Source organism: Simochromis diagramma, unplaced genomic scaffold (assembly GCF_900408965.1).
Source record: "Simochromis diagramma unplaced genomic scaffold, fSimDia1.1 OVJJ01000334.1, whole genome shotgun sequence".
NCBI classification, from domain to species: Eukaryota; Metazoa; Chordata; class Actinopteri; order Cichliformes; family Cichlidae; genus Simochromis; species Simochromis diagramma.
In genome coordinates, this window is record NW_024386764.1 from 5,806,804 (window position 1) to 6,032,998 (window position 226,195).

Here is a 226,195-nt window from a genome sequence, read left to right on the forward strand (position 1 = left end):
TGACATGTGTTGCTCTCTTGTTATGTTACTCCCACTGTTATTTGTTTTGATTGGATCTTGTTATATTTGGGTCAGTTTTGCATTTATTTCTATGAAAAAACAGTACAGGTTTTTATGCTTTTTCGTCATTTGGACGAAATCCTCCTCTCTTCCTCCATGGTTATTTCTTCATTGGAATGTAATTGACATTACCTTTTACTCAAAAACGTCTGTGCATAATCCTTAACATCTGTGAGTTCCTGAACCAAATTTCATGGTGATTTCAAATATTTAATTTTGTGTCACTTTGGCCCAAGGTGTGTAACCAGCACCAGGCTGGCATGCCAACCAACATCACCATTCAAAAAAAAAAATTATGTTTTATTTTACTGTTTGCTGAAGAAAATAGGAAAAATATTTTAAAATCTGCTAGATGTATATTTTAGAACATCCTCAAGCCGTCAGGTCTCAGAAAAAAAAAACATCAGGTCTCAAGTCTTAGAAAAAAGCTGTCGGGTATAAAAAAAACATCCCTTAAGTAAGCATTTGTAATAAATACTCTAGTTTACCCGCGTTACTGAAGCTCTTCCTTCAAAAATGATGCAACTCTGTGTTTAGCCACAGAAAACAGCGTTTAACTGAATCCAGCAGCTCTTCGGCTAATGCAGTCGTATGCTAACTGACAGACTTGCTGTGAGTCACAGCTAATATTTTCTCATTAACATGTTACACAAAAGCCTGGCACTCTCAACTCTAAACCTAATAAATATGAAAAAGGTGCAGACTCATGGATATTATAGAGGATATTTGCACTTGAAAATGCATGATTTAATGCCTCTTTATGTACACTGCAGTTAACAATGGGCACATTTCAGTCATTAATCCATTCCCACCAGTGTAAATATTGATGGCAGCTTTGTGCTGAAATACTCACCTTGTTGATGGCTGCTGTGCACACAGAGAAGCATATATTCATATATTCCTGTAAACATCCTTTTTTCAGACATTTTACTCATTTACTCTTTCAAAATGCTTCTTTTATAAGTACAGGCTGTTGTGTCAGCGTCTCACTGACACTCCATTCAGTTTGCAATTAATTAATCTGAATGTAAAACACATTAAGCACATTGTCACAGGGAAAATCAAAGCTCACAATACCCAGCACATCGGTGCATTCTTTAAAATGCATTTAGATAGCATCTTATACAACAGCGGATGTCAGTTTTGGCCCTCAGGACTAGTTTTATTATATCTTACCAGGAAGCTACAAGCATTCAGAGCAGTTTTTACACTTCGGCTGTGTGTGCCACCACAGCAGATCTGACATGAGCAAAATGTCAAATGACAGTTGAAGTAGCAGTGTTCTAAACGAATGCTTTTACTGTTAATTTCAACATTAATTTTACGCTTTTAATATATATTGAGTTGTTGTAGACAGATTTGGGTTTTTTCTTTTGTCTTCCCTAAGTAAAATTGAGCTGGTTGATTTAATTGAGCTCAAGTTATTACGCTGGCTATTATAAAATATTTTAAATATGTGCTGTGAAACATGTCCCGGTTGCTTTAACAGTGTATCTTCCTTGTTCTGTAGCAGTCAGTGTTGTTACAGTTGACTAAATCTTAGCAGGAAATATACAGCTGGGTGTTTAACAGTGTTGGGGCTGTTGCTCAAACAAGTATCACACATTACTTTTCTTGAAATTAGCAGCAGTATGTTTCTTAGTTACTCACTGGACCCAGCACTGGTCTTTACATATTTTTTGTAATTTTGCCTCTGTGTGTCACCACAGTAGATTTTCAATCAGATAATCAAGATGTGACTGTCTGATTTAATTCAAGGAGTTTAACTAATATATTACATAAACTGTTTAGCAATTACAGACCTTTTTATTGAAAGTGGTCCTTTTACACATGCTAAAGCTTGATTAGATGAACTAACATAGTTTGAAGTATAAGGATTGGTTTTAATACTTAGATGAAGTCAGTTAACGACTGCCTGAAGTCTAGAATACGTGGACATCAACAAATGTTGTTTCCTCCCTTGAGACAGCCAGGCAGGCCTTTACTGCAAGAATCACGACTTCAGTAACTGAGAAGTATTCTCTGTTGGGTTTAAAATTTACAAAACAGCTACTTGTTGTATTTCTGCATTTCATAAGCATTTGCATCTTACATTTGTGTAACTAAGATTTCTGTACCTCTGTGGATTTCAGACAGCCTAGGCTTATAACTCTTGTGAATGGATGTTTATTATTTTTGTTTGTTTTTGTTTATTTTGCTTTGTTTTTCTGTTTTTATTTTCATTTGATTACAAAATGTAGTGAAAAAATGTGATTCATAGTAGAGATCAGAGTTTGCAAACATATATTTGTCTTTTTCTTCTGAAACGTTAACAAAATTTGCGCTGCTTAAAATAACACTTTCTTTTTAAAGTATCATGTTTCAAGAAACCTCACTGTGCATTATTGCTGCAACATCACCTTTTCAACGCGTAGTTTTTTAAAGACACACACACACATACTCATAATCACAAACACTACATTCAAAAAATACCTTTATTTGTGCACATGAATAAATATAAAGAGAGTCCAGTAAATACTTTAAACTTTTTTTGAATAGTCCTAGTTATCTCTGAGATATTTCTGAGTTTTTCTCACTCTAATTCATATAATTACATTTAGTGGAAAACTCCTTTCACCCATCCATTGTCTTCAGTGTTTATCTAGTTGAATATCTCCACTGGGCTGGAGCCTATCCCAGCTATATGGCTAATAATACACTAAATAACAAAATAAATAGTTTAATAGTTTTTTTAGCAAAGCAGATTTAGATATGAAAGTCTGCAGTAGCTGCTCAGACCAGTACTTTGGGCTGTACTTAGTCACCTAAACATGAACTGGATCCGATTTTTGGAGCTCGGGTAGTGATGTCAAATCACAAAGTGGTCTTTGTTGTGTTTATTTTTGTGCTTATGTGTTCATTTGTGTAGGAAATCGGCTGCAAGTTTGAAGGCAATTTTAAAAAGTGTTGAAGGTGCTTTACACAGTACTAAACAGTGAACGTAAACATTATATAACTGTTTACTGGAATACTCCACTGGGTATATTTGAGGCGGAACAGCTTTCTCATAGCTGGCCTTGTGGTTGCTTTATTCATCTGCAAATGTTTTGACATTTTGAGCTAAAGGGAGAGACCACCAGCTAGCATGTTACCCGGCAACATGGAAAAGAATCCTGTGTAGAAGTCACTGAATTTGTTTGTGGCATTTTAAGGGGTTGTGATACTGCAGCAATAAATGTCACTACAATGGAGATCTCCTACACAGCGTTTAGTGTTTATTGTGTTTTAGTAAAGGCATTAAGGAAAAAGAAGGGGAGAAAAATTCACAGATGCATGACACATTTTAAAAGCTGGAATGGTGCCTCGGCCCATTAACGATAAAGGGGAAAGTGGGGGTTGATAGGCACGCTAATGCATATTAAGCACAACGGTATTACTGGCAACTACCATCACTAGTCTTTATGTGAAAGAGGCTTTAATGGATAATTGATTAAGCCATAAATTAGCACCCCACAAACAAGCAAATCAAAAGAGTGAAGACAGGCAATTTCTCAGTGAACAGGGAGGGGGCAACGAGAGGGGTGTGATATTTTGTGTGTGTGTGCGAGAGTGTGCACATACAGTATGAGTGTATGAACAAAAATGTCATCATTTTGTGTATTCACTGGTTCATCTCCAGCTGTCCTTCCATTTGTCCATCCTTTCCTGAACTAATGATCATTTTATTCAGGCTCATCCTGACGACACATTCTCAGTTTTAAGGTTTTTACATGAATTTAAAATAATCCTGCTATGCATCAGTTAGTCACTTCTACAATGTGAAATATGAATCAGTTTCTCATTAGTTATAATTGCCTCTCACACACACACACACACACACACACATTCCTGTTCATTTCCAACAATTCTTTCATCCACTGATTCCTCCATCAGTCTACCATTCCCAGCTATTCATTCTTCAATTGTCCATTTTTTCTAACACTGGCCCACACAACATAGTTTGCATCCATGCACGTATCTGCGCATTCATATGTGTTGCTCTTTAGAGGTTTTAGTCTGTGAGTCATTCGTCTTTCATCAGTTATTTTCCCCTTCACTACCAATCTTTTCATTATTTATCCTACATAACAGTTAGCTGTGTAGTTAATGTCTTTATTCAGTCTTTTATTTACTTATTCATCTATTTTTTGAATAATTTGTTCCATGTTTGTACTGGTTCTGTTTAAAGTAACCACCAAGCCTGACCTTGGACCACTGCAGCCACCCTGCCCAGGACCCTCTTCCCTGGAGAGAGCATTTCAGCTGGAGAAATACAGCGGACAGAGCCAGCGGGCATTTGACATTTCTCTGACATTTCCGTTCCCCCTGCTCCATTCTTTGTACATACACCTACTTGTAAACAGTATGATGGCTTTGCACAAAAGCTTGGATTTTTGTAACAATGGCTTACTGGGTAGCACATAACCTTTTACAAGGCACAGGGAGCAAAATACAAGACCTCCGAATCTCAAATTCTTTAGATCTCACTCCCTGTGTCTACCCACCTTTTACAGTGAATTATTGCTTCCAGGACTGTGTGTACTGAAGAAAATAACGTGACGTAAGTGTCGCCACATATTAAAGATCAAATGTAGAAGATCTAGTCTCTTGTGGTTCTGAACGGTATATGATGTGTGTGTATATTACACAGAACTGCCAGATTTCCAGCATCTGAACTCAGCTGCCCTCTATGTCATGCAGTTCAGTTAAAACTATTCTTCTCAACCTAGCCAATTTCCCATTACTTTACACAGCCAAGGTTATGTCCTTGTGTGACATCCCATATCAATGGGAAATAAATTAAATTAAGGAGGTAAGATGCCATTTCGTTGGGAAATGATTCACCGTTTAGCTTCTAAGCTGCTACAAGTTCTCATTATCTGAGCTTTGTGTAGCGTGGGTGAAGAACAGAGTTAGACAACAGTACATTAAACTGCAGACCGCTACCAAGAAAAATTCTTCTTATTATTATTATTATTCCTCAATGATAAGAATAATCGTTCAGTAAAAATTAGTTGTCCTGCAGAAGCGTATATAAATATCTTTCCATACGCAACTTTATTTATCTATCCAGGTCTGCTTTTGAGGCATTGTCAGTGTGTTTGGGATTATTGTCATGCTGACAAGTGAGACCATATGGTGATGGTACATTTCTGTGTTCATATTTCCATTGATTTTGACAAGATCCCAAACACCACAGGCTGAAATGCAGCCTGAACCATGACAGAGCCCCCACCGTGTCTTACAGATGGCTGTGGGCACTCAGTGTTGTCTTTTTTCTTACTTCCTCCATGCATATTGATGACATATTCAAATGAAGACCTTTTGCTACCACTTCTTATTTTCAGCCCACTTCTTGTGTAATTTGCCTTTTTCCTTGTTTCCATTCCTTACGAAGCTTTTTGACTGCCACCCTCCTACCCTTCCATTTCTGGTAAGGCTTCAGCAAACAATAGATGGATCAACTGAAGGGTGCAATCTGCAAATCTCAGGTCAAATGTCAGATCATGAATTTCAGATAATGTTCATCTGTTGTAGATACTTTTGGGGGGCTGCCACATCTGTTCTTGTGCTTATTTTGTCTAGTTTTCTCAGTTTTGTTAAAGGATATTATGCACACTATGTCAAGTTTTCAGCTGGGAATAACCTTGTTGGTGCAAAAAACTACAGGGTGGGCCATTTATATGGATACATCATAATAACATGGGAATGGTTGGTGATATTAAAGTCCTGTTTGTGGCACATTAGTATATGTGAGGGGGCAAACTCCTCAAGATGGGTGGTGACCATGGTGGCCATTTAGAAGTTGGCCATCTTGGATACAACTTTTGTTTTTTCAATAGGAAGAGGGCCATGTGACACATCAGACTTATTGGTAATGTCACAAGAAAAACAATGGTGTGCTTGGTTTCAACATAACTTTATTCTTTCATGAGTTGTTTACAAGTTTCTGACCACTTATAAAATGTGTTCAATGTGCTGCCCATTGTGTTGGATTGTCAATGCAACCCTCTTCTTCCACTCTTCACACACTGACAGCAACACTGCAGGAGAAATGCCAGCACAGGCATCCAGTATCCGTAGTTTCAGGTGCTGCACATCTCGTATCTTCACACCATAGACAATTGCCTTCAGATGACCCCAAAGATAAAAGTCTAAGGGGGTCAGATCGGGAGACCTTGGGGGCCATTCAACTGGCGCACGACGACCAATCCATTCAATGTGGGTTAGTGTCAGACCAATAGCGGTGGTTTTGTTTGTTAACTTCACCATTCACATAAAAGTTTGTATCATCACTGAACAAAATCTTCTGCGTGAACTGAGGGTTCCAATTTTTGTTTTGCCCATTCTGCAAATTCTGTGCGCCTATCTGGGTCATCCTTGTTGAGATGCTGCAGTAGCTGGAGTTTGCAAGGGTGCCATTTGTGAGTAGCTAATATCCGCCGAAGGGATGTTCAACTAATGCCACTCTCCAGTGACATGCGGCGAGTGCTACGCTGTGGGCTCTTGCTGAATGAAGCTAGGACAGCCACTGATGTTTCTTCATTAGTGACAGTTTTCTTGCATCCACATTTTGGCAAATCCAACACTGAACCAGTTTCATGAAACTTAACAAGCACTTTGCTAACTGTAGCATGGGAGATGGGTGGTCTTGTAGGGTGTCTTGCATTGAAATCTGCTGCAATAACCCGGTTACTGCGTTCACCAGATATCAACACAATTTCGATCCGCTCCTCACGTGTTAACCTCTTCAACATGTCAATGGCTGTGAACAAAGAGAAACTTGTAAATAACTCATGAAAGAATAAAATTATGTTGAAACCAAGCACACCATTGTTTTTCTTGTGACATTACCAATAAGTTTGATGTGTCACATGGCCCTCTTCCTATTGAACAAACAAAAGTTGTATCCAAGATGGCCGACTTCTAAATGGCCACCATGGTCACCACCCATCTTGAGGAGTTTGCCCCCTCACATATACTAATGTGCCACAAACAGGACTTTAATATCACCAACCATTCCCATGTTATTACGATGTATCCATATAGTGTCAGACTGTGTAATCTTTGGCATTTTTCTGAAATGGGAATTTTACTCATATTCAACTAAAGACATTTTTGTGACAGCAGCCTGTCACAAAAATGCAATTTATGTACAGGGAGTGAAGTAACAAAGTTGGTTCTTTGGTCAGTTGTTATGTTATGTGTAGACACAGCACTGATTCTTTTTTTAGTTAAGTGCCTTGTTTATGTTTGAATGATTCATAGTTCAATAAGGCGATATCATGATAAGGAGCTGAACATGATTTATTTGATTTTTTTTTTATTTTACAGAATTCAGTTTGAGGTATTTGGTGCTTAGACTCTGATCACAGCAGACCAGGTAGTGACAGGGGCAGGACCCCCTGAGTGTGGATGATGGTGGTGGATATGAAGATGGAGCCTTGAATGGAGCCTGAGTGAGGAAGTAGAGGAGAAGATGGGGAGGAGATGGGTTGCCTGAAGGCGTCTGCACAGGAGAATGACAGCTGCATAGTGAGATTTAAAGTATCATCAGAAATATGATTGGACTAGACCAGTGATGTCACACTGTCACTTGGATTAGCTGCCAACACTTGGGAAGCAGACAAATGTGTGACTGCAGGTCGTCCTTATTGAACTTACGCATAAGCTTCATTTCAGTGTAAAATGGATTAAGAAACAAAAATTCACTTTTCCGACAATAGTCACAAGTACTGAAGTGAAAATGCACAAGAAAGCAGTTAATGTCCAAAAACAAAAACTTTGAAAGACCTTTGAAAGCCTGGAGAACCATTCCTCAAGACCCCCTTAAAAAAAAACGACATTAAAGTCCAGCTGCTTGGAAACAAAACATGAAGAAATGAGGAGTGGCTCAAGATTTGAACTGTGCTGTTCTTGGTAATGACTGATGGGTCTCCAGCTACAACAGCGCAGTCGGTCCACAGCCCACAGTTTTTACTTTTTTAACTTTCATCTGGTTGGGTCGCCTAAGCTAAAATTATCCACACAAAGTTCAGCTGTAACACCCAGAGCCATGTGTTAGAGAACTTGCTGGGAAAAAGATTTGAACTGCAATGAATGTAATTTCATCCTAGCTCATCGAGGAGGTATTTTGGCCACCAAATAATCTTTACACAACATCTTGGCCACTCACCAGATTTTCCTCCCTGCAAAGTATTCCTCCTCCTATTAAAGATCTAAAAACTAGCAGCGACTCTAGAGGTGCAAAAGAGGCTGACCTTGAAGGTGAGATTTGCCTAATTTAGCCCCTACAGCATGCAGCTTTGTAGCACTATCACGTTCATATACCTAAGAATATATCCTAACTGACACATAAAATTCAAATGTAGACATTACATTCACTAAAACACATCATAATTTCCCAGCATACTAATCAAACATGTGGGATTTCTACCACATGCAGACACAGTGATCGTATTTATACACATTTATATACACATACTGTACACACTCCATTAAGTAATCATTGCCCACAATTTGCAGTGCAGTGTCATAATTATGCCATCATTCAACATTCACAGTCTGAATGGAAATGAAGCAAGAGCTGTAGCAAGGTCTCTACATTCAGTTGCTGTTTTACCCAATCCATAAAGCAATATGATCAGGGAAGAAAAATACTTGCATGTTTATCCTCATCCTTAAAAAAATCTGCCTTGTATTCCAGACATTTTATCAGCTTCTAGATTAACAAACAGGATCATTGTACATTCATTATGCTGATATTCTAATACACTAGGACTGGAGATGGTTGGCCACTAAACATTAAATAAATCAGTATAATGGTTCAAACCAAACTAGTGCATCAATACATGAATTAGTGTGTCAGTCTTTCACCTTTTCTATAATGTTTCAGTATTTTGTGTGCATTCAGGGTGCTGAATTTTTATAATGCTCCAACTCATGCAGCCGAAGACTTCTAATTATCTCCCCTGAGGTGTACCGGTGCATGTCTGCATGTAAACTGTCTTTTTCAATATTAAATTCATCATCAGCAGTATAAATGAATCACATAAGGTTGGTTTCTTTTGGCACATGACTTAATAACATGCTACATGTTTGCGTCTTTAACATATGCTGCGATTTTCCGTCCTTATACTCTCGTAAATTGCCGACTATTAATATTTTCAGTATTTTATAATTGTCCGTGTGTCCAATAAGACAGCGTCCCTATATCATCTTTGTTTTGGTATAATGCTGTCTGCGCTTCCTGTGAATACTCTAACCCAGTTTTAAGGATTTTCATTTACATATCTTCAACTTTATGTGCGCGAGTGTTGAAAATGTCAAAAGTGCTGTGTTCATGACATCCGTTTTCTCTTTTCATATCTAATGCTCTTCTTTGCTGTTCTTTCTTGTTACTACTCGCTGCCGCAACAGCGGTTTCCCCACAGGGATCATTAAAGCTACATAACTTCACACACTGGCAGCCCCGAATGAAAGGGAAACATGTTTGAATTTTTTTTTTGCTTTTTTATGAAATATCTTGTAAGCACACAGTGTGTTCGTGGGCAGCGGTCTTTGCCAGAAATTTATTTTTTTGGAAACTTGCATGCACACGACTCAGCTTCCACTATACAGGTTGTACGGTAGTGTTATGCAGTTTCTGTGCTGTGCAGTCTACGGCAGGCCCCAAGAGAAAAACACATGTCAACACCCACGCTGCTAAAATTAAGTTTTAGTTTGTCACACATACTCAGAGTGTAGACTGGGTAATGCTGAATTAAGGTTGTTATGCTTTTACCACCACGGCTGGCAGAGTGCCGTTTGCGTGGTGTTTTATGGGTGTGCAGCGCCAGAGCGAGTTGGAGCGATCCATTTGACGTCAGACTGCAGTGCATTTCGGCAGCTAATTTTCTAATAACCGAGGCATCTTCTCTGTTTTTGCATCATTTATATACCTGAGAGCGGTGTTCACAGACAGGGTTCCTCTTAAAATGCTATTGCATTGCTGAGGCTAGGCCACTACATTTATCCTTACTGGATTGAGCATCATGACTGGGCTTCCCAAATCCACACTGCTCATCAAACCATTGCAAATTGTCCTGACTGGCCAGCATTGAGAGGAAGTCGAGGCACTAGTGTTCCTGCCTGATGCGATTTATTGCCCTGCACACAACAGACTAATGGCCCATTGGCTGCAAACAGGGAGCAAAAAGAGGCTGCTGCTGCTGTTAATGAGGACTGTCTGTGAGAAGAGAGTGGAGAGAGGAAGAGTTAAAAAGAGGTGAAGACCGAGAGAGAGAAGAGAGAGGGAGGGAAAGAGAGGGGGACGGCAGATGGAGTGAAGGGGTGAGAGTGAAAACGAGAGACAGATCGTGACGATGAGCTGAGAAAGGGACTGAGACAGGAGTGGAGAGTGGGAGGAGAATGAGAGAGAACAAATGTAGAAGATAGACAATAGAGAGGCAGAAGCTGTGTGAGAAAGACAATTGGGGAAATTGAGAAACAATAGTACTGAGTGGTAAAAAATAGCATGTTAGAGTAATGTGATTACTTTTCCGGTAATTACAAGCAGAAGCTGTAACAATTCACTTACTGCATCACTGTCAGTAATCACACTAATACCCCCTAAAGTTTGGGGATTTTGGTGGTCAGCTTGTTTTCCCTTTTACTAGGAATTATATGGGAGGGCCGACATTCATTTAATCACTGTGTTCAGGGAGAGACTGCTGTGGGGCCTGTTAGGTTGGAGTAGTGGGTAAAAGAAGCAGAAAGCAGCTAGCCTTGAGCAAAGTCTTTATTTAATGCCATAGCTGCCTTGTTTCATGTTGGATCTTTTTAACTATTTAGGCACTGGTAGGCTTGCAGAGCTCACTGTGTTTTTCACTCCTCTGCGAATTGCTACCTTATCATGGTGGAGGGTTTTGTGTGTCCCAGGGATCCCAGGGGCTATGTTGTCTGGGGGCTTTTGCCCCCTGGTAGGGTTTCCCATGGCAAATTAGTCCTGGGTGAAGGACCAGAAAAGAGCCATCGAGGGAACAGTTCACTCTGCCCGGGATAGGGTTACCGGGGCCCTGCCCTGGAGCCAGGTCACATCTCTGGTGGGGAAAGAGCCTGAGCTAGTGCGCAAGGATGACAGGTACCGGCTAGATATAGTCGGGCTCCAGAACCAGTCTCCTGGAAAGGGGCTGGACTCTGTCTCAGTCTGGAGTTGCCCCTGGTGAGAGGTGTCGGGCTGGGGTGAGTATCTTAGTATCCCCTCAGCTTGCTGCTGGTATGTTGGGGTTTCTCCCAGTGAACGAGAGGGTTTGTTCCCTTCGCCTTCGGGTCAGGGAACGGGTCCTGACTGTCGTCTGTAATTATGCGCCAAGCGGCAGTTCAGAGTACCCAGCCTTCTTGGAGTCCCTGAGTGGGGCACTGGAGGGTGCTCCTCCTGGGGACTCTGTTGTCCTACTGGGAGACTTCATTGCTCACGTGGGCAACAACAGTGAGACCGGGAAGGGCGTGATTGGGAGGAACGGCCTCCCGGATCTGAACCTGAGCGGTGTTTTGTTATTGGACCTCTGTGCAAACCACAGATTGGCCATAATAAACACCATGTTTGAACATAAGAGTGTCCATAAGTGCACGTGGCACCAGGACACTCTAGGCCACAGGTCGATGATCGATTTTGTAATCGTATCACCAGACCTGAGGCCATATGTTTTGAACACTCGGGTAAAGAGAGGGGCTGAGCTGTCAACTGATCACCACCTGGTGGTGAGTTGGATCAGGTGGTGAGGGAGGACGCTGGACAGACCTGGCGCACCCAAACGTACAGTGAGGGTGTGCTGGGAACGTCTAGCAGAGGCCCCGGTTCACGAGATCTTCAACGCACACCTCCGGCAGAGCTTCAACAGCATTCCGAGGGAGACTGGGGACATTGAGTCCGAATGGACCATGTTCAGCACCTCCATTGCCAAAGCCACTGCACGGAGCTGCGGCCGTAAGGTAGTTGGTGCCTGTCGTGGCGGTAATCCCGAACCATCTCTTCGACTGAGATAATTGTCAGGCGGTGGAAGGAATAGTTCGAGGACCTCCTCAATCCCACTGGCACGTCTTCCGTGGCAGAAGCAGAGTCTGGGGACGAAAGAGATGACCCCCCCCAATCTCTGGGGGCGTGGTCACTGAGGCAGTTAAATAACTCCTTGGTGGCAGAGGCCCTGGTATGGACGAGGTCGGCCCCAAGTTCCTGAAGGCTCTGGATGTTGTAGGGCTGTCTTGGTTGACACATCTCTGCAATGTTGGGTGGGGATCAGGGGCAGTACCCCTGGACTGGCAGACAGGGGTGGTGGTCTCCATCTTTAAGAAAGGGGACTGGAGGGTGTGTTCCAACTACAGGGGAATCGCACTCCTTAGCCCCCCTGGGAAAGTCTGTGCCAGAGTGCTGGAGAGGAGAGTTCGTCCGTTAGTCGAACCTCGGATACAGGAGGAACAATGCGATTTTCGTCCTGGTCGTGGAACACTGGAGCAGCTCTTTATCCTCTCGAGGATACTCGAGGGCGCGTGGGAGTTTGCCCAACCAGTCTACTAGTCTGTTTTGTGGACTTGGAGAAGGCATTCGACCGTGTTCCTCGGGGGGTCCCTTGGGGGGTGTTCCGGGAGTATGGGGTGTCTGGCCCATTGCTACTGGCCATTCAGTCCTTATCTCTGGTGTTGGCCAGAGGGGCCGATGGCGCGATATGGCAGCCTCGCTTCTGTCAGTCTGCCCCAGGGCAGCTGTGGCTACAACTGTAGCTGCCTCCCACCCAGTGTATGAATGTGTGAGAGTGAATGAATAGTGGTATTGTAAATCGCTTTGGGTGCCTTGAAAAGCGCTATATAAATCCAATCCATTATTATTATTATTATTATCTCGTTCCTGGTGGGTGATGGGCTCCACCAGGACTGCCCTTTGTCAGCGGTTCTGTTCATAATTTTTATGGCCAAGTGGCGGAAGGCTTTCACTTTGGTGGTCTCAGGATATCATCTCTGCTTTTCGCAGATGATGTGGTCCTGTGGGCTTCATCAGGTGATGGCCTCCAGCTCGCCTTGGAACGGTTTGCAGCCGAGTGTGAAGCGGTGGGAATGAGAATCAGCACCTCCAAATCTGAGGCCATGATCCTCAGCCGGAAAAGGGTGGAGTGTCCACTCCGGGTCAGGGACGAGACCCTGCCCCAAGTGGAGGTGTCAGGGCTCTGTGTGCGGGCAGGCGGAGATGAGGATCCAAATGCAGGACTTGGAAACAGAATGCAACTCAAAAACCTCAGCTTTATTGCTGGCACGAAAACAAAACATGAAGTGAACAATGAATTCTGAGAACCAAAACACACAGGCACAATCTGAGGGTACGACGCGACAGAGAGCAAAGGCAAACACAGGGCTTATATACACAGGGGAGTAATCAGGGAATGGAAAACAGGAGGGAAGCACAGCTGGGAGAGATAGGGCAAACAAGACAGGGGGAGTGAAGTTAGACACACTGACATAAGATGTAACCCTTCAAAATAAAACAGGAAACTATTCACAAAGACTAAGAAGCGCGGACTTAAACAGAGGGAACACACGGGCAGAAAAGACTAAGCACAGAAGTAAACCTAAACTAAACATGAGGGCATAAGAACAAAACCTAAGAACTAAACCCTAAACCAGAATAAGCTGGAACATAGAATAATAATAATAATCAACACAGGATAACTCAAAAATCAGATCATGAATAATAATACAGAAGAATACCAAAAACATAAGAAACTGAAAATGCTGGATCAGAATGACCCAGAACCGTGACAGGAGGAGTTTAAGTATCTCAGGGTCTTGTTCCATCACAAGCTGCGGGTAGTGTCCGAAAGAACGAGATTGCGAATACAAGCAGCGGATATGGGTTTTCTCCGAAGGGTGGCTGGCCTCTCCCTTAGAGATAGGGTGAGAAGTTTGGCCATTCGGGAGGGGCACCTCCACATCGAAAGGAGCCAGTTGAGGTGGTTCGGGCATCTGACAAGGATGCCCCATGGGTGCCTCCTGGGTGAGGTTTTCCGGGCATGTCCCACCGGGAAGAGGCCCCGGGGCAGACTCAGGACACGCTGGAGAAATTATATCTCTCGGCTGGCCTGGGAACGCCTTGGTGTTCCCCCGGATAAGCTGGAGGAGGTGGCTGGGGAGAGGGAGGTCTGGGCTTCTCTGCTTAGGCTGCTGCCCCCGCGACCCGGCCTCGGATAAGCGGAAGAAAATGGATGGATGGGACTGTGTTTTTCAGATTTGGAGATCTCAGCAGACGAGAGTCCTGGAGCTCAGTCATCAGGCCACCAGATTTTGATGACCTCCAGATTTTAAACAGGCTGAACCTCTGTGAACCCAAATTTATAGTCTATAAATCTCTTTACAACACCCATGAGCATGTGGTAGGGACTAATAAATATGTGCATACTTATTCCTACTCCATTTCGGACCTGATGGTTGAGCGGTTATTTAATGGGATGTTATTTACTTCACTTGACCATATGTATGTCTGCATGTATATGCAGGTATCTGTTTCTATGTGTATTTGTATATTGTCCAGCATCACATCTAATTGATATCTGCTGGTACTGTAGTGTCACTGTTGCACAAGCTGAGAAAAATCTGTGCAAAACTATTTTGTCAGTGTGTAGCTAGTCCTAATAAGACAGCATGTTGGGACAACTTTCATATCACTGAAGGAAACTGAGTAGCAAAGAGTAGTTAAAAATAACTAGCTACTTTAACTATCCAACAAGTAAGTGAGTATTTGATGATACTTTTTGACCCGTGCTAAAAAGACGGAGAAGAAAGTGACTGGAGAGACAAACACAGAACGGCATACAGTATTAGGGTGAGGAAACAACAAGAGGTGATAGATAAAATGAAGGAGCGAAGAAGAAACGTGTAAAAGGAAATTAGAGAAGTGAGAGGAGTGAGTGTACTTAATACTGCACGATCCTTGTGACAGCTCCTGCTTTTATAACACAGAGCACATGGTGGTCTGTTCAGTCTGACACACAGGCAGAGGGACTTGTCCATCCGTGTTCAAACAGCACGTATGGGTATACACTGACGCACACACACACTCAGGTTGAGTTGTAGTTTGTGGAGCATACAATGTCGTGTTTTCCATGCAGATCAGTGCCACAATTTAATTTAAACAACACCAGTGAAAACGGATGGTCAGTGTCCAACATGATTTTTTAAATTCAATTAGAAATAAAAGATGTGCCCTGAAATATTGGGACATGCAGTTATGAGAGCTGTCACTTCCCATCTTCTATTTTCATTTTCATAGACTTGCATTAAGATAACTCAAATATGATTACATGGAAGCGTTGTCCAGTATAGGTTTTAGTTTGGAATTTTAGATATAAGAGCGGGACCTGGACCATCAAATCCAATTGATTCAATATGTATAAATATGTATAATAAAGCACCAACAACCGGTATGACGAACGCGGCCGTGACTCTGGCAGACGAGCTGAACACTTTCTATGCTCGCTTCAAGGCTGCAGCTAAGGACTCCAACAATGCTAGTGCTAGCGGCGCTAACGGCTGCAGACAGGAAGATACTGCCAGCACCGGAAACGTGCTCGTCATCTCCGAGCATGAAGTAAGGAGAGCCTTCAAAAGAGTGAACACCAGGAAAGCAGCAGGACCAGACGGCATCCCAGGTCGCATCCTAAGAGACTGCGCATACCAGCTAGCTCCTGTGTTCACGGAGATATTCAACATCTCTTTATCTCAGTCGGTGATCCCCACATGCTTCAAAGAGTCCATCATTGTTCCTGTCCCGAAGAAACCCCACCCTGCTTCTCTCAATGACTATCGCCCTGTAGCCCTCACCTCAGTAGTGATGAAGTGCTTTGAACGCCTGGTCAGAGACTTCATCATTTCTTCACTACCAGACACACTGGACCCACTACAGTTCGCTTACCGTCCAAATCGTTCCACAGACGATGCCATCTCTCATCTCCTCCACACATCACTCACTCACTTGGACACTAGAAGGGGGAATTATGTTAAAATGCTCTTCATAGACTACAGCTCTGCATTTAACACCATAATTCCCTCCACACTCACCACCAAGCTGGAGCATCTGGGACTCAGCTCATCTATGTGTCAGTGGATCTCCAACTTCCTAACTGGCAGACCACAGGCAGTAAGGATGGGCGGACATGTCTCAGCCTCCACCACTCTCAGCACTGGAGCCCCCCAGGGGTGTGTTCTGAGCCCCCTGCTGTACTCTTGTACACATATGACTGTGTGGCCACTACCAGCTCCACCACCATCATCAAGTTTGCTGACGACACCGTCGTGGTGGGCCTGATCTCTGATAACAACGAGACGGCCTACCTGAAGGAGATTAGGAATCTGGAGAACTGGTGCCAGAGGAACAACCTCCTTCTAAACGTCAGTAAGACAAAGGAGCTGATAGTGGACTTCAGCACTAAGCAGGAGAGGAACTACCAGACCCCTGTCATCAACGAGTGCCCAGTGGAGAGAGTGGACAGCTTCAAATACCTCGGAGTTCACATCACGCAGGACCTGTCATGGTCCTGTCACATCAACACCGTGGTGAAAAAGGCCCGTCAGCGTCTCTACCACCTCAGACGCTTGAGAGACTTCCAACTGCCCTCCAAGGTGCTCAGGAACTTTTACTCGTGCACCATAGAGAGCATCCTGGCGGGAAACATCTTAACCTGGTTCGGGAACAGCACCATGCAGGACAGACGAGCTCTACAGAGGGTTGTGCGGTCAGCTGAGCGCACCATCCGCTCCGAGCTCCCTGACCTGCACTCAATCTACAGCAGGCGGTGCTGGACCAAGGCCAGGAAGATCGTGAAGGACCTCAGCCATCCCAACAACGGACTGTTCTCTCTGTTGAGGTCAGAAAAGCGATTCCCCTCCCGGAAGACCAACACAGAGAGACTGAGGAGGAGCTTCTTCCCGCAGGCGATACGGTCTCTCAATCACACCACCACACAGTACTGACCCACACATATAGTTCTTACACACACACTGGACATTCTGGACTTTGTTTTCACTTCATCACTTAAATCACTTTAAGCATATTTGCACTGCACAAGACATAATGTGGATTGCACAACACTGGTCACTACATTCTTCATTTCCGGTTAATACTTGTACAGCTGCTGTTATTGTGTATATATTTATTTATATTTATATTTCTTCATACATTCTTATATAGTTCTATATTGTGTATTTTGTTGTACAGTTATTTTATTTTCAACTTTAATTTATATATTTTATCTATTCTTTCCCAGTTAAATTTACCCTTCATTCTAATTTGTGTTGTACAGTTATTTCATTTTTAACCTTAATTTATATTTTATTCCTTCCTAGTTAAATTTACCCTTTTTAATTTTTCATATTTATTTCCTATCTTATTCATAGCCTTTTCCTTTTTTGTTTTCTTTAGGTCACGAGCAGTTGTCCAAGCATTTCACTACATATCGTACTGTGTATGACTGTGTACGTGACAAATAAAATTTGAATTTGAATTTGATTTATAGAGAATTCCTTTTTTATCAGAGGAACCTATGGCTCAGGTCGTACAGCATGTTTTCCACTAACATTTTGAAAATGGTGTGCAATGCTGGAATTTTTCGTATCAATCCAACACCGAGTAAATGCAGGGCCAGTATTAAGATACCAATAACAATACCATTGCTGTTCCCTTATTACTGTTCACTTATGTGTGGGAAAGAAGTGTGTCGTGATCTATGATTAATCATTGGTTTTAAATGAAGACATTTTAATGACAACTAAATCACTGTGATTTGTATTGTACACAAAAATTAGTGACCACATATCGTGGTCCTGAGTGTGACGACTCAGTGTTTTGTATTTCTTTATAATATTTTATGTTGTTGTTTATTCTGATTATATATTCCGTTAAGATTTGCCATTTGTTAGGTTTCTGTTTTGTGCCTGCCCTGGTCCCACTTCTCTGTGTTCCCTCTGTCTGTCCATGATGTTATTATGTCTGCTCATGAGTCTGTATCTGTTAAGTTCTGTGTCTCGTCTGGATCTCTGTGTCTGTCGTGTACTTCCTGTTTTACTTTGTAGGTCTGTGCCTTAGTGATGGGATTTCCGGCTCTTTTTAGAGAACCCGGCTCTTTTGGCTCGGCTCACTAAAAAGAGCCGGCTCTTTCGGCTCCCAACCGGCTCTTCAGGTTGTTTTGTTGCTTTAATTAATTTATTATTAACAACAATATAAAATTATGCACAAAAGGAATTACTAATGTTAAAAAAACGTGGTTTTATTTATATGTGTTTATATATAAATATATACGGTGGCCCCTAGAGACAAAGCACGTACAAACTCCAAAAAGCACGTACAAATTCCAAAGCACATTTCTAGCGTTAACTGAACTTCCAAAACAGAGCTACCTAGATCACTTGAAGGAGGACTAGAGAGGCACGGCTTCACTTGCGACACGTGGAAGGTGTTATGGATTTTCATATTCCGGGGCAGTTTAAGATGGACAGAGACAGGGTTAATCACAGAGTCGACTTCAAAGGGACCAATGAAAGTGGGAGACAGTTTCTTGGATTCAGACCTGAGTGGGACAAATCTGGTAGACAGCCAAACCTTTTGTCCAGGTGTGTAGATGGGAGCAGGGGTCCGGTGGCGATCCGCCAGGCGCTTATTGCGTTCCACTGTGCGGAGAAGGGAGGCCCGAGTCGCTCTCCAGGCGCGCCGACACCTCCGAAGATGCTGTTGGACAGAGGGAACAAAGTGCTCACCTTGGACGGCTTGGAAGAGTGGCGGTTGATAGCCCAAGGACGCCTCGAAAGGGGACACACCGGTGGCAGAGGAGGTAAGGCTGCTATGAGCATACTCAATCCATGACAGTTGCTCGCTCCAAGTTGACTGGTTAGTGGATACCAGGCACCGGAGAGCCGCTTCGAGCTCCTGGTTGGCACGCTCCATTTGGCCATTGGTCTGTGGGTGGAAACCAGAGGAGAGACTAACCTGAGCTCCGAGGGCACTGCAGAACTCCTTCCAGACACGTGACGTGAACTGCGGTCCTCTGTCTGACACAATGTCCGTGGGGATTCCATGGAGGCGAAAAACGTGGTTAGTAGCCGGGCGGTCTCTAGAGCAGTGGGGAGCTTAGGGAGGGCGACAAAATGAGCAGCTTTGGAGAAACGGTCCACAATGGTGAGAATGACAGAGTTACCTGACGAGACGGGATGACCAGTGATGAAGTCAACAGCAATGTGCGACCAAGGGCGACTCGGAGTCGGCAGAGATTGGAGGAGGCCAGAGGGTGGTTGATGGACGCTCTTGTTTTGAGCGCAGGTCGAGCATGCGGAAATATACTCGCGGACGTCTTTGGCAAGGGAAGGCCACCAGGCAAAACGTTGAAGGAAGGTAATAGTGCGGTGGACCCCTGGGTGGCAGGTGAATCTGGCAGTATGAGGCCAATGTAACACTCGTGACCTTACTGAGGAGGGGACGAAGCGCAACCCTGGAGGTCCCGTTCCGGGGTCTGGTTCTGTCCGCTGAGCCTCTCGAATAGCCGACTCGATCTCCCAGGTCAGGGCCCCGATTACACAGGTGGGCGGTAGAATGGGAGAGTCCCGAGTTGCGTCTTCGGAGGCGGCGAATTGGCGTGAGAGGGCGTCTGGCTTGACATTACGGGAACCGGGTCTGTAAGTGATCGTGAACTGGAATCTAGTAAAAAAACAGGGCCCACATGGCTTGCCTGCCGATCGAATGTACTCCAGGTTCTTGTGATCGGTCCAGACCACAAATGGCTGGGCAGCGCCCTCTAGCCAATGGCGCCACTCCTTCAGGGCTAGCTTGATGGCTAGTAGCTCTTGATCTCCCACATCATAGTTGCTCTCTGCGGAGGTGAGACGGCGTGAAAAGTAGGCACAGGGATGCAGCTTACCTCCTTGCTGCTGGGAAAACACCGCCCCCACTCCAGCGTCCGAGGCATCCACCTCCACAATGAACTGCAGGTTGAGATCGGGTTGGACGAGAATGGGCGCCGAGGCAAAGCGGTCCTTCAGATGGGCAAATGCTCATTGAGCCAGCTCATCCCAGAAGAAGGGAACCTTGGGAGAAGTAAGACGGGTCAGAGGTAGGGCAAGTTTACTGTAGTCGCGAACAAAGCGACGATAAAAGTTTGCGAACCCCAGAAAGCTTTGAAGCTGTCTACGGTTCGAAGGGGTCGGCCAGTCGACAACGGCTTGAACTTTTGCGGGATCAGTTTTGAGGTTACCCTGATCGATGACGTGGCCCAGGAAGGAAACAGTTGAGACATGAAACTCACACTTTTCCCCTTTAACAAAGAGACGATTTTCGAGGAGACGCTGAAGGACTTGCCTGACATGGCGTTGGTGGTCGGCGACGGAGCGGGAGAAGATGAGGATGTCATCCAAGTAGACGAAAATGAAATGGTCGATGAAATCTCGGAGCACGTCGTTCACGAGAGCCTGCAACACAGCTGGAGCATTGGTGAGACCGAAAGGCATTACAAGATATTCGAAATGGCCCAGGTGAGTAAAACCTAATTTGAGCGCCAGCGAGGCATCAATAAAATTCTGTTCTGCCCCGGAATCGATCAGAGCATCGAGAGAATGAGTCTTGAGACGAACTGTTAGCTTAGCTGCAATCATGAGACGAGGAGGAGACTGAGAACAGGTGACCTCGCCCACCCGTACACTCCTCACTACTGGTGGGCGCTGTCTTTTGGCTGCGCCTGGCAATCCATGGCAATATGGCCCTTGCGGCCACAATAAAAGCACTCACCGGCTCTCCAGCGACGATACCGCTCCTCGGGTGACAGTCTGGAGCGGCCCAGTTGCATGGGCTGTTCACTTTCCTCAATGCTGTCCGATAAGGGACTGCCGCTAGGCGCGCCTCCACCTGACGTCTCCATGTGCCCCGGGGGCCTCTGGGAAATGTAGTTTCCGGTTCCCCAACGCGCCCGTAGGTGCTCATCTGTCTTCACACATAGTGTAATCACATCAGACAGGGTCTTAGGAACATCTCTCATCATCAGTTCTCTCTTTAACTCATCACAAATATTATTCAAGAGAGTACTTATCAATGCCAACTGCCCCCAGCCAGTTTCTTCGGCCACGGTCCAGAATTCGACCGAAAAATCCGCCATACTCCGCCTTCCCTGCTTCAAATTTAACAGTCTGTGGGCGGCCGCCTCCGCTCCGGTGCCTGTTTCAAAAACACTTTTAAATTTGGTGAGGAAGTCCTCGTAAGAAATGTCAGGGGCTGTTCTTAAAACGGCTTGCGCCCAGTTTAATGCCTGCCCACGTAACAGTTGAACCATAAAGGCGATTTTGGCCCCGTCTGTCTCATACGTTCTTCGTAACTGACGGAATTGTAGTGTGATCTGAGTCAAAAATCCACCACATTTATCGAACTCACCCGAGAAAGGCTCCAGCGCTGGTAACGATTGCTCTGGAGGTTCAGTGGAAGCCGGCGTGGGGGAAACAGGTGGAGCGGCTGCAGATGGATTCGGGGCCGATAGCTGAGGAGAAACAGACGGAGGGGGTGAGGGTGGGCTTACCGACGGTAGATGTTGAGCGAGGGCTTGAGTGAGTGTAGCCAGTTGTTGATTTATGTGCCGAAGCATGTGTTCGTGGCGTTCCAGAATTGCCTCCGGGGTGAGGACGGGTTGCTGGGTGGGATTTGAGTCCGCTGAGTCCATGATGGCTGGATCGTTATTGTTACGGTTTGGAGGAGGACTCAAACGCAGGACTCCGGTTCTGATGCTCACAAGAAGGGTTTATTTACAATTCACCAGGTGTATATACAAGAATGTGCGGGGGGGGGGGGTGCTATATACAGCTGAGTGGGGGGAGAAGGGGTCTCCAGGGAAGTCCTGGGGAAAGCACGCGTTCTTCAGATTATCCACTCACATGATCACAGGCTCACACTCCGACACTGCCACACGGGAATCACACGGGGGAAAATCCAGGAAGCTGCGTGGTAGACAACTCCTGGCTTAAATGCTGCTCCCCTTAATGAGACCCAGGTGTCTCATCTCCCAAGGGCGTGAACCCACAGTGAATTCCGCCCCGGCGAGAGAGAAGAGGAAGAGAGAGAGAAACAGAGAGAGTGCTGATCAGCGTGCAGCTGATCCGCCTGGCCGTGACAAAAAAAACCCCACAGCTCCCAATGAGGAGCCGGCTTGCGTCGTTCAGTTCAAAGAGTCGGCTCTAAGAGCCGTTTTGTTCGCGTCCGACACATCACTACTGTGCCTTATGTCAGTGCGTTCAGCTTTGTGCTCTCCCTGTCTCGTCTGTGTAATCAGTGTCAGCCGTGTCTCCCAGCTGTTTCCTCTCAGTCCTGAGAGGAAACAGCGTTAGTGTCTGCCCCTGCTCGTTGTTGCGTCGTCGCTCATACTTCACTGTGTGTTCTGTTTGCCAACTTGACTGCCTGTTAGTTTTTCTTTCCCAGTTAAGCTAGTTTTCTGTTCTGTCTGCTACCCCAGCGGTCCCCAACCTTTTTTGCGCCACGGACCGGTTTATGCCCGACAATATTTTCACGGACTGGCCTTTAAGGTGTCGCGGATAAATACAACAAAATAAAACTAGTACCAGTACCGAAAAAAAGAAGATTTATTCATAACACACGTGAAAAGACCCAGGAAAACCGAGTTAACGTTAAAAACGATAACAAAATAACGCTGAAAACCGATAAAAACCTGAAAACCATACATTTCACACCTGAGCCTCAACTCTCACCATTCCTGCCTACCTTCACACAGCCATGACATCACAATAAAAACATCTTTCAGCTTTCCATGTATTTTGAAACAGGGTGTTTTCGAATGTGATGTAAATGTGTCTGTCTTTAAAGCACTTTCAGTCAACTTCTGTTGTTTAAACATCTCACATAGACACCAAGTTGAGGGTGCATTCCAGATTAAAAGTCCAACTGGGAACCTGGAAATTTCGACTTCTTACTGGAATGCAGCATAAACACAGCAGAACAGGGAGAATAGGGTGGAGCGAGGTGTGATTGCATGACAGAGTGGTGTTTGTACTTGGGTTTGTACAGACTTGTCTGCTAAATAATGGATCCTATCAGACTGCTATTGAAATTGACACACCAATACCAGCATTCGTATCGATGCTATTGATCAACCTTCATTCTTGCATTGTAGCTGTGCTCCCATTCATGTGAATATGCTTGTTGTCAACAAACATTTTAAAGAGCTTTGGCGTATGAGCTGTCACCTCAAGACTGCGTTGCCCTACATTCAATCAAAAATTGCACTGAAGAAGTTAATGAGTGAATGTACCAAAGGTTCCTTCAACTGAAATCACGGTTGTTTTGGCCCTGAAGAAAAAAAGAATACAAATTTCTACCTATCTGAAAAGCATAATGCAAAGGCTGTTGGTAAATCACTTTGAACCGTGGCCTTTGCTGCAGAAGTCCTTTTTTTAACCTACCCATCCATCCACCCACAGCTCTATCCTGCACAGCCACTAGAGGGCTAGTGCCCTCTAGTGGCTGCATGTTGAAAGCTCACTGTGGCGTGTGTTTAAATTGCACGCCCATGGTATTCTTTAGTACTTCCAGATGTGTATGATATTGGCATGCTTAACAATGTTGTATATTTGTGTTTCTCATGCTTGAGGCAATTAACCACGTCGGATAAAAGACTGGTAAAAGGTAGACTAGCAAAGAGCCACATTGTTCCCACCCATGCTCTTTTTACACTTGCACACAGCAAGGCATTGTTCTCGAATATCAAAGTATCGTCACTGCCCCTCTTACATCCTTCTTTGTTCTTCTCTTTGTTCCGTTCACTCCTGATTTTTCATTGACCTTCATTCATCCTGATCTATCCACAAAACTTTTCTTCCATCCTTTTCCTATGCAGCCGGCCCTGCCCCTCCCTTTACACCTGTTATTAATTTCTACATAAATATATCACTCACACTCTAATCTGGTCTGTAAACTACCTACTTTCCCAAAAATTGTATTTAGATTTGTTTGTTTGTTGGAGTAGTTTCTGTTTCCTGTGATGAAGCCTGCCATTGGTCGTTCTAGTGGTGCGGGCCAACGGTCCTGTGCCTGTAATCATACAATCAGCGATGTCGTCATCATGTGAGTACACCTATATCTCTTTATCGAGATTATGAATTGTAGGAGGTCAGCATAAACAAGATGTTTAGGGGGTGTTGTTGCCAGATACACTTGTGTGTTCCCTCTTTGCTCTTTCTCACTGCACAGTATTGCACACAGTGAGGAAGCACACTCATTGTGTGTGTGTGTGCCTGCCTGCCTGCCTGTAAGAGAGAGGAGACCTTACCTCTTAACATATCTTTACATCTTCTGCCTTCAGCAGCTTGACTGGTTAAATACCCCTGACTTATCTGAGCACCTACTCAGACATGGTCATAAAGAATTACTCAGACACTCACACACAAACGCGCGTACACACACACACACACACACACACAAAGTTTTTTTGTGGCTGAGCTTCAAGGCAGCCAAGCACATGACTCTTAAGCCTGAAGTGCTCACACTAATGTCATCAGCACTGTTAGAAAACAACCTTTATGAACCTTAATGAGTGTGTGCACTTCTGCTTTCAGTATCTCAGTTCCAGTTCCTTGACAAGTAAATTACATCTCAAGTGGTTTCCCTTTTGTTTTTTACTAAAACAAGTTGGGCTACACACTTTCCACTACAGTCGTTCTTTTCGAAGCTGGCCTGTTTAGCAGTCTCACAACAGGCCAACACTGCTTCGGATTGCATAATATTAGCAGACTTCTGTTAGCACAATGTCTCCAAGTCTGAGACCCTCAGCTATTTTTTCCAGGTTTTTTACAACAAATAGTCCTTTTCCACAAGCACCTACAACCTAGCAACAAGGGAAATGACAGTGCAAAAACCAACACCATACTCCCAGAGTCTGACAAAAATGCATAAACCAAGCAGCAGGTATACCATCACCTTGATGTCCTCCATTGTTGTGTTGCATTTGTGTCGAATACAAATGACGTCATGGACTTTCGGACACGTTGCTATGACAACTCCACGCACACTGAGATGGTACTCAGTCGAAATGGAAAAACGGCTGGAGTCAAACCGAGCCAAGCCTAGTAGGTACTAGTGGAAAAGTGGCTAAATGCTTTCTCCTGCCAAAGGCTTACGCTGAACGAAAAAATTCCATTCATCAGTCCATTTGTAACATGTGTCTGCACGAACCACTGAAAACACAGTATATCCACTGTATGTACAGCATCTTCCTGTTGCTCTTTGATTTAACTGACTGTGCCCTGCAGTGGAAGGTCCCTAGGGTGTTAAGGTGAAGGCAGGGAGTTATTCCCACAGCAGTGCTGCGGTGCAAACTGTCACTGGCTCAGCAAACAGGAGGCACAGAGGCTAAATGCCTGTTCCTGCCAAGGGAGCAAGAAGCGGAGAGGAGGAACAATGGATGAGAGCAAACAGCTTCTATTGAAGTTCAAGCAGGGAAAAAGGAGCTTTGTAGCACTCTGCTTTAAGAAACATGTGTACTGCCTCAATAGTGTACACACCACATCGCCATCATCGGCGCAGTATAAATGCTTTAGCTGATTTATTTAAATATTTTTATGCTTAGGACTAAATTTCCGTCAGTGTCAGCTGCTCTGTTGGTTCACTGCTCTCCCTTCCATATTCAGAGAAAACTAATTATTCCTGTGATTTGTTTCCTCACCTTGTGCAAAGTGTGAAAGTACTATTTCAGCTTTATTAAAAACAGGGACTCCCTGCATGTGTAACATTTGTAGAACAATGTTCCTGATGTGCAGGTAGCTGTCAGCAGACTGCCCGTGCTTTACAGGAAAGAAGTCCATAATGGAGATGCTGTAGGTACAGCTACACGAAATCCCCATACATCTAAGAGGGGGTCTCAGTGCTCTCAAACTCAGACTGACGAGCAACACCCAGTGGAGAGCTATAGAACTCTCTGCCCCCGAAGGTTTGCATATGTCAAGGTAGAGCGATTGTTCAGAGATGCATTAATAAGTGAGATTATTTTCAAAGTCTGATCATTCCGGCAGCAGCTCTGGAAACTGTCTGTGCCCTCGTGTTTTTTATGATTTAGTCATGCTAGAATCCCTCTTTGCTCATTCCGCTGTTTGCCATCTATTTTCATCACTACCCCTCTGATGCAACAGCACAGCATCCGTCTCATCAGATATTACCATCACAAGTAACACACGAATCAAAATCGATGCAGTCGAATTTCTTGCTTTGATCTATTATTTCTAACCTTAAGTCGAGCTCACATTACTTAAGATCATTTATATATGTTGCATGTGGGGGGAATCTTAACTTAAGTGGTTGAAAGTGCACGCTATATTTAAAAAGATGAGGGAGCCAGACTTTTTGTATCAGTAAATGTATATCAAATTGGAATAAAATCTAAACAGCTGTTAAAGCAGTGGAGAACTTTGAGCTTTATTTATAGCGGGTTTACCAGCTGCCAGAAAGATGACAGAATGGCAGCAATCTGGTTTTCAAGTAACGGAAGACACAGATAAGGAGAAAAAAAAGAAAGCGACAATAGCAAGATGAGTGCGACTGTGCTAAGAGGAGCTTAATCACAGCAAATACCATTAGCACTGTGGCTAATGATGGTGTACAGCACCTGATGGTGGCGTGGCTACTGCCACAGTATGTATCCACATTTAAAGACGTTTTGTCAACAATATGAGAACTGATTTAACAGAAACCTGTTTCATGTTTCCGCTGGGCTGCTAACTGTTCAGCAATAAACCCAAAATCAATTGAAGGATCCAGTCTGTCGGGGGAAATATCTGGGAGTGACTGATATCAAGAAATCATTTACAAAAGGTAAGACCGTGAGCAAACAACTGCACTGTTTTTCTCTTTCTCGTTTGTGAACACATCTGTTTTGTGTCGCCCTGCTTTGTGACACTCTGATTAAGTGGTAAAACAATGCTTGAATTGTTTTTATTTGGCATTTTGAAAGTAATCTGTCTGTCATTCTATAGAAGCATACAATAATTCATTTAATGTGGGAGGCGGCTGTGACTCGGGGCTGCATGGATGGTGGGGGGAGGTTGGGCTGAAACAAAAGAATAGCTTAGAGCAGCACGTTTATAAAAAATGTCTAAGGAAATGCTCGTCCATTTTAATTTGCGTAGTGAGCTTGAGGTTGGACAGCATTGGCTGTAATACTCTACTCATCTTTGTCTAAACTTACACTGTATTGAGCATTTTACTTACACACTTACATTTCTAATTGCTTATTTCTCTATGTCAGGGATGTGAAACACATTATAAATTGGGGGCCACATAAAGCACTTATGGCCTGGCCAGACCAGTAAACATCCCCCTAAATAAGTTTAGCTGCAAGTTTAATCTCTGTGATTTCAACAGCATGTCTTAGTTTTACTTCATGATAAAGAAATGCTGCTCTATTTAATGAAATAAATCTGTCAGCATGACTCTTTGGGCTTAAATTGTAAAAAAATAAATAAATAATAATAATTAAAAAACAAATAGATGTGTAAATAGATGTGTAGAATTTCCCAAACTGTCCTGTAATTAAAGGTTTTGAGGGACAAAAGAAGATTGAAATTAGCAGTACCAGGAATTTTTATGTCATCTATCACTTTTATTGTACGTATTATAAAAGACTATAAATGAAAATACAGTTTTTCCAAAATGTATACCCTCCTTCATATTTTCCAAAGATATCCATTGGGCCAGATTGGAGTCCTTGGCTGGCTGATTCTGTCCCCAGAGCCTCATATTTGACACCCTTGCTCAATATGCATCAACTGTTGTTACTTCAGGAGCATTTTGTGAATTAGGTGAAGGCAAATAACAATGTGACACCTGGAGCACAGCTTTACACTAACACTGCCCGTGCAGTGTTAGTGTTTGGAGCAGTTACAGGTACTACAGTGTCTTCAATTCGATTTTAAAGAGAGATTTATGTCAACTTTTTGCCTTCACATATCCCCTCTTTATTTATATGATTGCTGGCTTACTCTGTTAGGCTACCCCACATTGTTTTTTTCCATTTAAATTGATTTTTGCCACGGTAACACAAGCCTTTCGCCCTACAACACCTTTGTGTTTCATTGTGTTTTCCCTCACCTCCTTGATTCCTTACATGTTTGTGCATCTCTTGACCCACAGCTGTGCCTTTTTTATGGTTATTATTTGTCATAATTATTTAGTACTTAGGTGCTGCTGTCCACAGTTGTTTCATTGGATAATATAAAATATCCAAAAAAAAAATTTCACCCTTACCTTTTACATTTTTCACAGTTGTTGCAAGCTGGTGAATGCGTGGAAATTTTTCATAATCCTTTAGAGGAATACAAATGTTCCACTCGTCATCTTTGATTTGCACTAAATAAAGTAAAACAAATATTATGATTTCTTTTTCTTCTTCTCCATTTTATGTCTGCTCGCATCTGACGCTTGTGTTTCTCCCTCTCTCACTGACCTTCCAACCATGGAGAAACCTAGAAGCCATACCTCCTCTCAGGCTCAGTGGAAGCCATCTGACACGCTCCATTACTTTATGCTTGTTCCAATTAAACCTGACACCATTTGCTGTCAGGAGCATAGTGATACCCTGCAGAAAGGTAACCCAACCCTACTGCACCCACTTCCCCGGGGGGTTTCACTGTTTCTCGATGTATATTATGTTATTACAAGAAGATCTGTATTGTCAGACGGCTGTCCAAAAGTTGAATGTCCAAAGTTCACTCTGAAAGATAACGCATGCACGGCAAGTTTTAGTCAAAAAGTGAGCAACCATTAAAAGGCCACATGCTGCAAAAAATATGAGTGGAAAAGTGTGGGTGATACCATTTTCTGCTAAACCATTTCATGAAAATGAATTATAAGAATTTCAGCCCACAGTCAATTAAAGATAAAAGAAAATGAACTTGCTTTTCAGCGAAAGCCAGAAATACCAGCATCCATCAAGGGATTTTTCTCTAAATCTGGAATGGCCCTTACCATTTGCATCGAACCCTCACTAGCTTTCCTCCCACATGATGCCCTGAACATGAATATAGTGTTCTACAATTTGAAGCTTTTTTTTCTTTCTTAGTTAGCTGTTAGACAAAAGGTCAGCTTTTGTTACTTTGCACCACAACGTTGTCATTTTAAGATACTAATTTAAAGAAAACTGATATCACCCTTCGTAATGCTGGTTGTGCTTTCTATTATCGAAAGGTAAAAAGGTGGTAATATTGGGGTTATAATGAGAAAAAACGATGATAATACTTTAGAAATTGAAAGTGATTACCACTTTAATATCAAATAACCAAGAAATATGTTGTGAAAAACTGCAAAATGTAAAACTACAGATTTCTATTAAATTTCACATCAGTATGTCCGACAATGTGGGACCAGAAAAACATGTATATAGTGTAAATCGTCAGTCATGACTCAAGCATCAGAGTTATGGTGATTTTTTTATGTGGCTATGCATGCAAAATGGTTGTCTAACTCACTGACTACCTGGCGGGCTGTGATGGTACTGCAGGTGGGCCGCAGTAATAACAGAAGTTCAATTTGACATTACAAGTATGTATGTTTTTATATATATATATATATATATATATATATATATATATATATATATATCACTAGGTGCGGTGACTCCCAAGCTAGGCGAGTGGCTCCAGCAGATCCCGGGAATAACATCGGAGATCTCTGTCCAGAAGAGCGCAGTCCTGGGAACAGCTAAGATACTGCGCAGGACCCTCAAGCTCCCAGGCCTCTGGTAGAGGACCCGAGCTTGAAGGATAAACCGCCCGCAGGGGCGTGCTGGGTGTTTTTTATATATATATATATATATATATATATATATATATATATATATATATATATATATATATATATATACACACATATATATACATATATGTATGTATGTATATATGTATAGACACCCCATGGGATGTTCTGTTTTTTACGTGGTGTTGGAATTGTTATTGTGTTGGAATTCTTCAAATTGTAGTTCATAAGAGAAATACTGGTTCTGGAAACACACTGTGATCACCCCATATGACCCATGAAGGGAAACAAAAAACATTACCGTACTGTCACATTTTGGCCATAAGTCACTTCAGCTGGGTTTTCTTTTACTAACAAAACAATTTATCTAAAAATGACTTATGTAGATTTCAACACTGCTTTAATAAAGTTAGTAATGGTGATCTTTGGTTAAGCATTACTGGGAAATCTGTTTAACTTAACAGGAACTAATAAAACATACATTAAGGGTTTCATACAGTTTTAACTCGCTGAACTGAAGCATGTTTTAATTTAATGATGTTCTTATGCCTTCAAAACACACTTAATCAATATTCCTTTCTTCTAACTTACAAGATTGAGTTAACCACATTATTGATACAAGATGTTACTTTTTTAATACTTTGTAATAACATGCCGTTTCTGCGTTTACATTCTTGTTTCATTTTTACTACCCAACTATTACAACATTATTAAAGAACTATAAAAGAAAGTGATTTTTTTTAACATAATGAACCCATCAATTCTCTTTATGATATGCAAATCTTTCGACACAATAAGGTTTCTATATAAATTAATTATTTATATAATGGCTGCCTGTGCAACCACTTCATAATGCCACAAAGCTGAAACATTAGCATGTTTCTTGGCATAACCAATTTGTATTATTGTTATTTGTATTATTAATAAATATACTCGAGTTCTCTCGAGTCCTCTTACAGCAAACGTTACTGTGTTGCGTGTACATTTCCTGCAGGATGCATTTGCCGTTGCAGGGTACGGGCCCAATATTTATGATTCAGCAGCAACTCACACAAACAGAGCTCCGACAGGTCTCCTGACCTTGAAATTAACTTTGCACATCTGTGCGCTTCCTGGCTTGTATTATTTATTTCCGTCATCACTGTACGAGTTTACAAAAATCCATGCCATCTGCCTCTGGCTGCAGATTTGAGGAGCATGAACAAGACAGTAATACAGTGTTGTTATCATAACTGTGATTGGCGCACCTGTTTCAGATGGAAAGGTGTTGTTTTTCCAGCTAAGAGGCAATTTAACACTCACTAACCCTTTTGTACTTTTCTCTGCTCCAAAAACATAAAGTATAGCAACAGATCCTGCACTGAACCGATGTACTTGCATGTGTAAAAGGACTTTTCGTTGCGTAGAAATATAATTTGCATTAGACAAGGTTGGCCCTCAGAAAGTTTGATATATAAGAAACAAAAATAAAACCACTCTAAAACCTATTGCGCACAAGTAGGATGTCACATTACATTGATCAACTTTTAGACTTTAACTGTATTTTGTGAGGCTTTTCAGTAAAGCCACTTTTAGAAAAAACATCCATGATGACTGCTCACGTAATTTGCTTTGGCTGGAACTTCAGTGAACGTCTCATCAAGCAGAGTAATGTTAATGTACAGAATCAGGGGACAGTAGGGCCCGCGTGAAAACTATCTGTTGGGCACTCAAAGCAATGAGGCTGAGAGAAAGTTAATCAGAAGGCCTCTCCTTTGATGAAATGACCCCAAGTAAAGTTGTGGAGAAGCTCAATATGTTTCCTCTGCAGCAGGCTGCAGTCCACCAACCACCTAGAACCAATCTGAGGCTTATGACGGTAGCAGGGGAGAAGATACATTAGGCCTCCCTCCAGTGGGTAATGAATGGAACTAATAGGAATAGGCAATCCCAGTCCACACCACTAATATATGTAGAAAAATACTAGATGCAGGCTCTGTTATTTGCTCCTACAGCATACTGTGATGGCAGTTTTCAACACAAACGCTTCCCAAATATTTACAGAAAGCTAAAGTTAAGTAATTGTTTAATGAACAGTAATGATTCTAGTCATGTAAACAGTGAAGGCTGGGAATGAGTGTTGGTGTGGTGGTGCTGTACTCAACACTTATTCCAAGTCAGTCTTTCTTACTTTAATTAATACTGGCAGTACTTTTGGTTCTTATCAGCCTAATGTCATAAGTCAGGTCTTCCGTATTCACAGCACAGGAGTCACTGTAAGGTCTATTCTTACTTTGATTAATAGTCAGTCATGGAGAAATCCTCTATACCTCCATAGTTTCCTTAACAGGCCTGGCAGCGGGCGATTGTGGCTCAAGAGTTGGGAGTTCGCCTTGTAATCGGAAGGTTGCCGGTTCGAGCCCCCGGCTTGGACAGTCTCGGTCGTTGTGTCCTTGGGCAAGAAACTTCGCTGGTGGTGGTCAGAGGGCCCGGTGGCGCCAGTGTCCGGCAGCACTGACAGAGCCTCGCCTCTGTCAGTGCGACCCAGGGTGGCTGTGGCTACAATGTAGCTTGCCATCACCAGTGTGTGAATGGGTGGATGATTGGTTGTGTAAAGCGCTTTGGGGTCCTTAGGGACTAGAAAAGCGCTATACAAATACATGCCATTTACCATTTTACAAGCGCCCTTAAAATGACAGTAATTATGTTCCGTTTTGTGCTAGAGACAAAATTCAGATGGTTTCAGAAAAAAGAGACAACAAGGTTTACGGGAATGTTTGGTAGCATGAATCTAAAGGGTTCCTCGAAGATCAGAATTATTTTGTAATTTTACAACAAAAAATTACTAAACAAGTCCAGGTGGCCTGTATGAAAAGCAAAGGGTGAATGGAAAATATTTTTATAAAAGACTCTTAAAACATGGTGGTGCAGTGGTTAGCACTGGGTTTGAATCCAGTGACTGACTAGTTCCTTTCTGCGTGGAGTTTGCATGTCCTCCATGTACTCCAGCTTTCTCCTACAGTCCAAAGACATGTATGTTACACTAGGTGATGATTCTAAATGACTGTGGATGTAATGTGAATAGTTAGTTGTCCAGGGTTTACTTTGTCTCTACCCCCCGTGACACCAGGATACCTCCACCTGCTTTGTCTCCCTGAATTGGATAAGGCACTTCAGCACCGGGTTCTGATGATTAATATTTCAATTAATTTCAATTCAATTTATTTATACAGCACCAAATCACAACAACAGTCACTTCAAGGTGCTTTATATTTAAGGTAGACCCTATAATAATGCATACAGAGAAAAACCCAAGAATCATATGATCCCCTATGAGCAAGCACTTTGTGGAGACAGTGGGAAGGAAAAACTCCCTTTTAGCAGGAAGAAACCTCCAGCAGAACCAGGCTTAGGGAGGGGCGGCCATCTGCTGCGACTGGTTGGGGAGCGAGAAGGAAGAGAGGATAAAAGACATGCTGTGGAAGAGAGCCAGAGATTAACAATAAGTATGATTCAGTGCAGAGAGGTCTATTACCACATAGTGAGTGAGAAAGGTGACTGAAGAAGAAATACTCAGTGCATCATGGGAATCCCGCAGCAGCCTACACCTGTTGCAGCATAACTAAGGGAGGATTTAGGGTCACCTGACCTAACCCTAACTATATTCTTTAGCAGAAAGGAAAGTTTGAAGCCTAATATTAAAAGTAGAGATAGAGATAGTTTCAAAGTTTATGTAAGTTAAAGACACAATGAATAAAAAAGGTGATTTTTATAAAAATGTACTTTATTACAGTATATCATGACTTAGCATGTTAGCTGTTCCGATAGACGCTTAAGTAAAAACAGAAAATGCAGATGAGTCCAGCATCAGCTCCGTAGAGGGAAGTTGTTATTTCTGAATTTGATCAATTCAGTTGAGGCAAGAAAATGGATTTCACAACATCAAGTATTAATTATGCATGGTGGATCCATGTTTAAAAAATGTTCAGTCTCATCATTATTGCATTTAGGCCACATCATGTTGTGTGGTATCTTTCTCCAGTGTCAAGCTGCACTGCACTGCTGAAGCTGCCATTTGCTAGACAGTTTAATTCCAAATGTCCCATGGTAGCATGAGTGCACACTTTTTAAAAATGTATCCATTCAGCTGCACAGGATATGATATAAATTTGGCTCAAACATATCTGTGAGTGTTGCTGCTAAGATAAATTATTTTGTGTAAAATCATTGCAATCAACACCGGATAACCTTCAAGTATGTAATTAATCCCGGTCTGCTGAGGAATGCGGTTGTGGAGCTGAACCCAGCCTCCGTTTTCCCTGGAGAGTGTGGGGTTTGTGGGTGTATAAAATTATTTCCCCGCAGTGATCAATAAACTATCACATTACTATAGCTTAAATGAGCCCGTGGGACTGGACTTGACCAGAACAAGCGAGCTAAATCATTCTTTATTAGATTTAGCCTGAATGTGATGTTTCATATTTGTAAAACTTTTCATAAGCAATATTATTTAAATTACATTAAAGTGTTCTACCGTATTTTAAAACATGATTTGATTTACCCCGACACGTTATTAGGTCCCGCTGGAAAACCTTTTCTACCTTGTGCAACGATTCAAAATAAGACTTGCACAGATGAATATTCGCTTAGTGTGGAACTCAGTGGCATAAAATACGAGCTTACTTATGAGGCATGTTTTCCTGGGGCCTTGGCTGCATGTCAGAGTGATGTAACAGATCTGTGTGTCATGCAACACAATATCAACTATTTATGAAGGCTCATAAAAGGGAATGTAGAAGTGTCATTGATAGTTACTCTAACTGAGGCTTTGTAAAAAATGTATTCAAGAAGCTCTTCTTATAATCAGTGTGTTAGCATGTGAGAACAGAGCACATCATCACATATAAATAGAAAAAACAGGGTTTTTAGCCTTTGACCAATATTACCTGCTGAAAAGATTTTGCATCATGTTTTATTCAAAATACATGGAATTCATACGTATATCACTTTGCAGCAGATTCCAATACTTGTGACATGATTACGTTTTTAATCACAATAAATGTGAGTCAAAATCTAGTACTTTGGTACTTTCCACAAGTACCATATACTCATATAAATTATACAGTCTTAAGTATAAAGGAAGTACAGCTAATTGCTGTAGCTCTAAAGCAGCATTCAGTATTCCACGAGTTAAAAGGTAACAGTACTTGGTGTTCAGTAATTTGGCAGGTACAGTTTGCTCCATGATTCATTAGATGAAACCACAATTTTTTTTGAATGTAGCTTTTGTGCGCCACCTGCTGCCTCCATCAGCAGTCATATAATTTCTAAACACTATCTCTGCAGCATGTTTGACATATAGTTTGGTATGTTTCTGATTCACTGTTACTTTTGTCTTCCTATCATCCTGGTTACAAGTTCATCAGTCCAAAAAGACTTGACAGACATGATTGTCAGAACTGTGCAGGCTCGTTTAGATCTTTTCTAGCAATGTCTATTCTCCCCTTCCTGTTGTTGCGTGTAACCAGAGGTTTGCACCAGTCCTCTGTATTTCTGTTCTAGAAGGCTTCTCTTGATTGTAGACCATGACAATGACTTACCTTTTTCTTTAACAGTTCTTTATTTATCTAGATGTTGTGAACTTATTTTTCTTAACCATAGAAATAATTCTGTGATCATCCACTTTAATGGTTGTTGTAGGTTTTGGCCTTTTAGTGTTACTGAGCCGATAAGCACGTTCTTTTTCTACATGGTGGCACGGTGGTTAGCACTGTTGCCTCACAGCAAGAAGGTCCTGAGTTCAATTCCACCATCAGGCCAGGGTCTTTCTATGTGGAGTTTGCATGTTCTCCCTGTGTTGCATGGGTTCTCTCCAGTTACTCCGGCTTCCTCCCACAGTCCAAAGATATGCATTTAGTGGGGTTAGGTTAATTGGAAACAATACGATGCGAACAGTTGACTCTGTCTATGTGTTAGCCCTGTGACAGACTGGCGACCTCTCCAGGGTGTACCCTGCCTCTTGCCCTAAGACAGCTGGGATAGACTCCAGCACCCCCCACAACCCTGAAAAGGATCAGCGGAAGCGAATGGATGGATAATACCCCCCTTCACATCTCTTTGGGCCTTATATGTAAAATTTATAGTGAAAAGCTCTAAAATACCAAACCAACACTTTGAATCAACTTTGTGTTGTCTGCTTAATTTGTCATGAAATAGCAAGGTGACGATTAATGTCAAGCCACAGAAAAATGAGAATATTTATAAAAATGACTGTAATTAGCACATTTTAAAAACCCTTGAATTAAAATTAAAAGTCTTTACTTTAATCATATTGATTGTTGGATTAAAAATGCACTGTGGTAGTGTAGAGAGGACAAAAACTACAAATTGTGTTTTTATCCAGCAAATTACAGACCAAACTGTAAATCTTTATTCTGCAAGTGTTCCCTCGCTGGTAGAAACCACCACTGGTACAGTTTTACAGTTTCCAATGTTTGATCTGGTAACACTCTGGTTGGAGCCCAGGTGTCATTCAAGCAAAATATTTACTTTTTTAAAATACCGTCTGGGAGATACTGCCTGTCAAAAACTTGGGTGTTTTTTTAAGTTACATAATGTATGTCAAGAAAAAACTGCTTTAGCACTATATAGTCACACACTGGCTGTATATTTCTTTGTAATAAGATTGCAGCATTTCTACTTTTGAGTACAGTGACAGATCAAATGATTACCACTGATCATTTTTCAGCCTGTCATGATATTTCTAATGTTTATTGTGCAGCACTTTATGAGAAAATATAAATCAGAATCATCTGATTGCTTTATAGGTCCACCTACAAAAACATCCCTTTGTTTTTGTCTCTATAAACCCTCCACTTATGGACTGCTGCTGGCTGGAATACCCACATAAAAGTTGTGGCTTTTGGGATGACAGCACGGACCTCCACATATTACAGAGCACCGGGCAGAATCAGGTCTGCACACTTAGCCCCTTTAATACATTTCAAATCAATTGTAGATAATATTTTTGACATTAGATCCAAAGGTAAGTGAAGTGTCACATTGAAGTAATTTTTCTAACATTTGCTGAGGTGTCAGAGCAGCCGACATACTGAACCGCAAAAATGGAGGTGGGGGGGGGATTCAATTTCAGCAAGTAGGCTCACAAACAAAACCTCATCAATCGAGAAAATGGCTTTTTACAGCCACTGCAAATAAAAGCTTTTTTATAAATTTTGCAAACAAGACAAGGATAATGTTGATAGTAAACATTTAGCTCCGTGTAAAAGGTACTGGATTAGGTGGTGCAGTCAGAGTGTTAGTCTGATAAGTGCGGGTGTGTGTTATTCTTTTGAGGTTTTCCTGGAACGTTTTGATAAAAGTCTTATCGTATTTCATGCGCAACATTGCGATAAAGAATTTAAATAAAGACCACATATTTGTAGTCATTTTTTTATAACATTGTAACATTGACATGTAATATTTAACATGTATTATACATTATTGAATAACCTTGAGAAATCAGTAGCAATTTTGCATTTGGCTTACTGTTATAAAAGTCAATTTCGTGTTGAATTTTTAATGTCATTCTTCTTCCTCTTGCTTTCACATTGGTTGGAAAACATTCTTCACAGCATAAACCATGATTATATACATACATTACTGCGCAGTGTTTCTCCAAAGGTTCCAGCAGAACAAAAGTGCTAAAAAGAAATGCTTTTGCTTTTATTTTGTATTTATTTTTGCCAGTGGAATCTGCTTAGCAGAGGTCAGCTATGGATGTTTCTTCTTCCAAGAAACTCCTTCAAACCAATTAAAGCTGAGCAAAGCCTAAAAAAAGGAGCTTGTCAGTAAAACTTGGACAGCATCCTTAAGGCCAGCAGCTGAGCCCTGAATAATGCAAGGCCGTGGCCTCCATCAAAAGCTGTTTTAATTGTGTGGTTTTTTTCCCTCCAATTTTCTTCTGGTTCACAGAAAAACAGCTACTCACAAATTCCTTTTGAAATACCTAGGGGGTAAAAATCAATTGCCTTCCACTTACAAGGCATTGTAAGGAGCGTATTCATGTGTTGTGGCCACACTGTGCTACTGTTATTAACATAAGCACATGTGCTCACTACTGTTTCTGCTTTAAGTGCAGACATACTGCTTGTACCTCACCGTCTCAAGATATAGGGCCCGTTCGCTCCCTGTCTACCATCTATTTGTCACCACAATCAAAGAACAGGAAGCCATGCCTGACAAGATGCCTCCTTTTCTTTGTTCACATCACCTTGCAGTGCCACAAAGCACTCACTTTCTGCTGACTGGTTACTTCTCTGAGCAGTGGTGGAAAGAGTAAAAGAGAAAAAAGGAGAGAAATAGACCTCTGGGAAGTTCATGTCTTCCCTCTGCTCCTTTAACTCTGAGGCTGCTGCCCTCCATTTCCTTGCACACACGGGGCGACTGAGCTCTATTGCTTGGGTAATTTGTGTCTGCCACAGCCATAGCCTTGGTTGTTCCCTTGATTGTGGTGCCAACCTCCTATGACTCATGCGTCTGCTGAAACAAGAAACCGAGGCAACATAGAGAGAATTGTTAAAGATAGAAAAATGGTTTTTGGCAATAGAAAGCAACGTCAGTCACCAAGCATTTCAGTGTTTCTTTGTTTTGTTTTGTTTTGTTTCTACAGATACTTATGGTCCCTCATAGGATGTTTGTATTGTTTATAGTGAAATGTCTCCATTAGGATGATGTGCAATAAAGTCTATTCAAAATATGAATGAATTTTCCTGATTTTGATCTAGTGCCACCAGGACATCACAGTTGTCACTTACTTTTTATTTTATTTGTTTCATGTTCACACATAAAAAAAAATGGTTCAAAATTAATGGCATCTCCTGGGTCTAGGTATGGTTTGCCCCTCTGGGGGCGAGGGTACCTGAACCCTCACCACACTCCCTGCCGGTGGCTGATGCCCTCAGACATCGGTGCGTTGGTGGTTCTTGGTGTCTGGGGCTGGGAGCTCATGTATGCAGCTCACTCCTGGTTGCAGCTTGGCGGGGCCTGGCACCTGTGGCCCGACGGGGCTGTGGCTCCCCACACTCCCTAGCAGATCGTTGCATGGAGAAACCTTTTGAATACAAGCATACTGATCCACACTGTTGTGCACACAGGTGTACACACATGTGTTCACAGACACAAACTACATCTCCCTTGGCTGCTACCTCAAAGCACATTGTGCGCTGTCAATCTTGCGTGCTGCACAATAACATTTAATATCTAGTATCTACTGTTATCTACTGTTAGCTAGTTTATCGTGATGATGTTGTATTTATTACGTTGCTCTTTTTTGTTTGTTTTCTCTTCTGTTTTTTTCTTCTCTTGACAGGTGATCCAGGTGTTTTTTTGTTTGTTTGTTTGTTTGCTTTGTTTTGCCACATTTGCTTTCTTTTTTTCTCTCCCCCTTCTATTTTGTCTTTTTTCCCTCTCTTTCTTTCATTCTTTCTTTCTCCCTGTCCTATCCCCCAGTAATGTCTGTCCCGTCTGTAACAACTGAAAATAAAATAAAATAAATACATAATTATGATAAATGTCAATCAAATGGGCCATGATGATCTACTTGGTAAAGTAAATCCGCTAGGCATCTTTTTTGGCCTTCAGACAACAATTCTGATGGCTAAAGATCCAAACGGGACAGGCTAAAAAAAAAAAAAAAAAAAACCACATGAAAGAGCCAAGCTTTCCCAACAAAATATTGCTTTTTTTATTCTTTTTAATTCTAGCAACATGTTTAGAAAAATGGTTTTTCCCAGGGAGGGAGCAAAAAAAGGCCAAAAAGGTTGTGCAGCTGTTTTTGGTGGAATATCTCACAACTTATTATGTTAACTAGCAAAAAATTGGTTGTTCAGCTTGTGAATGAATTCCACGGCAATTTAGGAAAAATGTTTCTTTACAAGAAGTTGGAAAAAATTGGGGGATTTTATCATCTACAATAAATAAAACAATTAAATGACTGAGTGAATGCTAGTTAAAAGGGCAAACTCCACCACTGAATGTGGAAATTACACAGCGCAAATCACTGCATGGCCTCAGGAACACTGCTGAAAACTACTGTCAGTGAACACAGTTTGTTGCTGTTCCAAAAAAGTGAAAACTCTGCCAGAATAGAAGAAATAAAATAAAAGACAGAAAGATCCAGAAATGCAACAACACTCTCTTCCATTACACAGCACCCCAACTTTTTTTGGAAAGGGGTGTGAAATTAACTAATGATATCAGTGGCAATTAGTGGTAACATTAGCTAAACTAAGAGACCAACTATTATAATAATTATGCTTGCAAAACATCAATTATTGTGAGCCCGTTAGCGTTTTGCTGAAAGTTTTGTTTTTCATAAGCTTTCAGAGACATACAAGCACATTATTAAATGGGAAGAGGGAGCATTGCCCATTCAAATCAGCTGAATTGCATGAGTGTCGGGTAGGGCAGTAGATTAAAAAACAAAACATCCATGTATTCTTGACAGAAAGAAGAATCAGAATCAGAATCAGAATCAGAATGGGGTTTATTGCCAAATGTTGAGCAGGTTTACAACATTAGGAAATTGCTGCGGTGCTTCAGTGCAAACATAGTGTCATAAATAGCACTTAAATAGACATGGAAAAAAAAATAAAAGTAGGGATAAGAATTAAAAGTGCTACGTGGGAAGATATGTGCATGAGATATACATGAGATATATACATGAGAATAAGAATTAAGAGTGCTACGTAGAGAGATATATACATGATATATACATGAGTGCAGGTGGTGATCAGTGCCAAACATGGAATGATGCAGTGAACACAGCGTAGGGTCATGTGTTAGTGGTGGGAACAGTCATATGGTTATTGTTCATGTGTCCAACAGCAGAGGGGAAGAAACTGTTCTTATGGCGAGAGGTTCTGGTGCGAATGGACCGGAGCCTCCTGCCTGAGGGGAGCAGGTCAAACAGACTGTGTCCAGGGTGAGAAGGGTCAGCTGAGATCCGAGCTGCACGCCGCAATGTCCTGGAGGTGTACAGGTCCTGCAAAGATGGGAGTCTGCAGCCAATCACCTTCTCAGCAGAGCGCACAACACGCTGCAGTCTCTGTTTGTCCCTGATAGTGGCTCCAGCGTACCACACGGTGATGGAGGAGGTGAGGATGGACTCGATGATTGCAGTGTAGAACTGCATCATCGTCCGTGTTGGCAGGTTGAATTTCTTCAGCTGCCTCAGGAAGTACATCCTCTGCTGGGCTTTCTTGATGACGGAGGTGATGGTGGGCTCCCACTTCAGGTCCTGGGTGATGGTGGTACCCAGGAAGCGGAATGAGTCCACAGAGGTGATGGGGGTGTCAGTCAGGATGATGGGGGGGAGTGGGGCTGTGTGCTTCCTGAAGTCCACAATAATCTCCACTGTCTTCTGGGCATTCAGCACCAGGTTGTTGTGGCTGCACCAATACACCAGACGTTCAACCTCCCTCCTGTAGGCAGACTCATCCCCGTCCGAGATGAGCCCAATAACGGTGGTGTCATCTGCAAACTTGATTAGCTTGACAGACTGGTGGGTGGAGGTGCAGCAGTTGGTGTACAGGGAGAAGAGCAGAGGAGAAAGAACACAGCCCTGAGGGGAGCCGGTGCTGATGGTCCGGGAGTCTGAGACATTCTTTCCCAGCCTCACATGCTGCTTCCTGTCCGTCAGGAAGTCAGTGATCCACCGGCAGATGGGATCAGGCACATTCATCTGGGAAAGCTTGTCTCGGAGATGGTCTGGAAGGATGGTGTTGAAAGGCATGCACATAGAGATATGAACCCGGTATAAAGAATATCTGCATTCCAGAAATGCACCAGTATGCACTTTTCTGAGCAAACCGTTACTTGACATGTGAAAATGGGAACCGTGAAAATACAAATCAGTATAATGCAAACACTTATGAAGAAAATAATGATCCAAACAGTAAAGAGAGATCCCCACTGAGACGAGAATTACAACTCAGTATCACAAGTAGGCACTGATATAGCTCTCGCTTTCCACTATTACAGCTCTCACCTCACAATAGGAGAAACACTTGAAATATAAATTGACTCCAGCAGTGTTCCCTTTATTTAGCCAACAGCAATAATGTCTGAGTTACAAGGGATTTAATAGTTTATTGAGCTTTGCAATCTTCTCATTAAATGTGACAATGGGAGCAAAGCTGAGGGGAAACTCGGCAAACACAAAAATATGAGTAAAAGTAATACATTTTAGAGTTACACAGCACTTTTTCTCAACAGTCACGAAGATAAGACTGTGACAAATAGCAGCCGTGATGGCATATTATAAAACTAATAAGAACGAAAGCAGTTTTTTTTAAAAAGGGCTGTGTTTTATTTGTTCGTTTGAGTTGCTCGTCAACACCCACCTTGTCAAAGGCATAAAATTGAATGTATTTCCCAAAGTAACAGCAGACAAATATTTAAAAAGATGCCTTTTTTTTAAAGCAAAATCTTTATTCAGCAACATAGTTTCTGACGCCACTCGAAAACAAGAAGAAAAGAATGATAGAAATGTGAAATGCTTTTTCACAGGTGATGCACGTGGATCTGTACGTGTCAGTACATTCACATGAGCAACGTGTCAGTCAAGGTTAAGAAATGTGACTCAGCCTGCTGTTAAATCAAATGTAAAATCCTTTCCATTAAGCACATCACAAGTACTGAATGTGGCAAAAGAAACCCACCTTACAGATACACATTATGGTCTGACCCTAACATCCGTCTTCCTGCTACAGTAGTTTTTTGGGTTTTTTTACTGTGGTACTTATTACACACAGTTTATACATTTTTTTATTCTTTAATTGCTAAAATATTCCATGCAGGCTCCTTTTTCCCCTTTGATTTGTAGTCAAAGCTTTTTACTACATGATTACAAGTGAATCAGAGTCCATTTTGCTGTTTCTCTGGTAGGATTTTAAGCCTGAACTCCACCAGTCGCTGTGGCCAGCAGATAAAACATTACCGTTTCTTGTTTTGCTTACAACCATCCCAGAGGGCATGTGTGCCCCGCTGGTGGAAAATGTGGTGGTGATGTACTGCTAAGGCTGATTATTCACAGTCACACTTCACTGGCTCCCCTCACTAAGTGGGAGTGATCACACATCAATACCGCATCCTCCAGGTTGTCAATACGCTCCTCTTCTCCAGCAGCTTGCGCCTCGAGTGAAAGAAGTTTAAACTATTTCAACATGAAGGGATAGATTAATTCATTAATCAGCTGATTGAGAGACTCTGCTTTGGTATAAATCACAAATCAGCGTTTCACCAGAGTACCACAGCTTTCTAAATGAGATATTGGATCATATTTCCTCTGGATGGTTGAGACTTAGAACAATATGTCTAATTTTCTTGAGGTCATATCGCAGGCAGATTAATTTTTCATATTAAAATGATCAAAAAATAATCAAAATCATAATAATATCATGAGCAATTCAAGTGGGTCAAAACTGTGCTTAGAGTGGTCTTTTCTCAGCCGAAGAATTAGTGATCATTTCTCAACTTTGTGCTTATCTAGTTAGTTCATCAATCTCAGCATATATAGAGCATTAAAGTCTAGTATTTTTCTTCTTCTTTTGTTACTCAGCATTAATTTGCAACTAACAGTCGTTTGTGTGTAACCTGCACCTATATACTCTGAATAACCATCACGTTGATTATAAGCATCCTTTATAAACGGTTTATATTAGCCTATTCAGGTTTTTTACTTGTCCATATTTTGGATGTATGACAATCATGGTGACAATGAGAGAAAAAAGATTATACCCCAACTCCAGTCACACGGGTATAGAGACGAGTCAGAGACCCCATGGCAACCATTTGTTGCTATGGAAAAATGTCTATTCCCCAAAAGGAATGGTTGGGAAAAAACTCCTTATTATTATTTTGGTTGTAGTTTCAATGGAGATAATGACTAGCCACTAAACACTGCCCAGCTAACTCTGAGCTGCAGAGAAGCTGAAAATTGTGACACAAAAGTGAAACATAATGCTCTTATTTTGAAAGCGAACTTTCTCCATTTCTGGTTTGCTTTGCAGTTTTTCAGGTTGGCTAGTAGTTAGCAAATATTTGCTTACAAGCATGAAAACCTGCATGCAACCATGGCAATCTACTTGCAGCCATATCAATCACTTGAAGGTACTAATAGAGTACTAATAGAGGAAAATACTTTGTGTATATTCAGAGGGTACTGTAGGGACAAGTAAAACATTTTCTCACGCTGGAAGACTTGTTTTTTAAAAGAACTTGCCATTGTTGTGAAGAAGCTTAAATGTACAAACTCATATCTCTTTGCAAGTTTACAAGACATCCAGGATTAAGGTAAGAGCTGCAGGCACGACACCAGGTGCTATTTCAGGACTGACGGTGAGAAAAAACAAGAAGCTGTCTGTAGGTATTTCAAAAATACATCAAGTGTGATTAAGTCATTTTACATATGTGAGCGCAGTTCACTAGCTGGGCCCATGACCTCATTTTAGGTTTGACTGCGTTTCAGTGGGTAACAGTGAATGCTTCAACATGAACTGAGCTGCGGTTTGGGGAAGGCCTCGAAAGGGACTGGCGACAGCTCCCGGGCCTGGCAGATGCCCGTGTACTAAATAGGAGTGAAGAAGTTAAAGAATTGAGAACAAGGAGGGAGGGAGGGTGGGGCACATAAACGAGAATCAACAGCTTGCAGAACGGGGGGAACCTATATAGATGACAACAGGAAGGAGCGTGTTTGGAGGCTTGGTCCTGCTCTTGAAATTCCGATACATAATCTCCAATAAAAGATTTAACAGCGAAACTGTCCAGAGTGTCGAGTATTTGATGATGAATAATTACATTTACCGTAATAAAGTAAATGTAACTCACAAGACTCGTGGTCTTGGTCCCTGTTGGATCATTGACAGGTAATGTGGCTTGCTGTGCAGTTAAATGTGGATGGACTGGTCATGCCTCCTACTGGAGCTGTATTAAATATGTAACAGTTGGGGAAAAAATATTACCAACATAATATGGGGGAAAAAGGTAGGTTGTGCAACATTTTGACGTCCACATCTACAACTATGAACATCAAGGTACAGAAAAGCAAGGCCAGACTTTCAGAGTTGATATTGAAATCCAAACTAGATGGACATAAGTAGAAAAGAAAATGTATGGTGGTGCATATGCAAACACATTTTAGTGTTTTGACATTTTGGTATACACAGTTACAATAAAAATAAAGAAATGACCATCACCGTTGTGGAGATAATACCCCAAATCTATATAAAACAGTTGGTCCCTCATCTCGCCATCTCACACTGCTAAGCCTAATGACAGACTTTGTTTCCCTAAATAATTCAAGCTTTCATTATCAAGTAATAACTCATTATGTGTTAAAAGGAATAATTTTCCCAGTGTAGGTCCAGATTTGGCCCAACGTGACACCAAAGCGCCTACATTAGATCACCCTCAGGTATTAGTGTAATGATGTTGTTTGTGGAGAGATGGAAAAGGAGCTGGTCTCTGCTGTTGAGTAACCCGCAGAAGACGCAGATGAGAACAAACTTGTGGTGACACAAACACATTCAGTACAAGGTAAACTGAGGATAATGTTCACATCATGCCAAAGCAGCGTGGACAGCCATTAATGGTGTTTGCTTGTTGTATGAGTTTTTCAACCAGTGTATTCAATGTCCTCAACTGCTGCAAAAAATATTGTGTGTGTTCGTGCCCTTTGACTGTCCTCACATGGAAAGATGGGGAACATTTTATTCTCTTATATTTCTTCCAAAAGAGAAATTCAGAGTTTTTGCACATTTCTTTCATTTCCCACATCTACCCACATTTTTACCTTCTGCAATTTCAAACTAACAGCTTTATCCTCTTTTTTGCATCATTTTAAGACCTTTTATGCAAGACTTCGGGGGTTACATTTGAAAGTATGAGTCAGGTAATGCTGGCATAAAAGGGACCTCTTCAGCTGCACAGGACAGATTCAGCCCTGCTTCGTGAATCTAAAATTGAACAGTTACGTTTCTATCAAAAGAAAAAAAGTAACCAGAGAAGGTTGTTTGATTTGGCAGTAGTCGGACCTGAAAATAATATTTTTACGTTTTGCACATACTTATCTTGGAGCATTAGCCACGCTGGGGCTCATTTAAGTTCACAAAAACTGGTGGAAATGCTGGCTGAATTTTCCCCCGATTCTACGGGCACAACCGGCTCAAGAACCAGAATTTGTCTGGTGGGAAAGCAGTTAAAACTGTGAAGATTTGTGCTGTGTGTGTTTGCAGTATCATGCAATCAGGGTGTAAGTAGTGGTGTATTTTGGGAGCAGAAGCAAAGAATTAATTTTCTTATCAGAAAGTGCAAGGTTCACAGTGGGTCGAAGCAGGTTGAGCTGAAAATTTGAAACCTCTTCTTACATGAAACAAAATACCAGAAATCCGGTGTGAACTTTTGGTTGCCTGGTGACCTGTGAAGCTGACAGGTAGCGGACGACACCTGTATAGTTGGGTCACTCTGGTTTGGCATTGTCAGAGTGCATTACCTGGTGTGACTTTTGGGCCTTTAAAATATTGCTGAATACATTATTTAGGCATGAAAATATTTAAACAATAAAAGCTCTGCAGAGGAGGAAAAGGGGACTGAAATATAAAGATTAACTTGCATGGTGCATTTTGGTGTTTCACGAGTTGTTTCTAACCTTCGCTTTGATTTGATTGAATTGTTAATAATAGTTAATAATTAAAGTTGGGGGGGGGGCTCTGCATCATTATTTCAGGCAGAGGGGCTCACCACTGCTCAGAGCACCAAAATGGTAAGAGAAAGCCTTTTTCTCCGGCTGTAACTTCAGCCCCCTAAAAACTTTGCTGCAGATGATCTCATTAGTGTCTTGGCAACTCGTGGGACAAATTGTCCAGATAAGTCGATCCCCAATGCCGAGGAGAGGTACCATGAAGCATTGCCAGACATTTTAAAAGGCTCCCGTCTCATTCGGGTGAGTGCCTCGACAAATAGGGAGGAGAGGAACGACAGGGGAAAGAGATGGAGGTGAAGACAGAGGTGGCTAAGGAGGGGGAATCAGTCGGGCGGAATGGAAACCCTGTCGAAGGTTAATGAGCAGAAAGATAATGTTTTAGCTCCAAATACGACCCTGTCACCATCTGGAACTCTGGCAAGAAGAACTGTGAAAAGAGTGGGGTGTCAAGATAGTGATTTGTATGAAATGAATGCATGCGTGGTTGGCAGTAAACATGCACCTGTGGTTTTATTTTTATGCCTGTTCCCTTTACATTTAAGGCATCTCACTGACGGTCCTGTCCTTACTTAAAATGCAAAAACACATCTGTGTGTGCAGCTGCTTCGAAAATGTGGGTGCAAACTGCATTATTATTATTATTAGTATTATGTTTTGTTTAAGTTTTAGTATTAAGTTTTTATAGAAGCTTGCCTATAAATAGGCTACATTTCAGGTATCCAGAAAAGTGACAAAAAGCACTTTTCAGTTTTTCACAATCAGAAGCCAAAATACTTTATTAATCCCAGAGGAAATTAAAGTAGCAATAAAAATAACACTAATATATAATTATCCCTCATTTTATGCTATATACATATTTTACTCATTGTATTTTTTCTGATACTGGTGTATTTTCACCAGAATGCACAACTAGGCTTGTACAGCAGACAACAAGAATGCAACATGCCTGCCATATTTTGTTTTCATTGCACGTGCTGTAGCAAACACAGTTGGACACGATGTTCGCAAACATTTATTCTGCTGTTGTCCTTTGTCTTATGCTGCTGATTTGTACTTTCAGGACTTTCATTAGCTTTGTTCAGTCAGAAACAGAGGCTGTGCAGCTGCGACACAAATCTCAACTATGTCTGGTTCATCATGCAGATGGACCGGAGAATAAATTGTGTGAAAAATAAAACTATAAAATGCAGACAGCAGAGAAAAAAAATGTTTGTTGTGATGCTGCAAATCAACTCAAAATTTAAGAGATAACAATTGTTGGGTAGTAAAAGGATAAGTGCTCCAACTGAGAAAAAGCTCCTCAGTGATACAGTAAGTAAGGATGTGTAGTAGCAGGTGGCTGTGAGGTATGTCTATAATGTTTGGTAGGATTAAAGTCTAAATGTTTTGTATACATTGTACCACTATATACCTACAGTACTATATGCTACAGTACTGTTTGCCTTCTGTTTGTGCTGCTGACAAACTCATAGACTTAATCATATTGAGAAAAGCAAAAAAATTGAGGGCTTTCATAAGGTGTTATTTGTGCTATAAACAGATCATGTAGCCTATTGCTAGTTTGTTGCCAGGCAACCTGAAGTATCATTGTATATCATAGTTTTATAGATATATATTACATGTGATTTTGAAAAATTATGTTTTTAAACAGCACTATAGGTGCATAAATGCTAAAAGCACATCATTTTAGCCCATTGTTAGATGACTGCTATGCAACACGACAACATAAAAAAATCTGATATAGATGAAAACCTTCAGGGGCCAAAGATTGGGCTAAGTTTGTATGCTCTATTCCCGATTGTACAGCAGGAGGTGGTGGTCACAGAAGCACACACACACACACACACACACACACACACACACAGTCAGAATTTGTGTACAGTAAGATTCTTCAAACTAACTATTCAACTCAAAATATAACTTTAAATTGTAAATGAACTCCAGACATCCAGACAGAGTAAAATCTGATAGGTACTGTAAAAGCTTCTAGTAAGATCAAAGTCCTAAAAGAAAGCATTTTAGTTAATTGGAGGTGGTCAGAACTTTTTTCATCTTTCATCCACATTACATCTGTCTTTTTTTTTTTTTTATCAAACTTTCACCATTTCTTGGCACCTACACAAAAAGCTCATGAACTCCAACAATAGTAAGCTTCCACTCCATTCCTCCATCATGTCTCCAGGCCTTCTTAAAGTCTTCACTCTCTGCGATCAACGTTTTAATTACAGCTGCCTTGTTGTCTGGTACACCTCGTTTTGCTCAGCAGCTCCATGTGAATTATATTTAATGTTCCTACGCTGCATCTCATTTGCTATTAGTGTTTTTATTCTTGCCGTTCTCTTGTTAAGAGTTTAACCTTTTACCTAAGTGTTTTGTTGTCCTCTCTCTATAAAGCTCAATTAAGGGTTTATTGAACTCCACTTAATGCTTTCATACGCTCACTTAATTCGGTGTGTTGTTATTGTTTATTGCTGTTGATTAATGCATTTTCTAAAAGCTGAATAGACATCTAATCTAAAATCTGCTGCCTGATTTGTTTGCATTTTTGTTGAGCGAAACATTTATTATTTTTGACTCCTTTTTATCAGATTACTGTTAAGCCAAAGAATTATGTATTAGTGAAAACATCTTAAGGTTTCTGCTCCATCTGTAGCTGCATGCCATCAGTTCAGACCTTTACAGTGATATATATATATAGTTACTTAAAGACAGTATATATGAAATGAAAAAAAGTGTGAGCTTATGTGGGGAGTTGCTGGGTTTCCTCAGGGGCACTTTCTGAGAGAAAAGAGTGAAAAGTGCCAGGTTAATCAATAGCGTTTGTTCTTTAACACATTTTGATCACCTTGGAGAATGACCAGTAGGTATAAGAAACTATGCATAAGAAGACAAAACAATTGATGTGTGTGTGAGCAGCAATTTTAGCAAACCAATTTTCTATCCACAGAGCAACAAGCTTCCAACTTCATAAAACACTGATCCTCCAGAGACAGAGCAGAGGAGAGGTGGAGGCCGACAGCAGAAGGAATAACAGAAGGAATTGATCGCGTGTCCGGGAGGAGGTTGGGTGTATGGAAACATGACAGAAAATGAGAAGATGGAAAATTGGGCAATCAAACACACACGCACAACCAGAAAGCAGACAATTTCAGAGGGTTGTACAGACGTCTAATCGATTTGATTCACCTCACATACACACACACACACCATGGGAATGACAGCAGGGTACATTATGAATACTGTAATCGAAGGAAACATCTCAGATGGCTCCAGCATGTTAATATTGAATAATCACTCCCTCATTTCTCTCTTTGCTGCTCTCTCCCGACTCTCCCTCTCTCCAACTCCCAGATTTATCGACGGAATGAAAATCAAGGCTGCTAAAAGAACAAATTAGAGGGTTGGGGAAGGAACACATCCCCTGCGGGCGAGGGGACTTCAATTACAATGGAGAGTTGTGTTTGGCAAAAAGCAAAATAAATAAATAATCATAATTCAAAAAAATATACAATAAAAGTTGTCTGGTGGATTTGCCGCTCGCCTCTCCCCAAGAATCAATTTGTCATATTCAGGGACGTACGTATATGAGAAGCAATCTATTTCACACTCTGAAAGAATTACTCATTTCCAATTTTCCTTGTTGACATTTGAGCCGCAGGGGTGGGGGCACTGTTTGTTTGCTTGGATGTGTGTGTGTTTGTGTGTGTGTGTGTGTCAGCAGGGAGGTTGGTGTGTGACTATTGCCCCACAGTGTTTCTTCCCCCTACTTACTCCCTCTGAGATATCCCATCATTTCTTCTACAACACATTTCGTCTTTCCCTTTCTTTGTCCACTGTAATCCACTACACAGCAGCATCAGTGTCGTTTGGCTCCAGTGCAGACGATGCAAAACAATCAAAAGCCATGACAGAATCTCAGCTTTGCACCAACTTCAAACTAGGGCTTCAACTTTAAGATTTAACTTGGTCTAGTTTTGTTGGGTTTTTTGCAAGTGGCTTTTTTTTCTTAAGGGCTGATATTTAAAATTTTAAAAGAAAAGAACAGGAATGTATGCATGTGTGCATTACCAAAATATTCTTCTTTTCCAGTCAGAGTGAGAAATGTGTTTTCATTCTCACTTCAGACCCAACAAATCACATGAAAATAAGAAGGTAAATTCATACATTGGCCAGACTCAGCTGGTATTTTTCATTTGTTTTTCACTTGCCGTTACAGTCTTTTTGCTAACTTTATAACGAGACTGAACTGTATCTTCAGTTTTGAGTCATTTTAACTGTCTTTCAATTCAATTCTGTTCTATTTTATTTAAACAATACCAAATCAAAACAGCAATCACCTCAAGGCACTTTATATTTAAGGTAGACCCTGCAATAATAGATACAGAGAAAAACCCAACAATCATATGACCCCCTATCAGCAAGCACTTTGGCGACAGTGGGAAGGAAAAACTCCCTTTTAACAGGAAGAAACCTCCAGCAGAACCAGGCTCAGGGAGGGACGGGGCCATCTGCTGCAACCGGTTGGGGAGTGAGAAGGAAGATGGGATAAAAGAAATGCTGTGGAAGAGAGAACGAGATTAATAACAAGTAGGATTCAGTGCAGAGAGGTCTAATTACACATAGTGAGTGAGAATGGTGACTGAAGAAAAAATACTCAATGCATCATGGGAATCTCCCAGCAGCCTACACCAATTGCAGCATAACTAAGGCAGGATTCAGGGTCACCTGGTCCTAACTAACTATATGCTTTAGCAAAAAGGAAAGTTTTAAGCCTAATCTTAAAAGTAGAGATAGTGTCTGTCTCCCGAATCCAAACTGGAAGTTGGTGCTATAGAAGAGGGGCCTGAAAACTGAAGGCTCTGCCTCCCATTCTACTTTTAAATACTCTAGGAACAACAAGTAAGCCTGCAGAAGAGAGGCTGTCACTCTGTACCGTACTGTCTTCTCTGCTGACATCATTTTTATTCAGCCTTTGCTAAGAACAGTTACTATTTGCCTGTGCGGTTCAGAGGGGTGATCGAGAAGGATTATTTGTGCGACAGTCTGTATGGCTGCACTGATCCATGTTGCCATTACTGTTGCTGTGGCACGGGGGGAGTTGGTGGGGTGACATCCCTATTTTTAATTCCAAGTGGCTTGGTTGCAGAACAGCAATTATCGAGCGCAACACCAAATGTATTTTTGAATGCAGAAAAATGTGACAAGTGGGAGGTTAGTCAGAGAAAACGCTGTAAAGCAGCAAACGCTGATTTACATCGAAAATGTGACTTGATATAATTACACTGATGCGATCAAGAAAACAACTCGAGTCCCTGGCATGCTCAGAAAAATCAATTAAGTGACACGGATTTCTCGGATATCCCTCTATATTGCCGCGTGTACTCTTCTTCTAAACTGACTGTCTGCCTCTCCCTCGCCCTCATACGCGCTCTCCCTTCCTCCATCTGCTTGGCTGCACTGCCAACTGGGGTCAATTAATCATCAAATACTATTTGCATATTTACAGTGGGGCTAAGCTAAGCTGATTACTGCTAGTCCAATAGCCGCTGATTCAACAGGGCTTATGCTGCGACATAATGTGATGAGGATTTCGGGGGGGAAACGGCTTTAGAGCGATCTGATTGGATCTCGTCCACGAAAGCCTAAATAACAGAGGAGCGCAACATCGGTGACCTTCACAAAGCACCTCTCTGTCATCTAAAACACCCACAGACATTGACATTCTTTTGCCTGGCCTTTGTGACGATGGCTTTTTACATGAAGGAACATACAATAATAGAACAGTTACTCCCTGGAAAAAGCCAATTTTGTTACTCTACTATGTGCATTACTCCACAATATCACCTGAACCGACATCAGGCTCCAACTGTACCGTCAAACGTCCAGCACGAACTCGCAATCGCATCACGGACTGAGGTGGGGTGTAATCGTCATAGAAGTCGGGGTGGGGGGGGACTACTTACTGACGCAAAACAGTGTTGCTACTGCTTGCACTGCAGCTGCTCATTACAGTAATTGGTGGTGCATCAAGCTGTTGCTATGTTGGTATTCTCTCTCTCTCTAATTGGATCTGTTCAGGTCACACATATTTTGGATCACGATTAACGATCCTCAGGTCTGTTTCAGACAAACTCGCGTCCCTTGGTTTGGAGAAAGGGCCTCAGTGCAAGAGGCTTTTGCAAAAAAACAAAAAACCGCTGCACAGCCATTGGATAAAAATGTTGAATGTGACATCAATCCTGCTGCAGTGCGCTCAGACACACACAAGCATATTACAGCAGTCCTATTAGTGCATTACCTTTTAGGGTAAAGTTGAATTTGTGATCATCAAGACAAGAGATTATCTCTACCACCAGATGACCTTAATTGACCCAAGGTCCTTTGTGATCGTCTGCCCCACCCTCATTGTTCTCACCTTATTGTCTTCACCTGTGTCTCACTATGTAATCAATCCACTGTGTATTTTTTGTCCTATCTTTTCCTTTGTTAAGGCATCTGTTTATGCTCCCACTTTCCCTTGTTCCAGCTTCCTTTGCTTCATTGTTGTCCCCAGTTTCTCCCTTCTGCCCCAAACTCACTCTGTGTTTTCTGGTTTTGCTTTCTGGTCAATAAAGATGTTTTGTTATCCACCTCTCCTGCTTGTCTGTCCTGCCTGCCTCGGTTGTTTGAAATGGACATGTTAAATTTTACAGGATTTATAAATGACCTCTCCTATTGTTATCCTCTTGACACATAAATACACTTTATTTAGTTACAATTCAAACATTATTAGAGATACCTAATATTTTCCAGCTGCACACTTGACCATTTTTGAAAATCCCATCTCTGGTAGTACTGCACTCCATGAACCTCGTGTAGCTTTTCTCATCTCCGTTTCATCTCTCCCTACCCTGTGTCTTTACTCACCTCTACCCCTCAAATCACCTCTTCCTTTTCTAATTTCTCTCACACTCCTCGACACTCTTTTCCTGCTTTATAAAATGGGGCGGGGGGTGGGTGGGTGGTATTACGCTGGGATTAGGTCTCAGCCGGCTTTAATTCCACCTCCTGAAATGAGATCCATGCCGTAGCCAAAGAGAAGGCTGCTTACTGCCCTCACAAACACACACACACACAAACCAAGAATCTCTCCCGTATGAATATGAATATGTTTTAGATTCAACAGCGAGTATAAAGAACCGACGAAATTTTGCTTTTTTTCTTTCAAATTTAGGCTCGACTCATATTTTTCTTGTAATATAATTTCCCCACATATTCCTGTTTGTATTGTTCTCCCCCAATGACAGCTGGGATAAGCTGATTCAAATCAGTTTGTAAATTAAAATAACATCACCTACATTGGAAACACCATCAAAGACTGATATGTTGAAAATAACTTCATTGCTTTTGACATAGAAATTTGTAAATAATTGGGCACTATAATAAATGCATGCATGTGCGTGCACGTGTATGTTTGAGAGAGAGCGAGACAGAAGGTGGGCAGACAACTCACAGAGCTATCATGTGGAAACATGTGGAGTTTTACTGCCCCCTAGCGACAACATATAGAAACAGGGCATGCAAAATAAGGAGTGGCAATGTGTGTGTGAATGAGTGTTGAAGATGCAGAGCAGAATTACAGATCGTGATCTTGCACTGATTGTTAATTTTCTTTATATAACTGCAAAAGGTAAAAGAGCCGCTGGACGTGAGCGCCATACAGCATCAGAGAGATGATAGACAATGAAAATGATTTGTAAAGTGTATTATGTTCTCCACCCTTGTTAGCTCCTTCCCTGCCAGCTTTCTTTCTTTTTGTGCAGCTGCTATAAATAGTTTCTGACCAAGAGGAAAAAATAAGAGTGGTAGAACAAGACAGGTTGAGCCCCAAATGGCTAAATTTTCCCCTTTTTTTGTTAATGGAACAAGAAAAGGAAATACAAAAATGTGATGTGAGACCATGCAAATATATACTCTTTATTTTTTGACTGAGCACATGAACAGGGATGCCATGTAGATTTTACACTTAAGGGATTAACTCAGATGAGGCTGAGCTGCATATACACTCACACAATAATTCAGCCATTTCTTCAGTTCATTCATTCATTTATTCTTTTACACTGGTTATTTGTATTTCCTGTTGTGTGAAATTCATTCATCAGCTCTACTCACACTTGTTAACTAAATGAGAGCAGGTGCAAATGTTTTGCAGGGGCTTATGGTAAGGTGAAGGGGGGGTGTCAAAAAATTCCAAGTGAAGTGGCGAGGTGCCAAAAGGGGAGCTGAACTCATCTTTATGCAAATTTGGAGAGTCTGCAGCAATTACACAGATACAGTAGCGAGTGTCCACTTGACTGATGTGAGTCCATGGAACATTTCTGCCTGAGAACTCTAAGTTAAATCTAACATGTGTAACCTGACAGGATGCATTTCTGCATAGCTGCAAAGACATTAGTGCATTAGAGCAATTAAAAAAGTTCTCTGATTCATGGGATTTGTGGTGGCTTAAAAACAAGTTGTGATGTAACTGCAAGTGTAACTGATATTTTTGCCATTCTCTTTTTTTAATTGGTCATTAAATGGTGCAAAGTAGTGTGTCAACGCAATATATCAGTGAGTGGTAAAAGTAACCTTTGTTATGGATTCATGCTACATCATGAGCGTTTGCTGACTTATTTCACTAAATGCTAATTTATTTAGAACAATGTTAATTTAATGATGTCTCCTTTAAGGTGTGATGTGCTCAGGAGGTGTTTCCAGATAATGTTTTTAAGCTGTTGGGTGTCACCAGTACAAACATGATCAAATACTTTATTTCAGATCAAATAAAAAATTTATGTTGATTAAAGACTAATGTGTATGCTCAGTAGTAAATTACTGACCTCACATGTAGGATCTTTTTAGGTACTGTTCTGCACTTCTGGATTGTTTTTCAACGCCACTACAAACACAAATTCCTTTTACATAAGCATGCAAGGCATCCACTGTTGTGTTAACCTAACCCTTTCTTTCCATCGGGGCTTTCTGCCATTTCTCAGTCCCTCCCTCTAGGTGGGACCGGGTGGCGTGGTACCTGATTCAGTGCTGAGGTTTGCAGGTCAAATATAAAGAGCAGCTACTGCTCTAGAGTGCCCATGATCTGCATATATGAATATGTCTGCAGTCCAGTTAGCCTCACACAGGCAAATAGGAGTTTCACTTTTTCCTTTTTTTTCTTTCTTTCCATCTTTTTTTTTTTTGCAAATGTAAAAAAAAAAGAATTAATTTGCAAATTATGCATGAATACCTGTCATTTCAAATGTAACTGAACTTGTTCAGCTTGATGAGCATCACTGAGAAGTAACATAGAAACTCTTTGATGTGCAAAATCTCATAAACATTTTCTATTCCAAGTCTCTCTAAGTTGTGCTGTCTTTACAGTGCAGTGGACGTAAATGTAATTTAACAAAAATTACATATAACAAGGATGGCAAAGTGTTGCGGTGTTTAGCACAGTCACTTCACAGCAGGAAGTTTCCTGGTTTGAACTTCCTGTGCCTATTCTGGGTACTCAGAGTTGCTCTTGCAGTTCAAAGACAGTTAATTGGAGATTTTAAATTGGCTGTAGCTATATGAAAGCATTGGCTCTGATGGAGACTGACAATTTAGCTTGCCTCTCACCTAAAGTCAGCTGGTAAGGCTCCAGTCCTGAATTGGATAAGTGGTTAAGAGGATGGATGCCTGCATACAAAAAACTTCAGCAATCAGTCATAGATAGACAATAATGCATCCAACCTACCAGCTTGTCACACATACTTGAACTCACTTGAAACTTAGTCTAAAGCGTCAAGCATCCATAAAGTTAATAAACTACTGACACCAATCTAACTCTGCTGTCGGTGGATTTCCCTGCTGTTCCTACAGTGAAAATTTAATTTAAAGATCACAGTCCACAATAGGATTGGTTAGCTGTTATTTGCCCTTTTCGTACATTATTGAGATCAAAAAGTATCAGAGATATTTTGGTGCACTGGTAGAATATTTAGACAGAAATGTTGAGTTTTGCCTTAACATTGGCCTCTGCTGGTTCACTTTAAAGATGCTTACAGGTGAGAGTTCTTTTCAGATATAACCCTATCAAAGCAGCTCTGAAGGCAAGCAGAAATTCAGCAAATCCTGTAGCTTATCACAGCTATTGTGTGGCTCCTTTTTTTTTCTTTTAAACATCAGAATATTTGGGAAGAAACAGCAGCAACATTAGGCTGCTTTGTTCTTTCGTAAAACTGGATTTGGGAGGGTTGCTGTTGGATTTTCTATGAAAGCTATAAATTCCTTTCCTGTGGGATGTTAAATAACATTTTCATTAGAGCAGAGAGGACAAGAGGTGTGACTGGCATTTCTAAACTGTTGGAAACAGTGGGGCTTCTGTGACCGGAGTGCTCATGCTGTATTGAACTCCAGAAAAATGCATGGTCGTTCAGGCAGGTGCACTGCTTTTACAAAAGTGCTGCGTCTTGTATTCTACAGATCTAAAACAACACCATATGTATTGATCCGGAACATGAAAGTTATACAGTCATCACCAGGGACTGAAAACAAAAGCCTTGAGCTAAGCTTTTCTTTTTTTTTTTATTTATCTATAATTATTTAAAAGTAGGCAGTGCCTTCAGTTTTCAGGCCCCTCTTTTACGGAACCAGCTTCCAGTTTGGATTCGGGAGACAGACACTATCTCTACTTTCAAGATTCGGCTTCAAACTTTCCTTTTTGCTAAAGCATATAGTTAGGGCTGGATCAAGGTGACCCTGAATCCTCCCTTAGTTATGCTACAATAGGTGTAGTCTGCTGAGGGATTCCCATGATGCATTGAGTATTTCTTCTTCAGTCACCATTCTCACTCACTATTATTAATCTCTGTGTCTCTTCTACAGCGTGTCTTCCTTTTCTCTCCCCAACCAGTCGCAGCAGATGGCCGCCCCTCCCTAAGCCTGGTTCTGCTGGAGGTTTCTTCCTGTTAAAAGGGAGTTTTTCCTTCCCACTGTCTCCACAAAGTGCTTGCTCATAGAGGGTCATGATTGCTTGGCTTTTCTCTGTATGTATTATTGTAGGGTCTACCTTACAATATAAAGCGCTTTGAGGCTATTGTTGTTGTGATTTGGTGCTGTATAAATAAAATAGAATTGAATTGAATTGAATTAAGCCATGAAGGCACCAAAGTCAGTATTTTGTCTACAAATAACAGACAATGTAGCACAAAGAAAAAATGTAATTGTGTCTTTATTATTACGAGCAGAATTTGTTTGACATAATAATTTTTGCAACAATAAGCTCATTCCCAATGATCTATTAAATACTTGGCATATCTCAGCACAATGTGCAGTGAGTTCTTAAAAATTTGAGGAAGCTGGACAAGTCAAGCAAAAGAAAAAAAAAATACGAAGAAGAATCTACAACAGTACCTGAAGTAACAGTACCACCACACAGTACTGACCCACACATATAGTTCTTACACACACACTGGACATTCTGGACATTGTTTTCACTTCATCACTTAAATCACTTTAAGCATATTTGCACTGCACAAGACATAATGTGGATTGCACAACACTGGTACACTATATTCTTCATTTCCAGTTAATACTTGTACAGCTGCTGTTATTGTGTATATATTTATTTATATTTCTTCATACATTCTTATATAGTTCTATATTGTGTATTTTGTTGTACAGTTATTTTATTTTCAACTTTAATTTATATATTTGATCTATTCTTTCCCAGTTAAATTTACCCTTCATTCTAATTTGTGTTGTACAGTTATTTCATTTTTAACCTTAATTTATATTTTATTCCTTCCTAGTTAAATTTACCCTTTTTAATTTTTCATATTTATTTCCTATCTTATTCATAGCCTTTTCCTTTTTTGTTTTCTTTAGGTCACGAGCAGTTGTCCAAGCATTTCACTACATATCGTACTGTGTATGACTGTGTACGTGACAAATAAAATTTGAATTTTGAATTTGAATTATAAAATAGTGAAAAGAATCCTACAAAGAACAAAGACTTCACACAGGACCTGAGAGAGCTGCCTGGTCCTTCATTTGATCCATACACTGTTTACTGAAGACTCAGTGGAAAGGTGGAAGGTTGGTTGGATGAAGCCATTTATAAGGAAGGGAAACTGGGAGGAAAAGGGTGAGGTATACCAAACTACACAAGAATCAGTGACAACAGTGATCCCAATTTGAAATTTCTGGTTCAAATCATCACCAGTATATACAGAGGAGGTCAGGAGAGCACTGCAACAGTGAGTCTCTAGACTCTGTCTTGGTTTGGGGATGCATTTCAGCCAATTGATGGAATGATAAACACAGAAAGTACCACTGGATTAGATGCATCTGAGTGGTAAAGGCTTTTTTACCTAAACCACTATGCTAATGCTGTAAAAACACAAAATGGAGCACTCTCAGTCATGGATTGGCCTCCACGGAGCCTGAACCTCAACTTTACTGAAGCAGTGTGGGATCATTTTGACAGATAATGGAACAAAAGAAGAACTTTAAATGTCCTTTAAGCATCTTGGAAAACTATTGCTGAAAACAACTTAAAGAAATTAAATGAAAGCTTGTCTTACAGAGTTCAGGCTGTTTTTAATAGATACCAATATTGGCTTTCTATTAGAATTGTACAGCCCCTGTTTTTTATATACTTATGTACCCTGTGTTTATATGTTTCAACAAATCGTTGAGCGTAGTTGGCATTTTACTAGCAAAATATAAATACATGAAGGTTGGCACAAGACTTTTGCACAGTACTGCGCCTGTTGGTTTTGTTTTACAGCAGTGGTCCCCAACCCCCGGGCCTCGGACCGGTACCGGTCCGTGAGTCGTTTGGTACCAGGCCGCAAGAGTTGAGGCTCAGGTGTGAAATGTATAGTTTTCAGGGTTTTTATCGGTTTTCAGCGTTATTTTGTTATCGTTTTTATAGTTTACTCGGTTTTCCTTGGTCTTTTCATGTGTGTTATGAATAAATTTTCTTTTTTTCGGTACCGGTACTAGTTTTATTTTGTTGTATTTATCCGCGACACCTTAAAGGCCGGTCCATGAAAATATTGTCGGGCATAAACCGGTCCATGGCGCAAAAAAGGTTGGGGACCGCTGTTTTACAGTATAATGTCCAAAGGAGCATTACAAGGATGGGTTATTTAATGATTTAAATGCTAAAGAAATTCATCTCATTAGTGGAATTTTGATTGTTTCGCTGATGTGGTGTCATGTATTTCACTTGTCTGACTCCACCACAGAGCTTTCGGCTGTTGACTAATTAGCTTTCATCACTGGCGATGGGCCATGGTGGCGTCTTCAAAATATCTGCTCAACAATGCAAAACCCAACACTGAAACTGACAGAAGCAGCAACATATCACCAAATCAAATCAATGACTTTTCCAGTTCCTGCAATCAATTATTTGCCAATCAAGTAATGTGATGTCAGCAGTAATTAGAAGTTCAGTCCATGTATACTGCTCCAGTGGTGGGTAATTACATTATAAAAATCACCTGTGTAGTTTTAACAGCTCATAAGGTGTTCCTCATTTTCCCCCAGATTTTCTCCAGTTCAGTCACGGTTATGAATCTGCTTCTGATATGATGCTTGATAAAACAGTTCAGATACTTCTCGAACAAGTCTACATCTTGCAATTAAAGCAGCAGCTGTTGTATGCAGTTAAAGAGATGCGCTTCCTGATTCCATCCCTGCATTATTTACAACCCTAATGAAGATGGTAATTAGGATTGTATAGTCAAGCTCTCTGTATGAACCAGTGAAGAATTAAATCTAATGCCACACTATGTAAGTGTAAACAGTAGATTATTCTCAATGTGAAATTAGGACCAAAAGAAACTTCTTTTTTTTGATCAGCTGCCATTAGGAGATTTCCAAGATGCCTGTTAAGACACAGAGCCTCGGGATGGCACAAAATAAGTGAAAAGTGGGTGAGAACATTGAAGCTGGAGTGAGCAAGAGGAGGTATTAATGCACTTTCTGCCTTATGGTGACAATGTGTTCCTGCAGCTTTGGCTCATTAGATTCTTCAAAACGAATAAAAGAGCCAGAAAGACTGAAGTCAAACGAGATGTCTTTCACCACATCTGAAATGCCAAATAACGAGGAGTCAGATTTTTCTCTCAGGCCACATTTGCGTGTGAGGTGATTAGTTACTGTGTAGTTATTATGTGACAAGGGAAGTGGTTGGTTTTACAATAGATCAACTGATGGTTTTAGAAAACCAGCATTTTTATTTCCCAATTCAAAACCCTGTGTGAGCATCAGATTATGCTCGTTGGTCTCTGTTTCATAGAACTTTGATTGATTGATTGATCATTTATTTCAAGCATATGTATACATGTATACAAAATAAAGCATATATACAGGAAGGAAAATACTGTCCTCTAGTACAACGGGTGCTCGAAAAGGAGTGGGAAGAGGTAACACTTATGGCCGCCCACCATCTTTACATATTTATAGCTGAGTCCTGTAGTTGTGCAGCTGCTTCCTGAGTGTATTTAATACATTGTATGACAGCAATAACTAACTTGATATTGATTTTGGTGACACGTTTTTAAAAGCACTCTCTCACCTTCAACAATGACACTGAAAGCACCGTGGTGTGAGGAAGGAAAGTTAACAAGCATACTGTGCACATTAAAGATAAAATACATCATGTTGCCTCTTGTCTGGAGGTTTGACTCTACATGAGAATTTGCTGATTAAAGTGCAAATGAAACGTAAATGTATGAAATGTATTTACTGTACTTTAAAAAACTGTCTTAGATTTAATGCTGTATGGTAAGCTATATTTAATAAATAACTGTTTGAAGTTCATTTTAGAGCATGTCTAGCGCCATCTTGTGGGAGTGCAGAGTGTGATGTCACTGGTTTGGTTGGTTGCTGGTAATAGACTCTATGTTAGATAACTAGTGACAGAATCCAGAAGACTAAGTTATTGATTCTGATTGTGTTAATCGGTACCATGGTGCAACACATGCTCTAAAAACTGAGCCTTCAAATACTTTTTTTCTTAAATCCAGCTTCATGTGTGGTATTAAAACTATGACAGTTTTAACTAGTTTTAAACTAGCAAATTGTGTAAATTAGTGTTAACACTAAGTTTTACTGAGTACATCTTCCCAGACTTTATAAGCTGTAGTCATGGTGCTACACAAGTAAGTGTAGGTGTGCTTTAGATATGGAAATAATAGAAAACAATATGAAGAGAGCACCGAGGGCTTTTCCCTGTGGAAAATGCTTTCCGCTCTTTACCCAAAGTGGCTTTGGTGGTATTGAGTCGTCTACTGACCAGATTGAAGCTCACCCGTGATACACAGTGACAGACAGATGGTTCATCCAGTTATCTGCCAAGTATTTTTTGAAAGTGCCTGCACATTTACCAACACTTCCCAAGGAAAGCTTCCCAGATGGTTCCATGTAACAAACCATCTGGTTCATCAGGTTAAGTAACACAGATCTCCCTAAGGCTCGAAATTCAGTGGCACCCTGTGGAGTTTTGGACCAGTAGGTGCTGTGAAGCAATTTTTTTCCAAATGTGTAACCAATTCTACCTTCACAAACAAGATTACCATGAATGACGGCCAGAAGCTTTTGGAAACTGAAAAAGGATGGTTAAAGTTTCTTATTTTTTTTCATAAAGATGCATCTGCTGGGGGCTTCCCCCCCACTTCAGCTGTTTCTGTAATGATGCAAAAGTATACTCTGGTGGTGGAGAACATACTATTTGTTCAAATCTTTGCTACGTTCGTGAACACAATGAATGTGGGTTTTAAACATCCTTCTTTGCTGTTTGAGACTATATTGAATGGGTTACCCTGCCGTGCCGCACATTGTGTCCTCAAACAAGCTGCTGAACCCCTGAAGACCTCGAGTCTGATTAAACAGACAAGAAGATGACTAAAAGAACTATAATCTCCTCTGATATTAAAGTTATGTCTTGTGCAAACCAATAGAATGGAAAGAAGCTTTCCGTTATAGCCAGACGGCATCACTTTAAGCAGCCCTCTGCAGCAGACGGGGAGCAGTATCCTCCTTTTCAGCTGGGAGGGACGACCAGCCAATTACAGCTTCTTCCCCTCTTAAGTCCATTAATCACCTCATTACAAAGGCCTCTCTTCCCTTAAAGGAGAGTTTTGTCCTTCTATCACACTTTATCACATTAGTGCTTAATTAAGAATTATGTCCGAGCATCTAGGTTTTAATTATGTGAATGCCTGGCTCCATTTGTAAAGTAACTGTGTGGTGACATGCAGCAGCAGCAACCACTGCAGGAAAGACACGGAGGGAAAACAGGCTGTGGCCTTTTGCTGAAGTAATGAATTTAGTTTTAATGGTGAAGGAACACGGGACAGAGCCTCCAGGCAATGTCGGCTTATTTAAAAGAGTGAACACTGATGCACTAAAAAGTAAAAGGGAGCTGTAAAGCGTGCACGTCACTCACAAGACCAAAGTTGAATGCAGATCCGCGAGTGGGAGCTGCGATTCTATCAACATGATAAAAGGATTGCTGCAAAGAGGATGTTGGTCGCTGCTTCAGTGTGTTTGTTTTGAAAGGAGGAGGATAAGCGCCGTTATTCACAGAGGAGCTGATGAGGCTTCTGTGTCTTTGTTAGTAGAGTTTAGCCCTTTAACTCCTCCTACTGATATTTGTTTCCCATGCAACACAAACTCAAATAAATACTGACTGTGAGTGAAGACAGGGATAAAGCAGCATCAATAAGCTGACAAATAACTTCTTCAGTTTTTACAGTATTTACAGTTTACAGTTGTGGTCCAATGAGAGCAGTTCCTCTTCTTGCCTCTTTGTGAACAAAGGACAAATAAGGGCTGGATAACGTTAAAAGTATATTTTACTGAAATCTAAACATTGTGTTTAAGTGAGAGGGGTTAGGTTAATTGGTGATTCAAAATCTTGAATTTAAGGTTTGAATGTGCAAACACACATGAAACTAGCTTGAAATATTTGGCATTTGGCCGCCCCTCCCTGAGCCTGGTTCTGCCAAAGGTTTCTTCCTGTTAAAAAGGAGTTTTTCCTTCCCACTGTCGCCAAAGTGCTGACTCATAGGGGGCCATATGATTGCTGGGGTTTTCTCTGTATGCATTATTGTAGGGTCTACCTTGCAATATAAAGGACCTTTAGGCGACTGTTGTTGTGATTTGGTGCTGTATAAATAAAATTGAATTGAACTGAATTCGTATGACCACCTTTATTATACAACACAGCCTAAACTCTCATGGGCAGGCTTTTTTTGTCATTTACTCTCCAGAAATACTTCTCTAGGCTTCTTGAATGAATTCAAAGCTTGTCCTTGAATGTTGGCTGCCTCTCTGTCAAGATGATCCTCACTGCTTAATATGCTGAAGTCCAGGGAGGCCAATCCATGATGAGGCTTCAGTGAACAGTAGACGGATCAAATTGAAGGCTAGATAGAGCTGTCTTTGCTGGCTTTTTTTTTTTCCTATTTCTTAAGGACATGGCTTACTGTTGCCACTTCTTCTTTTGTCCTCCACTTATCCAGTTTCCTCAAAATGTTAAGAACACACTGCACACCATGCTGATATATGCCAAATTTTCAATAGCTCTTTGGGAATCACCTTGTTATTGCAAAAATGGTGTTTTAGGTCTGTCAAACTGTGTTATCTTTGTTATGTTTCATAAATTCAACTAAAAGATAGGGAGAAATGATGTGTTTTTGTGAAAGGTACCTGTCTAAAGACACACTTTAAAATAGGGTTTTTTGGTAAGTTGTTTGTCACTACACTGGTTCATCTCTCGAGTTGATTTTTTGTTTTGTTTTTTAAACTAGAAGAAAATGGAAAGTGAACTCCTTGGAAGCAAAATGTAAAGAAATGAGTGATGGTTGAATACAAAATATACCACAAAGAGTAATAAAATTTAGGTCCATAATTTTGGGTCAGATCATTTTTTGTAATTCCTGCATTTGATGTTTACTCAAAAAAATTATAACTTTGTTAGTTTTTGGCAAAGTAGTTGATGTTTTTGTGTCATATAAATTGGAGGTCATAGAGAAGATTTTGTTCTGGTTCAAACTGAAACCTTTTCATCACATCCTTTTGAAAACAATATTTCAACCATTAATCACAAGGGCCTGGTGATTTTTCTACCTTTGGTCTAATGCAGCAAAAAGTAAAAGACTCTGTGACACAGAAAGACGGTGTTGTACACATAATGGATTTAAAGTATGTCACTCTGATAACAGCTGTACTTTGTTATTATACTACTGATTTAATATAAAACCTCTGAACTAATGTGCTACTGATTTTACTCATCATACAGGTGGTGTTTTTTTAATGATGAAGTGCTTCACCGTTGTATTTTGAGGTTTGCCTCAAGACTAATGTCAAAGCTGGTAATTACTAGGAACTTACAGAAACGATTGGATATTTGGGTTGTTGTAGTTATAGTTCTCCGTTTTTGCTCAGTGTTTCAGTTTTATCTTCTGGCTTTGTTGGCAGAAATTGGGATTGTGACTAATGGCTGTCTATTTATAAAACTCAATCTGAGGGGGCTGAAAACTAATAGGAATCCAACTGAAAGAGTGAATCGAGTGCGACAGTCCTCAATTTCCACAGAGATGATTACAGTCTCTTGAAGTTCCTTCACATAAAAGAATAATGAAGTCCTGTGTTGCTTACTGCACATAAATCTCTCTTAAACTTCAGAGTTCCTTACTGGAGACGAGACGGAAGACAGGACAAAGCATCGTGTTTCAGTTTGGAGCGTTAGAAGAACCCACCCAAGGAACTCTTTACACACGGTGTGAAGTGAGTTTGAAACACAGAAGAGGAAGTGTTTTTGTTGCTTTCAATTAACAAGAAAAACACAAGGCTCCTCACTGAAGGGGGCGGAGGTCGGAGTGTTGGATGTGATAATGATCTGGGGTTTGACGTGGGATGAGACGGGAAGGGGTGCCATCAAGGAAATGTCAGCACAGCAAGAGGCGGTTTCTGGCAGGGTGCACTCTGGCTGTCCCACCTTAAATATCTGACAATCAGATATGATTAAGTTTGATGTCTCCGTTCTCATTTTCCTGCCACAGGCACATCATCTGTTGCATCAACGCTGCAGATGCAGCTCTCTGAGCAGATTGATGAACGGGGCGGCTCTGATAACAGCTGGAGTCAAATTGTAAATCGATTTGTGTATGGATCAGATGTTTCTCTCTGTAAAATGAGATCTGCTATTTGACTATGATGTCAGCTATGCTTTCAAAATAATCGATTTGGGCCCATTTTATGCTGTTAATACATCAGACATGATGTTAGTCCTATTGTTTTTGTGTCTGTGTGCACATTAAAGGAAAATAAATGGTAATTTGTCTTTCTGAAAATGGGGCACCTGCTCTAACAAATATGGTAAATGGCCTGTATTTGTATAGCGCTTTTCTAGTCCCTAAGGACCCCAAAGCGCTTTACACAACCAGTCATCCACCCATTCACACACACACATTCACACACTGGTGATGGCAAGCTACATTGTAGCCACAGCCACCCTGGGGTGCACTGACAGAGGCGAGCATAATAAGACATAATGGGAGGAAAATCTTTAACTTTTCTGAAATACTCAATTAGCCAGTAGTCGTTTTTATTGTCTGGTAGAATATCCAAATCGTAAATAATAAAGCTGCTCATTTTGAATATAGAGTGAATGTCTATGAAACAAGGCTGGCAGGTATTAATGGATAAAATCAAAGAGATAACTCTTGATCAAGTGCAAGACGATGCATTTCTTTAATAAGGAACATGTTTCTGGTAACTGTTACAAGGTTACCCACAGCGTTACCGCTTAACTTTTACTGGTGGTGGTGTTTTTTAAATGTACAACAGTAGTCCTGTAAACAGACTGGGTGTAAAATTGATATTAATATGAAATTTAGTACTCTAATTGTTTAAACAGTTGGTTTAAGGTTTTGTCAAAATAGTCTGATTTAAGTCTAGACTTTGAATTGGCCAAACTCCAAAACCTTCATGTTGTTTTTGTTGAGCCATTCAGAGGCAGACTTGCCGGTGTGTTTTGGATCATTTTCCTGCTGCATAACCCAAGTGCGTTTAATTTCACGGGCCCAATCTCATGGCCGGACAATCTCTTTAGGAATTTTTTTGGTAGAGCATAGAAGTCATGGTTAGATCAAGAAGTCGTCCAGGTCCAGAAGCAGCAAAGCAGCCCCAGACCACCTCACTGCCACCACCGTGTTTGACTGTTGGTAAGATGCTGTGATAGGTTCACACCAGATGTCAGCCATGCTTTTCTCCCTAAACCTTTAAAGCCGGTCAGAGCGGGCATGCTCCATTTAGTGTAACTAATTTTAAAATCCCGGTAGCACTGCAACCACGTAAGCTAGCGCAATAATCTTTTTTGCATATGAAACCGGAGGAGTTGTACTTACATCTTATGCCATCAGCTTGTCCTAAGTCACAGTTTCCTTCCACATATAGCTTTGCAAAAACTGCATAAAAAGCACTTGCAGCAACAAAGTCATAATATTCCAGAAACATGCTTTGCCGATCCGATCAGCTGTTTGTAACACTTCCTACGTCCATCAGCGCGAACTATCACATGTGCACCATGACCTGCCAGTTTTTTTACCATCAGGTCCTTGTGAGCCTATACTGGTGTTTTTAAAAGTTGTGTTTGACTTCATGACTTTCTGTGTTGTTTCTGGGATGCTTAGGACTCATATTGCACTGCTGAAAATAGTTTATTTTAATGCATATGGTGTTTTTTTGCAAATTTGCATTATAATATTTATTTTCATTTTTCCTGTAGTATATAAAAATTGGTGTATTTCAAAAATAAAACTATGAAGACACTTAAAATAAATTTCCTGTGATGGGAAACTATTTTGTGCAACTTTTTTGTATATACAGTTTTGAGGGATAAGCCTCTTAAATTTCTCTAACTAGAAATATATGTTAAAAAACAAAAACAATTTTCAATTTTTTTGTAGTTTATTGCACTTTTTTGCAATTTAATTACTATGCACTTAATGCATAAATATTATTAAAATTTGGGCTATAATGGTTGTATTGATGTATATCAACTTGAAATGCTCCCAAAAATGGCTCCACAACATGTAAAAAATATAATATAAGCTCTGGCGGACTTGGATCTATGGTAGGTCCTAAAGGGTTAAACTCTCCCATTTATGGTATTTTTCCCATTCTCTTTCTTATTGTTGAATCATAAACTCTGACTTTAACTGAGGCAAGTGAGATCTTCACTTGGCCGGCCACTCCTGTGAAGGTTCACCACTGTTCTGAGTTTTCTCCATTTGTGGATAATGGCTCTGACATAGTTCACGGAGTGTCAAAGCTTTAGGAATAGCTTTATAACCCTTTCCAAACTGACAGATGTTATAGATTTTGTTTCTCAGCTCTTCCTAGATCACATTAGATCGTGTTGCATTTTGAGATCTGTTAGCCTACTTTGTCAGACAAGTTCTGTTTAATTGATTCAACAGGTTTGCTAGTAATCAGGCCTGGCTGTGGCTACTGAAATTGGACAGCTTTCCAACAAATATGGTTAATTGGTTACTTTTCACATAGATTCAGATTCAGGTTTGGATAGCATTTTTAAATGTGGATTTTTTTTTATTTACTTGTTTTTATCTAATATTAAAATTTGTTTGATGATTTGAAATATTTAAGTGTGTCAAGTGAATCGGGGGGAAAGGGAAGGGGGGAAGTATTTTCTCAGGGTACTGCATAATAATGGATTGGATTTATATAGCGCTTTTCAAGGCACCCAAAGCGCTTTACAATGCCACTATTCATTCACTCTCACATTCACACACTGGTGGAGGCAAGCTACAGTTGTAGCCACAGCTGCCCTGGGGCAGACTGACAGAAGCGAGGCTGCCATATCGCGCCATCGGCCCCTCTGGCCAACACCAGTAGGCAAGTAGGGTAAAGTGTCTTGCCCAAGGACACAACGACCAGGACAGAGAGCCCGGGGTTCGAACCGGCGACCTTCCGGTTACAGATACGCTTCCCAACCCCCCTGAGCCACGGTCGCATAAACCTAGTAAGGGACTATAACATTAAAGTTCCCTTTTGGTACAACACATAAGTATGGGATATCACGCCCTGGCGTGTCCTGGCTGAAGAAACCTTTATTCACACCTTTAAGGCAGATGATGTGTGATGACACGCGCACGGCCGCTGTCATCACAGTCATCCCTCAGTTCTTACGCTCTTCACCTCGCTGAGAACACCTCTGCTGCTGGTAGTTAGCTCCGTTGTCTGCCAACTTGAACTTAGCTTAACTGCCCCTGCTGGTGTTAGCCTCCACCGCGCAGTTGGCGTGTAGGCTGCCCACAGAGCGCTAATTTCAAGTTTTCCTGTGCAGTGTTTTGCTTTGCGTTTTGGAATGGACTCCAAACCAAAACGAGCAAAGCAGAAATCTTCTGTTCGCCCCTGTCCTCAGGGTTGCAGTCTCTCTTTGCACGAAAGCGACCAGCACGATGCCTGCCCTGTCTGCCTGGGGATCGTCCACGCTAGGAGAGCATTGACGGAGCCCGAAGCCTGTGCGTTTTGTCGCATGTTTGCTCAACCCTGGAAAGACGGGTAACATTTGTGGAAAGAGTGCATGACCCTCTCCTTTCTGAGTCTGGAGCCCCGGCTTCGTCTGAGTCCGAAGACGAGGATGATCCGGTCGATGTCCTCCCCAATTAACTGGGATGACCACATGGAATATGTTGACGGGTTAGCCAATGACGAGCCGGAACCATGCAGGAGCACTGTCGGGCTTCAGCCTGGGTTGAAGCCCGCCAGCGCTCCCCAGGAAGACAATGATGTGTTGGACATCGGCCTGGACATCCATGGTTTGTCGGAGGATGAGCAGGAGAGCTCATTGTTGGCCCAATGTGCCGCTGCTGCAGCGCTGGTCGGCCACGATGACACCTCTCTTTTCTCCCTGTTTCGCCGTGCCGCTGAGAAGCTGCAGGTGGACTGGCCCTCTTCTCTGCCAGCTCAGAAGCCGTCACGGTTCGCGGGTTTTTTCCTCCCACCGGAGCCCACAACGGCCAAAAACTGCCTTCCCATGTTCCCAGACTTCATCGTGGGACAAACCTCTGTCTACCCGCGTCACTGTGCCCGGCTATGGACAGTAATTGGAATTGGACGGCGCCGAGGGGGCGGGATTAGCTAACTCACCCCCTATGGAGCCGTCTCTGGCTGCTTATCTGGCCCTGTCCCATGACCATGGTGTCGGCAGCCCCGCAACCCTGCCGTCCAAGCACTGCAGATTCTCAGCTTCGCAGCTGAAGAAGATTTATCGGGCTCAGGCCGGCACTGTTTGCACCATGAGCTCCGTCACCATGCTCCAGATGTACCAGGCGATGTGCCTGGCGGAGCTCGGATTGCTGGTTCCTGATGACATCCCGCTGACACCTCTTTTAACAAGGTCAGAGTCGCCACAGATTACATCCTCCGTGCGTCTCGCTGTGCAGCGCTCCCCCTGGGCAGAGGGATGGCTTCAACAGTAGTGGCGCAGAGGCACTTGTGGGTGACCTTCTCTGATGTCCCGGATAGGGACAGAGCTGTATATCTGGACGCACCAGTGTCTGCGGCTGGGTTATTCGGACATTCACTTGAAGCCATTCAGGCTAGATTTGATCTGAAGAAGAAGCATCATCCCCAGACGTCAGGCGAAGCCCAAGCCCGCAGCTAGCTCTCACAGGCCTCGCCGCTCCTCTGCTGACTGGCAAGAGACCACTGCTGAAGTGGGTGTGCCGCCAGCGAAAGCACATCCTACGGCCCGAGCTCCACACCAATTGGCCTGGAGCAAAGGCCCACCCTCAGGCCCCCGGTGGGACCCGACGCCCAGGAGGAAGAAGCCTCCTAGCTGTGGTTTTGAGTGGAGAAGGGGTCCAGCAGCAGGGAGACGCTGCTTTTACCCCTCTGTTGCCGCCAGAGTCGCTTAAGTTCTGTTCAGGTTGTCAGCCCCAGAAGGCGCTGCACTTTCCTAACACTGTCTCCCAAGCACAAAACCCCTGCACACAAAATGCCTCAGGTAACTCCCTGTTCAGGTGTGTTAAATGTTCAGGTGACCACATCGAGTGTTCCCGTTGTTTTTCATTGTTGTGCCTCAGAAAAGGTGCCTCCAACAAAATGTACATGTTTCCATGTTACAATCAATAAAGAGTGTTGTTTATTCTCAAACAATCACAAATGCTCAGTCTGCAGGCAGAATGAGCCAGGTCAGGCAGGTGATGCAGTCTCCTGTAGACACACTGGGGGGCGACAAAGCCCCGCCGACGGTGCTGCAGGTCAGCCGGCTGGCTGCTCACTTCCCTCAGTGGCGCGCTTGCGCCCCCTCTCCGTGGGTGCTGCGAACCGTTGCCATGGGTTACCGGTTGCAGTTCTGGGTCAAGCTGCCTCGTTTCCAAAGAGTCGTAAACACGACTGTCAACACCGAGGCGGCCATGATACTCAGAGAGGAAATAAAGGCGCTATTGCAGAAAAGAGCAATACGAGTGGTCCCCACTTTGGAGACAGACAAAGGTTGGTACAGCCGTTATTTTGTTGTTCAAAAAAAAGGGGGAGGGCTTCGTGCCATCCTCACCCTGCAAGTCTTGAACATGTACCTTTGAATGTACAAGTTCAAGATGCTAACACTCAGAGAGCTCTTGAGTGCAGTCAGCCCGGGAGATTGGTTTGCAACAATCGATCTAACAGATGCTTATTTTCACCTGAAAAACAGACAGTTTCTGAGGTTTCTGCATTCGAGGGCGTAGCCAACGAATACCTGGTGCTGCTGTTTCGGGCTGTCGCTCGCTCCTCACACCTTTCCGAAATGTGCCTCGAAAGCGCTAGTGCCCCTCAGAGAGAGAGGCATCTTAGCCTACCTAGACTAAGACAACTGGGCTCTCATAGCTTGCTCCAGAGAGCAGGCGGAGACACAGCTGTCGCTGGTTCTGTCACACATTCAGACACTGGGGTTGTCTGTGAACTTTCAAAAGAGCTCGCTAATCCAGAGTCAGCAGATTTCTTTCCTCGGTTTGGAAATATGCTCGCTTTCCAGCCACACACGTTTGTCGGAGGACAGAGTGGCCGTGTTTCATCACTGCCTCGCTCAGTTTCAGCTGGGACGCAGATTGCATTTCCAGACGATATTACGTTTGTTGGGCATGATGGCATCTATGATCGCCATAGTGCCACTTGGACTGTTAAAAATAAGAGCGTTTCAATCCTGGACTCTCTCTCACCGCCTGTGTGCATCGCGTCACCTCCGGAGGAGGCTGGCGGTAACCACGTCTTGCATGCTAGCTCTCCGTCCTTGGCGGGAGCCCAGGCTGCTGCATCAGGGCTCTCGGATTGGGAGGGTGTTGTTTCGCAAGGTGGTGTCCACAGATAATTCCCTAAGAGGGTGGGGAGCGCTGTGCGAGGGTGCATTAGTGAGAGGGATCTGGTCCGCAGCCCAGCGCGAGCTGCACATCAACCACTTAGAGCTGTTAGCAGTGTTCTTAGTTCTCAGACATTTCCATCCAGTCCTGGAGGGCCAGCATGTCTTAGTCAGGACGGACAATTCAACAGTGGCGTCTTACATAAACAGGCAGGGAGGAACATGCTCTCTTCCCCTGTTGAAGCAGTCTCGCTCTCTGCTGTTATGGTGCAGTGTTCATTTTCTGTCTCTAAGAGCCACCCATGTCCCGGGCCACCTGAACCTGGGGCCGGACCTTCTCTCCAGGGGGGGGGTCCTCTGGTGAGAGAATGGAGGTTACACCCTTTAATAGTGGCTCAGATTTGGGATCTATTTGGCAAGGCTCAAATAGATCTTTTTGCTTCCAGGGTAAATACTCACTGCCCCCTGTTCTTCTCCATAATCGACCATGATGCACCCTTGGGAATGGACACGCTAGCGCACCAATGGCCAGACGTGCTCCTGTATGCATTTCCCCCAGTGGAAATGATATCTCCAGTTCTAGAGAGAGTGCGTCGGCATTCCCTCTCTCTGATTCTAGTTGCCCCTTGGTGGCCCACAAGGTCGTGGTCGTGGTATGCAGAGATAATCAGCCTGCTAGCAGCGAGTCCTTGGCAGCTTCCTCTACGCAGGGACCCCCTCTCTCAGGGAGGAAGAGAAGTGGTTCATCCGCGCCCAGATCTGTGGCGCCTTCATGCTTACCTGCTCAGATTGCTAAGGGTTTGCCACCTAGTGTGATAGCGACAATTCAGAGCGCTAGGGCCTCATCTACTAGAGGCTTGTACGCTTGCAAATGGCGAGCCTTTGAGCAATGGTGCCAGGACCGCCACACTCTCCCATTTCAGTGCTCTATTGTGGATGTTTTGACATTCCTGCAGGAGCTGCTGGATAAGGGCCTTTCATTTTCGACAATTAAGGTTTATTTAGCAGCTATATCTGCTTGTCATATTGGCACATCCCCTCGCCATACGTTTTCTGAAAGGGGTTCGCGGGCTGAGACCCGTGCTTAAGTCCAGTGTCCCTGCTTGGGACTTGTCTTTGGTGCTGGAGGCCCTTTGTAGCCCCCCGTTTGAACCCACTGAGTCTGGATATGAAATTTCTTTCATATAAGACTGCATTACTTCTCGCTTTGGCTTCAGCAAAGCGAGTGGGTGACCTTCATGTGCTGTCTGTGCATCCCTCCTGCACACAGTTCTCTCCTGATGGCCACAAGTTCGTACTGCGTCCAAATTTTCCCAAGATCATGCCTGCATCTTATAGCTCAATGGAGTTTGAGTTGCTGAGCTTTTGCTCCCCTCCTTTTGCATCTGAGGAGCAGAGGAGGATGCATTCTCTTTGTCCAGTGTACTCAGAATATTCGTTTATGTGACCAGCTGTTCGTCTGCTTCACTAATCCAAATAGAGGTAGAGCTCTGTCCAAACAGAGGCTGTCCCACTAGATTATAGAAGCTATCTCACTGGCATACGGCACCAAGGTCTTGCTTTGCCCCATGGGGTGAGAGCTCATTCCACTAGGAGGATAGCAACTTCATGGGCTCTTTTTAAAGGGGCGCCTGTAGCTGATATTTGTTCGGCAGCTAGTTGGGCATCACTGCACACTTTTGTGCGGTTTTATCGGTTGGACATTACAGCCCCTTCGGTGGCTCATACTGTCCTTTCTGCTGGGTCTACCGCTCACTAAGGATGTGGTGGTCTGATTCCGGTTGGGTGGTTGCTCTGTGGGGCTTGTATATATGTCCCATGTCCCAAAGGGAACAAATAGTAATGTCTATAACTTCTGTTCCCTGAAGGAGAGGAACGACCTACAACACAAGGCGACCCCACTGAGCAGTTTGGCTCGGTGAAGAGCGGCTATTGAACTGAGGGATGACTGTGATGACAGCGGCTATATGTGCAGGCGGGGCTGTGTGCATGTCATCACACGTCATCTGCCTTAAAGGTGTGAATAAAGGTTTCTTCAGCCAGGACACGCGAGGGCGTGATATCCCGTACTTATGTGTTGTACCTCGTTCCTCTCCTTCGGGGAACAGAAGTTATAGACATAACTATTCGTTTTTAAGCTGGCCATATCCATTTATTTATTGTGATCATATAAATGTTTTCCCCAGAGCACAAGCTCATGCTCAGGTGACCTCCACTGGTTTGGCAGCCTGTGTGAAGGCAAATTTTCCCTTATTAATTAATCAAATTAACACTTCACCTCCCTGCATTCCAGACTCATTCACTGCTGGACAGCATTTTCTTTTACTTTCCCCTTTGGAGTCATCTAATTTCCCCCCCTGTGATATTTGCTTGCTTCTCTGTATATATTGCATTAACGTACCCTGCATTCATTCCCTAGTTGGCCCCAAGAAGCGTTGACAAAAAGCACAAATGCAAACCACATTTAAGATTTCCCTGATTTTATCCAGTTTTTTCACATGTGAAATTCCTACAATGAAGGTGCGCGTGTAGCAAGTGATGGAAGAGTGTAATTAAAAGCTTCAAATTCTTCCTTTCTTGCATTATGAGAAAAATGCAGCCTCTTTCGCAAATGTGCACAGAATCATGCAGTCATTCACACATTCACTATGCGTTCCCTAAGGGGTGGACGCCATAGTAAATCCACCAATCCACAAATGAAGGCTTATGCACCTGCACGAATAAGCTCAGATATACAGAAGCACAGACATAAAACACACAGAGAGACGTGCTATACCAGCAACACACATGCAGGTCTCCATTCTAGAAAACCATTGCACTCCCGCACAGAACGGTGTCTCCTTTGGGAACCTTTGACATATTAGACATCAACAGCATGAGTTAGCTGATGTGCGAGAATGTTTGTGTAATAAAGATTCCAGCAGCTGTGAAACAAGGATATTAAAATAAGAATTTAACCCAAGGCAAGTGCAACAGCGCATCCAATTCATGAGGAAGACAAGGCGACCGTGATGTGTAGCCTCAAAAGCAAACACTGAAACAGGGAATTAAGACAAAACAAGGTGAAATTTCTAATTAAATTTAGTGAGGGGATGAATCACAAAAGGTGCTGCAGGCTTAGACAGATAAAGTCCAGTTCTGGTCAGACAAAAATAGCCCAATAGTGGAAAAGAAAACAGATTACTCTAAAGGGGAAAAATAAACAAAATGCATGATGAGTGAGGCAGGAATGCAGGCAGGTGAACAGATGAAGACAGAAGAAGAAACATTAGGCTAAAAAGGAAGAGAGACAGGTCAAGCAATCAGGAGCTACATTTTTAAGTGTTCTATTATTGTGCCAAGTTCTATATGTATATCCCACATACAGGAAAGTATGTACAAGCCAATAAGAGTGAAAGACATCCTACCTACATTGCTGACTTTTCTGTGTCATTCTTTGCAGGAAAGTATTTGAAATTGTTAAAGTCAAGGTGCCAGACTGTTTCGATTGATTACCCAAACATGACAGGATGTTTGTTTATTTCTATGTTATCCCTAGTTATTTTCACAAGCACTAGCAAATAAGATTATCTCATTGTCAGTAGCTGTCAGGAAGTCTCTTCACACTCCTGCACCGCAACTATAACATATCTCAAATTTTCAGTCCTCCTGTGTATCTAGACTAACAGCTTTAACATCCAGGTCACACAGGATTCCCATTGGCTCCAGTTCACTGGGCATGTGCCCACTTTACCAACACAGTTATCCGTCTGTGGATTTGATTGCAAAAATATGAAGTGTTGTTAGGGAATGTCCGTGTACTGTACATGAAGTTGTGGCATGATCTCATGACATAAGATCTTGGCACAATCTACACTGGGACCTCCCTACTCTGTAATATCCATAAATGGAAACTCAGAGGCAAAAAAGAGAGCAACTGTGTGAAGAGGGATTGCAAAGAGTCTTGAAGACCCAAAGTAACTATAGGTAGGCTAAACAAGCTTAAATGGCATGTCTTATATGCGATTGTCCTGCCAGAACTAACCCTTTAATCAATTAGTTTCTTTCACAAACCAAAATGTGACGATATTGTAGCTCCTTTCTTTATATTGAAGGACTACTAAAACCGGTGAGGATAAAATGATAAAATCTGACCTCAATGTATAACTGAGTAAAATATAGTAAAAACTATTATTTTTCCATGATATGTGTCACCACTAACAGAAACAACCAAACTCACTGCAGTGCTGTTTCTGTTTCCTTCTTCTTTTTCAAAAGCTCCTTTCTCACTTTTGTGCACCTACACAACCTTCTCCTTTCTCTTTGTCTTTCATGGTGGATTCCTGATGCCTCAGCTTCTAGGCAGCTGAGCTCTCGGTGTATAATTACCCTCAGCGTTGCAATCACGCGCCTCCCTGTCTCCTCCCTGCAGCGTACAGGGATTCTCCCGGTGTGCTCAACACCTGACATTGCCAGTTGCAACGGGAAATGGCAGTCATTAGAAGGGTGGAGGAGGTAGGACACACAATGCAGCAACTTTCAGAGTCCTCACACCTTGAGTTGATTGACTTTTAACTCTTCCTCTAGGATTTTTCTTTAAAACCTTCAACAGTTATTTAGTTTACTTCTCCCTTAGCAATGTATGACAAACCCTGTGGCTTTCTGCAGTAATTCATAAAGAAATCAGCATGCACTGAGCAAATGCTTGCATTTTGAGGTATCTACACTTTGCTTCACATGTTTTCAATTACAAACTTGTGTAAAAAGCGTAAAAAGAAATGTGACCCACAGATGTGCTTTAGTGTAATTATATGCTAATTTAAAAGGTTGGATTAGCATAAAATACTGGTGACTTGCAGCGCTCCTTTCGAGAAATACTATTAATGTTGTTGTTACGTTTGAAAGGACGACAAAGAGGTGTAATTAATCTTATTCATAAAGCTGCTGGTTGGGGGGAGGGGATCTTCCTGTAATACACAGCCTTTTTTTTCTAGTTTCAACAATTTTCACTATGCAGGTATTTCATTTAATCATTAAATTGTTGTTATTGTCATTTCCCCCACAGAGTGCCTTCTGTCCCTTCTCTTTCCACTCACACTTCTTTCTTCCTGTTAAATGGGAGTTTTTCTTTCCCACAGTCACCAAGTACTTGCTCATAGGATGTCATTGGACTGGTGGGGTTTCCTTCTAATATTGAAGAGCCTTTAACTTACATTATAAAGCACCTTGGGGCTAAATAAATAATTGCATTGAATTTGATGGACTATTAAGCAACTCAGTAAAGAGTCTTTTTTGAAACTCACTTTTAGCCTCAGCTGAAGTTGGAATCATCTTATCACTGAAACAAAATGGCAGTCTCGTTGCAAAGTGCTCTGCTGAAAGGTATAAAACACAGTACATCTCCTATCTGCACGAGTCTCTTCTAACAAACTTTTGAAACAAATCTGAGGAGGCACATGCATTTTAAGCACTTAGCCAAACAAAAAATTACCAAATGTGCGACAAAAATAAAACAATTTAGAGGCAGCTTCGGAGCAGCCAGAGTATAATCTGTTGTGACTTACCCGCAAAGTAAAAATGATGAGCTTCGTTTAGCAGGCTCTGCAGTTAAGAGTTTCACAAAAAGTAAATAACAGCAGCAGGGCCAGGCTCTGCTGTAGTGAAAGTCTCCCCCTTCAAGTGTAATTAAAAAAAAAAACTTGTGGCAAAGGAATGAATTAAAGCCGCCCAGTAGCACTGATAACCCCAGCATGGCAACAAGCAAGGGTTTTAACAGTCTCCTAATGGGCCTGCTTAAAGGCCCTTTAATATGTTTTCTCCTGTAAATGATCAAAACTCCTTTTTCAGTAACCTCAATAATGATCTTTATCAGGCAATGAAAGAGAAAATGTTCACAAAGGATGAAAGGGAGGGAGAAAAAACGCCACAGGCGACGGCACTTGGATGGGCTAAAGGCTAATTGTGTCTGAAATGAGATTTTAAGCATTTGAATTAGCAGAGGGTGCAGCGCACGGCAGCTGTGAAATGGAGGGAAAATAAGCGCAGGTCACATACAGATAAGCACGTCAGCTCTCCGAGAGTCTGACTCTGTGTTTGTGCAGCTCTTTAAGCCACACAGGATGCCGTCTGGTGATTAATTAGGCTGACTTAGAAGAGCAAACCCTGTCATTACGCGGCGTATTCATCTTTCATTTCATTCATTTAGTCATTCTCTTCTGCCGAGAAGCTCACGATTGAATTCATGCGTCTGCAAATAAAAGTCACCGCAACCTGATGCAGCGGGTGAAACAAAAGGTTCCCTAGAAACTGGCATTTAGGGTGAAGGAGTGCAAAAGAGAAGATACGAGAAGTCTCAAGTTGTACAAGCGCAAGAGGTGGAAGTGAAGGAGATGTAACGGATTCTTGAACAAATGAGTTTTCAGGTCAGATGTGGAAGGAAAGGAGGAAGGCAGGCCTGAGATGTGGAGAACAGTGTTTATTGCTCAAGTAAGGGAGTAAATATGATGTAGCATCTCCAGCTGCGCACTCAGCTCTGTCAGCGCGTGTGGTCGGCATGCAAATATGAGATGATGGATGTATCTGTTCAGGTCTAAAGGGAACGAGCCAGCGAGGGTGGAGGGAAGACGAGGCTGTGGTCGCTCGAAGACTAATGGGCCGATTAAGAGCTTCGAGGGGCGGCCATTTATTTGTTGTGTGTGACTAGATGAAGATTCGCTTCATTAATAAGGCCCGGCACTCACGAACATTGTTTTTTTTTTTCCCCCTCTTGCTCTCCAACAAACCTCCTTCTCCTTTTCAGTTAATTGTGTCTAGAGTAAGAAATAAAATGCACACTTGTGTGACAGAGATGCAGCCGAAGACCTAAACAATCATGTCACACGCTTCAGACCGCGTGTGCACTTTCCTTAGTTTATTATATCAACTGCTTGTTTTAATGCTTTCAGAATATAACTTTGTTTGGTGAATTATGCTCCTCGGTCCAGTTCAAATAGGATAATAAAGCAGGGTTCTCTTTAGGCTGGGTCGCAGTCAGAGCCGCCCTTTTCCTTTTGTGGCCCAAATTCACAAGTCAAGGCTCTAATAAAGGTGGACATGGACAAACGTGGGGGCTCCACTGATTTATTATGCTGTCTGTGTTAGTAAAGTGGATCCATAGACAGCATGTATGCAGACAGTAAAAGAAACCTTTAATGCTAACATCGCAATTTAACTAGTACTAGAATTTCACCTATTGATTAAAATTAAAGAACATGAGCACAGCATCTTTTGGCATCTTGGGTTCAAGTCAAATGTTATCCCCTGGTTCACACATTTGAGGAATATTTTTCTTACAACACTGTGCAAACATTTTGAGTTAACCCGCATTTCTTTATATTTAGTTTCCATGAGTTCAGACTCATAATTTGCAATTCTGTAGCTTGTTTGTTAAGCTACTTAATGCTGACCTTTGTTCTCAAAAACACATCATTTGTTCCTATTTCTTTAGTTGAGTCTACAAAAAAGAAAAGAAGAAAGAGAAAACCAAAAATAACACAGTCTGAAGGCATTAGTATTTTTGTAGTATTATTATTATTATTATTATGCATTATTAGTATTGTTTAGTGTTTTTGCACCAAGAAGGTGATTCCCAAAGAGCAACTAATCAAAAAAACTTATCTTAGTATGATGTGTAGTATGTTCTTAAAAACTCTGATGCACCATGGAAAGCATCTGATTGTCATAGATTGGACAAAAACACACAAATAAACACCATCAGTCATTGATAGGCCTCCCCGGAGCCTCGACCTCAAAATTATTAAAGCAGTGTGGGCAAAGAATGGAACAAAAGGCAGCCAACATCCAAAGAAGAGCTTTGATTGTTCCTTTTCCTGAAGATTACTTAAAGAAAGCTTTCCTACGAGAGTTGAGGATGTGTTGGAGAATAAAGATGGTCATACCAAATACTGACTTTCAACCTTGTTTCATGTGTGTTTGCAGATGTCACTGTCAGGGGTCGAGACTGGCCCACCAGGTATTATAGGAAAAGTGTTTTCAATGAAAACAAATGGTGTTGTGACAGTGATGTACACTGTCTTGTTGGTATAAATGTATGATTTCTATTCCTTGTACATCAGATGACCATTTTGGTTGTAAGATTCAGATAATTATTTATTAAAAGGTAGACATTTTAAATGAGAATAAGAAAGTATTTCTTTGTGCCCCCCTTTCCCTGTTAATGCCCTACCTGGCCCCCCTGGCAAAACTTTGCTAGATCCGCCCCTGCACAGTTACCAGCTGTCAGCTACTCAGAAAAGGATCCTGGTGTTTTGTCTCTCAGAAACAGTTCATAACTCCCCTTCAACTCATTCATGTCACCTAAAAGGTAAAACTGTTTCTCCATCACCTGTTCAGCTCTGATGATTCAGTAAGGACATCTCCTGGTTTCATCTTCATGTTTCCCTCTTACCACATATGCAAACCGATATCATGGCCAGCAGCTTTTACAGCTGTGGCTCCAACAAACATCGGCTGATACTGAAAGTCATATTAAATAAATTCTAATAACAGCTGATCAAGCTTAAATGTGCTGCTGTTGTTTAGCATGGGTTTCCTTTTTCTGGTGCAAAGTGGGTGATAAACAAACAGAGGCGGGACTTGCGACAAAAAAGCAGATCAGCTGATCACTGATCAGTTTCATGATTTAATTAGCAACAGGAGAGGGAGGGGGAGAGAATGCTTTTTTATGCTTAAGGACAACAGATGGAAATTAGCCCTTGGCTATAATCTGGTATGTTTACATTCATGTAATTTTTTTTTTTACATTTATGTTCATTAACATGCACTGTCCTAAATAAATAAATAAATAAACAAATAGAAGAACAGGCAACTGCGCGGCCTAAAGACACAGAATAACTCCAGCTTTGTGTCTTTTTTTCATTCTAGCTGAAGTACGGGACAAATCGCGTTCCTTTTCACCTCAATACGGATGTATTATAAATTGGTCCAAACCAGAGTCGGTCATGACCAATTTTCAGGCCAATCTACCACCTTTTATTGTTTATACTGTTACAAAAAAACAAACAAAAAAACCCATCAGCCCATAAAAACAAAAAAAAAAATCACCATTGGGCATACTGGCAAATGCCCAGTATGATCGATGGCCAGTCCAGCTGTGGCTGCTGCTCACTTAAGCTTAAAACGTATTTCTTAAATGTAGCTACACAGACATTGTTACATCTATGTCCATTTTTGAGAGCAGGGCTCCATGATGTAAATTAGCCTTGATACATTTAGTGTTTCATTTCCACTTTAAACCTGATTTTGTTTTATTATGTCCAGAACTGCTCACAATATTATCAACTCACTTTCCATGTCATGCACTTGTACTGGGATCAATTCTGATCTTTTAGACACCTGTGATTAAGAGGTTAATGCACAGATTTAAATAGGTCTTTTACATTATTTATCATTTGAGATCGTATTTTGAAGAATTCGAGGAAAAACTCACTCCTGGTCCAACTGATGAGAGACTTCCATGCATGTATACAGCATGACTGTCACAGTCTGGCGGTGGCAGACTGTATTAATTGTGAAGAGTGGACCCAAAATGCAGACACGAAGGAACTTGGACCAAAGCTTGAGTATTAACAAAAAGCGAGCCGTTTAACAAGGCTGGTAAAAGGGTACAAAGAAAAGGCAAGGCAACCTGAAGTAAACTAACTTCAACCTAAACTGGGAGAACTAAATAAACAACAAGAAAAACCTAGACATGAAACTTGAACACATGACATGGAAACCTTGGCATGAACAACAGACGACCTGACAAGGAATGAACAGAAACACAAAGACTAAATACACACAAGGGTGATTAGGGGAAATGGAAACACATGGGGAAACAGCTGACACTAGTCTGACATAACGAGACAAAGGAAGCAAAGCTAACTACACTGACATAGAACACAGACCTTCAAAATATAACAGGAAACATGTGACGCAGACAAGACAACATAAACTTGACAACATAAGACATGCAGCATGAAACACATAAAGGGCAAAGGGAGAGGGAAACTTAAATACAGCGGTAGAAAACACAAAGGGAAACTAATAAACAACTTAGCTACCCTAAAGAACTCAAACATATCATCCAAATAAACTAAAACTCAAAACGCTGGGTCAACAGACCCAGGAACGTGACAATGACAGGAAGTGTCTAATCTTTGTGCATAATCTGTAAGCAAAGGATGACTCTAGGCACTTTTTTTTTGTTTTTTTGCTTTCATTTATTTGAAATTTGTGTTTTCTCAAGTTTTTTTTTCTGTGAGACGGATTCTGAAGGATCTTCTTGATGGCATAGTGGATGTTGGTCAGAAACACTTCATTTCCCTTCTTGCTGAAGTGAATTCCATCCGGTACAAATATGGTGTCATCATAATATCTCAGGGAGGGATGTTCAACGATGAAGCCTCCAAAGGAATGAACTGCCTTTCTCATACCTGAGTTTAAAGTTTTCCTGTCCATATTGGTGTATTTTGGATTTCCGTACCTCCACACTTGGCGTTCATTGATGCAGGAATATATGATAGTCATGGAGGGGAACTTTGCATGCAGTTCAATCAGTTCTTTTTTCATTGCAGAGGAAAGTTCCAGGGGGTATATAAGTCCCAAGTCGTTGCCGGCATGAATCACCAAAACATCAGGTGGACTCTGTGTGGAAATCTCTGAATAAAAACAAGGAAGGACGCCATTCCAGCGCATCCCTCCTTTTCCATACCAGTGAACATTTGCATCAAGTCCAAACTTTTCTCCAAACATCTGGCATGCTACCCATTCTCCTCGCTTTATGTAACTTGATCCAATGATCCATTGGATCAAGTTACATAAAGTTCATACTTTCTTGGGTACCCTCTGCTGTGTCTTCCTCTGGTTTCGTCTCTGTGTGGTTTTGAATGTTCTCCCACGATCTTGAGGTCTTTACTTGACAGTGGAAGAGGCACCTCTTGATGTGCTTGCTTTCACTGCTAATTCTCTGTCATTTCTATTTGTGCTTCTTCTGTTTTCTGGGCGACAGATATCTGATATACACCTCTATGATGTCACATTATAGACCAGCTCTAGCCAAGCCGACTCAGGAGGGCTTTCTAATTTGTAATGAAAGTGCATAAAATAATTTAGAATCTCAGAGAGAAAGTGTGGGGCGAGACCATTTAATGTTTTAAAAACAAATAAAAGAATTTTAAAATTAACTCTAAAGTTAACAGGCAGCCAGTATAGCGAGGATAAAACGGGAATAATATACTTGTCAGAGTACCTGGGTCGTTGACTCAGTGCTCTCAGTTTGGACATTTGTCACTGTAGCTGATGCCGAAATGTTTGCGTGGGTTGCCATGACCACACCAGAACCCAGCGTCTGAGATCGTTATATTGTTTTCTAATTGTTTTCCTTTATTTACTATTCATGTTTGTGTACAGTGTAAACGATAATCTATGAGTCCCTTGATACATTTTTCTTACAAAGAATGTTTCTGTTAAAGTGACTGTGGAGCAGTCACCTCTTCTGTGAATTGCGGGAACCAGAAGTTTTAGGGCTCTTCAACTTTTCTACTGCTGGTTTACAAGGCGGACGTGGAAAAAAAAAAAAAAAGATTAATGATAATATAAAGTACATTAAATAAAAATAAATGATGCTGGTTAATTTGTTAACTAAGTAGCCCCGTAAGGCACACTGGAAAAAAAAATGAAGATGAACTTTGGCGAGATCTCCCGACATCTTGCCAAAGTTCATCCTTATTTTTTTTTTTCTCCACTGTCCTTTGCGGGGCTCTGTAGTTGACACTTGTAGTGATGGGAATTCCGGCTCTTTTTAGTGAACTGGCTCTTTCGGCTCGGCTCACAACCGGCTCTTCAGGTTGTTTTGTTGCTTTACTTAATTTATTATTAACAATAATATAAAATTATGCACAAAAGGAATTACTAATGTAAAAAAAACGTGGTTTTATTTATATATGTTTATATATAAGTATATGCAGTGGCCCATAGAGACAAAGCACGTATAAACTCCAAAAAGCGCATGCAAATTCCAAAGCACGTACTGTCATGGGTTGCCGGGGCAAGCCGTGTGAGAATATATTAGGACCCAAAATGCGGCAGTTCTGGTGCAAGTGAGTTTATTTAACAAAGTAAATAAAAACAGAGATAGCGAGGGTGAGCTTAAAACTAAGAAAACCTAAACAACTAAGGAAAACAAACCTGAAATCTGAGATAAGATACCAAGATGCAGGGAGACGAAGAGACCATAGGGAAAAACCACAAAGGATGACGGGGGGGGACGCAGACGAACCAGCAACGAGGACAAGGTAACACACACTATAAATATACACACCAGGAATCAAGGGATTGGAAACAGGAGGGGAACACACCTGGAAAACATCACAGCTGACGAGGCAGGGGAAACGTAACTAGAACAGACTGACATAAGACAGAGACCTTCAAAGTAAAACAGGAAACACATACACGTAATGACACAGACTCAGAGACCCGGACTAAACACAGAGACCTACTACACTAAGAGGATACACAAGCAGGGAAGACACCAAACAGAGGGAACACAACTAAACCATGGGAAACCCAAAACAACAGTCATAATACAAAAACTATCAAAAGTAAAAGTACACAACCAAAAACACTGGGTCACCGACCCAGGACCATGACAGGTACAAATTCCAAAACACATTTCTAGCGTTAACTGAACTTCCAAAACAGAGCTACCTAGATCACTTAAATTACACAATTGAAAGCATATACAGTGGGGCAAAAAAGTATTTAGTCAGCCACCGATTGTGCAAGTTCCCCCACTTAAAATGATGACAGAGGTCAGTAATTTGCACCAGAGGTACACTTCAACTGTGAGAGACAGAATGTGAAAAAAAAAATCCATGAATTCACATGGTAGGATTTGTAAAGAATTTATTCGTAAATTAGGGGTGGAAAATGTGCCTGTTTGTCTCAAACAAGGAAAATCTCTGGCTCTCACAGACCTGTAACGTCTTCTGTAAGAAGCTTTTCTGTCCCCCACTTGTTACCTGTATGAATGGCACCTGTTTGAACTCATCATCTGTATAAAAGACACCTGTCCACAGCCTCAAACAGTCAGACTCCAAACTCCGCCATGGCCAAGACTAAAGAGCTTTCGAAGGACACCAGGAAAAGTATTGTAGACCTGCACCAGACTGGGAAGAGTGAATCTACAATAGGCAAGCAGCTTGGTGTGAAAAAATCAACTGTGGGAGCAATCATCAGAAAATGGAAGACATACAAGACCACTGATAATCTCCCTCGATCTGGGGCTCCACGCAAGATCTCATCCCGTGGGGTCAAAATGATCATGAGAACGGTGAGCAAAGATCCAGAACCACACGGGGGGACCTGGTGAATGACCTGCAGAGAGCTGGGACCAAAGTAACAAAGGTCACCATCAGTAACACACTACAACGGCAGGGAATCAAATCCCGCAGTGCCAGACGTGTTCCGCTGCTGAAGCCAGTGCATGTCCAGGCCCGTCTGAAGTTTGCCAGAGAGCACATGATGATACAGCAGAGGATTGGGAGAATGTCATGTGGTCAGATGAAACCAAAGTAGAACTTTTTGGTATAAACTCAACTCGTCGGTTTGGAGGAAGAAGAATACTGAGTTGCATCCCAAGAACACCATACCTACTGTGAAGCATGGGGGTGGAAACATCATGCTATGGGGCTGTTTTTCTGCCAAGGGGACAGGACGACTGATCCGTGTTAAGGACAGAATGAATGGGGCCATGTATCGTGAGATTTTGAGCCAAAACCTCCTTCCATCAGTGAGAACTTTGAAGATGAAACGAGGCTGGGTCTTCCAACATGACAATGATCCAAAACAAACCGCCCGGGCAACAAGGAGTGGCTCCGTAAGAAGCATTTGAAAGTCCTGGAGTGGCCTAGCCAGTCTCCAGACCTCAACCCCATAGAAAATCTGTGGCGGGAGTTGAAAGTCCGTGTTGCTCGGCGACAGCCCCAAAACATCACTGCTCTCGAGAAGATCTGCATGGAGGAATGGGCCAAAATACCAGCTACTGTGTGTGCAAACCTGGTAAAGACCTATAGTAAACGTTTGACCTCTGTTATTGCCAACAAAGGTTATGTTACAAAGTATTGAGTTGTATTTTTGTTATTGACCAAATACTTATTTTCCACCCTGATTTACGAATAAATTCTTTACAAATCCTACCATGTGGATTCATGGATTTTTTTTTTCACATTCTGTCTCTCACAGTTGAAGTGTACCTCTGGTGCAAATTACTGACCTCTGTCATCATTTTAGGTGGGGGAACTTGCACAATCGGTGGCTGACTAAATACTTTTTTGCCCCACTGTATGTATTGTTTGTGTATTTATACACAAGCACTCATATATATTCAAATAATTTAAAAAAAAAAGTTCATTTACCTGTTACTACCACACACCAAATCCAATCGTTGGTACTTCCTTGCTTGTGTAGCCACTAGGTAACAAAAGCTCAACACTGCGCCTAGCATTCTGGAGCACTTCTGTTGTGTTTTGTACGTGTTTTGGAGTTTTTACGTGTTTTGGAGTTTTTACGAGTTTTGGAGTTTGTGCGTGCTTTGAGGCAATGGCTATTGTTATTTTCTGTTCAGTGATGTTCCTTGTTACATGTTCATTGCTGGATTTATGCAAAAACAACTAATATTGCATATCCATAATTATTTTAATGGATATAACTAAATAATACTTCCACTATAACGTTAATTAGAAGTGTAATGCAAAAAAACGGATTTTTATGCCTATTTTGAATTTTACTTTAATACAAATACAAATACAAATACTTTTCCCCCCTCAACAAATACAAATACAGGTACAAATACCAGCTGCTTTGCACATCTCTAATCTAATATATATATATATATATATATATATATATATATATATATATATATATATATATATATATATATATATATATATATATATATATACATATATATATATGTCATTGCTACAGCAATGACAGCAATGACATTGGAATGTCGTTCGGACTGGAGAAGTGTAGTCGGATGGTAACAAAGAGAGGGAAGGTAGTCAGAACTGAGGGGATTGAACTACCAGAAGGCAACATTGCAGACATAGAGGACAGTTACAAGTACCTGGGGATCCCGCAGGCGAATGGGAACCATGAAGAGGCCGCTAGAAAAGCTGCAACCACCAAGTACCTGCAGAGGGTCAGGCAAGTCCTGAGGAGTCAGCTGAATGGTAAGAACAAGATCCGGGCCATCAACACGTACGCCCTGCCCGTGATCAGGTACCCTGCTGGGGTAATAGGCTGGCCAAAGGAGGAGATAGAAGCCACTGACATAAAGACAAGAAAGCTCCTTACCATGCATGGAGGGTTTCACCCCAAGTCCAGCACCCTGAGGCTGTACGCTAAGCGGAAGGAAGGGGGCCGGGGACTGGTGAGTGTCAGTACCACAGTCCAGGATGAGACAACGAACATCCAAGAATACATTGGGAGGATGGCCCCAACTGACCGAGTGCTCAGTGAATACCTCAGGCAGCAGAAACCCAAGAAAGAGGAGGGAGACGAGGAACCATTATGGAAGAACAGGCCCCTTCACGGTATGTACCACTGGCAGATAGAGGGGGTGGCTGATATCCAGAAATCCTACCAGTGGCTGGACAAAGCTGGACTGAAAGACAGCACAGAGGCACTAATCATGGCAGCACAAGAACAAGCTCTGAGCATCAGATCCATAGAGGCTGGGGTCTATCACACCAGGCAAGACCCCAGGTGCAGGCTGTGTAAAGATGCCCCAGAGACAATCCAGCACATAACAGAAGGGTGCAAGATGCTAGCAGGGGAGGCATACATGGAACGCCATAACCAAGTGGCCGGCATAGTGTACAGGAACATCTGTGCCGAGTATAACCTGGAAGTCCCGAGGTCAAAATGGGAGATGCCCCCAAAGGTGGTGGAGAATGACCAAGCTAAGATCCTGTGGGACTTCCAGATACAGACGGACAGAATGGTGGTGGCTAACCAACCGGACATAGTGGTGGTAGATAAACAGAAGAAGACGGCCGTAGTGATCGATGTAGCCGTTCCGAATGACAGCAATATCAGGAAGAAGGAACACGAGAAGCTGGAGAAATACCAAGGGCTCAGAGAAGAGCTCGAGAGGATGTGGAGGGTGAAGGTAACGGTGGTCCCCGTGGTAATCGGAGCACTAGGTGCGGTGACTCCCAAGCTAGGCGAGTGGCTCCAGCAGATCCCGGGAATAACATCGGAGATCTCTGTCCAGAAGAGCGCAGTCCTGGGAACAGCTAAGATACTGCGCAGGACCCTCAAGCTCCCAGGCCTCTGGTAGAGGACCCGAGCTTGAAGGATAAACCGCCCGCAGGGGCGTGCTGGGTGTATATATTAGGGGTGCAACAATACTCGTATCGGTATTGAACTGTTCGATACAGTGCTTTCTGTTCGGTACGCATATGTATCGGACAATACAAAATTTTTAATTTATTTTATCAACTTTTCTTCTGACGATGTCTGTGTTGAGAGCTCAGTGGATCTGCGTTCGACTATTCTGCATGGCAACTACCTCAACGATAGCCGAAATTGAATCTCCCCCACCCTCATTCAGATCTGGTGTTTGGAACTATCTTGGTTTTCATGTGAAGTATGACCGTGATGGTAAGCACGTCATGGACAAAAGTAAAACAGTTTTTTTTTTAATTATTTTGTTGTTTCAGCAACATTACATTTAAAAACATTACATTTGTTGTTGTCCCTGGTTCGCTTTTCTCTCTCTTTTACTCCGGCTCTGTTCCTGTGCTACTGCGAGTGTAACTACCCCCCCCCGCTCAGCGCAAGTACAAGGCTCACGTGCGGAGTGAAGCGAAAAAAAAGTGCGGGCTCCCAATGAGGAGCCGGCTGGCGTCGTTCACTTCAAAGAGTCGGCTCTAAGAGCCGTTTCGTTCACGACCAACACATCACTAGATATTTGTGCACTTTGTTAAAAGAAATAAGTGTCTGAGATGGATGTCATATCTACTATTGATATTATTTTACTTTCTTCTAGTTTTCACGGAGCTCCATGTTTGTGCGAGGAATAAAAGGGAATTATGGGCATCAGTACGAAGCGTGGATTTTTTGACCAGATTAGATACAGTCACTGTTTATTTTCCCTTGTATGGTTCCTGTTTTATTGTGAACCTTTACTCCGTATGCATTATGTATAGTTTTACTTCCACTGTTCCACTAGTTGGATTAATTCCAGCTGTGTTCTCACCTGTTTCCAATCCTTATCATCTAGTCTACTTAAGCCGTCAGTTTCTGTCAGTCGTCGACAACTTCTTCTATTTTTTTCCCGTCATTCAGTCATTTATGATCAGTTCAGTCAATAAACCCCATGCACTTTCTCAGCAGTCTGGCATTTGAGTCCTCTCTTTCCATTCACCACACACCAGAACGTGACAATGGTCCCTTCTCTGTGTACCAGTTACAAACAGACAAATATTTTGCAGACATCACTTCTTTTTTTGTTTATTTTAGTAAACTACACAACTTTAAAAACATTGTCTTTAATGTGCCCGTTAAAGGCAGTGAAGTAGTGATATTGTTGGACAACCCTTTCCTGTGTGAACACTATTTGAACCCTGGCGTGTTTCTATTGGTGGTCTCCATTTCTCTTACTCTCAAGTCAAATCTATTAAACCCTGAGTCCTGCACTGTGATACATAAATCTTCAACACTTTTGAAAGTGTGTTTGAAGTGCCATTATACAGTAAACTGATGTTGGTTTATGTTGTAGAGGGCAGAGACAAACGAGACCCCCACGATCATTTATCAAATAAAAAAAAAATTGTGGCACTTTAGATTTTAATGAAATGTATACTTTATACATTATGGCACCTACACAGATATGCACAGATGAGAAATAAATTAACGGAAAAACCAAAGTAAAGCACTTTAGGTGTTGAGTCATTTACATGGTGCCTGAAAAGTTTCACTGAGCAATGGCAATGATTTTAATGTGGAGTGATGGATCCCTATTTCTCCTAAAAAATAAATAAATAAAAAGAAAGGTGGTAAAGAGTGTTGTTTCCTTAGGTGCTGATTTAACAGAAATATGATGATATAAATAATAGAAAGTAACAGAAATACTCTGTACAGTACTTGTACAGTAGCTGAAAGTGTGGGTGATGTTCAGGAGAAGTGCAATGAATGTAGTGGATGTTTTTGTGAAAAGGTTTGTATGTGAATAAGACCAGTGAGGTGGTGATTGACTTCAGAAGAACAAGGGCATGTATGCACAAAGTGAAGAAAGCTAAGATCTTTTAACATGTGCACAAAAATTTTCTGTTGCTCAGCTACAGCGAGTCTAGTTTGCATTGCTGGTCTGCTGGAGGAAGCAGCATCAGAGCTGGTGATGTTCTGACAGACTGAATAAAGGAAGGCTGGCTCTGTAAACACCTGCAAACTTGAAGCTGTAATGGAGAGGAGGTCACTGAACACACTGTTATCCATCATGGATAATCCTGACTACCCTGTGCACCACTTACAGGACAAACACCAGAGGACCTGCTCTAACACACTGGTAATCTTTCATACTGTTAAATCTTTATAAAACAATACATCTGTTTGACAGATCTAGCAGAGATGCTGATGATTTAATTAAAGATGAAAAAATTTAGACCGTTTGTAACTCTTAGTGTTCGTTTGACTTTGGGACCTGAAGTGGATTCAGTTTTGGACCCAGAGTACTCCGCGAAGCTCCTCACTACGGCAGCCGTAATGCTCTGACAATCCATCAAGCAGTGCGGCTTACCAAAGTTGTACTAAAACATTTTTTAAACAGATTTCTGCACGCCCAAATCGATTCGAGGTCAGTAAGCAAAACCAGAATTTATACATAAGGCACTCTCTCGATTTTTGAGAAAATTAAAGGATTTTAAGTGCGCCTTATAGTGTGGAAAATACGTTATACAGAAGAAAAGAATATATCGTGATATATATCGTTACCGCACATGCTTCAAATTATATCGCGATATGAATTTTAGGCCATATCGCCCAGCCCTAGTGCATGCCATGTTAAATTAAAAGGAGCCAATCATCTCCTTTTAATTTGCTTCAGGTTAAGTAATTGACCCAAATATGGAGACAGTCCCCTCAACTTTGGCCAATTATACTTGACCTGAAGAACTACACTTAGAAGCTCAGGCTTCTGGTGAACTCCTAAGTGTAGTTTCCAATCCCAGATTTACAGAGTCAAAGGCGTGCACCCTCCAAAAATGATCACTTTTTAACTCCTGTGGTCACAATTAGAGAATCAGCTTCAACTATTAAAAAAAAAACAACAACAACAAAAACCCTTTTTATTCAAACACAACTGCAAAGCTGTTATACCTTGCACAATAACCGAACAAAAGCATGTCATTGTGATCAGAGATTCCTGCACCAACTCATTCAGTCCTGTTAAATGTCACCATAAAAAGTTACGGCACAATGTGTGAAAGATAGCATGGTGTAACTACACCGATTCAATATCTGGCTGGGTTTTGTCTCTTTTAAACACCCCAACCCCTACCAAAGACCTATTTTACTTGTCACTGTGTTCACAAACCATTATGCGGTCTTTTCCACTGGTTTCAGAGTGGGATGGGGAGGAGCACGGGGGATGCAGTTTCACCAGTTGGGCTCTCTGCTAAATAGCCACTGGCCCATCTGTATATGTAACAGTATGTGTTGTACTTCTAAGCCATTAGTGCAAAATATTACACCATATCTCTGGAGTAATTACACTGTAAGTCGTGAGCTGTAATCTGAAGCAATAGTAAATCTTGCTCCATCCTTTCATGAGCGCAGCCGCCTTGATGATCACTCTCTACAAGGCTGAAACACGTTAATGCTTTTCTGCTATTCCTTGTTGATAAATGAAGCACAGCAGGCAAACCTACTGTGTCAATAACAGTGGAGCATTAGAGATGCTTAAACATGAACAGCAGGGAAATTAACCCTTTAAATTCAGCCGATTGTTTTAAAACAGCGCTTTCTTGCCAAGCAGATTATTTGGAAGGATGTGTAGTTTTTGATGTTTACAAGACAGGGTTAGGGTTAGTAACAGTTATGTTACTGTAAAGTCTCTGGCGACTGGAGGAGTGCATAAATATACCTCACCTGCAATAATTCAGTCATATCCCCTTAAACAAGGGGCAGAGCTGACAGATTGAGCTCCACTAAGTCATTATGGTAATACTGCTTCAGTGATGTGATTTACTAGGCAGAGATGTAATAAAAGCTTAAGGCTATAATGGAGCCTGTCATATCAACCAGCTTGTCAACATAATTTCCACTTCCACCTGCAATTAGATCCCAGTGCATTCACGGATTTTAATTTCCATGTAAGCCATTCAGCTGTCTGATAGTCACTGAGCAGGTTAGAGGTTTCGATGTCATCCTCAAGGACACTAAAACAGCTTTTCAGGGACGTGTGGCTTTTCCACCTCAACAATACATATTGTCCCCGAGACCCTTGTAGTTACAGCGTTAGACGACGTTAAAAGACCAAAAGTTTTGTGCTAAACTACAGATGGGTCGGCATAAACTTTTGTCCTTTAGAGTCCTCTTCCTCTTTTTTTTGTTCTCCTCAGTTTTACCCCTGGCTGGGTTCAACTGAATAAAGAAATCAAACTCTAGAGTTGTTAAAGTAATTGCCAAGCTGGCACATCCCCAGTTCCTCTGCAAAGACACGGCAGGCACTTCAGAATGTTAATGGCCACCCTGATCCAGCGAGGGCAATGCAGACTTGGCATTCGCACAGCGAGCAGGGGTAAAGCAAGTTTGCATGTCTGTCTGTGTGTGTGTGCAAGAAAGGGAGAGAGCTTGTGCCCACATTAACGATTTGTCCATGAGACACAGATTTCTTGTTTTTCGGTGACCTTCTCCCTCTCCCCACTTCTATCCTCTCACCATTTGGGCTTCTTTGAAATTCAGAAGCTTTTAACACTGAAGAGTCAAAGGGAATCTTGTTAGTGCACCAACAGTGTTTTAAAAACAGGTTGTGCTGATCCCGTTGTGTCATAGGGGTATTTTTATCCTTGTGGCGTGATGTCATTTTCTTTTACAAAAGCTATGCTGACGTCAATGTGAGAAGAAAAAAACTTTCAAGTCTGCACAATCAACAAGTAAGAGCCCCGCTCTTCACTTCTGCTGTGATGGATTTGGAAATTACACACTGACGAGAAGCAGTTTACTAAATTTTCAGGATACCACCTGCCACTTCGTTTTGCTCATTCACTAATCGATTGAAAAAATGTTCTGTCTCTTGGAAACAGATTTAAAGATCTGCAGGTAAAAGGAATGGAAAGATTTAGCACCTAACCCATAACAAGCTGAGAGTGCTTCTAAGGCTAGTCTGTTCTCAAAGAAAGCACAAATTTTGAATTTTGGATTTGAGAGCATGTGTACGCCTCATTCAGCCTCCCTGATAAGTGGCTGCTTGCGCCCCTGACATTAAAGGACACTTTGTGCAGAGGCCTCTCTACTCCCTCTTACTTTTCAGAGTCTTAGCTTGTTTTTGTTTTTTCCATCTTGCTCACCATTTTTTGCATAGCTGCATGGGACAGCTCGTGTTAAACAGGATTACCTGACTTAGCTTTTGACCTTCACGTGTTGATGTTGCAAAAAAGCAGAAAAAAGTCTCAATATTGAACACCGCTACATGCAAACCATCGCATGCATCCTTCTGGTGGAAAACTGCCTGCAGGGAGACATGAACAGCCACACCAAAATACAAGAAAGCACAAAGCTAGTGCGCCTTATCCATGACTCAGGCTCCCTGACAGAGTAATATATTCTTCTTTATAAAAAAGAAGAGAAAAGAAAGGAAGGGGAAATAACAAAATTCTTATTCAGAGGTAGATTCAGCTGGTCTGGATGGTTATTCCTGCTAATTACAAATACCATCTAAAAATAACCCAGCGAGGAAGCGGCAAAAACATGTTTCCCTGCTGTGTGCTTAATGTGAGGAGCTAGGATTCCTGCCAGCAAGCCGCTGCAGTGAGGAATAAACAGCGCTGGTGTTTGCACTACCAATTATTGGAACTTTTAAAATCTCCTCATCTGAGGAGGTGGCAGAAGGTCGTGGATTAAGGAGACCACAGACCACAGAGCCGGGGCAACCCCAATGGCTTTAATTAATTTTCACCATTACTGATTGAATCAACAGGAAAAACTTGGGTTTCTTGAGGTTGTAAGGGGGGAACGCATCACAGCTGTAAGGCCAATGCCATGCCAAATCTGGCACTATCTCAGCCCGTAGTCTTACAGTCTACGCTGTGTATTTCTTTAGTTGGCTTCCAGTCATGTTAAATGAGGACTCTCTGAAGGCTGGAATAAATAATTGTAAAATTCTAATTTACATTAAATAATTACAGACTTCCGAGATAACATCTGTGCAAATCTGTGCAAAAAGCTTTGTTCATTTAAGGGTTTCATTTCTCTACTTACATGAGATACTGGACTTTGAGAAATTACCCTTTTCAATTAATGAACTCTTTACCAGACTGTTTTTATTTCTCCCTCTCATCCTGTTTCTTACATTTACTGATGCTCTGTCACATCTTGCATCAGCTTTTTTTCTCTTTACAGTCAAAGTTTGCACAAAGTAATCCACTGCTGAAACACCAGAGCGAACTCATAAGAGGGGACAGTGTTGAGCTTACAAATACGTCTTGATCTCAACGCTCTTACAGTTTGGCAAAACTCACTTTTTGCTGAAAGCTGTGTAGGACAAATTATACCACTGCACCAGATGTCTCCAACAAATATGACACTGCAGCTCTTAGCAGAACTAGTGAAGACGAGATCTCTGAACTGGTTTCCTAGCCAAGAAATAGTCTGACACGCCATGTTAAACCACACAGAAAGAGATTGCTAGGTCAGAGGCAGGGAGCAGCTGGACCTTAGCCACCCTCACCTGCTTAACTGGAACAGGTGCAGGGAAAGACCACGTGGGTCCACGTCATCCTGAGAGCCGGAACAGACGGAGCAGGCTCAGGGATTATTACAGGAGAAGAAACAGTCTTTACAGGTGCAGGCACGGGGGCACAACAGTCTTTAGCAGTCCAAGAGAGAGTAACAGTCCCTCAAAGTTGCCTGCACATTGGTACAAGACTTAATTTAAGACAAAGCAGGCTCTGGGCAGCTAAACAGAGTCTTTGGAGGGACTGGTTCAGGAACAGAGTCAATCATTAATGCGGCCAGTATAACACAATCAGCCGGTTCAGAACACACATGACCCAGCTCACCCAGAACAAATGCACTTAGCAATGTCCAACCAGGATATTCACACATATCTTTGTCACTGGGAGCAACAAGACCATCGGTGTCAGCAACAACTGGACCAGAAGCAAAACAAACAGCTCAAGCAGAGTCTCCGAAAATATTCTTTCTTTAAGAATATGTCCAGCATGCCTCCACAAACCATCAACATTTTCCAGTTACAGGTTTCTCTGTTTTTTGCTCTCGCACACAAATAACAGCTGTGCCTCCTTTTAGGACATCTGAACTCCGCTGTGTGCATAATTCCCCAAGGCGTACCTTCACTTCTCACATGCTCTCACTACCATCACCTAAACTCTCTCCTTCAGTACAGCTCTTCCAAGCTGAAATGAGGTTCTGGCAACATCTCCTCGCCATCCCAAATGGCATCATCTTCTATGAGGTTCAGCCATTCCGCTCGATGGCCTGAAGTTCTACACCCTGCTGATTTTGGGGGTTATCATAGTGGAAGGTGGTTCCCTTCTATTCGTTCTTCCAAATTGATGTTTGCTTCCAAAGAAACCTTTGTTTGTTTCTGAAATCTACACAGTAGTTATCGTTACCTTACCCAGCCAGGCAGCCGCCTCTCCATCTTCTACTTCGAGACAAATTCACACTTAAGCCTTTATGAGCCATCGTGCCATTATCTCGAGCCTCAAAAATCCCAGCATGCTTGACCACCAGAGCTTTTGTTCACAGTCAAGCTATGTCACTATCTGACTGAGGTTCCCCTCATTCCTCTATCAAGGTCTTTTGCCATCTGGAATTTCTTCTGATCTCCTCTTCAGCTATTCCTTGCCAACGCATCCACTCCACTCAGTGAAATCCCTGAATACTCAATCGAGGTCACAGGTCACTTATCATTGCAAGCCTGCCTACAAGTTATATTTTTGCAACACGTACACTTATTACTGGAGGGGAAGCCTTTGGGGATCTTCACAGCCCGGGTGCCGCCGTCAGTCATCTCTGAGGCCTTCCTCAAACCGGAGCCTCAATTCATGTTCAAGCCATATGCCACTACCTACTAGAAATGCTGTCAAGCCTAAAATGAGGATGTGGTCCCAGCTAGTGAATTGGTAAACGTTGGAGGCTCTGACAGTTGGTGTAATATGGCAAAAAAATATTACTGGATCTGCACAGTGATGCAGATTAATCCGAAGAAGCCAGTACCTTCATATCTTAGCTTGTATTAGGCCATTGTAGTCAGCATTGCAAATATTGGAGCTTGTTGTATAACTGGGGGTGAAAGTGAAGTGAAGCTACATAAATTATTTAAATTGCTCACATCCTAATCTGTCCGAGACTTGAGTTTCCAGAAAATTAAATATATCTCTCTCAGCAGTGCAATACACGACATTACCAAGCACTGAGCCCGCTTGTTTTTGTCTTTATTGGTTTACTTCAAGTATCTGGATCTTGTATGTTTAATTAATTGTATTTGCTTGTTATGCTTGGTTCCCTTTCTGAGTGCCATTTTTTTGTACGTTAAACTTGTAAAACAGAGATACCAAAAATCATTCTCACCCACAGCCATCAGGCTTTTCATTTCTCATACAAGAGTTATAATAGAGGTATTCTTATTACTCTGCACTACTGTCAATTTGGACTTCCCCCTAATATAAATATACTCAATGAAATATATATTTGCATGTATATGGAGGGCCAATATTATATAAAACGACTAATAACTGCACTCACTGGACGTTTTATTAGGTACACCCTCCTAGTCCTGGGTTGGACTCATCTTCAGAACGCTTTCATTCTTTGTGCCACAGACTTAACAGGCAGACATTCCTCAGAGATTTAGCACTTAAATACATGACAGCATCATACAGTTGCTCCTTGCCAGCTGCACATCTATGATGTCAATCTTCCCGTTTCACCACGTCCCGAATGTCCCCTATTGAGATCTGGTGACTGTGGAGGCCATTTGAGTACACTGAACTCATTGTCATGTCAAGAAACCTGAGATGACTTTGTGAGCTTTGTTATCCTGCTAGAAGCCAAAATCAGAAGATGGGTATAGTGTGGTCATAAAGGGACGGACATGGTCAGCAACAATACTCAAGTAGGATGGATCCATGCTTTCATGTTGTTTACATCAAACTCAGTTTTTTTCCAATAGTCTGTCATCAGAGTCATTTTCACCCAGACATCAGCCGTTCACTGGACATTTTCTCTTTTTCTGACCCTCGTCTGTAAACCCTGTGTGTGAAAATCCCAGCAGTTTCTGAAATACTCCAACAAAGATGCCATGTTCAAAATCACTTAAATCACATTTCTGCCACATTCTGATGCTCAGTTTGAACTTACCGGCTCATTAAATATTTGCATTTACAAGTGTAACTAATAAAGTGACCAGTGAATATATTTGCATATACATTGACCCCCCCAATATTTAAACAGTACAATTGATAACTGGAAGGTGTTAGCAGCTCGTCAGTTTAATCTTAATAGTTGGTCTAACCCACAATATACTTTAATTCTCTACAAATGCACAAATCACGAAGAGCTGGCGACTCACAACCAACTTTAATCCCAAGGAATTCAAATTTTCTTCATGGAGTTAATTTGGATACAGAAACATCTGTTTCATGTGACAGGAAAAAGGGAAAAAGGAAAGCGTGCCATTTACAAATATGATTCACAATACAAGGCCTGTGGTATATACAAGGTGACAGTGTTGTGGAGGGAGGGGGGTCAGTTCATCAGTAGTTTTATATATGTAGCACCTCTGTTGCACAAACAGTAACAAAAACAAACAAAAGAAAACACACGTAGTTATCAGTACAAACTCATGTAATATGCTGGCATAAACCTGCCAAAATTAAAAGTATTAATATTTGAGATCGGCCAAGTTCGTGAATGCAGTTCGGCAAATGAACACAGAAAAGATACAGTACAGTAATAGAAAAACAGATAACATTTTACCATATTAATTTGTATATATACATACAGTTTAAACCAAGAAGGGTAGAATATTTCCTGATTTTAGGGTTCCTACATAACGTGCTTTTTTTCAAACCTTCCTTCTTTAAAACTGACTGAACTCTTCTGCCTAGTTGGTGTGCCGAAAGGCGATAGTGTGACAAGTAAACAGATCTCACTCTGTATAGTAGACGAACCTTTAACGGGAGCAAATGCGAAGATAACAATAAGCAGGTGTATCGGGTATGCTCTTAACGTGAAGACTTGGATGTTGAAACATCATTTATTTCCCACATGTAGGAACCCTGAGAACGTTTTGGTGTAAAAAGAGGAGCCGCCAAATGACGTCAATACATAAAGTTCACATCTGTTAACTACTGTGACACATCTTCACAAAATTTTAATGCATCCTGCAGACAAGTCTACTAGTGTTTGCATTCAACATGTTTGTTCTATTACAAATAATTCTTTCAATATTTGACTAAGACATTTAAATACTGAATTCCCGCTACAATACACTTCCTTTTTTTGTGTGTTTTGTGTTTTAAACCCCATTTCTCCATTTACCTCTTGTGATCCAACAAGAAAACACCCTCGTGAAAAGATCCTGCAGATGGATAGTGTGATACTTTTGTTCCGCCACACAGTTTCAGAGCCATGAGTGGCTGGATTGAAAAATAGATATCTTGTTGCTGGTTATTTGAATTTTTTTCATTATTTTTTTTTAAAAAAGAAGTGAGAGTTTAAAGTCCATCAGGGGCCCCAAAGCTGAGAGGCCCTCGTAATAATTAGCTTCCTGTAGAAAGAAAATGGGAGTGTGCTGTTAATGATTTAATGCAACGAGGTATGGAGGTTGATGCCACCCAGAGACTTATCCCATTATGGAGGAAAATAAAGCACAGCAGCTGACTGAGAACAAAAAGGAAATCTGTATTTAATAAGAAAACAAAAAAAGAAAAGACACAACATGTTAATGTTAAAAAAAAGCCTTGTCCTCTTTAGCTGCTGCTTCAGAGCAGGCTAAAGCACCACTGCAGACACATTAACTCAAAAATAGAAAAGTAACATGCATTAAAAGAGTGCTCGTATGTCCGTGTCTTTTCCTGCTCCTACTCTGAGCTCTCAGAGCCAGTGGAGGATATAAGTTGTCCATTAATACAGCACTCAGTAAAATCCAACACCATTAGCTTACTTCCTATTGGCTCAGCCTCCACCGGCTGAGTAATAATATAGTGGAGTTTTAATACAAGGGTTCTGGGCCATCTTCCTGAGGAAAATGAGAATGGAGGAGTGTCTTCATATAGGAGACGTAGCCGCTGCTGGGCGTGTAGCTGTCGGACATGTGCTGAGCCGGAAGGGAAGGCAGGGACGGGGCAGACAGCAGGGGCTTAGAGTTTAAGGTGGACTGAAAAGGGACAGACTCTGAACTCAAGAGGGGATCCGATGTGAGAGGTGACCCTGTTAAAGGATCGGTGAGGGCAACGTCGATGTCCATTGGGGTCTCAGCGTCCATTTGAATACCGCTAGCTGGGGCAGGAGCATCCTGCTGGGTCATTGGGGGCTGGGACAGAGGTTGTGAGGTTGGCTGTGTACCAATACTGTGATTTTCTGGTGCTGGCTTTGTTACTGGAGCTTTAGTTTGAGGGCAAGGGGTTGCGTTGGTTGTTTCCATGGGGATATTGGCAGAGGGGGGGCCTGGAGGGGGCAAAGTCGCGGTCAGGCGGCGCCGTTTGACTGCTCGGGCTTCGTCCACTGAGGGAACCTCTTCCTGTGTTCCAGGTAACGCCTGAGAACAGACCGGTACAGACTTAGATGGGGAACACAGAAATCACTTTTCAAGTACCAGTTGTTTCATCTACAGCTAATTTAGTTTTATTTTAAAGTTTGAGTAAAACACTCACCAGTCGAGCTCTGACCCTTTTGGGTAATTCCTGGTTCAGCTGAAAGATCTCCGAGTGCTTGACCATCAACTGACTCTGGTCCTGAAACTCAACCTGGACAGATAACACCCACAATGGATTAACCAACCCACCCTTTCAATATTTGTACCTATAAGTGCAGAGGACACACAGGCAGATTTTAAAAAATGAATAAAATATAACAAATTATTAGAGGCTAAACCAGGAGGCAAAAAAAGGACAAATCACTGATAAAGCACACTGAAAATTCAAAACTTGTACCCAGACAGTCACCGGTTGGATCTCAGGCATAACAAATGGTTCCATCAACAACCATGTGCTTCAGTCAAAATGTCCTTGACCATGACTCTGACCCCTAAAGCTGCTCACTGACTGGATAAGAGCTTCAGTTAACCACTTTAAATGTAAATGTAGATTTTTTAAAAATTATATATATTTATATGGCGCGAAGGGGAGGCACAGCAAGGTCAGGGTTGTGGCACCGACTCTGTGATCAAGTGGAGGCGTGATTTTAGCTAATCACAGCTGTACTCTCATCTCTGAGAGGGCTCTCGGTGCTGCAGCCAGCGGGTTAACATGGAGACATGAAAAGAGCGTGGAAAGATACAAAACTGAATGATTCTGTCAAGAGGGGTTTGGAAAAGTGGCAATAAATGATGTGATGTCTGTGGTGGTGTATTAACAGATGTTATAACCCTGTAAACATGTGTCTGATGCAAACATCTGCAGTAAATATAAACCACCCTAGATCAGCCATTTAAGAGTTCCTTAAACTCCGAAAGTGAAGTGACTGGATGCATTCCCCATAAACACTGTTTATTTGCAAGTCACTCAGATGAGCTCTCATGGATGCACTCCCAAAATCAGCATCATGGCTCAAATCAAACAACCTCACTTTCCCATGTGTTTGTGTCCAAGTACATTTCAGGATGCGCTCGCTCTTGTCCCAACAATCGTCTTCGATCCCACATTTTCCACTTTGTAAGCGCTCTGCAGCTTTGCCCTATAAATTTCCCTTAAAGTAGCAGTAATTTGAGATCTCTCCACTTTTATTTTTTAATGCCTGAGTCAAAACGCTCCACCATAATCTAGAAGGGCCGCCTGGCTTCTTGCACACTGAATCTCCAAGAATTGAGAGCCAAAGCAGAGGGTGGCAAAGCAATTACACAGAACATCCCAAAGTTCACATGTTCACTCACTTTTGAGTCATGCTGCAGAAGAGCATCAGATAAAATATGGAAAATGATGCCCATGCTCACGGTCCTCACCTAACAGTCGATTTCTATTTTTTTTGCGCTGCAGCCAAGCTTTAAAGCTTTATTTAGAGATGATTTTCACGGTCTGGTTTGACTTGGAAAGGTTTATACATTTACACATACATTTATTTACACACACACACACACACACACACACACGTTTTCATATCTTAGTGAGGGCATCTCATTGACATAATGCTTTCCCCAAGCCATGTACCCTAACCATAAATAAATTTATGCCTAATCCTAACCATAACCTAATTGTAACCCTGACACTTAAACCACATTTTGAGTGTCAAAAATGCCTTCAAACTCATGGGGACCAGCACTGTGCATGAGTGACTGCTGGTCCCTGCAAGTATAGTAGCATGCCAATTTTCTGTCCTCATAAATGTCTAAACATGTGTACACACACACACACACACACACACACACACACACACACACACACACACACACACACACACACACACACACACAGGAGATTAAATGCAGGTGTTTGAACAGCAGCATCTCAGAAATCCGACTTATTTTCTTGTGCACTCAGTTATTAAGAAACAACATCACAAGTTTATCTATGAATGATGCAAACTACAGCCACACACGCTCCAAACTCTAGCAGATGTGAGGGCTCGTGTTGTGCTTCTCTTACCTGGTAGAGTTTGTGGATATGTGGTTTGACAAAGTAAGCGTTGAGGATTTTGCCTTCGTGTGTGCCGACCACAACAAGCTCTCCCACTTCAGGAGGGCCACTGCGCAGGCAGTCATGACTCTGAAGAAGCGGGAAGGATGAGCGAAAGAAAGAAAGAAAAAAAAAAAAGTGCTCAAAACATCTTCGTGTTACATTTTACAAACAAGAATTTAGTTAATAAAGTCTGAGGCTAACATTTTCATCTGGTTGCTGTTATTAAATGTGGGTTGACTTTTTCATTTCTCTGCAATTCAAACAGCTTGTTCTGGTAGGTAACACACAATTGATTTTAAAGTTAAATTTGATCAAGTTTCTCAGCAGATTTCACGTTATTAAAAGTCATGTTTGTTCATAACTTACAGCACTGACTCATTAAAGGTTATGCGAGTTTACATTCAGTCATTACGTTTTCATTTGTTCAGATTCTCAAGTTACAAAAGCATGTAACAGTTGCTAGGATATTTCTTTCAGCTATTTAAAAAGGAGATTATTTTTAACCCGTGTCGATTGCACGCATGTAGGTGTTTGCCTTGACTCCGAGAGAACTCACTATTATGTTTTCCGGGTACAAGTTGTCACAGTATGAGCCGTCGTCGAAGTTGACCTCGTAGAACGTCTGTCTGGCCATGCCAATGACGGTGCAGTGGTAATACCAGGAGTCGGCGTTGCGACCTATCACCCTTTGCCCAAGGGTTGGCTCTTGTGGGCCTTTGGGTGTTGGTCGAGGCTTAAGAAAAGAAAGAAAAAAAAGGGGGGGTTTAATTGGAAATATGTGGCTTCATTCAGCAGGAACACACTGTGTGTTCTGTCATTATTCCAAAAAGTGAAACCTTTTGCTTAAAGTGTATTTAGTGTAAAACCAAAGTGTTTGTTAAAAACACTCCGAGTCAAGTTCATACATAACTTTTTCATGAGAACATTTCTACAAACAGAAGCCTATTCGTCTGTCATTATGGAGCTCTTATAATTAGGCCGTCGTCTTTATGACTTTTTCTCCTCGTGTGTCACTTTAAACCACTTAGGGTCAGATTTCTGAAACGGGGTATAATGATGTGCAACACCCAAACAGCGCTCACACCTGGGGTTAGTTTCACAATCATTACACTGTTTTCTAAACATATTTCAATACCAAGCACAAAAAATAAGACATGCTATTTTTTTTAGCATTAAATATCGATGCAATAAAGGGCAGCAAACGTCTCCATATATATTTTGCCCTTTGAACAAAGAATTTTCAGAAATAAAAATGCCAACAGTGCTTTAGAAATACAGACAGTGCATTTAAAACCCACTGTGCCACATGGTGCAACATGCTAGTCAGTGTGGCCCTTATAAAGCCAATAATATCATATTTGATACGTGTGCTTTGAACGTTTTTGAGACTTCTACACGTCATCAGTGTGATTTCTTTTTACCCCCCAAAACAAAAAAAATTCCACGACACATTTTTTAAGCAAAAAACAAAGCCTAACACTCGTTATATTCAGTTTATAGAAAAACACAAAAAGATATACTGTTTTTTTTTTCCTTTTTAAATCAAACAGCTATTCCTGAAGAATGATTAACAGAAAAATATTTCAATATATGACTTTTGACCGTAATTTTACAAAACCTTTTTTAAAATCTGCAGCTTTAATAACTGACCAATTTTCCTGGTTTTGCACTTACCTTTGGAGTGACCTTTTTATGCTTGTGGCAGGTGACAGACACCACGTAGGGCCAGTCAGCAGGTGTCATGACTACTCCGGCAATTTGGGCACAGGTGACGTGGAAGGACGTTGCACAGTTCTCATACGTGCACTGGATGCAGGCGCCGCGGTTCTGATTAGCAACCTTTCCATGGCAGAACACACACTTCTGCAATGAAAGCAAATAAAAAGCTTCTGTTACGTCTCCATTCCCCTATAACTTCCTCCGCTTATTTATATATAAGCCTCCTTTGATGCTGACAAAGGAAAGAGTTGTCCAAAAGTTTGAACTGAAGTAAAGTAAACTAAATGTGAACTCTTAACATTTCACCCTCACAATTCCAACAAGGTTAAAATAATTAAAACAATTCATCTGCAACAACTACTCCAGTCCTCCAGAACAACCTGGCACGCCATGAAATTGCAGTAATTGTAGGACCTCTCATGAAATAAAGATGGTGGAGAAACCAGCAATGAAACCATGAACTCTCTTCTGTCTGATCTTTGATTCTGTTTGGTGTTCTTACAGGTTTTCACTCATTAAGAGAATGGCTGTTTTCAGTCTTCCCGTTATCACGCTTTTGGGCTGAGTGTCTGTACAGTGGTGACAATTGTGTCTTAAAACTGAACTGTCACTCTGACACTCAGTTCATTTATGCCAATTCATTTTTTCCTCCCTCCATCCCTTTTGGCATCTTCCATAACTTGTTTAGCCTCATTGCTCTTCTCTCCTTCCAGATCTCTTAATTCTGGTCTGAAATTCCCAGCAGTCTGCAAACTCTTTGCCTTTTCTGTGACAATTTAATATAACACATGATCCCTGCAAACCCACAACCATTATTTTAATTAAAGTCTTACAACTCTCAGTGCTGACTGCTCTTATGCGTGCATCGTTCAAACAGCAGAGAAGAAGTCCCTAGTTTAAAGAAGAAAAAAAAAAATTTCTTTTTTTTTTTCCTGTTTCTCCTCCTTTATGTGCAGCTGTAATGTGGTGCTTGGCCAATCAATAAAAAAGTAAATTTAAAAAGTCAAACTTCAGTTTTTACTGGTGCAAGGCAGCTACTTTGCCAGCTGGTGAGGTTTTCCCCAGGCAGGTAGGCACCAGAGCAGAGGACAGGATGAAACTCAGCAGCTCAAGAAACATTAGCTGCTTGATTTATTTATATGTAAAGTGCATTGCAGATTAATATTGAGAAGATTAATTTTAAAGAAAAACCATCTTTGAGCTGACTTTGGGATCAAATTATATGACCTCATTGTTAACTGTATTTATTTATTTCTGATGTGGTCATAGCAAAATTATCTTTGCACACAGTGTTTTAGAACAAATTGGTGCTTGCAAATTATAATTATACAACAAGGTGCTGGAAACAATCCTTGCAGATTTTGGTCCCTGCTGAAATGACAGCATCACACAGTTGCTGCAGATTTGTCAGCTGCACATCCATGATGTGAATCTGCTGTCACATTCAAAAAATGCTCACCTGGAGTGAGATCTGTGACTGTGGAGGACATTTGAGTACAGTGGTCACCGTCATGTTCAAGAAACCAGTTTGAGATGATCTCAGCTTTGCCACATAGTATTTTATTCTGCTGGAAGCAGCCATCAGAAGATGGGTGCACTGTGGTGATAAAGGGGCAATACTCAGGCAGACTGTGGGGTTTAAACTGCTCAGCTGGGACTAAGGGGCCCACACGAACATTACAACACTACCACCAGCCTGATCCATTGATACAAGGGAGGACGGACCCATGCTTTCATCTTTGCACCAAATTCTGACCCTGCCATCTGAATGTTGGCAGCACAAATCAAGACTCACCAGACCAGGCAACATTTTTCAGATCTTCTGTCCAGTGACCTACTGCAAAGTGTAGTCTCTGTTTCCCATTCTTAGCCAACAGGAGTGGCGACCAATGCGACTGCTGCCATTCTTCCCCCAACCCCTTGCATCAATAAGGCATTGTCACAAAGAATTGCAAAGAATTTTTTCAGGCCATATTTTTGTAAACCTTTGTGATAGTTGTGTGTGAAAAAAATCCCAGCCTGGTTGCCGATGCCTGGTTTGAAGTTTTGCAGGTCATTAAAGACGCTTATACATTTTATTTAAGCGACTTGCAGCTCTAAGCTTGAAACGGTTTTCTCACAAGAGCAAAAAAAATCGCAGTTCCTCTACACACAATATGCAAAAGATGCATCAGCTGAGGAATTGAACAGTGTTACCTGAGAAATTCCAAAATAACGAAGACAAAAGTAATGCGTTTTAAATCTCTCCATCACTGGAAACTCAGTGTTCAAAGATGGGAGGGAAAACACTGATTGCTGATCACAGTGCAATATAAACTGGTTCCTAGCATGCGTATTCACATTTGATCAGCACAGTCATCCAAATCATTAGACCGCAGAGCTTCTCCACTCACAGTCTTTTAAGAAGAGACTGAGGAAACGTGCTTAGACAGCACTCAGATGCAAATGTCACCCAGCTTGTCCTTTGATAGATTATTCAGAGAGAAGGGGAGGGAAAGAGGTGACATTATTTGCAGATTTGTGATAATGCACCAGCAAGCACTGCTGCTGCCTGTGAAGTAGGATCGGGTGAATGGAGAAGGGGAGCTACCCCCGAGATCGATGCAGTTCGTTTGGCACAGCGAGAAATGACAGCTGATTATTCAGCCATGCCCCTCAGCACATCTGTTTTTACCCTATATCATCCCTGGCTTCCAAAAAAGAAGGAGGAGGAGGGAAAAAAAAAAAATCTATCCATTCAAACAAAAAAAGCCTGAAATTCACCTAAACAGTATAAGCAAAACAGCTACAGTGCACAATGTACACTAAGAAGCATAAACTTTCGCCAAAAAGAAACTAGGTAACAATCTTGGATGTATTTCAAAGTAGCTCTCTGCCCGTTTCACTTTACATAACAACACAAAGAGACATGTAACTCTCTTATTTGTCACCGTCTGATCTTACTAGATTCTTGCGGGTTTCTGGGACGGCGCTGACGTCCACTGGCCCCCTCTCAATGGCATCAATGAAACGAGCTTCAGCCACGGCGATAGCACAGATGACGTGAACCCACCTGGTGAAGCAATGAATAGTTTGGCGAGAACAAATTCAAAACAGGGAAATATAGATTCACTGTAGGATTTTTTTATATGAAAATCTTTATTTTGCTCTGAGTATAAGCTTGATGAACCATTATTTGTTATTTTTGTAATTTGTGAATTTGCATCAGCTCAAACACGTGGCACTAACCGGTTGTCTGTGGTAGTCTTCAAAGCTCCCCCTCTCAAGTTACAAAGACAGCACTCCTTAAGAAAAGATAATACGAGAACAGAGAAAAAGAGGATTAAGTATAGAAACGGAGAACACATTGACACCGTTCCTCCCACACCTTAGCCAAATCAGTCTTTTCTAAACAAAGCTTGGTTTGGACTTGTGATTGATGTCATGTTGCCTAGCAGCAATCATTAGAAGAAGAGATGTAGGGTCAACGTGTCCTCAGAGGCTCTAATTCAAGTCAGATCTAATAAACATTTTCAACTAAACCTGCAGTTCTGGAGAATAACTGTTATTCCTGAAGTGGTTTTATTTTATGTGGGGGTGGGATGGGATTGGATCATTTGCAGCCACTACTCACCACTGTCCAGGCTCCCGCTGCACACCTAGAGCACATCCAGGAATCACCAACAGAGTCAGGCTTCACGCCATAACAACCTGTTAGAGAAGAGATGCTACTGACTGTGCTCATCCATTTCATCATTTCATGTCATTTCAATGCATCGATATTCAGTGATGACAGCGCATGGCAACATTACCGCCTTTTTTCTATTTCTTTAAACAGATTTTGTACACATTTCTGCAAATTACTTCTCACCAAACATGTTTTTAAGCATTCTGTTCACACTTTCAGCCCATCACCATCTCCAGCTTAAGCTTCTGAAGAAAAGGGCATGCAGGTTTATGTAACACCTGTACATGTGTGAATGATTCTTAGGCAGATGTCTACTCCAGCACAATGAGGAGCAAAGGTGTTTTGACAGGATTTCGTTCTGCTTCGTGCTCTCTTACGAACATCTGCGCCGTTTCCCCAGACTGAGTCAAACTCGTCCCTGGATAACTAATGAACTGGATAATAAGAACCGAGGAGAGGAGGGTCAAAGTTGTGATGTGGCACAAAACATCCATTTATGCATACATTTCCAGGAAGGGCTGATTACCGACACACTTGATGAGTCAATGCGTTCATCTGCATCGTTTACAGCATAAAACTTTACTAAAAATATTCAGTCTAGATAGACGTCCTTACATTTGGCAATAAAAAGAAGAGCCACGCACAGAGAGATTCCTGGGATGACTCAGTCTTACAGAATCTTAACAAGCTGCCTGTCTTTTCACGCTTCGCTTCGACAGAAGCAACATGCCGTTAAAAGTCAACTATATAGTGGAAAGGCAGGGTAAATATGAGCTGGGGAAGTGTATGATGTGTTGGTTTTTAGAGACACCTTTGCATGACCTTTGTCAGCCTCTTAGCCAGTTTAACCAGAGCTGAGAAGAGTTACACTAGAAAGCTTCACTGAGTCTGGCAACAGGGAATTGAGCAGTCTATTGCACCGCTGTATTGAAGTCTCATCCTCTGTGCCTCTGCCCATTTTCCTGAAACTATTCTCAGGGGTCTCAGGTGTGAGAAAATGTTGTGAGCACTAGATAGACTGAAGTTTATGTGTAAAACTTGCTGGTCCGTGTTGGCATTAATTTATAAAACAGACGTTCTCCGCATTATGAATTAAATGCTGATGAACTGGATCAAATTCAGCTCTTTGACAACACAGAGAGGAAAAAGAATTTGAAATCTACAAAGTATTGAGGGGGGAAAAGAAGTCTCCACACTTACAGATTCTTACTTTACAACGATTAACATCTATTATACAGTTTCATATTTGTGTTTTACCCACTGATTGAATGTGCACGTGGAAAATCGAGTCAAAAGACCAAATTCTTGTGTCCATTAGATACCCGATGTGTCAGCGGGCATACAAATGCTAACTGGCTCTAATCAAAAGCCATATTAAAATTGTCTTTGCTGGAAAGCTTTCTGTTGCAACAACAGTGTTAAATTTTCATTACTAGCACAGAGGCAGTGTGTTGCCATCAGATTTATTTTTATTGCTCATCTAATAAAACATCAACTAGTACAGATGTCCCCAGGTGTACTAGTAAGCTCTCTATCACACAGAGGGTACAACAAATGAGCTCGTGTCCCAATGTTAAACCAACACAGCCAAAATCTTTTCAGTTTTATACTTACTAGCATGAACCTGCATTTGGCAAGATGAACAGCAGATCAGGAGGCTGGTTCCATCCTCCCCAATGTGATAGTTGGTGGGTGGTGGCTCCGTGTTTCCTGCTCCGACGCTGAAGCACATCTCTGGGACCAGTGGACGAGTCAAGCTGCCATGACGGGGAAATGAAGCGCCCAGGGTTTCGTTATCAGTGGAGACATCTTTCTGTGGTTGGAAAGATCAGGAAAAAAGACAAGTTAAATGTTAGTTTGTTGCCCACTATTTATATCTGTTCTAATGGGTCTGACCTGCCATTGTTATATGAACCACTCCTATGTGCCTGGCGTGTACCTACCTTTGTGTACGGACAGAAGAGTGAGCAGACAGCACAGTGTGGTTTGAGCGCAGCTACTGCAGCATTGAAGGCTTTCTCTGCCAGGAAGTTAGGTGAGTGATTCTGCCACAGGTGCTCCTGCTTCTTCATGTCGCTATCCATTGGCATGGGGGAGGCCATATCTGTGGGTAAAGAATTCAAATGCATGAGTGTGCTTGTTAGACGGAGCTGGGGAGGATAACACATACTGCAGTCGTGTTGAGAGATTTGTTACCGCTAATGATTTTTATTTTTCTCTAAAATGCACGTCAAGCATTTTGAGAGAAGCTCCAGAATGTTTTTCATAAGAGAGCTCTCGCCAAGAGACGGGAACAGCACATTCTGGTCCTGCACAATAACAACACCGCTCCTGATATAATTGGCTGATGAACACAAACAGCACTGACATCAATAATATGCTGTGCAGAGTCAGGAATCAATTTTAAAGTGATGCCTTGAAGCTACTGATCCAAACACTTTGTCAGACCTGGACCGAAGGCAGGAAGATATTTTCACAAGCTTCCCATTTAAGTGTTTTTTTTCCCCTCCCCTTCCCCTCCTCCACCACAAGTCTTCTTTTTCTCCTTGTCACCCCACCCACCCTTTTAAAGAACATACCCTAAGTCGGGTCCCCTGCTGCCAACTCAAAGTGACTTTGAAAGCAGGTAATTGGAAGTCATGATCCCCTGATCAATAAGTGTCAGTAAGAAAATGAAAGGAAAAACACTGAAGAGAGAGTAGTCTTGATTTCATTATCTCCATGGGGAGCTTCAGACCTGCTTGTTTTTCTTCCCCCGAATCAATAAGAAAAACAAACAACAAAACAACAACAATAGTATCTTATTCGTTTTATGTACAAGAAAACCATGAGCTGGATGAACTTTTGGCTGTGCAGTCTATCCAGACTCATAATGCTTTTTATGTAGTGACTACTAGGAATTTATTAGATGGGTTCCAAAGACTAGCAACTTCAATTCAAACACTGAAAATGTTCACAATATTTCAGATTTCTCCTTCCCTGCTTCCCGTGTTATGGCCAAAAAGGTGTTTTTGTAGAACACTACGCCATTATAGTGACGATGGCCAATTACCATTTAGGTAAAAAAAAAATATATATATATATATAAACATCATGCCACGTCTCTTTGTGATGCTTGACATATTTGTGAAATTTCATGATGCAGTCTAAATTTGTGGGTTTGCGGCACCCTTCAAATTCTAATTGGTTCATCTCTGAGTCCAAGTAAACAAATCTGTTGCAAAGCTGAAGTGCTAACTACTTTGGGCTGCTCCCTTATTCACAGTGGGTCACCACAGCAGGTAGCTCTGCGTGTTCGATTTGGCAGATTTTTATGCCGGATGCCCTTCCTGACGCAGGGGATATGTGCCTCCTCCTGGGATCAAACTGTGGAGCTTTCACTGGAATGTGTAAACCACGACGCCGTAGAGACGACACCTGTGCCAAATCTGAAGTAACTACAACAAATCTGTTTCCTGAAAATCCAGTTTTTGTTCTTTTCTTCTGTGGCTCCCTCTGGTCTTTACATCAAACATATTATTGTATTATTTGCCGTTTTTCTGTCCACAATTTATTCATGTCTACATGAAAACAGCAATTACAGCACAGCACAGGTTTCAACTGACATCCAGGAAGATAAAATTGTAGATCTACTAGCAGCTTGCAAGAGAAGTTTCTGAACAAGTGTTTGAGACTTTAATAGCAGAATATTTACAATAAATAACTGAAGTGAAGGACGGATATCCACATACCTTTGTCGCTAGCTGGATCTTGTTTGACAATGGACAGAGGGGAGCGCGTGGGTGGCTTGCTGAGGGGGTGGCGGCGACTCTTTTTTATTTCTGTAGGTATTTTCCTCTTGGGATAGGTTGCCTAAAATAAATTAATTTTAAAAAGTGTGTGTCTTATTTTTGTTCAATGTGTCTAACCTTAAAATATTTATCTCCAAATAAAAAGTAATTTGAACATGTTCAAACTTGATATTAATTTAATAAACTGCTGTTTTTCAGAATGGATAAAAAGTAAATGGAAAAACAAATAATGACTACAGCTGCAAAAACATTTTTTCCTACATTTGTGGATTATTACAGCAAATATTTGTGGATTTTTTTTTTAGATTTAATTAGCTTGTGTTTTATTAGCCAATTCAGAGTCTACTCTATTGTGATGTAAGCTCACAGCAAATAAAGTATTAAACTGCCACCAAGTGGGGATTACAAACGCTTAAAGAGCTAACCTGTCTGACAGAGTAAAGGACAAATCTATTGACTTTCAGTCAAGATCGGACTCACCTGGGTGGCACTCACATCCATCTTGTTGTCTGCTAAGATGTCGCTGTGTCTCGGGGACAAAGTGTCTAGATGACGAGCCGTGTCCCTTTTTGAATTCTTGTCGTCAGATGTAGCAAACTGCTTAAACGCTTCCTCGAATCCAGTGATGGCATTTTGGCCACTGGAGATCTTCTTCGGCTTTCTCTGCTTCTTTTTCTCAATGTCGTCTGTCAAGTTCTGTGGTTTGGTTTCTTGTTCTTGTCCTGGAAAATAACAGATGAGGAGATAAAGTGAGAAGTGCTACTGGCTCATTAAAAATGTCTGTATGAGGCAATGAGGTTAAAACTACCGTGTGGACTGAGTAATGACTTTTTAAAGTGGAAGATTCTATCACTGAGGATAGAACTGAAAGAAATGCTTTCATATCTGCCTCACCCTCTGCAGCTGGAGTCTCTACTACTTTAGCGGCGGCCTCAGCAGCCTGCTGCTCCTCACGCTCCAGGGCTTCCAAAGTTATCATGGCCTCTCGGGCAAGACGTGCTTCCTTCTCCTTCTTACGCTGAGCCTCACGCTCCTCAACCTGACGCTGATACTCGACAGCATTCAGCTCAATGCCTTCCTCTGCCAGGACTTTCACCTCCTCGAGCTTCAGACGACGGAATTGCTTCATCTTCTGCATGGCCCTGTCATAGTTAGATAGACAGCTAAGTAAAACCCTCATATTTACTTTTGAACACATGAAGAATTTCATAATACAAACCTTCGCAGGAGGTTTGCCCGTTGGGCGACGCGATGCTCCCTCCAGCTCTCCAGCTCAGGGCTGGTGAGCTCTGTGGGCTTCAGGTGGTCCAGCACCGTTGTGTCTTTACCCTGCTTCCACAGGTCATAGCGCTCGGGTTGCAGGCAGCGCACAAACACATCCATGGAGATCTTCACCATGTCCTTCCGGCAGGAACACTGGAGAGAAAAGACAAGGCTCTACATTAGAGTAGGGAATACCTTTTGTAAAAATCTCTTACTTCCCTCTCTGTAAGTTACTAAAACCAGAGACAGTCTAAGAGAGAGAGAGAAGGCACCCAAACAATGCTGAATTGAATCTAATCTGTAAGAGCAAAGATGGTTGTAAAGTTTTAGCTTCTGGAGGAAAAAATGTTTGTTAAAACCTTTTTTTGGGGAGAAGGCGGCAAACCTTTTAAGTACATTATATCCAATTTGACTGTTGACTCAAAAGGCATGCATATTTTATGTCACAGTGACCACAAACAAAGTTAATTTACACACACGAGCATCAAAAAGGGACATCAGGATTACCAATACAGCTACAAAGTGACCTAACTTGCTTTTAATGGTCACAGGTACACAGGCCTAGAGATCTGCAGGTGGCGATCTCCCGGCAACCTTTATTTTCTATGGAAAAATGTATAGACCCCAACCTGTTAGCAAGTGGTTGTGTAGAGGATCGGTCACAAAGATGGTGCTGTACCAAAAAAAAATTTGGTTAATAGCACTCATAATTTCCATGAAAGATGCCAATTTGTCTGCAAACAATGGCATTTCCTCACTTTTCACAACTTTGTTTGCAGACATATCTCCCATGCAATCTGGTAAGCACAATGATAGCAATCAAAGTAGTTGTCAGGAGGTTTTCAGTGCAGGACAATGCCTTAGGGACTACGAGCAACCTCCAGCAGCCACTCACCAGTTACAGGATCCACACTTTTCCCTGTCGACCAGTGGTTGCCAGACAGTTGCCGGCAGGTCTCTAGGCCTGTGTGACAAAGGCCACACCTGACAAACAGGCTTTAAATATACAGTAAACAACCAGCTGTTCCACTATGGTGTTGTACATAAACCACTGACCTGAGATACCTTAAAACATGATAATGACCAAAATACGGCACGAGACAGAACCATTGAGTCATCAGAACTATTGAATCATTGAGCTTACTAGAGAGGGGAACTGTTGCATTAAAAAACTGCAGTGGTGCAGGAGTGAAAAATGGCATGGACATCAAAATGAAGTTTTGAAATACAGGAAACAAATGGAGGGTGGTGTAATGAAAGGGAAAAAAAGAAGAGGAAGGAGACATATGAAGATATTTTTTGTGCCTCGCTTGCTGTGTTTCTTTCAAATCCTTTTATTTCCTGATCTGTATTGACAGCCTTGTGCTCAATTACTAGAAACACAACAGCCCACACCTCCACAGCAAAACAATTTCCAGCCTACATCTCATCTAGACACCACTTGACAGACAGAGACATTAAAATACTGTGTTGGTGATGGAATGGGGAATGGGAGGGCAAAAAAAAGAGGGGGTGCAAGTGCAAGCATGGGAACACCTGATTTTTACCACAATGAAACTTTTACTGGGAACAGGACGTGACTAACAAAAAAACCCCATCAAAAAACAGCCACCGAGATAAATATTGTTCTTACCCTGATTGTACCTAGCAAAATGTGCATTCCTCACTGCTAAAGAGTCAGCGCCTTGTTTTATTTTTAGGAAGGTGTTAAGAGGTTATGGACATCGTTGCCATCCTCAAGGGCCAGGATGAGTTACACTTTATTATCATCTAAAAACTTAATTAGATGAAACTCAATTGGAGATGCACAAGATCTCAGAAAACAAAAACCCACTCTGAGGCAGGGAGTCAATGAGCCCTGAAGTATACTTGGGCTCCTAATGAAGCTTAATTATAGGAGCCACAGAAAACCTGAAGCCCGGGGACTCACTGTGGATGCACAGCACTTGCTTCAGTCTTCCTTTATTTTTCAAAGTTCTTCAGTGTAGGGATACTTCTCAGTATATCCAATAGTATAAAACAAAATGAGATTGCATGAAAATGTAAGCATCCAGTTATTTTGTTCATTCTTCTGATGAAACAAAACTAACCTTCAAGATGCTAATAGGAATGGAGAATAATTTCAAAGGTATTTAAAAACATTTTCAATGCAAAATTCTGAATGTGCTGTACAACAGGGCTGCAGATCACCCACCTGCTGAGAAAACAGAGTAAGGCAACACAAAACTAAACCACTACTTTGGTGTTTTTTTGTGTTTTCTTTTGTTTGTTTGCTTATTTTTCCAGTTAGCAAGAAATAAAAATGCTGAACACATTTAAATAAAGACTAAACCGCTCCAATTTTTCTCCCACTCCCACAGTTTTCCCCTCCTTTCCTTCTTTATCTCCTCACATACATCCCCAGATGAGATCAGCTGCTTAACATGCTGAACAAAACGAGAAGATTTAAAACAAAACAGTACAAACGTTCATTAGGAACTGTGGTAAAACAACTGTAAAGTGGCACGAGCCAGGTTTATGATTACATTGCAAGTTATTGTATTTCTCAGCGATATTTAACGGTCTTCACTAATCTGTGTGGCTGTAAGTCAGGGGTTTATTATCCTCCAGAGTAAAAACTGTCCTTAAAGTCAAAAAAAATAAACAAAACAAAAAAAAATAATCATTTGTATGTCCTCCTGCATGCAGTTGCTTCTACATTGTACTAACTGCCATTGCAGCAAATATACATTCAGCATGAGTGTTGAAGCTCTGGCTGCTGTGCATTTTTTAGCTATATATAAAGTAGCAAAAATATAAAATCAAATATGACTATAGAGTTTTAGAAATAGATGATCTTTCTATGGTTAAATTAATCAAATTTCCTCAACATCTGGGCAGAAAGAAATCTCAGCAGCAGGAAGGTTCATTAAGCTGTTCAAAGTGAAAAAAATTAAACTGTAATTTTAAATTACTTTAGCACAGCAATGCAAAATGGCAAAGAGATTTTTGTTGTTGTTTCTCATGAGCAGCATTAGGGTAATTGTAGTTATAGCATCTTAATTCACCTTGCCCACACTGACACAGCTTCCTAATGTTATAATGAAAATCTCAGTAACATGTCTGTGTTTTACATATGAGCTAAATTTACTGCCGATTTTGGAAACTCTGTGGACAAATTCTGATTGTTTTTGTTAATGACTGGCCTAATTTTGTTGCTCAGTGTCAAGAATCTAGTCTGCATCTTAATGAACACTTCTTTTCTTCTTTTGTTTCAGGCAGTGTTTGCTACATTAACACTGACACAGTCCTTTCTTTAATAAATGTAGCACAAAAAAATGCTAAATGTTGAACTATATCATGGACAAAGTTGATGAATACGACTAATAAAAACATATTCTCTGGTCTCGTAGAAGAAAAAAACCCCCGAAAAGCCTGCAAACAAATACAGAAAAGATGAAGCGAGTCATCTGTAGTTGAATCTTTAGATGAAAAAGTGATGTGATTTAGCCCGGGACCTGGGAGGATGATTTTTGTTCATTTCCCAGACAGGGGGGACAAAAAAAAAAAAAAAAAAAAAAAAAAATCACCCTGGAAGCCTGGAGGAACATTAGCAAAGTGTGACTGAGCACCAAACGAGCAGAGAGAGGCTTTCACCAAGAATACAACCACCCCAAAAGACATAAACTTTTAACATTCAGAAAAATAATGCTGCAGCAAATGTAAGTATAACAATATGAAGAATCTTTTTCACCGACTTCAATTCGTCAGTGGAGTCTACATTTTGCAGTCTTCCCTTAAATGTGCAAAAGAAGGAAAAAAAAGAAAAATCCTACTGTAGCTAGTCATGCAACACCTTTCTTTTTGATTTCTGCTGTTATTATTCTTGTCATTTCAAAGAAAGCTAGCCATTTCCACACTCAGATCTATGGTTCAAATGAAATTGTTTGAGTTACAATGCTTTTCTGATATGCTCTGAATGAGGTACTAAATCCATTAAATGCAAAAAAAAAAAATGAAAGAAAATTAAATGGCCAACACCTAACGCACAGCCAGAGGTGGAGAAGAAGGTTAATTAGAACTGTCACGTCTTAAACAATAGAAGTACAACCCCACACAGAACATTGCAAGGAATGCTGACAATAGACCTGCTCTGACCGCAGATGTGTTCACTTAGGAAGCCAAACAGATGGGTCAGCAGTTAAGGAGCTTGTCTTTAAAAAGGACTGAGACATGAAGCACGTCCAAATTCTCTCTCAGTCTCTGTCGTGTGCCACCAGCCCGAAAACAGTGACAGATTCGATACCGAGCCCCATCGTTCACTGTCCTGTTTGATGCTGACAGACTAGGGCTCAGCAGGGGGAAGGCGGGGAGGGGAGGGGAGATGAGTTAATGGATGACTGCTTAAGCCAAAGAGAGAAAGATGGCGGAGTTAAGAGAAAGATTAAGAGAAAATGAGACTTTATTATTGCTCAGGAAGAAGGTGGCGTAGTTAAGCCATCTAAAACTACTATCTATATCAAGATACAGAATATAGAGAATATAAGAATTGAATTTTTTTAGGATATTTGGGGAATAAAAGGAAAAGAAATTCGAATAATTATGGCCCTGTGGATGTACGCCTCTATATACAGAGGGACAACCCAAATATAGAAAAACCTTTCAACTTTTTCAGGCATTTAGGATCCACTTATTAACAAGGCTCAGCGCAAGATCTGTGCAGTGAGCAAAAAGGCAAAGAAACGCCTTCAGCAGGTCCTGGTCTCTGGTTCATTTTAGCCAAAGACTCATCTGCTTGGTCCAAATGATTCACTATGAGGTGTCTGCTACTGAGCTGTAAATTACACAGCACAAATTCTGGGACAATCTTTATAACCATAACACCCAAAGAGTACAGACGCCTGAGTGAAAGAGAAATCTGGCTAGAAAGAAAGAGCCCTGCTCGTTGATCGAGCTGTTGTATTTTTCCACGTTCCTCCAGCTCCACGTGCCGAGCTGTGCTGTCGATTTGTCGACTCGGATTAGTCGTGCAAAATGGAAAACTCTTCTTTAACAAACTGAGACAAGCGCAGTGGAGATGCTCCCTTGAGCACTGGTGAAGGGAAGACTGCTGGAGCCTCGACTACTGGTTCTTAAATTACAAGTGGCCACATGGGTACAGTAGGAAGGCCGAAAATGAGAAAGAGCGAGAAGGGAGGGTGATGTGCTTTTGCAAACTGGCACCTCATAAATCTGACATGCAGCCAAGTAGAGAGAAACCAGGGAAAAGGGACATGCACACACACAAAGACAGAGACAGAGGACTGAACATGAAATGGAATGTATAGAGAAGAGAAAAGAGGGGAGTTTCTTCCAGAGGACATTGTCGTTGGGCTCCCTTCCACAACCAACCCATGCCCTGTCAATTTCATGCTCAACAGCCCACGGGCAAAGAGGCAGTTTGCGTCAGTGCAAGGATGCGAGGGTACAGTTAGTGTCGGTAACAGATGGTGTGCAGCAGAGAACCAGACGCTGCTTTTATATTTCGATATGATCTATTACTTCATCCCTTCAAAGAAGCAAACACCCAGAGCAGCAAGGCTGCAAAGCTGCCTCTGAATCACACATCCGATCAAAACTATTCAAGTGGAGTGTCTACACTGGCCTTCAGACCTCGTTTCAAACAAGTGCTGACAAAATTTAGATAAAAACCCATTTTCTAAATGGATAGACGTGTTATATAGATGGAGTGCCCAGTTTGCAAAGTTAACATGATCATTAGTGAGCATCACTGCTTTTCTTTTAGCCAGATCAGTGTTTTGTTTTGGATGTTTTTGTGAGATCATTTCAAACGTTTTCAAAATCCCCCAAATCACTTTTTCCCCCATCACTGCTGACACGTTAACACAGCAGACTGAAATTTCTCTGTTACGGTGACTTAACCTCTCTGCAATCAGTCTCATCTTACCAGTGTAGCCATCTTGCCGTAGTCCACCCAGCGCAGCGTGGCAAAGTTTGTGGACTCTGCACAGTTGAAGCCATGGTTGAAGCCGGCGTGGTAGCCATAAGGAAAGGTGATCATGAACTCCCCTTCATTCTGAGTTATCTGTTCACACAGACAAGAAAACACATTTTTTTTAAATGTCTGAAGGCTGAATATATCAGTTGTCTCTGTGCACAAGGAAGGCATTAATCTATTTAACAGTTATTTCTTACAGCTATATTTTATTGTTACCACCAGTTGCACAAAGGCTACCGCTGACTTAAGGTTTGAGGGATAAACATTGAGTTTGAATCCTTAGAAACATCTTGTCCCCGTTTTTCTGACGTAATTCGACTAAACATGGCTGCTGCTCCGAGTACTGAATTCCTTCCCATGAGTTCAGTGTTATTCTGCAAATGTGCTCTACTTGTCCTCACATTTTTAACCACTTTTGTGTGTGTGTGTGTGTGTGTGTGTGTGTGTTGCCCTAAAACCCAAGCCCTATATATCTGACTGCGGATCTCAATTTCTTTACAAAGCATGGATCTTGGCAATCAAGAGACACATCAAGCCAGATAAGGTGACAGGCATAAGAAGGAGAAACGGAAGTAGGGGGCTGAAAGTGGGAGATAAACTTCTTCAACTAAAGGCAGTGGTTCAGATATCAAAAGTCCCTTTTTTCTACTGCAAGAACACAAGTTTTATTTTTACACTCAAATCAGGAAAGATACTGTAGGTGTGTAACAAGTCAAACGTTCACTGTGATAATGATGTCCTAAGGGGTGAGAAATGAGATAAATGGGGGTAGAGGGGAACCCTTATGCTGACTCTGGAGAACATCAGATGCCTGCTCCATGTCAGCGTTTTTTTCCCCTTCCTCAATCTGCCATAATTTGAAGACTGAACTGCTGAACAGAACAATAACCGATAGGTGAAATGATCCCCAACAATTTGCTACAACAGACACAATATCTTGACTCATACTAATTTTTCAGAGCCAGTATAAGTTGCAATGTTTGCATCAAAGCTGAGTCATTAGAAATAAAAGCCCACTTCTTCTCCATCTGACGCAAGACACACTTGGAGAACTGGGGGAATAAATGCACCACTTCCCATCATCTGATACTAAATATTTCAAATCTCCTCATTGTTTTAATATCAATATCTGCATCACAATTTCCACTCTGATCATTATGAGGCTGAAGATGCGTGTGTGCTTAAGCATTGGGGTACAGCTTTATTCCATTTTATAATGGTTGCCTACTTTAGACGTTAGAGTCATGTAAGCAGAGAAACAAAGGGCAAACAGCTTTCTTCTATATGGTGTTAAAGGGTGAAACAGTGTCAGCCAGTTTAAGGTAAGTGGGTGGGAGGGACTCTGTTGCTACTTCAGCCAGCACTGGTAAAGAAGCTTGTATGACAGTTAACACAGAAATTAGGGCTGCTCGATTATGGCAAAAATGATAATCACGATTATTTTCACTGAAATTGAGATCTCGATTATTTGACGATATTTATTTAACAATAACAATGTATTGAATAATGACTTTAAAGATTGTCAAAAAAATAATATAAAATAGTGTGCAAATACTGATAACAGTGCAAATGTTTGCAATATAAAAAAAATTAATGAAAAATGTAAACATCTATGTTTAGTGAACTTTGCAGTGTTGCTCTGTGGTGCAGCTACGACACTGTAGCAAAGTTTACACACTATGTCTACTTGATCCACGTCTGACTCTGCGAACCCATAATGTTTCCACACCACTGAAGTTTTTTTTAACCTTTCTTTTCAACCAACGGCAGTCACTCTCCTCTCCAAATAACTTCTGCTTAGCTTTCCGAGCTTCCCTCGGGTCCTCTTAATCAGTGGTCCCCAACCCCCAGACCTCGGACCGGTACCGGTCCGTGAGTCGTTTGGTACCGGGGCGCGAGAGTTGAGGCTCAGGTGTGAAATGTATGGTTTTCAGGGTTTTTAATCGGTTTTCAGCGTTATTTTGTTATCGTTTTTATCGTTTACTCGGTTTTCCTGGGTCTTTTCACGTGTGTTATGAATAAATCTTTTTTTCGGTACCGGTACTAGTTTTATTTTGTTGTATTTATCCGCGACACCTTAAAGGCCGGTCCGTGAAAATATTGTCGGGCATAAACCGGTCCATGGCGCAAAAAAGGTTGGGGACCGCTGCTCTTGTGACACGTGTTCGAAATGCAGAGAGGTGCGCTCGATTTGCCACACAGAGCAGCGCGAGAGTAAAGCACGAGGGAGGGGCTAATAATCGGCTCAGTCATTTTTAATGATCGTTGAAAGCCCAGATCGTAATTGAGATTAAAATTCGATTAATTGAGCAGCCCTAACAGAAATTGTTAACATTACTTTATTACCTCATGGATACCTTATACTGTGTGTGTAGGGAAACAGTGGCTACTCACCCTGTCAAAGGGAATGCCATACTTCTTCAGGATGGATGGTGATATCAGTGTCATTTTGTGGCGAAGGAAGGCATCGCAGCCTTGGGAGCTGCCGGGAAAGAAGCCTGCAGAGGGTGAGAGTGAGCATAGGGCATTTTACTGACAACCACAACATCATCTTACTACAACAATCGTAGGGTATATATGTATATGTACATATGTTCATGTTATCATCAACCTCTGAAGGCAATGTTATGTTGTCTTTTTGTGTTTCTTTCATGAGCCACATTCAGCAAAATCTGTATCCATGACAGAGTTTTGTTCAATCACCACAAAAGACAGATTAAAGACTTTGAGAAAGTGCTGCAGGCCTCTCAAAAACAGCCCATGTTTTGTTTTGTTTTTTTACTCTTGCTAGTTTATCTAATGGAGTGAGGAATCGCTGTGCATCTGCTTGTCTGTTTTCTTAGCAAGGGTATAACTGGGAATCCAAATGATCCAAGTCATTTAGATAAGCAGTTTGTGTGTTTTGGCTAAAAGTTATCTTTTACACTTTCACAACTACTAACTGCCTGCATGTAAATGGTTAATCTGTATATTGTAGCAACAGGAGAATAACTGGATTTAAACTCAGAGTTAGTGAGAGAAGAAGATTAATAAGCAAAGCTTAAACCCATATACCAATATTTGGTGATTGGCAACTTTTTTCTTTCATACATAGGAAACAATAAATGCTCAGAAAAAAAACTGATTATGTGTAGTTTCATTCATTTAGACTCAACTCTGCTTAGATCAGCTGGTTGTTTTGTTTATCGTCAGGTATCTGGTGTGGTGGATCAGCCAAAACATCAGCCTACTGAAGTACACCAACACTAAAGACAATATGTCAACCGCACTCATAAGCCATCAGGTACATGTTAAAAATGGATTTTGTTCTCACCAGAAACTTCTTTTAAATCCACTTAATAGGCCTGAATCATCGAGTCACAGATTTTACGAACGGAAGCAATTATGCGGTGACTATGAGAGAAACTGTCTGGCAATGAAGTGTTGAGCATGAACAGTAATTTCAAGGACATCGGTTAAGAGCTGACACCAATGCAGCACTTGTTCCTGAAAGCCATTAATTATCATAATCATTTCCTGGGCCAACAATCCCCAGATGTCATCATGATGCCCCTGTGGTCCCCTGCCTGTCAGCTGGCACAAGTGAACTTCTTTCAGAAGAAAACTTAAAATGACACGGCAACTGAATACATCAACTACTGCATGGAAATGGGTGACAAAATTTACAGATGAAGCTACTGTACACTGATAGCATCATTGCTTACTCTGATTTTTAGGAGGAAAAAAAACCTAATTATTTCTCTTATTCTGTTCTCAATCACTACAGCACCCTATTAGCATGCCTAAAATTAGGTTATGCTGTGAAGCATGCGGGTGTCCGAGACATGAATGGAATCACTCTCCGATCGTGATGCAATATTTTCATCACACTGTCTGAATTAGAAACTAACAGTATGTTGCAGTAGTATTACGACCACAATCTAGCATAAACCATTACCAAGAAGCTTGTCAGCCTTTACTGGAATTTAGATTGAATATATTAATTTGCACAAACTGCTTTGTGTAAAGTACAAAAAACAGATTACAGAGTAATTAAAGGAGAAAATCAACACATTTGAATGTACTGCATTAGCCTGATTACTATACAACAGTGATCGGAGAATAGATTTCTATGATCCCTTCATATGTGTAATATAATCCCATAAGTGTATTTCGACACTGACAAATAAACAGCCATCTCCAGTTGAAATGCAACCATTTATCTTGTTATTGTTAATCCCACAACCTGGAAAAGGAAATCCGGTTTCCCCTTGACATGGGCAGAAATTAATTCACTGCCCAAAGTGTGGAATAATCAAATTACCACAGTGCATGAAAATTCACTGATTGTGGGCCTCCAGGTTGGATTTCTGGGGAGATCTGATGGATGTCACTGTGTTTAAAGGGATGCAACAGCATAAAAGTGAAGCTGGGTGCTGTCTCTCTGTAAAATTGTGATCCAGTTCAGTGCAACCAATGCAAACAGAAACAAGGAAAACCTGTGGGGTTATTTAAAACATGTTATTAATTTGCAGAAGCAGCAGCACTAACAACAGTGACAGTCAGAGGCTACTGATTATTTAAACCATGGTCTCATCCGTTTACTGCAATGTAATTAATCCGAAAACAATACAATGAGCTGTGCATTAATTACCGATGTTTTCGTCACTAATAAAAGTTACTGCAAGTCAGTGTACTTTATGAGAGGATTCAAGCTGCACTAAAGGAAATGTGAAACTGCATTTGCTATTGTATCGATGTGGACTTTTCCAGCTGGAGTAATTTACCAATCATACCCATCTTGTATTATAAAACAAACTCAATTCCTTAAAAACGCCGCCCGCTTTGAGATCATAATATACCTCTGACATTTTGGGCTCTCAAAGCCCCGACTCACTCTCTAAAACAAAGGCTCACTTCTGCTCTTGGAGACAGAAAGACAGACTCTGCATAATCAAAAGAATGAATTTCTCCTCTATCGCTCACTCTCCACCCCCTTTACTGCATGTACCCACCGGTGCCTCAAAGGGGGGTCCATCCATGCCTCCACCCAGTTAAACTTTAATGTGACTGACAGTATAATCAGCACCCATTTCATCCTTCATTTTCACTGCATTGTTTCAGCCTCTGTTCCACCCTACAAAGCAAAAGAGGGAGAGGGGGACTCCACTCTCCCAGTGCCTGCCTGCCCGTTGGAGCTGATAAAGGTGAATAATGTGCCGACAGAGCCTGCGTATTAATCCCCATTAAAATGCAGCTGGCTTTCTGAGCTCTCCATGGGGTAATATTAACTTAAAGGCTTCATTCTGTCCTTTCGAGTTTGAAAATCAAGTTCCTGCTTCGAACCCTACACCCTCCCTTCCTCTTCACCTTAACCGAAAAGTCTCCCGCCGTGGCAGAAATAATGCAGAGATGAGGAGTGATAGGAGTGACGTCCGTTACCCTGTCAAATGTCTGGAGAGGAGGTTTTAAGTAACCATTGTCCCAGTCCCATTTAGCATCCCTGCAACACTCATAACTGTCTTTTTAGGACCCCATAAACAGTTGGCTGCCTGGAGGATGGCTTTGATAGGTCAGTGAGAGCCTGTTAAATAACGGTGGCAGTGGTGTCCTCCTACTGCCAGCTGGTTAGATAAGAAGAGAGGAAGACAGGAAAGAGCATCAACATATACAATGTAATTAGAAAGCATGTTGCTTGAGATCAGAGATGTCGAGGTTATTTAAATAAAACATTAAACAATTCTGCATACATTGAAATGCATAATTGCCAAGTATTGTCCTAAAACTGCCAAACCAGGCAGATAAAAGTAAGACAAAATGCCCATTTTGCAGTATAATGCAATATTTATTGTCACCTTACAACAAGCGTTTTTATTATCAGCAAAGACTTCAACATGCTCTGTGAGTAAAGCCGTCAATACAATGGGCCCATCTCACAGCAGACTTTTTGACTGGTGTTTTAGAAAAGGCACAGATGGAAGTAATAACAGTAATTAGGACTCCATTCTATTTAGGTGGGCCAGTAAGTCAATGTGAACACCAGGGCTGTGAAACTGAAACAACTGAATAAAATGATGCCGAAGCTGCAGTTGTGTTTAGTACTGGTAGGGTTTGTAGGGTTCCCCCTTTATTTCGTTTTTAATACTTAATTGTAAAAATATTACTTGAGAGATTACAGAACTAGGGTGTTTAAGAATGAGGCTCTCTTTGATTTGTACTTAGGATTTGGAATAATTACAAGGTGTTTTTTAATCTTAGATTCTTCTGTGGATTTTTCATGTCGTTTTCAAACTACAAGAGCAAGTTTTCGCATGAATGAAGCCCAGTGGTGGGCCCATTTGACAAACACTCTTTAAATGACCGTAACTCCGTTACAAACTGTGCTAGAGAAAAAATTCAAGTGGTTTTGGAGAGAGGAGAACAAAAGCTTTACAGGGATATGTATCATGGTAGCAAAAGAAGATTCAGGTACTACGGTCTGAACGCAGACAGAAAAATCAGCTCTGGCTAGATTTTACATTAACGTAACTCCTCAACCATTTTGGGCTAGAGAGAAAATTCACATAGTTTCTAAACAATAGGATTTAATTTACAATTTTACAGCCAAAACCACAAAATAAGTGCAGGTGGCCTGTGTGATACTTTCGTGATAATGAGCTATCATTATAGACATAAGCCTGACACTCCAGTATGCATTGCCCTAAGCAGCAGTACATAAGAAGAACTTTATCACAAAGTCAAACATGTTTGGTTATTTCTCCAGCTTTCTTTTGTGGAGAAATTTTAATGCAAATGCTCCATAAACACATTAAGTAGATTGGTTAAGTGTTTTCCCTTTATACCAGCGCAGTAACGGCTACAACCAAACCCCTATCCATCGCTGGCACAGCACTGTGCAGATAGCCAGGGAGTTCCCTCCATAGAGGAATTTTTGGCGAGGCTTAAAGGCCAACACCACAAGAAAATCCACTGGTGAAATGATAAGAAATGAGAATAAAAACATAAGAATTAAAATCCTCTCCAATAAGTGCCTCAGAGCAATTTAGCAAACTGCTGAACAAGTAGAACATAAACACTGATATGTTTTTGACTTCCAGGAGTGAGCTCTCCTCTCACCCTCGGCAGCTGTATTTTACAAATGAGGCAGGTGCTGGATAAGCCAGCTAAGCTGCAATGTATGACTGAACACCCTGCTATAAAAGCTGGCGCTAATGGGATCTCAGTTTTAATGTCCAAAGCCAGACTACTCTGTGGGTGGTTTTAAAAGTAGCATTTAATGTCATTTTTAACATTTTAGCAGTGTAACCAGCAGATGTATGGATAAAGGACATCTGGGCCAAGACTGTCCATTTCCCTGTGTGTCAGTCACTGATTACAATATGAATATAGATACACTTATTTATTTAAAAAAAAAAAAAAAAAAAAAAGCTAAATTACTGCAGCGTGACAGCTGATGCTTTCAAAATTACATCTGCCAAATGTGCTCCTCTTATCCCTCCACATGGACTTCCTTCCACAGGCTGCTCAAATGTGACTGGTCAATACGACTCTAAAGCCCAAAGCATCTCACTCCTTGCCCTACAGATTCTGCATATTTATAAGGAAACCTATTTAACTTCATGTGTGTGTAGCCCACAGGAAAAGGTTTTAGACCTGGAAATGCAAAACCAGCTTCCTCGAGCTGTCTTTCAGCCCCTCGCTATTATGTGACCGAACCTTTTTGAGTTTAGTTCATCAACAGTTTTTCCTTATAAGCACAGGAAGTGAAATACTGTCTGAATGCTTTTGTTTCCTTTGTGCATAGAGACAAACTCCATATATTGCACATAGATCAATGGTACATAGTTAAATTCCACCCAGGAGTGATAACTAGCATATAACTGGGAGAATGTGTCTATTTAAAGCAAGTCTCTCTTCTCACCTTGATATCTTTTCCCTCACTCTAAGAAACATTCGATACTAAGGTTAATCCTCACTGATCAAAACAGAGAATAAGAGTAAAAGGAGAACATGGGTGCTGGAAAAGAATGGGGAACAAAAGGAAACATCTTGTGTCAAAGAAAGATGGCAGAATGGTATCACTTCACTGTCTCTTTTATCCACCTTAGACAAGATTTCTAGATTTCAGATGAAATCCTCATGTCAAAGCACTGACTATAAAAGTCAACAAAGAATATAATGCTGAGAAATTGTTCTACTTTTAGTTTTTTCACCCTAGTTGAAATATGTTTGACGTTTTCACTTTTCCACAGATTTCTGACAGGCGTTAAGACCGTTCATGAATCATCTACAGCCAACACTTCCTCCTCGGGATAATAAACATTCATCAAAACATGGTCCAGAACAACTGGCCTTGATTGTGTGAGTTTTTCAAGTTTTCCGTCATTACTTCTGCAGAACAAACAGGTGCTGCTGGTGTCACTTCAGACAGCTTCTACTGTAAAATTCAGCATCCATCCTCATCTTTTTAGCATGAGTGACTGCACACGTTAAGTGCTTCAAGCTGCTCTTTCATCTGCTGCTCCATTTTAGCACAACCAAGTGACCAAAAAACAAAAATATATAATTTTATATATTGTGGCAAAGTGGCATTATCAAAGTTTTTCACTAACTCAGTGCATATGCGCCACACTGTTGATGGTAAGGACCACTGTGTTTGTCAGAGGAAAAGCTGCGGGAAGGTTGTTTATTGTGAGTGCTAAACAATGACGTCCATGCTGCGTTTGGGAGAGGAGAAGGTGAGATGTAGCTCAAAAGTCCCGCTTTGTTTTCTATTAAACGATGCAAGAGGGGGCAATAAGCGTGCTTTGAATGTGTGCTTGTGTGTATTCAGGGCATGTGTTAAGTGTGCAGCGCGTGTATGATTTTAATGGCGTGTGCTCTACAGGCAGAAGCACTTGCTCTGTCACTTAACGCATGTGAGTGAAAGAGATAAAGGCAGGAAAGCGTGCGGAAGTGGTGAATAAACAAACTTAAATGGATTTTAATTGAAATTAGCTCCTCACCTTGTGCCAGCCTCTCTAGTCTTTTGCCATGCTCAGGAGGGACACTGTACCTGTGGAGACAAGAGGAAAAGATGACAAAAAGTCAGACACCTCTGACTTGTGTTGAACTTTTTTTTTTAAACCTAATTTTCACCTTCTCTTTCTTCCAATTATCTTAAAAGAAATCAAGATGTACAGAATATTTTTACATCTCTAGTGTGAACACTTTGCTTGTACTAACAGCTTAAAAGGAATCTGCAGTTTTGCTGAGGTGAATCTGCAACTTCAGGAGGTCTTCTCATAAAGCAGATGTGTGGATAAAGCTGGGTTGCATTCTTAGCATTAAATATATCACAGAAACATTATTTTCATTGATGATTTAATTCATTCATCAATTGCTTAAGATGAACACAAAGCATATTTAACAGGTATTTATATTATAGTATACAAAGTCAATGCATGCGTTAAAATGTCAAACAGCAAGCATGTGGCCATGTGACAATTTGACTTGAGATTCACCGTAGTATTAAAAGCAAACAGATGAGCACACAGGGTAAGATGCTAGAGGGAAACAACAAAACACACAACCTGCTACGGTTTTAATATGATTTAGAGTCAGAGCTGTCAGAAACACACCACGGAGGCTCATGGTTGTATGTGCATTACTCTAGTGATTGACTTGGTGCAATTAAGAAGAAAACTTTGAACAAAAAATGTCAATATGTAAACACTGTAGCAGCGAAAGAAAACAATTATCATTAAAAATATTTATAGTGAGACTGGGAGGGAAGGAGAGGTTAGTGGAAAAGATCAAATGAGCGGTGAAGGGCAGGACCAGGAGAAATTAGTGTTTTGGGAGTGCTAGGTTATTTCTGACCTCTCAGCAATTACTGGTTTGATGAGACTGCCCATGACATAACCTTCACTATTCCTCCCTAAAACAAATTCTTGTTTTTGTAACTGACATATCTGTGCATTTGGCAAAAGCCCTTCTTTTTGTTTCTTTGTTTTTCTTAAATCACCTCAATATTTTACATCCTTTTGTAACAGTAACCCTTTGGCCTTGGTGTTTGTGCTAGAGCGAGGTATTACTATTGGCAGTGTTCGTGCTGGTAATACATGAGGTAGGCACTGCAAAGTACGTGGCATTACACCAATTGTCATATGCTAAACTTCAAAAGAAAATTTCTTTCTAAAACAGAGTGGGAGGAAGGGAGCAGAGCTAAACTATAATCTGCTCATTTGTGAAGTTATTACATACTCTTTATTACAGCAATTAAATCCTCGGTATTGTTTAACCCTCCATAGACCTTGAGAAATGAAGATGGGTGGGGGGGAGGAGAAAAAAAAAAGCCTACATCTCTGCTTTCTTACAGAAGCCTTAACAACAAGAGAGATGTTTGAAACAAACTGAGAAAGAAGTAACAAAGAGAGAGACGGTGAGAGGCCATCGCACCTAATGAGAGACAAGAATGGACAAGAGAATAAGACTCAGAGAGGAAGGAATGAAAATAATTAATAAAAGGAAGCATAAAGAGAAAGTCCATTCCAGTCAGAGATGCCATGAAACATGGCGCCACACTGCCACCTGTAGACAAAAGATTAGACCGTAGCTGGAGCTGCAGCCTCCTTCATTGTTTTATTGTAAACACTAAAAGCTATGCATAGATTTTAGCTCCAACCTGACATTGGGTTATGGGCTAATGTTGTCACAAAGCTCTGCAGGCATTCCTATGAGTTTGGTTATGACCAGATATATCACTCGGGTTTTGGGTCATATAGCGAGCACGGTATACACACGGTATACACACGGATACAACTGAGTGCAGCATTGTAACGCAGTTTAGCTGCAGCTCAAAATATAAATTAAAAAAAACAGAAAAACAAAAAAACAAAACAAAACTGTAAAACGAACAACAAAAAGAAAACAAAATGAGCTTCGAGTAATTCCAGCATCTGTGTTCAGCTAGGCTAAATATATCCCCACACCTCTCAGCTGAAGATTAAATTGATATCGATCTTTTCCTCCAACTCAGGAACACAGAAAACAACTACATCTAAACCGAAGTTTTGGAGTCCACCTCTAAAAAGCTGTTTGGGTTTTTGTTTTTTTGCTGTGTGAGGTAAAATCACATCAGAGCTTTCTGTGCAAATATGTACATTTTTCAGAGAACTCCATCCCAGAGACAAACTAAACAAATCAAACGATCAGCGTGAGTCCTCCTGTTCCCCTCTGTCCGAAGGCTGAGGTTTCCATGGCAACAACACGTATGTCACTCTGCCGGCACGGTGAGAAACGCACAAAACAACACACGGCAAATGAAGGCTTGAACTTTTACACCTCTCTGGGGAAGAGTGTTATTTACCCGAGGTGGGACAGCTTTCCAGGCAGGTAGAGATAGAGGGGGGAGCCTTGACAGCACGAGAAGTGCCAATGCATGTGTTAGTGCGCCACTGCAGACATGTTGCACACACACTTCTTTAAAAATCTGTAAACAACTATGGCACCGTTAAAAAGGAACTTTCAGCTACTAAAAACATCAAGTCAACGCTGAGAACACCCCACTCAACATCCAAACTGCAGCTACATTTCAACTTCTATGCAGATTTTCAGCTCCCCGTTCCTCTCCTCTGGGAACTGTCAAACGACAATGCTTCAAAACCATCGGACTACAGAGGAGGTTGAAAACTGATGGATTCATAATGAACTCCACCCTTCCTGGGAAGTTGCAGCTGGGCTACACTTCAAAATATCCCTTTCAATTCTCTTTCGTCAGCCTTTCCCTATCTTCTAGTTGCATGCTCAGAGGCTAATCTTTTAACTGACAGCTTATCTATTGTTGTGTGTTGGGGTAGATGGATGATTGACAGGGTTTCAGCACTGAAAAGAGAAAAGAGAATGATGGAGGGATAAAGATGGGAAGAAAGTGACTGGCAGCTAAGGGTGAGATCTTCCACACATCCACTAGAATGTGTGCGATTGGCACTAGTAGTTTTGGTAGGGTCTGACTTTGATGGGAGCAGAGTTGCATGGGGAAAACGGAGTTAATTTCACAATCGGCTGCACTATGAGAGGAGAGGAAGTGAAAGACAAAGAGAGCGTGTGTTTTAAAGGACCGTGCTCTGTTTAACAGCCTGTAATTACCCCACCACACACAAGTATAAAAGTGAAAATGATTCAGTTTCAGTGGGGGGAGAGTGCGGGTGGGTGGGCTTGGTGAGAATTAGACAAGAGAATTCAACAAAAGCATAAAAAGTCTGGGGGAAGAAAAAGAGAGAGGAAATAAAACTCGTACATCTGTTTAGTTGGGCATCAATTAGTCAGACTGATGTTAAAATAATGTTGTTGTTTGTTTTTTTTTATTACAAGATTCTCGATTACCCAATTTGATAATGGTTAAAAAAAAAAAAAAAAAAAAAAAAAAAAAAAGTAAAACAGAATCCGTCACAGCACGAAGGTCCTGGGTTTGAATCCACCATCCGACTCTGTGGAGTTTGCATGTTCTCCCCGTGCCTATGTATGTTCTCTCTGGGTACTCCAGCTTCCTCCACAGTCCAAAGACATTTAGGTTAGGTCAACTGGTAGTTCTAAATTGGCTATAGGTGTGAATGTGAGTGTGAAAGGTTGCCTGTCTCTCTGTATTAGCTCTGTAATAGACTGTAACCTTTTTGGCCTATGACAGGTGGAATAGACCCCAACCCGATGCTGGATTCATAATGAACAGTTACAGAAAGCGTTTTTAAAAAGACCACAAAAGGAAGAAGCAGTCTTTTTAAAAACAAAACAAAAAACTTCTCTTTCTGCTAAAATCTGTCTTGTACATTAAAACCAGGTCATTTCTGTTATAGTGAGCAAAACTGGTCTCACATTGGCCTATGATTTGCATACCTCTCTGGCTACACAAAGAACATTACTGAAATTCAATAAATTCAGATAGGGAGACGACAACAGTAATAACACTGCCCTCAAGTGGCTGTAAAAGGATTTATACCACTTTGGTGTGTTTAAAAAAAAAAAAAAAAAAAAAAAATCTATGAAACAGCCCTAAATATATAACCAACAATTGTTTCCATAATAATCTTTAAACACGGATACAAGAGAAAGACAGAAACACCACACCTTCTTAGCAATTTAATAAACACCGTGGAGGTGTATTCAAACAAAGGAATACTGCATACACAGACCTCCATAAGCAATGCAGCAGTGCCAGAGGTCCAGAACATGTAACACCAGACTGAACACTGCAGCTCGATGAATGTAATTTCATCTGTCAGACCACACGCACTTTGACACTGAGTCGTAGTGAAATATACTCATGCTCACTCGGAGGTGTGAAAACAAGACAGATGATTTTAATGAGGTGACATCACAGAGAGGGGGAGCTATAACACATAGACACATGGTATACCACTTCAGGAGGCAAGCAAGAGAGGGGAAAAGGTGGCGGGGAAGCATACTGTGAAAAGAAGGAAGACAGGTGAGAAAGAAAACAGAGAAGGAAATCTTTAAAACAACAATAAAAACCCACAAACACACACATACACAGAAGCAATACTGTATTTCTGAAAGCTGAGATGACACTGCTCCCCTCCTGCAGTGATATGGATGGAAAACAAGGTGCAGGGAAAGACAACACACACACACACACACACACACACACACACAAGACAATCAAGGAGCAGAAAAGGTAAGAAGAAAAACATATTTTCCCCTCAGGAACCATGTGACAGAAGGAAATACAGACAGCAGGCAAGAAAAATATAAATCTGAATCACAGTACTACCTCTCCTGTACAACAGGCTCTATAAAGAGTTTAAGCAACTCCCAAATGTCAAGGTACGATGAGACAAAAATTAATATCTTTGTTTTTAATTTACCATTCTTCAAAGTACCGCATCAGACTAGAAATTGAAAAATAAATCATGTGAATAAGATAAAGTGACAACTAGCAATTATAAAGAGAAATAACTTTTGTGCCCGTTGTTGACACAAAATGTAACAACTAACATTTTTTACCCGGCATTGAACAGAAAGAAACACTACTTTGTTATTGTTTGGCATTACCAATCAGTCAAGCTTCAGTTTCAATTTGTATTTGCTTGAGTCCAAACCACAAAATTAGTCAATTTCATCGAGATGAATGATTTGGCAAAAAAAAAAAAAAAAATGTTTAAATGAAAACATAGTTTAATTAATTTCAGTTTTACTTATATAGCAACAAATCAAAACAGCAGTCACCTTAAGGAACATAAAGACCCAACACTGTAATTGGCGACAGTGGGAAGGAAAAACTTCATTTTTACAGGAAGAAACATCCAGCAGAACCGGGCTCAGAGAGGGGCAGCCATCTGCCGGGACCAGTTAGGGGTCGTGGCTAATGGTTTGCAACGAGCGCAGCAGTAGTTGTGATTAACCTTACACACAGCTAACCTGATGCCAGAACCAAAGAGGAAGAGTACATACTTAGTACATAGACATCAGTTTGGACCCAAAATCAGGTCAGATAAAGGCAGACAAGTTGTGTCTCTAAAGAATGATTAAGGAGTGAAACGAGTTGAAAATTTTGCCAATCATTACTCTCCACACTTATAATAAACAGGATGTAGTGAAGACTTTGACACAAATTTCAAGTTATAAGGCATCCATGTGTAAATATAGACACATTTGGGCTATCCAGGACAAGCATTGTATTTACATACCGGTAATCAGGTGAAAATTAGCGTGCAAATGACTGCAAATGTGCAAAGCACCCTCTCACTCTGTCCTTCGCAAAGCTCACTGCAAACAATTCAGGCATTCAGGTAGCAGAATCCAACTTTCAGCCTATGCTGTCACTGTTGTCACTTTAAATAAGAACAAGCTGTCGCTATACAATGTTCATTTCGTGACAAGGCTTAAACGAAACTCGCTGTTTCACCGCCTTTTAGAAAGCCGGTGGAGAAATGGGCTTTGACAAGACTTTGGCTGAGCACATTCTGCACTTAAAGATCATTCATGGGGTGAGAGAAGCATCACTCTGTAATGTGGCGGTACACTCACAAAGAAGTAAAGTGATTCTGTAGTCCCCACACAAACTGTAAGAAATTATACACACACTTTGAACTCTAAATACTGTTTAGTAAGCATCACTTTATGGTGATGCTGAATAGTAATCTTAATTGCCCCTTGGGGATAAATAAAGTATTTCTGATTCTGATCACTGCCATAAATTTTGTTTTGTGGATTAAATGCTCTATTTTTATCCAGCATTTCCAGTTATCTGTATTTTTATTATTATTAATTTATGTTTAACCATTTCCTGATAAAAATACACAAATGTTCTCAGTCCCTGCTTCCATCACAGTGTGATCCTGGCTACAGAACTATTAGCACATTCACAGCCTGCAGCAGCTTAACTGAGGTAGAGGAGCTGTGGTGTGGAGGCAAGTTTCCCAGTTACACTGAAACAGTGCACTCAGTGACATACAGCCAAGGCTAACTGGCTGGCAGTGAAGCCATCTGAAACAGCAGTAGCTTCAAATGCAAACTTCTGCATGACAAATGTGTCCCTCTCATCCTGCATTAAGTGAAACAGACACACAAGCCATTGTTTTTGATGGCCAATAAAACTGCTGCAATATTAAAGATTAAGAAAACAAAAAAGAATGACAGATGGTACAAACAGTTAACCGCTGATGGGGTCACTTATTACGGCAGCTTGTTTTAATTTCCACTTTTCTTTAAAAAAAAAAAAAAAAAAAAAATTATTCTAATTGTGCTTTTTATGTTCTTTTCTGCTTAAGATTAAATGAGAATTGATCCTAAAAATACTATAATCTGACTTCTTTTTTCAAAACCAAAGTCACCGTCCTGTGCTAGCCATGAGAAAGAATACAGCTTTAAGACACTTCAACAAATGGCTTCATCTTTTTGATCTGGGACCTTATCCATTTATATGTATGTATGTATGTATGTATGTATGTATGTATGTACACCCATTTTAATTACAATATAAACTTGGAACTTCAAGTGGCAATTTGTGTCACATTCATAGAAGGTCAGGAAAACAAAGTGACTCACCAGGACTTGGACTGCCCGAAGTGCAAGTAATTGATGCTGTAGAGGTCCATGTCTTCAGTGTGCCAAGCAAAGGTTGTCTTCCACATGCCAAAATACAAGTATGGAGTGTTGACACCCTCAATGACGATCCCACATTCCTGCTCCACCATATCCAGCAGTGTGTTTAGATGGCCGATGTTCCATTCTTCAATGTTCTGGAGAGCATGCAATTATGAATATCAAGTACAAGGGAACCTGCACGCTACACTTTCATCAGTCCATCAATGACCACCAGATGGTGCTGTAGTCATATTACTCACTGAGCACGATTTTGAAAGTTACACCAACAGCAGCAAAAATCTTGAAATATAAAGTTGTAAACTCCTAAAGCAGCTTTCTATCACAATTACATGGTGCATTTTAATTAAGTTCTAATAATACTACTACTAATGGTGAAAAAACAACCCTGAAAATTGCCCATTGATGGAAAATAAACTACTATAAACCTATTAGGCCAGAAGTGGTTTATTTTTATTTAAAAACAAACAAACAAACAAACAAAAACAACATCAAGAATATTTTAAAAACTTAATAAAAATTGTCATTATCCAGACAAACTTCACCCACCTCATCATAGATGGAGCCGCTCACATCAGCACCATAAAGAGGTGACACAAACGTCAGGTTCTTCCAATACTTCCTCTCGAGGTCATCAAAGTCTTTGTGTCGTGGCGTGCAGTACCTGCAAACAGAACAGGACAGGTTGTATTGTAAGCAGTGTGGTGCCCTTCAACTAAACCCTCAAACAAGCACTGTGCAAACATTTACAATCAGCAAATAGGACTGTAATAAAATAATTTAAGTCCAATGTATATAAGAGTTTGAGCTTTTGTAGTAGCTCTGCTACAGTGCCAAGGTTTTCATTTGTTACATTATTCTTCTGCTTTAATAGTTATAGCATCTACACGACAATTTATAAAGAAAATGTTTATAAAATTTAAAAACAACAACAACACAGCAACATAATATAGTTTGAACTGGCTTTTTACCGTCACTAGCACCACAGCTACCACTACCCACAATGACCCATTTCACTTATTTTAAGACAGTATTATTTTCAAACTCATGGTTATCAGGACAAACAAAACCTTCAGCTTTTTAAAATACTGTGCAATGGTGTTAAACAGTATTAGTTTAAAACAGAAAACCTGTCTGTTCTTCCTGGCACCCTGATGCCAATTGTAGGTACAAATAACACAATTCCTGATTTAGTGTGAAATATTAGAATGCACTTTTATTGTTTATTTATGTTCTCCATCATCGTAGTTGCACTATATTTAGTAACATTCATGTTTTAAACCATGCTGAGTAAGAGCAATAATTGCACCATCAAAGCTTACAAGGACACTATCGTGCAAAACATCACGTCAGATACTGCATTTGTATGCAATCATTTACGAATGAAGCCCCTGAGGTTGGGACCGACTTACTTCTTGCTATTGGCCAGCTTGCGGTATTCACCCACAGTCATAGATTTCTTCTGAATGTTGTACTGGGTGAACAGACCCGACTGACCCGTCACCACTTGGCTGATGGGAGCTGGAATCACCATGTCCTCGATTGTGTCATAGGACTTGCGTGGCTTCCATCCCGCAGGGGGAATCACCTGGAGAGAAAAAAAAAAAAGACGCTTAACCTTTACAAGGTCAGCAGATTCAAAATCTATTCAAATTATGCAGATTAAACCTTTGGAAATTTAGATGGTGGATTCTGCTGATATCAGCTTAAAACTATAAATGGTTCTTACAAGCATTTTCTAACATGCTTTGATCATTTTAAACATTAGTAATGATGTTAGATTGAACCTTGGCTATGCAAAAACAGGTAGGAAACTAAAAGACATGCACAGGATTCAAAATGTTACAGCAATACTTCACTAAAACAAAACAAAAAACATCTAGTAAGAAGACTGAAGTGGATATGTGGGTACATATATGTGTGTGTGCCTGTGTCCTGAAATCACCTTTGCCAGGCCAGCGCGATGAGCTCCTTGACTCTCCATGTAGGCGATGTATTTGGCAAAGTCTTTGAACTCCTCCATTGTGGGCCTGAAAGTCATGATCTTGCAGCTGGGGTTCTTGGCAGCAGCTGGCGGCAGGGGGGCCGGCAAAGGTACGGGAGACACCTCCGCACCTGGAACAAGTTCTGGGGCCACATTTGGGTCTGCAGGCTGAACTGGATTGAGGTGTGGAGCAGCATTGTGTTCAGAGATTACCACTTTATTCAGGTTTTCAGCTATTGCTGGCTCCAGAGTGGGAATCTGGTTTTGGGCTTCATTTGAGCTGAGAGTAGGGGGAGACACTGGGTCAAGAGGAGTGGAAGAGGCTGGGGCGGGGTGAGGACCCAACACATCTTCCATGGGCATGTCGGTAGCCATTGGCTCTTGGAAAGATTGCAGGTAAACCTGAGGAGGAAATCAGTGGTGTTCAGGGCACACACAGTCTGCCTCAAATACATTCAAATTACTGAGAACTTTGCAAAGGCAAATTAGACAAAACTGCAAGTGAAAGAAAAGGAATCTATGTTTTAAAAATATTTTTCTAAAAAGGAAAAATCCAACTTTCTGACTACAATGTGTGATTATTTTTTTACATTTAAATAAAAACAAAAAATTAAATACTGAAAAAAATATGGAATATTAAAAGATTGATTTTAAAAATAAACAAGACCAAACAACTCAATCTCAGTGCAATCTACACAGCTGTTAACACAAAAAAAAAAAAAAAAGCAGACCGGTCCACTTCCTTCACCAAATAGGGGTGTCCTTGATCATAACATTACTGAAGGCACTTCCTAACCTACATTTTAGAAGTCTCACTTCTGCATCTTGTCAAATTTTGTGTCAAACAAATTCAATGGCTCTCATTCTCTTAAGGCTTACCACAGACTTTTTCAAATCCAAATGTGAACATAAACACCAGAAAGTAGCAAGCACTAAAACTTCATTCAAACTACAAAAAAACTCACTCTAAACCATCTTCTCTCATCAGCACTTTCACTTTATATCAGTGTTTCTGAATATTCAGAAGCATTTTTAATTACCACTGTTTACATTTTCAAGCTAAGTTTTAATACCATGATTTAGGGTTGTTTTTTTTGTTCTGTGTAAGACAAAACCTACAGCCTTCAGTTTAGCTAATTAACTTAATGTTATAACCATTTTAAAACATCATTTAAAAGCTTTACCTATTAAGCTGCCAGCAGTCCACTTAGATTCACTTGTTTTAATAAGATAAAAATCATTCACTGCCCTCTCATCAGCAGCAGTGGATAAATAGACAGAGCCTAAAGTACCTAAGCAGTTTGTATTGGTGGACAGTACCTCCCCCAACCACCTCTCCAATTTGCAAGTCGCTGCCGCAGGGCTAGACAACATTAACGGGTGAGACTTTGGATAAATTGACGGGACATTGTGACTTTTGTTGGACTAACTAAACCTTTAAGTAATATTTTCATTGGTTGGTTGAGCCTTCATAATGCAATACCATCACTGCCTCATGGCAGAAAATTGTATCCAGCCAGTAATTGTGCAAGTGTGACGTTTTAGGATCAAAATAAAGAAATACAAATAAAGAATTTGAGTTTTTGCATTTGCATTTAGTTTTTGCAATAACAATAACCTGATCCTAATTGATCCATCACTTATGTGACTCCGTATTCATTAATCTAATCATGTTGTACATATTAACATAAGACAATATCAGTGATCAATGCATCCATGTTCCTTAAAAGGTGCATAAATCAAACATTTTTCTTTTTCTCCAAACAACTACCTAATAAGGCTATCAACAAACACCCTGTTGATAGGAAGTTAATATCTGCTGGAAGATCAACTGTAGCACTGTGAACAACACGTGTGCAGTTCACTTCACAACTTTGCAGTGACTGTCCCCATCTGCGCTACAGACAGCATGTTCACTGTTCAATCACAGTTATAGAAGCGTTTTAGCTTTATGTTTGGTGGGTCAAGGAACAGTAACCATTTTCAGCGCTGCACATGCACTAAAAGATACACACTGCTGCATTGCTAAATGTGCCTTGCATTATCCTCATTCACAACTTCAAACAGATCTTACGCCCACGAGGTTAAAACAGCAGTAGTGTACTTCCCACTCCGACTTTCTGACACGAGATAATGCAAATTGCGCTTCGTTTGCATGAAGCACAAAAGCCCACAGTGCATATGAAGAAATGTGTTGTAACCTTAAGCGCAGCCAAGTTTGAAATTAACGAAAAAAAGGATAAGAGCTAAGTTTGCTTTGCTGAAACTGACATATAATCCTCGTAAATACAACTACTCAGTGACCGAGACATTTCATAACACATTTCAAAGCATTCATTTCTTCAAAGCCCAGAGCAACAATTTGAAACTAGTTTTACCTTTAAAATTAATTCTGACTGATTGGGAAGGGATTTATTACATCTTTCCAATGACTAACTGCTTTAGACGCCGGGACCCTCTTTCTAACTGAGACTGACCTACTAAAGTGAATGGAGGCCACATGACCCCCAGCTGGCTCATCACAACAAACAGGGGCCTTTAACTCCATTTAGGCCTAAAACTTAATTCAACTGTGCAGCAAGCAGCCCCCTCGAGAGAGTAAAACTCATAAAATATATCAGTTACCCAGGTGGGTCTTTCTCGGCTTTGTAAGTGTAAAACGACGCTGCTCGGTTGCATAGTGTCAACTTATTATTGGCAGCTACTGCTAAAGGCGACCATAGCCCTGCACAACTGCCAATAACTATTAGCATTTTAACCCACATAGTGAACAAAAGAAAGCCAGCCGAAGCTCTTTAAGGTCAGTAAATTGCACTGCCTGTATAATCGCTTAATGCAACAGCAGCACATAGGCACATATCAACCATTTCATTTTAAGGAGCTACATATCATCGTGTCCTGACGTAAATGTATTCCTAGCCAACGCTGGCTAGCTTCTGCTTAGCTACTTCCATATCTGCATTTAGAAAGGAAAAAAAACAAAACAACGACGGAACACACTCCGTGAATAGACGAGAGTATGGTCTCTGCAATTTACTAAAATAAATATAAGTAAGGAAATATTACCTCCTGCGGCAAACTATAGCCCTGTCCCTGTTTCGTTCAGTCGTTTTAGTTTCGTTTAGAACAGATTCCCTGGATCGATTTTCTTCTAGCATTAGCTTGCTGGGCTTGTCGTTGAGGACGCGCCTACTTTCACCAACTGCCTTCTGAATGGTTCAAACACGTGACGGACGGTTACTAGGAAACGTATGATTGGTTTACTCGGTTACCGACACACAGAATAACCAATTAAATCAGACGTTTGCTATTCCATGGTTTCCGTGGCTCTCACGCAACCAATGTGTACGTCACGCACGTACACACTGCCGGGTTTGCTCAAGGTTGCTATGCTCCGTTGGCCAAGAGAAAAATAAAATACCCTCAGAGCAGGGGTAAACACGTTCAGCCGTCCTGACTACACTTGTATGACTTTTCAAGTTTCATATCTAAATTGTAAATGTTAGGACAGCTTCCCACCATGACATTATAATTAAATGTAAAGTCACATATCAATTTTGAACATTGTTTTTCCATTTAAATTCCTACTTTAACTAAAAACTGAAAAGGGTAATATGTGCCTCCCCCCCCCAAACATTTTCCCCCAAAAACACGTGTCAAATTTTTTACTTTATTGAATAACACTGAAAATGCATTGACAAAAATTCTGCACAAAATATGTGCAATTCTAAAACTACATATCAAAACTACAGACTAAAAAAAAAAAAAAATTATACAATTTCAGAAAATATACATTTCCCAGTCTATGCAAATATTTGTATCTCCATCAAAACCCGAAATGCTGGCACGTGGATAAATAACACACTGCTGCTGAAACTCACTGAACTGCATTTATAAAAAAGACAAAAGGCAGTAAAATTCAGTTTAGTTGAATTTCAGGATCAGCATGTGGAATTTCCTTAACATGTAAATCAAGCATTTTCTGTTTTGTTTTTGTTTGTTTTTTTTCCTTAAATGAGGTCAGATAACACAGGTGACCACTGGAGACACAAAAGGCTGACTGAACACCCCCTACATAGATGGCAGAAATAAGATTATAAAAAGATGAAAAGTACACTTTTAAACTTTAAGAAAAATACAATTTTCTAGACAAATACATTTACGTGTCAGGGACATCTAGAGAGCTTGATAGATGGGAGTTCTACATTAAACTCTTGGTTAAGCACTGCTTTTTCTTTGGACTTTAATAAAGTGAATCTTTTCAAAACAAGGGATATCCAAATCTATGCCAGAGGATAAAATTTCTTTAGTAATCTATCACGTTTGGCATCTGAATGTTTTATCAAATTCATAACAACTTTTACAAACTTAATATACAGCTAGAAACATTCCTGTATCAAAACATTCAGGGAACTAGTATAGCTAGAAAATCCAACATCTGATGACTAGGCTACTTGGCCTCAGACTCTTCAAGTGCAGGAACACAAAACTGATCTGGGTCAGTTTGCTCTTGAATGTTGGATATCATCTATATCCAAGAGAAACAGTGAGATTTTAATCATGTAATCAAGCCAGGAAAAACAAACACAAACTTTTTTAAATCTCAACTGCATGATCAGAATTAAGACAAATTGCACCAAAATGAGGGCCGACCTCACAGCAAAGCAGAACAGACTGGATGATAATAAAATCCTCGAATAATTACAAAAAAAAAAAAAAAAAAAAAAAAAAAAAAACTTCAAACAAGTTGGGCAGAATGGCTTAACCACTTAACATCCTCTTTTAAAAGAGCTAAACACAGATATTTAGTTTAAAATGATACAATTTACATCATGGATAACATTAGCATTAGTTAATGAAATAGACTGAAGCACTTGGAATTTAAAAAAAAAAGAAAAAAAAAAGTCGAGGTTGAAGGTATTAATGGAGTAACGGTACAGCCAGTTAAAGGGATTTTTAAATTTATCTTTTAACACCACATCATTGCAGATCCAAGGTGAAAATGATATCATTGAAGTCCACAAATATTGCAGTTTTATAATCATAGAATATATTAAAAGAAACTGATTCTTTATTGCCTCTACTGAAAACGGCCCTTACAGTTTACGTCTCATTTCCTCGAGGGCTGAATAAGTAGCACCAATGATCACCGCCCGTTGCTGTACCCTGGGAAAAACTGATTTAGAATGTCTTGCAGGGATTTGTTGACCGACATGGAGTAGTTCTTGCCCAGGTCGTGCCTGCAGGCCGGGCAGGTGTACACCTCTGCTTTGAAGGACCGCTGAAGGCATTCCTGAAGGAAAAAAAGTAGAACAAGTTTTTGTTAAACAATAGCAGGTTTTGTTAAATAACAATTTGTGATGCATTTATCAGAGGTGTTAGTAGATCAAAAAGATACTCTAAGCACCAAAGCAATCAATGCTATCACTGCAATACAATAAGTTTTCACAACATCACTCATTTAAAACATCCATATAGAGCCTTTCAACATTCTCAGCAAACCCCATTATAATACCTCGCTCCATACGGCAAACAGCTACACCTCCAGCCAGTCTGCCAAATTTCTAATGTTCAAAGACGACACCACCCTAATCAGGCTCTGATAAAGAGGAGTCTGACAATCTAGTGACCTGGTACAGAGAAAACAACCAGGAGCTCAAAGTAACTGTGGCAATAACGGGACTTCAGGAAGAATCCAGCCCATTAGACCCCATCATCATGCATTGCTGCCAGTGGACACTTTCCTATTCTGGGAACAATTATCTCTCAGGACCTAAACACACGACCTAATCAGCTCCCTTATCAGGAAAGCAGCAGAGGATGTACCTCCTGTAGCAGCTGAAGAAATTCAACCTGCAATGGTGCTACAGGAGGTACCATTAGTGAATGAATCCATAAAATATCACAACTAGGTGCAACAAAACTTTGTGAACTCCATTACTAATAAATGCTTTGCATTCTGCTTTATTTGACACAACATTATTCTGTTAAGTAGCTTACTACTTGACAACTATGAGGACTACAAAAGTTAATATGTAAAGGTTTAAAGCTAAAGTAACAAGAGCACCCCTGAAAGGCAAGGGCTAACATACTTCAGTCAGTCTGTTTTTTTTCCCCCCATTACAAGGTGATGATGTCAGCCTGTTATGGAGTCACGGATATCGTTGGGCATCAAATTGCAAAAATAAAGTGTGTAGTAAAGCAGTTGATATATTACTCTAAATGATTTCTTGGAATTTTTTCCAAGGTCAACTTTGACCTTGGACGCTAACAATGAAGGTTAAGGTCAAATGATTAACCAACCTAGTTACTCATGTCTCCTAATGGCCTAGTATATTGTTGTGAAGCTTGAAGATGTTGTATTACTGTGATAGAAAATTGAGATGAATAAAGTGTTTACCGAATTTCACATTTAAAAATGACCTTGACCCAATTTCTAGCAAAATTAAACCAGTTTTAGCTGTTAGTGGTATCTACTATCACACAAAATTTAAACATGATCTCTACAACATACTACAGAATAAATATTACCAAGTGGTAAATTTATTAGAGCAACAACTCTAGATTTGGGACATTAGTAGTTTCTTACCCTGCAGACATTGTGTTGGCACTCTGTGGTGACGGGCTGATAGACCACTTCTTGGCAGCAAATGCAGAGGAAAACTTCTTCAACTTTGTTCAAGAATTTCTGCAGAAAAAAAAAAAATTAGATCAGTTTTATAGACAGTTTCAGTGGTTTTTGTTTTACGGAGGAACACAGGCTTCTTATTTCAAGTTGCATTTACTATGCACATAGGTTTGAAATTTGCAAGTGATTACACTTGCAAAAGCTCAGTGTGGTTTTAAAATGTTGCACTAAGAGGTTCCACCCAGCAGCCAACTGTCACACAAACCAATAATATTGGTAAAGTGAATGGTTTTTATAAAGCACTTTTCTACTTTGAGCATCAAAGCACATTCACCCATTCATACAAGCACTTTCCCAAATAGTAACTTCAGTAAATGTTTACAAAAACAACAACAACAACAACAACAACAACAACAACACACTATTAAAACATTGTGGTAATTTGAACAAATGTACAGATATTCTTACCGGTCCAAGTGACAGTGACTCCATGGCTTCATCCCACAGCTTCTTGTTTAGCTTGTCATTTTTGATGAGTGCCTTTTGCTCCTGGGACAGCTTGTACATCTCTACCTTGACTTTCTTAGGAGTTTTGGCTGGTGGGGTCTTTGAGGATTCTAAGACAAACAAAGACATTTTCCATTAATAAGCAGCTTCTAGGATGCAATTTTAGTTAAGCTGCTACATAAAAACAATGTCAAATACATGAGCAATATCATGCCGATCCCTTTGAGCAATATCATGTTTTTTTATATTTTCCAAAAACAGAAAGCACAGTTATGATATTACCAACTTCCACATAGACAAATAACATACCGCTGCCCTGAGATTTTCTCTTCCTTTTAGCCTTGCTGGGTGTCGCCTCCTCTTCCACTTCATTTTTGTTCTCTTTCTCTTTCTGATAGCCTGCAGGATACTGGAACAATAAAAGTAGTTAATTAGTTTACACTACAACAATATGTAACAGTCAGCAGGTAATTAATGAATTGAAAACATCTAAGATGTAATGTATTTATTTACAAGGCTACATTAAGTGTATTACATTATACTTAATATTTTTAGTAATGCAGAAGCTCATTTTCTCAACAAAATACAGAAGAACACAATGTTTATTTTATCCAGCACCAGGACTAAAAAAAAATATCCACCATTGCTGAAAAGAAACAAACAAAAAAGAAACAAATAAATAAAAAAAATAAAAAAATAAAAAATTGTATGGACAATATAATCTAATGATCTCTACCTGCATGGTGAGACCCAGCTTCTTGATACGTTCCTTGCCTTCTCTGGTCCATGGTGCTGGCTCGTCATCGTCACGCTTCAGCAGATACCGCCAGACCAAGAAGCCTGATTTTCCTTTGTCTGGCCAGTACTTCACCACCTAAAGTAAGACAAAGATCTCAAGTAAAACTAAAATAGGTGCAATATTGTGAAATCACTGCAGATTTTTTACCAAAGGCAAAAAAATAAATTCTAGTTTTCCTTCATACCTTATATATTCCATCGTATCTGTTCCCTTCCTCGGGGCAGTATTTACTGTGCTTGCGTCCCTTGCAGCTGCGTACTACTCTAACTGGTTTGCCTGCCTTCCAGTTTTTGGCTTCTGCTCCATTTTTGTCATTGACAGGGACGTTGCAGTTGAGAGCCAGCGCCCTGATGAGGCCCAAAAACAGATGATTTACATATGCAAAGGAAGATCTAAGCAGACAACTTGAAAATTAACACCAGTAAGTTTTTATAGCCTTGTCATACCGGTTCATGTGTGTAAGTGTCTGATCGCATGATTGCTCCGCAGTCCTCTTGTTTCCAGACAGATCTCGCCCACCAGAGCCAGTGTAGGTGAACTCATTACCATCATCCTATAGTTTAAGAAGCACCAAAGATATTAAAAACACTAAACTTCACAAAGTTTCTCATCAGGCTATTGCATAAAATAAATACAGTGTTTTCAAATATGACTGCTAACACTTGAAAAGCAGTATTATTTGACACCATTTTGATCAAAACAAACAGCAAGCTCCCCCCCCCAGTAACATGTTCTCACTACTTTGATTTTCTTTAAAGAACATACAAAAACATACCACATCATCCTCATAGCCTCCTGCCAGGACCAGAGAATAGGCACCATCATTGCTCCTGCCATGAATTCCAGCTACATGAGGCCTATGAACACCAGATTCACTGACCTAAGGGTGGGAAATTAAACAGTTATTATTATTATACCATTATTATTCCAAGGTACAGGAATAAGTCATCACAAACGATGATAAGCCATGAAGTGAGGAAGGAAAAGAAAACAAACAAACAAAAAACAAAACAGACCTGGACTCTGAACTTCCATAGGGAACCGACAGGAATGCCAGGGATTGGGCCGTAGTGATTGGATGGAACAATGGTGCATTGTTTGGTTCGACCGACACAGGCCATACCCTAAAATAGGAGATAAGGCAAATCATTTATGATGTGTAATTGTCATTCCCATAATGAGAAAAAAAAAAAAAAGCTGATAAGTTTAAGATTCATATTGTGTTAGCACTCACCTTGCCCCAGTCCCTTTGGCTAGAGGAGCTAGCAGAAGCCATCTTAGCTTTCTTCTTGCTCTCCTTCAGCTTCTCTCCAGCCAGCACAACCTCACTGACATCATTACGACAACCTGGGCAATACCTGCGAAATGTAAAGTAAAAGGTAAACCCGAGCCTGACACACTGATGATAATTTTTTTAAGTCTTCCATTCTAACATTTGATGATTTTGTGGCTCTGTTCAATTTTAAATGAATGCTGGATTTCTGAATCTACCTACCAGTCCTCATCCTCAGGGATTGTGGTGAGTGGAGGATTCAAACAGTAGGTGTGATAGGCCATGTCGCATTCATCGCACAGCAGCTGTTTGTCAGGATCCTGCTTGATGCCGCAGATGTGGCAGTTACACCAGCGACAGTTCTTTTTGGGATCATCTTTACAGTGCTTGCACTCAGGTCCATTTGATCCTGAAGATTGCATTCATTTTGATTATGCATTTCATTTCATTCTGCAACATTCCTTAGTGAAAGGTTAAGTTCAGATTTCTAGATTATGACTACTGCTACACATCTTTGCAATTTTAAATGCAGTTTTTAAACCCACTTTTTAGTGGACTCTCAGATCCAGCAGGGGCGTCACCCAACGAGCCAGGCTCCTCAATTTTGTAGATTTCAGTGACGAACATGATGCGGCAGTCATTAAGAGAGTCACCAGCATCGCTACATTTTAAACAAAAAACATAAAGGAACCTGTTAGAATAGTCAAACAATATAATCTAACTTCCTCCTGCTTTCCATGTTGTCCAAGCTTAAACAGAAGGTAAAAGAAATGACAAACATGAGGATAACAGGAAGCTTCCGATGCATGTACAAAAAGGTTAGTTATATTTTAGGTCGTCATCAACACAAAACTAAACCCCTTTGATATCAGATACAATAATCAGACGTAATGTTAATGAAAGCCATTTATCCTCCAAACGACCATACACACAGTTGGTTAAACTGTCAAAAATTGTTTCAGTGGCATCCACTGATACCACAGCAGGAAATTAGCTTCTACACACCTGCTGCTGCGGCATTCAAAAACCAAACTATGAGATACTGTTACAACAGACCTTAAAGAAAATGTTTATCATCTACCACAGCCAGTGAAATGTTCTTATATGTGACAAGTCGTAACAGATGCTACAAAGCACAACAACTCCAACTTGTATGCAACAATGGCCTTACCCAAGGATAATCTTAGCATAGATCTCTCGCTGGGTGCGCGTCTCCCGCTTCCTCTGGATCTCAGCATCATACCAGTAGCCACGTTCCTTGGGCTCATCTGGGTTGTAGTTAAGCATGACAACCATTCCTGGCTCCAGCTGGTGCCACTGGTACACAGTACGAGCACGTGGCCGAACGTCCTTTGCCAGCAGCTGAATCACACCATTCTCTGCATAGCTGTGAAAGCGATGAATGATTTTGCAATTCAAAGACAAGCAGTGCTGCGGCATGGCCAAAACATAAAAAACACGTCTGAATAGTAAGGACCAGTAGTCAATGCAGCAGGTTTGAACCAATACACCATTCACGTGAATGTTCCCTCCAACACTAATGTGCTTGCCATCTAATAAACAAGAGCACCTTTCAATGAGGGCACATATCAACAGAGCAATGCCTTCCCTTTATATACATTGTACTTATTTAACAAATGGGAAAACCTGTTTCATTGTACAGTCTCACTGAGCAAAATGAGAACTTAAAGTTCAGAGTCCGTAAAAAAATATTTATTTTTTTTTTTTAAAACATTCTTCAATGTAACAATTGCACTGCTCGCAGTATCAAATTTAAACAGGACCATCAGTTTTCATCTCCAGTGTGTTTGAGAAGAGCTTTTAAAGTAGCTTACATCGTGTCAATGTATTTGTTAGGATATTTAGCTGCATCTTCTTAGATCTTTCAATTAACATTTTCACTGCTGCAACAAGTTGGTTTGTAGAATTACAACACCTGACCCACTAAAACCAAAATCAGAGCTCAAACTGCTGAATGTTGACCATTAGTACAGAAACTCTGCTCTGTGCTGCTACATGACAAATACTGCGTTGATACAGTGATGTGATGGGGGGAAAGAAAAAAAAAAAAAAAAAAAAAAATTAGTCATTAGTACAAAAAATGATTCTTACTCTTCATATTTGACATGGTACAGTATATCCTCAGCTGGCTCTGCCTCTGCAGCCTCTTCTTTGGGCATCTTTGTAGTCTTGGTAACGTTTACAATCTGGGCCTCAAACCATGCTCCCATGTTCAAGTCTCTTGCATCCACCAGCTCATTGATCTACACACGCACGCACACACACACACACACACCAAGAGTTAGCAAACTTTTGACACTTTAAAACTGCAGTCACTTTTTCAGCATAATTCATAAAATGTCTTTTGACTATTCCCCACCCAAAAATGGTTTAAGTTCACTACAAAGTGGCTCATTTGATGTCTTGTAAAAATGAAACCTTTGCACGCTGCCCTTTTTGAAGCTTGGTCAACAGAACTCATTCCATCCACTCCATGCACATGTCATCCAAACTGCCTACTTTTGTAGACAAGAAGGGAAACAATGTCTGAAATGGTGTGACCCCAATACTAAATTTAGCCTCAGTGTCCTAGTCAGGGAGCATGCATCTTGCCTCCTGCCTGCTCTCTCAGGTCAATTTTAAATCAGATGAGAATCTCAAGTAGCAACATGCATGTCTGTCACCCACTGTGTCCTGCCTGTGAGAAAAGGCAACTTCAATCAACGCCTGCCAGATTTTCCCCACATTCATTCGTTAAAACAGCTATACAAAGTGTAACTTTATATGCAGCACATAATGCATACACACGCACACAGCATCAACTGTACACAAAGTGTTAAAAAAAAAAAAATCAATTACTTTGCAAAAAATAAAGAGAACTAAGAGTTCAAATAAACATGTTTTCTACATGTGCACAGCTCACCACATAACGGCATGAACGCGACATACAGAGCTTATTGGGCACAGCCCATCACAACCTCCCGATGAAAAGCTTTGGGGTAATGGCAGTTCCTGAGACTATCTGAGCCAATGGCAAGTAGTTGTGAAGAAATATAGTGGCAACCTTGGTATGTTTCCTGCATGTCTTTTTTTTTTTTTTTTTTTTTTTTTTTTTTTTAAATTGTTTACTCCATGTCTGTGTGTTTTTTTTTTTAATGTAGGCATTTCTAGCCATGTTTGTTCTGTATTGTCTTTTTAGTATCTGTTGTTGAGCTTTATGTATTTTAAACAAACATCTGGAGTAGTCATTGCTTACACGACTTTTTCGGGCTACATATTCCCAATTTATCTTATCCAATTTCTCTTTGCATTGTGTTTTGAGTTTGTTTTTTCTTAATCCCTATCACTTTTTTTTTTTTTTTTTTTAAGATTGTAGCCAGAAACATCAACATCACAGTGGTAGCAGTTCTACATTGTATCGCCACCCTACCACAGCTGGCTTAAACAGGAAGTAATACACATCACATTCAATGTGACCACAGTCTTTAGTGCATACCTTGTAAAGTCCAAATCCAGGGTCGATGAGTTCTGGGGTGTTTGTCTGTGCAGAGGTTCCCGCCGTCTGACCTTCTGTCTCACCATGAGTCGAACTCTTGTCACACTCGCTCTGGGTTGAGCCGCAGCCAGAATCAGAGTCTGAGAGCTCTGCCTCTTTGTCCTTGCTCTTGACACCATCAACAGGGGGCAACTGCTGCCTAACAAGCAGCTGCACTATATCATTTAGGCCTACGTTGTAATCAAATATAGTATGGCCATCTTCCATCTGATATAAACAGGAGAAAAAAAAAAAAAAAAAAAATTGTAGATATCATTTATAGCATTTTACATTTTGTCTGTGACTAAATGCTAAAGCAGCGCTGACAACTGAGCTACAACCATCACTGAGATCATTTCAGCTACTGTACTAAAATGTAATAAAGTCATTTATTAACACCAACCATGCTGGCTCACCTGCTTGCCCCGGTAGAAGAGTCTCTGTCTCTCTGGCTCCACCTTGAAGATCTCCATGATTTTGAGACGCAGCTCGTCCACCTTGGTGAGTTTGGACAGGGAATCCACCCGATGGGTTTCCTTCCCATCCATTGTGCGGACTTGAATCCACATTGCAGCTGCCCTGTGTCAACAATCAAACACCACTCCCATTATAGCTAGTTATTTTCAATAGCACACTAATAACAAGTCTTTCCTGAAAGATTTCATTTCATCTTTTAATCCAGCAGTAGTACACACTCTGTCATAGTACAAATAGAAATGTGAAATGTGAGAGGAGTGCCATGCTTGTTTTTTCTGCAGTGATAAGTTGAAGTTTAAATGAAAAACCAAAACATATCTGCTAATCATTTGTATTTAAATGCATTTCATAGTGAATAGTACTACATGGTACATATTTGAGCTTTATCTAGAAAGATCTGAAGGTGTGAACCAAACTTTCGGTTTCACCATTCACTGGAGAAAAAAAAAAAATTATGACAGTCATTTTCTCTGCTAGCTGCATTCATTAATAAAGAACGTGTTTGCTCTAAACCAAATTGTTGATATGTGCATTTGTATAACATATCTGAAGACAGACAATTATCATCAACTTGAGCTTTATTCAGACAACAGCCAGACTGATATCAGCATATAACAGATATATTATATCAAGAAATATGTTATAAGATAAGGAACCAAAAATATGATTGGGCTCATTTTTGGAATCAACGCAACTACTTCGTTTATCCAGCAGAGAGCGCCCAGAGACTATTTACATTGATCACAACTCTGTCTGCAGCACATGTAGCAGAATACAAACAGTGGAGCAGATGGTGCTGTTAAATTTGGCATTTTCTACATAGTAAGGACCTTATTCATTTTCTAAATACATTGCTGTAAAGTTAAACAATAACCCCACCATTTCCCCTTTTAAATATAACTATCTCTGTATTTATGTGTGTGTGTGTGTGTGTGTGTGTGTGTGTGTGTGTGTGTGTGTGTGTGTGTGTATATATATATATATAATATTCTGTAACTCTGTAACCTCTGTCGGTGCTGTGCTTTTGGAAACCGAATTTCCCAGAGGAACCCACCCGAGGGATTAATAAAGTTTTATCTTATCATGTTCTGTGCATATATGGAAATTACCATTCAGTATTTCCTTATCAGGACCATTGCCCCCTAAAATAAATAAATATGCGCACGCACACATATACACTATATATATATATATATATATATATATATATATATATATATGCAGTATCACTTGTGCTTTAGATTACACAAGTCATATAAAAATTTGTTTCATAATTATTTCTAAATATTAATTGATTTTCTTACTGTATGTTACGTTGTTTGCTTTCGCATTGCTGAATATTTTTTTCACGAGTTTATATGATAATCAAATTCTCATCTAACTGAGAAAGTTGCAGTGATTCAGAATTTGCATCTTAAAAAGCTCTGTGTGGAAGATTGTCAAAACACTACATCTGCAAAATCCATCCCTAGGATTGGCTGTTTTTGTTTAGTGATCACAACAAGTTAAGACGAAACGGTCTCCAGCAGCAGAAATATGACCATTTCCCCTCCCTACTCAGTGCATTGTACTGCTGTCAGCACTGTCACTTCAACAGAATATGAGAAAAGGGAGGGAACGGGCTGATTTAAATACAGTGCGGGAAACTGAGCTGTAGGCCACTCCCAGTTCTTTTAAAAGCACATCCGGACGCGAGGGAGCGCTAGCCAACAATGTGCCTTCGCTCCCTGACAATGAAACATACCTAAATACCAACTCGCATGTACTTTTAAACCGATTATTATAATACTACAGTGGCTTTTTACCCGCATATGTCGTCCTTTGTTGTTACAAAACAGCAAGGGGCCAGCTAAGCGGGGGTTGCGCGTTTACTTCAGCGCTCTCAGCTGAGATCCTGTTCGCTCTGCTGGCTCGAAATAAACCAGCCGCAGTCAACAAAACATAAGTCAAAACCTCGAAAACAAACTACTTGTTCCCATCCAAGGGGTACCATTTTGCCTGCGCAAATTAATACGTTTAAACGATGCTGACGAAAATGAGATTCACGTCACGCCACACCAATCCAGCCACACAGGAAAATAAACAGCCCGACGTTAGCTTATTTGTTTTTCTTAAAGAGAAGCAGTGAAGTTGCAAAGCTAACTCGGTTTACACATTTTTGGCAGATTATGTGGACGTTCCGAAGGATAACAAGTTAAAAGTTCACAAGTTCATCGCCCACCCATATCAGTGCTTAAAGCAAACCACGTTACAATTTATTTTGCAGAGCTTTTAAATACTATATTAGCAAAAGGAAGCCAGAGTACAGTCAATAGCTCTAATACTGTCCCGAAGATTATCAGATTTGACTAATTTTGACGTTTACACTTGACTGGTTGAGTAACTTGGTGCAATAAGCCAAAAAGAAAGGAGGTAGGACTTTGCCAAGTTAGCTAACCTCAGTTTGCTAGCAACTGGGTGACTATATCAATGAGAACAATTTTTAAAAAGTAATTAAAAGACGCTGAAATTCACTTTACCTGTTTGTCCGTCCAAGCAAAAACAAGAAATTTACTTTTGAGGGAAAACGTGCACGTTTTCCCCAATTAACTCCTTAGAAGGGATGGCACGACCAATTCTATGCCTTGGTGGAGATTGATCAATGAGTTATTCTTCAAGACTTTGATATCCCGCCTGCTCTCGCACTTCAGGTTCACCATTGGCTACTTTCCTCTAACCACATCGTGTCCATTGGGTAACAGGGCTGTCAATCTGGAATGTGACTGGAGCTTATCATCAGCGCGCGAAACGACAATCTCGTGAGTACAACTGCCCTCCGAGTATTTATCGCGAGATTATTCGGCGCCATGTAAAACCGGTATCCCGGAGAGACAGATGGTGCTTCTGGTAAACAACTTCACTGATAGAGCTTTTTGATTGTGTCTGAACTATCACGGCTTCGTATTTGTGTTTAGAAAGAGTTTCCAGTCTTCAAACTAATCAACTAAATGCATTGAACCTTTTGGTGGACTTTAATAAGCAGACCACCCGTTAGACTCTTATGATTCAGCTTAATTAATGATGTGCAATTAAGATACCTCCCCCTCATTTTGGCGGGAGCCGAAAGTTAATGAGACCAACTCAGTTCAAGAGCCTGAAAGCATGGAAAATGACAAGTGTATGTGGGAGGAATATGTGCTTTTGCGCACACTTGAGGCATGCTGTTTGTTTGCCTTTGAACTTGACACGTAAATAGCCTCCACTGTGCAATAAACTCCGTCCTAAAGCGCGGTTTATGTTTGTTCAGTATGGAGTAATGCGTTTGAGGTCACCTTCTGACCAACTGATCTGTGTATATGGCCATGACGTCAATCTTTAATAGTCAATTAAAAGTATTTATTTTAATGTTTCAAGATTATTTATTTTTCCTAGTTCCCGTTAAGGCACGATTTATTGCCTAACCCAAATCTCTTTTAATCACTTTAAATAAATGAGATGAAAAAAATGCAGTGCTGACAAATATCTTTATTACCACATATTAGATATTTCTATTAAAAAAATAAGCACTATGTGCAGGTTGCAAAATAAACTACAATACATGTGAAATATAAATAAATTCCAGTCAGTAGCGGGCATAATTATTTCTGTCCATCAAGTTTCTTCTACTTAACGAGTTCAGGGTTGTAGGGGGATGAGGCTATCACAAGGTAGAGGCTGGGTACATCCTGGACAGGCTGCCAGTCTGACACAGAGTCTTACATTTATATATACAGACAATTTAGAATCATAAAGCCCAACCCACGCGTTTTTGGACTGTGGGAGGAAACCAGAGTACTTGGTGAGAACCTACGCAGCCACACTCAAACTTCACACAGAGAAGGGCCCACTATGCTAGAGGAAAGGGGGGGAGGGGGGATTTTTTTTAAAAAACAAAGGGTGGTAAGTGAAGCAAGCCATAAGGAAAACACAATACAACCAGCAGAACAAGTAAACAACACGAGCAAAGCAACTGAAACTATACATGGAAAAAAACCAGAAAGCAGAAGTTAACACAACTGGAACCAGTTCCTCCTTTGAATGTGATAAAAACAAGAAAATTGACTACTTTGAAGATTCTTTATTTTGACAGATGTTTTAAAAATCTAAGATGCGTTGCCACAAGAGCCAGAAATGTGAAAAGTGTTAGATATACACCAGCATACAAAGCTGAATTTTTGGTGAAAGTTTTACTTGCACTTTGTGATAACGACAGTCAGTTAAAAGCCAACTGCTCTAAAAGAAGCAGATAAAATCTTGCATTTAAGAGGTCAGAATGTTACCCTACTTACTACCCTAGTTCTTGAATTGTACTGTAGTCACAGGTGTTTTAAACTTTCTCTTATAGCTCATTTCTGTTCTGCATTTGCACCCATTCCCTCTTCAGCAACATTGCGCTGCCACCAGTTGCTGGTTTCAGTGGGATGTTGCACTGCTATAGCAACCACTATTGACACAGTTTGAGAATCTATGGAATGGATCAGTATGATTACAGGGAGGAAAAATCTTTTTTTTTTTAAATAATATTTTAAAATAATGTCAACAAACTTTTCTACCCTTTTTAAATCAAATTTAGTCTATATACCTACAGTGGTGTCAAAAGTGTTTCCCCCCTTCCTGATTTAATATTTTTTGTCATGTTTCAGATCTTGAAACATTTAAATATTAGACAAAGATAACATGAGTAAACACAAAATGCAGTTTCTAAAAGAAGGTGTTTATTATTAGGGAGCGAAACCAAATCTACATGGGCCTGTGTGAAAAAGTTATTGTCCCCTAAACCTAGTAACTGGTTGGGCCACCCTTAGTAGCAACAACTGCATCAAGTGTTTGCAGTAATTGGCAATGAGACTTTTACAGTGCTATAGAGGGATTTTGGCCCACTAATCTTTGCGAAATTGTTGTAATTCAACCATACTGGAGCAGGAACTGCCTTTTTAAGGTCGTGCCACAGCATCTCAATCAGATTCAAGTCAGGACTTTGCCTAGGCCACTCCAAAGCCATATAGAGGTGGACTTGCTGGTGCGTTTTGGATAATTGTCCTGCTTCAGAACCCAAGTGCGCTTAGGCTTGAGGTCACAAAAAGATGGCTGGACATTCTGCTTCAGGATGATTTAGTAGATGGCAGAATTCTTGGTTTCATTTATCACAGCAAATCTTCCAGACCCTGAGGCAGCAAAAAGGCCTAAAACCATATTTTACTGTTGCTATGATATTCCTTTTCATAAATGCGGTGTTGCTTTTAGACAGATGTAATGGGACACAGACCTTCCAAAATCTTTAACTTTTGCCTCATCAGTCCACAGAGTATTTTCCCAAAAGTCTTGGGGATCATCGAGATATTTTCTGGCAAAAGTTCCTTTTGCTCTGCAGAGGTATCTTCTTGGAACTTTGCCATGCAGGCCATTTTTTCCCAGTCTCTTTCTTATGGTGGAGTCATGAACTCTGACCATAACTGAGGTAAGCGAGGCCTGATGTTCTCTGGATGTTGTTCTGTGGTCTTTTGTCAACTCTTGGACGAGCCATCACTCAATCCAACAGATGCGCTCTTGGGGTAAATTTGGTTGGCCACCCACTCCCACTAATGGCGATCCTATTTAAGTGATTTTCTGATTGAGAACAGGTGTGGCAATAATCAGGCCTGGGTTTGGCAGGAGAAATTGAACTCAGCTTTTCAAAGTTATGATACACCACACTTATTCCCCTGAATAATAAAAACCTTGATTTAGGAACTTCATTTTGTCTCTATTTGTGTTTAAATTTGATGATCTGAAATATTTAAGTGTGACAAACATGCTTCTAGAAAACTTTGTGAACCAGGTCATTAGATTAGTTTTAGAGTAAATATTATTCATGGTATTTGATCGGTTTTCATTGTAATGATTTCCATTTTACAAATGTTTAGTTCATTAAATAAACCCATGCTGAGCCACTTTTTGAAAATAATCACTTAAAAATCTTCAGAAGCTGTTTACTATATCACGTATGAGAAGCACAGAGAGACTACCACGGTGTCCCATGAAATGCAGGGCTTTTTTTCTTTCAGATTATTTGAGTGTCTTAGAATTTAATTTTAATAAACAAAATGAGCATTTTTTTTAAAAACTTTTTTTCACTTCTTAATCGTTCATGAACATCTCTCTGTCTTCTGCACAGTCCCCACTCTTGGGAGAGGAAATGAAGGAATAATGTTTTTCCTTTTCCTCTAAAGTCCCCTTACAAAGGGTCTTCCCCTTACACTGGTGGTGCAGCTGCAACTCCCAGGAGTGAATGTGTATGACTCCATAAACACGTAGCAGAGTTCATGTTGAGAAAGTCCATCCCAGTATTGTAAACGGTTGCACACTAAAAGGAAAAGCACTGAGGAACAGCCATTCAGTTGTATGGTGTCTCCGGTGCAGTGGATCCAGGACAAAGCTGCTTGGCCGGCACTGAGCAGCACTCAGAGCTCAGGGAGGATGATAGGAAGTGTACACGGCAAGCCAAGTCATCCAGGAAATCCTTTTGTAACTTTGCTATTGCTTGAGAAAGCACAACGGGCAGCGACTGCACACATTGAAGGATGGAGTCCAGTTTCTCTTCCAGAGCCACAATCCTACTGTCCAGCTCACCACTTCGATGCTGCAGCTCTGATACCAGATCGTACATCATGTTCTGAGTCTGAAATCATCACCAACATGCTGAGGTCACTTTCAAGTATCAGGAGATAAGCAAGTCAGGGTTTCTCACTGTTTAGATTATTATAAAAGTCATAAAATGCAGAAAAGATAATGAAAAAGAGGCAAAATGTGGTTCATACTGGATAAAAATTACAATTCCTTGTGTCAAATTACTCTCAGCATCAGTCAGAGGGTAAAATTTCCTATTATATATTAGTAAAACTGTGGGAAATAAAAACATTTTTATTAGAAAATAACAAAAATACTGCACAAACCTTTGCAAGATCAGCAACTGTATTGGCCTGGTCAGTTAATTTCCTTTGCTCCATTTTCACTCGTCGCAGTCTAAAGTTGTAAACCAAAACCATATTCACATTTGTGCTACAATAATATAAATGCAACGTGCAGTAAATCCTAATTCACACAATCCAGAGCCACAAATTAAACTGTAACAGCATTTACTGAAACCCCTGATGGTGGCATAACGATACCTACTGGTGGATGGCTTGCAAGAATTTACGCTGATGGTGGCGTACTCTGGCATGGTCAATCTTCTTGACCAGCTTTGTGTTTTTGTAAATGAGCCATGTCTCTCTCAACACATTTGCTGCTGTGTTCTTAATCTGTGGAAGTATGTCAATGGAAAGGCAAAACAGAAATGTAGAGACATAAATGAAGCTTAAGTCAAACAGAAACTAAAATGAGCCTGAGTACTATAGGAAAGTCTTGAGCAATCCCTCATTTCTTTATGTTTTTCTGTGAAAACCTGCACGGAAATGCAGTGTTTAAAGAATAAACAGAGTTTGTACATTTCTAATGACCTGAAAAGTCAACATTTAGTATGACAATGCTAATTCTACAACAGAGATTAAACTGGCTTTAGGCAAACTTTCTCACATCTTCTTTGAGAATCTTTTAGAAATATTTCTCCAGGCCTCTTGACAGACTTTTAAACCTCTCCTTTAGATGTTGGCTGCTTTTTGTTATCAAGATGATCCCACACTGTTTCAATAATGTTGAGGTCCAGGCTCTGAGGAGGCCAAAGTATGATATTGTTCCACTTCTATTGTTCATTTTTTTTAGTGCATTTGTATTGTGTTTGGGATCATTGTCATGCTGAAAAATGAATCACATGCTTTCCAGATAGTATCAAAATCGGATGGTACTTTTCTGCCTTTCATAATTCAATCAGTTTTAACAAGACTGCTGGCTGAATTGCAGCCACAAGCCATGACAGAGCCTCAACCATGCTTAACAGATGGCTGTGGACACTCACTGTTGTACCTCTCTACTGACCTCTGCTGAATATATCGATGACACTTTAAATCAAAAATTTCAAATTTGGGTTAATCACTCCATAAAATCTGTTTCCACTGATTTTTAGTCCAGTTCTTGTTAAATTTGTTACACTTCAGTCTTTTCTCCTCATTTCTCTTCCTCAAGAAAGACTTCTACGGGTAGCTGCAATTAACCCCCTTTCTACTGAGATCATTTCTGATGAGGCTTCACTTAAAAGTAGATGATTAGATGATAGGCTAGATGAATATCACCTGAGCTCTTTCCTAGATTTTTGCCCTATTTCTTAAAGACATTGCTTTGAGATACATTTCATCTGTTAGTTTTGTTTTTTAGGCCTACCACTTGTTCTTTTGTTATCCCAAAAACTTAAGTTCACACTTCATACCATGCTAAGACATGACAAATTTTCAGTAATCGCCTTGTTGGGATTGTTGGGAATCACCTCGTTGGAGCAACTTTAAAAAAAATCAAATTGGAGGAAATTGAGGGTGGCTCAAGACTTTTGCGCAGTATGGTTAAAAAAGAGAAAGTGCTGTTACTTTTAAGACTGATCATGTAGTCTTAATATTAAAAAATAAAGTCCAATCACTGCATGTGTAAGAACACACCTTTTTGTAGATTTGGGTATCCATCATAAAGTTGTGGACATGTTTCTCAGCTCTGGTGAGTTCTGATTTTCTTGCGACAACGGCCACGACTAAGGCTGTACAACCTGCTCCCTGATGAGAAGAAGAGCAGTGTTAGCATGACTGTGTTATTAGTTAGTAGTTAGCTAGTCTAAAAACCACACCAATCATTCACGTAGGCCAGGATTTTAAAGGATTTTTAAACAGAGATTTAATTGGGGTTATTCAGAAAAAAAAAATCACTGTGAGTGATTTGCATATCTGCCTCTTCTCTACATGTGCACTGTGTTGGTATAAAACTCACCATAATTCCAGTTAACAGACAAACCCCTTTTCCACAGTAGGTGTGAGGGACCATGTCCCCATAGCCGATGGACAGGAAGGTAATGGAGATGAGCCACATTGCTCCAAGGAAAGTGCTGGTTACTTCCTGTGCATCGTGATACCTATTTAAACATGACACCTGTCTGTAAAAGCAGTTTATGTTAAAGCTGGAGAGACTACCCTTGATTTAAGTTTCTTTCATTTTTATCCAGCATTTGTTTAACGCTGAAAATCTTCTTGATGATTTTTAAGTAACACATTTTTTTTTTTATAAAAACCTTTAAGATACCTTTCACAAACACGCACTGTCCACGCAGCAATGATCCAACAGGACACACTGAAGACTAGCAGCACTGTGCCAGGACAGATGGTCATTAGGGTCTTCATGACAAAACGAGTGTCAAAGTTGATCTTATTGAGCGCACCGATGCTGCGAGAGGAAGCGTCTGTGAACAGCTTGCTGTGCAGCAGCATGACCCGGCCAATCAGGTAGAGGCGAAGGAACATCGGCACAGAGAGGATGATGTCTACGTCGGCGTACGCCACCGATGCTGCATAGCTGAAGGCCAGTCGAGTCATCCAGGTGAACACGTATTTCCCTGGGATTGGATGAATGGCACAGATGAGGAGCTCCAACACGATGAAGACAAGTCGCTCAAAAGTCATTGCTATCCTCCAATCGTCAGCCCCGTTGTCCACCATGAAGAGCTGTTGAAGAAAAGTAGCAACATTTCTAGACCGTGAATATGAAAGAATAATGAGTGATGAACTCGTTTTGTTGGGATTACAGTTTTTTGTTTTGTTTTCTTAATTTGGATAATTCTGACGAGATGAAAATGAATGTTTTATCTTCTGGTGTTTCTCAAAGAGACAATTTTAAATATATTTTTGGGGGTATTTTAACTTTTATCGTTATAGGATAGTGGAGAGAAGAGCTTGGATAAAGACACGTAGTAAATGGCCTCAGGGCAGATTTCAGGTATGTGGGTTGTCTGCTCAACCCCTTGAGCTAAACCAATGCTCCAATTCAGGGGGTTTTAAGACTAGTTTCCTTACTTCACGTGAATTATCTGATCCAAATGATAACGCAGCTCATGTTGGCAAAGTCATGGTTTGTTTCTTCATACCTCGATTTCCCTTGCATGGTACATCACAATGAGTCCCAGCAGAATAGCAGTAGAAATGCTGATCAGGCCTTTTAGAACATATGAATACATGGATTCCTGTAAATGGTAGAGACAATGACACAAAACTATTAAACTAATAAAAAGAAGACTATCTGTGAGTAAAACTGTTTAGGGGGCCCTCAAAGTTAAAACTTTTAATGGCACTATGTTGACGCCGCTTTCATTTGTTTGTTGAAACACATTTATTTGGAGACACTAGTGTTTCTGCTCTGAGTGTACCTTGGTGTAAAATCCCCTTGACAGCTCCGTCTCGATGACCATGACAATAATGCCAAACATCCCACAGACCAAGGCGTAGTCGCTCAGTTGTTTGCGCTTCCCAAACAGAGCTCTCCTCTGACCCAGCCTGTAGCTGATGTCCTTGGTCTTCTTCGGTGGTGTGCTACCTTCCTCGCCGTTGGTCTTACTGGAGTCTTCTCGGATGACTTTGGAAAAGGCGTCCTCCAGGATGGCACTGTGAAGAAGCTGGATTGGCTGCTGGCCTGAAGGAAGATCTGAAAAACTAGATCTCAAAGTGCCGTGGCTGCTCAGGGGTCGGACTGCATCCCCGTTAAGTATGCCACTGCTTTGTAAGGCTTCGGGAGGCGGAGGAGTGCGTTTAGGAAGGGAGACTTTAGACCCCTGAGAGACTGTCTGCAAAATAAAATAAGACTGTCAACAACAAGCATGTAATATATCTGAAAGCATGTTACAGTGTATGGTTCAGTTAGAATTGGCATGGTATGGAAACACACAGGTTACCTAAACCTACTTTTGATGGTTCCAATTTAAGTATGAAAACTAAACGTTTAAAGCAGCCGAATCAAAACATGCACCTGACTTTGTCGCTGTCTTGTTTTCTCATCCATTAAATCTTGAATCTCTAGGGAACTATACTGACTGATGGAGAAAGATGTGACACTTTTGTTGCCGACTGGTGTAGACGATCTTTTTATTTGGCTTGTCAGGGGGTCGTGAGGGTGGTGGTGGCACTTGAAGATGGTGGACGGATCTCCAGATGTTTGATCGCTTGCGATCAGGCAGTGGAACTCTTGCTTTCGCTGTTGCTGAACTAACAGCGGCTCTTTACCGAAAAGGTCTCTCCAGTTGACATCTGCACCAGCAGCAGGATGGGGCTGCTTTTGGAGTTTTTGTTTACACTCGACTGAGTCTAGAGGAATGTTGAACAAATTTGTTGCTTGGCTGCTGTCTTTCAGTTTATAATGATTGCAGGGCTGTTCTTTTCGACCTTCTTGGTTAGTGCACTGAGGCATGAAATGATCTTTGAGACGGTTTGTTGCAGGATTCAAAAGCTCACTTTGGTTTGTTTGCTGTGGTAAAACCTGGCAAGTAGTTGAAATGTGGCTGCTGGGAGAGAAAGGCTGAACATGTGGTGAACATAAAAGGCTTCTCTTAGCTGTTACCCTGGGAAGGCAGTCTTGGACCATGTCCTGTTTTGACTGTGGCTGAAAACTAGAGGCATCAGGACCGGGACATCCACATCTGTCATTGTGGTTTGGATGTCCCACACTGGTGCCTGCTCTTTCTGCTGAGGGCGACTCATCTCCTGCGTTGCCAACATGGCCACAAAGGAGCAGCCAGTCCTCATCGCTTAGCTGCGATATGGTTAGGTTTCGAGTTTTGAGTGGCGACATCTGGGCTGAACCTCTTGGAGGGCCGAGTCCATTGCATGTTTCATGGGGTGAAGATGAGACACAGCACTGACTTTTCTCCTGTGGGGTCAAAGGTGTCTCAACCGAGGTTCCTCTGTATGGATCATGCTTCCCCTCAGGGGTCTTTATGGGAGGGGATGGGCATCCTGAGGTACAATGCTCATGGTCACCTTCATGGAAGACTTCACCTGTTGAGTCAAGGCGCCGCGTTGCATTGGTGGGTTTAACCAGAATCAGCCTCATGGCATCAATGCAGGGCTGAAATGACACCATACACTGATCATTTTTGAAATGTCACCAAGAAATGAAACAAAGATCCTGAAATATAACTGAAAACATTTACACTGATCACTTTGGTTTATTTATTTATTTTCCCCCACAAAGTTCAAGAAGTGGTGAAAAGACTCAACTGCAGAAGGAGTTCATACATTCAAACATTATTGATAATGCAGGAAGACAGATATGATGGATGTATGGGTGGATGGACAGATGAAGAGGGATATATCAATGTGAACATGATTTGAATGTTGCAAGTGGTCAGACTTACTTATACAGTCATGTTAATTAATTACCCCCTTACTGCTTGCATAGCAATTGGAAAGTAAGTCACAGAAAGATGCTTTTAATCAAATCCAGTTAATTAACTCATCAGTAAGTGTGAGCACCTCTATAAAAGCAGATGTTTTGGCAGGTTGTTGGTCTGGAGTATTCAGGTGTGTGTTGACAGAACATTATAATCTACAGTCTTGTGCCAAAGGTCAGACTGCGCAATGCGCAGGCCTCAGTTAGCATGTTAAATGTTACAGCAGAGGTGTCAAACATCGTGCTTGGGGGCTAGAATCAGCCTTGCAATGACTTCAATCTGGTCCACTGGATGGCTTTGGAAAATCAAAAATGTACGTTTTATAAATACAGGACAGTCTGGGTAGGGATGTACTAAAAATATTTTTGTAATTTTACAATTTTATCATGTAGGAAAACTGAGATGTACTGTTGAAAATGCACTTCTTTATCTTATATTAAACATGTCAGGGATAAGATGTGTAGTTAAACGTCTTTACACCAACAGAAAGTGAAAGTTTCTCTCATCCGGCCCACTTAAGATCAAAGTGGGGCTGTATGTGGGCCTCAGTGTAAAATGAGTTTGACAGTTTCCCTGCGTTAGAGTGCACAATTAGAAAAAACTGAACAAGCGTAGCTTTTTTGAAAGTTTCAGACTTCTGGAGAAAAGTCTTTTGGACAGACGAGACCGAAGTAGACATGTTTAGCCATAATGTACGGCACCACAATTGGAGACAAACAAATACAGCATACCAACACAAACACCTCACACCAACTGTCAAACATGCTGGTGGAGGGGTGACAAACGGGACAAATTCTGTCTCACAGAAACAGCAGCGTTCAGAGGACGGTGATCACAAGCACAGCAGCAAATCTACAAAAAATAAAAGAATCAAGATTTTGCAATGCACCGGTCAATATCCAGACCTCAACCCAACTGAAATGCTGTCAAGGGATCTTAAGAGAACACAGTGAAAACAAATGAAGGCAAACCTCAATGAAGTGACTCAACAATGTAAAGAATTATGGGTTTACAATTCCTCCACAGCGATGTGAGAGACTCATAAATGATTACTTCAAATTATTTCAGCTGAAGGTGGTTCTGCACTACAAAGTATACAACCACGGAGAAATAACTAAAGCTGTCAAATTAATGTGGCAAGTTTCACATTGTATACAACTGAGTGGTTGTGAAAAATTACAGCATAGTAATACTAGAGTAAGGTGTAAATAATCAATCCTGAAGTACCATAGGCTACTTAAGTAGATGAACTTTCCACAAACAAAGAAATCGATACCGACTGACTCTAGAAATAAGATGTTTCACAACTCTTCTTTCATTTAGGAATCCTTAGCTTTAATGAGGCCATTTGTTCAGCATGAAAGGAAAAAAAGTTCATCAAAAATAAATCTTCAAATTCAGTCTAATAGATTTTTTTAAACTTATTGCTTTTTAAAATAATTATTCAAGGCAATCTGACACTAGATTAAAAAAAAAACATGTTCAGTCACAGGTTTGTGTTTTTTCTAAGATTCTGTCACAAGCAGATGTGAACCCCCGCTCATGTTTATTTACCGCGCATCAAAATCAGAAAGCCTCAGATAACAGACTCACACACTACATTACACTATAGCTATATAACTACAGATATAGATTCGGAGTTACATTAGTATCTTTAAAGGTTTGGTTTTCTCTTTTTTTCCTCCTTTTACAGGGTTGAATTTTAGTTGTAGAAGAAGTTAGACCATTTCAAAATTTTAAGGATATGATTTTGTTGATTAATTGAATAAAATCTAAATTCACAATACAAAAATGTGCATATCCATCCAGCCAACTATCCATCAACAGACTCAATCAAATGGTAGACCCTTAAATAAACCTCTGAATATATAATAAATAGTCACTTATAAACAAAAGGCATCTACAACAGCTTACCTTTACCTCCTTTATGACTTCAGCCAGTCATTTCCAGGAGAGCACTTAGTGCACAAGTGCTCCTTACCGTCTTCTTCCATACGTTACTTTTTTTCCAGACTTGAAGAAGCAGGTTACAGACGGAAAGTGCTCCTGATTTGCAGAACACAAGTGTTAAGAAGAAAAGGAGCAGTCAGAGTGGGTGTTGGACACGGCTTCCCTCCTCCCGGTACAAACACTCGATAAAGGAGCTTTAGAGACGCTTTCCTTTGAAAGTAATGATTAGAATTCAACACGAAGAAAGGAAAGGGCAGCAGCAGCTGGCCTGGTAAAGGGTTGCCAAGCAAAGACACAGAGTGGGAGGGTGCAGCAACAGGTTAGAGAAAAAAATCTGGAACATCAGACTGGCGTGTTAAGGCGGAACATCACACATATAGCTCAAAGACATTAAATGGGAGTGGGCTGCTGGGTTGACAGGGGAAAACAAAAAGGAAATTGTAGCTTTCAATGCAGAGCGGAATATAAAAGGTCAGTTGAAGTTGTCATTGAAGCTCTTTGGTTCAAAGGCCTTCGCACGTTCTCTTATCTCGTCCACCAGAAGAGCCTGCAGAACAAAAGTGCCCATTTTTAAATCTGGTTCTGAATCAATTGAGCTAGCGAGGGCGACGTCTCATCAATGGGGCATGAAAAGATCTAAGAAATGAAACTGCGTGAGCAATTTTATAATAAAAGTATATTTATATACATGTGGAGATGTGTAACGTCCAAATTTACTTGGCAGGAGTGGTGTTGCTTTCTGACCTTGTTCCTCTCCGGTGTTGCTTATAGACATTGATGTTGTATTTGTATGTAGCCTATCATGTTTGTATTTAGAAATAAAAACCTGCAAAGTTTTGATAATTCTCAATGTGAAGAATTTGCCATTCATAAGCACACACAACATTGCCCAAAAAATGTATTTATTACAGTCTGTGGGAGAGCTATGTGCGAAAATCCCATTCCCCCAATATAAATACGCATTATAGTTTATATAATACTTATATTTGGGTAGCTTCAGCTCTGTTTTATCTGCGCTTACTGTCCATCCACCTGGCATCAGACGAACTCTGGCCTGCTGCCTCAGCAGCTCAGCGTGAATGTTGCTGTGCTGGAGAAAACCTTTGTGACTGCAGGAGCGCTGCTTGCTGTCACAGGCCAAATAAATGGCCGCCACAGTCATCTGAAAGCAACAACTGATACATGGACACAGTTGCATGAAAAGTATTTTCTCCCTTCCCGAGTTCTTATTTTTTCCATATTTGTCAAACTTAAGATTTTAATATTAGACAAAGATAACCTGAATACATTCAAAGTGCAGTCTTTAAATGACGATTTCATTTAAGGGTAAAAAGGTTATCCAAACCTACCTAAGGTAATTTCCCCTAAACTTAATAACTGGTTGTGCCATCTTCAGCAGCAAGAACTCCAATCAAGTGATTGGCAATGAACCATTCACATCACTGTGGAGGAATTTTGGCCCACTCGTCTTTGCAGAATTGTTTAAATTCAGGCACATTGGACGATTTCCAACCATGAAAATCCTCCATGGTCTTTTAAGGTCTTGCCAAAGCGCTTCCGTCTGATTTAAGTCACCACCACCATGGTGGTTTTATGTTCTTTTTAGAAAATGCTGTGTTAGCTTTATGTCAGATGTAGCGGGACTCTAACCTTCCAAAAAGTTCAACTTTTGTCTCGTCAGACCACACAACATTTTTCCAAAAGTCTCGGGGATGATCCAGATGTTTTCTGGCAAGTGTGAGATGAAACTTTGTGTTCTTTTCGGTCAGCAGTGGTTTTCTCCTTGAACTCTCCCGTGGATGTCATGTTTGCCCAGTCTGTTTCTTATTGTTGAATCATGAACTCCGACCTTAACTAAGTCTTTGCAATTCTTTCCAGACAAGTCCATGACAGTGACTTTGTTTCTCAGGGGTTTCCTTAGATCAGAGGTGGTGAACTCCAGGCCTCAAGGGCTGGTGTCCTGCAGGTTTTAGATATCACCCTGGGTCACCACACCTGAATCAAATGATTAGTTCATTACCAGGCCTCTGGAGAACTTCAAGACATGTTGAGGAGGTAACTTAGCCATTTAAATCTGCTGTGTTGGATCAAGGACACATCTGAAACCTGCAGGACACTGGCCCTTGAGAGTTTCCCCACCCCTGCATTAGATCTCATGGCATGATGTGTTGATTTTTGACCTTTTTTAGCCTGCTTCACTTTGTCAGACAGGTTCTGTTTAAGTTAGTTCTTAATTTAACAGGTCTGACAGAAATCAGGCCAGGATTAAAAACATTTTGTATTTTCTCCGGTTAAGAAGAAATGTGACAAATGTGACAAATATGCAAAAAACTAAGAGATTATGAAGGAGATAAATACTTTTTCACGAGATTAAAGGCCTAAAGTGGAGAAAACTTGGACAGGAGAAACTCCTCTGGGAATTAATTAATAATAAATTGAAGCTGTATTGGCACTACCAGAGGCCCCTCTGCACACGCCATTGCTGTTCTGCATTTTAAACGACTTATTTGAAAAGAAGGTTTGTAAATGATGACTAAAAGCAAAACTGCATCAGTTACATACACACATGAGCATGAGGCCACAATATTCGCACCAACACAGCTCTACGTGTTTGATGATAACTTGAGGCTTCTGCTTTCAGGGGTCACAACAGACTCTCTCTTCTGTAAAAGAAAGAATAAGTCATTGCTGGCTTTCAGCCAACAGGTCTGGCAGAATAGATAAGGGATGCACCCGCTGTTGACCAAAGTCTGAGGAGGTTTAAAAAAATGACTAAATTCTATATCTCAGTCTTATTAGATAATATTAAAAGTACCAATAATTTTTTTTGAGCAACTTTCAGCCTGGTAGACAACTGGCTAATGTTCTTTTCCTTCTATTAGCTCACCTGGAGGGGCATAAGGAGCTACTCCAAGTGAGTGTTTAGGCTACATACCAAATGGGTACACATTGAACACTTACTCCCATTTGATTCCCAGCTGGTTGAAACTTTAATGCATGTCACTCCTCTAATGTCTCTCCCTTATCAGACTGTCAGACTGCTAGGTTGGAGCAGTCTGACACTGCTCCAACCTAGATTTAAAAAAAAAAAAAAAACTTAACCAACAGCAGTCTGACTCTCAGCAGTTACAATCGAAGCAATGCGATGGACGCCTGAAAATAAAAGCAACAACCAGTTAAACATTACATGCGGTAAAGCTGAATAGCCAGTGAAGACACCATCCTTGTGTCAACATAACAATGTTTCAACATTTTGCCATTAGATTGGTGCTGTATGTGATGGTGCAATAGCCACTCCTCATTCTGGTCGTGTATCACAGAGCCAAAAAAAGATAGCATGTGGAGTAAGCGGGCGTTATTACAGTTGATCTCTGTAACCACTGCACCATCCTGTAGGTTTTTAGCAAATGCAAAGTCAGGCCGTGTTCTTACACATCTGAACCACAGTGGGGATATTGTGGTAGAAATCTCACTTCCTGTCTATGCACCTTTGATAGTTCAGCTGCTCTAACGCCGGAATTTCCCATCTTTGGGATAAAGTACTTTTCACTGCATTATCTTATCTTGTATTCAGGGGTCTCTTAATCTGTAGACACCTCAATACTAAGGCTGAGATTATACCCACTTGGTGACAGCTGCGGACAGTACAGATAAGACATTTTTTGATACTCCACCCTCCAAGTCCTGCTTAAAGTCCACCTGAAGGATTCATGGCCAAACAAGCTCATGTGGTCACAAAATGCTGGAGGGAACACGGACATTCCAACCGATTATAAAATTTACAGCAGTGAGACCTCGTCATACCCACATACGTGGAAACTTTGATATACTAGATTCTGAAGAATCTGGTGAGTCACTTTACAAAGCAAAGAAAGAAAAAAAATCTAATTCCCAAAGAATGTACTCCTCATTGGCGAGTACAAAACTAGAACTCGACATCTCAGTGAGGTCAAATATCAGCTCTCTGACATTTGTGTATTGCACAACAGCACTTGCCAAAAAGCATTCAACTTCAGCATAGGGAACAACGTATGTGCCTCCTAACAGTATGAACTGCATTTACAAAGAATGACAGATATTGATGATTGAGCAGTGAACTTTAATAAGTTATTCTCAAAACATCTGGCTTCCCACCTTGCCAGGAGTGCTAGGGGGGAAAAAGAGAGAGAGAGAGAGAAAAGCAGTTACATTTATTAGATGCTGAGATGCCTCATTAGAGGCTGTGTGCACAAACATGAGGATCAGTTTTTATTTGATGGGTCATGATGAGTCTCTCCTCGTTAGTGAATGAAAAAATAAGTCAGGTCCTGTGGCACTGGAGAGACTGATAACGGTGAAGCTCTCGTCAGCAGAACTAATTTTTTTTCCCCCAAAGAAATTATTTAATTTTTCAATGGAAGTCCCCAGTGTGTATAGGCAGACAGTTTTCATTAGTGAACACGATTTCACTTTGTGTTGTAGGTGGAAAAACGCTGGTTGAGGGGGTTTTCTGGTGCTTTTGCCCATTCTTTCTTCAATTGCTGTTTCAGTTGTGACAATCTCATGTTGGGATTCTCCTGTTTTAGACGAGGCATGTTTTCTTGCTCGTAAGCAGCAAATGCCGCTTTCATCCTGCGCTCCGGGTGACGGTCCAGGTCCTCGGGCCCCACGCTGAAACACAGGAAGACACACTGAGTGATTGTGTATTGTTAACATTTGCACAAGTACAACAGGAAGCCTCACGCATAATCAGAGGTCAGAAGTAACGAATACGTTGTTACTGTACTTAAGTTGAATTTTCAGGTACCTGTACTTTCTACTCCTTAATTTTTTAAAACAGGCTCATTACTTTTGCTTTAAAGCATTTGAGGCGAGTTATTATTACACATCACTGAAGGCCTCGAAAAATCAAACCGATTTGAACCTAAACACATGAAAGGCAGTCGTGTTCGTTTTAGTGCAGTCAGCGTTAATCTGGTTAAAATGACGTTAACGCCATAACCGCATTAACGCAGCAAATCTCCGTTAGCGCGGATCGCCCCGTGCGTGGGGCTGCACGGCCCTAATGTGTTAACGAGCTAACTGCGCTGACACTGTGCAGCCCCACGCACGGGGCGATCCGCGCTAACGGAGATTTGCTGCGTTAATGCGGTTATGGCGTTAACGTCATTTTAGCCAGATTAACGCTGACAGCACTAGTTCGTTTATTAATCACCAAAGGATGTCACATAAAAAGAGACGAAAGAGGCAAAACTGTGTTCAGTAGTCCGGGGTTAAAGTGGGTTGTGTTTTTATTTCTTTTTTGCCACAACACCAGAGTGACTGCAGGTGTCCGTAAGTTGTGTCTAATATAACGACAGCATAAACAGAATACTGTCAGTGTAGAGGATGAGAATCAGTCAGGACAACTCATGAAACATCAGGTGTGTAGAAATTATTTTTCTATAAACAATTCCAGGGTTCCCCAACCTGCTGGATCTACTTTAACCTCTACCTGCTCTTCCTGTTTGAAGCAAAGTCACCCTCTACAATTTTTCCTCTTTTTCTCTCCTGATGTTCTACTTAACTGATTTGAGCGGAATACCTTTATTAGAACTAAAATTTAGACTAAAATTAAGTTTGTTTTCCTACATACTAATATCATTTTATTGTCACATTAATGCAGAACAAGGTTCAGTTAGCTTTGTATAAAAGTAGATGGTAGAAGCGTTCTTTAAGGAGCTACTTTTACCTTTTTTACTTTGAGTACATTTCGAAGCCTGTACTTTTTTAGTTTTACTTGAGTAAAGAAGTTTAACCGGTACTTCAACTTTTACTGGAGTATTTTTTAATACTAGTATCTGTACTTCTACTTAATTACAGAATATCTGTACTTTTCCCACCTCTGGACATAATTAATACCTGAGAACAGCGATGGCATCTTCTATTGTTCTGGCTTCCACGGTTCCTTCTTCAGGGATAACTCTGTTCACATTCTCCTCCAATGGAGTTTCCAGGTGGCTTTTCTCTGTGGGAAGAAATTTAAACATGGCACAATTACAAATCTAGATCATCTATGAATTTTATGACGATTTTATTACTCTACAAGCACATGCTTGTCTTCAAAAATGTGCTCAACCTTTCGGTTTGAGCTGGTCCTGCTCTTGCTGCTGCTGCTCATTGCGAAGCGTCTCCTCGATCTGTGCACGAGTCACTTTCCCACCAGATCCAGCGCCCTGCTGGGACCTGCCTTTCAGTCTAGCATTCTCCTCATCGAGAAGTCGCTGATTTTCCTTTTTCCTCTCAAGGAGTTCCAGCCTCTTTTTCTCCTTGTCATCCTGCAACATCAGAAAAAGTATCTGAGAGAAAAGACTCACTGCTCTTCTGTGCTTAAAGATTTGGTTATTTTGGTCACTACATGTATTAAGGCGCATGAGATTAGATCACAACCATACATGTGCTGTCTGTACAGAGCACAACGAGTTTGAAAAAGAAGTGACTAAATAAATCCCCGGACACATGTCTCTCCAGTCTAGTCAGTACATGTCTATGTATGACATGATGTGAAGCAGTGCAGAGTAATGCCTGATAATCTCTACTAAAGCAAACATAACACACAGCTTTTTTTTTTCTTTTCACATAGTAAGTCAAGTACCACTGCCTGAACACATGCAGATGCACTAACTGCTTTATATACACCCAATCAAGGCCTATTAACTAGATAATCTTTGACTACAACTGCTAGTTTCTTTTTACCAGCATAAAAAGGATTTGTTTGACAGTACTAACTGGATTGACCAATACTCAGAACAAATGGAAAAGCCAAAGAACTCCGTGAAGATCTAAGAAGGAGAGCTGTATATTAACACAAGTTGGAAAGTTCACTTGGAGACATTTCCAAACAACTACAGATTCCAGGATCACCGGTTTAAACAGCTGTACAAGTTGTGTACAAGTTATTCAGATTTGTCACTTCTTTATCAAAGTCTGGAAGAACACCCAAAGTGTCATCCTGGGATGACAGTAAATTGGTTTAGGATGTTCAGGAACAACTCAGAAACTAAGTCTGTAAACTGCTGAAGCGCCACAGTGTCACTGTCCACAGTGAAGCAAGTTTTATATCACCATGGACTGAGAAGGTATCAACAAAGAAAGAAGCCCAGGTAACAAAATCATCACCCTCAAATTTGACTGAAGCTGCCCACAAGGACAAGCCAAAGCCCTCTGGAGAAAAGTCAGCTGAGACAAAGATGGAATTATTTGGCCACAGTGACAAGAAGTGTGTTTGGACGAGTAAAGGTGAGGCTTTCAAACCGAAGAACATTGTAACAACTATCAATAATGGTGGTGGTAGCATAATGCTCTGGGGCTATTTTGTTGCTAGTGGTACTGGTACACTGCACAATGACTAAAAAGGAGGACTACCTTCAAATTCTTTAACTTCATGTCAAATCATCAGCTAGATGGTTCAAACTTGGACACAGTTGAGTCTTCCAAAAGCACAATGATCCTAAACACGCATCAATGCTGGTTTTGGAATTGGTAACGCAGGCTATCATTAAACACATTTTCAGTAAATATGTGAACTACAAATTTACTGAAAATTTGCAAAGTATGCTTGCAGGGTAGGGTGGTTGCCAGGAACCCATCAGATTTAAATGAAGTCTTGGTAGAGTCTTATTCTATCACTTTTCCAAGAAGAGTAATCAAATATCCAGCCAGAATTATGCCAGAAGGTAATGGATGGCTGCCAAAAGCATCTAGTCAAGGTGCTATGGGACAGTTAAACAAATACTGGTTGGGATCGGTTAGGTTGTCAGTGCTAAGCATTTCTTCTTCTTTCAGCTGCTCTATTTATTATTGTTCCTTTACATTGTCAGCACTAAAGATAGTATTTTATATTTATTTAGCCAGCTTTTGCTATGGTTCAACTTACTTATAATGAGATTGAAGATGAAATTGTACATCACACCTGGCTAAAGAAAGAGCTTACCTTCCTTTGCTCTTTTTTGAGTACATGCTTGTCAGTTTCCTGCCAGAGAGCATCTTCTTCTTGCTGCTTCTTGCGGGCGTCTGCCACCGCCTTAGCCTCAGCTTTTCGGGCTCTGGCCGTGGCCGCCTTGGAGTTCTCACCCTGGAATTTCTTTGGCATCCCAACAGCTGTTTTTCAACTGAGGGACAAGCCAAGACAAGAGGGCCAAGATAAGACTAAGAAACGTTTCAATACTGACGCACAATATTGAGCCAGACTTTTTATTTTGAATGCAACACAATAAAAAACACATTCTCGAGGCATTTATCAACGGATATATTGTTCATTTATAGAACGTTTGCATGACAGGCAATGCGCAGGAGCTCTTTCAGGACCTTAACATTTATCTTCAGCTGGATCGTAGGTTACATAACACACAGTTCGTGTAAATAGTTAACTTAATTAGCTATACTTTGGCCTGAAAACGGCAATGCATACTTTAATCTCCACAATCATTCAAATGGTTGCAGTCTGCCTGTCAGTACAGCTAGTTAGCATCAGCTAGCTGCAGTTGGCTTGAGGATGCGCCAGACTTGTTTGGCTATCAACTACATTCCCGTTTCCTCTGTTACTTAGCCAAATTTTAGCTGATATGACATTCCCAATGACATACGTTAAGTTAATTATAAACGTGGTTTCATACCAGTGATGAAAGAAGAACCAGGTCGTAGGTAGACGACAGTTTACTGTTATTTCGAAGCGGCATCCGCCACCTCCTCTCCGAGAACCAGCGCGCTCACTGATGACGTTACGCAGCACAATTATACTGTAAACAGCTAGGACTGTAGAAAATAGTGAACATGTGTTTTTGTTAATTCTTTGTTAAACTTCAAAATGATTAAACACACATTTCAGTATGGTCATGGGTATGGAAGCAAGTTTTTTTTTAATTATATAAATTGAAATTTCAAGATACTAATTTTGAGAAATAACCCAATTACTAGATTGTTAAAAATTATTTTATTTTATACATTCATTTGTTTTTTCCGGTGGCGGGAATATATGGAAGCTCGTTTCCACCACAATAAATAAATAACTACAGTTTGTAACTTAAAAATTCTTGTTATTATTTTTTTTAAAATCTAGTATGTTTACATTTTGAGAAGCTAACACGAAATTTACGATAACACCTGGAAATACTGAATTTATATGTATCCAAAAAAACAGCAAAAACCCAAAACAAAACAATCCCCCTCTGGCCCCTGCTGGTGGTCTCAATCCTTCAAGCTTGGGTCCTCTGGGAGCTTGAGGGTCCTACACAGTATCTTAGCTGTTCCTAGGACTGCACTCCTCTGGAAAGAGATCTCTGATGTTGTACCTGGGATCTGCTGGGGCCAGTCACATAGCTTGTTGGTCACTGCACCAAGTGCTCCGATTACCACTGGGATCACTGATGCCTTCACTTTCCACATCTTCTCAAGCTCAGCCCTTGGTAGTTTTCAAGCTTCTTGTGTTGTGCTTCTTCCTGATGTTGCTGTCACTCAGCATAGCAATCCATCTCCAATTGCTCCATTCCATAGTTGGTATCCATAGTTATGACTTGATGGCTGCTTTTGCTAGAGGCTTGAAGTTGGCCTCTAGTGTTTTTTGCCGCATTCCCAATGAGTTCCTGAGGAATGCTCTTAGAGTCCTGTTGATATTGTACGCTTCTAGGAATTCCATGATCCATGTGTGGGGCACTGAGTCATAGGTAGGCCTTCTTGTAGTTAATCCAGACAGTGCACAGTTGGGTCAGTCTGGTCTTGCAGTCTCAAGCGGCTGTTCTGTATCTGTCTGTTTTGCCCCTCTGGTATTACTGCCAGTTCCTTTCTGTGCCCTGCTCATGTATTGATCCACAAGCCTGTTCTTCTCAGCTGTTATGATGCCTGACAGGAGCTTCCATGTCATACTAAGGCAGGTTTTTTCCAGTAGTTGGATGAAACCGGCCTCTTCTAGGGATGCTCGAGGATCAGGACTGTCTGGCCTTCAGTTAGCCATTCCGGGTGTGTGTCATCTACTAGCAGCTGGTTTATTTGTGCAGCCACGTCTTAGACACCCCTTTCTTCAGCTCTGATAGTTGGTTAACTTCCCTCTGTGCTACCTTGATCTTGGCCTCTAGTCTCCTTCTCTATGGAGGATACTACTCTTTGTGGCTGTTCATCTTGTAGCCAAGCATCTCCATGATCACTGCAGCCATGGTGTAGATCAGCCAGTTGGCTAATACAGGTAAACCCAGTTTTATCATTTGACTGTGGCCATCTTAGCTTTGTCTTTAATGTCCAGGGTAAATGAGGTTTGTTTTTTAATCCACCTCACCACACTTTGCATCACTGTAGGTAATCAATGAACCTTACATACTTATATCAAGCACTGACTGCTGCAAATCTTCAGAATTGCAACAGTTTCTTTTTTTCTCCACCTTTCATTTATCCCCATATGTCTATTTTTTTGTCATATTTTGAGCACATAAACTAAAAAAAACCTAACAGATTCTTCACCACTAGTCAGTCATTTATTTAATGGCTACAGAGGTGTGAAAACTACTCAAATGTTGTGCCATATAAAGTATAACATTTCAAAATATGGTTGACTCCCTCAGAGAACAATAAAATGTCACAACACACAGAGGACATGTTAAAATAAAATATTTAATATTTTATTATGACAAATATTTTACTCAAATATCAAAGAACATGAACTATATTGACAATTAAGTTTCAAAAACAGCACGCTGTGAAACAATAATGCATATTTCTTGGACGGTCTAACTAGAGCTGGAATAAAAAATAGCTGGAGCTCATCATGTGTGAGTGCTCTTTATTCAGAAGTCATTGTCGCTTTCCTCAAGCAGGGGGGGCCTCATACCCCCTCTTGAGGGTCGAGGACGTCTGGATATGGGGTCCTCCAAGCTCTCGTCCTCCAAATCCTTGCTCTCCTCCTCCTCACCTTCGTCATCTTCCTCATCATCCTCGTCCACATCAATCTCACTATCTTCAGTCTGGGAACAGCAGTGAATAATGACCACAACAATCAGAGTCCAGTCCAATGCACGACTGAAAATATTTCCAACACAAAACGTGAAACCACAACAGAAATCGCTATGTTCATCAGAAAAGGGATTTGGGTGTGGGGGGGCATAACCACGTCCATGACTCGTTTAAAGGGAGCTCCTGCAGTACATGAAAAATCCACCCTGTAATCCAACTCAGAAACACCATCATAGTTAAAAAATGAAATGGTTCAAATCTTCTCTGGATGAGAAACAGTTCTATGCCTGTAGCTACATCAGTGTGCAATGAAACAATGATTTATTTCTTTGGTCTGCCTTTTGCCTTCTCACTTATACACTGTATCATACACCTTACTAGTGGTATGATTATATATATATATATATATATATATATATATATATATATATATATATATATATATATATATATATATATAGTAGGGGTGTAACGATACACAAAATTCACGGTTTGGTTCGGTTCGATACTTTGGTGTCACGGTTCGATATTTTTTCGATACAAAAAAATGTTCATGCATTTTTAATTTGTCATTTATTAAAATTATAAATATATATTTTAACTCAAAAGTACAGTTTTTAAATTTAACCCTAACCCTTGTGCGTGTTTTTTATTTTGACAGCGAATGCGCACCTGCGGACCACTTATGTGCAGCCCTGGTTATTTAGCTCATCATATTGCAGCCACAGAAATTCTTTTGTCCATGAAACCATAAAGCTGCACTTTCTTTTTGCCTTATAGTCTGATTTGTCATAACTTCTCCGTTTTGTGGTAAGCTTTTCTTTGGCTGTCACTTCTTCACCCTGACCTGTCTTATTTGGCTCAGCAGAACTGAAATGCTTTTACACGCTCACTCACATAAGCTCAGCGATTCTCTGCGCGATCAACCTCTCACATGTTTAAGCTTGCTGCGGGAGATTTCACTTGTCATGTTTGCATAGTAAGCTAACGATTAATAAGACGATGTCAGAGGAATTGGTGCACAAATTATCATCACTCACAGATCAGTGCTGTCGCTCTCTATACACAGTTCGCACGATTGCAAAGTGAAAGCAAAAAAACAAGCGCAAATTCAAACGCGATTTCAATATGTCACATATTGACAGTGGCTCACCGATGCCAATGACATAATTACCCAGCTACATTTCTGAAAGAATGCAAAAGCATTGACATATATTTTTCCTACAATAGCCCGACGGGCAGGGAAGAGATAGATTTTGGTAGCCCGACTGAAAAAATCGCTAGCTCCGGGACGTCGGGCTAGCGATATTGCAAGCCCTGTATCTGATTGAGGAATCACTCATCTTTGGAAAAGAGAGTTTATTACAGAGAAATGGCTCTTTCCAAAATAAAAGCTATACTATCCGCTTCTTCTGGGCTATATTCTCAGCAGCATAAGGAGAATCATGTGCTAACAGCTGTCTAAATGACTCGGCTAAAGTTAGTAGCATGCTTGTTGTTTTTGTCTTTGCACTAGGATGATGTCGGCGTAAATGTGCAGTCATATTCGTTGTGTTCCCACTAGTGCTTTCAGGTTAATCTCGTTGAAATGACCTTAACGCCACAACACGGCAAATCTCCGTTAACGAGCTACCGCCGATCGCTCCGTGCATGGGGCTAGACGGCAAACACGTTAACGAGCTAACTGCGCTAACACACTAGTTCACACCAATGTAATTGAGCATTGCATGGCACATCCAACATACTGTTTTACTTTAGTCCATGACTCGCTTACCTTCAGGGTCATACGTCACATGAAAACCAAAATAATTCCAAACGCCAGATCTGAATGTTGCAAGTAGAGCTTAACTTCTGTCTCGCTAGCTTGCCCTGCGCTCTTCCTTCTGACTATGCTGTCTGTGTTGAGCGCTCAGTGGATCTGCGCTCGACAGTGCAGCCTAGGCGGAGTAGTCGAACACAGATTCACTGAGCGCTCAACACAGACAGCATCGTCAGAAGGAAAGTTGATAAAATAAATTACAAATGTTGTATTGTTCGATACATATGCGTACCGAACCGAAAGCACTGTATCGAACGGTTCAATATCGATACGAATTCGTTGCACCCCTAATATATATATATATATATATATATATATATATATATATATATATATATATATATATATATATATATATATATATAGTGCATTGAAATCACAAGACTGGTAATGGAAAAACAGAAATAAATGTTTAAAAAAGGGCTTTAAAAAGGCTTTGGACCCACTTCTGCTTTTCTATCTGGAGTAGCTTGAACATAATCATCAGGCTATGTCATGTGGGATATTCCCTACTGTATGAGGATTTGAGAATGGATTTTTCTTTTAGATGCACGACGAGGAAAAGGGGAGTGAACTAGATCTTGGTCCGGCACAAACCTTTCCTTTCCGGTGTTTTTTCTTATGGGGGAATGATGTTCTGGAAACAGCTAAAAGGGCCTTAGATAACAAGTTGGAAACCGAAAACGGGGAAGAAACTGATCAGAGATTGAACAGGAGAATCAGCTAGAAATGACAGATAAAGGTTAAAGTGCAAGTCATGAGCAGTGAGCACCATCTGGGACACCTGCAAGCCAAAATCAACACAAAAGAACTCAAGTATAGCTCAGCAAAAGAGGAGAAAAAGAAACCGAGGAAGTTAAAAGATTACTAACCTCATCACTGTCACCACCCTGCATGTTCCCGATGAAACGTGCTCCTCTGCCTAAAGGAGGGACACAAGGAGGCAATGTTCAAGGAACGTGAAAGGTGTTGTTATTGCATGGCTTGATGTTCTTTGGTTTTTTGAGAACCAATCAGTGTCTACATTAAACACTGCAGCATGAATGTGTGTGATGTTTGATAGAAAGCACTTAGACACAGTAAACAACCAGACCATCTACTTAAATAATGGCTTCACTTTATGCAGGTGAGAACTGATCATAACATGGATGTGGCTATCCCCAGTCTGCATACCTGTCATGAGGCCATTTCGTGTGAGATGTGGCTTAGCGGGACGCAATTCCTCCATGTCACTGTCTGAACCTTCATCCTCGGGAACGTCTATGTCCGAGTCCTCGTCTTTCACTGTAGACGAGATATCGTGGGAAAGTAGTGTGAAAAGTTATAGAAAGGTTTGGATGGGATTGTGCGACAGGATTTTGTCTTTAACTCTGTGTGTTTGTTTATCTTACAGGAACTCTTCATCAGCTCCCTTTCCTCTTCTCTCAGTTTGCTCTGCATTAACCTCAGAGTGTTTTCAGCTTCCTGCAGCGGAGAAAGAAAATAACACAGACATAAAGTTTGCATGTGCATGACTGGGACAAATTGTATGAATGTTAGTCATACATAAGGAATTTTATGGGACATTCATTTGTAGAACATTTGAGAAAAAATGTTTTGCATATTGTATATTTACGCACCTCAAACCTCTCCTGTTCCAGTCTGTGGTACTCATTAAGCTGAGACTCCAGAAAGGAGAGGTTTCTGAACTTCTCCACGTAGGTCTCATAGTGTTTCTGCAGATCTTCCTCGATCTTCTCGTATTCATCCATGAACGCTGGTCTAAGAGGTTAAGGAAGAACAATAACCTGTTTGTCTAAGTTTTGTTTGAAGACTTGTTTTTAGTTGAGGAGAGAAAACTTCATACCCACCTGACACTCTGCAGGGTCTGGAGCCTTTTCCGATTCCTCTCCAACTCCTGCTTCTTCTTTTCTATCTTGCCATCCAGAGTGGCCTCATCGGAAACAACGTTATTCAGCATGTCTTTGGTCTTATCCACACTTTTCTTTAACACAAAGACATAGCAACAAAGTCAGCATTACGGTACTTGGGAGGTATAACCATGTCCCCTGTGAATTTTGAAATCTGCCACCAAAATTACAGACCAAAACCTCCTTGATGGCAGCTCTCAGGGCCTTTTCAGTCTCAATGATCTCCAGAGGTCTGGCAATGGCTGCACCTCTCATTTCCTGTGAGCAAAGTGAAAATAAAGACAGCAAAGTAAACCCCTGTGCTACTGAATGATGTCTTTCAAAGAGACAGCCCTATAATTGTACAACTACGTTCATCTGAAATTATATTTACTGTAAAAAAATAAAAAAATGTTACTGAGCTCAGTTCAGATTTGAACAGCCGAACATTAAAATGTTAGTTAAGTTAGTCACCGTTTCTTAAAATCATATCCATGTTTTCCCCTTACCCTTAAGTCCACCTCCTTCCCCAGTAAGTCATATAAGGATGCTCCTTTGGACGTGACCTCGGACGCCAGCTGCCGAGCTGCTTTAAGATCTGAAATCTAGAAAAAAGACAACGTGAGAGCTAATCAGAAAGTTTTTTCCTCTACCAAGGATTTACTATAATATTGATTTTTAAAAATAAAAAATAACAAACACGTAGAAAAAGCTATCTCCATGTAAAAACAATGTTTTAAATGATATAAAGCAAAGATTAAAAAGTAAATAATATGGTTTGTGTAGATTAAAGATACCACCTGGTTATTGTACAGCTTGATTTATAGTCTTGTAGAGCACACACTGCAGAAACATCCTTGTTTCTATTTATACTTGTACTCTTGTTATTTTTGCGGGACGGTGCATAGGATGTGGGACGAAAAGCACAGGTTAAAGTGTTGGATATACATCCATATACAGAGCTGTGCAAAAGCCACCCTTCATTTAAAAATATGCTTTATTACCAAGAAGCCAGCCCTTGTTAGGATTTTCAAAAGTGGTCTTGAGACCTTTATAACTAAGAGTCTGTCGCAAAATATAATACAAAAAATGTCAAAGACAAAAACACTGTTTGACAGGCATAAAAAGGATTTTTGCAACAACAAAAGAACTATTAGTTGAAAATGTGCCATATCTAAGGAAACCAGGCCAACAGGCCTTAAAAATCAATTTAGGCCAAAAAAGGGTAACAGTGTCTGAAAGTTATGTCCTTAAGGAATAAAACAAAAGAAAATCCAGCAAAGACATGATACAAGACCTGAGACCTTTCAGTAATGCAGCTATCGTTTACCAAAGCTTCAGTAAGAAAAGGCTGAAGCATAACAAATTACACAAGACCTGCACTAAAAATTAGTGACAACACGTTTTATGAAGCGAATCACTGCCAATATGTTCAGGGGTTATGAGAGAGGTACAGCAGTGTCTACAGCCATGTGTAAAACACTGTAGAGGCTCTGTCATGGTTGGAGGCTGCATTTCAGCCAGTGGTGATGTGGATCTTGTCAATATTTATAGTAAAATGGGAACAGAAAAGAACCATCAGTTTTTGATCTGCCATGCAATACCATCTGGAAAGCGTTTGATTGTCATGCTAAAAAGCGACTTCCTTTTTAGCATGGCAATGATTTCAAACACACTGCCAGTGTAGAAGAAAAACAGAGGAGCACTATCAGACATGAACTGACCTTCCCAGATCCCATATCTCAACATTATTGAAGCAGTGTGGAATCATCTTGCCAGAAAACCTAAACAAAAGACAGCCAGCATCCAAAGCAGAGCTTTGAATGTCCTTTGAGGAGCTTTGAGAACTATTCTTGAATTTATGTCCCTGGATGGCCCGTCTCCTGCAGAGAGCTTTGTTGTTGATGTAGACAGCCTACAAAGTATGTGGTGCAACTAGTCTGTAGGCAATTCTTGTTTGTTCTGTTGTTGGTCCATCAGCCAGCAGTGGAGAAGAGTGAAGTTGTAACATAAAAAAATCTGAAGTGAAACCGAGTGTTGAAAACAATGAAACGTGTCCACTACAGCCGCTGTCTGTACTTCTCATACTATATATATTTTTTTAATATTTGAAGAGTTTTTTTGCGGTTCTCACGTTCCCTTTGAACCCTCCTGTTGCTTCCTTCCCTTTTCTGGCCAACTTGTCAGCCAGTCAGCATTCGACAGATACATAGGTTATTCGATCTTGGACTGCATAGGAGCACATCTACAGTAGACAAAAATCACTGTCTGTCAGAACAGAAATGTGGAAAAAGACAGGCACATTTACAGGACTACAAATTACACTTATTAGCCATGGATTGGCCCTCCCAGAGCCCGGACCTCAACATTATTGAAGCAGTGTGGGCTCGTCTGGACAGAAAACCAAACAAAAGACAGTGAACATTCAAAGAAAAACACTGAATGTCCTTCAAGAAGCCTGGAGAACTATTCCTGAGAATTACTCAGAAATTAGAAGAAAACTTGGCTAACGGAGTTCAGGCTGTGTTGAAGAATAAAAGGTGGTCACACAAAATTAAGCTTGTTAGAATTGTACAAAAAAGATTTTTGCACAGCACTGTATGTCAGAGCTGGATACAATTTAGTACTAAGACTCAATCTTAAGGAAAATTAAGACAATCTGTTGCTTCTAACATTAATTATTCAGTTAAAGTCAAAACCTAAGTATCTATTGTCTTACATTTGTGTGCATGGTGATTCTATCACAATACTTTGCAGATGAACAGCTTGGAAAATGTTTGGAAGTGACTGCTGGTGAATAGAGTCTTAACCAGCCATGTCTGTGTCACCAATTCACAGTTGTTCCATTGTATAATAACAGAAACATAAACGCAAGTAAATGCAAAAAGCTGAATTTATCCTGCACTGAAGCACAAAAGGTAATGTAAAAACACAACCTACAGCCCTGTGCTGTTCATAAGATTAAAGCCATTTATTAGTGTTAGCCACATTAATTAGACAACGTGCTAACACTGACAATTTTATACTTGTTGTTGGGACCTGAATACACAGCATCCTCAGAACATTTAGTAGACTTTGCTCATCGCTGAGACATTTTACAGCTGCAGTTAGCAGAAGTGGCTCTGGTGAGGAAATAAGAATAGCTGTTTCATTCTGAAACACTGCATATATGGTGTTTGCTTTAATTTATCTTGGTTTCAAACACTTCCCCAAATTAAATGTCACCCAGTGCCCATTTTCTTTTTTAAATTCCACAGGAATGAGAGTCTCATAATGTAAATAAAGGATGTGACTGAGGATTTAGTAAAACTGGCATAACATTACACACAGCGTAGTTTGCACCTCACCCGAGAGCCAAGGTCAAACTTGAACTTGCTGTTGTCCTGCTCAACTTTGTCTCCCAGAGCCATCTGCTTGGTTTTCATAGCACTGTACAGGACTGAGGTGATCTTCAGCATCTCTTTCACTGCATAGCCGTCAGCCTGGTAGAGACGCTTAGTGTTCAGCTTGATGTGAGCCTTTGTTGCCTGGAACACAAGGAGGCACTGTTTAAGATTGTTACGGATTCAAATATTGGGGATGGATACAAGAGGAAAAACCACAATAACAACACTGGTCCGGCCGGGTTGAGTCAAACGATGATTTTAATGATCACACGCGTGGGAGATGGACACCGTACGCAGACAGCATCAGATCTCAAAATGGTGGAGCATTGATCAAACTCTTATAGCCTCTAGTGGCCCCCACCTTATCATAAAAGCCTAAACATTCACATGCTTTCTCTCACACAGCGCCTAAGCTACAACCTTGGCTCCCTGTTTATCTGCTCCTGCTGAGATGGGGCAGAAAACTCCAGTATATTCTGTTCTCTTCTAATCAGACAAATAAGGTGATGACTTTCTGCGAACAGTATTTCTTATAACTCAGCAGTATAATGCATCATAAAACAATATCATTCATTCACAATAAATCAGCAGTCTAATGTAATGCAAATCAGTTTAACAAATGCAATAGTTATCAGCTTCTTCTAATTCAGGAGAATAATGCAAACTAAAACTACATAATAATTCACAATCTTTAATTAGGGGTATAACGTGGCATAAAATAATATTATAATCTCACAAGATGCAGTAATAACAGACGTTCATTTGCCAAGAATAAACTCTACAGTCTATAAAAAACTTTCAAGAATACGTCACCATGAACTGGGCCACAGCCTTGATGAAAAATATCCTGTCAGCTTCTGTGTCCACATCAGTAGGAACATCACTCTGAGGTTCATATCTATAAGGATGAAAAGAATGAAAGGGGGCAAAAGGCAAAGAAAAGCAAAAATATATCACAGTATCCTCCACTAGAATCATGATGCTTTAACATGGCCGTGTCCAAATACAGACAGAAAAATGTGGAGGACAGAACAGTGGCAGTATTATTTAGATAAACAATTTGACTTTTTTTAGGCTCAAGCATACCTCTTCACAAGCCATTTCAGGATTTCTGCCACAAGAGAGAAATTTGGAGTCCTGAAGTTCTCCATAGAGATCAAGCGAGGATATCCCAAGGCCCTCATCATTTCTGTGAAATCTGACACATAACATAAAACTCCAATTAACTTCTCACTCAGTTATCTTCTTAAAACAAATAAACAAACCAAAAAAGTGGTCACTACAAACAGCGAAGAGCAGACAGTAAACAACACTTACTTCTTAAATCTCGGAAAGACATTTTCAGCCGATTGCACTGTGCGCCAAAGCTTAGACCACTTTGTCTTCTAGCAGGAAAAAAGAAAGAGCATGTGTTAACAGCAGACGAGCTACCGACTGTGCACGTAGGTTTATCTTCGAGACTGGCAGGTTTTCAGTGAGAATTTAGTGTTTGGGGTTTATTAAATTAGAGCTGACGTGATTATCATTCACGACATGAAACTCTGTGCATATCAGCAGATGCTAAAATACAGACTTCAGTCACTCTTTTAAAAAACTGTAATACCAACTGTGATAGAATCACCGACGATTTCCCCGCTGATTTGTATTCCCGCACAGGACACCGTATGTTATATGTGAACCCTAATCTTGGTGTAGTTTAAGCAGCATGTTTATGACTACAAAGCATAGCTAGCTCGTAGCAGGATTTAAGTGAGTAGAAAGCTATCGCTTTTTGTAGTTTTTGGCTAACCTTAGGTTAATCAGTGAAAAGACAGTATATATATTTTCAACGATGAAGTTAGCTGTTATTAAACGTAACACGTTGTGTTTCAGGCATCATTACCTGTTCTAGTTGTTCCAAGCTAAGTGATCGGTGGCCGCTATGAGAGACGGTCTCTATGGAAACCAAAATCTTCTACGGAAGCTCAATACACTCAAAAATACTATCTGCGATAAAATAGCTTACGCATACTGTGGGCGAGGGGGGAACTTCACGGTGTGCATCACCAAGACTGTGCTGTATATATAAGTAGGAGTAGTGTACACTTGTTTTACACTACAATAAGTTTTTAAAAAAGTTTTTAGTTTACACCTTTTATGACTATGTTTTCTATACTTTTATAGTTATCTTTTTTTTACACTTATAAAATCTATGTTTCCCTCGCTGTTTGCAAAGGTTGCACAGGAACTAACCAACACAGTGACTGGGAAGAAAACGAAAAAAACCAAACTAAAAGAGGAATGTATAAACAAGAAACAATCACAGGGTATCAGAAAAAAATATTCACATAGATTATTGGTTTAAAATGTGAAGAAGTTTTATATTTATACTCTGTTCTGTGGGCAATAGGATTGTTACCAGTGAGCAGGATTTTAAGAGTGTTCTACAATAATTCAAAGAAACCAAAATCATCATTGAAACGTTTCAGGATTTTTCTGTTCATGGGTTAGAAACATTCGAGTAGATGGGAGAAAACAAGACAGGATGTGTTACTTTCAAGGGGCTATATTTATTATATGCTGTTGCCATTCAACCCTAAGCCTTGATATTATGTCCAAGAACTGTAGAGACATCTGAGGTGTGCATTTCAGGTTGATGTCAAATCCACAATTCCAATCTATACAGTGTAGTTGTGTGCCATTGTGGCACAACTGTAAAAAATAAAGAAATAAATGGAAACTTTCTATGTTCTATTGTGAATAAAATGTGGGCTTATGAGATTTCCAAAATCATTGCATTTTACATTTTACACAGTGTCCCAAAACATAAAACAAAGCAGATTTGCATGTTAATACCAAATCATTTGCCAAAAACATAAAAAGGTGGGTGTATTAAAAATATATCAAAGAAATACTTTGGTTAAAAGCGACTATTAATACCCAATTAAAAGTTTTTGAATAAAAGGTATATGGAAACAGGCACTGGAGAGAAGTGTTAATCATTTGGAAAAGAAAAGAACATTATGGTTAGTAAAAACGACAGATTGGACTGGGAAGCACCCCCCATAGTTTAGGCTACATAACTGTAGTCATTGGATTTTTACATTAGATCTGTAGAAACCTAAACTAAACTTTCAAATATAAAGTGGAAAGCACAGTATTTGCATCTTTAGTTGAACGTAAAGCAGCACAAGATGGAAAAAGTCAAATAAAATGCTTCAGAATTATCATTTGAATAAAAAGTCTTATTGAAATGTGGAAGAGTGCATTTTTCCTGCATTTGTGTGAAGTGTGTAGAGCAAGGATGTCAAACTGATTTTTCATTGGTGGACATGTGCAGCTAACTTTGATCGTAAGTGAACCAAGTGAAACCAGCGAAACTCCCCTTTCTGTCATTGTAAAGACATTTAGGTAAACATCTAAACCCTGAATTATCTTTATATAGGAAAAGAATTTCCTGTTTCGTCCATGATAAAAGGTGTAAAATAGTAAATACACCGCCCTTGAAAAGTTATTTTATTTGATATAGATTTCTATAGTACATATAGTAGTTAGTGGAAAAGCAGGAACTTTTCTGTCATTTATCTATGACAAAAGTGCAGTATGGATGGGTATGAGTGAGGAGTTTATCAATTAAAAAAGCTGTAAAACTTGTGAAAATACAATCCAAAATCTATGCCCTCCTTCACATTTTTCCAAAGCATTCTGGTCAGGCAGACTTTGATGCTCCGATTCTGACCCCTCAAGCCCTGTGTTTGACGCCCCTGATGTAGAGGAAATCTCTCTGTGAACCAATATTTTTGATTTGACGGATTGTTCGTTTTTTCTGCAGGGTGCGTTATCATTATCTGTGGATGTGTAATATTTTTCTTCTTCTGACTAAAGTTTAACATGCTGAAAATCTAATCAAACATCACTTTAGTCTTTAGTGAAACACCAAAAAAGATAGAAAACGTGTATCAGCAAGGGCATTCAGGACAGTGCAGTGCAGGGAACCAATCTGAGATTAGAGCAAGCCTCTTCCAGAAGAGGGCAGTAGTGAGATTCAAAGACGCTAGCTGGCCGCTAAACCCCCAGAAGAAGAAAGAGACGCAGAGCATGATGGAGCAGACCGGCGAGGCCCATCATAACAAGAACAACTCGTCTGGCAATGAACTTCCAGCCTGCGGCCTCCACAGTAAGCGCCTGAAAGAGCTGGAGAATGCCGCCCTGCAGACCACTTTAATATCACGGATGGAGACCGAATCGGGGGCGGACGGCGGGAGCTGGACGGAGCAGGAGCCCGGGGAAGGCGAGCAGTCGAACGTCTTGTCCTTGAACCACCGGTCCGGCCCTCCGCAGCAGCCTGGCGCGGATACCGAAACCGAGGAAGCGGAGCCGGATAGAAACGTGGCCAAGGAGCGGGTCGAAGAGGAAAGGACGCTGACGGACCATTTGAATAAACGACTCCTTTCGTCGTTTCTGGAAAAGCTTAACGAACGGGACCTGGCGCTTCCCGGTGTGCAGCGCCTGGACTGTGCTGTAGCCGACGAGGACTCTAACAGGGCCGCCGATGAGTGGTGAAGAAACCCAGTAGCTCATGCGACAACATGGAGGCGTTTGAGGGATTCAGGACAAACGTGCACGGAAGCACAACCTCACCGCTTTAAAGACTGAACTGCAGTCATTCCTGCCAGCTTATCGGAGTGTGACGAAATATGTTTACTTTTGTAAGGCCACCATGGATGAAAGGTTGATTTAAAATGCAATAAATGAAATTACTGTGTTATAAGCACTTTCGTTCTCATTGATTTGTGTGTAGTTGGCAGCCATGATGGATGCAGTCATGCGTGTGTGTGGGTGTTTTTTCTTTTCAGCATTTTTTTAGTGACTGTAAATGATCAGCAGGGGTCATCATACACAAAACAATCCTCTTCAGCCTGTTTCTTACATTCGTCTCATTTTTGAGAATAAAGTTTATTCATTTAGTTGTATATTTATTGCACACAAGATTCCAGAGGGACACATCTCACAATAAATATCACTGTTTGTGTCAATACCACGACCCAATAAATACCCAGCAATAACAGTTCACTTTCTGTCAGGAGACTTTAGGTGTGACTGCAGTCACAGGTGTTGTGGTGTAGAATTTTGTTTTATCTGCTGTGTATTTAGGGTGAAGTGTGAAACTGACAGTACAAAGAGGGTGTTCTGTGTTGTGCTAATGGGGTGTGTTCGTAATGTTGCATGGCAGCAGAAAACAAGTGCAGCATAATGAAATAAAGCTGAACTCCAACCTCTGAGGGGACTGAACTGAACAATAGCCTGTTTTACCCCTTTATTTTTCTTGTTTACACACATGGGGTTACTTTTGCTTCGAAGGTTTTCTTTTTATTTCTCAGATGTCTTTTTGTATAATTGTGTAAAATTGATCTTAGCCACTGAGCCATTGATCTTTGTTTATTTAGAGGTACACCTGCAGTCCACAGTTAAGTAGAAAGTCATAACTGGTACATTATTAAAGGGAAAAATCCCCTCATTCTTTAGGAGGAAGTTTTAGGCTCATTCGAGCAGATGTTAAATGATTGCTGAATGAGGAAGCAAGGGTTGAATTACAGTTTAAGCATATCCCGTGTACCTGCCCACATGTCGGTTAATGCTGGTTGAAGTGCAGGTGTGCATTGTTAGGAATATGGAACATACCAGAATGAGAGTTCCCATGAAAGAGCCTTTCATCACCTCTGATAGTATGCACTTATAGTTTCTTGGCACAGGTGTAACTTAAAATATGAGGCAGACTTAGAACCAAAATATATACAGAGAAACACTTTGAAAATGAAAACAACACCTAAATTTATTAGTGCTGATAGAGAGAAGATAGCACCGTGATGTGTTCCAGTGGGATCAGTAGTCTTCTAACAGCTATAGACTGTGCAGTGACTTTATTTTCTGCTGTCTCTTTGGTCTCCTTCCCCTTCATGCATCCTGCTTGTCCATTGTCATCAAAGACACACACTGTAGTTCTTCTGACACTTTGTCTCCCTCCTGAAAACAAAACAGAACCACAGTTAGAGAAAAAGTTTAAAAATAAAGCAAGAGACTGACACAAATCTACAATAATGCCTTCTTTATGCACTAACTTTGTTACACCTATTCAACTGCTTTTAACTAATGTATAATCAATCAGGTAGCAGCAGCTCAATGCATTTAGGAATGTAAGCACAGTTAAGACGACCTGCTAAAATTCAAAACAAGCATCAGAATAGGAAAGAAAAATGTTGTAGTGTCAGGTGGTGTATTTCAGAAACTACTGATTTGCTGGGATTTTCCCACACAACAAGCTCCAAAGTTTACAGACAATGGTCTGAGAAAGAGTTCCCCCAGTTCCCTGGGGGAATATGCTTTGATGATGCATATCCCCTGGGGGAATATGCTTATCATTCCTGGGGGAAAGGAGAATGGCTGGCTGCTTTCAGCTGATAGGAAAGTGACAGCAACGCAAATATCAGTTGCTACAACAACTAAGGTTTGCAGAAGAGCATCTTTCAAAGCACAACACAGCAGGAGAAGACCACAATGAATACCTCTATTCCTGTCAGCATAGAACAGGAAACAGCCTGTAAATTTGCCCACCAAGCTTAGGCAATAGAAGATTAAGAACAACATTCTGCAACGTTCAGATTTTAGGGTCAGAATTTGGCGTAAACAACATGAAAGAATGGATTCATCCTGCTTTGTACTGACAGTTCAGACTTGGCGTGTAATGGTGTAAGGACAAGAATATTCTTGTCATGTTTTGGGCCACTTATTACCAACAGAGCAACGTCTAATCCCCACAGCCAGCCAGAGTATCGTTGCTGATCAAACTGACTTCTTGAATGTGACAGTGAGTTCACTGTACTCCAATGGCCTCTACTGTTATAAACATAGAATAAAGCACCTTTGGGATGTGGTGGAAGGGAAGATTTGCAGCGAATAATCTGCAGCAGCTGTGTGATGCTGTCACATCAATATGGACCAAAATTTCTGAGGAATGTTTCCAACACTTTATTGAATCTGTGTCATAAAGAATTAAGGCTACTGTAATTAAAAAAAAACAAAAAAACTGACCTAGTACTTCCAAGGTGTAGCTAACAAAATGGCTGATGAGTACACACTTAAAATAAGGGAAAGTGAAAACTTCTTGGACAAGAAATCTTTAACAGACTGATCATAATTTCTGTGTTTACACTAACACCATATTCCATATTCCACTTTGAAGTCACGTGTTGAGTTATAAAGCAATAATTACCTTTTAAAACAGATTAATTAATAAATTCATTTTCTTTTGTACATTTTCCCATGGAAATAACACAAATGTAATAAATGTAAATATAACTGACATCTGAGTGGGAAAAAAATATCCCTTGAGCCCCCTTCACGTGTTCTAACAGTATTTAGGGCTGCTGTGCACAGTCCTGGTCCTGGTTGTGCACAAGGACTATGAAAAGTACAGTCATTGACTGTGCAGGACAGTCATACAGGACTTACTCTGTTTTTAGGGGAACCCTCCACTTTCTTCTTTTTCAGGTCCCACCATAACAAACCTTCTTTAATGTTCTCCCTCTTTGTTGGGCCTGTGTTGAGAGAAAAAGAATGGCGTAATATGTTTTAAATGCACTGTTTGATTGCTTTGGCATATCTGAAGCGTGCGCACTTTTATTATCTTAAAATCAAATAAAAGCACTGTGAATCAGCAGTTTTCCAAACACAATAACAGCTTTTTACCTGTTGCGTAGCTCACAATTACACCGACAAGTACAACTGAACTAGTTGCCATGGCACCGAAGTAGAGGTAGGACATGGAGTAGAAGTTTAACAGGCCCCTAGTTTTGGGAAAAACAGGGTAACAACTATTATTATTACTATTATTATTATTATTATCATTATTATTATTATTATAAACTAGCATGTACGTTTAAGCCTCACTGAACTCACTGACCCCTGGTTATTGGGGTGAAGCCGGGTGGAGACAGAGTGCTGGTCTTCGATAGGTATGCTACTCTGGGTGGTGTTTATGGATTCACAGGAACCTGCTAAGCTGGGCAGGACACCCATGGTCTCCTCACTGGGTGGATACAGAGTTGAACCTACAGCTAGCCACATAGAGACAAGGAAGCCAGCTAATATCCCCGTGAATGCCCCCTGAAACACAGATAAAGCAAATGAGCATCCATGGCCAGCTGGTTTCTAAAATGGTTACCTGTAGCACAGTGTCGCTGTGAAAAACAGTAATGGCCCATGTGAGGTAACACACACTCCAGGTCAGTGGGACCTCCTTAAATGTAAGAAATTCAGAAAGTAAATATGTGCACTGATAAATTTCCAGGGAAAGTTGTCTGGCTAACAGAACAATATCAAGGTGCTGTGTCAAGAGCGATAAGTGTGAACTGCTTTTTAACTGTTTCACTATTAAACGAGAGCTCACAAAGTTACTGCTTTAAAATGTTTTATGTGACGTGTCCGAACAAAGGAGTGGTGTTAACAGTAACACAGATTCATCGTGGATCTGTGACTAACACCCAAGTCTTCCTTAATAGATAAGATAGATGTCTACATTAATACATGGCAAACATTCAAGTTAATAATTGTTACATTTTCAAGAAATACGTTTCAAAATTTCCATCGAGTATTATGCAATTTAGTTTGAGACATTCTCCTGATATTTTTAGATTAAAGAGAATACAATTCAGGCCATTGTTTAAGTCGTTTGGCTTTTACCTGTGAATTTAATCTAAGTACATGTGCTTCTTGGAAGTATTTCTAGATCATTTCTTTACCAGTCACTCACCAGTCTGTTTGCTGCTGGGAAAAATATTCCCAAAATAAACACTCCAAGTAATGGGCCGCTGACCACACCCATGACAGTAAATGATCCCTAAAGAGAGAAGATAAATGGTACGTTCGAAAATCAACCCAAAAAACTTTGTTACAGAGTACAGTATAAATCTTATCTGTAATTAGTTACTCAGGTCAAAAATGTAACTGTCTTACATCTCTTACATATGCACTGCATGCCTGAATTACGGTGCCCATGTGAGAAAAGTGCATCTAACATTTCTGAAGTTTCAAAATACCTCCTGCTGTGTGTGGCACATCTGAAACTGCAACTTTTACACAGTCTTCCAACATTATCTGGGTTTCATGTATGACAACAACAATAGTTGTATAACAACAACTATTGTTTTATCATTTTTGTGAAAAATTACAAAAATCTTTGGTAAAATGATTGATTATGATATTATTACCTGAAGAACTCCCCAGTTCACTAGGGAGGAGAGTGCAGCCACCGAGATACAACCACCACCATACAGGAGTGCTTAGAGAAAAGGTTCAAAATGCATTATTGCCGAATATGACTTATTCTAAGAATCTGGGACTAAAACATTACAGCAGTAAGTGGTATAGTCAGCCTACACAGTCCTCTGGAAACCAGCATCAGTTTCTTCTGTGTCATGTGAAGCAGATAGGGGTGCAGGATATCCTCCATCGTCACCGCAGCCATGGCATTGATGCTTGTGGAAGCCGTACTGTTAAAAAGAGGCTTGATTAACATGAATCTCATAGCGGCAGCTCATTATTTGATGATTCTTTCTTGTGCATAAAAATGTGTAATATATATGTATACAGTATGTAAACGATGTAACATGCATATGATGAATGTTATATGTTAACAGAGGATATGTAGTTTAGTCTGATATTTCCTCACATTCACTTGAAGACTGAAGAGTTTTCTGTCTTTAAACCTCAAATAGCCTTAAACCATCACACAAGTTACGAAATGTCTCAAGCGAAGTTATTTATGCTGGCTCCTTGTAATGTGAGGGACATACCTGCTTCAGGTAAGGTTTAAAGAAACTTAGATTTGGATACCTCAAAGTCCCGCTGTATGCACAGGCGAGGAAAAGACCTGGGAAGCCCGGGTAATTTTGGAATATGTCCAGCACAAAGTACGGCATAAGCTTCATCAGATGAATAAAGAGTAAAAAAACCAAAAAAACCCCAACAATAAACAGGTACATACTGGCATGTAACATACAAGCATACCAAAACACACTAGTTATTAGTGGTATTCAGTCTTGGCCACATAAAGGCCCTGCTGATCTAATAGAAATGTCCGTATTTGTTTGTTTGTTTTTTTCCTTGTACAATATGGATATTTACTGTATACCTCAATATGCAACTAAGTAAAATATTCCATTTAGCCATTAGCCTAATTTAACAATAAAATGAGTTTAGCTAAGAACAAATGTCTGCATCTCAAGAAACATCTTAAAACTGACTCATTAAATATTTCGTTGCTCAGTACAAAATGAAAGTAATCTGATTACCAGGTCAGGTTTAGAAATCCTCCCAGACTTCAGTGGATCACACGTGTTGTAAAAAGCAAACATGACGATGCCACAGGTTGCTGCACTGCTCACAATGAGGCACAGACCCACTTGGTTCACAAACAGTGCCCTGAAAATGAAACCAAACATGATGACTGTTTCCACTTCATACTTACTGGTGTGGGAAAAGTGAAAAACTGTTATTATAAATTTTAATCTAAAACTTGAATTAGATATCCATCTATGCTTGGAAGTAAATTTACATTACAAAGAATTGCTGGTTAATATATGGAGATGTTCATTGTCATAATAACACATTCCTTCTTAAGTGTAATCAGTATATGTACATGCAAATATCATAATTAAAAAACCCAAATCGATGGATATGAAATGTCTGTAGGACAACAATGCTTTATAATGTCAAGTGCCTATTAAGAAGAACTAGTGCCTGAACTATCAGACCTGGACAGTCCTCTCACTTTGAGAAAACATGAATGAGGACCACAATAGCAGACACCTGGAAAATAATGATACTGTCCTGAGGGAGTCACTGTGAAACAATCTACCTTGCATCCATAATTAAATGACAAAAGAACAAGTCTTCTTATTAAAGCTATTTTAAACCATTAGATAAACAAAGATGTCAGAGCTTTCATGAGGATTTTAGAAGACGAGGCTATTCAGTCCAAAGTTGGAGAGTTTTGAAAAATCAGAAACAGGGAAATGGCACAAAAGCAGTCAGAGAATAGCACATTTAAAAAGATGAACGACAGCAGAGTAATGATGCAAACTGAAGAGCCACAACAATGTTTGATGCAACATATTTTGAGACAATGTATACATGGCTACAATAGCATCTATGGTCAGCCCATAGCACCAACAGCAAACTGGCCTCAGACTGGAAACTTTTAGGCTACAGGTCCATTTTGTTAATCTGTGTGTGTGAGACAACCATGTTGGGGACATCCCCTCTGACTGACATCATGCAGAGCCAGTCTGAAGCCTGAGCTCTTGGCTCATGGGGTTAGTTAAACACATGCTGACCTTATTATTTGAAACTCTGACTGACCTCTTCCTTGTCTTGTCGCATGGCTTTTCAGTGGTTGGTTACGTTTCAGTTATTATAACTGAAACATAATCAGATTTCATGGATACTATGCTTGTGTCATAGTCTGTCTGTTTCAGCATGTAGGTGTTCACTCACCACTGGGCCGCTCTCTCTGATCGACAGGAGATGTATCGCTGGACTTGTGCTTGGTTCACTCCGTACATGGACAGCCAAACCAATGCACCCCCAACAGAGAGGCTCCAGAATGTGTAGCGATGCCGTGGGTCAAAGCTAAAACTGTGGAAGATCCAAGTAGCATTTGCAGTGACTTGTTCAGTCTTTTTGTATCAAGATGTAGTCGCACACTAATGTACATTTATAAAGACATTCATAATTAAAAATGTTTTTTACTCATTAAAATTAATGCGTGATCCATTGTTTGCAATCCTCAGTACTTGTGCCGGACCACCAACCAGAACTGTGCCATGGATGTAAATGGCCACAAAGCCCAACAACATGACAATGATCTGGAATACATCAGTCCAGATCACAGCTTTTATTCCACCCTATACAGAGATGAGAGGAGACAGAAACAGAGCGTGAGACAAATGTTTGCACCTTAATAACTTTATGTACGGAGTTAAAACTTAATACAAAACCTGAAACACGATGTCAGCTGAATGTTTGTGTTTTAATCTCTGATTTAAGTTTACTGCTCTGTGTTAGATATACAGTAACAACATCTTTATTCTCAGAGAAGTCTGAGGTTAAAAGACATCTACCACGAGAAAAAACATCCCCCAAAACCAAAATAATCTGCTAGTTTTATCTAGACAACTTACTTTACATTTTATTTTTGTTTAGGCATCTTATTTTGAAATACATCCTGCACAAATGAGCCAACAAGGCATTTTTAAATGAACACTGAACTCTGAAACAGGTGGTGGTCTGATGCTGCATGCTTACTTGTTTGATGAGAATATTAAAGCAGTCTTCTTACCAGTGTGGTGTACAAGGTACAGATGAGCCCAGTAGAAAATAGGGATGCCCATATGTTGAGTCCAGTAGCTACAAAAACAGTGAATGAAACAACAGCTTTATTTGTAAACTACAAGAACCAGTTATTAATAATGTGGGAAAACCATCCACAAATTTATGGTAAAAAAGTAAAAATTATTTCTGGTACTAATTCAATTCAAGTTATTTTATTTATACAGTGCCAAATCACAACAACAGTTGCCTCAAGGCGCTTTATATTGTAAGGTAGACCCTACAATAATACATACAGAGAAAAACCCAACAATCATATGAGCAAGCACTTTGGCAACAGTGGGAAGGAAAAACTCCCTTTTAACAGGAAGAAACCTCCGGCAGAACCAGGCTCAGGGAGGGGCGGGGCCATCTCCCACGACCGGGGAGAGAGAAAGAAGACAGTACTAAAGAACTAAAGTACTAAAAGACGGTACTAAATATCATACATACAGTAATTAAATTTGCCTTCTTGAGTTTTGAGCAAAGATACTTAATTAAAAAGTTTCATAAAAAGTCAGTGCAGCAGGTCTTAGTGTCAGGTTTAATGTCACCCTTTCCTATCACTGTTCAGATATTTCTTATCACTGTTTAAACATTCATTTTTGTAACACATATTTCCCTTAAATTTATTCCACACATCCTCTTCTCAGAAATAAACGGTTTAGCTGAGTCAACACTGATAAGGAGCAAAACGTCTGGTGCTATAAATACACACGTGTTCTCCAGTATGACAAAGTGTCAAATAAATGAAAATATCCTATGAAAGCAGAGGACCATGTTTAGACCTCACCTACCTTGATTCAGAATTAAAGCTGGCGCGTAGATGACAATCCCTGTGTAAAGCAGCTGTGAGAGAGGAAATTCAAGCAAAGCAGCAAAAAGGTGATAAACACTGGGTTAAAGGATTGAAGCCACTAGGTTTGCCTGAAGATGAATAAATATGAGAAGAATTTGAAAATAAAAAATGTCTTTGTGAGCTCCAAATTCTTCAATCCAACAGAGAACATTACATTATCTGTCTTACCGTGGCAACGAGAAACTGAATGCTCCCCAGCAGCTGCATCCCTCTGCCAAATCTCATCCTCAGATACTGTGACAGGCAGATGGTCGGTGTTATAACCTCATCCTTCTTCACCCCCTATATTCACCATGTTTGAAGGACTACAGGCACCTTTCAACACTTGGTCAGATAAATTCTATTACTTCACTGTTGATAAATACATTGTCATGTTTCGTTAATAAAAATCCTCAAATCAAACTATTTTTATTATATTGTTCTAAAATTAGCAGCCACTCAATCATCAGTGGCAAATAAAATTATTGCTCCTGTTACTTTGATAATTGCACAATGTAATGCATATTTATAAACTTTTGAATTTCTTAATTTTTATTTGTTAATCATTGCAATGAGGTCATATGAAATATAAGAAATATGTGATGTGATGGATGGATGGAAATAAAAAAAAAAACATACAAAATTTGCAATTCACAATGAAAGTTTGTTATATAGACATGTGACATGCAAGGGATATTTCCATAGCAATTTATCTTAGTGTGAAAGGGTTTCGCAGAATTATGTTACATAGAATCATCTAAATATAATTATGTGCATCATGAATGAATTAAAACAATTCAGAAGACTGAAATATACTCATTTCCTTCATAAAATAAATGAGGCAATGACTATTAGGTCATTAGAACCTGATTGGTGCTGGTGATGCCCAGTCGAAAGAAAACCGGCAGGAACAGGTAAGCTGTCAGCAAGGAGTTGATGCTTTGTCCGAGGCACATGTAGAGGAATTTGAAGCCATAGCGAAAACCTTCAGAAGGAACACCCAGAACCTGGACTGCTGACATGAAGCTGGCACAGAGAGACAAGCCAACAGGAATCGCTGGCAAGCTCCGGCCCCCAGTGAAGAAGTCGTCAGCAGTTGCTTCTCTTGGCCTTTTCTTCAGGGCCTGGAAAAGTCCTATCGCCACAGAAACCAATAACATGGCAGCAAAGACTGCATAGTCAGCCAAAACAAAACCTGGTCCGGATGGCTCACTAGCAGACTGGCCTTCCATTATTGAGTTTGATAATCTCAGCCCTCTAGATTTCTCCACAGTCAGGATGTTTGGTGGATCTGTCAGCAGGAATTACATCCAATTAGTAACCAAACAACTCCTGAAGTTTGAAATAGTCATTTTAAATTCATATTAATGTATTTTAAATATAAACACTGTGAGAATTCTTAAAGTCAACTAAATGCAACATTTTTGAAAACTGATTTGGGCGGCATGGTGGCAGCGCTGTTACCTCACAGCAAGAAGTTTCCTACGTTCAAATTCATAATCTGGCTGCTGCCTTTCACTGTAGAGCTTTTGTGTTTGTCATGTGTTTCTGTGTGTCTGCTTGGGATTTCTCCAGGTAGTCTGGTTTCCTCCTACAGTCTAACACTTGCAGTTAGTGGGCCGGGCATAATTGGTAATTCTAAATTGGCCACAGGTGTGAATTCTCTATTAGCCCTAACAGAAATGCAAGCTGTGCAGGACCTGGCCCCTGTCGTAGCAGAGTATAGGATGATCAAAGTCAGATAAGTGTTTCATGTGTCACCCTCTTGCATGAACGTGAAATAAAACAGGAAACCACATGCAGTTTGCTGTGCTTAGACTTGTGTTTAACATGTTGTGAAATCATTTTAACCAGTCTTAAGTTTTTACACTGTTTACAATGCGACAGCATCCCCACCACACACACACACACACACACACACATACATATATATATATATATACAGTGTTGGGTGTAATGCGTTACTAAGTAACGCGTTTCTGTAATTAAATTACTTTTCCACTGAAAAAGTAGAGTAACTAATTACTGTTAATTTTTAAGTATTTTAATTACAGTTACTTACAATGTACTTGTGTTACATTGTAAAATAATTAAACTCGCTGAATATCATTATTTAATTTCAATAATTTATCTTCTAAACGTAGAAGTAAACTCTGCCGATTTAACATCGCTGTAGTGCAGGTTCACGTCATTTCACGTCAGTTTGCTGCATAGTCGTATTCTAAAGCGGAAGATGTCGGACTCGGCTGAAGCGTGTGGCTGTTTTTTGAAATGGACATATTTCCGTCTCTTCACTTTTCTGAAACAAGCAGACAAGAATATTACAATAATATGTAAGCTATGTCCTGGGGAGAAAAAACTATCAGCTGAAGCACCTGACACGAGAGCATAGACGAACACTTCTGAGTGATCCTTGTTCATCATCCATGGATAACACCGCGGCAACTCCTGCTAAGCAGGCAAAACCTGATTTTACTTCAGCAGCACAGAAAGTGTCTGAAGGTGAGCTTTTTTTTTTACCAAGATGGGGCCACAGGCAGCTTGTTACCTCAGCTCCCAGCTCGTTTTTCCTTTCTTTTTATTTTTCTTTGTGTTTTAAGCTTTTTTCCCCCGACTCTCTTGGTCATCTTTTATTTGAACTACAACCTGTAGAGTAATTCCATGTCTTCTACTCCCTTTGGGACTTTTCATCACCACATCCAGAGAACCTGTAAGTCACCGCGTTGTTTAAAGCAGGGAGCAGCACTGTGCAACGGGAGGGTACTCCCAGCAGAGCAATTACGGCATCGACCATAACCTGGTAATTCTTCACTCTACTTACACCCCCATGGTGAAGAGGAAGAAGGTGATAAGGGTGTGGTCTGAGGACTGCAGTGAGGCCCTGCACTAAGGAACTATGCAAGCCACACTACATCAGAGACTACATAAGCTTCTGTGTTGAGAACACTGTTTCTACTAGTGGTGCAACGGATCACGGTTGATCCGTAATCCGAACCGATCCCACTCCACGGTTCGGCACGCACATGATCTGAAGATTCGAAAAAGAAGAAAAAAGTATGTGTATGTTGCGTGTGGTCAGTCTGTCAAGCGATAGCTATGGTCAGCGCTAGCGGTCCAAGTGGAGGAGCAGAGGAGTTTGTGGTATTTAAGCAGCCCTTTGCTGCCCAATCTGATCGGGCTGAAGCTATTACAAAAGCTATTGGGGTGTTTAGCTGCAGACTGGAGGCCGTATTCTGTTGTGCAAAACAAGGGGTTTAAACTAGTCAACGCATTAGTTGACGCATTGACGCCGTGCAGCCCCAAGCACGGGGTGATCCGCAGTAACTAGTTAACGGAGATTTGCCGCGTTAATGCAGTTATGGCATTAACGCCATTTTAACGAGATTTACGCTGACAGCACTAGTTTAAACTACAGGGAGTGCAGAATTATTAGGCAAGTTGTATTTTTGAGGAATAATTTTATTATTGAACAACAACCATGTTCTCAATGAACCCATCCATCCATCCATCCATCCATCCATCTTCATCCGCTTTATCCGAGGCCGGGTCGCGGGGGCAGCAGCCTAAGCAAAGAGGCCCAGACCTCCCTCTCCCCAGCCACCTCCTCCAGCTTATCTGGGGGAATACCAAGGCGTTCCCAGGCCAGCCGAGAGATATAATCTCTCCAGCGTGTCCTGGGTCTGCCCCGGGGTCTCCTCCCGGTGGGACATGCCTGGAACACCTCACCCAGGAGGCGCCCAGGAGGCATCCTTGTCAGATGCCCGAACCACCTCGGCTGGCTCCTTTCGATGTGGAGCAGCAGCGGCTCTACTCTGAGCCCCTCCCGGATGGCCGAACTTCTCACCCTATCTCTAAGGGAGAGGCCAGCCACCCTTCGGAGGAAGCTAATTTCTGCCGCTTGTATCCGCGATCTCGTTCTTTCGGTCACTACCCACAGCTCGTGGCCATAGGTGAGGGTAGGGACGTAGATCGACCGGTAAATTGAGAGCTTCGCTTTTACACTCAGCTCCCTCTTCACCACGACGGACCGGTGCAGCGTCTGTATTACTGCAGCTGCAGCCCCAATCCGTCTGTCGATCTCCGGCTCCCTTCTCCCATCACTCGCGAACAAGACCCCAAGATACTTGAACTCCTCCACTTGGGGCAGGAACTCATCCCCGACCCGGAGTGGGCACTCCACCCTTTTCCGGCTGAGAACCATGGCCTCAGATTTTGGAGGTGCTGATCCTCATTCCCGCTGCTTCACACTCGGCTGTGAACCGTTCCAGTGCGAGCTGGAGGCCCTCACCCGATGAAGCCAACAGAACCACATCATCCGCAAAAATCAGAGATGAGATTCTGAGGCCACCAAAGCGAAAGCCCTCCGCCACTTGTCTGCGCCTAGAAATCCTGTCCATAAAAATTATGAACAGAACCGGAGACAAAGGGCAGCCCTGGCGGAGCCCATCACCCACCGGGAATGAGTCCGACTTATTGCCAACAATGCGAACCAAGCTCTTGCAACGGTTGTATAGGGATCGAATGGCCCGTAGCAATGGGCCAGACACCCCATACTCCCGCAACACCTCCCACAGGACACCCCGAGGGACACGGTCGAATGCCTTCTCCAAGTCCACAAAACACATGTAGACTGGTTGGGCAAACTCCCATGCACCCTCGAGTATCCTCGAGAGGATAAAGAGCTGGTCCAGTGTTCCGCGACCAGGACGAAAACCACATTGTTCCTCCTGTATCCGAGGGTTCCTCCTGTATCCTGTATCTCAATGAACCCAAAAAAACTCATTAATATCAAAGCTGAATGTTTTCGGAAGTAGTTTTTAGTTTGTTTTTAGTTTTAGCTATTTTAGGGGGATATCTGTGTGTGCAGGTGACTATTACTGTGCATAATTATTAGGCAACTTAACAAAAAACAAATATATACCCATTTCAATTATTTATTTTTACCAGTGAAACCAATATAACATCTCCACATTCACAAATATACATTTCTGACATTCAAAAACAAAACAAAAACAAATCAGCGACCAATATAGCCACCTTTCTTTGCAAGGACACTCAAAAGCCTGCCATCCATGGATTCTGTCAGTGTTTTGATCTGTTCACCATCAACATTGCGTGCAGCAGCAACCACAGCCTCCCAGACACTGTTCAGAGAGGTGTACTGTTTTCCCTCCTTGTAAATCTCACATTTGATGATGGACCACAGGTTCTCAATGGGGTTCAGATCAGGTGAACAAGGTGGCCATGTCATTAGTTTTTCTTCTTTTATACCCTTTCTTGCCAGCCACGCTGTGGAGTACTTGGACGCGTGTGATGGAGCATTGTCCTGCATGAAAATCATGTTTTTCTTGAAGGATGCAGACTTCTTCCTGTACCACTGCTTGAAGAAGGTGTCTTCCAGAAACTGGCGGTAGGACTGGGAGTTGAGCTTGACTCCATCCTCAACCCGAAAAGGCCCCACAAGCTCATCTTTGATGATACCAGCCCAAACCAGTACTCCACCTCCACCTTGCTGGCGTCTGAGTCGGACTGGAGCTCTCTGCCCTTTACCAATCCAGCCACGGGCCCATCCATCTGGCCCATCAAGACTCACTCTCATTTCATCAGTCCATAAAACCTTAGAAAAACCAGTCTTGAGATATTTCTTGGCCCAGTCTTGACGTTTCAGCTTGCGTGTCTTGTTCAGTGGTGGTCGTCTTTCAGCCTTTCTTACCTTGGCCATGTCTCTGAGTATTGCACACCTTGTGCTTTTGGGCACTCCAGTGATGTTGCAGCTCTGAAATATGGCCAAACTGGTGGCAAGTGGCATCTTGGCAGCTACACGCTTGACTTTTCTCAGTTCATGGGCAGTTATTTGGCGCCTTGGTTTTTCCACACGCTTCTTGCGACCCTGTTGACTATTTTGAATGAAACGCTTGATTGTTCGATGATCACGCTTCAGAAGCTTTGCAATTTTGAGACTGCTGCATCCCTCTGCAAGATATCTCACTATTTTTGACTTTTCTGAGCCTGTCAAGTCCTTCTTTTGACCCATTTTGCCAAAGGAAAGGACGTTGCCTAATAATTATGCACACCTGATATAGGGTGTTGATGTCATTAGACCACACCCCTTCTCATTACAGAGATGCACATCACCTAATATGCTTAATTGGTAGTAGGCTTTCGAGCCTATACAGCTTGGAGTAAGACAACATGCATGAAGAGGATGATGTGGACAAAATACTCATTTGCCTAATAATTCTGCACTCCCTGTATGATGAATGTGCTCGAGCCACGCTATGACATTCCGTCGCGCGTGACAAGATCGCTCCAAGCATGTATGAGGACAAGTTTAAAGTTATGGCTCAGCTGTCCCAGGCTCAGCCATCTTCTGTTGCCCTCAGTACAAATGGGTGGACCTCGAGAAAAATAGGGTCAAAATTCGTACTTGTAACTTGAAACTTGAGTGCAGTTTCACACGTATTTTTTTGGCTAAGTCCACACACAAATCTTTTTTACGCACACACAAATACTTTTTACACATACAAATCCTGATTTACAAGTACAAAATATTTATGACCACAATTTTAGCCCATAAGAAAGCCCTGTACTGCCCTATATTGCATCTTAATTTGTTTTTATATAATTGCGTGGAATGAGTCTTGAGTTGAATGTTTTTTAATAGGCAAAAAATACTTAAATAAGTAAATGGCAAGTTAAATTTTTGTCTTCTTTTTTTTCTGCTGATTCAAAAATTGATCCGATCTGTGACGAAAAAAACGTGATCCGATCCGAACCGTGAGACTTTTGATCTGTTGCACCACTAGTTTCTACCAAGAAGGTACAAGAAGAACTGAAGGCCCTGCTGAAAGAAATCTCTGGACACTTCTAGGACAATAGAGGAGCCACAGTGTCTATTGACCAGTGGTGGGCAACGACTTGAATCTGTTTTTCAACAGATTTGACTCTGGACCACTTACCACCTCCCCCACCCCTGAGGTTCCCTCAGCCCCCCTCCATATACACATCTTTAGCCTGAACATGAGTCTGGAAAGGTTTCCTGAACTGTGGAAGACTTCTTGTGTGGTTCTGGTGCCAAAGATCGCACACCCCAGGGAGCCCAACCACTTCAAGTCTGTGGCTTTGTGACTTCTCACCTGATGAAGACCATGGAAAGGCTCATCCTGCGCCACCACCGTTCCCTCTCTCACCTAGAGCAGGCAGGGAGCACTTTGAGGATCATGTTTTTGTCTTCTCGACACCATCCAGTCTGCACTACTGAGAGGGAAGCTGGAGGGAGCTGGAGTGGGCAAACAGATCACTGCATGTGACTTTCCATGGCTATGTGTCTGAGGTGGTAATCTGCAGCATGGGGGCGCCAGGACATTCTATGACTGTGCCGTTTTCTATGCAGTGGCCTGCTGGGGGAGCAGGTGCACAGACAGGGACAGGAGCAGGATTGACAAACTGGTGCAGAGGTCTAGCCTCTGTGCTGGGATGTGCTCTGGAATCTGTGGTGGTAGTGGGCGAGAGGAGGATGTTAGTCAAGCAGACATCCATCATGAGCATCCCATTTAGTCAGAGACTGAAACACCCTCGCTGCAGGAAGGAGCACTTTCGCAGATCATTCATCCCGACAGCAGTTAGACTCTATAACTCCTCAAACATGCTGTCACGAGTCACTTGGACATTGTGGACATCCACAGTTACCACTTCATGCATAATGCACCATATATATGTATGGACGTGTGCATGTATATGTGTACGCATACGTGTATATATATGTATATTTAGTGAGTATGGTGTATGTGTGTTTGTACATGTGTGTGTACATGTACATGTCTATACTTATAGATATTTATTACTTACAATTACTTAGTAAGTGTAGTAGTAGAATAGTATAGCCAGCAGAAAAAGCAGAGGTGGGGGACTCATTGTCTACGTTAACAACAGATACTGTAACCCTGGACACGTCTCCGTTAAATTATCGGTATGCCGTCCGGACCTGGAGCTGCTAGCCGTTAGCTTGCGGCCATATTATCTACCTCGAGAGTTCAGTCATGTGATCTGTGTGTGTGTTTACATTCTTCCGAGGGCCAACGCAGCAGCTGCCTGTGAGGAAATACACACAGTTACAGCAAGACTGCAGACACAACACCCTGAGGCTTTCATTATTATATCTGGAGACTTCAATCATGCCACACTGGATTCTACTCTGGCTGCTTTTCACCAGTTTGTAAATTGTCCCACAAGGAGCAACAGGACAATTGACCTACTGTATGCCAATGTGAGAGATGCATACAGAGCCACCCCCCTCCCCCCACTAGGGAAGTCAGACCACAACCTGGTTTACCTACAGCCACAATACACACCCCTCATCCAACACGCTCCATCAGGAGATGGACCCCAGAAAAGGAGGATGCTCTGAGAGACTGCTATGACACCACAGACTGGGATGTGCTTCTGAGCCCACATGGTGAGGACATAGAGGGGGCGACACACTGTCTGACAGACTACCTCAACTTTTGTGTGGACACGGTCGCCCCTGCTAAGTCGGTACGGTGTTATCCTAATAACAAACCATGGGTAACACAGTAAGTCAAAGCTGTCCTCAACATGAAGAAGAAGGCTTTCAGGAGCAAAGTGAAGGAGGAGATGAAAGCAGCACAGCGGGAGGTGAAATGCTGCCTGAGGGAAGCAAAGGACACCTACAGCAGGAAGGCGGAGCAGAAGTTGGAGAGGAACAATATGAGCGAGGTCTGGAATGGTGTGAAAACCATCACGGGCCACAACACCAAGAACAGCACAGTGGGGGGGACTGTGGAGAAGGCAAACGAACTCAACAACTTCTTCAACAGGTTTGACCAGCCCACAACCCCCCACCCTCACCTTTACTACAGAGCCCTCTCCCCACTCTCCGACCTCCCTCGCTTCCCCCCCCATCCTGACACTATGACACCCCCCTCCTCCAACCCCTCTCTCAACAGCAGGACATCTCTCTCTCTCTCTCTCTCTCTCTCTCTCTCTCCCCCCCCCCCCCCCCCCCCCCTCCTTCCAATCATCTCCCAGTGTCACAGTGGATCAGATCAGAAGACAACTGAGGAAGCTTAGCCCCAGAAAGGCAGCAGGCCCAGAAAAGGTGTGTCCTAGGATGCTAAAGGCATGTGCTGCTGAACTTGGGGAGCCGCTACAACGAGTCTTCAATCTCAGTCTGCGACTGGGGAGAGTTCCTGCCCTATGGAAGACATCCTGCATAGTCCTGGTCCCCAAAAGGAACCGGCCCAATGAGCTGAATGACTTCCGACCAGTGGCACTGACGTCACATCTTATGAAGACTCTAGAGCGGCTGTACCTCCTACATAGAGCCCACTCACACCATGGACAAGGGAAAAGGCATGGTCAGGATCCTGTTTCTTGACTTTTCCAGTGCCTTTAATACCATCCAGCCCTGTCTACGCCAGGAAAAACTGAACAGGATGCAGGTGGACCCCTGCTTGGTTGCTTGGATCTCTGACTACCTCACTGACAGACCACAGTACGTCAGGCTGAAGGACATCACGTCTGACACTGTGGTCAGCAGCACAGGAGCACCACAGGGAACTGTGCTTTCCCCTCTTCTCTTCACCCTGTACACCTCTGACTTCTGCTACAACTCTGAATTATGTCATATTCAGAAGTTTGCAGATGACACAGCCATCATGGGGTGTATCTGGGATAATCAGGAAGAGGAGTACAGAAGTCTGGTGAGGAACTTCATCACATGGAGTCACACAAACCAACTGAGCTGTAGTGCCTCTTCACTTCACTGTGCAATACTTTTAGTGCAATACTTTTAGTGCAATACTTTTAGTGCAATACTTTTTGTGCAATACTTTTTGTGCAATACTTTTTGTGCAATACTTTTTGTTAATAGTCAGCGGTGCAATAGACTTCAATACTTGAAATGTGCAATTCCCTTGTATTCTTATTTCTATTTATTCTATTTATCCCTTTTGTATATTTTATTTATATATGTCTCTGTATTTATATATGTGTATATATATAATATTCTGCTCACGTTCTGTAACTCCTGTCGGTGCTGTGTTATTGGAAACCCAATTTCCCAGAGGAACCCACCCGAGAGATTAATAAAGTTTTATCTTATCTTAGTTGAAATTTATTACTTGCAAATTTCCACAACACTCTATCCATAACACGCTCTAGGCATGCGTATACATAGAACCTCCGCTACCGTTGTGTATATTTTATTATCTTATTTGTTTTGTATTTCTTGACTTTATATTCTAGTATTCTTTTGCTATCTATACCTGAGCTGTGGTAACGAGCAATTTTTCCCACCGTGAGATCAATAAAGTCTTGTGTTTCTTATGTTATCGTATCTTATATATCTATCTATCTATCTATCTATCTATCTATCTATCTATATATATATATATATATATATATATATATATATATATATATATATATATATATATGCACACACTCACTCACAGACACACAACTACTGAGAAAACGGCATGATCGTTAACTGCAGGCAGATGAAAAATGACCTTTGAACCATGTTGGTTCCATGTCACAATGAAAAGCTTTCTTGGTTTGAAAATGAACTTTGTTATTTTGCAGAACTACATAAGGGCAACACTATGTTCTTATACTACTGTAATTTTAATCTACAGCAATGGGTATGCAAAGCACTCCTTATAATAAAGGTTAGGGCATGCATTAATCCTTAACAAACAATCAAATAAAATAAATACTGTTGAACAAATCTCATCAACGCTTGATTTTAACCACAAGCAATCTTTATCAGTATTAAAGGCAAACAATTGTTTGCCTTTAATACATCGATATTTTAGTAATTTAGGGTAAATTTGTAGTTTATCATTAACAGGAACACAGTGGAAAGAAACTATAACATTCGGATTGTCTACATTCAAAGGAACTACTTCCTCTTCCGCCTTTCATAGTCATGTGCGAAATACGGCTGTATAAATGTCTTGCTGCCCCTTGGCGTGCGCACTCACAACAATGGCTGAGCGTAACTGGAGTCATGTGTGAATGTATTTTACCTCCACAAACAGCTGAGACGTGGTTTGCGATACATGTGGCAAAAAAGTGAGGTGTTGTGGCCATACTTGCCAACCTTGAGACCTCAGAATTAGGGAGACATTCAAAAGGGCTGTTGGGGGGGTGATAAATACATTTTACAGGGTTTATTTATCGGGTAAAATACGTTAAATGTCACCGTTATTATTGGCCGGCCCCGAAACAGCGGGGGCGTCCAAATTCAGAGGCTGCTTCCACCTGAGGACCCGGCCTTCGCGGTCTCAAGAAAACCGGGTAGTACGTCATGAGCTCCCTCAGTGGAGTGAAACTGCCGTCTGCTCCTTGCTATCTAAAATATAACCGGGCGCTGACGTAAACTCTTCTGTTTAATCAGTTTTCTGTTTGACTTTTATTCAGCTGTGTGAAAACCCCGGAGGAACCCTCCCGAGGGATTAATAAAGTTTAAGTTAATCTAATCTAATAACTTTAATCTCAGCCAAACCGATTTACTCACGAACAAATAAAACACTGAAAAAGCCAAACAATAGCATTTTTAAGTTATCAAAGTGACTTGTATATCATGTTTGACCCAAGTAGTGAAAGACCGCGGGGGTTTGAAGACGATGTGTCGGTCGGCTCAGATATTTGAAGTTTACACAGCTACATTCTCACCTGAAAATATGTTAAAAGTTTTTTTGCGACCCAGAAAGAGAAATAAGAGTAATATTAAAACTAAGTAGCTGCCGCCGTTGTTGGAAACTGGAATTGGCTGAGCCATGCTATGAATTCTGCCATATGGTTTTTCAGTTTTGTATTGTATTGTATTTTTTATTTCTATATGACGAATCCTGCATTATTAAGTGATAAGAACAAGTAATCTGATGTCCTGTAATCATTATGACGCTATAATTTGAGATACAATAAATAAAATACGTTTTTGTACAAAGTATCGGTATCGGATCAGTATCGTCGATACCACCCTGGATATTACTTGGTATCGGATTGGAAAGGAAATCAGTGGTATCACACATCACTATTTAGGACTCATTTTTCCAAAAGATTGAATGTTGACTTAAAAAAAAAATAGAAACATATCTTTTCATTTAACTAAGTGTAGTATTGCCAATTATCTATTATACTTGCAAATCTGGATCTGGGGTATTTACACCTAATCTATAAATGTTTTTCCCCCATTTGCAGCAAATTACTAAGAATATTTTGATAGGAAAATGCAAATTACTTAAAAGTACTCGTGGCTGGCAATAAGGCAGCTTTTTTATTGGAAAATCTGACTAAAAAAATTTAATCACTCACCACTGTTACTCCATGCAGTTCAGCTGTGTCCAGTCACTGAAGGAGGAATGCACTGTCTGCCTTCTTAAGTCCTCTGCAGCTGCAAGCACGTGTGTAAGTGTGTGTGACGCCTGAACACATCACAAGAAGCTCCATGCACGTTTGTGCTCAGGTGTGTGTGTGTGTACATGTGTCCATGGATGTGTGGTTATAAATGTTTGCATTTGTGTGTGTGCTTATGAGAGATGGAGTCAAACTGATGGGCAGTGTGGAATTTGGTATTTGTTAATGTGACTTTCAATTTCTCAGTTAATAATTTGGCTGATTTGTCTGTTTATTTCTGGGTATTTATCACCAACAGCTTTACCTGACATGGAAAGATTTTAAGTACATAGATAGACTGGAGTATAGGTTAAAGGGGACAAAAAGTAAACTTAAGATAAAGGACTTCATGTAAGGAAATCACAGCTACGAAATCACATAGCATACTTTTGGTCTTTAGTAACCTGCAATTATTGTGCAATACATTAATTTGCATGAAGTTAATCTTGAGTAAGTGAGTGAATGAGCTTCAGAGTTACTGCTGTGGAAATCTAGAGATTAAATAAGATGAGCAGCTGTGCTAAACAGCACAATTTGGATACAATAACTACATTTACTGACTTTTACACTAGTATATGCCAATTCTACAATATTTAAATATTATATATATATATATATATATATATGATAGATGTCGTTCATATATGGGTAGGGGTGGGTTTTGATAATCGATTTATTGCTTAAAATCCATTCTGGCTTGGATAACGTGATATCCATTCATTATAATCCTGAATCGATTTTTTAATATAAATTTATTTTGTCCGAAATGCCAGAATCTTAGGTGAAACCTCACAAAATTTCAACAACCACCAAACAGCTAAAGCAGTGAATGAGAGCAGGAACACGGATTCTGCACATAAATGTAAACACAAAGCGCGGACCCGCTGACGGATCAGAATCAGTGAGATGTGGCTTTCTCACCCGATGGCACGGACACGGTCGGGGCTGAAAGCTGACAGCTCGCTGATTCTGATGTTTCGGCGGGTCCGCGCTTTGTGTTTACGCCCTTTTTGCGCTGATTCTAAAGCTGATAATTTTATCTCTCTCCAAACAATATTGACCGAACCAGCAGCAAAAGAAGATCCAAACTACGCTTTACATAAACACCGTCATGGATTCCCTCTGACTTTTACTGTTTTGCTTCCAACACGATAAAATCACACGTCATGCACAGCTCTCTCCCTCTCTCCCTCTTGATCTCTCTGTACTTCAAGAACAGTTTCCCGTCTAAAAATCTGTTTTATTCGCTTGCTTGTTATGCACAAGTCTACCGTTGTTTACAGCGCTGTCGGACGCTGTTTTTTCCTTTTACTTCCGAAAAGAAAACATAATTTCTGCTGTTCAATGGGCTACTGAACAAATTGAAACTTTTTAAAATTATGCAAAATGCAAAACGCTTAGCCGTGTCTCTACTAAAACCGCTGTAACTTCAGAGGTAATGTTCATATGTTGATTAATGGTTTTCTTTCGTTTTTGATCTACTGCAGAATATTTTTATAAAATCCCAGGCCAGGAAAATCACCTTCATGTTTTTCTGTGTTTTATCTTCAGCTACTTTGACACAAAGGCGTCTGCTGTGATGCTTACACCTTTGATAAAGTCTTGCGAGTGTCAGACGATACTCAGCCCTATATATGGGACATTCCTTTTACATGAACATACATGTAGAGCAGGGGTAGGCAACCTTTTTGATGACGAGTGCCATCTAAAATTTCCTAAGAAGTCAATGTGCCATATAATTGCATTAGCAATAAATTTAGTAATGCTCTATATTAACAGTTGCTGCGCTGAGCGGAGAGCTCCTGAAGCATTTGAAGTGTCGGAATGTGGAAATTTCAATATCGCTTGAAAAAACTGACAGCTAGCAACATCCCTCTCACCAGTAGGCTAAGTGATTTTTAGCCAATTACAAGCTGAATCTGGTAGTTGGGGTGTTAGCTAAGATACCGTCATTAAGAAGCGGTACAACTAATGTGTCTATGTGAGCTAATTTGCGATGTGCACCGCTGGCCCGGCCATTTATTTTTTTTATTGCACCCTCTCAGATTAATTCACTGTATGTCGTGCCCAGGGCTGGACTGGGACAAAAAATCGGCCCGGGCATTTTGACTAGAGACTGGCCCACCAGGTATTATAGGAAAAGCCATAAAGCCTTTGAATGAAAACAAACGCTGTTTTGACAGTGATGTACACAGTCTTGTTGGTATATGTATGATTGCTATACGTTGTACATCAGATAAAAAGTTTGGTTGTAAGATTCAGATAATTATTTAATAAAAGCTAGACATTTTAAATGAGAATAAGAAAGAAAAGTATTTCTTTTGCCCCCTTTCCCTGTTAATGCCCTACCTGGCCTCCTGGCAAAACTTTGCTAGACCCGCCCCTGCACAGTTACCAGCTGTCAGCTACTTAGAAAAGGATCCTGGTGTAATTTGTCTCTCAGAAACAGTTCATAACTTTCCTTCAACTCATTCATGTCACCTAAAAGGTAAACCTGTTTCTCCATCACCTGTTCAGCTCTGATGATCCATCTTCATGTTTCCCTCTCACCAGATATCCAAACCGATATCATGACCAGCAGCTTTTACAGCTGTGGCTCCAGCAAACATCAAAGAGGGAGGGTTCCTGGGGCATGGAGAGTTCAGGGGGGTGACGCAGCAGATTTCTGTTGAGTCAGTGCTGAGATCGCTTCTCTTTCTCGATGACGCACGTAGGACTCATTTTCTTCACTCCTCCTCCGACGACACAGGCCCCGCTGTCTGAAGGTACAGGCCCAAATCTCTTAAGGAGCCCTGGCGGCACTTTCTCTGTTTCCAGCTTAAGTATGACATAATCTGATTCTTAGTCTTCAAAGTTAAAGACCATGGTAACGTTTACAAATTCATGCCAGTTAGGTGTGTTTGATTTAACCCAGTAGTCGAATAAGTGGGCGTAGGTCAAGATAAAGTTGTCAAATAGCACAAAGCCTGTGCCTTGCTTTATGAAGGAACCAGTTATGAGACAAACTGACTCACTCAGTTCAAGCAGCAACATAACACTGCGAATTTCGGTAAAAGACTGTCGGCTCTTTCCAAAGGTCTCCTTCCTGTATTTCAGTGCTTCCAGAAAATAATTTTTAGGGAATCTACTCTCCATCCATCGTTTCAGACGCGGATACTGCTGACAAAGTAGATCATAAACCTCCTTACGGTCAATGCTGCTGCCCGTTTCTTTGATTGCCATTTTTAGACTCAATCCGTTCTGCCGTGCTACATCTAAGACTGATGTCATTCCACCGCTGCGCTTTGCATTATTTGATGCGTGTGGAGGTTTCTACTGCCCTGGGATGGCTACATCTTTTATTTCCATATCTGCTCCCTGTGGAAAACATATCTGGAATTTCTTATTGTCCAGACAATCGATTATGTCTGTGCACTCAGTCTTACGTTCGTTAACCAGCTCAAAGTAGCCCAGGTCATCGGTGAAGCGTCCGTCTCTTTTCAGAGCCTCGGCCGCAGTTATTCCCTTCTCCCCGTAAACACAAAGATACTTGAACTGTTTTAAAGCTTCATTTTTTAAAAAACTTTTCTCTTTTTTATGTCATTTAGTCCTCCCTTTGTACCGATGTAAAAGACAGAATAGCAATCTCTCGCCTTAACCATCTTCTTATATTTACTGAAAGGCCTCCGTGCAAGCTTGAACATGTTGCGTGTGCCGTCTGAACTGGATTTCAGTCTGAACTGATGTCCGTGTTGGTCCTGCAGAGAATCAGAGTTGGAAAAGTTGTTAATGTAGTAAAAAAAACAAAATGTATTGCTCTTTAAAGTCATGATCGTTTTTTTTATCGCTTTCACCGGAGTGGGTAAATGAGTCTGCGAAGTTAAAAAAACTGATTTACATTTATTGTTTATTACTTTTATTGGACATCATCCGATCTCATTTATACACATTCAAGATATAAATTGGAAAATATCATTTTGTTTGCATTTAGAGACTCGGCATTTGAACCATCTCAAATATCTGGACCAGGGAACTCCTCAAACCGGTAAAAAGGTCAAGGACACAGTTACACGATCGCTAAACTAACCTGTTTTTGGATAAAAGAAAACCATATAAGCATGAGCCCTGGAATCTCGGTTTTAAAGAAAAGAAGCACTACACAATACTTTTCTTCTGTTTAGTATACAGGAGTTGCTGCTCACACCCTGAGTTACACTGATGAGTCTGTCAGATGTCCCAAATGGGATGTCTGGCCGCATGCGTATTCACGCCGGACACCTCCTGACCTTATTTCCACAAGCCTTCAACTCAGCTGCAAAGTGCTTACGGGGTCATTTTCCTTTTCATCAGAATTATCTGCCGTCATTCAGACATAAGTTGAGCAATGGTTTAACCAATTTTCCCTCAAAGGGATTAAACAGAACATAGGATGTACAGTGGGGCAAAAAAGTATTTAGTCAGCCACCGATTGTGCAAGTTCCCCCACTTAAAATGATGACAGAGGTCAGTAATTTGCACCAGAGGTACACTTCAACTGTGAGAGACAGAATGTGAAAAAAAACAATCCATGAATTCACATGGTAGGATTTGTAAAGAATTTATTCGTAAATCAGGGTGGAAAATAAGTATTTGGTCACCTCAAACAAGGAAAATCTCTGGCTCTCACAGACCTGTAACGTCTTCTGTAAGAAGCTTTTCTGTCCCCCACTCGTTACCTGTATGAATGGCACCTGTTTGAACTCATCATCTGTATAAAAGACACCTGTCCACAGCCTCAAACAGTCAGACTCCAAACTCCGCCATGGCCAAGACCAAAGAGCTTTTGAAGGACACCAGGAAAAGTATTGTAGACCTGCACCAGACTGGGAAGAGTGAATCTACAATAGGCAAGCAGCTTGGTGTGAAAAAATCAACTGTGGGAGCAATCATCAGAAAATGGAAGACATACAAGACCACTGATAATCTCCCTCGATCTGGGGCTCCACGCAAGATCTCATCCCGTGGGGTCAAAATGATCATGAGAACGGTGAGCAAAGATCCCAGAACCACACGGGGGGACCTGGTGAATGACCTGCAGAGAGCTGGGACCAAAGTAACAAAGGTCACCATCAGTAACACACTACAACGGCAGGGAATCAAATCCCGCAGTGCCAGACGTGTTCCGCTGCTGAAGCCAGTGCATGTCCAGGCCCGTCTGAAGTTTGCCAGAGAGCACATGGATGATACAGCAGAGGATTGGGAGAATGTCATGTGGTCAGATGAAACCAAAGTAGAACTTTTTGGTATAAACTCAACTCGTCGTGTTTGGAGGAAGAAGAATACTGAGTTGCATCCCAAGAACACCATACCTACTGTGAAGCATGGGGGTGGAAACATCATGCTATGGAGCTGTTTTTCTGCCAAGGGGACAGGACGACTGATCCGTGTTAAGGACAGAATGAATGGGGCCATGTATCGTGAGATTTTGAGCCAAAACCTCCTTCCATCAGTGAGAACTTTGAAGATGAAACGAGGCTGGGTCTTCCAACATGACAATGATCCAAAACACACCGCCCGGGCAACAAAGGAGTGGCTCCGTAAGAAGCATTTGAAAGTCCTGGAGTGGCCTAGCCAGTCTCCAGACCTCAACCCCATAGAAAATCTGTGGCGGGAGTTGAAAGTCCGTGTTGCTCGGCGACAGCCCCAAAACATCACTGCTCTCGAGAAGATCTGCATGGAGGAATGGGCCAAAATACCAGCTACTGTGTGTGCAAACCTGGTAAAGACCTATAGTAAACGTTTGACCTCTGTTATTGCCAACAAAGGTCATGTTACAAAGTATTGAGTTGTATTTTTGTTATTGACAAAATACTTATTTTCCACCCTGATTTACGAATAAATTCTTTACAAATCCTACCATGTGGATTCATGGATTTTTTTTTTTTTTCACATTCTGTCTCTCACAGTTGAAGTGTACCTCTGGTGCAAATTACTGACCTCTGTCATCATTTTAAGTGGGGGAACTTGCACAATCGGTGGCTGACTAAATACTTTTTTGCCCCACTGTAAGTTAAGGAAATATAAGTTTGACTATGGAGCACATCTCCTTCAGCGTTCACAATAATGGATTGCATTTCTCTCAGTCAACTGACTGTTTAGGGGGAAAAGCAGCTAATAGTGGGCTCTGTGTTTGCAGTTGTTGTTTTTTAATCACACTAGGAGTGAACAAAAGCAGAAAAAAACCCTGTAACGATGCAGACTGTGAAAGTCTGGTTTATACCATAAATCTTACCAGCTGTAACTGGGGTTTTTTGTGTTTTAAGTTATAAGCACGTGTCAAGACTTCTGTCTCCCATTGCTGATGTGATCCTCCTTTTTTGTTCCCTATTAATGATCTACGGAAATTTGTGATATTGCCCCCATAAAATAATAAGGCTTTAATGAAATCATTGTGATACAGAGATTTGGATTCTTGTGCATGCATTGGATAAAAAAGTAATTTTGTCAAGACTGAATGTAGTTTACCAACTGCTCCTCAGTCCAAACTGACTTTATGGTTCATACGTGTCAACTCAGGGAACTCCTGCCGTGATCTCCCCTCTGTGAGCGCACACACACACACACACACACACACACACACACACACACACACACACACACACACACACACACACACACACACAGAGAGAGAGAGAAGGAGAGAAACAGAAAGATCATTAATGCAGAGGATTGCAGCAGCTCTTGGATTTTCACTCTCTGTCGGATTTCAGAAGAACGGTCACATAAATTTCATTACACATTTTCCGCCTTTGCTTTAATGTGTCTTTAAATCCTTTCTTGTTCAAATTGTTTATTCACATAGTAAAGAAGTAGCTCGGGAACTCAGTAAGTAGGAGCAGCAATAGTTTAAAGACATTTTCTACAACACAGAGGATTTCATCATCCGCAGTTTGTGAAAACTGCAGTTAAAAAACAAATCAGTAAATTCACAAATGATGGACTCTTTTCAGAGGTACGCTTCATGTACTGATTAACATACACTTAAAAGATGTACATTAGGGTGCACACTGGTTATGCCATTACGGACTTTGCTCAAGAGTCTGTTTAAGCTAAAAACTTGAAATATATGTATGTATATTTTAAATCAGTAACATAGATAAAATGTTTTTGGATAACAAACGAGTCACAATTTAAACACTGTTTGAATAATCAAAGAGATGTTTTTAAAGGGCAGGCCTACCGGGAGCAGAGAAACACGCTGTATTGTCTCTTTTGCATAGGCCACACCAGAAACGCTCTGTGCGGATAGCAAAGTCTGCGCTGTGGGAGTGTCTGGACCCTCCACGCTGGGATCTGCCGCACAACCTCGCACTGGTCCCCAGGGGCACGGCAAACTGGTAAGCCCTAGTTCGGCTCCCGAAAGAAAGATGCTCGAGTTGTTCTTGCGTCCAACAAAAAATGAGTTCTAATATGTTTTATTTGTAATGTTACTGCGTTGAAGTTAGCACAATTTAAGTTAAAAAATTATTAGTCTCTTAAATGAATGGCATCTTGACGGGGACTTGGTAAGAGGCTTAAAAAACTAATACATTGTTTGTTTTTTTTACATCTTGTGCACTTGAGTACACTTCAGTGAAACTTGAAAAGTGGGACACACAATATGGAGATGATGACTTGGCATTTGTTAGGGAGGAGTGTAAGTATAGAGAGGAGGAATTCCTACTTCCCATTCATGTACTCTGCAATGTGCATTGTGTCCTTGTGACATGTTTACTTTTTTCAAAATAAATAGCTGTGAAAAAACCCATCAAAGTTGAGGTAAGTATTCACCACAGTATCATGTTTTTTTTTTTTTTTATTAGGGTCAAATTTCTCTTTGGGTAAAAAATTAAGCCAACATCCAAGTGTCAAAGGTCGGTTTTAAAAAACAAGTCAGTCCCTGAAGCTTATTTGTGCCACAGATGCTTATTCAGTGACTGTGGGAATGTGAAAGGAATGTTTTGGGGACCTGTTTGATCTTAAAAAACTAACTGTGTTGTTACATTGCAGCAATATTGAGGAAAGATTTAACGGTTGATCATGGAGCTGAATGAAGGTCAAAGGGATATTAAAATATTTAATATTAAAATTATTTAGCACCGATTTCTGAGTACGGGCACGGCACTTTTTTTTCCCCGCTAAGGGTTACTTTACACATACAAGGAGTTGAGACCTGTATGAAATTATTTGCTAGGTTACAAGCATTAAGAAATACTAATATTAATTAGAGGGGTTGTTGACTCCTCCTTCGTGTGTGTAAAACAAGGCCGTTTTCTTTGAGGGTTTCTGTCTGTCGAGTTTTCTGCTAATGAGAAAACCTGTTGTAGAAGGAGCTCAAAAAATGAAGAAAAACTCTTTACTTTGGTCTGAGAAGGAGTGGCTGCACAAAACCAAAATACCTCATCGGGGTGTTTTAATTGTTTAAGTAAGACCAATTTCTGAATATGTGCGCTGTGCTTTTTTCACTAAAGGTTATTATTTTTATTTTTTTTATGCATACGAGGTGGGCGGCCTGTAGGTTACAAGCAGATAGAAAGTTCTTCTTTTAATTACAAGCGCTGGCGTAGCTTGCCTCCACCCAGCTCTATAAAAATGCAATCTGTTGCTAGTCAGATAATCGTAAAGGTTTTTATTGCGTCTGTAATATGAGAAAGTAAAATACATCCGCTATTGTAAAAAGAAATGGCTCTCTAAATAGAAAGTCCTTCTTTTTTTCATTACAAGCGTTGGTGTAGCTTACCTCCACCCAGGCACTATTGAGATATAGATATAAATAAAATGCAATCCGTTACTAGTCGGATAATCTTAAAGGTTTTTATTTTATTGCGTCTGTAATATGATTAACGTAAGAAAGTAAAATAAAGCCACTATTGAAAAAAGAAATGGCTCTTGTCATAATATTTAAACAGAATTCAAACTTGTCTATGAAAAACTAACTGCCGCGATCATTCTGTCTCTCTATAGAGATTGAAAATGTGACGTCATTCAGGGGTAAAACCGCAAAGAATTCTGGGAACTCGTGGCAAGAGGTACTAGCGCACGCAGGCTTTCAATTGAAATCAGTTATACAGCGATAAAAAGAAACACAAAAATGTCAAGAAGCCGTTGTATTATTAACTGCAATAGCCGGTCGCATGACAGCCACGGGAAGCCGACGGGTGAAGAGATCGGTTGTTATCGGATTACGTCGTTGAAGAGAAATTGTTCGAGCCATGTTTCCGAAGTAACAAAGAGGCGACGGGTGGCCTGGATTGCAGCCATTCAAAGACCAAATATAACGTCCCAGAACACTCCAGCTCACATGTTAGTCTGCTCCAAGCATTTCCACAAAGGTCAGTCTTCTGTTGTAGTTAATGCGTCATTTTCATAACATAATTGGTGATATAGGTTACAAGCAAGTCTGGCGCTGAACAGAAATTGTCGTGCTATGCTCCTTTGTTTATTGTGCATAAATAGTGAATTGTCCTCACACAATATTGCGTTTCGCTTCTGTTATTATGGTACATTGACAAAAACATATACTTTTATTCACAGGGTAAAACAGTTGTTTTGTATCACCAGTTGCCCAGTACGATTACAGCATACAATATTATTGTCACTGCTACATTTCTGTAATGAACCAGAAATTATTTCCACTACTAATTAATTACTGTTGAGCTCAAAGGTTATATTAATAAACGGTTAACAAATGTGTATTTATGAAGACGATTTGTGAGACTGGTAAACTTATGATATGTACGATGGTCTTTAGTTCTACACGGTGCATTTCAAGGTCCTGTACCCATCCGTCGGTAAACTGGGGCTTGTTGCAGTGACCTGAAGTTACTAAACTTCACGAGTGTATGCACTCACTCCAAGAAGCGTATAATTATAAATATGAGCGTGGTGAAAGTTGGGCAGCACGCTAACGTATTTTGTCCCTCTGTGTGCTCGTAAGGGTCTGACCCTTTCACTGGTTTGATTTTTTCCTCGTATCTTTTCTTTGACTTTTCATCGAGTCTGTCTTTGTACGGACCGGCATTGTTCTCCTTCGTTTTGTACATACCTTTTTGGGGGGCAAAGAAAAAGCAAGAATTTATTGGAACCGAAGAATGAACGTTTTGCGGTGCTGCAAATGCTTGCATTTGATGCGGTACTTGGATTGTTTTGCCACGAGTTCCCGGCATGCAATGCGCGAAAGTCACGTGGTCTGTCAATCTCTATACAGCATGCGCTCCGATCTCCGCCGACTCATCAGAAATCTGCTGCGTCACACCCCTGAACTCTCCATGCCCCAGGAACCCTCCTTCTCTGACCCCCCCCCCCCCCCCGCGCGCGCCCAGGGACCACCCCTCCTTTTTCCCCCACTGGATGCGATTAGTCACACATATGGAATCCATTAGACACTTCCGTAGTACCCCCCCCCTCACCGGATGCAATTCGTTGCGCTTATGGATCATATTACACAAATCTGGATTCAATTAGTCACTTCCGGAGTACTTCCGGTAAGGTCAAAAGGTCAAGGCTGGGGCCATCAATCAAATTTTGACACAAGGTGTATACCTTTTTTTTTTTCGAGCTATTGTAACTGACTGTAAAAAGTCAGCACAACGAAAATAAACTCCACCTAAACTTGGTTTATATCTGACCCAGATAGACTGCAGGTCATAACTTCTTACCTGAAGTTCAGTTCACCTGACAACCGGATCAGCGGCTGCCTCGGGTCTCTCCTCCTCCTGTCTCACCTTTCCCTCATCCATCCTCTTGTGGCAGCTCCGCCATAGCCACCACCAAATAACAGAGTTATTTTTACACATCTGCCAGCATCTGGCCAATCCACCATCTTTCATTGTTTACACCGTTACTAAAAAAAAAACAAAAAACCATCGGCTCATAAAAACGAAAAATCACCATTGATGGCCAGTCCAGCTATGGTCGTGCCATCATTTAACCCTTCGCGTGCCAACCCTGGGCACATACTGAACGTCCATCACTGCGGGAGCGTCATCCCACTGACGCAGCGCGTACCATAAGAACCGTCAGAAGGTCACCTTCGGTCTGAGAAAATAGATGGCACTACACTCATGAGCTATACACTGTCCCCTCTCATTAAGCATATAATGGCAAAGTGCTACGAAGGAGTTTTTTTTTTGTTTTTGTTTTTTTTAATTACTTCTTACATAAAACCATCTTCACACCAGAAAGTAAAATAACTGTAGCTTCAGTTTTTCTTGGGGGATTAAAGACAAAACAGCCGTCACCCAATACATCCTCTGTCCTCATGACATCCTGACACTTTTAATGGTGTTTCTGTAGTTTCCATTTCTAAGACAGTAGCTGGAAATAGTTGACTACATGAAAGCCCCGTTAGCACAAGCTTCTTTCTCTCTTTTTTCATCATTTCTTTGTTTCCCACCGTGCTGATGACACCTGTAGAGCATTTTCAAATGTGGTCTTGTGGTTTAATGTTTAAACTAACATCATTTCAGTAGGTGACAACATGGGAGTGTGAACAGACTGGCTCCAGTTTTCAACAGACATATGATACTGTTTTGCTTCTTGAACCCTTCATCAATGACAGCTGTTATTCTTCACTGTTTGTCTTTCTAGGAAACTGTTTCCTTTCAACAGAAATGTAATATGTTATCATTTGTAATACAAAACGTAAACCTACAGAAACTTGTGCAGGTTGAAAAAGCACTAACCAAACATTTTTACATACTGTTTGCAGACTAATGATAGCGTGCAGCACTAAGAGTAAAAAAAACCCCAAAAAACGAAGTACTCAAAAGGATACTGTCATTTGCTTTTGGTGCCAGGTTACTGGTTGAAGTTCTTTAAATTTTAAATTGTTTTGCCTAAAATCCATAAGATCTCTAGTTTGAGCAGGGGGAGACACAAATCCCTTTGAGGTTGTGTTAGGAAGGACATCCGATTATATGGGTAAACGAGATTTTCTTCTGGATAAATCTGTACAATAATTTGGCTTGCGTGGCGTCATGGAGTTATGTAAAATAGTGTCGTGGAATATAGCGGGTTTTCATAATGTTATTAAAAGGAAGAAAATCCTCACATACTTGAAGCAGAAAAAGACAGACATAGCCCTGATTCAGGAGACCCATCTCGATGAGGTGGAATCATTAAAGCTTAAAAGAGATTGGGTGGCTCAAGTCTATTTTAGTGCATTTTCTGCTAGAAAAAGAGGGGTGGTCATATTGATCAGAAACTTGGATTTTCAGGTATTTAAGCGTTATACAGATCAGGAGGGTAGATGGGTGGTCTTGGATGCATGTTTACAGGGGCGGAAAGTGACATTGGTCAACATATATGCCCCCAATTCTCCTCAGCCACAATTTTTTCACGAAGTCTATAACACTGTGCGGACTATTGGTAATACAAATATTGTAATTGGGGGAGATTTTAACCGGGTCAGGGATGTATTTTTGGATAAATCCTCCCGTCCTGGACTAAGTAAGGACCCTGTAAATGCTGCGGTGGACGTGATGTCAGAGGAACTGAGCCTGGTAGATATATGGAGACTTCTTCATCCTCAAGAAAGAGACTTTCTTTTCGCATCCTCACTCAACCTACTCTAGGATAGATTACTTCTTGGTGTCTCGCTCTCTGGTGAGTCAAACTATTGGGTCCTCTAATGGTAATATTGCTGTAACGGATCATGCTCCCATCGACCTTGTTCTTTCTGGTAATGATAATATTAAACCATCACCTAGGTGGCGTCTGAATAACTCATTATTGAAGAATAAGGGTCACTGTGAATGTATAAGGGAAATGATGAAGGAGTTTTGGTTGCACAATGAGGGCTCTATTGACGATGTTGGAATGACCTGGGATGCTTTCAAGGCCTACCTGAGGGGCGCCTTATCCAATATGGCTCCTTGATTAAAAAAGCTGAGAGGGACAAGCTGATGAAGCTGGAACAGGATATCAAGGAGCTCGAAAAACAGCACATGCTGCACCCAGAGAGGGAAGTGTGGAACAAATTAATTACATTTAAATTTGAGATGAATAGTATACTGCAGAAAAAAGCAGAATATGCAATGTTTTGCCTAAATCAAAAGTATTTTGAACAAGGGGAGAGAACAGGTAAAATTTTGGCACACAGGGTTAAGCAGATAAAATCTAGCAACCTTATACCATCTATTTTTGTTCCTAGTAATAATAATAAGTTGACCACCAGTAAAAAAGAAATGAATGATGCTTTTACTAAATTCTATCAGGAGCTTTATACCTCCAATGGATTGGTGGAGGAACAGAGGCTGTCAGATTTCTTTTCTTCTATTAAAATTCCCAGCCTGTCCGAAGACCAAAGAACTGTATTAGAAGGTAAGGTCACACTAATTGAAGTTAAGCAGGCAATTGGTAGTCTTAGATTGGGCAAATCTCCAGGCAACGATGGATTTCCATCAGATTTCTATAAGGTGTTTGTGGGCGAATTAGCTCCAAGACTACTGTCGGTATATCAAGATGCGTTTCAAAGGGGGAGATTACCACTTAGTATGCGATCGGCAGTGATCACGTTATTACATAAAAAAGGGAAAGACCCACAGCATTGTGGGAATTACCGCCCAATTTCATTAATTAATGTGAACAAAAAGATTATTTCCAAGATACTAGCTTTTAGGCTTGAGAAGGTCCTTCCTTGTTTGGTGCATAGGGATCAGGTCGGTTTTGTGAAAAACAGAAGTTTTGCAGATAACTTACGTAGGTTATTGCATATATTCTGGAAGAGCAGGAATAATTTAGATCCTGTCGTCGCCTTCTCCTCAGATGCAGCGAAGGCCTTCGATAAAGTGGAGTATCCCTTTCTGTTTTATACGCTGAAGAGATTCGGTTTTGGTCCCATTTTCAGGCAGTGGATTCAGGTGGTATACACAGATCCAATGGCTACAGTTACTACCAATGGGATAATGTCACCCTCCTTTTCGTTAAGTCGGGGCACTAGACAAGGTTCACCCTTATCACCTCTCATTTTCGCCCTGTTTTTGGAGCCTTTGGCTATTGCACTACGTGAATGTAAGAAAATCAGAGAGGTGGATATGGGTCAAGAAGAACATAAAACTTTTTTGTATGCAGATGACATTTTATTGATTTCAAGTAACCCAGAACAGGCCGTTCCTGCAATTTCCTCAATTATTGATTCCTTTTCTGTAATCTCTGGCTACACCATAAATTGGTCTAAGTCGGAAGTTATGCCCATTTCTATATTGTGTCCTCCAGTCATTAGGAGCTCATGGCAGTTCAAGTGGATGCCCTCGGGTTTGACCCCTGGTCTAGATAACATAATGCAAGTAAATATCTCCCCAGTGATTCAAAACATTCGTCTGCTGTTGCAGAATTGGGTTAAAATAAATCTGTGGGGGGGGGAGGCAGTGCTGGGAGAAGGATCTGGGAATTCAGATTTTAGAGGACAGTTGGAAGAAGCTGGTTTCATTATGGTATGTTTGCTCACCTGAAACACAGTCTCAACTTATCCAGTACAAGTTGCTTCACAGAAATTACTGGACTCCCAGTAAATTAGTCAGGCTGAAGCTTGTGGATAATGACACCTGTTGGAAATGTCATGAGGAAGCCGGGACCCTAGTTCATATGTTGTACACATGCCGGAAAAATGATTATTTGTGGGACGGGATCATTAACTTGGTGAATGATATTTTTAAACTCAATCGTTCGAAGTCTCCAGCTGTGTGTGTCCTGGGTCTGTTACCTGACAACAGTATCCTCTCCAGAAGACAGAGACTATGGATGCGTCTGGCTTTCATAACAGGATGCAGGATAATACTGAGGCACTGGAAGTCATCCAGCCCCTGTTCTCTCAGGGAATGGACTGAACAAATGTCTAAGATGGCATCATATGAACGGGTTGTGTAAAGAATTAAGGGGAGAGAAGATATTTTTGAGCAGGTCTGGGGTCCTTTTTTGTTTTTAGGCACCTGGGTGTTTTGCCCCTTTTGCTTTTGTTTTTGCTGGTGTTTTTTTGTTTGTTTGTTTGTTTTGTTTGTTTGTTTGTTTGTCTTCCTTTTGGTTTTCTTTAGTTATTGTTAGCCCTTATTTGTCGGTTGTTGTTAAGAAACGGACAGAGAACTGAAAATATGATTATTCCTTGTTGTATATCTGTTAATGTTTCTGTCCATCCAAAACATGAATTAAAAAAAAAAAAAAAAAAAGGAACGACATCCGGTGTAAAACTCTGCCAAATCAAACATGTGGAGCTACCTGCTGTGGTGACCCTTGGTGAATATGGAACAGCTGAAAGAAGTTTATTTTTTCTTTCATCTATCTTTTTATCAAGTTTTGTTCCTCCATCATGGGTTAATATTGCCCAAACTGTGGGCACAAGGAACAATGCACACAATTAAGCATCTAATATGTAGTAACTGCCCTGCAGTAGTATTCTTAAAATAAAGGAGTCGAAGATGTTGTTATTGTAAATGAATCGAAGGGAAATATGGGAGTCACTGTATATTTCTATACAGCAATATTTGTTTACATCTATGCAAGATAAAGGGATGAAATTGACCATCCACTACCTGAATAACAAATCACACACATTTTTATCTATCTGTCAGCAGCGTGCACCTGACAATAACATGCATGCTTTTTGATATGGAAGGTAACTTTGTATTGTGGATGAATGCACCTTGCTTTAAAACCCAGCACATTCATATATTTATTTATCTGAAATTAAACTTATGATATTGTTCCTAATTACAGTAAACCTGATTTCAGTCCATCAAATGATGCAAAGTAACATTTATACTGTAAACATCACCATTTGGGGATGTCTAAAACGTAAACAGTATATGCCAACATATTTAATACTGATGTATTTTTCATTTTACTAGTGATGGGATTATTATGTAACTAGATTATTTTAAATAAAATTGCTTTGAAGTATGTATAGGTGTGTATATATCTACATTCATGCACCAGCTTTTGTATGGTGTTAAGGGTGCATAAATGCTACAAATGGATCATTTCAGCCAGTTGGTATTTTGTTGGTGAAGGAGGAAACATCATATGCTACTTAACTGTGTTTGAGTACCTGGTTTCAAAAAACAAACAGAGATGTTGTGCATTAGAAAAAAAAATATACTGTCTGCATTAATGGTAATACAACAGACAATAGTGAAATGTGATCATCAAATGTGTTACTAGGGTGTAGCCTTAAAACCAGCAGTTAATTTGTTCTGCTGTGAAAGCTGATCTTAAATAAAGGTATGAATGTTGAAATGTTGTCTGAATAAAAGTGTCTGCAACACCTTTATCCTAGAAAGAAGATGACCTAATAGGATAAACACACAATTATGAATGTACTTGAATGTCTGGGAATGTACTAACTGTGCTTGAGATCCTGTTTAACTTAGAATAGGATGAAGACCTGAGGCTTCAGGATCTACAATATTGGATTTTTTCCACAGCGTCCTGACTGGACTGACTGAGTATCAGGGGGATACTGATATGATTAGTGCTGCAACTACAAATATGTTTGGTTAGTAGTCTGTAAAGAAAGACTGACGAACCTGGCCAGGATTTACCCCCATCACCTTATAAAATCTGTGCCAAATGACTTATGTCATCATGATCTTTTGGGAAATACTAAATCAAATGCTTTAATGACATAAAAGGAATAAACTGAAAGGTTCAGAAAAAAAACAACATTTTTACTGTTTAATATCTGGACTGCACTTAATCTATGGCTGAGATGTTAGAGCTAACCTTACAAAGCAGTCACCATGTTTACACATGTTTTTGAGACGTTAACCTTTTACTGCTAAAATTATCTAGTCAAAATAATAATGTCACATTTTTATTGACTTGTCTTGATTAGTCTTTGCTCCTTGATATGTGTTTTAAACACTCATTCCAGTACTTGATGTCCTCTATCAGTTTTCACATATACTTTTTGTGCAGTTTCTGATCCTGGCCCACAGAGCAGTTAAAACACAGAATACCAGAATATTATTTCCATTTAGCATAAAGACTTAATGAACGCTCACTAATTATGATACTTAACAGTTTTACGGAGAGTTGTGTGCTCAATTGTGTCTTGTCTAGGGACAGAAATGAAAAAAAAAACAATTTAATGATCATGGAGTGTACTACGCCTCTGCCGAACCCTAATTCCCTCCTGGACTTGTTCCCCACATCTTTTGGACTGGGTGAACTCTCTGTTGCCCAGTCTAACTTCACACAGAAGATAATTTTCTTCAGACTCCAGCATTTCTCTTCAACTTTAAAGCATTAAAAAAAAGATCAGTGTTATCTGTTGGATGTTTGATTTGTTGTCTCTGTCCATCCAAAATAATCAGACTTCTCTACAAAACTCACCCAGTGAAATAATGAAAATGTAATTTTATGGGTGTCATAGATTGATCCATCAGTGAGTCTGTCGTGTAAAAGGATGTATGGCAGTTGTGGAATTAAAAGAAAATATATCGTTGCAACATGGCTTGCATTTAGCATTTATTTTATTGTATTTAATAAAATCATTGTTTGACTGAACTCATCTGGGACAGTGTTGGTTTGTTCTTATCCTCAATATTAAAGAATCAGGACACAGTGTATTGTAGAATGAAAAAGAAACTTAGAGATCATGCTGTAACAAGCAAACTCCCCTCAGAGCGTCAGAGATGCAGGAACGGGGAGTTTTATAAAAGAGCTGAGCACACCGGACTGAAAACGCTCCACTTTAAACCATCATCAGTATCAACTTTCTTAATGTTTTTATTGTGTTTGTTAATGTTCAGTGAGGTTACAGAAATGTGGCATTTGAAACCAACTGCTACTTAAAAAATGTTGCTCCCTTCTGTAGGGCTAGCTTGGTGCTGATACCTGCACTTGCTCTGGTGCCACTTTAGCCTTATAGTATAAAAGCTATAAAGGATACTGTTTTGAACATTCAAGCAGGAGAACGTAAAAATATTTGTGTAAAAATGTAGGGAATAAAAGCCAATGAAGGTAATACTGGACTTTATAGACTCATTCTTTCAGCCATGCTGGCATTGTTGTGGATATTAATGCTAGTCTGTCAGTCCGTTAATAAAGTGCTTTGGATTGTTATTTTGTCATGACTTGGCTGTTCCAGCCATTCCTCTCTTGCTTCCTGGCAGTGTGTGACAAGAGTCTTCATTTCCTCAAATCCTGCTGGGAATTTAGGGACCAGGCTGTTACATCAGCCTACATTATTGTACCTAGTTATGCAATCAGTCCTCTCTTTATCCTGCTTCTCTGTGGATTCCTGTTAAGAAGAATAAACTCTTACTTGACGTAACTTACCTGCCCAACTACTCTTGATAGCACACACTAGAAGAACTTACCTCTACACTAACAGTAAACACCACCTGGTCAGTATGAATGCTGCATGCATCAGAGCTTA

At 40.9% G+C, this 226,195-nt stretch overlaps 6 protein-coding genes and 1 pseudogene across 10 annotated transcripts; 1 reads left to right on the plus strand and 6 right to left on the minus strand.

The window, feature by feature from the left end:
• The first annotated feature begins 69,817 nt into the window (after window positions 1–69,817).
• On the plus strand, window positions 69,818–73,029 carry LOC120732346 (annotated as a pseudogene).
• Window positions 73,030–97,835: 24,806 nt separating this feature from the next.
• Window positions 97,836–139,856, minus strand: kdm4b (lysine (K)-specific demethylase 4B). The gene is made up of 22 exons (XM_040032952.1): window positions 139,658–139,856; window positions 136,553–136,993; window positions 136,020–136,195; window positions 135,157–135,271; window positions 134,551–134,744; window positions 127,512–127,561; window positions 120,922–121,025; window positions 118,477–118,614; window positions 112,507–112,703; window positions 112,182–112,429; window positions 111,768–112,009; window positions 111,228–111,348; window positions 109,440–109,600; window positions 109,111–109,309; window positions 107,443–107,519; window positions 107,058–107,113; window positions 106,773–106,881; window positions 103,785–103,973; window positions 102,667–102,843; window positions 102,078–102,197; window positions 100,152–100,244; window positions 97,836–100,036 (listed from the first exon to the last, which is right to left on the minus strand). The coding sequence occupies exons 2-22, from the start codon at window positions 136,964–136,966 to the stop codon at window positions 99,491–99,493; spliced, it is 3,726 nt and encodes a 1,241-aa protein (XP_039888886.1). The 5' UTR covers window positions 136,967–136,993; window positions 139,658–139,856; the 3' UTR covers window positions 97,836–99,490.
• A 391-nt stretch (window positions 139,857–140,247) lies between these two features.
• Window positions 140,248–152,469, minus strand: uhrf1 (ubiquitin-like with PHD and ring finger domains 1). 2 transcript variants are annotated; one of them, XM_040033003.1, is made up of 18 exons: window positions 152,330–152,469; window positions 149,750–149,912; window positions 149,295–149,561; window positions 147,911–148,062; window positions 146,970–147,185; window positions 146,344–146,459; window positions 146,021–146,207; window positions 145,760–145,883; window positions 145,542–145,649; window positions 145,301–145,405; window positions 144,972–145,078; window positions 144,710–144,872; window positions 144,463–144,600; window positions 144,036–144,135; window positions 143,688–143,836; window positions 143,181–143,279; window positions 141,692–141,884; window positions 140,421–141,119 (listed from the first exon to the last, which is right to left on the minus strand). In XM_040033003.1, exons 2-17 carry the CDS (start codon window positions 149,900–149,902, stop codon window positions 141,738–141,740), a joined length of 2,331 nt encoding a protein of 776 aa, XP_039888937.1. In that variant the 5' UTR covers window positions 149,903–149,912; window positions 152,330–152,469; the 3' UTR covers window positions 140,421–141,119; window positions 141,692–141,737. The 2 variants fall into 2 exon arrangements, with proteins under 2 accessions (XP_039888927.1, XP_039888937.1); XM_040032993.1 differs by having other exon boundaries at window positions 140,248–141,884.
• Window positions 152,470–153,312: 843 nt separating this feature from the next.
• On the minus strand, window positions 153,313–164,378 carry kcnn1b (potassium intermediate/small conductance calcium-activated channel, subfamily N, member 1b). 3 transcript variants are annotated; one of them, XM_040032981.1, is made up of 10 exons: window positions 164,071–164,378; window positions 160,737–161,831; window positions 160,141–160,554; window positions 159,862–159,957; window positions 159,024–159,442; window positions 158,715–158,877; window positions 158,393–158,503; window positions 156,981–157,108; window positions 156,761–156,830; window positions 153,313–156,486 (listed from the first exon to the last, which is right to left on the minus strand). In XM_040032981.1, the coding sequence occupies exons 2-10, from the start codon at window positions 161,814–161,816 to the stop codon at window positions 156,202–156,204; spliced, it is 2,766 nt and encodes a 921-aa protein (XP_039888915.1). In that variant the 5' UTR covers window positions 161,817–161,831; window positions 164,071–164,378; the 3' UTR covers window positions 153,313–156,201. The 3 variants fall into 3 exon arrangements, with proteins under 3 accessions (XP_039888915.1, XP_039888907.1, XP_039888899.1); XM_040032973.1 differs by having other exon boundaries at window positions 158,715–158,856; window positions 160,737–164,378; XM_040032965.1 differs by having other exon boundaries at window positions 160,737–164,378.
• A 3,806-nt stretch (window positions 164,379–168,184) lies between these two features.
• Window positions 168,185–172,847, minus strand: ccdc124 (coiled-coil domain containing 124). Its single transcript, XM_040033017.1, has 5 exons — window positions 172,740–172,847; window positions 172,058–172,235; window positions 170,204–170,402; window positions 169,987–170,092; window positions 168,185–168,756 (listed from the first exon to the last, which is right to left on the minus strand). Exons 2-5 carry the CDS (start codon window positions 172,214–172,216, stop codon window positions 168,552–168,554), a joined length of 669 nt encoding a protein of 222 aa, XP_039888951.1. The 5' UTR covers window positions 172,217–172,235; window positions 172,740–172,847; the 3' UTR covers window positions 168,185–168,551.
• A 2,028-nt stretch (window positions 172,848–174,875) lies between these two features.
• On the minus strand, window positions 174,876–188,947 carry cluap1 (clusterin associated protein 1). 2 transcript variants are annotated; one of them, XM_040033040.1, is made up of 14 exons: window positions 188,931–188,947; window positions 184,039–184,089; window positions 183,474–183,541; window positions 183,243–183,354; window positions 182,970–183,054; window positions 182,118–182,297; window positions 179,280–179,375; window positions 178,966–179,049; window positions 178,732–178,865; window positions 178,501–178,642; window positions 178,273–178,345; window positions 178,055–178,165; window positions 177,754–177,803; window positions 174,876–175,073 (listed from the first exon to the last, which is right to left on the minus strand). In XM_040033040.1, the coding sequence occupies exons 3-14, from the start codon at window positions 183,493–183,495 to the stop codon at window positions 174,897–174,899; spliced, it is 1,266 nt and encodes a 421-aa protein (XP_039888974.1). In that variant the 5' UTR covers window positions 183,496–183,541; window positions 184,039–184,089; window positions 188,931–188,947; the 3' UTR covers window positions 174,876–174,896. The 2 variants fall into 2 exon arrangements, with proteins under 2 accessions (XP_039888974.1, XP_039888985.1); XM_040033051.1 differs by lacking the exons at window positions 184,039–184,089; window positions 188,931–188,947 and adding an exon at window positions 183,760–184,006.
• Window positions 187,005–208,212, minus strand: slc5a5 (solute carrier family 5 member 5). The gene is made up of 16 exons (XM_040033030.1): window positions 207,742–208,212; window positions 196,266–196,690; window positions 195,589–195,654; window positions 195,359–195,410; window positions 194,533–194,600; window positions 193,944–194,098; window positions 193,689–193,829; window positions 192,485–192,614; window positions 192,027–192,115; window positions 191,571–191,683; window positions 191,402–191,472; window positions 190,945–191,031; window positions 190,096–190,298; window positions 189,882–189,979; window positions 189,645–189,730; window positions 187,005–188,159 (listed from the first exon to the last, which is right to left on the minus strand). Exons 2-16 carry the CDS (start codon window positions 196,629–196,631, stop codon window positions 188,091–188,093), a joined length of 1,794 nt encoding a protein of 597 aa, XP_039888964.1. The 5' UTR covers window positions 196,632–196,690; window positions 207,742–208,212; the 3' UTR covers window positions 187,005–188,090.
• Window positions 208,213–226,195: the final 17,983 nt, after the last annotated feature.

Excerpts from the sequence above, each read along its gene's own strand:
- kdm4b (XM_040032952.1), bottom strand. The coding sequence starts at position 136,966 with ATGGCTACCGACATGCCCATGGAAGATGTGTTGGGTCCTCACCCCGCC. Across the intron at positions 112,010-112,181 it reads AGAGACTCCAGCTGCAGAGG|GACAAGAACAAGAAACCAAA; the intron begins GTGAGGCAGATA and ends GTTATTTTCCAG. Across the intron at positions 102,198-102,666 it reads TGTACCCGGAAAACATAATA|AGTCATGACTGCCTGCGCAG; the intron begins GTGAGTTCTCTC and ends CCGCTTCTTCAG.
- kcnn1b (XM_040032965.1), bottom strand. The coding sequence starts at position 161,846 with ATGGTGTCATTTCAGCCCTGCATTGATGCCATGAGGCTGATTCTGGTT. Across the intron at positions 157,109-158,392 it reads ATACCCAAATCTACAAAAAG|ATTAAGAACACAGCAGCAAA; the intron begins GTGTGTTCTTAC and ends ATACTTCCACAG. Across the intron at positions 156,487-156,760 it reads CAGTTGCTGATCTTGCAAAG|ACTCAGAACATGATGTACGA; the intron begins GTTTGTGCAGTA and ends TGATGATTTCAG.
- cluap1 (XM_040033040.1), bottom strand. The coding sequence starts at position 183,495 with ATGTCTTTCCGAGATTTAAGAA. Across the intron at positions 182,298-182,969 it reads AGGCTGTGGCCCAGTTCATG|GCAACAAAGGCTCACATCAA; the intron begins GTGACGTATTCT and ends CTTGTGTTCCAG. Across the intron at positions 179,376-182,117 it reads AGTTTGACCTTGGCTCTCGG|ATTTCAGATCTTAAAGCAGC; the intron begins GTGAGGTGCAAA and ends TCTTTTTTCTAG.
- ccdc124 (XM_040033017.1), bottom strand. The coding sequence starts at position 172,216 with ATGCCAAAGAAATTCCAGGGTGAGAACTCCAAGGCGGCCACGGCCAGA. Across the intron at positions 170,403-172,057 it reads TCAAAAAAGAGCAAAGGAAG|GATGACAAGGAGAAAAAGAG; the intron begins GTAAGCTCTTTC and ends CTGATGTTGCAG. Across the intron at positions 168,757-169,986 it reads GATGCCATCGCTGTTCTCAG|CGTGGGGCCCGAGGACCTGG; the intron begins GTATTAATTATG and ends CCTGTGTTTCAG.
- uhrf1 (XM_040032993.1), bottom strand. The coding sequence starts at position 149,902 with ATGTGGATTCAAGTCCGCACAATGGATGGGAAGGAAACCCATCGGGTG. Across the intron at positions 144,873-144,971 it reads ACACTTACACACATGAACCG|GGCGCTGGCTCTCAACTGCA; the intron begins GTATGACAAGGC and ends GGGCCTCATCAG. Across the intron at positions 143,837-144,035 it reads GAGAAAATCTCAGGGCAGCG|AATCCTCAAAGACCCCACCA; the intron begins GTATGTTATTTG and ends TGTTTGTCTTAG.
- slc5a5 (XM_040033030.1), bottom strand. The coding sequence starts at position 196,631 with ATGGAAGGCCAGTCTGCTAGTGAGCCATCCGGACCAGGTTTTGTTTTG. Across the intron at positions 195,655-196,265 it reads GCATCACCAGCACCAATCAG|TATCTGAGGATGAGATTTGG; the intron begins GTTCTAATGACC and ends TGCCTGTCACAG. Across the intron at positions 192,116-192,484 it reads GGATTTCTAAACCTGACCTG|CTTATGCCGTACTTTGTGCT; the intron begins GTAATCAGATTA and ends CATCTGATGAAG.